The sequence below is a fragment of the Lithobates pipiens genome, unplaced genomic scaffold (genome assembly GCF_037356315.1).
Source record: "Lithobates pipiens isolate NorthernLeopardFrog02 unplaced genomic scaffold, aLitPip1_a1.2 Scaffold_8, whole genome shotgun sequence".
In the NCBI taxonomy this organism is placed as follows: domain Eukaryota; kingdom Metazoa; phylum Chordata; class Amphibia; order Anura; family Ranidae; genus Lithobates; species Lithobates pipiens.
In genome coordinates, this window is record NW_027507903.1 from 45,254,568 (window position 1) to 45,542,925 (window position 288,358).

The 288,358-nt window shown below is 43.7% G+C and overlaps 2 protein-coding genes across 2 annotated transcripts; one reads left to right on the forward strand and one right to left on the reverse strand.

The window, feature by feature from the left end:
* Window positions 1–31,880: 31,880 nt before the first annotated feature.
* LOC143964141 (aminopeptidase N-like) lies at window positions 31,881–165,472 on the forward strand. The gene is made up of 21 exons (XM_077473836.1): window positions 31,881–32,140; window positions 68,427–69,253; window positions 72,400–72,542; window positions 77,057–77,181; window positions 80,354–80,483; window positions 86,939–87,093; window positions 89,043–89,156; window positions 91,739–91,882; window positions 94,703–94,768; window positions 97,316–97,381; window positions 100,411–100,586; window positions 104,850–104,926; window positions 105,831–105,964; window positions 109,983–110,038; window positions 115,244–115,391; window positions 118,114–118,205; window positions 128,224–128,331; window positions 132,070–132,237; window positions 147,854–147,994; window positions 157,638–157,719; window positions 160,349–165,472. The coding sequence occupies exons 2-21, from the start codon at window positions 68,652–68,654 to the stop codon at window positions 160,505–160,507; spliced, it is 2,886 nt and encodes a 961-aa protein (XP_077329962.1). The 5' UTR covers window positions 31,881–32,140; window positions 68,427–68,651; the 3' UTR covers window positions 160,508–165,472.
* A 9,044-nt stretch (window positions 165,473–174,516) lies between these two features.
* Window positions 174,517–205,749, reverse strand: CFAP161 (cilia and flagella associated protein 161). Its single transcript, XM_077473150.1, has 7 exons — window positions 205,586–205,749; window positions 199,281–199,370; window positions 197,887–198,125; window positions 191,188–191,269; window positions 187,328–187,486; window positions 185,568–185,641; window positions 174,517–175,497 (listed from the first exon to the last, which is right to left on the reverse strand). Exons 1-7 carry the CDS (start codon window positions 205,652–205,654, stop codon window positions 175,317–175,319), a joined length of 894 nt encoding a protein of 297 aa, XP_077329276.1. The 5' UTR covers window positions 205,655–205,749; the 3' UTR covers window positions 174,517–175,316.
* Window positions 205,750–288,358: the final 82,609 nt, after the last annotated feature.

The following is a 288,358-nucleotide window of genomic DNA, read 5'->3' on the forward strand; positions in this document are numbered from 1 at the left end:
CCATTTTTCTCAATGATTTTCATCCATATTGCCGAAACCAGACATTACATTGAAACCGCAAGCAGTTTTAAATGACTTTTTCTCTGTTAAATGTCATTTTGTGCAGGGACTGTTCTAAACATGGGAAACACATGCCATCTCACAGGCATACTATAGACACCCCCCAGGCACGATATTTAAAGGAATATTTCACTTTTTTTTCACTTTAATCGTCATTAAAATCAGTGCTCCCGAAAAAAACACAGTGACATTACTGGTGCATGCGCTCTAAAGGAACAACCACCGGTGCCATTCCTTCTGAACCCTGTGCTGTGCACTGCGGCTCCCATGCGCATGCGTGGGAGAGATGTCATCACGGCTCCGGCCTGTCACAGAGCCGAAGCTGGGGAACCTGGAAGCAAGACAGGTAAAAAAGGAAGCGGTTGAAGTGCTGACATCGTGGCGCTGGAACAGCTGCATTTCAAGGTAAGTTTCACATAATGTGCTAGTTTACGATACTAGCACATCATGACTTTACCTTGCAGGAAGAAAAAAAATGTCCAGCGGTATACAATCGCTTTAAGGCCTGGCTAGTAGCTCAGTACTTGAAATTTTGAGCCATGGTATATGTTATATTATTTTTTCTGCATTCTCTACTTTTTTTCCCCACAAAAGTGGAGTTCCCTTTAAAGCTGATCTCCAGGCACACAAAAAAAGGTATTGAAATATATTTCTTAATAGCCACAACAGATATAAATCTACTTTGTGTGCATCACATGCCTTTTCAGATATTACCTTGTGAAAGCAGCAATTGACATTATTACTGAGCTGTGGGAGCAGGCCTGTACTGGCCATCGGGACTACCGGGAGTTTCCCGGTGGGCCGATTGGCTCAGTGGGCCGGTTGTCAGTGTGTCACTGACTCACTAAACTTCTCTCTCCGTGTCTGCATTGTGTTATAATAACTCTGGCTGGCTCCGCTCCTGCACCCGGCGGCGGCGGCACACAGACACCATCATCGTGATGCTGCCACTCAATTGTAACTCCCCCTAACATTACGGCCTCCTTGTCCTGGCGCCGTGACGTCACTCACGGCCGGGGAGGGGGAGGCTGGCCGGAGATACAGGAGGAGCGTAGCGAGCGGCTGCCCAAGCTCAGCTGCCTGCAAGACTGCAACCAAGGAGCCAGCGCCGCTGAGGAGGAGGAACCTGATAATTCCTTGCAGTGCAGCAAGTCCAGACAGCATCAGATGCTATACGGGATGCAGGCTGCATGATAAGCTGAGTCTATTACTGTCATTATCTGATTTCTGTAATATGCAGCATGGGGGGGGGGGGGGGGGGTTAGGGGTAAATGTACTGCCACTGGTCATGGTAACTGATGAATAATTTAATGCCACTGGTCATGGTAACTGATTATTAAGCAGTTACTGTGACCAGTGGTATTAAATTATTCATCAGTTACCATGACCAGTGGCATTAAATTAATAATTGACCAGCGGCATTCAATTATTAATCAGTTAGCGTAACCAGTGGCATTAATATAAATTTAATGCCACTGGTCACGGTAACTGATGAATGATTTAATGCCACTGGCCATGGTAACTGATGAATAATTGAATGCCACTGGTCATGGTAACTGATGAATAATTGAATGCCACTGGCCACGGTAACTGATGAATAATTGAATGCCACTGGTCATGGTAACTGATGAATAATTGAATGCCACTGCCCACGGTAACTGATTAATAATTGAATGCCACTGGCCACGGTAACTGATTAATAATTTAATGCCACTGGCCACGGTAACTGGTGAATAATTGAATGCCACTGGTCACGGTAACTGATGAATAATTGAATGCCACTGGTCACGGTAACTGATGAATAATTAAATGCCTCTGGCCACGGTAACTGATGAATGATTTAATGCCACTGGCCACAGTAACTGATGAATAATTGAATGCCACTGGCCAAGGTAACTGATGAATGATTTAATGCCACTGGCCATGGTAACTGGTGAATAATTGAATGCCACTGGTCACGGTAACTGATGAATGATTTAATGCCACTGGCCACGGTAACTGTTGAATGATTTAATGCCACTGGCCACGGTAACTTATGAATGATTTAATGCCACTGGTCACGGTAATTGATGAATAATTTAATGCCACTGGCCACGGTAACTGATTAATAATTTAATGCCACTGGCCACCATAACTGATTAATAATTTAATGCCACTGGTCACGGAAACTGATCAATAATTTAATGCCACTGGTCACAGTCACTGATATATGAATTTGCTAGTGCCACTGTTGGTCATGGTCACTGATGAATGAATTTATGGCCACTGGTCATGGTCACTGATGAATAAATGTACTGCCACTGGTAGCCATGGTCACTGATGAATTAATGTACTGTCTCTGCTGGTCATGATCACTGATGATGAATGAATGTACTGCCACTGGTCACTGATGCATTAATGACCACTGGTATAACTGTTTTCCTTATTTATGACACCTGCCATTGAACGGAGTGTAACTTACACATTTAATGCTAAAGGCGTCTGTTATGTTGGAATGCATATTTTTCTCTAAATAATAAAAAAAAAAGCTGTTTATACTTACAGTGAAATAATTTAACTTTTTTTTTTTTTTTTCACCATTGCGTATAGTTTATATACTGTTTTTGCGTGTGTTTGCAAAATGTGGGCCGGTCTGGATGAAGTCCAGGGCCAAATTTTTGTCCCAGTCCAGCCCTGTGTGGGAGGGACCCAGAAGGTCCACCTACTACAGGTTGCCTGCAGAAAACTACTGGAGAGGCGGAGACAAGACCCAGTCACCCTGCACAAGTAGAGAAAACAACAGTGACCTGTCTCACACTGGATTACTGCACAGATCTGGAAGAAATACACAAAACACACCACAAATCCTATAAGAATATACATGAATTTAGTTTTTAGACAATATTTGCTCATCCAGGAGTTTGGAATTAAAAACATTGCAAAACTGCATAGGAACTTACTAAGCAAGTGTGGTTTGGTAAATGATAAGTACTATATATAGCCTTTACCCACAATAACAACTTGTCATCTATAATAGGTTGCTAACTAGTGCCACCAAAAAACCAAAACAATGACAGTGATATTATTCTTGGGGGGAGGGGGTGGAGGACACAGACAGCTATAACAACCTAACAGAGGTTCTTCCAGCAAATGGGTTAGAGTTTAACTAAAGGCAACACCTTTACATCAGATTTGAATAGAGTGGCGAGGGGTTAGAATCATGTCAGTTTTTTTGTTGTTGTTTGTGTCCCAATATGGAGATTTATTTTCCCTAGTTGTCCTTATCAACAAGGTCACAGAAATAAAGTTAGGAAAAAATCCAAAATTTATACCCCATACACACTTTGATTATTAGATTTTCTGCAGATTTTTATCTTCAGTTTTACAAAAAACATATAATACGATGTCAAACCTTAATGCCATGTACAGACGATCGGACATTCCGACAACAAAACCGTGGATTTTCTTCGCTCAAACTTGTCTTGCATACACACGGTCACACAAATTTTGTCGGAAACTCTGAACGTCAAGAACGCGGGGATGTACAACACATACGACGAGCCCAGAACAGGAATAGAGGAAAAATCTACCAATGGAGACACTTTATCCAATGACAACTGTTCAAGAGAGGATTTTCCTTACTTTAAAAGGATGTCCTCTCATTTCCTGTTGAGCCTACAAAAGAGGAAGGGAAATGAAATCTTTCTAATGCCGTGTACACACGAACGGACTATCCGGCGGACTTGGTCCGGCGGACCAGAGCCCGCCGGACAATCCGCCCGTGTGTGGGCTCCAGTAGACTTTTTTTTCCCACGGACTTAGAAAGAAGTTTTGACTCAAAATTGTCCACCGGACTCGGCAGTCCAGCGGAAAATCCGGCCGTCTGTGTGCTAGTCCGCCAGACGTTTGAAATGAACGGACTTGCTCACATGGATAAAAGTCCGTTCATTTTGAACGTGGCTCCAGGTAGACGGAACTAGCGAAGGGCGTCAATGTTGCCGCCTCCATCTGCGAGTTTGACACCTCGCTGTCTCTGTCACCTGGTATGGACTTAAAGGTGAAGCCCTACGCCGAAAAAAACGGCATGGGGGTCCCTCCCAGGGTCCATATCAGACCCTTATCTGAGCACGCAGCCCGGCCGGTCAGGAAAGGGGGTGGGAGCGAGTGAGCGCCCCCCCTCCTGAGCCATACCAGGCTGCATGCCCTCAACATGGGGGGTGCTTTGGGAAAGGGGGGCTCTGCGCCCCCCACCCCAAAGCTCCTTGACAACGTTTGTTGTTGGGGTCTGAAGGTGGGGGGCTTATCGGAATCTGGGAGAACCCTTTAATAAGGGGGCCCCCAGATACTGGCCCCCCACCCTATGTGAATGAGTATTGGGGTATCATGTACCCCTACTCATTCACCTGGTGAAACAAAGCGTAAAGAAAAAACAACACGTTTTTAAAATAATTTATTGCACAGCTCCAGTGGTCTTCCGTCTTGGGGGGTCTTCTCGCCGGACTCCTCCGCTATCTTCTGCTAGCTCTTTTACTAGCAGAGGAGCCCGGCTTTCTTCTTCGTTGTCATCTGGGGGTCTTCTTCTGACTTCGGGGGTCTTGTCCCCCTCTTCGGTTCTTCTTGCCGGGCCTCCGCTTTCTTCTTCCAGCTATTTTACTAGCGGTAGCCCGGTCTTCTGTCACCGCTGCCTCTTCTTCCGACTTCAGGGATCTTGTCCCTCTCTTCGGTTCTTCTTGCCAGGCCTCTGCTATCTTCCTATAGCTCTTTTACTAGCGGTGGCCCGGTCTTCTCTCGCCATCGCCGTCGCCTTCTCTTCTTCTCTTCTTCTTCTTCCTTGAGATGTTGACTCATCGCTCTCTCCGGCCGCAATGACAGGGACGCGTTGTGCAGCGACTTATATAGGGACAAGGGCCGGGGTCACCGGGTGATGTCCCCGCCCCTTATGATGTCACAGTCCCGGAGGATGCTGGGACTGTGACATCATAAGGGGCGGGGACATCACCTGGTGACATAACCCTTCGCTAGTTCCGTCTACCTGGAGCCACGTTCAAAATTAACAGACTTTTCTCCGCGTGTGGGCAAGTCCGTTCATTTCAAAAAATCTGGTCGTGTGTGGGCAGGTCCACCGTTCAGAAAGTCCAGCGGACCTCAGCTGCAAAGTCCAGCAGGTGTTCCGCCGAACTACGTCCACCGTACTAAGTCCGCCGGACTTAGTCTGATCGTGTGTACGCGGCATAATAAGGCACAGATAAAAAAATAAATTGCAGTCGTTTTATTCATCCCTACCCTGTCCTAAAGGAAAAAAAATAGCGTTTTTCCTTTAAATATACTTTACGTTCTGCTTTAATACCTAGAGAGACTAAAATGCAAGCCAAAGTTCCTCATATGTCCCTTTAGATTAGTGCTGAGTTTCCATTTAATTAATGATTTCTCTAAATGAAATAATAATTTTTGTTCCTCTTACAAGAAAGGATTCAAAATAAGAACGTGACAAGAACAACTCCTAGAACATCTGGTTCAGCCTGACGTGCCAGATGTCAGGTTAAATGAGGTTATATAATTTGTCTAGCTTGTTTGAACATAATGACGATACACTAAGAAATACCTAATCTTTTATTTATATAAACCTAGAACTAGTTGCGGTAGTAGTAAGGTGACCAAAGAATGTGGGTCAAAATACCCAAGGACTGCCACAGCTGCAACTAACTTTGCCTGTACAGTCTAGCTATTTTCCCATGTGAGCAAACACATGCAATTTTGTTTTTCCTCTTTACGACGCCTTCGCCACCTCCTTATGCCACATAGAAATAACGCATAGTTTTGGTCTCAGAATATTTAATTTCGTAAGACATCCATAGCACATTGGAGTCTAAGGAATGTTTAATGTCAGCCATACACAGGCGAATTAATAAAGGGTATTGTAGACATCCTGTAGAATTCCACCAGGGTGCAACACAGAGTGGCAATGCCTGTGCCCGATTCATGTACCTGTCGGTGCCCACGCTGAGGTCACCATACAGGGCACTCTTTCTTCAGTGCACTCCCTCCCTCTCAGCCAATGTGCCGTCAAAGCCAAGAAGTTTTGTACAAAGAGTAGGCAAAGCCAAAGGGGGAACTAAGAGACTAGTTCCCCCGTCATGTCCACCTGGTTGTTGTCAGGGCCGTCTTTAAGGCAGGGCAAAAGGGGCAGCTGCCCTGGGCCCTGTCGTTGTTGTGGGGCCCAAAGCAGCTGCCTCATACTTGCCAACTATCCCAGTTTAAATTTCCTTGTCCCTTGAAGTTTTAGCCCTGTTGTTGTGTACAGATGACTCACCTGCAGACCCTGTGTTTACATGTAAATAACTGGCATTCATATGTAAATAGCAGTGGCATTACTAAGCAAAGAGCTGTGGCCATCTGCATTGATATGTAAATAAAGGTGACATTCATATGTATATCATGCTTCCCTGCAGTGAGAAGATGATGTGCTGTAACCTCTAGCAATCAGTGAGCAGTATTACTGTACAGTAATCTCTAGCAAATAATTAACAAGCAGAAATCATTTGCTGTAACCTCTAGCAACTAATCAGTGAGCCGTAATGTGTGCTGTAACTTCTAGCAACCAGTCAGTAAGCTGTAATGATATGCTGTAACCACTGGCAACCAATCACAATTGCTGCCTGATCTGATACAGTAAACTGATTTTAAGTCCAGGTTCTATTTATTGTATGTCTCAGAGCAGGTGGAGAGTGAAACTGCATGGGAGGGGGCCCCCAAAAATTTTTTTGCCCGGGGTCCAATCAATATTAAAGACAGTCCTGGTTGTTGTCTGATGGCTCAATTTATTCCAATAGCAGCTTTCAAAGCATCAATGCTGCAGTAAGTTATAGGGCTTGTGTCCTTCTCTGTCTCAGGGTGTTGACACACCTTTGACTTTGGCTGCAGCAGATGGCAGACTTTGATACTTTAATGTTGTTTCGTAGCTATGGAGTGGGAGCTCTGGATATTTAAACTTGGCACCATTTTCCCCTGGCCTTTTGCCACAAGACCACTGCCTTTTTTGCTGCATACCCTTTTTTCTACCTGCATAGTGCTAGTTTTGCTGCCCTCATGTCTGATTTTATGGCAAGGATCTCTATCCTTTTAAAGGCCATAGATCACAAGGGTTAAAAAATGAATCCCCCTCAATCTCTGACTTTGCTCTTGTCATTGACACAATGCTTGAGGAGAAAGACCAACATTAGATGCATCAACATTAGACATCAACATTAGATGCCTCAGCTGTGATTTGATCCAAACTTAAGGATAAAGTTGCTACCCTTATTGATTTGGTATGCTCCGGTTTAGAGCTAATGCAGCCTGAATCTGTGTACCCTATATTCTCCAACATGGGTTCGCTAAATTTAGCCAGCCTGCCGAGACCTTCTCAGTCCATTAGCTATTGAAGCCTGTCTTTTATGGTTATTATCTCCCCCTTGTGAAGCTCTTTGCTCCTCTGAAACATTTCACTCAACAATGTCCTATTGGAGAGGTTTTCGTGCAGAAATGGACAGTGCCTGTGGTGTATCTAGCTATTTTTCTTCTTCGTAAGACACTAATGGTCCCTGTGAAGGATAATCCTGTGTTCAAGGATCTAGTGGACAAATAGTTCACTTTGAGGCCCTTTTTTGCTTGGTGGGCCCTAGCTTCATCTTAAAGCGGACTTTCAGTCATTTTTTAAGCTTTCCATCAATTAAATCTTGGAAGTTAAAAGTAGTCTCCTCCCCCCCAAAAAAGTAGGCTAATGCTCATGCAGGTAGACCTACTCCTGAGACCAAGAAAAGTTCCTCTCATCTCCACCTCCAAGTCTACATCTGATAGACACTTTTCTTGAAAGACATATACCTCTAAGCCACTTAACTCTGGCTCAAAGCCCACTTCTCATTTATGAGGTGACCCCACTAGTCAAAGTGGGAAACATCTGTCAGCCTTTTCAGCCTTCCAATCCAAGAAATATCTGATGTTTGGGCCCAGAGTGTCCCAGAAATTAAAATTGGAGTTTTGGACTTTGCTTCCTCCCTCCTTCGTGTGCTCAAATTTGCCTCCAGTACTGAATGAAGAAGACTCAAACCTGTTCACAGTTCCCAGGAAAATGGCGGTGTTGTGCCCATTCTGGATCTGAAAACTGTTCCTGCAGGTTCAAATTTTTTACAAGGAATAGGCCAGGTTGGTCTTTGTCTACCTCCTTTGGGGGGATTTTCTGGCTTCTGTGGACATTCAAGATACTAACTTGCACAATCCTATTCATCCTCCTCACCAGTACTATTTGCATTTTGAGCACTCAGCGTTACCAATTTGTCACCTTTCACTTTGGCCTGTCCACAGCCCTCTGGGATTTCACCAAGGTGCTTGACCCAGTCCTAGCTCTGTTTCAGGGGATACATGTTGCAGAATACCTGAACAATTCACTTCTAAAGGGCCAGACCTCTCTAATCCTGTCAGCCAACATCTAGAAGACAGTACAGACTTTTCAAAGAATCACTTGGATCCTTAAGCTTTGGAAATCATTGCTAGAACCGATTCACCAATTAGAGTACTTGGGCCTGAAATTGCAAAAGGGTGCTGTCTGGGATCTCCCTGCCCAGGAAAAACTTCTGTCCCATGACTTACTGACCTAAGGGCCTACAAGCCCAGAGTTGGGTCTTAATCCGTGTCTGAATAAGAATCCTGGGCTTGATGGTAGACTTCCTTTGTCATTTGTCAACTCCTGCATTTGGGGAAATGGGTTCTTTGCCCATAGGTGTTCTAAGCACTTTGCTGCAGGTGGGGGATACTGAATTTCACTAACAAACTGTAAAGATTTGTTGTCAGGTCCAGGAAACCTTGTACCTTCACAGTGGGTGCCCTGGTGTCACTGTGGGTTCTGTACTACATGATCTACACCTTTTCTCTGCTCCGACTTCTCCCTCATCTGCGCTGCAGAATTAAGATGGGAGCATTTTATTGATTCTCACTGCACTGAATTTGCCCGGGAGGATGTAGAACTCTGACATTCTCAGGTTTCTGACACAGCGGGCCCTTCTAGGTCATCCAGACCTTCTGTCCCAAGAGCACAACATTGTATAATGTATGTAGCCTCAGCTACATACAGTTAACACAGTGCACCTATCAGTGCAGTATATACAGTAGTTCATTTTGGACCAGTTGGGCTCATATGAACTATATAAAGTGATAATAAATGTGGAGTTAGGCTTTAAATGGAGAAAAGCAGTTACTCTGTTTTTTTGTATCATCGTGTACACCATACAAAATTTAGACCACATGGATCATGGAGTTCTGGAGTGTAACATACTGCCGTGCTTATTTAAAGCCAAAAACAATGCTAAAGTTAAATGGGAAAACACTCACAGTCTCTGTGCCATTATGTTTTGAGGAACTGCAGTTTTTAAAAGTAGATGTCTGTCTTGACCTTTCGGTCCCTGGACCTGGTTATTTTGTATGGAAGAGCCCTGGGGCCATCAAAAAAAAATAAAAAATTCAGAATTCTGAGTTTGAAAGTCAGAATTCTGACTTTGAATCTCAGAATTCTGACTTTAAAACTCAGAATTCTGAGTTTGAAAGTCAGAATTCTGAGATTCAAAGTCAGAATTCTGAGTTTGAAAGTCAGAATTCTGAGATTAAAAGTCAGAATTCTGAGATTCAAAGTCAGAATTCTGAGTTTGAAAGTCAGAATTCTGAGTTTCAAAGTCAGAATTCTGAGATTAAAAGTCAGAATTCTGAGATTAAAAGTCAGAATTCTGAGTTTGAAAGTCAGAATTCTGAGTTTCAAAGTCAGAATTATGACTTTGAATCTCAGAATTCTGAGATTCAAAGTCAGAATTCTGAGTTTCAAAGTCAGAATTCTGAGATTCAAAGTCAGAATTCTGAGTTTATAAATATAGTAGTCTCTATTAAGAAGATTTTAGGACCAATGAGCAATAATGTAGTAACACCCACAGACCATCATTCTGCAGACATACATGTCTGCTCTGTACATGGATATATAAACCTATCTTAGGTTATAGCACACAGTATAGGGAAGCAGTGCTGGGTTCTCTGGTTCTTCTACTGTATAAATAGTTTGCTGTCTTATCATTCCTCTCTTCTCCAACAAGAAGAGCCATGCTGAAAACGTGTGTATTGTGTGTGGGGGACACAGCTTCTATACATAACAGAAAACAATGGCCAGCACAGCTCTGCACCCCAACTTGTAGGAAACATTGCACTATTGTCCCTAAATTGAGGCAATTGTGAATGGCTAGAAGGCAGCATGACAATGTGTTTTATGGCCCTAACGGATTGATCATGGTAATTACTTATCTGAACTAACAGTTGTTTCACAAACAATTAACCTCATATTAAACAAAAATGACAACAAATGTAAGTAATGAGAGTTAGTATAGTGGTTAGAGTAGCAAGCTTTTGTAGGTGAGGTCAAGGGTTCTAATCCAGATGACAATATATTTTTTATATATATATTTTTTTTAAATATGAGATAGTGAGGGTTTAAATTGTATTTTATCAATATATCCAAATTGATTTCAAGGTATATTAACAAAGACACACTGATATATTGAGCACACAAAGTTGTAGTATATGCTGGCTACTATAAATTAGAGAGTAGAGATTTAGAAGAAAAAAATGTATATATATTAGGGTGATCAGATGGGAGCATTAAGGTGTCATCTTCAGTTTCCTTGGGGGCGGTTCACAATTTCAGGAGACTGGTCATAACAGATCGATCATATCAATTACTTGTCTGGACTAGTACAATGGTTTCACTGAGAATTAATCTCATATTAAACTTAAAAATCACTCATTAAAAGTTTTTAAGTGATAGCATAATGGTTAGAGCAACAGGCTTATATTGTTGAAGTTGTTGGTTCTAGTCCAGGTCAGAATTAGTTATATATATATATGTATATATATATTGATTTTATATTAAACTTATTTTAAAGTATGAGTTAGTGAGGGCTTAAATTGTATTTTATTGATATATCTAAATTGATTTCAAGGTATATTAACAAAGACATATTGATAAAATTGTTCTATATGCTGACTACTATAAGACCCCTTTCACACTGGGGCGCTTTGCAGGCGCTAAGGCGCTAAAAATAGTGCCTGCAAAGCGCCCTGAAAGAGCCGCTGCTGTGTCTCCAATGTGAAAGCCCCGAGGGCTTTCACACTGGAGTGGTGCGCTGACAGGCCACTACAAAAAGTCCTGCTTTGGAACGGTGAAGGAGCGGTGAAGCTTTGTGGTGGTTTTAACCCTTTCTCAGCCTCTAGTGGGGGCAAAAGCTCCACGCTAATGACCGAATAGCGCCACAAAATTGGCAGTAAAGCACCGCTAAAAATAGCGGTGTTTTACCGCCAACACACCCACCGCGCCAGTGTGAAAGGGGCTTAAATTAGAGTAGGGATTTTTTTTACAAATCTGTGTATATATTAGGATGATTTTGGTAACATGGGGCCAGTTCTCAATTTCAGAAGACTGTCCCTGGAAGCTTCATGATAACCACCATGTCTCACGACTCAGCCCTGGGCTCTGTACTATAAGGTAATCTGTGCGTGTGTACTACAATGCACATGCACACGCCGATATCTCCCCTTCACTGATTGGCTGTAGTTTATCCCCACTGACACTGAGGCAGCGCCATTTTCCTCTTAGCTACAATGTTGACACAGGGAAATTTTTTTACAGCTAATGACACCACCGATGCAGGGTCATTTTTTCCATCCAGTGGCACCACCGATGCAGGTTCTTTTTTTCCATCCAGTGACACCACCAATGCAGGGTTATTTTTCTTCTTTACTACTGTTAGCCCCTTATGTGTGCGCCAGTTTTAAACTCTTACATATTGCAAATATACTGTATATGCATATACAGGTACAGTATTTTGCTCTGTATGCCACTATTTTCTCAAAATCCCTACCTGAGGGGGGGGGGGGGGGAGCAGGCACAGTTGGGTACTGGATGACCTTGTCCTATCTCAGCTGGGGAGACTGAGGTGACAGTAGGCTATAGTCATCCTCACGGATACATTTTTGGGACTCAGTGCCATTACAATGATCACTGCTAGAGTCACTGAGAACTATAGTCATTGCTAGAGACAGAGCTGTCTTTCAAAATCATAGGGTCCTAACAACCCCCCTTCCCTGCTCAGTGTTATTGTTGGTGCTAATGTGTGTGCTAAGCAGCCATGATATGTAGTCTCCATGCAGAATAGTATGCAGAGATTGTGCAACTGGGGAGGCAATTAGTGACATGCAGTAAGTTTTAGTAGTAAAGATGTACAGGGCCATGCACAGTAACTAGTGTATGTAGTGGCCAGGGCCGTCTTTAGTGCAGGGCAAACAGGGCAGCTGCCCTGGGCCCATTTGCTGCAGGGGGGCCCAAAGTAGCTGCACTGAAACCCACGCTCCTGCCCGCTAGGTCTTTTTTTAAGCCAGAGTTCCACAACCTGCGCTGGTCATTTGCTGTCTGCTCTGCTTTGTTAGCGGCCGTTCAGAATCCTCTCTGCTCTCTACATCTCTACATGAGAGCAGACGAGGGAGAGGGGCAAAGAATCTACACGATCCTCGTGAAGCCAGCAACCTGCATGGACGTTCTGTGTAAGTTATGCTTTTTGTCACAACAGAATCGTGTGACTTCCTTTCCAGTCAGATCCTGCTGCTTTCCGCGACTGCATGTGGGTGGGATCGGCATGGGGGGGGGGCAATGATGCCATTCTAACTGCACCTGCAAGTGCCCGGGAGAAAAGAAATTCCACATGCTGCTTAAGTACTGTGTGTAAATATGGATGGGGGAGTGATTGTGCACACTGTGACAGCCTGATCTGGGTAGGGGGGTTAGATTGTATTTATGCACACTGTGATCGTCCAGTATGTCCTATAATATAACCCCCCCAAGTCAGTCTGTCCTCTAGTACAGTCCTCCCATTTCCCAGGTCAATCTGTCCCCCAGTGTAATCCCCCCACGTCGGTATATACCCCAGTATGATGGATGGGAGAGGAGAGAGCTGATATGCTCCTTTCCCTCTTGCCCCGCTCCACCTTTGTGCACCGTGGGAATTGTGAAGCCCAGCAGCTGAATTTGATCATTCCCACTTCCCAGGGTGCACACAGAGGGAGAGGGGCAGATCCGCTTAGTTCTCTCCAATCCGTGCAAGTAAGGAGGCAGGGGGAACTGTCATTGCAGGCTCTGGGCTCTATGAGAGAGATGCTCTCAGCTCAGAGTTGGCACTGATAGGTGGCATCCATGAGCACTGATAGGCAGCATTGAGAAGCACCGATAGGTGGCACTGATAGATGGTATTGATGAGCACTGAAAGGCGGCACAGGTGGGCACTTATAGGCAGAATTGATAAGCACTGATAGGCTGCACTGGGCATTGATAAGCCCTGACAGGTGGCACTGATAGGAGGCATTGAGGAACACTGATAGGTGGCATTGATGAGCACTGATAAGTGTCACTGATGAGCACTGATAAGGGGCGTTGATGAGCACTGATAGGTAGAATTGATGAGTACCGATAGGTGGCACTGATAGGCGGCATTGAGGAGCACTGATAGGTGGCATTGATGAGCAGTGAAAGGTGGCACTGATAGGCTGCACTGATGGACACTCACGTGCGGCATTGATGGGAACTGATAGGCAGCATTGATGGGCACTGATAGGCGGAATTGAGGAGCACTGATAGGCAGCACTGATGGGCACTAATGGTGATGCACTGATAATCAGGGCATTGATGATCAGTGCCCTGATTTTTTGTGTAAATAAGGTACTGACATTCTTGCCACTTAACGGCTCTCCTTTCCTCACACAGACACAGCATGGAAGGAAAGTACTGCCGATAACCAGCAAGTCTGTTTATATGTGATCAGCTGATCACCTGGTAAAGGGCCGCTGTGATTGGCCCATTACCGTGATCTGTGATCAGCTGTGTCTGAAGGACACAGCAGCTACAGAGTGTGCTGGTTGTGTGCCCCAGGGGGCACACAGGGGGCAGGGCTCTGGGAGTTTGTCCATGAATGCCCTCCCAGAACTGGAAGCCCCTTGGCTTTGGTGCAAAGGGGGGGTCAGGGGGGCCCTTCATGGTTTCTTTCTCCAGGGCCCTAATGTTTCTAGTTACGCCTCTGCCCTCAATCCTGCACTCTGCCCATAGCTGCCCTTCAACCCTGCACATAGAGAACCCCTCAACCCTGCACTCTTCACATAGCGCACCCCTTAAACCTGTACTCTGTACTAAAGGAATCCTCAACCCTGCACTTTGCATATAGTGCACCCCTCAACTATGCATATAGTGCACTCCTCAACTCTGCACTCTGTACGTAGCGCACTCCTCAACCCTGCACTCTGTATATAGTGCACTCCTAAAATCTTGGTATGTAACAATGCCTCACTGTTTAGTGCAGTTTAACCACACCCACAAGTTGATGCAGAGATAATGATGTGCAGTAACCTCTAGCAACCAATCAGTGAACAGCCATATGACAAGTGTACCCAACGCCTGAAGTCTTAGGAAGGCAGTCGGATCCTCCGTCGGCTATAGTAGCAGTGAGCGGTAGGAGACGTTGTATCTATCTGGTTCTTCTGACATATTGTGAACAACGTTATGACATTATCCTTTGTTTGTGAGTGTACACTGTGAAGTTATATAAATAGCATTAAAGATGTTTTAAATTAGATTACGCTATGTCCGCTGTTCTTCTCTTTCACTGAATTTTGAGGGGGATGAGCGCAGAGGTGGATAAGAAAACGAAGATTGCTGCCACTTTTTGATTGTATATGTATACGCCAGATTGAACCTTTTTTCTGGTAAGGGTTGTATCAAGGGGGGTCTCTTCCACACGCCCCCTGTTTCAACCTGTGCACGTGTGAAGGTGGTGTTTGTCGGTGTCAGCATTCTGCATTCATTCCGCTTTATGAATCTGCAATAGAATTTTTTATACAGCGTCTGATAGTGATTTCCATGATCTGATATATGGACTATATGTTTAGCTACACAGAGCATGGATTACAAAAAAAGGACTGATGTTAAAATAATTGCTTTATTGTGGCAGTTATTTGTAATTAGCGCTGCTTGAATCAGTTTTTTTATAGATTTGTGTTAATTTAGTAATGAACTGCTGTAATCTCTAGCAACCCATCAGTGAGCAATAATGATGTGCAGTAACCTCTAGCAACCAATCAGTGAGTGTTAAGGATGTGCAGTAACCTCTAGCAACCACTCAGCAAGCAGAAATGATGTGCAGTAACCTCTAGCAACCATTTAATCAATTGCAATGATGTGCTGCAACCTCTGGTAACCAATCACAATCGCTACCTGATCTGCTGCAGTAAACTGATTCTTGAGTCTAGCTGCTATCTGTTGTATTTCTTAGGTGGGGAGGAGGGGGCCCAAGAAAATGTTTGCCTAGAGTCCAATGAATAGTAGAGACAGCCCTGGTAGTGGCAGTGCAGAGCAGGCCATGAGCTGTATGTACTGGCAGTGTCAGGGCAGTCATTAAACACAATGTAGTGACAGGGTAGTGAGCAGTGTGTAATAGCATTTCTGTTCAATCAGCATTATATGGCAATGCAGACATCCCAAGTCTCCCGCATTTGACGACGGGCTGACAGACACCCATGATCTCCAGACTGTCAACCGCAGCGGCCCGAGCCACCCCCTCCTCCAGGCCAGGGGTGCCAGCGGCATTGCGATGGGGATTGATTGTACGAAAGCAGGTGCAGCACGGTGATTTCCCATGTGTCCCAGACTGTTACTCTGCCCTCCTCTCGTAACCCCCCCCAGCTCCCTCAATCACGAAGTGCCCACCCTCTGCCAGTCCAGCTCAGAGAAAGTTAGGAAGCCAGGGCAGCCAATGGAAGGTGAGCAGCAGCTGTCTGAAAATAACCCTGCATCGGTGGTGTCACTGGATAGAAAAAATAACCCTGCAACGTTGGTGTCACTGGATGGAAAAAATGACCCTGCATCAGTGGTGTCATTGTATGGAAAACAATTACCCTGCATCAGTGGTATCATTGGATGGAAAAAAATTACCCTGCATCAGTGGTATCATTGGATGGAAAAAAAATTACCCTGCATCGGTGGTGTCACTGGATGGAAAAAATTACCCTGTATTGGTGATGTCATTAGCTGGGAAAAAAATTCCCCGTGTCAACGGTGTAGCTAAGAGGAAAATGGCGCTGCCTCAGTGGGGATAAACTACAGCCAATCAGTGAAGGGGAGATATCGGCGGGTGCATGTAGATTGTAGTACACACACACAGATTACCTTATAGTACAGAGCCCAGGGCTGAGTCGTGAGACATGGTGGTTATCATGAAGCTTCCAGGGACAGTCTTCTGAAATTGAGAACTGGCCCCATGTTACCAAAATCATCCTAATATATACACAGATTTGTAAAAAAAATCCCTACTCTAATTTAAGCCCCTTTCACACTGGCGCGGTGGGTGTGTTGGCGGTAAAACACCGCTATTTTTAGCGGTGCTTTACTGCCAATTTTGTGGCGCTATTCGGTCATTAGCGTGGAGCTTTTGCCCCCACTAGAGGCTGAGAAAGGGTTAAAACCACCACAAAGCTTCACCGCTCCTTCACCGTTCCAAAGATGCTGCTAGCAGGACTTTTTGTAGTGGCCTGTCAGCGCACCACTCCAGTGTGAAAGCCCTCGGGGCTTTCACATTGGAGACACAGCAGCGGCTCTTTCAGGCCGCTTTGCAGGCACTATTTTTAGCGCTGTAGCGCCTGCAAAGCGCCCCAGTGTGAAAGGGGTCTTATAGTAGTCAGCATATAGAACAATTTTATCAATATGTCTTTGTTAATATACCTTGAAATCAATTTAGATATATCAATAAAATACAATTTAAGCCCTCACTAACTCATACTTTAAAATAAGTTTAATATAAAATCAATATATATATATATATATAACAAGTTCTGACCTGGACTAGAACCAACAACTTCAACAATATAAGCCTGTCGCTCTAACCATTATGCTATCACTCAAAGACTTTTAATGAGTGATTTTTAAGTTTAATATGAGATTAATTCTCAATGAAACCACTGTACTAGTCCAGACAAGTAATTGATATGATCGATCTGTTATGACCAGTCTCCTGAAATTGTGAACCGCCCCCAAGGAAACTGAAGATGACACCTTAATGCTCCCATCTGATCACCCTAATATATATACATTTTTTTCTTCTAAATCTCTACTCTCTAATTTATAGTAGCCAGCATATACTACAACTTTGTGTGCTCAATATATCAGCGTGTCTTTGTTAATATACCTTGAAATCAATTTGGATATATTGATAAAATACAATTTAAGCCCTCACTATCTCATATTTAAAAAACAAATATATATAAAAAAAACACATTGTCACCTGGATTAGAACCCTTGCCCTCACCTACTTAAAGGGGTTGTAAAGGTAATTTTTTTATTTTCTACATAGGTTCCTTTGAGCTAGTGCATTGTTGGTTCACTTACCTTTTCCTTTGATTTCCCTTCTAAATGTTTTTTTGCTTTGTCTGAATATCTCACTTCCTGTTTCTCCTCAGTAAACTTCTCACCATCATCCGAGCTGGTGGTTAGTCAGCCAGAACAGCTTACTGAACAGCTTACTGAGGAGGAACAGGAAGTGAGAAATTCAGACAAAGAAAACAAAGAAAAAAAAACATTTAGAAGGGAAATCGAAGGAAAAGATAAGTGAACCAACAATGCACTAGCTTAAAGGAAGCTATGTAGAAAATAAAAAATTTACCTTTACAACCCCTTTAAGCCTGCTGCTCTAACCACTATACTAACTCTCATTACATACTTTTCTTGTCTTTTTTGTTTAATATGAGGTCAATTGTTTGTGAAACAACTGTTAGTTCAGATAAGTAATTGCCATGATCAATCCGTTAGGGCCATAAAACACATTGTCATGCTGCCTTCTAGCCATTCACAATTGCCTCAATTTAGGGACAATAGTGCAATGTTTCCTACAAGTTGGGGTGCTGAGCTGTGCTGGCCATTGTTTTCTGTTATGTATGGAAGCTGTGTCCCCCCCCCCACACACACACACAATACACACGTTTTCAGCATGGCTCTTCTTGTTGGAGCAGATGACAGAGAGGAATGATAAGACAGCAAACCGAGGAACTATTTATACAGTAGAGGAACCAGAGAACCCAGCACTGCCTGATTCCCTATACTGTGTGCTATAACTAAGATAGGTTTACATATCCATGTACAGAGCAGACATGTATGTCTGCAGAATGATGGTCTGTGGGTGTTACTACATTATTGCTCATTGGTCCTAAAATCTTCTTAATAGAGACTACTATATTTATAAACTCAGAATTCTGACTTTGAATCTCAGAATTCTGACTTTGAAACTCAGAATTCTGACTTTGAAACTCAGAATTCTGAGATTAAAACTCAGAATTCTGACATTGAATCTCAGAATTCTGAGATTGAAAGTCAGAATTCTGAGATTAAAACTCAGAATTCTGACTTTGAATCTCAGAATTCTGAGATTGAAAGTCAGAATTCTGAGATTAAAACTCAGAATTCTGAGTTTGAAAGTCAGAATTCTGACTTTTAATCTCAGAATTCTGACTTTCAATCTCAGAATTCTGACTTTCAATCTCAGAATTCTGACTTTTAATCTCAGAATTCTGACTTTTAATCTCAGAATTCTGACTTTCAAACTCAGAATTCTGTAAAAAAAATGTAAACATTTAAATTTACAATTCTGACTTTGAAAGTCAGAATTCTGAGATTAAAAGTCAGAATTCTGAGTTTGAAAGTCAGAATTCTGAGATTCAAAGTCAGAATTCTGAGTTTTAAAGTCAGAATTCTGAGATTCAAAGTCAGAATTCTGACTTTCAAACTCAGAATTCTGAAAAAAAAAATTTTTTGATGGCCCCAGGGCTCTTCCATAATTTTGGAATTGTGGGTCAGATTGAAATAGTCTCTTGTGGACTTCTACAACATTTTGATGCTTTTTTTTACTGGAAAAAAATAAACATTTAAATATAAAACTTAAAAAAGGCACAAGAAGCTGTTAGATTTCTAAAATGCTTTTTTTACGTGAATAATATATTTCTAGTTGTAGATTCTTATAGAAATGGTCTATATAGTTTCATTTTATGTATATATTTCTATATCCTTTCCTCTTTAGCTATAATGTTTGCACAGTTTTGCAAATATATAGTTGGTGGCATAGAGATATAAAGCTCCATAATATATAGAAATATTAATCTAGTTATTTATATAAAAGTTTAATGTGGAAGGGTTTTCTTAACTATGCCTAAACCTCCTCCCACCCTCATTCTAACTCCTATTGTAACTAACCTGTGAAAAGAAGATGTGTATACTTACCTATTCTGAAGGAGCTCTGGTCTGGTCACGTGATTGGCTCCCAATGGCAGATTCAGGGTAGAGGAGGAACAACAGATGTCACATAGCAAGCCTATGGGTGATGTCACTGCCCATCACGTGACCGAGCCAGAGCCCCCTCAGAATAGCTAAGTATACACAGCTTCCTTTCACAAGGAAGTTAGAATAAGAGTTTGAATGGGGGTGGGAGCAGATTTATACATATTTAGGAAAAGTCCGGACCTCCATTTGCATTTCCATTGCATTTCCATTGTGCAACATATTAATTTTCATTCGTTTATATTCATTTTCACATTGAATTTTAACAATTTCCAGCCTACTCCTATTGATTTGAACAATCTAGACGTTTGAAAACATAATTTTTGAAGAATCTCAAACAATTACTTCCCCCTATGCCCATAAATATGCACTGCTTCCGTCATACATTTCACAGAGCCTGTCTTCTGAACTACAGACCAAACCAATCTTAGACCGCGTACACACGGGCGGACTGTCTGGCCAACTAAGTCCGTCAGACAATCCGACAGACAGTCCGTCCTACTTTTGAATGAACGGACTTGACCACACACGATGAACAGACAGTCCGCTGAAAGCGTGCGCGATGACGTGTACAGCACGTACGACGGGACTAGAAATACGACGTCCAATACACTGCAATGCAACCTTCGGCCGTGTAAATCCTTTCTGAGCATGCGCCATACTTAGTCCGTCCAACTTGCCTACTCACGAGCGGACTGTCCGCTGAAACCAAAGTTGGGCGGACAATATTACGGAAATTCCGAAAGACTTAGTCCGCCAGACTATCCGCTGAAAAAGTCAGCTGAAGCCCACACACGAGCGGACTGTCCGCTGAAACACGTTTCAGCGGACCAAGTCCGTCAGACAGTCCGCCCGTGTGTACGCGGCCTTAGGCAGAGGAGAGATCTGGGATCTCCATTAAGAGTACCTGTCACTGAGCTACAGTTGCCCACAAAAGTGAGTACACCCCTCACATTTTTGTAAATATTTTATTATATATTTTCATGTGACAACACTGAGGAAATTACACTTTGCTACAATGTAAAGTAGTGAGTGTACAGCTTGTATAACAGTGTAAATTTTCTGTTCCCTCAAAATAACTCAACACACAGCCATTAATGTCTAAACCTCTGGCAACAAAAGTGAGTACACCCCTAAGTGAAAATGTCCAAATTGGGCCCAATTAGCCATTTTTCCTCCCTGGTGTCATGTGACTCGTTACAAAGTCTCAGGTGTGAATGGGGAGCAGGTGTGTTAAATTTGGTGTTATCACTCTCACTCTCTCATACTGGTCACTGAAAGTTCAACATGACACCTTATGGCAAAGAATTGTTGCTCTACATAAAGATGGCCTAGGCCAGGGGTTCCCAACCTTTTGAAGGGCAAGGGCCACTTAAGCGACTTGGTAACCGGTCACGGGCCACAATGAGCAGAGCAGGCGGATGACAGGTCCGTGCAGAGCGGACACAGCCCACTCTACTCTATGGGTCCTCCGATCCACCCTGACGGAAGGGGATTGATCCCCTTTTGCTTTGTTTTGTTTTTTTAGCGAATCAGATTGCAGGTAGGTGGGTATGAAAAGGACACAAATCCGTTTACATCTGCCGTTTCATAGAGGTGAATGGAGGGTTTTATTGAGTTGTACTGATTGTGTGAAAGGGGCCTTTCACACTAATGCAGTGCAGTGCACCTGTGTCTGTCCTGTGGGTTAGCTACACTTTGCCATAGACTGCTGTTATAGCCTGCAGGTGTGGTGCACTTTCTGAAAGCTCACCAAACCCACAGGTAATAACAGAAGTCTATGCCTCAGTGCAGGTAACCTGAAGGTGCACTGCACCTGCGGATACGTTCGAAAGCAGCCCAGTAACCACTGCGCAGATATGCCCATACATACACTGCAATTTTAGTAATAAACTCCTGCTGTTGCTGTCCCCGGCAGAGTGCATTTGGTATCACTCTGCCTGTGGCAAGAGATGGCGCTATACAGAAAGCATCAGCTTATTCAGCTCTGCTGAACAGCTCTTTGCTTTACCGGCTTCATTAACCAGTTGCCGACCGCCGCACGCCGATGTACGTCGGTACAATGGCACGGGCAGGCATAAGGACATACATGTACGTCCCTTGCCTCCCGCGGGTCGGGGGCCCGATCGGGCCCCCGCCCGGTGCCTGCGGCGGTCGGTATTCGTTCGGGAGCGATCCCGGATGAGGGGACGGCCATTCATTCATGGCCACCCCCTCGCGATCGCTCCCGACGAATAGAAATCCCCGGTGACATCACTTCCTCTCCTGTAATGTAAACACAGGAGAGGAAGTGATGTATTCTCTCCTCCGTGTCGGTATTTTTCGTTCCGACACGGAGGAGAGCGGATCAGTAAGTTGCACCAACACTCACACACACAGTAGAACATGCCAGGCACACTCACACCCCCCCTTTACCCCCCGATCACCCCCCCAATTACCCCTGCCCCCCAGTCACAGTGACACCAATGTCATTTTTTTTTTTTTTTTTTTTTGCATTGGTGTCATTTGTGACTGTAATAACTGTTAGGGCAGTTAGAGTTAGCCCCCTTTAGTTCTAATGTACCCCCCTAACCCCCCCAATAAAGGTTTAACCCCGTGATCACCCCCCGTCGCCAGTGTCACTAAGGCTGGGTTCACATTGCAGCGGTTTATGAGAACGAATGTGATTCGCACCGCACTGCAGTGCAAATCACATCCGATCTCTGTGCGATTCGAGTTCTGCCATTCGCCGCACCCGCCACACCCGCCGCACCCGCCGCAAATTCGCACGGGACCCTTTTTTTGGCCCGCAGCAGAATCGGATCGCATGGGTGTTCACACCATGCGATCCGAGTTTGCAGATCGCACTGCGATATGCGAACTGATCTGGGGGTGTCAGTAACATTTCACTGACACTCCCAGCAGTTCGCATAGGGCAGTGTGAACTGCCGCCGGGAGGCATGCGATGCGGGAACCCGCCGCGGATTCGCGGCGTTTCCGCATCGCTCCAGTGTGAACCCAGCCTAATAAGCGATCATTTTTCTGATCGCCGTATTAGTGTCACAGGTGACGCTAGTTAGGCAGGTAGGTATTTAGGTTCGCCGCAGCTTTTTATAGCGCCAGGGACCCCCATATACTACCGCATAAAGCCCCCTGATTGCCCCCTAGTTAACCCTTTCACCAGTGATCACCATATAACTGTTACAGGTGACGCTGGTTGGTTAGTTATTTTTTTATAGTTTCAGGGCACCCGCCATTTATTACCTAATAAAGGTTTAACCCCCTGATCACCCGGCGGGTGTCATTTGTGACTAATAACTGTTAGGGCAGTTAGGGTTAGCCCCCTTTAGTTCTAAGGTACCCCCCTAACCCCCCCAATAAAGGTTTAACCCCGTGATCACCCCCCGTCGCCAGTGTCACTAAGGCTGGGTTCACATTGCAGCGGTTTATGAGAACGGATGTGATTCGCACCGCACTGCAGTGCAAATCACATCCGATCTCTGTGCGATTCGAGTTCAGCCATTCGCCGCACCCGCCGCACCCGCCGCAAATTCGCACGGGACCCTTTTTTTGGCCCGCAGCAGAATCGGATCGCATGGGTGTTCACACCATGCGATCCGAGTTTGCAGATCGCACTGCGATTTGCGAACTGATCTGGGGGTGTCAGTAACATTTCACTGACACTCCCAGCAGTTCGCATAGGGCAGTGTGAACTGCCGCCGGGAGGCATGCGATGCGGGAACCCGCCGCGCATTCGTGGCGTTCCCGCATCGCTCCAGTGTGAACCCAGCCTAATAAGCGATCGTTTTTCTGATCGCTGTATTAGTGTCACAGGTGACGCTAGTTAGGCAGGTAGGTATTTAGGTTCGCTGCAGCTTTTTATAGCGCCAGGGACCCCCATATACTACCGCATAAAGCCCCCTAATTGCCCCCTAGTTAACCCTTTCACCAGTGATCACCATATAACTGTTACAGGTGACGCTGGTTGGTTAGTTATTTTTTTATAGTTTCAGGGCACCCGCCATTTATTACCTAGTCTCACTAGTGTACCCCTAAATTTAGGGGTGTCTACTTTCCAAAATGGGGTCATTTGGGGGGGGTTTGTGCCATCTTGGCATTTTATGGCCTTCAAAACTGTAACGCCCTTAGAAAGCCTGAAGGCGGTGCTTGGTTTTCGGGGCCCCGTACGCGGCTAGGCTCCCAAAAAGTCCCACATATGTGGTATCCCCATACTCAGGAGAAGCAGCAGAATTTATTTTGGGGTGTCATTTCACATATGCCCATGGCATGCGTGAGCAATATATCATTTAGTGACAACTTTGTGAAAAAAAAAAAAAAAAAAAAAAAGTTTGTAATTTTCCCGCAACTTGTGGCAAAATATAAAATATTCCATGGACTCAACATGCCTCTCAGCAAATAGCTTGGGGTGTCTACTTTCTAAAATGGGGTCATTTGTGGGGGTTTTGTGCCATCTTGGCATTTTATGGCCTTCAAAACTGTAATAGGTAGTGAGGAGTGAAATCAAAAAATTACGCCCTTAGAAAGCCTGAAGGCGGTGCTTGGTTTTCGGGGCCCCGTACGCGGCTAGGCTCCCAAAAAGTCCCACATATGTGGTATCCCCGTACTCAGGAGAAGCAGCAGAATTTATTTTGGGGTGTCATTTCACATATGCCCATGGCATGCATGAGCAATATATCATTTAGTGACAACTTTGTTAAAAAAAAAATAAAAAAAAAAAAGTTTGTAATTTTCCCGCAACTTGTGGCAAAATATAAAATATTCCATGAACTCAACATGCCTCTCAGCAAATAGCTTGGGGTGTCTACTTTCTAAAATGGGGTCATTTGTGGGGGTTTTGTGCCATCTTGGCATTTTATGGCCTTCAAAACTGTAATAGGTAGTGAGAAGTGAACTCAAAAATTTACGCCCTTAGAAAGCCTGAAGGCGGTGCTTGGTTTTCGGGGCCCCGTACGCGGCTAGGCTCCCAAAAAGTCCCACATATGTGGTATCCCCATACTCAGGAGAAGCAGCAGAATTTATTTTGGGGTGTCATTTCACATACGCCCATAGCATGTGTGAGCAATATATCATTTAGTGACAACTTTGTGTAAAAAAAAAAAAAAATTTTTTTTTTTGTCATTATTCAATCGCTTGAGGCAAAAAAATAAAATATTCAATGGGCTCAACATGCCTCTTATCAATTTCCTTAGGGGGTCTACTTTCCAAAATGGGGTCATTTGGGGGGGTTTTGTACTGCCCTGCCATTTTAGCACCTCAAGAAATGAGATAGGCAGTCGTAAACTAAAAGCTGCGTAAATTCCAGAAAACGTACCTTAGTTTGTAGATGTGACAACTTTTGCGCAAACCAATAAATATACAATTATTGACTTTTTTTTTACCAAAGACATGTGGCTGAATACATTTTGGCCTAAATGTATGACTAAAATTGAGTTTATTGGATTTTTCTAATAACAAAAAGTAGAAAATATCATTTTTTTTCAAAATTTGCGGTCTTTTTACGTTTATATCGCAAAAAATAAAAATCGCAGAGGCAATCAAATACCATCAAAAGAAAGCTCTATTTGTGGGAAGAAAAGGACGCAAATTTTGTTTGGGTACAACATTGCATGACCGCGCAATTACCAGTTAAAGCAGCGCAGTGCCAAAGTGTAAAAAGACCTCTGGTCATTTACCAGCAAAATGGTCCGGTCTGAAAGTGGTTAACAACACAGATGCTCTGTGATGGCGGGTCTGCAACCCATGATCTGGGCTTGCCAATCTGCTATCCCACAGAAGGAGGTCACTGGCCACATCAGAGGGCTCCGTGGGACACATGTGGCCCCCGGGCCACTGGTTGGGCACCCCTGGCCTAGGCTATAAGAAGATTGCCAATACCCCGAAACTGAGCTGCAGCACAATGGCCAAGACCATACAGCAGTTTAACAGGACAGGTTCCACTCAGAACAGGCTTCGCCATGGTCGACCAAAGAAGTTGAGTCTTTGGGAAATAGACCTATGAGTGCTGCTAGCATTGCTGTAGAAGTTGAAGAGGGTGGATGGTCAGCCTGTCAGTGTTCAGACCATACGCTGCACACTGCATCAAATTGGTTTGCATGGCTGTCATCCCAGAAGGAAGCCTCTTCTAAAGATGATGCATGCGAAAGCCCACAAACAGTTTGCTAAAAGGCTGAGAGAAGAAGCGAGAAAAATATTAAATAAATAAATACGCAATTTGCATTAAGTCAAGGAATGAGCTTGTCATTTAATGCATTTCACTCACTATTCCTTCACAGTTTGTGAAGGAATGTAATGTACATACTGATAATCAGAAAATGTCTATTTGCTTAAGTGTATACATGTTTCTATGCAACTCCTTACTTGTTATGTAGTATACAGATTGGCTCTCTGTTTGGACCTAGAGATGGCGTCTGAACCCTACATTCCACGCCTTAGAAGAATGCATATGAGATAACAGAACCAGCTTCAACCAAACTTCAAGCATCAAGTTTCTCCATTTCTCTTGTATTTCAACCAATGAAATGTACCAATTAGATTGACATAGCAATGACGTATCTTTCTGTATAAAATATTGACACCGCCCAGAAATAAATTAGAAGTTAGAAGTAACTGAGCTGAACGTATCTCAGAGAGTGTTTACTTCTAATGTGCATGCACATTTATACTTTTTAATTAGAAACAGCAGCAGATAACCTTGAACTAGATTGTAGTTCTTATCTATTTCAAGTTTACCTTGCATTTGCTTTTTTTTTTTTTTTAAAGTGGTTGTAAACCTCAGATATGAAATACAAACAAAGCATAGCCCTCTATACTGTGTACTTGTCTCAATTGAAAGCACTAAGTGTTGTTTCTTTCTGTTGCTTCGTTCATCTTCTATCAGCACGAATCACTTTTGACAAGTTTTCCTGACACCAATAGAAAAAGGGTGGCAGCCTCAGGGAAGAGAGCTCCAGTGGTTTGATAGCCACAGCTCCGTTCCTGTGTGCTGTGTGAAGGAGGTTGTGCCCCTTCCCTCCAATCAGCTCTCAGAGTTCTCCTCACTCAGCTCTGCCTAGTGTAATTTCAGCTCTCTGTCCCCTTTTTCCTGAACTCTCAGACAAGCTTATAAATTGTGGACTTTGAATGTAGATGTAGAGAAGAGAAGGCTGCAGATAAACCAATACAACTTATGTAGGAGGCTTTGTTTTATCTCTGTTTTTTGGTGGGGGGGGGGGGGGTAGTGTAGTGTTGGCTAATAGGGCCTTTCTATTTTTTCCTCTATTGTGAATTGACAGTTTTAGGCCACTCTAGTTAATGGGTACGTATGGGGGTGCTGGGAATGACATAGCTGCCGCACACATACAAATTGGAGTAACAGTAGACGGAAAATTATGTTTTCTAATGAGGGGTCTTACTGATTTTTCTATTTTGCCACATTGGCCAATCTTCTTTTGAATGAAACTGTAATTGGATACTACTATTTAGGTAAGAAAGCAGTGAAACTGAATCTTGTAGAAGTAGAAAGCAGCAGAACCAACAATAGCTTACGAGCAGCAATAAAATAGACTAAAAAAATTCAAATATAGAAATTGTCACATTTCCCAATTGCCGAAGGTTTGCACTGCAACTGGCACTTTATCAGAGGCCAAATACTTCCCAAGATGTCAGATTTTTGTTCTAATTAAAGCAAAACAACCCCTCTATTTTAATAATGGACATAATAAGCTTTGCTAATGTCTTCTAATTTAACTTTCCATTGTACCTCATTACTGCATCCCTTATTATCATGTATCTGGACATGGAGCCATATTGCTTGCCATCAATGGTTTAATAATTGATTGTATATTGTGTAATTATATACTTTTTATGTCAATTGCTGTAACTCAAATTTCTTGAATAAAAAAATTACTGGAAGTAAAATATAGAAATTAGACCTATATACACATATTTCATTTTAGGCCATGTTCATTTGTAGCCACAGTACATTGTGCTTTTCAAGAGGAAGTAAACCCTGATGGGTTTACTTCCTCTTCCATTCCCTGCAAAGGTAAAGCATAATGGACTACTATGCATCGCATAGTAGTCCATTATGTGTCACTTACCTGACACAGGAGCCAGCGAAGTCATTGCTGTCCCCTGTAGTCCGGCGCATCCATCTTCTTGGTGGGTCTCGCAGCTCCGCCGCTGCCATTCGGCGAAGCCGCGATGACGTCACGGGAGCTGACACGCACGGCAGCTCCGTCGTTGAGAATGGCGTGCTCAGTGCGCCTGCGCGCCAATGTCTACGGCTCATGCGCCGTAGACAGCGGTGCCTGTCTTCGGGCAAATATCTCCTAAACCGTGTAGGTTTAGGAGATATTTCTTGGACCTACAGGTAAGCCTTAACCTAGGCTTACCTGTAGGTCAAAGTGTGTTGTAAGGGTTTACCTGGAAAGGACAATGGAGGATGGGCAGGAGCACACTTATTCATTCACTTAATGGAATATTTGAATCATTAGTCCAGTATAGCTATCCATTCCAAATAGGCATCAGTTGTGTTCTCAGGGAGCACATAACAGTTTAGATAAGCCCTTTCCATTTCATCCCACGTTTATCTAGAACAGGGGTCTCCAAACTTTCTAAACAAAGGGCCAGTTTAGTGTCCTTCAGACTTTAGAGGGGGCCACGTCAGAAAAAAATATCGCTCATCATACCCTACAGCAGGGTTTATCAACCAATGTTGCTCCAGATGTTGCTAGGGGTTCCTTGAGCAATGAGCAATTTCTGTCTCTCAGATAAGTTCCCACTGTCACCATTTATCTTTTTCGCTATCTGTAAGGGGGTGATTCTTCCCAGTGACCACAAGTGTAAGTAGCATTCTTCCCACTGACCATCACAATAATATATCATGAGTTGTAGATATAGTGATTTTTAGCAGGGGTTCCTTTAAACCGGAAAGTTATTTCAAGCGTTCCACTGTGTTGAAAAGGTTGAGAAAGGCTGCCCTACAGTGTTGGTGCTGTTGGAGGGACAGAGAGGGTTTTCTTTGTGGCTGGAGGTATCAGACATCAGGTCATGGAATTCTTCAGTGAGTTTTGTGATGTGCTTGGTTTCATAACCTTACAAAATAGCTTCCTATTCAAGATTCTTAAAACATTCTGCTTCATAACCAAAGGTCCAAGTGTAACTCTCCAATAAATTGTTTATTGCTGAAAATGTGCCTGTCGCTATAAAGACATCCAAGCATGTTTCCTATATATCCTTTCCTATCTGACAAGGTGCCTAGTCACGCCATTTTCACTGACCAATTGTTAGTGAAGAGAAGAAAATCAAACAACATGCCATAGCAACAACTCAACAGCAGTGTGCCCCCTCCCCTCATGGTACATTGTGTCAGGTACATCATGGTGGCCCATCAGTTCACAGATGTTGTAAGTAAGCATGGTCTGCACTTGGCAGTCTTGCTTTTAGGGATGGGAGATGGACCAGAAGGAAAAACGTACGCTGACCTAAGTTCAATTTGTCCACTTTTGGTGGTATTTCCTCTGCAGTTTCAGTACTTGGTCTCCAAGGAACTTGCCTGTTTTCTGAAAAGTTTATAACTTTATGGTTTTTAAAACATCTGGGTCTTGTCATTTTTGGAGAGCAATCACTGCATGGTTATCACTCATGTGAATCTAGTGTAGCAGCGGATGGGACTGCATCCTGGTTGGATGCCAGTGCAGGCAAGCAAATGGACCACATAGGGTTTAGGGAGTTGAGGTGGGACCCACAAAAAGAGCAGGGTTGTGTGACCAGAGTTGTGGGAGGATGTGAGGCTGCCTGGAGCCCAGAAACCAATTGGTTCAGAGGCCACCTTTGAGAGCCAGGACTGTAAGCTTGCAGAGAAAGAATGTTGTGTGCAGGGAGAGGGAACCCTGCTGACAGTTTGTCCAGAGCCTGTGTGCAAGGGCTTTAGCACACATGGCGCTGATGTCTGGACTGTGCTGTTTTCTGCTGGGGGGAGGCTTTTGTGCAGTAGCTACTGCTATCTGTTTGACTGAGTGTGCTAGAGAAGCCCAAGGGCACATGGCAGTAAGACTACATTATCTACAGAGCAGAGCGGAGCTGAGCTGGGACCCTGCTGCCAGAGCGCTGTGATACCACACATACTGCTGCCAGGGACTCTCAGAATTTTTTATTGACATGACATGGAAAATTTACTGAGCACATTTTTTTCTGATAACCTGAAAATTACATTAAAAACAAAGATAATAAATATTTAAAAAGTATGAACACAATATGGAAACCCTGTCAATACCCGTAACAAGTAATTTAACTAGTTTACACGTACAAAAGTCAACACAGCATGACAAATTATTAGCCCCTGATATTTACAAAGTTGTAAAAAATCACAGATTTTTACAAACTGTCTGTAAATTTGCTGATGGTTGGCAACCTTGGACTCTCTGCTGGGAGAGGGCACGTGGTGCATGTGCCACACTGTTGTTCTAGAAAGTTCCTGCTTTTCTCCATCCAGTGTTGCATCCATCACTGCCTGTTACCAATGCAGAGATCTGTTTAGAGAGGGACCACTTGGGACAAGAACAGGAACCATTAGTGGTGAAAGGCCTCTGGCTACCATCTTGTTCACCTTATTGAGTGCTCAAACACAAATAACCCATCACCAGCTGGACTGATCTAGTATTTCATTGGTTAGAAAGGGCCTGTGCATAGTAGTTAGGTTGTTGGTATGTATGATAGACTCACCTGGGACAGAGGCATTTGCAGGGGACTGCATGCTAGCCTCTTGATAACTGACTATGGGCCCTGGCCTTTAAGGGAACACTACTCTTTGTGAGGTATATGCTGGGGGAACCTTGGAGTAATGTTGCTTTGGATTCAAGTCCATGTCTCCCCAAGACACACAGACGCAGGGACTCTAGATCCAGGGACCCTGTATAGGGCCTAGCTGCCTCACTACCAATAGTGACTGCTTCACACTGTGAGACTCAAAGCAGATGGTGATGTCATCAACTCAAGCCACCTGTCTGGGGTCACCTGCTATAATGTGTTTATTGTAAGTAGGTCTAGTGTGCCTCCTAAGGGTCTTTCACCCATTGTTAATTGTGCTAATTATCACACCTGTCATCTGCTAGCGAACTACTGTTGGGATGTGTTTATACTTTTAATAATGTGTATTGTATTATGTGAGCTCGATGCTGGCAAGTTTGACCTGGAATGAGATCTCTGAGTGTCAAGGTGGCTAGTTTAATCAACTTAATGTTTATAGTGTTAATTATATTTCTGTACAGGCATACCCCACTTTTAAGTACACAATGGGGTTTATTTACTAAAGCTGGAAAGTGCAAAATCAGGCTCACTTCTGCATAGAAACCAATGAGCTTCTTACCCCAGCTTATGCAATTAAGCTTTGGTAATAAAACCTGGAAGCTCATTGGTTTCTATGCAGAAGTGAGCCTTATTTTGCACTTTCCAGCTTTAGTAAATAAACCCCATTGTGTACTTAAAAGTGGGGTATGCCTGTATATAGTTATGTTTGCATATGATAATGTGTAGTGTATAAAAAGCCTGTATTCTTGCGTAATAAAGGGTTCCAGGTTTGCAGCTAACTAGTCCTGCCTAGTTCTTGGTTGCAACTATAATATCTGATATCTATGTTCAGACTGGAGGAAGCAGTATACTGACGTAAGAACGCAAGCAGAATGTGGGGCGGTTCTGTCACAGTATTGCTTTGGCTTGTCCCTTACATTACCTCTGTTAGTATTGTGAGACCCAATACATCCAGCAGCCCCTTGGAGAGAGAGTGCTACACTTAAAAAAAAACAATATAACTGAAACGCTGATTCGTAGACTTCTAGCCAAGGAATTAGTAGAAGTGAGAAATTGGTTGGAAGCTACTGTATGGGCTTCAATGAATTCCAATAATCTTCACTGCTGGTGTACTAGAATGGACATGATCATAAAATACTGAAGCATCATAGCTAATATAAAATGGCTGAGTTGTCTAAATTAGATTTATATTATACATACCACCTAGATGTAGAAGGTGGGAGTATATGAATCACCTTTTTTCTTTTTTTTTTTCAGTGAAATTGTCTATTATTAACAACAAATTGCTGCAGGGAAGAAGTATGAAAAGACTGGATGACAGTATAAATACTTCCAGCACACTTAATGTAATCCTAAAATAAATTACAAAATGACATTCACTATATGAATATATGCCTAGGTATCAGTAACTGAAAGACAAGACAAAAAAGTTATGTTTTTTTAGGTGCTATATATAGGTACCTTTGTAAAATATGACACGGTTTACACCAGATTCTAAGATTAGCCATTGGACAAAACCAACACATATCGCACACAAGAGGTTAACTCTGGATATGTGCTGTTCAGACAGTAGGTCAGGTTACTAGCATTTATGTTGAGAGAAATTCTGCCTACCCTGTTTCTAATTTTGAGAGAGAGAGAGAGCGAGCAAGAGGAAGAAGTTGAACTTATGCTGTGTGTTACTACTTGAGTGTGTATCTCCAGCTGTGTGGGTGAAAAGGCTGACTTGCAGAAGTCAGGAGGATCATTGGATGCAATCACTTTTCTTTCTGATTCTATAAGCTAAACTTCTATAAAGAACAGACTAACTTTATCCTGAGCACCACAATCGCTGATGGGACACAGCAAGAACCCTCTATGCGGGTCATTTTATGGAATGAATAGACAAAGGTAAGCCAAACCTCTTGATGGTATATGTTTCACATTCTGCTCAGAACAATCCAGGATTCTCTTTGGCGCACATATATCAATGGGACATCTGAATTCTATCTCTTCATTCCCACAGTTTATGAATACTTAAAAAGTTGCATGTTAATGATACCTATACTTTATACACACACCAATCAATACATAAACCGTAGGATTACCCATGTTTTAAGATTGAACTTTTCAATATGTTTGAGTCATTATAAAACCACTTGTTGAGAGCCAATATCTTTAGCACAGAGAAAAAAAGAATAATTTCAAATAACATAAAAAGTGAAAACCACATAGTACAGGCATACCCCACTTTTAAGTACACAATGGGGTTTATTTACTAAAGCCGGAAAGTGCAAAATTAAGCTCACTTCTGCATAGAAACCAATGAGCTTCCAGGTTTATTACCAAAGCTTAATTGAACAAGCTGGGGTTAGAAGCTCATTGGTTTCTATGCAGAAGTGAGCCTGATTTTGCACTTTCCGGCTTTAGTAAATAAACCCCATTGTGTACTTAAAAGTGGGGTATGCCTGTATATTGATGTTAAATGATTAATGGATTGCTTTTAGAAACACAGACTATTTATCTGTCAATGACCAATAATGAGACCAATTTTTGGCATAAGTTATGTTATCTAGTACACAATAAAATACAGAAGGCTTTATGTATATTTTAGTACTTTTCTTTACATGAAGTGTTCACAAAAATGAACTAGGATTAATAAATCGGAATTTTGATTGACTTTCTAAGTAAACTTAGTGATGAGCATACAACACAGAGGGGGTTATTTACGAAAGGCAAATCCACTTTGCACTGCAAGTGCACTTGGAAGTGCAGTCACTCTAAATCTAAGGGATAGATCTGAAATGAGGGGAAGCTCTGCTGATTTTATCATCCAATCATGTGCAAGCTAAAATGCTGTTTTCTATTTTCCTTGCATGCCCCCCTCGGATCTACAGCGACTTTACTTCCAAGTGGACTTGCAGTGCAAAGTGGATTTTCCTTTAGTAAATAACCCCCAGTGTCCTATATCTATGTTTTTCCCCAATGCATATAAAACGTGTTACATTTATTAAAAGGTATCTATTTTTTTTTTTTGTGTTTGAACTGGATGGACTTGTGTATTTTTTTCAACCTGACTAACTATGTAACTATGAGGGTTATTTACTAAAAGGAAAATCCACTTTACACTGCAAGTGCACTTGGAAGTGCAGTCGCTGTAGATCTGAGGGGGACATGCAAGGAAAATAAAAAACAGAATGTTAGCTTGCACGTGATTGGATGATAAAATCAGCAGAGCTTCCACTAATTTCAGCTATACTCCTTAGATTTAGAGTGACTGCACTTCCAAGTGCACTTTCAATGTACTTTCAAGTGCACTTGCAGTGCAAAGTGGATTTTCCTTTCGTAAATAACCCCCAATGTAACTATGTATCCAATATACTATGATAATTTTTCGCAACTAAATTATATTAAATAGGATATTTTCAATGCAGTGTAGCTAAAGACTATATAAGCCATAATGCTACTAAAACGTCCTTGTAGATATAAAATTAAATAATAATAAAATAATTAATAAAAAATATGTTTCAGAATATCCAATATATTCTGATAATAATATTAGTTTACCAATCTATAAAATACGTTTTACAAGCATTTATTTATTCCAAAAATCAGAAGTTGATGCCTTCAGGTCTATGGTAGCTGCAGCTTTGGCATGCTTCAATGAAATCAGGAAAGTGGAACAGCTCATTAAATATTAACAAAACATATTGTTTATCGTCATTATGTTTGAGCGTGGATTCTATTGAATCTCCTCTGGTATATTCAGGTATGCAGCCCTCCAAGTCATATGCACAATAAGCTGTACCTGCATAAGAAAGGCCGTACTCTCAAGCGAAACCTCCCAAGAGATCACATCACCTTGCAATTAATCTTCTCAGCTTGTCTTATATCCTGTACACACAATCCGAAAATCGGACAACAGAGCGTCCCTTTTTTTTTTTTTTTTTTGCATGTTAGTCCCATATCGGAAATGGAGAGGTTACTAAAGTGACAAAAATTCTCATACGACAGAATAAAAAATCGGAAGTGATATGTTGTAGTGTATTTCTATTGTGTTTTCGGATGGCAACTGTACTGATTACCGTAAATGAAAATCGATCTGGTATCACACGAGAAAAACTTTTGCATTTGTCCAATGGGATAATATCGGATGAACTGTCGGGATCGGACTTGAAAGCTCTGTACTAACAATCCAGTTATCGTACGAATGATTCGAAAGCAGTATTTTTCAAATGATATTCGGATCGTGTGTACGGACCATTCATTTTTGGCAATCTGTAGTTTCTGTATTTATTACTATCCACAAAACAGCTTTATTATGGGATGTCCTGTTTTTCTTATGGGACTTAAAACTGAGCTTATGCTATTACTTGTTGATTTTATAGAGTTGTAAAAAGTACTAAGCTTAAAGAATGTTGCCCAAACATTTTATATTCCTTATATGTCTCTGTTGTACCATGTACCACATGCCTGTTCTCTTTTTATTGCTTCCTTTGTGTGAAATACATGGTGTTCCTGGCAGTCCCTCTGCTTTCCTAGTTCAAATTGCCCATGCTAGGCATAGAAACACATCTTTCACAACATGGTCAGTCTTCTGGCTGTGCTGGGAGAACAGCCTGTCTGTCCTCCAATGGTCAGGACTTGTGCTGACACCCCCCTTCCCCCAGCACAGCAAGTCACTGGGAAAACCAATGTGCTGCTGTTTCTCCACCCCTATGTCATTAAGCCCCTTTTACACCCCTGTCTAGGGGGTTTAAAAAAATTTGGGGGTAGTGTTTTTTTGTATGGATGTTTAAAAATATCCGATCAATAAAAATAAATAATTTTGAAAATTTTTAACCACAATGATGTGAAAACAAGAAGAGACCAAAAATTTGAACTGGGAAAGTTGAAATAAGTCTTTCAGAATATTTTGCTGAGGTGAAAAAAAAAAGCCTCTTTTACAATTTACTTAAGGTCTTAGTTTGCTAAAATAGGGTAATGCGAAAGTTGTGACTTTTAGTTCTGTTGGAAGTATAATTTTCTTTTGGTTGTCTGAGTGCCTTTATTGTTAGAAAGAAAGGAAGGAAGAAAATAATTGTATTCATTTTGACATGGATACTTCTGCTACTTCTTTGCATAGTTTTGACAGAGGAGGCATCAGCTGACTTTCCCACTTCTCTAGTGAGCCAGTAGGAATATATAGGAGAAATGACTGTATGTCCTATGATCGTGAGTATGTGCAGGTCATTAGTCAGCACAACAGACATTAAAGCGAAGTTCTGCCCCCACACCAAAAAAATTAAAAGGCAGCAGCTACACATATTGTAGCTACTGAATTTTAATAATAGGACACTTACCTGTCCTGGAATCCAGCGTTGGCGGCACCCCAGCCGATTTTCTCTTCGGCTCTCGGGTGCTGTTGCCGCCATCTGTATTAAGTGAACCCGGCAGTAAAGCCTTGCAGCTTCGCAGCCGGTCCCCTACTACGCATGCTCAAAGCACACTGTGCTCTCTTACTGGCCTGGCAGCGGGGAAAGGAGGAGGGGGGCCAGACTTCAGACGTACCTCACTGAGGCGCGTTCCGACGGAAGTGGGGACAGGTACCCGTTATCAAAAACAGGTACCCGCTCCCCCAAAAGGTGCCAAATGTGGCATGGGATGGGGGGGGGACAGATAAGTGGAGCTTCCACATTTGGGTGGAGCTCCACTTTAATAGATTGTTCAAAAAGGGCTTGATTTATGGTCGTAAGTGTTGTGCTCTAGGACTCAATTCAATTTAACTTGTTTATTACCGATATAGTGGTTAGAATGAATAATTCAATCTCAACAGTATTTAGTTACTTTACAAGAGGACCTAGTTAAAGGGGTCGTAAACCCTCATTTTTTTTCACCTTAATGAATCCTATGCATTAAGGTGAAAAAACAACTGCCAGTCATGCATTTGAAAGGGTATTTACTCCAGAGATAACACTATAATTCTACCACTTTTCAAGACTTTGGTGTAAGCACATCTTGAGTGTGCCATCCAGTTTTGGTTGCCAATCCTCAGTAAGGACGTGTTGGGAGCTCATAAGAGGACTGGATGGCCTCTGTTATAAGGAACAACTACAAACATTTAACGTATTCCACCTGAAGAAGTGGCAATTAAAAGGGGATATTATTGCAATATGCAAATTATTGAATAGTGGCTTTAGTATTTGAAGGAAACTATTTAACCCAAGGTCTCTAAAGAAGATGCATTGTCCCACAGTAAAGTTATATTTCAATAACTTTAAACTGTGTAAGGGGTTCTTGACTAGGGGATTTGCTTACACCGTGAGGCTCTTTTAAGGACCACCTATACCCTCTATGACTTATCTAAGAATTGACCAGACGACACATTCTTTTTGGAGTCGAATTGCCATAGCAGCCCTTTTTTATTACAAAACATATGAAATACAAAAAATACTCTGAAACATAACTTAATGCATATAAATACATTTTAAAACAAACATTATAAACCAAATATATGCATCAGCATTAACACTTTCCTGATCTAGAGGTCTTTGAATATAAATTAGAATTTTCAACCAACCAGTTGTATCGGTAAACCATAAAAGGCCCCCCGCCGTGTATTACGCAAGCTCAGGGACAAACCAGCAACTTCCTTCCAGATACAACCTTCTCCATTCCGTTGTTAACATTTTAAGGGAAAGGACACCCATACCTCCATATGTGCCCAACCCCCTTAAACCTCCATTATTTCTCAGCACCACCTCCAAAGACCCCATAGACCTAACGCTGCTACGACAACAACATTTTTAACCTTCCCTGAGTACCCAAAGAATGATCAAAGAACCACCCAGAAAAAGAAAACCACCCCGATTGCCACCTCACTTTGACAAAATAAAGCTTCAATTAGGGAGGGAGGGTGGGAAAAACTCTCCTTTTGCCTTACGCTCACGACGCGAACTGAGCCTCTGCGCGATGACTCCGCCCCCTTCCGCATCACTATTGCCACCTATCGGCCCGCCTCCTCGCCAACGCCAGCGATGCTCAGACCAAGCCTCACTGCCCCCCACCCTGTCATGCCGGCCCTCCTCCTAGTGCATGGATATGAACCGTTTCTTTACTGTTAGAATGATAAGGATGTGGAACTAACTTCCACAGTTGGTGGTGTCATCAGGGAGTTTGGATCAATTCAAAAATCTTTTAGATGTGTTTTCTAGTGAACACGATGTACAGGGATAGCTGGAAGCTGGTAGTCATATAAACACAGATGGACTAGATGGACTGGTCTCTTTATTCAACCTTACCAACTATGTAACTATGGGGATGATTTACCAAAGAGTACAAACTCTGCTGCAGCTGTGCATAGAAACCAATCAGCTTCCGGGATTTTTGTAAAAACGCATATTTGAGCAAACTGAAGTAAGAAGCTGCTTGGCTGATATGTGTTATACGACATGATCGTCAAAGTATGGATAGGGGATTTATACTCTCCCCATTGGTTTTGTTATCTCTACCTGTTTTCTTGATATGACTGCCAAGTAATGTTCTTACAGTATGTGTATTGCATTCATCTGCTTTTTGAAAACATAATAAAAAATTATTGAAAGAGAAGCTGTTGGCTACCATGAACAGCTGTACCAGAGTTGACACTCTCCAGTTTTAGTAAATCACCCCCTATGCATGTTTAACCACTTAAGGACCGCCTCACGCCGATATATGTCGGCAGAATGGCATGGCTGGGCACCATCACGTAGCGGTATGTGATTCTTTAAGTGCCCAGCTGCGGGTCAGGAGCACGCCCCGACCTGGTCCTGTGCTCTGTGACCGTGGCCGCGGGACCAGCGGACCCGATCGCCGCCGGTGTCCCGCCATCGTATCACAGAGCTGAAGAACGAGGAGAGGTCTGTGTAAACAAACCTCTCCCCGTGCTTCACTGTGTGGCTGTCACCGATCGTCTCTTCCCTTTCATATGGAATGACGATCAGTGACGTCACATGCCAGGCCACTCCCCCTACAATAAAAAAACCACATAACGTCATACATAACACGACACTGCCCCCTAGTGGTTAACTCCTTCACTGCCAGTGTCATTTACACAGGAATCAATGCATTTAAATAGCATTGATTGCTGTATAAATGACAATGGTCCCAAAAATGTGTCAAAAATGTCCGATGTGTCCGCCATAATGTCGCAGTCACAATAAAAATCGCTGATCACCACCTTTACTAGTAAAAAATATATATTAATAAGAATGCTATAAAACTATCCCCTATTTTGTAAACGCTATAACTTTTGCGCAAACCAATCAATAATCGCTAATTGCAATTTTTATTAGCAAAAATATGTAGAAGAATACGTATCGGCCTAAACTGAGGAATGTATAAGGGCCGTTGCCTTCTGGATAAACAATGGCTTTGGCCAGGAAAGTTTTGGTAAAGTTAGGCAGGCAATAGACGGTGTGAATTTCTTTCCTGCAACCACAAGTTGCAGAAAAGAAACTTGCACAAATCCCCCACCAACACAGACAGTGCTGACAGGGGAATCTTTCCTGCTGAGATACTGTATTCTCCCAGATGGAGGGGGGGCGGGGGAGCAGTTTCTGCCAGGAGAAGACAGTGATTATTGCTCGTGCCTATAGCAGCTGTTATATACTAATCATAAGTAAACCCTGGTTGTTCTCAAGTTGATCGATTGATCAACTTGGTACATTTAGCCTGCCCAGGCACGGTTTGGATTGCGGACAGTTCCTGCCATCTATGGCCAGCTGGCCAGTAGACATGTGCGATTATTTTCGTACAAATCGAAAACTTGTATGAATTTCCGGAAATTCGTACATTCGTACGAATCCAAAATACGGATTTTTATGCATACGAATTCTGTATGAAATACGAAATTTCATTTACGAATTTCGGATCCAAATTTATAACCAAAAATTCGTAATTGTTAAGAAAAGTTTACGAACCTAAAAGTTAAAATCCCAGGAAGTCAGCACAGCACAGGGATGGTGGGAACCCCTCATAATGATAAATTCATCATAACGAACATTCGTTATTTTTACGAAAAGTTAAGGAAACTAAAGGTTAAAAACCCAGGAAATCAGCACAGCACAGGGATGGTGGGAGCCCCTCATAATTAAAAAAATTCATCATAACCAACCTTTTTTTTTAACAAATAGTTTACGAATCTCTGAAAATTTGTATTTTTTCGTCTGAATCCAAATTGAATTTCGGACATGAATTACAATTTTTTAAAAATACGAAACGGAACGGAACGAGGCGAAACAAATTTTTTGACGGCGCCAATGTCTACTGGCCAGCCTTAGTTGATAGATGTGTTATTTTTAAACAATGTATCTTGGAAACCTGTCTATGTAACCACTTCCAAAAGAATGGAGAAAAATTTCTAAACTCCAGCCCACATTCCCCATAATCAAATTATTGTATAGAACGGTTCCTACACTGTACCCACCTCAACACTTCTCAGATCAATATTGTTTGCATAGTTTATATTATTACTCGTAATATTGTATAGCACTACAATGTTTGATAGCAGTGACAATGGAGAGTTTATATGTCTAAGTAAAGAACAAAGGTAATCTGGGAATGTCTTCACAGACTGTTTAGTGGTTGCGTTTATTTTCAGTACATTTAATGTGAATGAACAACCCATGAACTAAGAAAAGATTGAAAACAATACATGCTGCATAAAAACATTTCAATCTGTCATATGGTTACAGTTAAAATGAAAAGTACACATCTGTGTGGAAATCCAACACTAGCAGGAGCGGCGATCTCTTACCCCCATGTAATCCCAGGTGCTGGGGAACTGTACGGATTTCCATTTCTACCATGGAAATTAGAACTGGAAATGATATGTGAGCACAGAAGGACAACAAAGCTAATAAAGGGTCTGGAGGATATTAGTTATGAGGAAAGGTTGCGAGCACTGAACTTATTCTCTCTGGAGAAGAGACGCTTGAGAGGGGATATGATTTCAATATACAAATATCACACTGATGACCCCACAATAGGGATAAAACGTTTTCTCGGAAGGGAGTTTAGCAAGACTCGTGGCCACTCATTAAAATTAGAAGAAAAGAGGTTTAACCTTAAACTACGTAGAGGGTTCTTTACTGTAAGAGTGGCAAGGATGTGGAATTCCCTTCCACAGGCGGTGGTCTCAGTGGGGGGGGGGCATCAATAGTTTAGAAAAGCACTTGAACGACAGCAACATACAGGGATATACAATGTAATACTGACATATAGTCACACACATAGGTTGGACTTGATGGACTTGTGTCTTTTTTCGACCTCATCTACTATGTAACTATGTAACAGAAACATATCTTAGATTGTAAATATTGTTTACAATATTGTTATATTTCATGTTTTAAGTTATAAATGTATGAGTCCATATTAACTAAATAGAACCAAGAAAGAGGGTGATAACTTTGGGGAGCAATAGTATCTATTAATCTAAGATCTTTTTACTGAGACTAAATTTTATACGCCTGGAGTTTGATCTTCTCCCCGTATTTGTGTGGGTTTCCTTTGGCAGCTCACATTTCTTCCCACAAGCCAATTGCCTCTATTTTGTATGGGTGTACAGGCATACCCCACTTTTAAGTACATGTAGCACTACCCCCGAAGGAGCTGCTGATTAGATTTTGGGCTTATCGTTACCTTCTGTTCTCCTGGTTTCAGGTCTAGGGGTGTCCCGTGGTAGATGGCCCAGTAACTCGAGAGACTGACAACAGATCCACTTAAATGAATTTTATTTGCAAAACGTAGACAATGAACAGTCTCTTAAATTGGGGTCAGAGGGTTGGGAAGGAAGTTCAGGTACTCTTAGTGTCAAAGTCAAAATGTTGAAGAACTTGCTTACTTTGACTGCATCCAGAGAATAGCCATTCACAATGGGATGTTCACTCAAGTTGGACAGTCCCTCTCTCACAAGGCCTAGCAGCCAACAAGGTGCTTACTCAGGAACAAGTCTCTGCCACAGACGTTGTTGTCAGTGGCAGCTGGTGAAGTTTTAGGATGGGGGGTGCAAGACCCCACCCCTCCATGGTTGGCACCTCCCACTTCTCACAAGCCACACCCCTTATATAATCCACATCATATACCAGGCTGCACATTATACACAGGTCTCTGCACATCATATACCAGGCTGCACATTATACACAAGGCTCTGCACATCATATACCAGGCTGCACATTTTACACAGGGCTCTGCACATCATATACCAGGCTGCATATTATACACAGCGCTCTGCACATCATATATCAGGCTGCACATTATACACAAGGCTCTGCGCATCATATACCAGGCTGCACATTATACACAGGGCTCTGCACATCATATACCAGGCTGCACATTATACACAGCGCTCTGCATATCATATATCAGGCTGCACATTATACACAAGGCTCTGCGCATCATATATCAGGCTGCACATTATACACAGCCCTCTGCACATCATATATCAGGCTGCACATTATACACAGGGCTCTGCACATCATATACCAGGCTGGATTGTTCTCCCTCTTTACAAACGAGTACCTCCGCAGCAGTACTCACAGCTGGGGTCGTGTGCACGACCTCCGGGTTAGTCTCCTGAACTTCGGAGGAGGCAACATCCCTTCTTGCAGTGCAGGCTCCAATGGATGATGCTGGGGCATAAACAATCGACTCCTCGGTTGCTATGCCTGTGACCCAGTTCATGTGGTAGGCCCGAGGCAATTCGGTGGGCTGCTCCACTTTAAAGGCGTACTCTCCACACCTTCTGCATCTTGCAAATGGCCAAGGGTTGGCAATCAGGTCATCACACTTCCCGCATATCATGCCAAGGCCCTCAATATCTCCCGTGGTGTACAACACAAACCGTCCCTTCTGCAGCAGGCGAATGCCCGTGTCTGTCTGCATGGTACCGGGCAACTGCATGCCTGTGGGACCCTTTTCAGTAGGCATCTTGGGTATAGCATAGCGCATGCTCTTCAGGAGCCGTCACTACATACACAATGGGGTTTATTTACTAAAGCTGGAAAGTGCAAAATCAAAATTTCCCATCATACTTTATATGGAACTATTCATGTTAGGCTCACCCTAAACAATCCTAGCTATATACAGGCATACCCAACTTTTAAGTACACAATGGGGTTTATTTACTAAAGCTGGAAAATGCTAAATCAGGCTCACTTCTGCATAGAAACTAATGAGATTCTAACCCCAGCTTGTTCAATTAAGCTTTGGTAATAATACCTGGAAACTCATTGGTTTCTATACTGAAGTGAGCCTGATTGTGTACTTAAAAGTGGGGTATGCCTGTACAGGGTCTTTTTTCTTAGAGAATAGGTACAGGTACTCCCCCCTTCCAAGTTACCCCTTGTCTCCACCCCCTTCCCAACTCTGTCCCTTTGTTCTACCCCCTACTCACCTCTCAATACCACCCTTTTTAGAGAATACAACATCAAGTATTATTTTAACTTGTAATTTGTAGGAATGTGTTAATGATAACAAGAAAAGCAGTGCAATAGAACTCCTGAAACCAGCAATAATAGACCCCCTAACAACAGAAGATCCCCCACCAGCAACAACAGGCCCCTCCAGCAACAATAGATGCCCCAGCAACACTAGAGCCCTGGCAACAATATACCCCCAAAGCAAGAATAGATCTCCCAGCAGCCTGCATCAGTAGACTCCTCCCTCAACAGTAGATCCCTCCCAGCAACCACTGACCCCCCCCCCCAAAACATAAGACCTCCCGGAAACAATAGAATCCCCACCAGCAATAATAGAACCCCTGCAACAATAGATCCCCCGCCAGCAATAATAGATCCACTGCAATACTAAATCCCCCACTAACAACAATAGAACCCCCTCCCCCACAACATTAGAGCCTCCCACCCAGCAACAATATAGCCCCCAGCAGTCAGCATCAATAGACCCTTCAGCACACCTCAGCACCCATTGTCATCACATACATTTAGTGCTGGAGGTGCCAGAACTGCGTTCCCCCACGTTCCCACTGAAAAAAAGCCCTGACAGTATATCAGCAACTGTATTTAGTTTTTTTGTTTTTTAGATCCTTATTCCTGCAGCACTGTAATGTAGTCACATGATCTTTCCCTGTTCTTTGGCATCTGCAGGGAAAGATCCTTGGGATGGGCTTCTATTACTCACTCTCTCTACTATGTAAGTGTCTGGCGAGCTCTGACTGGTGCTGTGCCAGCCACATGACTAAAAAAAAAACAGTATCAGAAGACCAATTCAAATTAAATTATAAATATCAAAAAACTGTTTTTTAGCTCCCTATATACCTTTATTGAACATCAGATGTGCATTCTTTGTGCACTAACATGGTGTAGGTGGAGTCAAAGATGACTGACACTAGATTTCATTTTGTTCAGAAGGCATCTACATCCAAGGCTCTTTTTTACTTTACAGGTATCAGCAATCACATTAGATATATTTATTACTGATTTATAATAAAACTAAGTCGCTTATGCTGCGTACACATGATCGAAATTTCGGCCACCAAAAGACCGATGAGAGCTTTTCATCAGAAAATGCGACCTTGTGTAGGTTCCATCGGAATTTAGCTGGCCGAATTCCCACCAGCAAAAATGTGATAGCATGTTCTCAATTTTCCCGATGGAAAAACTTTCTATCGGCAATTCCGATCGTTTGTATGCAATTCTGACATGCAAAAACTCACGCATGCTCAGATTCAACTACGAGATGGAAGCTATTGGCTACTGGGTATTAAACTTCCTTTTTCTAGTCCCGTCATACGTTGTACGTCACCGTTAACCCAATCTTGACGGTCGGAATTTGGTGTGACCATGTGTATGCAAGACAGCTTGAGCATAATTCCATCGTAAAACCATCAGAGCTTTTTTCCGTCGAGAATTCCGATCGTGTGTACGTGGCATTAGTGAATGAAATAAATCAGCATACGAATTCCCACCGCCATGGTGTTTAGCAATAGGAGGGGGGAGGGAGGGGAGTGTCATTTACCACTCTGTATACACCCACATATATAACTTTATAGTAATGTTGGCTGCACAGATAAGAAAAAGGAGGGAATTAAGAGCTTAAAGAGGAGCTGCACCTAAAAAAAAAATATTAAAAGCCAGCAGCTACTAATATTGCAGCTGCTGACTTTTAATAATATCACACTTACCTGTCCCAGGTTCCAGCGATGTCGGCGGCAGATAACGAGCGATCGCTCGTCTCGCTGCAGCCACCGCCGCCATCCTCTGTCAGGGAATCGGGAAGTGAAGCATGAGGGCTTCACTGCCCGGTTCCCTACTGCGAATGCGCGAGTTGCGCTGCGCTTCTCTTATGGTCCCCCGCTGTGTCTCTGGGAACTGTGTGTTTCCCAGAACACAACGGGGGGCGGAGCCATGCGGGGGTGGGCAGAGCCATGTGGCGGTCTGGCCGGAAGTGGGTGCAGATACCTGGATTATCCAGGTAACTGCACCCCCCTCCCCCCGAAAGGTGCCGATTGTGGCACCGGAGGGGGGAGGGATAATACTAGCGGAACTTCCCCTTTAGGGTGAAGAACCGCTTTAAGGCTGGGTTCACACCTATGCAAATTGATTGTGGGTTTCCAATTCGCATAGCAGGAGAATGTGAGTGGTTCTATATTGAGCGCATTTACATATTTCCGTAGAAGGTCCGGTGCATTTTGCAAGAAAAACTTGTGCATTTTTTGTTCCATTTCTGCTCCGAATTCAGTCAATGCAGAAACTACAGGCATACCCTACTTTTCAGTACACAATGGGGTTTATTTACTAAAGCTGGAAAGTGCAAAATCAGGCTCCCTTCTGCATAGAATCCAATGAGCTTCAAGGTTTTATTACCAAAGCTTAATTGCATAAGCTGGGGTTAGAAGCTCTTTGGTTTCTATGCAGAAGTGAGAAGTTTCCAACTTTAGTAAATAAACCCCATTGTGTACTTAAAAGTGGGGTATGCCTGTATACAATTGAGATCAATACACTATGGGGTTGATTTACTAAAGGCAAATAGGCTGTGCACTTTGCAAAGTGCCGTTACACTCTACAAGTGCAGTTGCTCCAGCGCTTTTTAAATGAGACATAACTTCCCTTTGCAAAGAATACCAGAATACCCAATCACATGCAAGAGAACTTGAAAAAATACACGATTGGATGATGGAAGTCAGCAGAGCGTCTGTTCATTGACTAAGCTCTGGTGCAACTGCACTTGCAAAGTGTAACTGTACTTTGCAAAGTGCACAGTCTATTTGCCTTTAGTAAATCAACCCCATTGGGCTTGCAAAATCTGTGCACCTCTGCATAGAAACCAATCAGCTTCCAGCTTCTTGTTTTTTTTAATAAGCTGAAGTTATGAACTGATTGGCTACCATGCACACCTGCAACAGTTTGCACTCTCCAAACTTTAGTAAATCAACCCCATTGTGTAATTTTAGGATAGTGCTATACATTGAAAACTGTCCCAAGCTAAGGACTTTAGTACCATGTACAGCCTCAGTCTGGATGTGATTCATACTAAATAATTCTCTTCAAGCCAAAGGAAATAAAAATGGTCCCAGTGGCTGGGAAATGGTGTGGTGTATTGCTCTGTAACTATAACTATTACTTGCGACAAATATATTTTGGATACAAAAACATAGTCAAAGCACAATTAAACAGGAAGTAAACCCTGATGGGTTTACTTCCTCTTTGTTTCCCTGCAAAGGTAAAGCATAATGGACTACTATGAATCACATAATAGCCCATTATGTGTCACTTACCTGACACAGGAGCCTAGCGATGTCACCGCTGTCCCCTTTTCCAGCATCCATCTTCTTTCTGGGTATCGTGGCTCTGGTGCTGTGATTGGCCGGAGCCGCGATGACGTTATTCCCATGCCACCACTAATGGCATATCACCTTTAGCAACGGCATGTTCAGTGTGCCTGCGCGCCGCTGTCTACGGCGCATGCGCCGTACACAGCAGTGCCTGTCTTTTTGTCTTTTTTTCCTTGGACCTACAGGTAAGCCTTAATCTAAGCTTACCTGTAGGTCAAAGTGGCCTATAAGGGTTTACAACCACTTTAATGCCAGCCTAAAATAAAGAAGGAGCTTGGAAAATTGTTGAGTAAATGAAAGTGTTGCTAATTGTGCTGTAACAGTGCTCACATGTCGGACAGCTGCTTTCACACGGAAGATGCAATACCTCAGTGCAACCTATATTACTGATTTGCGGCCAATGCTGAGATACACCACAGTATTGCATGCAATGATATATGACAATTGAAGCCTGCAGAGCAATGTTACACACTTCTGCCCCATTTTTGGGTTGGCTTCAATTGGGTTTTAAAGGCTCTCTTGAGTGTATGTCCTGTTTCCGAGAATTTGTAAGAATGCGAGCAGCTGACATGCTTTCACAATCTTTTTTTCTTTTACCAGTGTGTTTAGTTCTGTGTAGGCTGTAATTATTTATTATTTATGTAATTATACAGTATATACAGCTCACTGATAAGCCTGATTTTGCACTTTTCAGCTTTAGTAAATAAACCCCATTGTGTACTTAAAAGTGGGATATGCCTATATGAAGCGGCCACTTTAAATTAAACTAAATGTGAAAAGGCATTTACCATATAACAAATACAAGTAAATAGTAGCACTTGATGACTAAAATAATAATATAACACCCAGTGACAAGTGTTAATAACTGGTAAACTGATGATACAAAAAATTAATATATATCAATATGATCATAATCCGTGATTAAATAGTCCATATGTAAGACATCAAGGGGGTTATTTACGAAAGGCAAATCCACTTTGCAATGCAAGTGCAATTGGAAGTGCAGTCGCTCTGCCTCCCGATCGGATGGGGGTTTAATGTTCCCTGATCTGGTTAAGTACCACCAAGCGGCCCAACTCCGTGCGGCCGCTTCCTGGTATACCCAAAGACCTCACAACCACTGGTCAGAAATCGAAAAACTATGGTTGGCCCCGACACACCCTAACAGCATTCTCTGGAGTGCGGCGACACTGGTCCCCCAGTCCCGACTGCTGGGATCCATGTCCCATCTGCAACACCTCTGGCGTAAGCTCTCTAAAGAGTTTGACTTGGCCTCGGATAAATCGCTCCTGACCTCCTTTATATGCAACCCCCAAGTGCCAGATAGCTTATCCCACCATATGTCACACCCCTGGTCTTCCCGGAACCTCTTCCATCTGGGGGCCCTCGTGGACCCCAGATCGCAAAGACTTCTGCCCTATGTTGACCTCCAAGCCAAATACGACCTCCCCCGTCAGGGATTCTATAGCTATTTGCAAATCCGTCACTTTGCCCAGACCATTTCCTCCAACCTCCGCTTCTCTCCACCTACCTCATTTGAAAACGTTATTCTAGCAGGCACGGCCCAGAGAGGGGTGATCTCAGATGTTTACAAAATACTTAATGTATTTCCTATGAGCTCTAAAGGCAAACATGCATACATGCTTAAATGGGAGGAGGCACTAGGTGAGGTGCTCACGGAGGAGCAATGGCGGATAATATGGTCACAGGCATCCAAAAGCTCCATGTGCACACTTTATCGGGAAAACGCATACAAAATGTTATTCTTCTGGTATATGACCCCTGACGTTCTTCATGCCATCTACCCTTCTGCAACGGACAGGTGCTGGCGCTGCCGGGAGCACAAGGGCACCCTCCTACACATTTATTGGCAGTGCCGCCGTATAGTCCCTTTTTGGACGGAGGTCCAACGTCTCTTGACCAGTATTCTGGACCGTCAGCTGGACTTGACTCCCAAAACTTTTTTGCTTGGTGTCCCCTTCCCCAAACTGTCAAAATCCCTGCAAAACCTATCTCGACACTTCCTGACAGCAGCGCGGTGTCTTGTGGTCCTGCACTGGAAAAAGACACAACCCCCTACCCCAGGTGCACTACACGCCAGAATCAGGGACGTGGAACTAATGGAAAAGATGACCGCCAGGATACAGGACCGGTTGGAGGCGCATGACGTGGTTTGGAGTCCCTGGAACCTCAGGGACAGCCGGCCCTGACAGACATGCAGAATATTTATGGTGACTACCTACCCCTATTTCTCCCTTTCCCCTCTTCTCTTCTCTTTAACACCCTTTCAGTATTCCCCTCTTTTCCCAACTTCTTGCTCTTCTCTCACTTCTCTCTTTCCTTCCAAACTCTCCCAGGAGCATATGTTTGATAATGTTATGTACAAGTATATAGCACTTTAAGTCGATACCTGCTGTCTCCGCAAGTAACTCCTCACTAGAAACAGAGCTTTGAGGATCAGTTTACTGTTGGTTGATCTTTACTTTTTATTCACTATTGAGGATGATCCTAATGCCTGTGGATAGCACTACCTGGCCTGGTTTGTACCTGCTCCAAGTGGCTATACTCCATAGGCCGGTATGCACTTATTGTTTGTTAACTTTTTGTTTTTGGTTCCACCAATGTTGCGTTGAAGTGCATGACCTGTAATGCTTGATACTACACAAATAAAATGTTATTTGAAAGGAAGTGCAGTCTCTCTAAATCTAAGGGGTAGATCTGAAATGAGGGGAAGCTCTGCTGATTTTATCATCCAATCATGTGCAAGCTAAAATGCAGTTTTTTTTATTTTCCTTGCATGTCCCCCTCAGATCTACAGCCACTTTACTTCCAAATGCACTTTCAGTGAAAAGTGTATTTTCCTTTAGTAAATAACCCCCCCATGTCTCAAGCGATATACGTTCTTGTATTCTTCCACCATGCCATGTGCACTGGGTGATTCCACTCCCCTCTGAATATGCACTAGGGTTGCCACCTGTCCAGGATTCACTGGGACAGTTTGGGTTTTGAATCATGTGTCTGTGTTTCAGTCCATCTGAAACCCGGACACATTAGTCAGACCAGGCTGTGGCTCCCCAAGTAACCGAGATAAACATACACAAAAACTACAATTTTAATGAGATGGGGCTTCACACTCAGGCCTTGGATCCCTCAGATTTTTTGCCTGTGTTACCTGGCTGTTTATGAAGGTAGTCACAAGTAGCTCTATTCTGTACTGTTTTACTGAAGTAGTGATTCTCAGCTTGACTCTGTTGCTATATAGACATATAAACACTATGGGATTCATTTATTAAAACTGGAGAGTGCAAAAAACCCGGCGCAGCTGTGCATGGTAGCCAATCAGCTTCTAACTTCAGTTTGTTTGTTTGTTTGTAAGTGTAGAACCCTCTTGCTGTGTGCTAGTGCAGTCGTTACAGTAGGTAAACTGGCCTGGCTGAGAGTCAGGACTGGGTTGAATCTGGGTCAGGGCTGAGTGACTCAGGGAGGCTGGATGACTCATCAAGCAGCACCTCCGGTAACTCCCCCTGCTCTCTGGAACCTTGGATAAGCTTCCAGAAGTAGAGGATGGCATCTGGGTGGAGCTGCTTGGAGTGTTGATGATGGTCCCAGCTAATCCTCAGCAAAGTGGGCTGGCAGGGGGCGGGCATACACTTGAGTAATGCCAGTAGGGGCAGTTGGGTGAAAGATGGAAAAGGAGTGCTGAGGAGGCTGTCAGTGGTCCTTGAGGGTGCCCCCTAGTCTGGTGGGGAGGGGACATCGAGCCTAGGGCTTGGGTGCTGGAGTGACCTTCTACAACACATGGAGGAAATCCTTCCTGGAGACACAGGAGCAAGCATCGGCAGCAGGTCAGCATGAGTTCTCCAAGGAGAAGTCAGCCAGGTGGGCTGGTGAGTGTGCAGTCTGGGAGGACTGTGGGAAAAGAGTGTCAGTCTGAGAGGACTGTGTAAAAGTAGCTGGGAGAGTGAAAGGGGCAGCTGCAGCCAGGCGGGCTGGCAGTGCCTGAAGAGTTGATGCTGGGTGATCAGTAGCCACAGGGATGTGAGCTGGACACTGAACTTTTACCGCCCCCGTGCGCGTCTGATGGGGAAACCGATCTCGGCAAAACAGCGGCCCGCCCACTCTCTCACCCGCCCGTTCTCTCACCAGCATCTAATTTCTGGGAGGGGGCAATTGCCATGTTACCCCCCCCCCACTGGTTCCGCCCCTTATCCCTTCTCTACTATACTAAAACAGCGTTTTCATGTATTTCTGTTTTGCTGTTGGAGAGTTCCTTCCTTGACAGCAGGACAGGAAGCCATGAAAAATCTCTCTTACCTTATTGATGCTCATACTTACAAGTAAATTAAAGATCTTTAATAGACAAGCGGTATCTCAGCAAACATCTTTTGAAGAAAAGGCTTAAAAAGAAAACCAACAAATCAAATGAAAAACTCAACACTTCTTCGGAGAAAGGCATTTATATTAATGATTAGTACTTGAAAACGTTAAAATGTTGTCAGGGAATGATGTTTCACTACAAGTAGGCCTGTCATTAAATATGTCATAAAACCCTGGGATATTTACCAAAATAATAGCTGTTTGGCAGCTTTGCTTGGACAACAAGACCATGATATAGTTACCTACTAAGACTACTTTTTGAAACAGAATTCATCCTTTTGAAAGCTGACTTAAAGCTTCTGGCCTCCATAAACATCTTATGCCGCGTACACACAACTGGACTTTCCATCAGAATAAACTCAGACAGTCTTCCCAACGGAGTTCCGACAGAATGGACTTGCCCACACACAATCGGACCAAAGTTTCGAATGTGATGACGTATGACGGGACTAGAAAAAGAAGTTCAATAGCCAATAGCCAATAGCTGACCTTGTGTCATATTTGGTCCGTTGGACCAGCATACCGACAAACGGTTTTCCCGGTAGAAATTTATTCCGTCTGCAAGATTTAAAGCATGTTCTATTTCTAGGTCCGTCTGAATTTTTTAAAGAAAAACGATCGGATTATCCCACGCACAATTGGAATATCCGACGGAAAGATTCCGTCTGACCTTTTCTGCTGGAAAGTCTGGTTGTGTGTACGTGTCATAACACAACACTGTTTTCTTTAGATTGGCAGAAATCAAGTCCAAAACTGGCAGCACAAATAAAGTTCCCGGGTCTGATTTTCAGCTCTAATAATCTCCATCTGAATTTTCTCCAGAAGTATGTTTTTTCAGTTAATTTTTTTTTTTAAGTCTACTATACATTACTAACAGAAGCACAGGACTCGTGGCAGCTGCAGTGGAAGCAACACAATGGTCTCAGTTCCACGTAAGAGTACTCCAATAGGGAGTCCTAATGACTTGGTCCAGGAACTTTAGTACATTGAATGATTACAGTATTTTTACTGTCTCCAGAAATACCAGACTATGATTTGGGGATGGTTAGGCTGGCCATACATTATACAATTTCCCTGTACAATTTTCCTTTAGATTTACCAAAACCATATAATATGAGGTCAAACCTAAACACTTTAAATTTGTATGCAATCAGGTAAGCCCTAAAGGTAGGAAGGGGTGCTTATTAAAAAAAAGTTCAAAACTCAGAAAATATGTCTCCAGAGGTGTGCAAATTATTGTCCTATTTGACAGCTAAATAGCCATCAAGAATTTTGTCCTTAATAGCATTTGGTGAGTGGAAAAAGTTGACCTATATACCTGGACAATTCGACTGCATTCGAATTTATAAAGAGCAAAGGAGCGCCGGATCTCTCCACCCATTTAACAAGTGCCAGGATTGGATGACATGAAACTAATGCCGCGTACACACGATCAAACTATCCGGTGGCCTTGGTCCGGCGGACAATCCGCCTGTGTGTGGGCTCCGGCGGACCTTTTTTCCCCAAAAGTCCGGCGGACTTAGAAAGTAGTTTTGACTAAAACATCCGGCCGTGTGTGTGCTAGTCCGCTGGACTTTTGCGGAGGAGTCCAGCGAGAAGACCCTAGGACAGAAGAAGACCCCCGGAGCTGTGCAATAAATTATTTTTAACCCTTGTGTGTTGTGTTTTATTTACATTTTTTTCACAGGTGAATGGGTAGGGGTACATTGTACATAGGGTGGGGGGCCGGTATCTGGGGGCCCCCTTATTAAAGGGGGCTCCAGGATTCCGATAAGCCCCCCACCCGCAGACCTCGACAACCAACGGCCAGGGTTATCGGGAAGAGGCCCTTGTCCTCATCAACATGGGGACAAGGTGCTTTGGGGTGGGGGGGCCGCGCGACCCCCCCACCCCAAAGCACCCCCCCATGTTGAGGGCACGTGGCCTGGTACGGCTCAGGAGGGGGGGCGCTCGTTCGTCCCCACCCCCTTTCCTGACCGGCTGGCCTGGGATAAGGGTCTTCTATGGACCTTCGGGCGGACTCCCACACCGTTTTTTCGGCGTAGGGCTTCCCCTTTAAGTCCATACCAGGTGATGGGGCCAAAAGTGCCTAGCCTCACAAATGTGCTTCTGAAAGAATGGTCAAACATTCCCATAGACACACTCCTAAACCTTGTAAACAGCCTTTCCAGAAGAGTTGAAGACGTTATAACTGCAAAGGATGGGCCAACTCAATATTGAACCCTACGGACTAAGACTGGGATGCCATTAAAGTTCATGTGCGTGTAAAGGCAGGTATCCCAATACTTTAGGCAATATAGTGTATTTTTAGGTTGTAGCCACAAAGGGGGCAATGTGGACCGACCAGGCCTCCAGATGCAATTTATATAAAAAGGTTCTAGTTCTAGCATGCACAAGGAATGGTGGCAGACAATCCTAGCACCTCTACATCACCAACCCCAAGTAGTATACCTATAAAGTAAATAATGTTCTTTTCTGTTCAGTTTGTATCACAAATCACAAAATGTGCTAGGACCATCAGCCTTGTTATGTGCATCATATTATCACACATATATGTATACCGATCAGCCATAACTTTTTGACCATCCACCAAATATTGAGCAGTTCCCACTTTTGCCACCAACACAGCTCTGACCAGGGGAGGACTAACAACTCATGGGGCCCCCGGGCAATAGGAGATTATGGGGCCCCCAGGCAATCAGACATTATGGGGCCACACAGTATACACAAACACACACACACACATTATACAATCACACAGTATACACAGACATGTTTCTATTGGATGAGAAGGTACTGGAGAGGTGGGGCAGCTATAATCTCTGGATTTTTAGACCAAAAGGATGTCGATCTCTTCCATGGGAAAGGGTGCACACTGCACATGATGTAAAAGAAAACATGATTCATCAAACCAAGCCACCTTCTGCCATTGCTCCGTGGTCCAGTTCTGATACTTACGTGCCAATTGAAAGTACTTTTGGCTGTGGACACAGGTTGCATGGGCACTCTGACTGGTCTGTAGGTAAGTAGTCTCATACACAACAAACTGCAATGCCATTATTTTCTGCCTGTGAATCGTTAACCCCGAAAGAATTAACTGTAATTAACAGTTTTTTTTCTCAAAACAGTGCAGAGACCAATCATAGCAGGCAGCAGTCAATCAGTCCACCAATCACTCTGGCCCATTAAGCAGTCTGGGGGATGTCTTTTTTTAGATTTATTGCTTGTAAAACTTTAATAGGAAATGTAGAATGGGATTTGGGATCAGTGCTAATTTTTAATCATAGTTTTAATCAGCTGTGTGTTTTCAGTGACGAATACTAAACAAAAATAAAAGTCAATTGATGAAAACTATGGAAAAAAAATCAAATCAAATTTTCAACAAAGGAAATTCTGATCGCGTGTATTCAGACACGCCAAAAATCACCCATGCTCAGATTCAACTATGAGACGGAAGCTATTGGCTACTGGCCTTTTTCTAGTCCCGTCGTGTGTGTTGTACGTCACCGCATTCTAAACAATCGGAATTTGGTGTGACCGTGTGTAGGCAAGACAGCTTGAGCGAAATTCCATCGGAATTCCGCCGGGAAAACCATCAGAGCTTTTTCCGACGAGAATTACGATTGTGTGTACACGACATAAAACTAAAATGGCATTTTAGTCAAAAGACTAATACAAATTAGACATTTTAAATCAAAATTAACATTTTGTGGGATACTCCAAAACATCAAAGCGCAATGATCCAAGTACACTCTTCTCAGAAAGGTAACACAGTCTGTCTGTCACAGTTGGGGACCTTGAGGTAGTTTGCAGCATAGATAAAGGCTCTGAAGCAGGAAACATCCATAGGTTAAGCCCCTTGGAGAATAATCCAGCATCCAGTTCAAATGGTGTGTCAGGTGCAAACAGTCCCCTGAAGTTCGATGATCGATTCCTGGTGAGAAAAAGATTGCACAGGCTCCAGCCTATTTACCCCCTCCATGACCACCTTCTGGGCACGCCGACCCATGAATAGGCCATGGTACAGTAAATATTCAGGCTGGACATTTGAATTTTATTGCCTTAACCACTTCAGCCCTGGAAGAATTTACCCACTTCCTGACCAGAGCACTTTGTGCGATTCGGCACTGCGTCGCTTTAACTGACATGCGATGTAGCTCCCAAACAAAATTGATGTCCTTTTTTTTCCCACAAATAGAGCTTTCCTTTGGTGGTATTTGATCACCCCTGCGGTTTTTATTTTTTTGCACTATAAACAAAAAAAGAGCGCCAATTTTTTAAATTTTTAAAAAAACGCAATCTTTTTTACATTTTGCTATAATAAATATCACCCAAAAATATATAAAAAACATATTTTTTCCTCAGTTTAGGCCGATACGTATTCTTCTACATATTTTTGGTAAAAACAAAAATCGCAAAAAGCGTTTATTAATTGGTTTGTTGGTTTTATTGATTGGTAAAGTTATAGCGTTTACAAAATAGGGGATAGTTTTATGGTATTTTTATTCATGTTATTAATTCATTTTTTTTTACTAGTAATGGTGGCGATCAGCGATTTTTATCCTGACTGTGACATTATGGCGGACACATCGGACATTTTAGACACATTTTTTTGGGACCATTGTCATTTATACAGCAATCAGTGCTATACAAATGCGCTGATTCATGTGTAAATGACACTGGCAGTGAAGGGGTTAACCACTAGGGGGCAGTGTATGGGTTAAGTGTGCCCTGGGGAGTGTTTCTAACTGTGGGGGGCATGGCTGTGTATAACACGTCACTGATCTCTGCTCCGATCACACAGAGCAGAGATCAGTGACACTGTCACTAGCCAGAATGGGGAGATGCTTGTTTACATTAGCATCTCCCCGTTCGATTGCAGGTATCCCCGTGGCGATCTAGTCCACGGAACCCACGACCCGACTCATGGAGCTTGCCGCGGGTGTGCCTCTTAAAGGGCCATGTACAGGTACGTTAGTTTGCCTGTACGAGCCCTTCTGCCGACGTATATCGGCATGAGGCGGTCGGCAAGCGGTTAAGCGCTGTAAGATTCTTGCATAGGCAGGGGGAAACAATCAACGTCTCAGGCTGTAAAACCATGAGCATACCCTGGGAATCAATTACTGCTTCTCTGATTACAGAGAAAGCCAAAATACATTTGCCTACCATCCTAAACTATGAGGGTGCTACACATTAACTTCAGGCATAACATATTTACATGTTGCCTAATATATCCTATTAACTTTCAGATGCCATGTAACAAGTGTTATTCACTTAAAGCGGAGCTCCACCCTAAAGTGGAGCTTCCGCTCATTGGAACCCTCCCCCCCTCCGGCGCCACAATTGGCACCTTTCAGGGGGGAGGGGGATGCAGATACCTGTACAGTAGAGGTATCTGCACCCACTTCCGGGATAGCTCTCTGCGGAAAGGGGCGTAGATTACGCCCCTTTCCGAAAGTCCCCCGCTGCCTGCTGGGAAACACACAGCTCCCAGAGGCAGCGGGTCCATTCTTATTGCGCAGCGCAACTCGCGCATGCGCAGTAGGGAACCGGGAAATGAAGCCGAAAGGCTCCACTTCCTGATTCCCATACCCAAGATGGCGGCGGCAGCACCCGAGAGACGATCGAGAGATCGGCTTCGGGTGCCGACATCGCGGGCGCGCTGGACAGGTAAGTGTAACTATTTTAAGAGTCAGCAGCTGCAGTATTTGTAGCTGCTGGCTTTTAAAAAAAAAACGCGGACTCCCGGCGGACTCCCGCTTTAAAGGGGTTGTAAAGGTTTGTTTTTTATTTGCATTGTTTGTTCACTTACCCTTTCCTTCAATTTCCCTTCTAAATGTTTTTTTTCTTTGTTTTCTTTGTCTGAATTTCTCACTTCATTTTCCTCCTCAGTAAGCTGTTCTGGCTGACTAAACACCGATCGGATGATGGTGTGAAGTTTACTGAGGAGAAACAGGAAGTGAGAAATTCAGACAAAGAAAAAAAACATTTAGAAGGGAAATTGAAGGAAAAGGTAAGTGAACCAACAATGCACTAGCTTAAAGGAACCTATTTTGAAAATAAAAAACGAAGCTTTACAACCCCTTTAACCTGTCAGTGGTCAAAGGTTATGATTGATCTGTTTACAGTATACAGTGCAGTGCAAAAGTTTTACGAACTTGTGAAAATTAGGGTACTTTCAAAAAAATGTAATAAATACTTATTATTTACCAATGAACAACCCACAAAGTTCATAAACAGAACAAAACCTCAACTCAGATCAATGTTAGATGTGTCCACTCTTTGATTTTAGCCAGTTTCCCTCTAGAGCAACTTTTTGTTTTTGTGCGCATACGTTAAAATCTGCATTTTTGCCCATATGGGCTGCGGGTATTTTTGGTTATTGATCCCACTTTTCTCCCCTCGGAATCGACGACCCACACATGGTGTGGAAAGCGAAGTAAGGCCGCGTACACACGAGAGGATTGTCCGTCCAACTTAGGCCGCGTACACACGCGGGGACTGTTCGCTCAACTTTGTCCGTCAAACAGTTTCAGCAAACAGTCCGCTCAAAATTAGCATGGACGGACTTGCCCACACACGACGAACGAACAGTTTGCTGAAACCGTGCGCGATGACGTGAACGGCACGTACGACGGGACGCAAAATACGACGTCCTATACATTGCATTACAACTTTCGGCGTGTAAATTCTTTCTGAGTATGCGCGGAACTTAGTTTGACGAACAAGCCTACACACGAGGGGACTGTTCGCTGAAACCAAGTTTCAGCGGACAGTTTTTCGGAAATTCCGAAAAACCTTGTTCAGCAAACTGTTCGCTGAAACTGTCCGCTGAAAGCCCACACACGGGCGGACTGTCCGCCGAAACACTGTTCAGCGGACAAAGTTGGGCGAACAGTCCCCGCGTGTGTACGCGGCCTTAGTCCGCTGAAACGTGTTTCAGCGGAAAGTCCGCTCGTGTGTGGGCTTCAGCGGACTTTTTCAGCGGACAGTCTGGCGGACTAAGTCTTTCGGAATTTCCGTAATATTGTCTGTCCAACTTTGGTTTCAGCGGACAGTCCGTGAGTAGGCTAGTTGGACGGACTAAGTATGGCGCATGCTCAGAAAGGATTTACACGGCCGAAGGTTGCATTGCAGTGTATTGGACGTCGTATTTCTAGTCCCGTCGTACGTGCTGTACACGTCATTGCGCAAGCTTTCAGCGGACTGTCTGTTCATCGTGTGTGGTCAAGTCCGTTCATTCAAAAGTAGGACGGACTGTCTGTCGGATTGTCTGACGGACTTAGTTGGCCAGACAATCCTCTCGTGTGTACGCGGCCTTAGCCTTCTGAGGAGTGAAATGCCCCTTGTCAGGCCTACCAGATAGTTATACCCTGAACTGTTTTGATGACAAACTGTAGTTTTATTACAAGATGACAATGGCAACTGTCACGGTGCTTTGCGTGAGTATAAAAACTGTATTTAGACCATTGGACTGGGGTGGATAAAAGTTGATTGGCATGTTTGTCTTCTGTTTGTTTGTATACCCTGCAATTCATAAATAAAAAATAAATAAAAAAAATCAGCATTTTTGGCTATAAACTATTTACTGAAAGCAGAAGCTTTGTAGAATAAAAAGATGGCGCAATTTTCTATGTTTGCACAATTATTGTGCAACTGTTTATTATTATTATCATTAGAAAAAAAAAAACACTAAAATAAATTTTAGTGCAAACAAACACAATATAATACCCAGCGTTTTGGTAAAATATAGAAGAATAGATACCAGGTATGTCAAGTCTTAAATATACTTGTGCCTGTGATATCACAACAAACTATGTTTGTTTGCCTTTACAGCTCATCAGTTTAGGATTAATCATGAATTATGGCCCTTGAATTATGGCTCTGACGTTTGTAGTAATACTTCATGTGTGGTGCAATTCCTGTCTACCTACCCATGCACATCCTGTGTGCATGTTTGCATTTTCAGGTGTTTGCAGGGTAATGGGGTTACCTTTCTTTTTTGGTATTGCAGTCATGAGCTCGCCTTAAACCCTTTTTACTCTGGATGCACGCAGAAGGCAAAGTAGATTAAGCAGCATCAATTCACCTAGGTACACTTGCACACAGTTTTATTTTAGAAACTTGGCAAGTATGTTTGCTTCAACACCTAGGAGAACTAACCACTGTGGATTTAGCCTGTCTTAAGCCAGTCATACACGGTTCAAATCTCGACTAGTTCAGCAGGAACTGACCCATTTCGAACCTGTATCAAGCTAATCGATTGATCAATCAACTTGTGATTATCACTAGCGGCTGCTATAGCTGCTAGCAATAATCAATGTCTTTTCTCGGTGAGGACACCTTCTTCACACCAGGAGAAGGCAATTACTGATTCCCCTGTCAACAATTTGGGGGTTATTCATGAAAGGCAAATCCACTTTGCACTGCAAGTGCACTTGGAAGTGCAGTGGCTCTAAATCTAAGGGGTAGATCTGAAATGAGTGGAAGCTCTGCTGATTTTATCATCCAATCATGTACAAGCTAAAATGCTGTTTTTTATTTTCCTTGCATGTCCCCCTCGAATCTATAGCGTCTTTACTTACAAGTGCACTTTCAGTGCAATTTCAAGTGCACTTGCAGTGCAAAGTGGACTTTCCTTTAGTAAATAACTCCCTTTGTGTCTTCATGGGGGAACATTTTCACTGTGTATGGCCTGCTTTGGTTGCTTTTATCTCTTCATGTAATCCCAGACAGACTCAGTGTTGAGAACAGAGCTCTATGGAGATCATACCATCTCTCCCAGGATTCCTTGTTCCTTTTCAGATGCTTCCATGATGGTATGACATGATAGGAATGTAAGCGCATAGAGGTTAGCGTGGCCCCGGTTGGAAAGGGTATGGTTAATTATGTTCCTGGATTTTTCGTCTGGTGTGCTTTGCTGGGTCCAGCCCACTGGTTATGTGTTTTAAAAGGGTCCACACCCAGAGAGCCCCAAGGGGCCTAGGATTTTAAGCCACGTAGATCTAATTCTTGTTGCCATCGCCCGAACCTGGATCAACAGCACCATGTCAGGATTGAAATTCCTGCTGTTAAGGGAGACTTCTACGATTTGCAGTGCTCCTGGAAGACACCTATTGTGCATGGACTTTCCTCCTGTGCAGTTATGCTGTGGGACCCACACGCCTGAAGTTAAGGACTAGGGATGTAGTAAAAGACTCACTTTATATTGAACTGTTATCTTGTGATTCTCTCCCTCCCATCGGAGGCTGAACTGAGCTCTTTTCCATTTTATGACAAGGAGAAGCAGACAAAATTTCTTCCATAGGCCATAATCAGTGGGTAGAAGGCTATCCCCTAGTCCCCACCCAAAAGCCCCTGTCCCCGTTGGGTCTATCACACTCCCCATTCCCTATATTTCACATCAGCATGCATCTCTATGTAGCGCTGTCTCCTGAAGAGCACACACTATATGTTTTGCAATTTAATTTTACCCTCAAAACCGCAGTTTGGTTTGGGTCTAATTGTTCTAAATTTTTGACCTTAGCATCAGTCTGACTGGACTGCAGGGTGTTCTACCTGGCCATGGGGGGGCGCTGTTACTTTTGGCAGGCATGAAACACAGTCTAGTTGGGTGCATTAAGTTTACTCTCTTTCAGAACAAGCCCAGTGGGAGTGTCGCTCTTGCTGTGCTTTCTGGGAGAGGGTACTTAAGGTGTTTCGGGGTTCCGGTCCAGAATTATGTTCTGACTGCATGATTCTGTCTTCCTGACCAGCCCCCAGGCCATGGATGTGCGGATCCACCCAACTTTAAGTCTTGGGGCTGGCTAGCCTGAGGCGAGGAAACTGAAAGGAGGATTCAGAGGGGGTCCGGTGCCATCTCGGTTAGTGGAGAGGCCCAGCAACTGTGAAGTTATCTAGGGGAGGACTCTTCGGGAGAAGGTCATGCAAGGGTTGGCTTCTCAACAAGAGCCTGGACAAGCTGAAGGACCTAAATGAATCCAATCTTGTGCGGTATCGCCGGACTGGCTGCAAGTCACTGGTACCACATGAGTGTTCTACAAGCTTTCAAGTTTCCCTCATGTGTTCTATAGCAAAGTCTGTGCCAGAGACTTATTCCTGACTCAAGCACCCTGTTGGCTGCTAGGCCTGGTGAGAGAAGGACTATCCAATTAGGGTGAGGATCCAGTTGTCAATGGCTATTCTCTGGATTTATTCAAACTGTTTCATATTGAATTTAACAATAAGAGTACCTGGACTTTTCACCTAAACTCTCCGATCCTATGTTGAGAGACTGTGTTGTTAACTACTTTTCGCAAATAAAAATCCCTTTAAGTGGATCTGTCATCAGTCTCTGCAGTTTTTGGGCCATCTACCTTGGGAAACCCCTAGACGCATACGAGGTGAAGAAGGTAACGGTAAGTCCAATAAAATCAGCCGCTTCTTCGGGAGTCAGTGCTACATCTACATGCTGAAATTAAATCAACTCATCCTTTTTTTACAACATAAAATTTTTTTCTTTTTTTTTGCTTTTCTTACCTTTTTTGTCCTACTTCCTCCTTATCAACTTCAGTGGTGGCATTGTCAGAGATAACTCACTACTGAAGGTCACCCCCTGGGAAGGCAACATCACCACCACCTTCAGGAAAATCATTTATTACATCATGCACTTTGTCTTGTGCATTTTAAAAATGACGCAGGAACTCTGACCCAGACAGCACAAAGGCAGGACAAAACCCAGGTAAGTATGAAGAAAAAGTCACAAGGAATGATTATTTATTCAACTTCTAGTCAGGTTTAAATGTGTTGTATAGAGTGTGTGTGTGTTGGGAGGGGGGAGGGGGTTCTTTAAGAAAACTGTACACAGCAAGGCATAATTCTAATCATATTGCAAAATAGATTTGGAGTTTACATATACGTGAGGCTAAAATGTTATGTTCATTATATATGGGCACTCTCTACTCTCTGATACAGGGATGGAGATGCATGCTATCATGTGTCTCATTTAAAGTCCCAAACCCACCTTCTTTACATTAGAAATGGACACTCTCCGTACACATTTGAGGCATGTAATCAGATCTCAGTTATCCAATATGTCCAAAAAAAGGTGCTGAAAATAGCACTCCCCTGAACAGGATGTCACATATCATGAAGGTATAGTGCAGATAGGCCTGGAAGGCAAAGCTTGGGGCCATTAAGGCAACTGGTAACATCTGGAGAGATATTAGAAACAGGTGCTTCAAATGGTCACAGAGCTCTCCAATATACAGATCGAGGCTATAAATCTATGGTAATTTAAAGTCTTAGCTTTCAACTCTATTGCATTTGGGACCGTTTAGAATCTGATCACTTCATGCTGCTCAAGAGGGACAAAATACAAGAGTGAGTCAATAATTGTCCACACTCTATTTCTAGAATTTATTAGAACAACAGTAGAGAATGTTCAGTTACATCATTTTACAATAAAGTCCCCTTGCTTTTCCATTCACTTGTCCCAGTGTTCCACAAGCTTGTATAAAAACCATAAAAAATGTTTTTGATTAGTCCCTCAGCAATACTTCTTGCACATGTTTGTCTGTCGCAAATCCGCAACCTCTAAAGCATCTTTAAAGGGAACCAACCAGATGATAATCAGAGGAAGTGAGATCTGGACAACAAGCAGGATGTTCCAATAACTTGAAACTTTTTCTGTTTCTGAAGTGTTTAAACAGTGTGGATGGCAGAATGTGGACACGAATCGGCATGCAAGAACCTTTTAACATTAGACCAGAGTAAAACACTGTCCTCATATTGTGATGACAACCTTTAATGGCTTTCAGCAGTCCTTTTACACCCATCAGACCACAAAAAAACAGATCACTGTCTGCTATTCTTTTTTGGTGCAAACGAAGAATGGTGCAGCCATGTTTGCTGTGTAACAACGGCAAAGGAAACTAAATGATGAAGGTCACAGCTTCAATAAAGTGACCACAAAGGCAAAGGCACAAGCTCTCAGAGTGTATGTGCAGCAGGGTCAGGACAAGGAGCCACTGCCCTGGGCCCAATGCTTTACTGTAAGGATGGGGACACCTTCCTTCTGTTACAAGGCTGAAGGGAGTAGTGACAGGCAGAGGTGGACTGACAACTCATGGGGCCCCCGGGCAATAGGAGATTATGGGGCCCCCCAGGCAATAGGAGAAGATTATGGGGCCCTCGGGCATTAGGAGATTATGGGGCCACACAGTATACACACACATACAGTATACACACGCAGACACACAATATATACACACACAGTATACACACACAGAATACACATACACACACTGAAAAGATACCGGAGAGGCAGGGCAGCTATAATCTTGGGATTTTTTTTAAAAAACACAGATTTTTACATACTGTCCCTGGTTTTATTGAGGCTGGTAACCCTGATGAGGCCCCTTAGTGGTATGGGGCCCTCGAGGCAGTGCCCGAGTGCCCGAATGGTCAGTCCGCCCCTGGTGACAGTGGCAGTGATTTTGACAAGCAAGTGACAACTGGGTGTATAGGAGGGGGTGCAGTTTGCCATCTTTGCCCTGGGTGCTGGATGACCTTCTCCCGGTACTGATGCGAAGAAATCAGTACAGCCAACTTAAGGATTATTATAGCAAATGTGTGGATAATGAATTACTTCCCCTCTTACTTATAGTGTATCTAATCACAGGTCAAGTAAACATAGACACAAGAGCTGCCACTGCTCGTTAGTGTTTAAAAGTGTAGGATCTAAATCCATTGTCTTAATCTTGTTTTCAATAGTTGATCTATTCACTAGCCTGGATCTAAAGTTACTTAACTACAAAAGTACATAACAGGCCACATTGCAGGGGCATACGTACAAGGGGTCCCAATTGTGGCCTGGTCCCCTGTACACCTGGATAAGATGGGTGGCGGGGTTGCATATAGAGGAACCGATCCCCTCCATTTTCCTCCTGCAGCCTTTCAGCAGCTACAGAAGTAAAATGGAGGGGATAGGTCTACATTTTGCCCTCCTATCCACCTATTGTTGTGATCAGGTCCAGGTACCATACTTCGGGGATCATTCTAGAAGAATCACAATTGATCAGATCATGAGATTGCATGGTGAAAACATACACTACTGTGCAAACGTTTTAGGCAGGTGTGAAAAAATGCTCTAAATGAAGAATGCTATCAGAATCACACGTTTTAATCATTTATTTTTATTAATTAACAAAATTAAGTAAATTAATAGAAGAGAAATCCAAAGCAAATCAAAATTTGATGTGATCACCCTTTTTCCTTCAAGACTGCATAAATTCTTAGAGGTACACTTGCACACACAGTTTTTGCAGGAACTTAGCAGGTAGGCTGTTCCAAACATCTTAGCCCTTGTGCACACGGTCGGACATTCCGACACCAAAATCCGTCGGATTTTGTCCGACGGATTTTGTCCGAAACTGGTGTTGCATACACACAGTTGGACAAAGTTGTTGGAAAATCCGATCGTTCAGAACGTGATGACGTTATGACAGGACTACGTTCAGGCTAGTAGCCAATAACTTTGGTCTAGGAATTTGATCTGAGCATGCGTGGCACTTTGTCCGATCGGAATTCTCTACAAACGATTGGACACAGTCCGATCGGATCATGTTGTCGGGAAAATTTTTTATATCCAGCTCTCAAACTTTGTTGGTCAGATATTCCGACGGAAAAAGTCAGATGAAGCCCACACACGGTCGGATTATGCGACAACGCGGTCCGATCGGATATTTTCCATCGGAATGTCCGACCGTGTGTACAAGGGCTAAGAGAACTAACCGCATATCTTCTGTGGATGTGGGCTGCCTCATATGCTTCTATGGCTCTATGGGGGCCAAACCATCACTTTCAGAGCTCCTTATTCTTCTTTACAGTAAAGATAGTTCTTAATTACATTCGGGGCCAATCAAATGCCTCCCTGGTGTTATGGCATGATGGATAAGCATCTGCCTGTATTTCTCAGCATTGAGAACACCATTGATCCTGACCAAATATCTAACTTAATTTACAGAATTGTAGCCCCAAACTTGCAAGCAACCTCCACCGTGCTTCACTGTTGCCTGCAGACATTCATTATTGTACCGCTCTCCAGTCCTTCAGCAAACAAACTGTCTGCTGCTACAGACAAATATTTAAAATCTTGACTCATAAGTCCAGAGCATCTGCTGCCATTTTTCTGCCCTCCAGTTCCTATGTTTTTGTGCATAGTTGAGTCACTTAGCCTTGTTTCCATGTCGGAGGTATGGCTTTTTGGCCACAGTTCTTCCATGAAGACCACTTCTGGCCAGATTTGCCCAGACAGTAGATGGGTGTATCTGAGTTCCACTGGTTTCCACCAGTTCTTTGGGGATGGCACTGCTGGACATCTTCGGATGTCTAATTGAAGTAAACATGATGTGTCTTTCATTTACTACACTAAGTTTCCTTGTCCGACTACAGCGTCTACAGTTCTCAACATTGCCAATTTTATTTGTGCTTCTTCAAAAGCACTTGAACAGCACATCTTGAAACAACAGTCTGTTTTGACATCTTTGCCTGGGAGAGACCTTGTTGATGTAGGTGCCAGTCCAGGCGTCTGGGTGGATCCCAACTGCTGAGCACCAAGTACGCATACCAATTAGCGTGCATACTTGGTGCCCAGTGGCCTATTTAAACTGGTCTGTCAAATTTAACAGTTGTTGAATGGTCATCAGCTTGTATCTGTATTCCTGAGATCTGATCCATTGAACCTGCTTACCTGTGTATGACTCAGCCTGTACTTCGCCTTTGCTCCTGCCTTAACCTTGTGTAACTAAATGTCCCACACTCCACTTCAGTGCTTTCATCATATACTGCTTCCTCCCAATCTAAATATAAATATCAGATATTCCAAACGGCTCACAAGAACAAGACAATACGTGTTTGGTTGCTGAACATGGACTGTTTTATTTGAGATGACACACAAATATATACAACAGGCTGACAATACAATCTGTAGCCAGAAACCTAATTAACATGAGCTAGTTTACTAATCATTTACTCACAGTTGGTGACTCGGTGATATGATCTTTCAGGGTAGACTTGCCATCTTCTAGCTCACTGACTATACAATACACATTATCATAAATATCAACACAGAACTCCTTCACACAATATCAGGGTTAATTAGAACAAACAACAATGGGTGAAAGACTCTTAGGCCGCGTACACACGGGCGGATTGTCTGTCCAACTTAGTCCGATGAACCGTGTTTCAGCGGACAATCCGCTCGTGTGTGGGCTTCAGTGGACTTTTTCAGCGGACTGTCTGACGAACAAAGTCTTACGGAATTTCCGAAATTTTGTCCGTTCAAACTTGGTTTTGTCCGTCCAAACTTGGTTTCAGCGGACAGTCCGCTCGTGTGTAGGCAAGTTGGACGAACTAAGTATGGCGCATGCTCAGAAAGGATTTACACGGCCGAAGGTTGCATTGCAGTGTATAGGACGTCGTTTTTCTAGTCCCGTCGTACGTGCTGTATACGTCATCGCGCACGCTTTCAGCGGACTGTCTGCTCATCGTGTGTGGTCAAGTCCGTTCATGCAAATTTTGAACGGACTGTCTGTCGGATAGTCTGACGAACTTAGTTGGGCAGACAATCCGCCCGTGTGTACGCGGCCTTAGAAGCCATACTAGAATTATTTACATTATAGCAGACAACAGACAGACAGGTGGCTTTAGTAAATAAAGCCTATTGACATCAGCATCTTCTAACAATATGTGTCCCAACAGTATGAATCAGTCACTATTTCTTATATGGCATATACAGGGTTCCCAGAGTCTGTGTGTCTTGGGGGGACATGGACCTGAATTCAAAGTAACACCACCTCAAGGGTCCCAGGCTTATGGCTCACAAAAAGCACCGTTCCCCCAAAATCCAGGATCCATAATCAGTAAGCACAAGGCCAGCATTCAGTCTGCTCCAAAAGCCTCTGTCCCGCGTGAGTCCATAACACATTGTTCATCTGATCACGCTGACCTCACCCTGTTTACTGGGCTTGTTTTTTTTTTCATCGTGATCCATGGTGCTCAGGTAAGTATTAGGTGTCTTCTCTGGGAACTCCCTCCTCATTGGCTGAGACAGCAATGGGAGCCATTGGCTCCTGCTGCTGTCAATAACAACCAGTGAGACAATAAGGAGATAAAGGGGGTGGGGCCGAGCTGTGGCTCTGTGTGTGAATAGACACGCAGAGCAGTGGCTTGGGAGTGAGCCTGCTTGGGTGCCCCCATAGTAAGCTGCTTGCTCTGGGGGCAATAGGCAATGGGGAGAGGCCAGGAGCATAGGTGGGGGACCGAAGAAGACGAGGATCGGGACTGCTCTGTGCAAAACCATTAAGTATACCAGGCAAGTATAAAAAAAATGTTGTTTGTTTTTTTATAAATTGTCTTTAATATCACTTTAAGTCGACAAAAGAAAATTACAGTGTTGGACCGCCTCACGCCGATATACGTTGGCAGAATGGCATGGCTGGGCACAATCATGTACCTGTACGTTGCCTTTAAGTGCCCAGCCATGGGTGGCGCCCGTGCAGCCGGCAGCGCACTCGCGACATGGTCCTGAGCTCCGTGACCACAGACCCGATCGCCGCCAGTGTCCCGCAATTGGGTCACAGAGCTGAAGAACAAGGAGAGGTAAGTGTAAAAAAACCTCTCCTCATGCTTCCTACTGAGGCTTCCACTGATCGTCTGTTCCCTGTTATAGGGAAAGACGATCAGTGACATCAGACGCCAAGCCACGCCCCCATACAGTTTAAAAAACACACACACTTAACCCCTACACTGCCTCCTAGTGGTTAACCCCTTCACTGCCAGTGACATTTTTACAGTAATCGGTACATTTTTAATCGCACTGATTGCTATATTAATGCCAATGGTCCCAAAAATGTGTAAAAATTATAAGACGTGTCCGCCATAATGTCGCAGTCACAATAAAAATCGCTGATCGCCGCCATTACTAGTAAAAAAAAAATTATTAATAAAAATGCCATACAACTAACCCCTATTTTGAAGACACTATAACTTTTGAGCAAACCAATCAATAAACGCCTATTGCATTTTTTTTTTTAACAAAAATATGTAGAAGAATACGTATCGGCCTAAACTGAGGAAAATTTTTTTCGTTTTTTTATATAATTTTTGGAGGATATTTATTATAGCAAAAAGTAAAAAATATTGAATTTTTTTCAAAATTGTCGCTCTATTTATGTTTATAGTGCAAAAAATAAAAACTGCAGAGGTGATCAAATACCACCAAAAGAAAGCTCTATTTGTGGAAAAAAAGGACGCCAATTTTGTTTGGGAGCCACGTCACACGACCGCACAATTGTCAGTTAAAGCGACGCAGTGCCGAATCGCATAAAGGGGCCTGGTCCTTTAGCTGGAAAATGGTCCGGGGCTTAAGTGGTTAAGAAACAATGACCTTGATCAATAAGGTAAAAAAAAAAGGGTAAAAAAAAGAGGAAAAGGAAAAGAAACACAGTCCACTGTACGATAGCTGAATCAAAATGTATTATATTAAAAACACATATATGGAATAGCCAATAGAATAAAACTAAGTCATTCAAAACGTGTCAGTCATTCTATTAAAAAAACTTACCATTCATGCCCCCATCCAGTGACAGTAAATTGCTGAAGCAAAGGGGTATGAATACATAATAAAACACTCAATCCTAAGCAGCGACAATGTAATAAGAAATGAAATTTGCAAGCATGTAGATTGGAAATAATGCTAGGTTGGCTCCCAGCATGAAATACTGGGATGGTCAGGCCTAAATCTTGGTAAGGAGGCACACTGCAAACTGCGATGTATATTGGTTCCATGGTGTATCCAACAAATGGGAGATGCAGAGGTAGTAAGCGAGCATAATGGGTCAACAGTGGTCCAGAGGAGGCATACAAAGCAAGAAAGTACATTCACAATGTGTGTATGGCACGGACCGCCATGTGGTAATGAAGGTTGACGTAAAACCAATATGTAACCTTGCCTTATTTCTTTTTTAGGTGTACTTTTCACATCAGCATTAGAGGGTGGTCTATCAATTTGTAGAGAACAAAGCTGAACATTTGGAAAAACAATAATGATAACCCACTTGCAACCTTTGCTCCAACAAGTTAACGTTTCACCAATTAACTGTACCACAGAACAAACTCTTGGATCTGCCTTGTGAGAGCATATAAAGGGATACCTCTCCAAGCCCAGATCTTGTGTCATCTCCTCCCAACACCATGGGAAAAGGCTTCTATGTCAGCAAGCTTGTTGCCTTTGTTGCCATCTTTTTCGCTATAGCTGCTGTGGCTACAATCATTGCACTATCTGTAGCTTATGCTAAAGAAAAAGCCATCAATAATAAACTAGAAAATGGGGGATCAACAACTGAAACCTTCCCCAGTGCTTCCTCCAGTACATTGAAACCTACCACTCCTGTATCAACAGAACCTTGGGACAGCTACCGGCTTCCAAAGACTCTATTACCTTACCATTATGACGTTGATCTCAGACCAGTCTTGGAGAAGGACAATCAGGGACTCTATGTCTTTCATGGAAAAAGTGTTGTACATTTCAAATGTGAGAATTCCACCAATCTTGTTATTATCCACAGCAAAAAACTTAATTATACCAAAAATGTTGTGCTCCAAGATGATACAGGTAGAGACATCACCATAAATCGAGAACAGCTGGTAGAGAAGACCGCTTACCTGGTGTTGCATCTTGCTGAGAGTCTGCAAAGTGGTAAAACATATCGGCTTTACACAGAATTTATTGGGGAACTGGCAGATGATCTGGCAGGATTCTACCGCAGTGAATATGTGGAAGATGGTGTAACCAAGTAAGTAGTTAAATAAACTGTAATTTCAAAAAAATAAGGAAAAGTGTTAACAATTTCTATAAAACAATATCAAGAGCATAAAGCATAACTACAGGCACACCTCACTTTTAAGTACACAATGGGGTTTTATTTACTAAAGCTGAAAAGTGCAAAATCAGGCTCACTTCTGCATAGAAACCAATCAGCTTCAAGGTTTTATTACCAAAGCTTAATTGAACAAGCTGGGGTTAAAAGCTCTTTGGGTTTTATGCAGAAGTGAGCCTGATTTTGCACTTTCCAGCTTTAGTAAATAAACCCCATTGTGTACTTAAAAGTGGGGTATGCCTGTATAACAATGAGTAGGAATATACATGTGTTATCATTTTTGATGTTGTATATTTGATGTTTAGGGCTTGATTTACTAAAGGCAAATACTGCAGACTGTTTACTTTGCAAAGGAAGTTGCACTTTGCAAGGGAGTTATCCCCAGAGCTTAGTGAATGAGGTTAAGCTCTGTTGACTTCCATCATCCATTATTTTGCTTACACATGAGTAGGTGTTATTCGTAAGGTAAAGTTTCACTACATTAACTAATCTCTGGGAAAGATCCCTTTGCAAAGTGAAGCTCCATTTGCAAAGTGAACAGCCTATTTGCAAACCGGTATATTAAATTAATCCCTTTAGGCAGGCCATAAATTATGCGGGAAAGAAATTAGGCAGAAAAGAAAAAGAAAATAGCTTGATTCCTTCATCAACACAGTCAGTGTTTATGGGGGAATCCCTAACCCAGAGCTATTGTGTTCTCCCGTGGGTGGGGGGGAAGCAGTCTCTGCCAGGAGAGCACAATCTCATGCTGAATATTCCACATGCTGGTTGTACCCAAGTCGATGGGATACAATCAGTCTGCTTATACATGGATCAGATCTTGGCCAGTCCCTGCTGAACCAGCTCAGGTTCAATCCATCTATGGCCAGCTATAGTGTTCATCCTACTGCCTCTCCATATCACTATCACTTTATTGACTTATGTCTGCTAACTGACCATTTTTGGACTGAACATGCATTTAGACATATGTTGCAGAGATATTCAGATTATGAGTTGCGCAGTATGTACAGTATGTCTGAACTGAAAACACGGCCCCTCTAAGATCATAGCACACACTATATTTTCCTACTGGGGGATTTTTTCAGTCAATCTGGTCTGGTCCCAGAGGCCAAAAATTTTATTAAACCCAGAAACAAGATTGTAATATAGAGCAGCTTTCCAGTACTTGTGGCTGCATTCATTCTTTTTTTTGTCTGTTATTTTTCAACTTCCTTTAACAGACCAAGCTGTCCAACAAAAGTGATAGTTAGTGAGCTGAGATAAACCATTTACCACTGACAGGGTGTTTAAAATGGTCAGCTTTTATTAACCACTTCAGCCCCGGAAGATTTGGCTGCTCAATGATCAGAGCATTTTTTGCGATACAGCACCGCGCCGATTTAACTGACAATTATGCGGCCCTGTGACGCTGTACCCAAACAAAATTGACGTTCTTTTTTTCCCATAAAGAGAGCTTTCTTTTGGTGGTATTTGATCATCTCTGCGATATTTTTTATGCTATAAACCAAAAAAAAAAAGGAAAATTTTGAAAAAAACACAATATTTTGTACTTTTTGCTATAATAAATATCCCTAATTTTTTTTTTTAAAAAGCTATTTTTTTTCTCAGTTTAGGCCAATGTGTATTCTTCTACATATTTTTGGTAATAAAAATCACAATAAGCATATATTGATTGGTTTGCACAAAAATTATAGTGCCTACAAAATAGGGGATATATGTATGGCATTTTTATTATTATTTTTTTTTTTTTACTAGTAATGGTGGCGATCTGCGATTTTTATCGGGACTGCAACATTATAGTGGACACATCGGACACTTTTGACACATTTTTGAGATGACTGACAATTATACAGCGATCAGTGCTAATGCACTGATTAATGTATCAATGTCACTGGCAGGGAAGGGGTTAACACTAGGGGGCGATCAAGGGGTTAACTGTGTCCCCTGACTGTGTGTTCTAACTGTAGCGGGAGAGGACTGACAGATCATGGTTTCTAGCTATTAGGAACTCAGGATCTGTCTCTCCTCACAGAACAGAACAGGGATTTGTGAGTTTACACACACACACATCCCTGTTCTGCCTTTCATACCTGCGATCGCTCGTGGCCAGCAGTCATTGTGACCGTTGACCACGAGCAACGGCACCCACGCAGTGCAGCGGCGCACACCTGCTATCCTGCTTAAGGAGCTGACATATAGCTAGGACGGCTCGCGGGAACGTGCCGACCTGCCGCTGTAAAATGAGGGTGGCTGGTCGGCAAACGGTTAATTTATGTAAAACTTTCCAAAATTAAAAAAAATATATTGTTGTAGCTGCTTAAAAAGCGTTAGCTGGAGCAGGAGGGAACATTTTTCCGTGAATGTGGTTTTCATTCCAGAAAGTCCATTTATTCCAAATGTTAAAAGCAAATACAATTTTGAAATGCTTTGTAATGTCATTAAAAAGATTCTAAAGGAATTTAAATAAACATGTTACACTTACCTGCTCTGTGTGATGGTTTTGCACAGAGCAACCCAGATCCTTCTTTTCTGGGGTCCCCTGCCTGCTCTTCTGGCTCCTCCCCCTGCCGAGTTCCCCAGATCAAGGTGCTTGCTATGGAGGCACTCGTCTGGGCAATGGACATACAGAGCAGGGCTCGGCCCCGCCCCAGCTCTCTGATCACTGGCTGTGATTGACAGTAGCAGGAGCCAATGCCTCCCACTGCTGCCTCCATGGCCAGAGAGGAGAGAGAGCAGAGAGAGCCTCTGCTCTTGGGAACAACATTAGATCAAGTTTAGGCTTCGTTAAGAATAAGGGGGGTGGGGAGCTGCACACAGAAGGTTTTTACCTTAATGCAGAGAAAGTCATCAAATCTATTGAGAAATATTGTACGAAAGTTTGTTTGAAAATCTACCAGTGTATGGACGGTGTAACAGATACTTATGTTTCCAGCACAAACACAGAAAAAGCGTTGCTAATCCGGATGATTCTGTATGACTGTAAACATACAACTGAATCAGAGAACTAGCAGTAAAGCCGATTATTTTCATTGTAGATGGTTTCCGTCTTTTTTTGTTATCAGATTTATCGCCACCACCCAAATGCAGGCAGCTGACGCAAGGAAGGCATTCCCATGCTTTGATGAGCCAGCAATGAAAGCAACTTTCAGCATCACCCTCAGATACAAACCCAGCTATGTGGCACTCTCCAATATGAATTCTTCCAGTAAGTCACAGTATTCCACTGTTTTCTGCACTAGTATACAGATACTGTATAAATTAGACACTAACACGGACCCAGAATCAGATATATCTTTTAATGCTAATCAGTTGCATGCTAAGTAATGTGTGAGTGTAGAGCCTCATACACACAATGAGATTATCAGACGAATAATCAACCGTTTTTGTTGCATGCTGGCCTCATACACACACACACACACACACACACACACACACACACACACACCCTAGCAGAGATCCTCTCATCCAAATTAACCCTCCTAGCACAAACTCTCCCACCAGCCCCCCACTGACAGGAATAGACATACTGCTCTCCCTACTCCTTCCAGCTTGCAGCCGCAGAAACTCAGGCAGGTAGTGCACCCTTTAATCACCTGTGATTAAACTGTCAATAGACAGTGCAGATCGCAGGCAAAATGCACAGAGCCAGTTAGAATGGCTCTGTGCCTTGTGGCCACTGAGACCACGAATCCCATTTACATTTGAGAGTTCCACATCCTCTTATAATGGAGGAAGGAGAATTGCAGCGTGATCAAAGGATGAAAGGAAGGAAAGAAGGAGAAAGACAGCAGCACAGAAAGGCATGTGATTCAAGATAGAGGGCTTTTAGTTGACAATGACCACCAATAAGAGTGGGCTTGATTTTTTTTAAATGGATGGAGGTTAAACGCTACTGACCACCAATGATGGGAGTTGGGGCTAGCAGCTTTTAAAATGCCACCAACCACTAATGATAGGAGGGAGGGGGGAATCCTATTGCTACTACATGGCTTCAGTGAGCAACATGCGCAGCTCTGGAACAGTGCCAGTGGGGCGGGTGAATGACTTCTGCGCATGCAAAGGACTGATGTCTTCCCTCCCTGGAATAGAGGTAGGTGTTGGCAAGGAACCATGCAGTCATCAGACAGCTAGAAAAGAGGTACATTTTTGATTTTAGTCCCGCTGGATCCAGACTTCCATTGTCCATTGATGACGCGGTGCCTGGACCCACTTTCTGTGATGCCGGCAGAGAGTGGACTTCAGCCCACTCTCTGCTGAAAATGGGTCACAGGAGTGCAAAACAAATTGCACTCCTGTGATCCATAGGAGAAATACAGCCAAACAAGCTTTGGCTATACTTCTCCTTTAATAAAAAATGTTGTATTTGCTTAGTGTATTTAAAGTATTATTTCACCTTTTAAGGAAAAATGATGTAGCACACCCCCTAAAGAGCCGCAAGTAGAAAGGGATTCCCCACCCTGCACAGCCAGGCTCACTGTATTTTCACAGCACACGTGAGGCAAAGAACAGTCCAGTGCTTTGTTTTGTATTTTTATTAGGGGGTTTAACTTGGATAGGGAGGAGGGTATAATGAGATGCCCACTTGACTTTAGAAGAACTTTCAGGAACAATTTTCCACTCCTTGGCTTCCTCCAAAACAACACTTGCTTGAAGCACTATAACTCCCAGGACCAGCTGGCACTGTTCAATAGGTAGAAAATGCCCTTTACAGGCAGGGACTGCTGGCCCCTTGTTTGTGTCACAAAGTCCTAGTTCCTTGCTGTCCCTCTGCGGCTATTGATCCCAGTACCACCTCTTCATACACTGCCAGCCCACCTGGCTGCAGCTGCACCTTTCACCAGCCCCAGTGGCGGCTGGTGAAGTTTTTGGATGGGGGGGCGCCAGACCCCGCCCATCATGACCCCGCCCATCATGTTGGCCCATCCCACTTCTCATAAAACACGCCCCTTATGTAATCTGAAAAAAAATTTGGTGTGGGTTCCCCCCTCCGAGGGCATACCAGGCCCTTAGGTCTGGTATGGATTCCAAGGGGAACCCCCTACGTCCAAAAAACGGCGTGGGGGTCCCCCCAGATCCACACCAGACCCTTATCCGAGCACGCTACCCGGCCGGCCAGGAAAGGGGGTGGGGACGAGCGGGCTCCTCGCATGGCGACTGTGACATCAACCCATGTGACCAACCCATGTGACATCAACCCATGTGACACCGCCCTATTGTCCCTATATAAGTGGCAGCGCAGCGCGTCCCTGGCATTCCGGCCAGGGAGATCGTCGAGGCAACATCTCCTGGAGAAGAAGGAGAAGAAGAAGAAGAAGAAAGGGCGGCGGTGGCGGCGGTGGCGGCGGCGGCGACAGAAGACCGGGCCACCGCCTGTAAAAGAGCTAAAAGAAGGCGCGGTGGCCCGGCAGAAGAACCAAAGAGGGGGACAAGACCCCCGAAGTCGGAAGAAGAGGCCGGCGGCGAGAAAGAGCTACAAGAAGATAGCGGAGGAGTCCGGCGAGAAGACCCCCGAAGACGGAAGACCCCCGGAGCTGTGCAATAAAATATTTTAACCCTGTGTTGTGTTTTTTTTGTACTTTTTTTCACAGGTGAATGGGTAGGGGTACATTGTACCCCATACTCATTCACATAGGGTGGGGGGGCCGGTATCCATGGCCCCCTTATTAAAGGGGGCTCCCGGATTCCGATAAGCCCCCCGCCCGCAGACCCCGACAACCAACGGCCAGGGTTGTCGGGAAGAGGCCCTTGTCCTCATCAACATGGGGACAAGGTGCTTTGGGGTGGGGGGGCCGAACGCCCCCCCTCCCCCAAGGCACCCCCCCATGTTGAGGGCACGCGGCCTGGTACGGCTCAGGAGGGGGGGGGGCGCCCGCTCGTCCCCACCCCCTTTCCTGGCCGGCCGGGTAGCGTGCTCGGATAAGGGTCTGGTGTGGATCTGGGGGGAACCCCCACGCCGTTTTTTCGGCGTAGGGGGTTCCCCTTGGAATCCATACCAGACCTAAGGGCCTGGTATGCTCTCGGAGGGGGAACCCACGTCAAATTTTTTTTCAGAAATTTGGCGTGGAGTTCCCCCTTCAGAGCTCATTCTCTGACTGGCCACGGCAAAAGTCGCCTGGCCTGGGGAAACCTTTCTGGCTGTGAAAGCTTTTTGCATTCATTCAGCTAAATGCATGAACATTCTCAACAAAGTAGAAACTAGAAAGCCTTTATGCGGTGACTCACCTGTCTCACTGTCTGGCAGCTCCGCTCGGGCTAAGGAACGGAGCTGCCGACGTCACTTCCGGGTTTTGTGAAGCAGCCGAAAGCCGGAAGTGACTGCCTGTCTAAGAATGACAGTGCTCCCGCCCGTAGAATCACAGTGATTTTACGGGCGGAAGCTAGTCGGCGTTCTGCAGTGCGCCGCAAGGCGGGTTTTTAACCCGCAAATGAAGCGCCATGGATGCAATCTTGTGATTGCATCGACGTGGCGCTTCTCATAGTGCACTGTGACCGGCGCCACAGTACACTATGTCAAATTGTTAAATTACATTTTTTTTTTTTTAAATGTCTTAAAGGGCCCGTTTTTTTTTTTACTTTTTTTTTAACTTTTATTTATTTATTTTTTTACTTTTTTTTTTTTTTACACCTAGGGAGAGGGGGGGCGGCGCCCGGGCGCCCCCTATGGGCGGGCCGCCACTGACCAGCCCTCTTGGCTAAACTTTCACAGTCCTTCCAGACTGACCATCCATCTCAGAAGGCTCTCACCCAGTCCCCTCAGGCATGCCTCTCAGTCCTCCTCGACTATAACACACACCGGCCCTCTTGGCTGTCTTCCTCCCTGGAGATTTGCCTGGCAGTGTTCTCCTCCTTCTGTCCTTCTCCTGTTCCCGTGCCTCCAGTCATAAAACCCCTGTGTGCCGTGAAGAGGGTCTCTTCCACACCCGAGCTCCCAGATCCAAGCTTGCCACATCCCCCCCCCCCAGACTAGTGGGTTACCCTTAAGAGTCTCCAACAGCCTCCTAACGCTCCATCTCCAGCTTCCACCCGAACTCCACTAGCCCAGCTGGGCTGGCCCTGAGTATGTAAGGGGACCTGTCCCCTGCCAACCCATCTGTTGGAGATTGGTCAGGACCCTCATGAATACTCCAGGAAGCTCCTCCTCACCTCCACTCCCACTCTTCTAGAATCTTTTTAAAGTTTCTAGAAGTAGGGGGGGATGTCAGAGATGTTGCCTGTGGGTCATCCAGCCCTCTATGAGTCACTCCCCTGGCCCAGATAAAACACAAGCTTGACTGCCAGCCAAGCCTAAACATTTTGCCTCCTCTAACAAAAATCTATTCTAGCACACTAGATGGTGCTATAATAAACCGGATCTAACAACGTACACCCTCCTCAATAATCTGACCCCCAAAGTACTTTCCTTCGTTAGTGTGGGGCTGTCAGTGCCAATGCAACCAGTGCAGCAGTCTGGGGATTTGATAACTGATCTCAACTTTGGGCTTTTCAACGCTTTGATTATTGCCTTCGTGGGGTATAGAGGAGCTTGTGAAAGTTCAAAGGACTAGCAGATTTCATATGTACCCATGAGATTTGCCCTGAGAGAACTGCTTTAACCTATGACAATAATGGTGATTGTGATTTATTTCCTTTGTTCAGTAGACTGACACTTCTAACTACAAAATTATTTTTCCAATTTAACATTACCAATGCCTGTTTTTTGGTCAAATTATTGGCTTCTAGGTGTTACTCAAGAAACCTGGGAAGGACAGAAATGGCAGGTCACAGTATTCAATAAAACTCCAAAAATGTCCACCTACCTGGTGGCCTTCATAGTCTCAGAGTTCAAATCGGTTGGTGATGAGAAGGTTAGTGCCCTTAGCATTTAAAACCTACGAGCAAGAGGGTTCAGATCAGATATGTACATTTCTAAACTATTGATTGTTTTTTGATGGCTTCAGCACTTTTTGGGACACTGACCCAGAACAAGTTCACAGTACAAGAAATTTATAGTGAAGTAAGAACTCCTGATCTACACACTTATTCTGCATCAGTGGCTCAGAAAATAATGAAACCTTTGATTCAGCAGAACAGACAGACAACAGTTGCAGAACAAGAGGTCAGCTAAGGTAACCTTTATATTTGCTTAAAGCATGTATCCTTTAAAGAAAAACTATAATGGTTTTGGTCAATCTATTTCATTGTTAATGCGTATACCAAATAACTACAAACAGTATTTTGTACAATTTCTCATTATTTGCAAAATAAAATTGTTTTTCAAATAAAGAGAGTGTAGAGGAATATATTCAATCATTCAGCTGTGTGCATTGTGAATAAAGATAAAAAGAAGGAGCGCAAATTACAGGCTATTCACAGCATAGTTATAAAATGACCCAGCACTATGTTTGGAAGTAGTAAATATGAAATGGTCTTATGCCTCGTAAACACGGTCAGACTTTCCGACGGGAAATGTTGGATGTCAGGCTGTTGGCGGACAATCTAACCATTTGTACGTTCCATCAGACAACAAATGTTGGATTGCAGGTTTTCAAATTTTCCGCCAACAAATGTATGTTGTCGGATTTTCCGATCGTGTGTACACAAATCCTTCGGACAAAAGTCCAAAGTACAAAACACGCATGCTCGGAAGTGGCAGAAGCGGTCGGTCTTGAAAACTAATGTTTGTAATGAAGAATTAACATTCGTGATGTGGCAAATTGTGAAATCTCGAAATGCAGCGCACAATTCTCTTCTTCTTTAATGGGATTATAATGAAGCTGCTTTGCAGGTGATACTGATGGAGTTATTGCAAACTAATTTTCAAAGGCTTTTTTTTTCTAGTGATATCAAGAATAATATTATTATGTGTTTTTGTTTTTTATTTGGGCAAGTTACCACAACACCATTATCCCGTAGTTTATAAGATCAAAGATATAACTATGTTGGTTTCTCTTGTCAATTTTAAAATGTAACTGCCTACTCCCAAACTGTCATTTGAAGTAAAACACATAGCCAATATTATTCTGCACAATTTTTATTGTGCATTTAAAAAAAAAATTGACATGCTATCTGCCAATAGAACTTAACCAAAAAGTGCATCCAAAAATATAGAAAATTTACCAAATCAAATCATTATTCAACCAAAAAAATAATGTCAAAGCAATAACTCCAAGGCCAATAATGAATAACGCATTATCTCCTCCGATTCTGCAACATGTCTAGTTGACGAACGGCTGTTCGGAAACTAACTGAAAAGCACAAAATGAAAAGCGCAAATCAATACTCACCAAACTTCTACTACCATGAAATTAGCAGAAGGGGCCCAAGGGTGGCACTAAAGAGCTGAAAAAACACGTAGTACGTCTAGTACGTCACTATGTTCATAATTTTTGGCCAACATTTGTGTGTCCGTGTGTGTGCAAGACTAGTTTGAACACCCTTTGGCGGTTTTGTTGGTTGAAAGTCCGATCATGTGTACGAGGCATTAGGGTTCTTGCACATTGTTGATGAAAGAGTACAGACAAATACCGCTCCAGGTGAGATCAACTCCTACATCCCCTATTCCGAGGAGAAGGGAGCCGGTCCAGTCCAGTGAAACTGATAGATCCAAATGCATTTAAAGAAAGGGTTGACTGCACTCCAGTCCTCAGATAAATACAAGCTTTATTGAGTAAAACCCATATAAAGTGTGCAGCACAAACCTTGGGCTCATCTGGATTTTGCTCAATAAAGTTTGTATTTATCTTAGGACTGGACTGGAGTGCGGTTAACCCCTTCTTTAAATACATCCTTGCACACGGCACTGAAGTATGAACATCAGATATTCCTGGCCATAAGTTTCTGCATAAAAACACCAGGATCTTCTGTATACTACATGCATATATGCACAGAAATGCAGGTACATGTACACACGTGTAAGAATTCTTCTAGCATTTTTTTTTCAAGGGGTTTGGGGAATACACGTGTATTTGTGCATATAAGCGTATAAATGCATAATATAATCACCAGCAATGCAGATTTTTTTTATTTTTTTTTTAACTGATCTATACGTAGTGTTAGTTTACGCACCTATGTGTAGGGGCCTACTAAAATCAATGGGCTGCATTTCACATATGGAGATAGCTTGTTTGGATAGATGATCGTTTTGTTGGCCCAGGTGTGGTTAAGGATACCTTTTAGCCAAACACAAGAGTGGGAGGCAACATATGCTGGTGAGTGCGTTTTATATAGGGAAAGGTGTCACAAGCACGTCGGTGTGGTGGAAGATTTAAGGATTTGAGAAGATTGAATCTTTTTTGTTTCATTCAACATTTGTTTATGGACTTTTAATTTATATATTTTGTGTCACTACGTCAATGGGTGATATAATCACAGTACAACATTATTGATTTACAGTCATTGTTATTTCATTGTACTAGCACCACTAAATTATCACCTGTTTTTGTTCGTGTATGGTTATAGGTATCATTTTTTGTTAATTTACATTATTTCACCTAAGTGGCAGCTCATTTGCATTTTTATTTATTTGTTCATTGGCACAGTGGTGGCACAGGTTATTAGGGGCGGTTTATATCCAGTACCAGCAGATCAGAGCCCTTAGATCAGTTAAAAAAAAAACTCCACAAGGCCTACAAAAACTGGTATGTTAGGCGAAAGGAGTTATGCATCCTTTTCTTAGCACTTGACTAATAGGAAGTAAATATTATTTACATTTTTTAGTTCTGGCCATAATAAAAAAAATAAAGAAAACATAAAAGACCTTTCACCCAAGATGTACGCACTTTTATAACTGAATTTTATGTGAAATCTGTGAATCTTGCATGAAATTTGACATAATAGACCTCCCTAACTTCTCGCCCCAGCAGAAGAATCTGTCATATTTTATATGTACAATTTGGAATAATGTACTTGACATCTGACAACTTCCATATTACACTTGTGATTTTGCGCTCACTATAATTGTGGAAGAATAATGATATAAGGAACAATATGTATGTTCAGTGGTTTGACATCATAGTTACATTTAGTACTCTTTTATAGGTCAAAATTTGGGGGCGTAAAAAAGCCGTTGAAGATCAAAGGCAAGCAGAATATGCGCTGAATGTTTCAAAGCCAATTCTGGAATTTTTTGAGAAATATTATAGGGTTTCTTACCCTCTGCCAAAATCAGGTGTGTGGATAATCACCTACTTCGTTCTCTTTGTACATTGTTCTGTTTAAGACTGTTACAAATCATCTATCTTTCTATTTATCTTACACAATCAATGTAAGACACAATGGGCGAGATTTACTAAAACTAGAGCACTTAGAATCTGGTGTGGCTGTTCATGGTAGCCAATCAGCTTCTAGTTTGAGCTTGTTCAATTGGGCTGTGGTAATAATACCTGGAACCTGGTTTCTATGCAGAGCTGCACCATATTTTGCACGCCCCAATTTTAGTAAATCTCCCCTAATATAACACACAATCATCTCATGCACTATATACAGTATTTGATCATTTTTTTAAAGGTACAACGGCAAAAAATATATACATTGCCCAAATATGTAAGGATTGAGAATGTCCCCAAAAAAGTCGGACTTTGTGGGCATATCATGAGACAAAATAATTAAAAAAGGTTCTTTTGTTAACAAATCAATTGAAATGACATAAAACACTTAAACTACACCTTATTGTTAGGCAAGGTCAACAGACACCCAATACAAAAATTGTGAAGGTTTGGCTCCAAGGTTAATAGAATATTCAGTATATACAGTATATGATTCTGTGTAATCAATTATGATCCAATCACTCCTCCACACTTGCTTGTCAATGCGTTTCGCCAATTTTGTAGCTTCCTCAATACATACTGGGTAGGTGCTGATAAACCTTGAATCAAATTATGGGGGGCACCACACATCACAGACTACGACTCACAACATATGTCGGGAGACCAGCTTCAAATATCACGATCAATATATGTGTATAAACGGATAAAGGAGGCAACATGTAAAGCCTCCACTGAAGACAGTGATCACTGATAATTTCCAGTGCGAGTAAATTGTATCAAACAATAACAGCACTCAAAGAGGGAAAGAAAAACGAGGGGAGCACCCGAATTCAGCCGCCAGAGTCAAGTGTAGATATCAAAAATATATAGTATATCTCTCTCACTGATAGTGCTCCTATACTGTATTCACCAGTTGGATGTTGAGCCTCATCTATATGTAAGGATACCTTGCAACAGATTATATAGTCTTCCTCATTTTCGGGTTTGCTAATGAAGCCAGACCCATTTACCCAATATAGGCAGGCACCTATCCTCACCAAGCTGTATAATGATAATGTCCCCTGAAGCTTGCCCAAATATACAATTCTATCTATTTCCTTGTTATATTAGAGGACAACAAAACTAGTCTTGTGCAAATACTTTTCCTGAGGCCCCATTCAAACTTGGCCATTTGGAATTGCTGGCAGAATCGTGACAATCGGTGCAAAGCACACAATGGCAGGTTTTGGTGCCATTCATTCTAAATGCCACCCAAAATACGGTGACTTGTAAAATCACGTGAAGCTGGTCACCTAAAAAAGAGCAAGAACATAGGGCAGCTCATTGAAGTGATCGGGCTGCCATATGCGTGACATGCAGAATCGTGTGAAAATTGGATGGAATGAAGAGAGGAGTAGATTTTGGCGCTATACCTAAGTGTCACAAATAATTGTGGTGAAACACCAGAAATATCCCAATAGAGGTGAATCCCTTTTACGTGTGCAACACTATACGGAGGGGGTACCCTCCGTATAGTGTTTTTTTTTTTTTTTTAGGCAACTAATTGATACATGCCACATTAAGAATTATTCATCACGTTTTCTCACTTTTTTGATAAGTCGCCTAATCACTATTAAATTGGTAAATTGGTACTTGGCACCTTAATATAATATTACACCAACTTCAACACTAATTTACACCAACTTCAACGCTATCACGTTTAGAGTATCCTATCCCCTCCGTATAGTGTTGCACACGTAAAAGGGATTCACCTCTATTGGGATATTTCTGGTGTTTCACCACAATTATTTGTGACACTTAGGTATAGCGCCAAAATCTACTCCTCTCTTCATTCCATCCATGTTACCCTCCCCCCAATTTGGGAGGAGGTATTAAGTAGAGGCAGCTCATACATATTTCCCTTTTTCCTGGTTTAGTCCATAGCGCAATCTCACCTTTTTTTCTTTGTGTGAAAATTGCCCACACAAAAGCGAATGTTCCCGCTACGCAAAGTGTGAATGGGGCCTAATAGAACAAGGAAATGAGTTTATAACCTGATTTGTGTATAGCCTTCATTCACTCACGGGCGTACATAAGCATACACCAAAGGTTGTGTTTTGGCACCACGGGATACACAGGTGCTCCAAGCAGCTGCATGCAGGCAGTCCCCTTCATGTCTATTAGGACGCGGCTGCTGCACAGACACAGCTGCTGCTCCCAATTTGACATCCTCGAGGGCAGGGCCAGGACAAGGGGTGGGCAGGAGGAGCATCTGCCCTGGGAGCAATGTTTTACTGTAGGCAAGGGGGTGCCATCAGTCTGTTACAAGGCTGGGCAGGTTGGCATCTTTGCCCTGGGCACTGGATGATCATGTCCCAGCACTGTTTGGGGGTGAATGCAGACAGTGTGGGTTTGGGAACACGCACCGGCACCCACACAGATGTCAAATTGTGAACAGCGGCAGCCAATTGACATGAATAGAACTGCCTGCACGAGGATGCACGGAACACCTGTGCATCCAGTGCAGGAAAACCAATGCCCTCAAACGGGTGGGGGTTGATCCATATTTTTAACACACTCACACCCTGAACTACTCACTGGCAAGGTAACATTGCAGACAGACATCTCTGTATACAGTATACTGCCACAACTGGGGCAAGGCAAATTTTATATAGCAAGCGGTAGTGCCACCAAATGACCCCTGATTAAAATTAATGGGACTACACCACAACAATGCGCTTGTATGCATCAGGACTTCCCCCGACTTCCCCCGAACAAGCAGGCATACAGGAGGAAGTACTATGGCGTCCAAGCTACCTGTAAATGTGGGTCTGAAAAAAGATCTAATGGGTGGGAAAACACAGGCACCCATGTGTACAAGGCCTTAAAAATGACATTACAGTGTGTAAAAAAAAGAAAAGTCTAAAAAAAAAAAAAAAAATTGCAAAAACATTTTTTCCAGTTTTTTGCCCATTTTTCAGCCCATACTAAATTTGAGCAGGATATTTAAAAAAAAAAATACCACCAGATACAGGGTTTTATGTACCTAGAAAAGAATGTAAAATAACTTATGCCGCTTACACACAGTCGGAATTTCGGCCAGCAAAAGACCGATGAGAGCTTTTCATTGGAAAATCCGACCATGTGTACGCTCCAACGGAATTTTTGCTGGTCGAATTTTCGCCAACAAAAGATTGAGAGCAGGTTCTCAATTTTTCAGACGGAAAAAGTTTGTATGCAATTCCGATAAACAAAAACTCACGCATGCTCAGATCCAACTACGAGACGGAAGCTATTGGCTACTGGCTATTGGACTTCCTTTTTATAGTCCCGTCGTGCGTGTTGTACATCACCGCGTTCTTGGCGGAATTTGGTGTGACCGTGTGTATGCAAGACAGCTTGAGCGAAATCCCGTCGGAGTTCCGTCGGGAAAACCATCAGAGCTTTTGCCGACCTAAATTCCGATCGTGTGTACGGGGAATTAGGTGGGAAAATTGCTGCTAAATTTGGCATTCGTGATGTTCACTGAAAGTTTAAACTTCAGTTATTTTTTCATCTTTCCATCTATTAAATCGTCTGCCCTTGTTGTTTAACTTTAGATACTAAAACATTTTTTTTCTGCAAGTAAATACCTTATACAGCCCCCTTCCTATTTTTTATCTGGTAAAAAGCCTAGGCTTATGACATCATGCACAGCTCTGTCTCACTCTCGTTTGCCAGGAGGGGGGGGTGATTCATAAGAGGGCCAATGAGAGCTGCAGAGCTGGAGGTGTGCCTCTGTGTGTCTGTGTAAATCCAGGAAGTGAACAGGCAGCAGCTTCAGCTGCCCGCAGTTAAAATGGATGCAGCCAGACTCAGTGGAGGGAGATTTCTGCAGCATATTTGGCAAGTACAGAATCACAGTAGATATAAAATAATATGCAAAGTGGTTGGAGGGAAGCTTCAGAATGCCAAAGGTGTTTTTATTACAAATTATGTAAGCAGACTGCAGTTCCTCTTTAATAAAAGCTTTCAAAGGAATAAGAACATGTATACTGTTATAGTTTAAGTTGGTTTAATTTGCCTGGTGTTTTAAAAGTGAACATAATCTTTGATTATGCATAAAAAATGGAAACCACAAGGGTAACTCCACTTTCATGGGAAAAAAACTAGCGAATATAAAAAAAAAAACAATATAGTATATACAATTGAGACTCAAGTCACATTGTAATTGAATGTTCTTAAAAATGATCTTTCCTTTTCAATCTGCAGCGCTGTTATTTTCTGTAAAATGCAATTCAATATGGCTACCTGGAGGTGTTCTGTACATAGAATGTGTACAGGACGCCCCCCAGAAACATCATTTCCTGCTTGTGTGATTGACTCACTGATTTTCCCAGGAGTCTGCATTAAGGCTCGGTTCACACTGCTGCGATGCAAGTATCCGCGCGAAACCAGCATGGGTTCCTGCACCGCACCCGACTCGCAGGCAGTTCACACTGCCCTATGTGAACCGCTGGGAGTATCAATATAAAGTTAGTGTCACCCCCAGATCGGTTCGCATATCGCAGTGCAAACTGTCAATTCGTACATGCTATCCGATTCTGGTGCGGACCAAAAAAAGGGTCCTGCACGACTTTGGTCCGAATGCAATGCAAATTCAGCCATACAATCTGTATCTCTGAATTTGCATCACACGGACATGGCATGTGATTTGCACTGCAGTACGGTGCGAATCACATGCGATGACGCACAGCAGATTAATATGAACTCAACCTAAGAATCAAGTCAGATTTTTGGCATCCCCTGCAACAAAAATGTAATTTAGTGAGATACTCCCAATAGGAAATCACGTCTAAAGGAATTCCGACCCTGTAATTTTCTTCATTAGAGCCCTAAAGCTGCAGCAGCTGGTTGATAATTATGAAACCACTCCCAATAGACTCCCTCGGCACAGGGGCACAGAGGAACAAAGTCATTTCTTCAGAATAACAAAAGGTTATCTGCAACAAAGTTTGTTAGAATCCCTGCAATGTACATAAATCACCCAGAGGGACATGTTTTTTTCTCAACCAAAGTGGAGTTACTCTTTAAAGCAAAACTTAACTGTGTCTGAGCACCGAAAAGTAAAAATGCTGTTTAATTAATTTGTAATATTCAGTGCAAACCCACTCATGCATCCATGTCTCCACATTTTGTTAAGAAATCACTTTGAAACCCCCCCCCCCCCCAACATTTCTAGTCAAGGCCAACTTGAGTAAGGGTAGATGATTCATGTAGAATTGACTTCCTTGAATCCACCTACCCTTAGCTCAGGCATGCAGGTAGAAGGGTGTGCTTGGATGAGAAAGCACCTCCTCCCCTTCTCCAGATGAAAGAAAACAAAATGCTCATGAAGACTCCTGGGAATTATGACATAATTTTGGCCTAGCCCAGAAACCACAGGGAAAAAAGTCAATATATTAAGCCTTCCTATCTATTTACTAAAGCTGGCAGCATAAGGATTATCCACTTGAGGACCAGCCATCGCGGTTATACTGTGGCAGGTTGGCTCCCCTGGGTGAGCTGTCATAACTATGTTGTGCTGTTCCTACTGCTTAGGAACAATGATCGGTCTCCTCCCCCAGGCAGTCCCATTCCCCCACAGTTAGAAACACTCCCTAGGACACACACATAACCCCTTGATCGCCCCCTAGTGTTAACCCCTTCCCTGCCACTGACATTTATACAGTAATCAATGGCTATTTTTAGCACTGATCACTGTATAAATGTCAATGGTAAGAAAAAAGTGTCAAAAGTGTCAAAAGTGTCCTATCTGTCCGCCGAAATGTTTCAGTCCCACTGAAAATTGCTGATTACCACCATTACTAGTAAAAAAAAAAATAATAATAATAAAAATGGCATAAATCTATCCCCTATTTTGTAGACTTTTGCGCAAACCAATCAATATACACTTATTGCGATTTTTTTACCAAAAATATGTAGAAGAATACATATTGGCCTACACCGATTAATACATTTGTTTTTTTCTTTTGTTTTTTGGGGATAATTATTATAGGAAAAAGTAAAAAATAAATAAAAAATTTCAAAATTGATGCATTTTTTTGTTTATAGCACAAAAAATAAAGACCGCAGAGGTGATCAAATACCACCAAAAGAAAGCTCTATTTTTGGGGGAAAAGGGGCGTCGATGTTGTTTGAGTAGAGGGTCACATGACCGCACAATTGTCAGTTAAAAGCGATGCAGTGCAATATCACAAAAAATGGCCTGGTCATTAAGGGGGCAAATCTTCCAGGGCTTAAGTGGTTAAAAATAGTTATTTGTTGCTTGATAGAGTTTGGTTAGTTGTTGCTTGATAGAGTTTCACTTTCATTCACAAGCTGATCTTCTATCCTGCAGACCAGGTCGCTTTGCCTGACTTCAGTGCTGGAGCCATGGAGAACTGGGGGCTGGTGACATACAGAGAAACTGCTCTTCTCTGGGATCAAAGAGAATCTTCCATTGGTAACAAGGAAAGAGTGGTCACAGTCATAGCTCATGAACTTGCTCATCAGGTGCTTTCCCTATTTATTCCTAAAAAAAAAAATATATAGCAACTATTTGATCATTTGATATAGAGAAGTAGCTAAGTGCTATGAAATTGATGCTATGCATCACGATGCACTATGCGATACATTCTAGCATAGTATGCCAATGTCTTGCAGGTTTTTTGTTTTGTTTTGTTTTTTTCCAGTGGTTTACTACCGCTTTAAATATAAAACATCTGAAGAGCGTAGAGATATTTTAAACATCTGTATTCTATACCTCCATTCCTGAAGGTGGAATGGCTACTAACATGCAAATGAGCTAGGAGCTCCAGGCTCCTTCAGAACAAAATAAAAGTCAGCAGCTACAGATACTGTAGCTGCTGCCTTTTAATATTAGGGCACCTACCTGTCCTGGAATCCAGCGATGTCCTCACGCAAGCCGATTATTTAATTGGCTATCGGGTGCTGATGCCTTGCGGCTTCAAAGCCAGTTTCATTACTGTCAAAATCAGGTACCCGCACCCTTCCAAAAGGTGCCAAATGTGGCAAACATTTTCTTGCCCCTCCCCATGCAATTTCACTCTCCCCCTGCTCTGAGACATACAATAAATAGTGGCTAGACTTAAAATCAGTTTACTGCATCAGATCAGTCAGCAATTGCGATTGGTTGCGAGCAGTTACAGCATATCCTTACTGCTTACTGAGTGGTTGCTAGAGGTTACAGCACACATTGCGGATCACTGATTAGTTGCTAGAGGTTACAGCACATCATCTCCTCACTGCAGGGGAACATGATATACATATGAATGCCGCTTTTATTTACATATCAATGCCACCGGCCGCAGCTAATTAACTTAACAATGCTCTAGCTATTTACATATGAATGCCAGTTATTTACATGTAAACACAGGGTCTGCAGGTGAGTCATCTGTACACAATAGGACAGAGCTGGGCAGCATTAGTAACAGCACTACACACTGATATATCGGCACACAGTACAAGACTGAAACTTCAAGGGACAAGGGAATTTAAACTGGGATTGTTGGCAAGTATGAGGGAACTGCTTTGGGCCCCAGAACAATGACAGGGCCCTGGGCAGCTGCCCCTTTTGCCCTGCCTTAAAGACGGCCCTGGCTGCAATTGTGATAATTTATGACACCAGCCATTTGATAGCTTGGTTGACAGCACAACCAATGACAGTTATATTCTCAGTGCGTCCCGGGAATGTAACTTTTTTGAAACTGTTAATTTAGTGGGTTTAGTTCCACTTTAACTGGACAATTGCTGTGGTTGTGCCCACCCCACCAGTAACTTCTTGAGTGTTTTAAATTCTTGAGCATTTGTATGAATGTTAGAGGTAGGGAAATACAAAAAAACATTATTTGTGTTTGTTTGGGATTATTGCTCCTTTCTGAAGCCATAGAACGTTTTTGATTTTTGGTCAATTAATATGTACACAATACTTAACTCTACCTTTAGGCTCGGTTCACACAGGGGCGACTTGTCCAGGCGACTTCGCCGCCTGACAAGTCGCTCCCCGTTCTGTACTACGGAACCGTTCTAATAGGAGCGACTCAAGTCGCTCCGACTTAGAAAAAAGGTTCCTGTACTACTTTTGCGGCGACTTCGGGCGACTTGCATTGACTTCTATACAGAAGTCGTTTTGCAAGTCGCCGCTGAGGTCGTGGCAGGTCGCGGCGCTGCAAGTCGTGCCGCGTACTGTGTGAACCGAACCTTAGGCCGCTTCACAGGTACCTGATCTAAAGTATTAACACTTTACAAGATGGTCTTGGCTACAAGACCATCAGCAAGAAGCTTGGTGAAAAGCTTCTATTACTAAGACTAGCAGAATAAGGATTAAAAATAGTTAATGTTGATTGAGAGAGTTTAGTACTGCTTTAAGTTGATTTTTGTAATGGCATGATGAATACACTGCATTTTCCATTGCTAATGATGGTAATCTGCTTTTGTTTTAGTGGTTTGGAAACCTTGTAACAATACGATGGTGGAATGATCTTTGGCTGAATGAAGGTTTTGCCTCTTATGTAGAATATCTTGGTGCTGATTTTGCAGAACCCACCTGGAACATAGTATGTGAGACATTCTGGCCTATTTTGACACTGAATACATAAAGAAATTCCTTTTACTCAAAAAGAGCGTATATCCTGCTTTAAATGCTTTTAAAAAATATATTTTATTTGTTTATTTTCATCAATTTACAAAATTCAAAGTGAGTCAACAGAAGAAAAATCTAAATCAAATCAGTATTTAGTGTGACTATCCTTTGGCTTCAAATAAGCATCAATTCTTACACTTGGATACCAAGTGTAAGGTGCGCCCCTCTAGTTCTGCTCGACCTGGACTCTAGTGGTCATTGGAAAAAACTCCCTGACCGGTCGGGTAGTCAAGACACCATACACAGTGTGTGGATGATCAAGAATACAAAAGTTTATTCCAGCTTCACAGAATAATATGCAATAAACAAAAAAGGGGTCATATAGGGGGAAGGCCCCATGAACTACCAATCACATTCAAGCATTATGTTAATACAATATACAATTAATATTAACCTAAAAGATATTCATAGTAATTCTGCCTAGAGACAGACTCAATGTCACAATGTTTGACCTTATCACCTTGGCTTGAGGCCAATGTTCTCAACACACAATATATGTTCTTAATGTCCAGCAACTAACCGCAGATGCATCCTGCTTCACACTTCGCCTTAGCACGTCTGGTAATTTTAGCACAAGCTTAGCATGAGATAAAACATTTTCTAAAACATTATCTTCTAAAACAGACCTAAGGAGTAACTCTACTTTCCCTTACAATATCTAAAGAGTAACTCTACAATCCCTTACACCAAGCAGGTGCTAATGATGTTCAATTTCATATGTAAGTTGAAACACAGGTGAAACAGAAACAACTGTGTGGGAGGCTTAAAGCTGAGGAGGTACAGGTGAGGAACAGCCAAACTCTGCTACTAAGATGAGGTTGTGGAAGAAATTGCCATGGCTTAATCTCCTAAACGTACTTCCTAAAGGTATGTATAGGAAGCATTCTAGATGGTTGGTGCCGACCAATCAGAACCTGCCTAGCCCGTCCAGTCAGCGGAGGAGAAGAAGAGAGAAAACCACAGGGATTTCAAATCCCCGGACCGGTAAAGCCGTGACCTGTTGTCTTCCAGCAGGTGATTGCCTGCCTCAGGTACAGCGGGCCGGGGGGATGAGGAGGGGGTCCCGTGTAAATTTATGTTACACTTTAAGCACTATCTTCAGCGTAAAGAAGAACAATGAGTACTGGAAGTAATGATTTGGACCCCACAGAGCCCTGATCTCAACATCATGGAGGCTGCGGGATTAGATGAACAGACAGAGGGATTTGAGGCGGCCTACATCCAAAGGAGATCTGTGCTTAGTTCTCCAAGATGTTTGGAACAACCTACATGCCAAGTTCCTTCACAAACTGTGTGCAAGTCTACCTAGAAGAATTGATGTTGGTTTGATTGATTTGACAGCATTTTTCACACCTGCCCAGTAGTTTTGCATGGTAGTGTATGTTATGTTAATTTGGAAAAAAAAGATGTTATATGATATATTACAGTATAATATTTGGAAAAGATAAAGTTGGATCCAATTTAGTCAATTAATTCCATAGTAACAAACATTCTAAAACATGACTGACCTCTTATGTTCATTACTTTGTATGCTGCCCTCCAAACATTTCAAACAGTATATATATATATATATATAAAATCAAGATATAAAAATATTCTGGTAACTTCTTCAATACATGCATACTTACTTATCCCAACAAATACCTGCTGTTCTGTTGGAAATCCAGTTCCTAACTTCCCGTAGTAAGCTTACAACACAGTACCTCTGCTGTTGTGAAATCCCAGTGAGAAAATCTAAAAATTTGAATTTTGCATTTCATTCATTATCTGGTTTTGCCTAAGCGGGAGTCCACCGGGACTCCGCGTTTTTTTTTTATTTTTAAAGCCAGCAGCTACAAATACTGCAGCTGCTGACTTTTAAAATAGTGACACTTACCTGTCCAGCGCGCCCGCGATGTCGGCACCCGAAGCCGATCTCTAGGTCGCCTGTTGGGTCCTGCCGCCGCCATCTTGGGTATGGGAATCAGGAAATGGAGCCTTTCGGCTTCATTTCCCGGTTCCCTACTGCGCATGCGCGAATCGCGCTGCGCAATAAGGACGCTCCCCGCTGCCTCTGGGATCTGTGTGTTTCCCAGCAGGCAGCGGGGCACTTGCGGGAAGGGGCGGGCACTTGCGGAAAGGGGCGTAAGTTACGCCCCTTTCCGCAGAGAGCTATCCCGGAAGTGGGTGCAGTTACCTGGATTATCCAGGTAACTGCACCCCCTTCCCCCCCTGAAAGGTGCCGATTGTGGAACCGGAGGGGGGGAGGGTTCCGATGAGCGGAAGGTCTACTTTAGGGTGGACCTCCGCTTTAAATATCTGATCACATGCAGATAAAACAAACATCTTCTGCACCAAGAGTAAAAATTACCCTGTAAATCTTTTTATCCAATCATAGTGGATGCTATAAAATAAAATGTATAGTCTTGTCAATACCTTTCCATTGAAGAACCTGTTAAATGATGCATCAACTGAGATAGAGTTTGACTAATACACATGTACATCTCACGCTTACAGAAAGACCTGATGGTACTCTATGAAGTTCACAGCGTGATGGCAGTTGATGCCTTGGCCTCTTCCCATCCTCTTACATCCAAGGAAGAAGAAGTGAACACCCCGCCAGAAATAAGTGAAGTTTTTGATTCCATTGCATATAGTAAGGTGAGTGTTGTAGCTTCTACCTGCCAATGCCCAGTGCTGTACAAAAGGTAGCAAAAGTAATGGTAATAAGCATTAGCAAACCATGTGTGGTCACAGTACACCACTACGTCTTTCTCAACTTTCTTACCTAAAAAGAACCCTTTACCTGCTTGCCGACCAGCCACCATCATTATACTGCGGCAGGTTGGCATGGCTGCGTGAATCGCCGTGGGTGTATGTCAGCTGCTTTAGGAGCTCTAGGGGGCTCCTGGCGTGCGATCACTCCTCAGAGAGGCAGAGTGGGGATCTGTCAATGTGAACAGACAGATCCCCATTCTGACAGGGGAGTAGAGAGAGATCTGCTGTCCCTAGTGATCAGGAACAGCGATCTCTCTCCGCCACCAGCCACTACACTCCCCCCACAGTTAGAAACACCTCCCAGGGAACACTTAACCCCTTGATCTCCCCTAGTTTTAAGTTTTAACCCCTTCCCTGCAGAGACATTTATACAATAATCAGTGTCTATTTTTAGCTGTGATCGCTGTAAAAAAAGTCAATGGTCCCAAAAAGGTGTCAAAAGTGTCCGATCTGTCCGTCGCAATGTCACAGTACTGCTAAAAATCGCTGATCAACGCCATTACTAGTAATAAAAAAATGAATAACAAAAATGCCATAAATCTATCCCCTATTATGTAGACGGTATAACTTTTTCGCAAACCAATCAATATACGCTTATCCCAATTTTTTTAACCAAAAATATGTAGAAGAATACATATTAGCCTAATAGGGAAACGGACCGCCACTGTCTGTATTCTCAGGTCAACAGCCCACCTCCAGGAAAACTCTTCTGTGCTCTTATGTTAACATAACAAGAACAGTAACCATATATTGGATTTTGCAATAGACATATTAAATAAAATAAAAGTGCAGAAATATGAATGAAATATACGTAAGATATACATAGGTCAACAGCCCACCTATATCGTAACAGGAAGTTATTACAATACATTCCTACCATAAATACAATTTACATGACTTATGAAACAGGAGAACATACTGACCGAAACAGACCAATCTAGAACTTAGCCAATAATAACAACATTGCACTCACATAATGCAGACTTTTCAGATTTTCTGACGGAAAATGTTCAATGGGTGCTTTTTGTCGGAAATTCTGACCATGTGTAGGCTCCATCGGACATTTTCCATCAGAATTTCCAACACACAAAATTTGAGATCTGGATCTCAAATTTTCCGACAACAAAATCCATTGTCAGAAATTCCGATCGTGTGTACACAATTCCGACACACAAGTTCTACGCATGCTCGAAATCAAGCAGAAGAGCCGCACTGGCTATTGAACTTCAATTTTCTCGGCTCGTCGTACGTCACCGCATTCTTGACATTCGGAATTTCCCACAACATTGTGTGACCGTGTGTATGCAAGACAAGTTTGAGTCAACACCTGTCGGAAAAAATTCCATGGATTTTGTTGTCGGAATGTCCGATCTTGTGTACACGGCATAATTCATATACAGCAGAGTCTTCAGCTCAGCTTGTCTTCATTATAACGTTCACTCACATGCAGTTTAAGCTCTAAAACTACTATACAGGCGTAAAGCCACTACATTACAAGTTATAGAACCTACAGTACTATAACAAAACAACCTTAGAACATAAAACTGAAGTTTGTAAAGGGGGGGGGGGGGGGGTTGTAATGAACTCCTACATCTGGATAAACTCTTCTTGCACTCAGTGGACTAAACCGATTTATAGCACAGAGGTAGGTGAGTAAAATACATTATAACTTTACAGTTTAGCAAACCGTTCCTTGGTTTTGTTATAAGATATTAACAAAAATAATTATAATTAATTCATTATTTGGAGTATGCAAAGTCATATATTTTGAAGATATTCATGAAAATCAATTAGTATTAATTTTGTACAGTATACCCAACTTTCTCAACCCTTTTAACATGGAGGAACCTTTGAAATAACTTTCTGTTCTCAGTGAACCCCTATGAATAATTATAATATAATAATAATTATATTAAAATATAATATAAAATAATTATAATATAATAATTATTATAATAAAATATAATATAAAATAATTATAATATAATAATAATTATAATAAAATATAATATAAAAATAATAATCTACAGCTCAAGGTACATTAGTGTGATAGTTATTGTGGTCTTTAGGAAGAATCTTCTCTTACAGATAGCTAAAAAGGCCATTTCAGTCACTGGTTACTTATCTAAGACTGCAGAAATTGCTCATTGCTTAAGGACCCCCTAGCAACCTCTGGAGGAACCCTGGATGAGAAAGGCTGATGTATCTCACCATCCTAGCCCCCCAGTAGAAGAAGCTGGCAGGTGATTGCACTAACTAGTTGTACTGGGTAGCACTCTCACCTAGCAGTAAAAAGGGTCGCTGGTTCGAATCCCAACCACGACACTACCTGCCTGGAGTTTACATGTTCTCCCTGTGTCTGTGTGGGTTTCCTCCGGGTACTCTGGTTTCCTCCCACACTCCAAAGACATGCTGGTAGGTTAATTGGCTTCTATCTAAATTGGCCCCAGTATATGAATGTGAGTTAGGGACCTTAGATTGTAAGCTCCTGGAGGGTAGGGACCGATGTGAATGTATAATGTATATGTAAAGCGCTGCGTAAATTAACAACGCTATATAAGTACCTTAAATAATAATAATAGTGTCCACTTATAAGAGACATATTCATTTTAGATGGGGTTGGGCTTTAATGTTATAACCATGATAATAGCAACAGTAATAATAATAATAAAAATAATAATACCAGATTTTTGTTTTGTGCAGGGTGCGTCAGTTATTAGAATGTTGTCCTCGTTTCTCACTGAAGAGCTTTTTGTAGAAGGACTGGCTGTAAGTATCTCCTTACTTTAATCAATGGTTTATGACATTTAAAATCTTTGTTTTTCTAAGGTAAAAGGTGAGAAAAGATCACTAGCTTAGTTGTCCGAGATTGAACACCTAACAAATCTGCATTTACTCATAGCCTTAATTGCAACTTTTCTTATACAGCCATAGGAAAACATAGACAGGCAAAAATCGAGGAAACAATGGGCAGGCGGGTGTCTACCACTCATTGAACATATTGATTGAGAATTAGGCTCCACCATGATTCTGACAATGGCACATACTCAGTTTCTTGATTCTTTCTATGCATTGGGGGCAATTTATACATTTTTCACACACATGTTAAAATCCGCATTTTTGCTAGAAAATTACTTTGAACCCCCAAACATTATATATTGTATATTCTGAATGCAGAGGCCCTGTAGAATAAAATGGAGGCTGTTGCAATTTTGTTATGTTACACCATATTTGTGAGTTTGTTTATCAAACAAAAATTTCAGGAAAAATACACACAAAACACAATACAATACCCAACTGTTTTGGTAAAAAATGAAAGACGTGAGCCTGTGATATGGAGACAAACTACCTAAATTTGTTTATAGGTGAGGCTTTAAAAGCCTTTACAGGTTGTTAATTGTTGTTAATTGTGAATGATGGCACTAGAATTATTGCCCATTTGCAATAATAGCTTATGTGTGTGGTGCAATTACTGTTTACATACATGTTTGGGACCTACACATGCATTTGTATTTGTGTGAATGCACAGGGGGTGTGGGGGTGATTACATTTTTTTTTATTACTTTTATTTTAAAAAATGTACACTTTTTTTCTTTAAATTTAACTTTACTGCTATCACAAGGCGGCTACCAAGACCCCTTTTTGATAGCTTTGGGCTGGTGAAGGTATTTTTTATGGAGACCACAGGGGTCTAATTAGGGTTGCCACCTGTTCGGGATTCACCCGGACAGTTCAGGTTTGGAATCATGCATCCGGGTTTCAGACTGTCTGAGACCCAGACACATTATTCAGACCAGACCAAGTCTCCCCCTCCCCCCTCTCTCCTGCCTCTAAGTTAGTACACTAAGGTAAATCAGGGTTCTCAGAGCACTCATTTCATCAGAGCTCCCCTTTACATCAGTGTCCTCTTCGTACACCAGAGCATCCCTTATGTTAGAGTCCCCAGAGGTCTCCCTTACATCAGAGCCTGCAGAGTCCCCCCTTACAGTGAAAAGGAACTCTGCAAGTTCAGATGTAAAAGGGGAGCTCTGCAGATTCAGATGTAAAAGGGGGGCTCTTGTGATTAACTTCTTATGATTAGAAATGTTATTTAATAGCAAAATCTACGCATTGTTTATCTATGCATACTATGAAAAAATAATTGCTCTGCGACGCCGAAGTGTTCCGGTTTGACTTGAAGAAAAGGAGGCAACCCTAGGTCTAATATCTATTTTGTCCTCCAATGCAGCTAACCATACACAGATCTTGCTTGATTAGCTGCTTTCCTGGCTGTAGGAGACTTGTGAATAGATGTTATGTCCCAGGCAGGGGCGAACTGACCATTCAGCCACTCGGGTACTACCCGAGGGCCCCGGGCCACTAGGAGGCCCCATCAGGGTCGCCAACCTCAGTAAAACCAGGGACAGTATGTAAAAATCTGTGTTTTTTTTACATCTGTCTCTGAAATATCCCTTACCGACATCCTTTTGGTCTAAAAATCCTGAGATTATAGCTGCCCCACCTCTCCAGTACCTTCTCAGCCAATAGAAACATGTCTGTGTATACTGTGTGTACATGTATGTGTACACTGTGTGATTGTATACTGTGTGTGTGTATACTGTGTGGCCCCATAATCTCTGATTGCCTGGGGGCCCCATAATCTCCTATTTCCCGGGGGCCCCATGAGTTGTCAGTCCGCCCCTGGTCCCAGGTACATATTGCGTAGGGGCAAAGCTTAAGTAATGTCATCACGTACGGATGCTCAGTGTGTGGATTATGAGCGGCATTTTTCTACCATTAGGGAGGTGGTGTGTAGCGATTTTTTCCCCCCAATATTTCTTGGTGCCTTTCTAACCTCATATAATTTGGAGGTCAACTCCAAGGTGAACAGAATCACAAATCCCTAGTGTAGTGGTGTTGGAGAAGGTGCTCACTGGTTCACAAATAGAAGACTTCATATAAAAGGCACAAGTTACATAAGAGGAATGAACTTTTTTTCACTTTGTATATTGTTTGTCAAATATGGTTGCACTTTATTTGATGCATATTTGGAAGAGACATGATGGATTTTATAAGTTAAATGTAATGATTGAGGATATGGATACGGACATTTTTTTCAGTAGCGTTGTACATTATTTTTATTTGTGATACGCAGAAGATTGCTTCCCTACCCTATTATAAATGTTAAAAAAAGTGACTATAGATATAATTTAATAGAATGTACAACATGTAGGTGTGGATAAAATGCATTCTAACATGATAGTTGCTTTAACAGTCTGTTCATGTAATTTACCTCTACAAATAAAAATACTGAAACTGTTGTATTTTGTTTTCTAGAGCTATTTGGAAGCTTTCAAATATGCCAATACAATATATACTGACCTATGGGATCACCTGCAGATGGTAATTGAATTAAGTTGCATACTTAAGAACCTAAGAATGAATTGTGTATTTTGTCTATATTTTATACATAACACTTAATACCTGTAGAAGGTTTTATAGGCTATGCATATTAGTGTAGCGCTGCCCCTAGAGGGCTGCTGGATTTTGGGTCCCCCTACTCGTGCACAGCCAAGCAACACGCATTTTCCACTTGCATCCGGCACAGAGACCAGTCATTGACTTGTTGTTTTATTAGGGGAGTAACAACTTAGATAGGGATGAGGGGTTATAGGATGCCCCAAAACTGAATTTAATAGATGAGAGGACAAACTTCTCTATATACTTCTTGCAGGAAACAAAAATGGATCCTAGACTGTACTCCCTCCAGAATACAGTAGCTTCAGTCTTTACTGAATCAGTAGCAGCTATCCAAACTGCTGGCAGGAGCTTTATGTCTCCTTGATGAAACTTAGCCAAGTGCCAATTTGATAGCAGGAGCTCATGTCCCCTTGTAGAAAATGCCAGCCCACCTGTCCCAGAGCAAATGATTTAGGTTAGCAATAACACCGTCCCATGAAAACTTGCTAAATATTGCATCTGGCAGACTTCTCCCTTGTTGGCCCTGGGAGTGAAAGGTAGAGGTATTTATGCTATCCCTTGAATCCTGCTGCTTGCATAGACTGCTGTTCAGGCTACCTGGGGGACAGATCTTTGCTTGCTGGGCAGGATCTCCTGGATGAGACAGGAGGTTAATGGAGTTCCCTCTGCAACTTCTTTTCCTCTTTTCTCCGCTCCAGCTTGGAGGCAGAGCCCCCCAACCCTGGGGTCCCCTCACAGGCCTCACAACTCCAGCCTCAACACTCCATCTTCTATTCGACCCCCCAATAACCAGTAGCCAATAGCTGCCCTTGTGTCGTATTTGGCCCGTCGGACTAGCACACAGACGAATGGTTTTCCCAATTTTTAGTCCGTCGGATAGATTTGAAACATGTTTTATTTCTAATTTCTAGGTCCGCTGGACTTTTGGGAAAAAAAAGTCCGCTGGAGCCCACACATGATCGAATTGTCCGGTGGATTCCGGTCTGCCGGACCAAGTCTGCCGGAAAGTCCGATCGTGTGTACATGGCATAAGCTACATTTTCCTACAAACTTTGTACACTAAATTGCTAAATTTGTTTCAGAAGGTACCCTAATAGCAAGCACGTTATTTTGTGAATCATAAATCGGGGGAGCTTAAATATATTTTCTTGCCAAATTTACTGAACGGCCATGAGATTCAGTATTACAGCTCATATTACTACCATTTATACCATTATAGTGCATACCAACAGTGACGTCACAAGGTTTGATGTCTCCTGGAGTGGTAAAACATGGTGTCACCCCCCTCCCCCTCCTGTCTACGCTGCCAGCAACCAGCAGGCATTGCACAGTCCGGTCATGGGGCGTACCCCAAGCCGGCCCCTGTAAATGATAGTATAGGGTGGTATAGTGGCAAGTTGGGTAGTATAGGGTGGTATAGTGGCAGGTTGTGGTGGTACAGGGCACGTTAGGGTGGCATAGGGCAGATTGGGGTGGTGTAGGGCAAGTTAGGATGGCACGGGGCAGGTTGAGGTGGTATAGGGCAATTTAGTGTGGCATAGGGCAGGTTGGAGTGGCACAGGGCAGGCTGGGGTGGTATAGGGCAAGTTACTGTAGCACAGGGCAGGTTGGAGGTGGTATTGGGCAGGTTAGGGTGGCATAGGGCAGGTTGGGGTGGTGTAGAGCAAGTTAGGGTGGCACGGGGCAGGTTTGGGTGGTATAGGGCAAGTTAGTGTGGCATAGGGCAGGTTGGAGGGGCACAGGGCAGGCTGGGGTGGTATAGGGCAAGTTAAGGTGGCATAGGGCAGGTTTTGGTGGTATTGGGCAGGTTAGGGTAGCATAGGGCAGGTTGGGGTGGTGTAGAGCAAGTTAGGGTGGCACAGGGTAGATTGGGGTGGTATAGGGCAAGTTAGTGTGCCATAGGGCAGGTTGGAGCGGCACAGGGCAGGCTGGGTGGTATAGGGCAAGTTAGTGTGGCTGGGGTGGCACAGGGCAGGTTGGGGTGGTATAGGGCAAGTTAGGGTGGCACAGGGCAGATTGGGGTGGTATAGGGCAAGTTAGTGTGGCATAGGGCAGGTTGGGGTGGCACAGGGCAGGTTGGGGTGGTATAGGCCTGGTTGGGGTGGTATAGGGAAAGTTAGTGTGGCACAGGGCAGGTTGGGGTGATATCGGGCAAGTTAGTGTGGCATAGGGCAGGCTGGTGTGGCACAGGGCAGGTTGGGGTGGCATAGGGCAAGTTAGGACTCTTATGTAGTGACACTGTGCACTGCAGTAACTTACAGCATGCTTCATGCCTGCAGGTGAAAACCCGGGTGGGTGGGCAGGGCTGCTGTGTCTGCGCCTCTATCTCTATCTCCTGAAGTGCCCTGCTCGCTCCGCTGCAGGCAAAAAAGTACAGTGTTTAGCGACGGCCCCAGTGTCACCCCTCTGGCAGGTGTCACCCAGTGCAGGCCGCACCCCCATAGCAACGCCACTGCATATCAATCACATATCACTGCAAGGCCATCCATACAAATTGCTTTGATGATAATTCTCTAGATTACATGGGCATATGACAGAACAAAACATACACTTGGCATAGCTGAGTACTGTTAGGCTCCAAGACATATACCCAGAATATGATGTGTCATGGGAGACCATATAATAGGAGACCATGTGACAGACTCACCCATTCGTCTTTTGGAGAAGGGATGGATAATCATTTCCCTTTGGGATTAATAAAGTATTCTGAATTCTAAATGAATCCAAAACTTGCATACTACAGCTGTGTGTAAATAGAAAATTTATGTTAAGATTGGTTAGCAAGCATTATGAGATTTTCATATTCCCTCCAGTAGTTATAATTTCCTAAGCTGACAAGTGTCCACTCACTTCTCTATTGTCTTTCTTATTTTCAGTGTTTTTTGTGATGCAACGCCATCTTACTATATTGTACAGTATTAATAACAGAGGCTTATTTTATTCATTTTTAGGCTGTAGATAAACAAAACAACATAACACTTCCTGATTCTGTTAGAAACATCATGGACACCTGGGTGTTGCAGATGGGTTTCCCGGTGGTAACAGTAGACACAGCGTCAGGTTCTTTAGACCAGAAGCATTTCCTTCTAGATCCAGAATCACTCGTCACTCGTCAATCACCATTTAAGTAAGCTGATGTGTTAATATCATAATAGATGAATGCATGAGTCTATTTTAAACTAGTGAATTAAAGAAATTTTAAGAGGAAGAAAACCCAAAGAATTTGAAGAATGCTAAAAGAAAATCTGTCACACGGGGCTAAATATAGGTGTTGTAGAGTAGAATGAGACACAACAGGAAACACATATACCATAAAATATATGCTGTCATTACCAAGTAATCACCAATGGCAGATATGTAAGCGTGGTGCCCCTTTGTTTAACCTTTTCCCAGCCAGTAACATTAGTTTACCATTGGAATTCCACTGCCACCTACACACTGGAGTTATTGAATTACAGGGCTTGCTTTGTTATTTTAGGAACTGTAAGTTTGCAATGGAAATATCCCCCAAGCCACCCTCCGAAAGTGTTACACTATATTACCAAAAGTATTTGGTCACCTGCCTTTACACGCACATAAACTTTAATGGCATCCCAGTCTTAGTCTGTGGGGTTTAATATTTGAGTTAGCCCACCCTTTGCAGCTATAACAGCTTCAACTCTTCTGGGAAGGCTGTCTACAAGGTTTAGGAACTAAGGAGCCAAGCCCAACCCCTGAAAAACAACTCCCTTCATAATCCCCCCTCCACCAAATGATTTGGACCAGTGCAAGCATGGTCAAACATTCCCATAGACACACTCCTAAACTTTGTGGACAACCTTCCCAGAAGAGTAGAAGATGTAGCTGCAAAGGGTGGGTCAAGTCAATATTGAACCATATGGACTAAGACTGGGATGCCATTAAAGTTTATATGCATATAAAGGCAGGTGTCCCAATGCTTTTGGTAATATAGAGTATGATTATATCCAAAAAGTTCCAGAAGTTGAACTTATCCTGTGGAGAACACTGGTACACAATACTGAGCACTTCCAGGCTTACTATCAGTGGCCTGGTTATGGGTCGAGATTTGACAAAGACATAGATCACTATATGCCAAGCACAGCAAAGACATCAGAAATACCCTATTTAACAGTTCTGTGATAACTGCTGTGCTAAGCACATATGGCAGCAATTTGTAGGGTATTAGTATTTCTCAACTCCAGTCCTCCAGTCAACTCCAGTCCTTAAGTACTAAGAAAAGTTCAAGTTTTGTCTCTTGAATGTAACAGCTATGACAATTCTTAAGACAGGAACTTGGATGAAATCATATGTGGCAGATAACTTGAAAACATGCTGGGGATACTTGAGCAATGGAGTTCAGAAACACTGATATGGGTCTCTTCCAGCCTCAAAACTGAATAAATTACTTCAATGGGCCAGTCAGGGAGCAATACCTTTACCATGTGGGAACCATATAAACTGCTGCTACTGTAATTAATACAAAATTGTTTAAAATAGTAGTAGAAAATTTGTTTAAAATGTAAAAAGTTAACAATTAGATATATGAACATTACATATGCGTAAGCAGGTACACATATACAGTATCATACAGTTACACACTTAGGACACATAGGTGAAACTCTAATTAGTGGCAGATTATTTTTATTACAATGGTGGTTTGGGCAGCCACATATGCCAAAGCAACCAAGAGACAGATGTTAATCCACACATAGATTTCCAGTTCACTTCACTGTATGGCGGTTAATCGTGATCAATAGCATAGTCACAGAATAATGTAGCAAAATTGGTAGAGAGGAAAGCCTCTCCCCATGCTTATAGCACCTACTCTTTAAAGAATGGTCCCAGTGCACCCAGCCTACAACAGGGATTACAATTTTTTCCTACTTTCCTTCATAGTGTATAACTATTCTGTGATTGGAGAAGATGTTCCTCCAATGATGGAAAAAGACACTGGTTAGCCAAATGAGAGAGTAACCCTCCTTGAGGGAACATGGGATTGGTTGAGCAAATGGTTGAGAAAATGTTCCTCTAATGAAAGAAAAAGACACTGGCTGACCAACGAAAAGAGTCCCCCTCCTTGAGAGAACATGAGATTGGTTGAGCAAATGGTTGAGAAAATGTTCTTTCAATGAAGGAAAAAAACCCTGGTTGACCAATGGCGAGAGTTACCCTCCTTGGGGGAAACATGGGATTGGTTGAGCAAAATAAAAAGTGAGGTAATTGTTGCAGAGAATTAACCACATCACAATGCATACATCATCAAGTGACTCACAATGACCCATACGGGGACGTTCCTGAAACTTTGTCTAATAATGGTAACTATGCCCGATCTTTTGCTCAAGATGTCACCTTCTTACAAGCTACAGGCAAAAGCAGTGGGGTGCTCTTGATTTCCAGTGGTACTATTGAAAGACTTGGACCATAATGCGAAGTGAGTACAGGTGGGGGATTTAAAGCTGAACCAAAAGGGCATAGAAACGTAGAGAGCAATGTGAGGAGATAGAGAGGTGAAGAGGGGTGAAGGAAAGGGCTCAGAAAAGTGGTTGCAGAGAGATGGAGAAGGGTTGCATTGGTAGAGACTAGACTGACCGGCAATAGTTTATTCTGATTTCAGGTATATAAAGTAGCACTGAACAATCTTGAACAGTCTGGAAAAATTGTTGCATGAACATATACAGTTACATTGGCCAAACAAGCATGTTCGTGCACTCTGCGGACTGTCTGGACACTCTCAAAAGGGAAAATAGTGAGAAAATCTGTCCCCCAAAAATCTATATTTCTCCACTTTTATTTGGCCCACGGGTGTGATCTAACAGTAATCAAAGATATCAAGTGAGAATCTTTTCTTCTCTGATTAGTAATTAGTCTTAATTTCTGCTATGAAGGTCAGATTGATTGTAACATGGCACCTGGTAGCAGGATAGAAGTATCGATCTAATGATAAATCCTAACTTTATTGCTGCAGTAAAAGGGCTTTGCCTGTGCCTTGGATATGTTTTATAGCAATAAGTAAAAAACTTTCATTTTTTTTTTTCAAAATTTTCAGTCTTTTTTCGTTTGTGTAAAATTTTTTTTTTTAAACCCAGTGGTTGAAAAAATACCACCAAGAAAGAGCTCTATTTGTGTGAAACAAATTATACCAATTTTGTTTGGGTACAGCATTGCATTACTGCACAATTACCGGTTAAAGTAGCGCAGTCCTAAATAGCTAAAAATTACCTGGTCATGAAGGGGGTAAAACCTTTCAAGGCTCAAGTGGTTAAATAATGAAGCAGGAGAACCATTGTCAAACAAATGGAGAGTGGACCTGGTAGGGAATTGTTCTTCAAAGTTTTCTCACAACCGAAAATCAAGCATCAAAATGGTAGGTCAAACCAAGGGTGAGTTAACCTGGTGTAGAACTATTGTTCCAATATCACCTATCAGGTGCTGCCACAAACCATACATACCACTTATTACTGAAGGGGAAGGGTTTTGATGTAGAGCTCCTTTTTTGACATGGACCATTATGTATTGGAGTATCTAGTAGAGGATACTTGGGGGTTGACTACTAAAACTTGAGAGGGCAAAATCTGGTGTAGCTCTGCAAGAAACCAATTAGCTTCCAGTTTTTTTGCCAAAGCTTAATTCAACAAGCTGAAGTTAGAAGCTGATTGGCTACCAAGCACAGCTGCACCGGATTTCGCACTCTCTGGTTTTAGTAAATCAACCTTTTGGTTTCAATAGGAACATAGGACCAGCTAAAAATCTGACTCTTAGCCCTTGTACGCACGGTCGGAGATTCCGACAACCAAATCCGTCGGATTTTGTCCGAAACTGTTGCATACACGCGGTCGGACAAAGTTGTCGGAAAATCCGACGTGATGGCGTTATTTCATTATGACAGGACTACGTTCACGCTAGTAGCCAATAGCTTTGGTGTAGGAATTTGATCTGAGCATGCGTGGCACTTTGTCCGATCGGAATTCTCTACACATGATCGGAGTATGTCCGATCTGAGCATTTTGTCGGAAAATGTTACCAACAAGTTGGAAATCTTGGTCCGTCGGATACTCCGACGGAAACAGTCCGATGTAGACCACACACAGTCGGAATATCCGACAAATCAGTCCGATCGGACACATTCTGTCGGAATCTCCGACCATGTGTACAAGGGCTTAGTCTGTCATGGCCATAAAAACGATGGTGGCTATTCCCCCCAAGATCCCAGATACAGGGAAAACCCAGTAGATAGTTAAATCTTATATTCACCCACCTAAAACTGAGTAATCATTTTTGGTTGATGTAGACAGGAAGTCACTAATCTGATGGGTAAGAATTTGAACCTATCCATATAAAACTAGTTGTAGTTTACTAAGCATTTAACTGGGTTGATGTTTCTTATTTTCAGCTATACCTGGAAGGTACCTATTTCATATCTTAAAAGTGGTGGACAAAGAGGAAATTTGTGGCTTCAACAGCGTTTAGGTATGTAGTATAGTTTATTTCCGAATTTATGTGGCAAGTATTAATACAGCTGTGGCAAAATGCAGGTCAACATATAGTGGCAAAAACTGAGGTCTCCCCAGATCTCCCCAAAAGGGAGGTATGGGAAGGAAGTGTATTTTAGCGTGCAAAAAAGAAATAAGAAAAAATGTATAAATCTATATTTTTTTATAATCCATCATTAAAATAGAGGTATTAATGTCTAAAATTTGTAGTGAACGCCATCGGGCCTATTGTACAGCCAGCATAACACTTGAGAGTAAACATAAGATGGTGGGATCGATGTGTTTCGCCCAAGATGGGTGTCTTCAGCATCCACTTTGTGTTTACAGCTTTAGCTTTTTGATATAAAGAAGATTACCAATAGATGGAAAAATACAGCAGTGAATGATCCTTATGGTGATGATATTTCTTGAAACAGATGTTAGTCCCAATTAGACCAGGTAGTTGAAATGCATAGAGGGGAAGGGGAATATCAGCCATCGGGCAAAGGGCCCCAAAAAAAAAATCCTCACACACAAGTTTACTATCTGGATATGCAGACAAAAGGGATGGCCCATATATCAAATCAGATAGGAAAGGCCCTCAATGTACTGGCGCTCTGGTTAGGTGTGTGAAGGTTGCGGTGGTGGCGGCAGGTCAACATACCACAATTGCATGATGTACCTCAATGCAACACATTGGTGTCACTGGGCTCCATTAAAAACAATAGTTTTTCTTTATGCTTATGAATTTTGCCGATAATGGGAAATACATTAATATGTATGACATTGCATCTGGCATGAATTAGCCTTTAAGCCAGTCTCAGAATTTGTATATCAGTGCTGTCATAATGCTGATTTACTTTACATGACAAACTTTAATTTGCATTTGTTCTGCATTCCAGACAGAAATGATGTATTAAGGGTATCTGGAAATGACTGGATTCTGCTTAACCTTGATGTCACCGGATACTACAGGGTTAACTATGATGACAGAAATTGGGACAGACTACTCCATCAGCTGAACAACGATATATCAGTAAGTAGATGGTGTGATGTGTTACACTCTCAGCCTAATCCTGCACAGAGATTTTCCAGCTCACAGGACAACAATCTTAGCACCAGCAGATTGAGAGTGGTTATCATTGGGGCTCGTAACTCTTTACACAAACAAATGGTAGCCATCACCACATGTTTTATCGCACCACTCGCAGCGTCCGCTGTTGCAATTCTGGCCTTTTAAGAAGTGTCACCTTTTAAAATGTGGTAGCCCTCACAAAGTCAAAGATTTATTCATTTCTGATTACAGCATTCAGAGATTCAACTTAACATTTCTAAAATATAGTTTTTATGAAAGAGAGAAAAGGAAAATGAGGCAAGAAAATATTTATAAAAAAGATATTACTAAACAAACATTAACCACTTGCCAACCGGCTCACGTGATGTAGGTTAGCAAAGTGGCACGGGTGCGCAAAATCACGTACCCGTATGTCGCTGAGTCATCAGCCACTAGCGGGCACGTGTGCGCCGCTAGAGCATGCCCGCAGACTTGATGTCCGCCGGTGACCTGCGATCGTGACACGGAGAGGCCGAACGGGGAGATGCCTATGTAAACAAGGCATTACCCTGTTCTGCTTAGCAACATGACAGGGAACTACTGCTTCCAGTGAGCGGTGTCATGTTCTAGTGAGCCCATTCCCCCTATAGTTAGAGCACACCCAGGGAACACACGTAACCTCTTGATTGCCCCCTGGTGTTTAACTCTTTCCCTGCCAGTGACATTTACACAGTAATCAGTGCATTTTTATAGCACCAATCGCTGTATAAATGCCAATGGTCCCAAAATAGTGTCAAAAGTGTCCAATCTGTCTGCTGCAATGTCGCAATCATAATAAAAATCACAGATCGCCACCATTACTAATAAAAAAATTAATAATAAAAATGCCATTGATCTATACCTTATTTTGTAGACGTGATAACCTTTGCGCAAACCAATCAATAAACGCTTATTGCGATTTTTTTTACCAAAAATACAGAAGAATACATATCGGCCTAAACTGAGGAAGAATTTAGTTTTTTATATATTTTTTGGGGATATTTATTATAGCAAAAAGTAAAAAATATTCAAAATGTTCGCTCTTTTTTTGTTTATAGCACAAAAAAAATGCAGAGGTGATCAAATATTAGGGTACAACGACGCACGACCGCATTTAAAAAAACGTAGTCAGGAAGGGGGTAAATCCTTCCGGGGCTGAAGTGGTTAAGCAGCAGTAAAATAAACCGTATTAAAAGTGAAAGGCAAAGTTTGAGTGGTCTATGAGTCCGTGGAGTATAATCTGATCTGATATCAATTCAGAATCGCTGACTTTCATAAATGACTCTTAGAATGTCTTTATAGTTTCAGTGGTAAGGGAGAGCTGCTGCACTGTAAATGCAGTCATCTTTTTTGTTTCTCTTTAGGCTAGGTTCACACTTGTGCGGCTCTGTGTCCCACGTTTTGCATGGGCACAGCAGCACATTAATTTGAATGGTCTGCTGTGCCCCCTGAAAATGCAGGGGAAAGATCCCTCCCCTTTTCTAAACATGCACCCTGCACAGAAACCGCAAGTGCTGTGCGGTTCCCAAGGCAGTGAGAGCATGCTGCAGTCTCCAGTGTGTGGGGGGGTCATTAGGATTAATGGTACCCCCATGCATCTCCTAAACTGCAATGCATTTTTGCCTGTGAGAGTTGTGGGTGCCGGCACAGATGTGATCCCCCAGTGGCAACCACCCGCACAAGTGTGAACATAGCCGATAAGAGGACCTTTACTAAAATAACAGAACCAAAGGGACTGTAGGGTATGCTGATGGTAATTATTTTAACTACATTTATATATCCAAATTACAAGGATTCACAATCTGTCAACCAGTATTTAATGACACAGAATGAAATTACAATTTGATAGACACCAAATATGATATGGCTCTTATGCACATTTTACTTAAGAGGCCTAATGTATACCATCGGCCTGTTGGGCATTGTAGCATAGGATTGTTTGGTGTATAATTGATTGGGATATTCTCATAATTTATTGTATTCACTTTTTGGAAAATATTCCCCCAATGGAATATGAACCAGAGTTGGGCTTTGTTTAATAAAAAAAAATCAGATCAGGGTGTGTACACTGCTCTGCTAGACTATTTGCAACATGGCATTGGTCATTTTATGACAGGGACTAATTAGAAATAATTAGAGGAGTCGGCTAAAAATGTAATGAACTGACAGAATTCCATCTAAATAATCTGCTTTGTGTCAATGTGAAAACTGGACTGTTTTCCTTTCCTAGTGTGTACCTTTCTGGCTGCCTAGATCAGACATTAAATTTAATTCTAACCGTTCTGTTACCAACTTGCAAATTTTGGGTGGTAGAACTGTGTGCAGGATGATTTCCCCATTCTTTCTGCACCATTTGGGGTTGTTAGAATTTAATATTGTCACAGATGGTAGCCCCATTGTGGTAGCCACAATCAGGGCTGCTGTCAGAAATCACAGGGGCCCTGTACAGCCTACCTGACAGGGCCCCCCTCCTTTTTTATCTTTTAACAGCCTTGATGGGCTGGCCTTTGGTGACATATAAGGGGTCTAAACAGACCCCTGATGTCTCACATTTGAGACAGAGAAAGGGACCGAGGACAGAGATTCCCCAGTTTCTTTCTCTGTAGCTTTAGGAGAAGCCAGAAGAACTGCAGGGGGAGCCACAAGAGTTGGCAATAAGGCAGTACTGCCATTGCTCCTGCTCGGGCCCCCTTTTTGAACTGATGGGGCCTAGGCCCTGTACAGGAAGGCTGGCTGTACTGCCTTATCAGCGGCCCTGGCCACAGTTCATTGTTCAATAGGATTTATGTACTAATACAATAGAGACCCCAGAGCAGCTTTAAATGGAGGTAACATTGGTAGTATCCATATTTCCGGTAACAGAAATGAACACATATTATAGGGCTTATTTTTATTATTATTAATCTTACTATTACTACTATTATTTCTATGATATTTTTGGGGCTTTGCTATCTCCATGTAGTAAGTCAGTATTGCCATCGCAGAGTTAGTATCTTCTGAGCATTGCTATGTATTTGAAAACAGATATTTTCAAAAGCTTGTGAATGTCTTTAAATAAAGTAGATTACATTGCACTATTCCACTGCATTAAAAGGTACCATATCAAATTTGTTATTGTAGTTATACAAAGTTATACAAAGTTATTGTATGTTCCATTTGCACCATTAGGCTCGATCTATGCATGTTGCTTTTGAGCGTTTCTGCAGTGTTTTTTGCGGTGCTTGCTGCGTTTTACCGCGTTTTTGCCACGTTTTGCGGTTTTTATTTTTTACATCTTTTTTTACAGTGCGGTTGCTTAGCAACCAGCTATATACAGTGTAAAAATGTAAAAAAAAAAAAGAAAAAAAAACGCAAATCGTGGCAAAATCACCGTAAAAAAGCAGTACTTGCATTTTGGATACGGGTTCATTGACTTCTATTACATGCAAAACGCTGCATTTTGCATGAAAAAAGTTTCCAACCCTTTCCAAAAATGCAGAGGCACAAAAATGCATTGATGTGAACATGTTCCATAGGAACCCATGTTAAAAAATTTCCCTGCATTTCTGCAAAATGCAAAATACATAAAAAAACACATTAGTGTGAATCAAGCCTTAGAGGTTTCCTTCTTCAACTGACATATTTATCCACAGAACAAACTCCATGTGCAGCTCTGGTTTATGGTGTATGATGTCGGTGCTAGTCAAACGAAATGTCCAAAAAATGTCCAACTCCTATTATATATCAATATCTCTGCAGGTGGTACAGATCTTTTGTGATTGCTGTCCTCCATACATGGATGGGTACATAAATAAACTGTGCAGATCATGTGACAGTTTGACTCCAAGTATTGCAATTTGGCACCATTACTAGTGAAATTACAGCTGTCTCTATGCAGAGAAAATAAATATGCATGTGTACATTTTCTGAGCATGTATAGTACAATGAAGGAGAAGTATTTTATCCAATTTTTGCTTTGCAGGCAATACCTCTCATCAACCGTGCTCAGATCATCAATGATGCCTTTAATTTAGCCAGGTCAGTTATTAAGTTTTAATATTTGCATTGAATGTTCTGTGCCTAAGGTTGTCATCCACCCTGGCATTTCGATTGGCATGTTTGCGAAGGAGACAGCAATCCCCTTTTTCCATTCCATTGGCCGGCCTTGTTTTAGTAGTTGCAGATGCTACTGTGAGTAATGGGGTGACATTACCCAATAGTGTAGACCCTACTCAGTTTTGATCTCTATTATATGAATGAAATCAGTAGAGAGAAAGATACACTGGGGGCATTTATCAATGTTGTCCCATGGCGAGGCAATGTTAAACACGAGCAATGAGACACATTTACTACAAGGTCACTAATTTTAGTGGCACTGTGACAGAATGAAACCTGACCATGGCCATTTCCTAACTGTGCATCTGATTAATTAAAATCTGCCCCATCTACAGTGATAAATCTGTCCCTGACCTTGCAACTTTGTCACAGTTGGCTGCCAGGGATTACAGGTGCAAAGGTCGCAAATACACAAAAATACTTTCATAAAGACTTTGCTAAAAGAAAAGAATAACTTTGTTACTAATTTACTTTATAAATATCCCACAGTCAGCGCATAATTGTGTCATTATAGTCAGGGCCCCTGTAACGACATGCTCGGCGACCCATCGCAGTTTGCTACGGAAGTGACGTTCCGTCGCTGCCATCTTGCTACACCCCACACTGGTCCACAGTAACAATACACTAAGAAGGGGGAAAGCAGACATGTTGTTACACCCACCGGAGTTTTGCATTTTACACATATTTATAACAGTAAAGTCAGTTTATATAGTGAAATACAGGACTTACAACTCCGTCTGACTACTTAGATCTTGAATTTTAAATGCTGTGAACTTCTGTCAGATTAGCAAACCTGTGCCGCTGCTTTTAAAATTCAAGATCTAAGTAGTCAGACGGAGTTGTAAGTCCTGTATTTCACTATATAAACTGACTTTACTGTTATAAATGCGTGTAAAATGCAAAACTCCGGTGGGTGTAACAACATGTCTGCTTTCCCCCTTCTTAGTGTATCCTTACTGCAGATGAGTGTGGGGTGTAGCAAGATGGCGGCGAAGGAACGTCACTTCCGTAGAAAACTGCGATGGGTCGCCGAATATGTCGTTACACCATTGCACATGGGCATTCCGATCAGAGCCACCTGTTTTTTTTTGGGCGGATCTGAACAGAAGCATGTTAGTCTATGGGCAGGCAGACATGCAACTGTTTACATTCAATTACCTCTGAGTCTCTCTAGGTCCAAAAACATCTGCGTCCTTTTCCATTTATTTTAATTTTTTTACGTAAATGTGATGTATTAGTAAAGCCCCATACACTCTATGAGAAAATTGGGCAAATGATCATCTGGTTTTCCTTGATGTTTCACAGCAATTCGGAACCAAGGGTGGAAATAACGTACAAAAATTCTCGTACGACAAAGGTTTTTTATCTGTTAGTTGTTGTTTCTGATAATGCGCAGCCTTTCGTATGGACTATTTATCGCACGAAAATCATACAAAAATGGTACACATTAAATTAAAATTGTTCGTTCTGTTCCCATATGAGAAAAATTTTGGCGTTTGTCCCTTTGGAAATTTTCCTTCGGAATCAGCTGTCGGAAGTTGTGTACACACTATAAGAAAATTGTACGATCGTTCCTTGGACAAAAATGTTCACCCGATTTTCATAATGTGTATGGGCTATAAGAGGTTGTAAATGAATGCATTACTATTTATATCTGCCTGTCTATAGACTGAACATGGCTCAGCTATGGCAGGAAAAAAAAAACAATGGATCATTTAGCTCTAATTCAGCAGGGGATCTGTCCTTTCAGGCCCTATACAAGTGGGTAGGTGCCGTGTGGTGGAGCGGGCAGAAAACACCAGGTGCAAAGAAACAGAAAACAGGAATATATTGTAACTAAAGTTTGGCAATATACAACAAGTCTGGCAGGAAGACAACCCACTCAGGAACACTCACAAGATGTAAGAGTGATGTATCAGGGGTGTTGACAGTGTCTATCCCAAGGAGCAAAATGCGGCCTGGCCGGTCTGTACCCAAATGGGAAGGCTTCCAGCAATGATGGCGTGTCCCTGCACTTTCCCTACTCCTCCAGAACCTCTCCCTAATGCTAGGCACTGTCCTTGACAGACAGGTGACTTGTTTTCATACTGAAAGATGAAGTTCCCCTTCATGTTCAGCTTTCTAGTAGAAGCCTGAAAGTTTTGTGCCAATATTGACTGGTATTTGGAACTGTTCATAATTCCCTTTACCTTGACTAAAGCCCCTGTTCCAGCTGAAGAAAAACAGCCCCAAAGCATGATGCTGCCACCACCATGCTTCACAGAGGGTATGGTGTTCTTTTGGTGATGTGCAGTGTTGCTTTTGCACCAAACATATCCTTTGGAATTATGGTCAAAAAGTTCAACCTTCAGACCATAACACATTTTCCCACATGCTTTTGGAAGACTTCAGATGTGTTTCTGCAAAATTTAGCCGGGCTTGGATGTTTTTCTTCGTAATCAAAGACTTCCATCTTGCCACTCTACCCCATAGTCCAGACATATGAAGAATACGGGAGATTATTGTCACATGTACCACACACCCAGTAATTGGCAGATATTTATGCAGCTCCTTTAATGTTGCTGTAGGCCTCTTGGCAGCCTCCCTGACCAGTTTTCTTCTCGTCTTTTCATCAGTTCTTCAGTTCTTGAATGTCACTGTTGTGCCATATTTTCTCCACTTGATGATGACTGTCTACACTGTGTTCCATGGTATATCTAATGCCTTGGAAATTATTTTGTGTCCTTTTCCTGACTGATACCTTTCAACAATGAGATCCCTCTGATGCTTTGGAAGCTCTCTGCGGACCATAGCTTTTGCTGTAGGATGCGACTAAGAAAATGTCAGGAAAGACCTTCCAGAACAGCTGAACTTTATTTGGGGTTAATCAGAGGCACTTTAAATGATGGCAGGTGTGTACTGACTCCTATTTAACATGAGTTTGAATGTGAATAAGTCTGAACACAGCTACATCCCCAGTTATAAGAGGGCATGCACACTTATGCAACCACATAATTTTATTTTTTTATTTTTACTTCCCTCCTTCTAAAAGATTTCAGTTTTTTTTTTTCAGTTATAATTTTATTATATCTTTTAATGTGGCAACACTGAAGAAATGACACTTTGCTACAATGTAAGGTAGTGAGTGTACAGCTTGTATAACAGTGTCAATTTGCTGTCCCCTTGAAATAACTCAACACACAGCCATTAATGTCTAAACTGCTGGCAACAAAAGTGAGTACACCCCTAAGTGAAAATGTCCAAATTGGGCCCAATTAGTCATTTTTCCTCTGCAGCGTCATATGATTTGTTAGTGTTACAAGGTCTCAGGTGTGAATGGGGACTTGGGGAGCAACTGTGTTAAATTTGGTGCTATTGCACTCACTCTCTCATACTGGTCACTGGAAGTTCAACATGGCACCTCATGGCAAAGAACTCTCTGAGGATCTGAAAAAAAGAATTGTTGCTCTACATAAAGATGGCCTAGGCTATAAGATGATTGCTGACACCCTGAAACTGAGCTGCAGCACGATGGCCAAGACCATACAGCAGTTTAACAGCACAGGTTCCACCCAGAACAGGCCTCGCCATGGTCGACCAAAGACGTTGAGTGCACATGCTCATATCCAGAGGTTGCCTTTGGGAAATAGATGTATGAGTCCTGCCAGCATTGCTGCAGAGGTTGAAGGGATGGGAGGTCAGACTATCAGTGCTCAGACCATACGCCGCACACTGCATCAAATTGGTCTGCGTGGCTGTCATCCCAGAAGGAAGCCTCTTCTAAAGATGATGCACAAAAAAGCCCAAAAACAGTTTGCTGAAGACAAGCAGACTAAGGACATGGATTACTGGAACCATGTTCTGTGGTCTGATGAGACCAAGATAAACGTATTTTGTTCAGATGGTGTCAGGCATGTGTGGCGGCAACCAGGTGAGGAGTATAAAGACAAGTGTCTCTTGCCTACAGTCAAGCATGGTGGTGGGATTGTCACAGTCTGGGGCTAAATGAGTGCTGCCGGCACTGGGGAGTTACAGTTCATTGAAGGAACCATGAATGCCAACATGTACTGTGACATACTGAAGCAGATTATGATTCCCCTCCCTTTGAAGACTGGGAGGCAGGGCAGTATTCCAGCATGATAACGACCCCAATCACACCTCCAAAATGACCACTGCCTTGCTAAAGAAGCTGAGGGTAAAGGTGATGGACTGGTCAAGCATGTCTCCAGACCTTAACCCTATTGCGCATCTGTGGAGCATCCTCAAACGGAAATTGGGGGAGCGCAAGGGCTCTAAAATCCACAAGCTCTGTGGTGTCATCATGGAGGAGTGGAAGAGGACTCCAGTGACAACCTGTGAAGCTCTGGTGAACTCCATGCCCAAAAGGGTTAAGGCAGTGCTGGAAAATAATGGTAGGCACACAAAATTTTGACACTTTTGGCCCTTTCACTTAGGGGTGTACTCACTTTTGTTGCCAGCGGTTTAGACATTAATGGCTGTGTGTTGAGTTATTTTGAGGGGACAGCAAATTTACACTGTTATACAAGCTGTACACTCACTACTTTACATTGTAGCAAAGTGCCATTTCTTCAGTTTTGTCATATGAAAAGATATAGTAAAATATTTACAAAAATGTGACAGTTTTTTTAAGTCATCACTACAGGCATACCCCACTTTTAAGTACACAATGGGGTTTATTTACTAAAGCTGAAAAGTGCAAAATCAGGCTCACTTCTGCACAGAAACCAATGAGCTTCCAGGCTTTATTACAAACGCTTAATTGAATAAGCTGGGGTTAGAAGCTCTTTGGTTTCTTTGCAGAAGTGAGCCTGATTTTGTACTTTTCAGCTTTAGTAAATAAACCCCATTGTGTACTTAAAAGTGGGGTATGCCTGTATTTACCAAGCTCAAAAATATTTAGCTCACATCAAACACTGCCTGTTTAACCAGGCCCATTTCCAATAGACTACATCCACTTACCACACAATAATCTACTATCTGACTGTGGAAGTGGCCTTGCTATTGTCTGGTGGTCTCCTATGACCCCCATCTGATAGTACTGTATTTATATAATTGTCATATTTAGATATTTTAGAGATTGTAATGTATTTTTCATATGTTTTTTAAATATTTTTTTTTATATTTTAGAGCTAAACATGTAAGCACAACAAGGGCACTTGACACCACCAAATTCCTATCCAAAGAGGTTGAGTACATGCCTTGGCAGGCAGCCCTGGGAAGTCTCAGCTACTTTGTACAGATGTTTGATCGTACCGAGGTGTACGGACCAATGAAGGTAACCAGCCAGCAGGGATTGTGTCACTAATCATTGCCTTATCACAGCTTACCAATTTAGGTTCCTCTTCAAAAGGGCCAAAAGAGTGCAGACATCATAAATGATGAGCCACTGGTGCAAAAGATCTCAGTTCCAGAGCGTCAATCCTCGTGCCATATTCACATAGAAGGAAAAAATTTTTTTGTTTGGGGAAAATTTTAGCTTTCAAAGCAAATTTATGTTTAGGGGTAAGCATGCAATTTTTTTCCAATACCTACAATTGATGCATGCATACCAGTCACAGTTCCGAGCCCTGACAATTGAGGCCCAGCCTTGGAAAAGTCATGACAGGATGATTCTTTAACTAAAACAGTGTCAATAACCTATAAAGAGTTAACTCCTGATAGGATGCTCCGATGTAGGGAAAAATGGCAGCTGGAGGTACCAAACATAGGAAGACTGGGATGACATTTGGGACCGCCCATTTAAATACCTAGTTTCAGCTAGAGATAGACTGATACATTTCAAATTTCTATACCAAATTTACTATACCCCAGCCCAACTGGTGGGGATTTACCCATCTTGCACAGTGGTATGTTGGAGATGCACATACTTCCCTGCCAATTTTGAACATATCTTTTGGCATTGCTAAGCCATTAGTGCTTTCTGGAAGGGGGTCCTGAAATGCATAACTGATATCCTTACCATCCCGATTCCGCAGTCCATCTCTGTTTGTCTTCTAGGTTTAGTGGATCCTGTGGTCCCGGCTAATGCACACAGAACCCTTCATAATGTTTTATTATTTTAGGCTATTCTGCTGCATTAGAAAAAGCCGACTCCTCCAACTGTGTTCTTCTGGGAGGGATTGATTAATTAAATGATCCCCATCTATAAAGCCACCTATATCCAGGGATCAAGTCCTGGGGAAAAAAGTGTGGGAACTCCCACCCAAGATCCACTCCCCACCAAAAAAAAAAAAAAGATACGCTCATATGCACGAACACTTCAAAAAGTGGTATTTTTCATCCAATTTTCGTATAGTGTGTTTTTGAAGATTAACTGTTATCTGATTGTGCTTCCATGCAAATGGGAACATCATGTTCTGATCTTTATTGGGGAATTTTATTTTGTATATAGAGTGTTTATGTGGTGAGTTATCTGGACAGAATGCTTGGGGAGATAGTGATGTGTTCCTGCTTAGGAGATGTATGTTAGCTTGGGGGGCTGCAAACTCTGCAGGGCTCTAACACACACTCGCTGCTATTCCAACCCCTCACATATTTCCACATTAACTTCCCTCCTGGCATTAAACTTTGCCAGGTATTGTGCTCAGCTTACCACCCCAAACTGATGTTCCTCCCTCATCTCACCTCTCTCCCTGCTTGTCCTGTGAGCAGAATAGCTGATCTACCTCTCAGCTAGACCTAGACCTGATCTACCCGTCAGCTAGCTGTGATTGACAGGTAGATCGAAGCGGAAGCTGTCATGGGGCCCCCTACTGGCAATGCCTGAATGGTCAGGTGTACGGTACTTAATATTGTGGGCAGCTGCTGGTGTAGCACCTGTCACACAGCTCGCATACTTCAAAGTCTTGCAGGACATGGCTGCTAATGGAACTGAGTTCCTGTTGTGGAAAAAGTACAGGAACTCCGTTCCCATGCGTTCCTGCAGGACTTGAGCCCTGCCTATATCTCCAGGGGTTGTGAAATTTATGAAGGTTTGGCAGGCATGGCTGGACTCCTCCTCTACTGTAGGGTGATTGTAGGATAAGGAATGCAAAAAATAGTAGATTTACTCTTGTGTGGCAGGCTGGACAGGGGCTAATATAAGAAAGATTGATAGATAGTTTAACATTAAGGTCCTCTACTTCGATAATATCAGAGATAACTTTCACAATTATTGGCTCAGGTGTATGTGACATATATAGACCTGGTGATCTGTGGGCATCCAGCTACTACACACTTGATATGAGAACTGAATTAAAGGCATACCCCACTTTTAAGTACACAATGGGGTTTATTTACTAAAGCTGGAAAGTGCAAAATCAGGCTCACTTCTGCATAGAAACCAATGAGTTTCTAACCCCATCTTGTTCAATTAAGCTTTGGTAATAATACCTGGAAGCTCATTGGTTTCTATACAGAAGTGAGCCTGATTTTGCACTTTCCAGCTTTAGTAAATAAACCCCATTGTGTACTTAAAAGTGGGGTATGCCTGTATCTAGCTTTAACGCTCCAGTCCAATGGGGCTTCAGGATTGGATGGGAGACCGATTTGGGTTTGATTGGGTGGGGGTGGAGGGGAGTTTCATTAGATAGTTAGGAGTATTTGTGTTTTGTTGCACGGCCCTGCATGGCCAATTTACAGCGAATTCTACTGTAGTCGCCAAATGTTGTTTTGTTTAAAGCTGTAAAACTCAATAAAAATTATTTAAAAAAAAAGGGGGTAAGCATGCGGATTAGTGCTTAATTTTTTTTTTTTTGGGGAGGATTTTTGTTGACACGCAATGCTTATACATCTCTTGGAGGGGAGGCGCCATTTAATATCTTTGCCTGGGAGCTGGATGGCCTTGTCCCGTCATTAGCCATACCTCTCCTTTAAAGTTGAACACTTGGTCAGAAACTTCTCAGCACGCAACCACTGCCACAGACAAGTAAACCTTCCTCTCCAACACCTAAAAATCAATTGTTCATATCACATAATATATGGCCAGCATAAACTAAACCTGTAATGTTTCTCTACAGGCCTACATGAGACAGCAAGTTGCACCATTGTTTTTCTATTTTAAGAACAAGACGAATAACTTTACTGAAAGAATGACAACTTTAACAGAGCAGTAAGTACTATAGGATGTGCATCTTCTTAGGTGCTGAGTTTTTAAAAATTCAGTGATAGTTGTAGTTTTTGTTTGTGCAGTGCAGCCTGCTTTAAAGAGACCCTGTTACCAACCTAAACCATTGCAGGCAAAAGCACAAAAATGAAGTATTTTAAATATTTACTTTAATATTTTAATATTTTAAATCTTTACTTGCACTGTTTTTCCTTTTCATATTTTTTTAACTTTCACTTTTCATGTGCTTTTGTTAGGGGGAGTTTTTTCCCTATCACAGCCTACCGCCCCCTTACACGCCATAACCCTTTCCTCCTCTGGGAGTATCAATTCTCTGTGTTGGCCCAGCTCCTCCGTCTCTCCCCTCACCTCCCTACATAAAATTGTATGCGCCTGCCAGGACAAATAAATAAATATACAGTGCAGCGCTAAATCACTCTTAACAAAATGAGTGCATAAATTAATAAATAAAATGAATATTCCATAATAAAAATAAAAACAAACATACAACTCAAAACTTTAACCAATATACGCAGTGCAATAATTCATAATGTCCTTAATAAATATAATTTAAAAAAGGTCCCATTTCATAGCAGAAGAATTCCCAGAATGAACAGTCAATAGTGCATTATTGTACATAGTGCGTAATAGTGCAATTCTGTGCTTACATAGGTAAAATAGCCTCCTACCAAATAATATGAACCATATATATATAAAAAATAACGGTCAACAACGCTTGTTAAGTAAATTCAGCATGTAAAGGTGTCTCCACAATCCAGTGCACATCACCAACCTGTTAACACTTCATACCAAGTGAAATAATCAACTTCTTACCCCACAATATTAAATGGTCATAAGCTTTTTAAATGCAATGGGATCGCCCCACGCCACAGTTCCTCCGACCATTCATGGCAGCAGTTAACAGCACCAAATGGAAAAGCAATAAACAAATATCATAGCATAGTATGTTCCAAAGTTAGCTTCTGTATTCCAGCATATACATATACAGTTACAAAAGTTCCACTGCTGCTACACAACATCAGTGTTGTATAAGTATATAGGGGAATAATGTAGAGCTTCACTTGAATGACAGCTCTGAATTTTCTGGGGCTGGTGACATCATATCCAAGATTGGGGAAACCAGCGGCAGTCTTGGGGCTTCTGGATGTCTACACAAGGGAAGCTTTTACAGATCAATAAAATACAATAAATACATTAAATGCACATATAATCTTATGCTAAAATTAATGGTGTGATGACAGGGTCTCTTTAACCACTTCAGCTCTGGAAGGTTTACCCCCATAATGACCAGGCCATTTTTTGCGATACGGCACTGCATTACTTTAACTGGCAGTTGCGTGATCATGCGACGCTGTACCCAAATAACATTTATTTAATTTTTTCCTACAAATAGAGCTTTCTTTTGGTGGTATTTGATCACCTCTGTGGTTTTTATTTTTTGCGATATATAAAAAAAAGTCAATTTTGATAAATATATATTTTTTACATTCTGCTACATAACACTCTGTAACATATTTTTGGTAAAAAAAAATCCCGATACATGTATATTGATTGGTTTTCACAAAAGTTATTGCATCTAGAAAATATTGTTTATTTTTTATTTTTTTACTAGTAATGGCAGTATTGCGGTGGACAAACCGGACACCTAACTGACACTTTTTGGGGACCAGTGACACGAATACAGTGATCAGTGCTAATAAAATATTCACTGTCACTGTACCAATGACACTGGCGGGGAAGGGGTTAACATCAGGGGCAATCAAAGTGTTAAACGCGTTCCCTGGGAGTGCTTGCTGACTGTGGGGCATGTGCTTTGACTGGGGGAAGGTAAATCAGTACATTCCCCTCTCACAGAACGGCGTTCTGCTTTCCTCCTGAACGATCAGCAATTGGAGATTGCATCAGCTGGACCTGCTGATTGGCTCCCTCTGTGTCCAATCACAGTATATCTGCGTGGGGCAGTCGCTAAGAGGTTAAGCACAGTGCAACTTAATATACATACTAGGATACATTTTTATTTAGTGGACTATATATTTATTTAGCCATACAATATTAGCAGTGAGTATTTGATTGCCTGTGATGGTTTAAAAGGATTTTTTTTACTTGTTACAACAAAGTTCACTATGCTTAATGAAGGTTTTTTCTTTTTCCTGATCAACTCCTTGTTTAGCCATTTTTACCATGCTAATTTTCTTGTGTCTTTGACTGTATGGTCTTGTATATGGTTCATGTTCAAAATGAAATGGGCTTATTCAGGGCTTTTTTTCTCAGAGAATAGGTGAGGGAACTCCTCCCTTCTGTGTCACCCGTTGACTCCGCTCCCGACCCACCTCCGAGCACCGTTCCTTGGTTCCACACGTTAGCCACCTCCCAGTACCACCCCTTTTAGGCCCCTTTCACACTGGGGCGGTATTCAGGCGTTACAGCGCTAAAAATAGCGCCTGTGTAGAGCCTGAAAAAAACCGGCCCCTTTCACTCCAGTGTGAAAGCCGGAGGGCTTTCACACTGGGGCGGTGCGCTGGCGGGGCGGTGCGCTGGCAGGACAGTGGAAAAAGTCCTGCTAGCCGCATCTTTGGAGCGGTGAAGGAGCGGTGTATTCACCGCTCCTAAACCGCTCCTACCCATTGAAATCAATGGGACAGCGCGGCAATACCGCCGGCAAAGCACCGCTGCAGCGGCGCTTTGCGGGCGGGTTTAACCCTTTTTCGGCCGCTAGCGGGGGTTAAAACCACCCCGCTAGCGCCCGCAGACCGCCGCTAAAACGACAGTAAAGCGCCGCTAAAAATAGCGGCGCTTTACCGCCGACGCCCGCACCGCCCCAGTGTGAAAGCAGCCTTAATGATAACAAGAAAGGCAGTGAAATAGATCTAGCAACAACGGACACCACAGCAACAATGGAGTCCCAACAGTCAGCATCAATAAACCTTCCAGCAACATTAGACTCATCCCCCAACAGTAGATCCATCCCAGCAACGACTGATCCCCCTGCAACATAAGGCCCACCCCCTAGCAACAATAGATCTCCCATCAGCAACAATAGGCCTCCCAGCAACAATAAACCCCCTGCAAAAATAGATCTCCTCCAGCAACAATAGTTTCCCCAGTAGCCAGCATCAATAGACCCTCCAGCAGCCAGCAACAAAGACCCCTCCCTCAACAATAGATCCCTCCCAGCCACATAAGACCCACTGTAGCAACAATAAATCCCCCCTGAGCAACAGAAGACCCCCCCCCAGCAACAATGGACCCCCTTCCTCTGCAAAAATCAATTCCCTCCAGCAACAATAGATTCCCCAGCAGCCAGCATCAATAGATCCTCCAGCACACCTCAGCACCTCTTGCCTTTACATACATTCAGTTCTGGAGGTGCCAGAACTGCATTCCCACGTGTTCCCGCTGAAAAAAGGCCCTAGGTTTATTTATGTTGGAGGAAAAACACAGGCGCTTTAATCAGACCATTTACCTAGATTGAACGCTGACTGGATGGTATTTTGTTTTGATGTGGCGTAGTGGTTAGCCTTTATGCATTCCAGCCATGGGGTCCTTGGTTTGAACCTCAACCAGAACACTACATGGAGTTTGTGTGTAGATCCTGTCCTTGTGTGGGTTTTCTCTCAAACTCCATAGACATGCTGGCTGGTTAATTAGATCTTGTCTACATTTCCACTGGTGCCCTAGTGTTGGAGAAAGCCAGAGTACCCATAGGAAACCCACACAAGCACAGGAAGAACATGTATACTTCATACAGGAATTGTCGTGGTTGGGATGTAACCTGACTTAGCGATGCAAGGCAGGATTGCTAACCATTAGGCCGCTGTATTGAAATACAGTTCCTGTTTTTAATATGGCAGCTTGGGGCTCACCCAGGCTAACTGTGGCAAACCTTTAGGTTTACCTTAGAGCCAACAATTATTTTACAATGTCCAGCCTAAAGGCTTGAGAAATCACCAACCAGGGCAAATTCGCAGTGGGGGTACTTAAGGTACTCACAGCTGTTGCCTTGAAATTTATTCATGCCAGCTGCTGCACATCACATTGCAGCAACATGAGCGGCAATGCACCATTTTGTGGCTGTGCACAATGCACGTTATAATCAGCAATATACAGGCATACCTCACGTTTAAAGCGGAGGTCCACCCTAAAGTGGACCTCCGCTCATCGGAACCCTCCCCCCCTCCGGCGCCACAATTGGCACCTTTCAGGGGGGAGGGGGGTGCAGATACCTGTACAGTACAGGTATTCTGCACCCACTTCCAGGATAGCTCTCTGCGGAAAGGGGCGTAGATTACGCCCCTTTCCGCAAGTGCCCGCCCCTTTCCGCAACTGCCCCGCTGTCTGCTGGGAAACACACAGATCCCAGAGGCAGCGGGGACCATCCTTATTGCGCAGCGCGATTCGCGCATGCGCAGTAGGGAACCGGGAAATGAAGCCGAAAGGCTCCATTTCCTGATTTCCATACCCAAGATGGCGGCGGCAGCACCCGACAAGACGATCTAGAGACCGGCTTCGGGTGCCGACATCGCAGGCGCGCTGGACAGGTAAGTGTCACTATTTTAAAAGTCAGCAGCTGCAGTATTTGTAGCTGCTGGCTTTTAAAAAAAAAAAAAAACGCGGAGTCCCGGCGGACTCCCGCTTTAAGTACACAATGGAGTTTGTTTACTAAAGTTGGAAAGTGCAAAATCAGGCTCACTTCTGCATACAAACCAATGAGCTTACAGGTTTTATTACCAAAGCTTAATTAAACAAGCTGGGGTTAGAAGCTCATTTGTTTCTATGCAGAAGGGAGCCTGATTTTGCACTTTCCCACTTTAGTAAATAAACCCCGATGTGTACTTAAAACTGGGGTATGCCTGTACATAGATGTACCATTCAAATGAATGACACCGTGGGGGTTATTTACTAAAGGCAAAGCCACTTTGCACTGCAAGTGCATTTGAAAGTGCATTGAAAGTGCACTTGGAAGTAAAGTCGCTGTAGATCCGAGGGGGTCATGCAAGGAAAATAAAAAACATAATTTTAGCTTGCACATGATTGGATGATAAAATCAGCAGAGCTTCCCCTCATTTCAAATCTACCCCTTAGATTTAGAGCGACTGCACTTCCAAGTGCACTTGCAGTACAAAGTGAATTTACCTTTCGTAAATAACCTCCCATATCACATCAATGCATGTGAAGTGCATACCTCCCAACTTTTTGAGATGTGAATGAAGGACACCTATCAGCAAAAGTATGCAGGTATTGGACACACCCCTTGCCATGCCCCCTTAAAGGAGAATTGAACAAAAAAACAAGATTGGTTAAAACCACAAGTGCGAAAACCACGACTACTCCTTTATATTGGCTTTTGGAATTTACAAATGCAGCAATTTGTAAATCAGATGAAAGGTTTAGCGCTGGAAAGCCCTTTTTGATAGATAAAAAGTGCATTTTATATACATCTATGTAGCACTAACCCCTGAAGGAGCTGCTGAATTTTTCTGGGCTTACCGATTACCTCCTCCAGCTCATACTCGTTGTCCTTGTCTAGGGGTTCCCAGGGTTGATAACCCAGTAATTGTAGAGACCACACTTGAATTCCTTGTTAGGATTTTTATTTTGCATAAAACAGTTGAACAAACTCAGTCTCTAAGTTGGGAATAGAGGGTATCAGGATAAAGTTTAGCTCAGGTGCTCAGAACTGCTGACTTCAATAAAAGTCTCTCTCTCTGTACACAGTCCAGTGAACAGCCGCTCGCAACTGGATTCTTTAACTGTTGGATAAATCCTTAAGTTTGTGTTTAGCAGCCAACAGGTAATTCTAGCTTTTCAAAGTCTCTCATACAGACTTGGTTGGAAACCAGGGCTGGACTGGGACAAAAATTTGGCCCTGGACTTCATCCTGACTGGCCCACTTTAATTTTGCAAACACGCACAAAAACAAGTGAACAAGTGAAGTGGGAGGGCTAACATCATATAGGAATATTGCTACATCCTCATTGGCTGGAATTTTAGAAACCGGTTTTGCTGCACAACCATTGGCTGCCTTTCAGCAATGCAGCAGTGCTGAGGCTGAGCCAGGTTGCGCACTATGAAGTGAGGCGATGGGCATTGCAGATGACGGGTCTCTCTCATGTCGGCCAGACATGGCCAACCCTGATAGCCACCCAAGCCTCCCCTCCCCCTTCACTGTCCATTAGCCGTTCTACTTTATTTCTATTATAGGCTGTACACAGTGGTGACTCTAGGAACAATATATATGGGCACATAAGATACCACAGTCAAAACTAGGGGGGGCAATGATAATTTTTCATGGTATAACTACTTGAAATCCAGTGACATACTGGAAAATGTAGTGTATATAGTGCAGGAATGTGGAAAAGAAAAAACTTGGATAAAAATGTGGCCATACACAAGGGCAAAATGGGGCTAAACTAACTATAGCAAGCCGTTCTAGATCTAAGCTAAATGAATAAGGCCTTCACCCTTCACCATTACAAATTGGCAGCATTGTCAAACTGCACTCCCTATAATGCGTGGACCTCATTGAGCTGCTATAAATCTCAATGCCTATACCTAAAATAATGATATATTAAATATCACGAATAGAAGTCTCCCTGAAAAGCTCCACAGAAATATCCTTCTGCATCCACAAAAAAAGAGTTTAGCAGCAATCCATCAATATAATGTACATATCAGCCAACACTGGGCATATACAGAGGGGATCTCATGCAGTGTACATGGTCTGAGGAAAAGAAAATGAGTGCATCCTAATACTGCTCTTATTAGACCTGTCAGTAGAAAGCAGATACTTTATTCCTTATATCAATTTACCGCAACCCATGAGAGCATGGAGCAAGGGCCAGATCACACTGCTGCGATGTCAGAGATCGGATGTGATTCACACCGCACTGCAGTGAAAATCACATGCGATATCTGTGCGATGCGATTTCAGCCAAAAAGATTGTATGGCTGAATTTGCATCGAATTTGCACAGAACCATTTTTTGTCCGCAGCAGAATTGGATCGCATGGGTGTTCACACCCATGTGATCCGATTCCTGTCCGAGTTTGAGGATTGTACTGCGATTTGTGAACTGATTTGGGGGTGTCAATAACTATAATTGACACTCCCGGCAGTTGGCATAGGGCAGTGTGAACTGCTGCCTGGAAACATGCGATGCAGGAACCTGCAGTGGATTCGCAAGGTTCCCACATCGCAGCAGTGTGAACTGAGCCCTAATAGATCATTGGAGAAATAAATGGTTTAAACGTATAGCACATCCATAGAGACCCAGCCAATGCTGCTTGTGACTTGACTAGAGTCCCGATGTGTTTCTTATCAATAGCATAAGATACTGGGCTCTACTATATGATAAAATAATGTTATCTCTCCACATTTCAAACACATCCTGATTACCCTCAGGTAATGATTCCGGACACTCAGATCAGCCACACCAGAGCCCCAAATTGAAGGGCAATACAGCAAAACTTGCAAACCAAGATAAGGGGAGAGAGAAGCTGCCAGACTAGAAACGAACCCCTTCAGTCACTATGGAGGGTGACTGCACTGTTACAAAGTTAACCCCTATGGCTTCCCAGCTTTCATTCAAAACTAGTTTTGTTTAATGTTACAGAGATTACCACTAAAACTGATCCTCACACATTTTTCTGATCCATTACCTTGTACATTGATCTGGTGTTGCTGATGTCCCCTCAGGCTCACTTGTCATATTTCCTCCTGCTTTTTGCTTGTTTCCCCCATTGGTCAAAACTGTGCTGTAGTTCGGGAGCTAGAATGGGTATGCCTGATGTCACCTGACATAGTGGCAGCTGCCTGCAGATCCCGAACAGCAACAGATAGCAGGGAAACGAGCAGTGGGGACACAGGCATAGGAAGGTCTGCTCTCCCTCTGGGGTCCCTCAGAAAACACTCAGGCAGTGCAGAAAAGTCGGGCACAGGCAGCAGAAGAACAGGATCTCACATACAGCACTTCCTCTCTAAGAGCATGACCCCGGAGCAGAGGAGGAGGTGGGTGGAGCTAAGCACTCGGCGCGGAGGAGGAGAAACTTAAACCCTGCTCCGCTGTGAATGCTGGGGCCGTCTCAGCCTCCTTCTGTGTCTGACGTCACTGGTTGCTACACGCTAGGCGGCAGGTGGCTAGCAACCAGTTTGGAAATCTCAATTGAGAGACAAAATTTGTGCCTGTGTCAGCTATGTGGCGGCCAGAGGAAGATGCGGGGCGCAGGTACCCACTACAAAAAACAAGAAGAAGGCATTTCTGTCACTGAAACAGGCCCACTGAGCCATCGGCCCACCGGGAAACTCCCGGTAGTCCCGATGGCCAGTACATGCCTGTTGGAAACTTAGTTATAACTGGAAGGATAGAGGTAGGAACTTTTCTTACTGTACCAGAATCTTTCAGCCAGTCCGGCGATACTGTAAGAATTGTGCATTCCGTCAATGTCCATAGCAGCTCAGCTTCCAGGCTCTTACCGAGCAGCCAGCCTTGTGCGTGGCTCTCTTACTGAAGAGTCCTGCCCTGGTCACATGTAGAGTTGCTGGGCCTCTCCAAACCCGAGACGGCACCGGAACACCTTAGAATCCTCCTTCCAGTTACTGTGCCTCGAACTAGCCAGTTCTGAGGCTTGGAAACAGATGGATCCGCACCCCAGGCCATGAGGGGGCCCTGGGGGCTGGTCAGGACCAGGACCACGGAGTCGGCAACAACTCCTGGACCGGAACCCAGAACCACGTGACTTCGCCACCTTAAGTACCCTCTCCCAGATTACACAGTGAGACAAACGCACCCACTGATTGGCTCCGATATGAAGATTGGTACCCAATGCGTCAAACCAGACTGCGTTCTAAAGCCTCCCACAGGTGTGCAACCCCACCTATGACCAGGCAGAACGTCTATACAGCCCAGGCAAACTGCGGCCAAAGTACAATTTAGCACAATTAACCCCAAAACGTATTATAGTTTTGAGCAAAAACTAAATTTAAATACATAGCGCGTACTCGTTAGGAGTACCGGCGCTACATCTATATAGATCAGCCCAAAATGAGGGACACATGAGGAGGAATGAGGGACAGAAGGACATTGCTCCAAATCAGGGACAGTCTCTCAAAATCAGAGACAGTTGGGAGCTATAGAAGTGTATTGCCTCAGGTTTTACAGTAAAGCAAGCATTACCTCAGCTCTATAGTGTGAATAGGCCCTCAGATGTTCCCGTCCATGGACATGCTAGGATAGCCTGCAGATGGATGCATTCTCTTCCAGTCCCAGGACACAGAGCACAGAAACTTTCTAAAATCACTAGGCAGACCTTGCTCTCTGTTTTGGGCCCTTACACCTGCCTCAAGTGGCATTCATATAGGGTAGTAGTAGGCCTTCTCGCTGCACTTCTTCAGAGCCTGCCACAGTGGAATGTGGTGAGCCTTTAACATTAATGAAATGTCAGAAATATGCTTTCATTTTTAAGGCCTCGATCACACAGGATATACTACGGTGTACACTTGTGTGAGGGTTGTGTTTATCTGCATGGGGATACACAGGCGTCCTGTGCATTGCCATTCAGGCAGTCCCAGTCATGTCAGTTGGGACACAGCAGCTGCATGGACACAGAGGCTGCTCCCAATTTGACATTTGTGCAGATGAGTGTCCCTGAACAACAACCGCACCCAGGCAGATGTCAATTTGGGAGGAGAGGTTGTGTCTGTGCAGCTGCTGCGTCCCAAATGACATGAATAGGACTGTCTGCATAGCAATGAATGGAACACCCACGCATCCGCTTGTGAGTAAACACGGACTTCGCACTGGTGGAAACCCCATGTGAACAAGACCTAAATGTGGAGGTGTTATCTGATTACTGTGGAAAAGCATATTTTCCTTTCAACAATTTAACATATTGCTGCCACTGTTATCAATTACTGTATGTTTTTGGGTTTTCACATAATCATTCTAAGTATTTAAAATCATTTTCCTGAATATCTTGTTAGTTGTTTTTTATCATTTTCTCTACAGATACGCTGAAATAATTGCAGTCAGCACAGCCTGCGCCTATGGCATCACAGAATGTAGAGAACTAGCAACTCAGCAATTCAGGGATTGGATGGAAACAAATGTGAATAAGTATGTATTTACAAAACCAACAAATGGCTTCTATCTACAGTTAGACTCCTTTCACACTGAAGGCAGTTTTCAAGCATTTTAGCGATAGAAATAACACCTGAAAGTGCCTAAAAAACTGCATCTCATGCCTCCCCAGTGTGAAAGCCTGAGTGCTTTCACACTGGGGTAGTACGCTTGTGGGACGCTACAAAATGTCCTGCAAGCAGCATCATTGGGGATATACATTGCTCTTACACCACCCCTTCCTAGTGGAATGCATGGGTAGCACTTCCGGAGCACCTGAAAATCGATTCAGAAGCGCCACAACACAGGCGCTTTTAACCCCTTCTTCGGCCGCTAGTGGGGGTTAAAAGCTTCTCTACTAGTGGCCGAAAAGTGCCACTAAAATGACATTTGTGGCCGCGGTGTGAAAGTAGCCTAAGGCTTAAAATACACCACTTTTACAGGCTTCTGCAATTTTTTTTTTATGCCCCTCTATGTTAGCCTGTGTGTCCATGCACACATACACTATATTACCAAAAGTATTGGAACACCGGCCTTTACACGCACATGAACTTTAATGGCATCCCAATCTTAGTCCATAGGGTTCAATATTGAGTTGGCCCACCCTTTGCAGCTATAACAGCTTCAACTCTTCTGCAAAGCCTGTCCACAAGGTTTAGGAGTGTGTCAGTGGGAATGTTTGACCATTCTTCCAGAAGCATATTTGTCAGGCACTGATGGTGGATGAGAAGACCTGGCTCTCAGTCTCAGTTCTAATTTATCCCAAAGGTGTTCTATCGGGTTGAGGTGCAGGCCAGTCAAGTACCTCCACACCAAACTTGCTCATCCATGTCTTTATGGACTTTGCTTTGTGGACTGACACAGTTATATGTAAATGCAGGAGCTGAACTCCATCTTCACAGTCATCCTTTTCAGTACTCACCACCTGTCTGGAGGAGATAAAGGTATGGATGGAGCAACATTTTTTGCAATTAAACAATTCAAAAACTGAAGTTACCATGATTGGCACTTCTCATCAGATTAAATCATCATCCATAACCAGTATTACTTTTTCTGGTTTTAAAATCCCTCTTTCATCAACAGTTACAAATCTTGGTGTAAAAATTGACTCTCAACTCAGTTTTGAAGCACATGTAAATCACCTATGTAAGACCTCTTTTTATCATCTTCGTAATATTTCTAAATGTTGCCCTATTCTTTCCCTTTCAGATGCTGAAAGGTTGGTTCATGCTTTTGTGTCCTCCAGACTGGATTACTGTAGCGCCCTTCTCATTGGGATTCCAAGAAAGAGTCTACAGAGGCTTCAATACATCCAAAACTCTGCAGCTAGGATCCTGATGAGAGTGCAGAAACATGAGCATATTACCCCCATTCTTCAATCACTTCATAGTCTCTGCTAGGATTGAGTATAAGGTTTCTCTCCTTACACACCAATGCATACATGGACATACAAAATATATCTCGTTCCCTCCGCTCAACTCATCTAAATCTTCTTCAAATTCCAAGAACTAGATTGAAGACAATGGGAGATAGGGCTTTTTGTGCTGCTGCCCCACGTTTGTGGAATGCCCTACCTGACAGTCTGAGGGCCCCTCAATCTACTGATTGTTTTAAAAAAGGACTTAAGACTTTTCTTTTTAGCAGTTTTTTGTTCAAGTTAGATGTTTTCTTTTGTTGTATTGTTTTTGTAACCTGTAGCACTTTGAGATCTTTTGATGAAAAGGGCGTTATAAATAACATTTATTATTATTATTATTACTGGTCCAAATCATTTGGTGGAGGGGGGATTATGGTGTGGGGGGAGGGGGGATTATGGTGTGGGGTTGCTTTTCAGGTGTTGGGCTTGGCCTTTTAGTTCCAGTGAAGGGAACTCTTAAGGCATCAGCATACCAAGACATTTTGGACAATTTGATGCTGCCAACTTTGTGGGAACAGTTTGGGGATGGCCCGTTCCTCTTCCAACATAACTGCACACCAGTGCACAAAGCAAGGTCCATAAAGACATGTGTAGCACTCTGGTGTTTAGGCAGGGTTGCTAAGTAAATTTTGTTTCCCAGGCAGTAGATGTAGTTGTTCTGGACTTGCTGCTTCTCTCTTCTGTCGCTAGGTGGCGTTATGCTGATGAGATTAGATGGACAAGGGCTTAATAAAGTCAGGTTATGAATGGAAGGGATGTCTCAGCCAATGGGCACGGGTTTCTTTAAGCACCTTGGCTTGCTGGGAGAGCCTATTTATTTGTGTGGAGTCAGGTGATCGGGGTTCTGTGCCACCTGGTTGGCTGTCTGGGTGAACGTGTGTTATGCTTCCCGGGGCTACTAGGCTGGAATCCTGAGGCCTATCCTGGAGACATCTGGCTGCTAGGCTGTCTGGGGGCCCATCCAGAAGCAAGAGAAGTAGCTCAGTATTGGGACAGCAGGATTGGAGTCTATCCATAATGGTTTAGCTGGACGTGGAACCAGCTGTGGTCGGAGGGGAAGTTATCGCTACTAAGGGACCATCTACCTTGTTACCGGAGACCACGTAAATGAGCTGGAGCCAGTGCCAAAGCAGTCTTCTCACAAACCGGAGACAGTGAAGAAGTGGGAAAACTTCAACAAGTGCCAAGCCAGCGACCCAGCGGGACAGCAGAGGTAACGCTTGAGGAGCATCAGTGAGTGCCAAGCCAGGGACCTAGCAGGTCAGCAGGGGTGACGTTTTATAAAGTATCTGTAAGTGCCAAGCCAAGGACCCAGCAGGGGGTTACGCTTGAGGAGGATACAGAGTTATGGAAGTGGAAGAGCTCAGGGGATCCAGTGGCAATTGGGTATGAGAGTCTAGTCAGAGACTGGGAGCTCAGTGAGTGAAGATCTACAGTGAGAGACTGTAAAGTGTGAGGAGAACTATTCTGTGTTACCAATTGCCAAGTACAACTACCGTTAGTGAGTGTTACAAGATTGTTGCCATAGGAGACAGCGGTCCTACTTTTACAGAATTGGTGTCCGGCTGGAGGCCTTCCACTGTATAGCTGTCTACCTATAGAATTCTCAGAGTTTGGCTTTTATCATTGCATCTACTTAAGGGTGTCCTGGCCCTAACCCTCTCTCCCACAGTTCTGTTAAGAGACAATAAATCTCTCTTGCATTTGAAAAGTGTCTGGCGCCCATCACTCCATCCTTCATTACACCCACCATGCCTTGTAACCCACTCTACAAAGACAGATGTCAGTCTATGCCTGACTATGGAGGTCACCATTAAGCTTTTGGAGGTCTGAGACCTTGCTACACATGGATGATCGAGTTCTGACCGCAACCTGATAGAACACCTTTGGGATGAATTTGAGCGGAGACTGCGAGCCAGGCCTTCTTGTCCAACATCAGTGGCTGATCTCACAAATGCTCTTCTGGAAGAATAGTCAAATAATCCCATAGACACACACCTAAACTTTGTGGACAGCCTTCCCTGAAGAGTTGAAGCTGTTATAGCTGCAAAGAGTGGGCCTCAGTATTGAACCCTGTGTGTGTGAAGATAGGCGTACCATTACTTTTGACAATATAGTGTATGTATTAACACAAGATCTTTTCCCAACTAACAGAATTCCGTTTATGCTGTAGTCGTTTAATTTCACAGCTTTCATTGTTAAAATAACATGCATAATCCCTAATCTGACATTGTTATACAGCAGAATGAACACATTTGAATATAACTCTGGTACTGATATACAAATTATACCTCAATATCATTTGTATGTATCCACAGAATTCATCCAAACCTGCGATACACTATTTACTGCAATGCAATGGCAAGAGGGGGAGAAGAAGAGTGGAACTTTGCATGGCAAGAATTTAAAAAGACAGAAAATGCACAAGAAGCAGATAAACTGAGAACAAGTCTGGCCTGTAGCAAGGAACCCTGGATCCTTAACAGGTAAGAATTCCTTTAGGATATGCTGAACAGTTTAAGCCCTTGTACACACGGTCGGAGAATCCGTTGGAATGTGTCCTATCGGAGCGTGTTGTCGGATAATCCGACTGTGTGTGGTATGCATCGGACTGATTCCGTCGGAATATCCGTCGGACCCAATTTTCCAACTTGTTGGAAATATTTTCCGACAAACTGGTCCGATCAGACCTACTCTGATCATGTGTAGAGAATTCCGATCGGACAAAGTGCCACGCATGCTCAGATCAAATTCCTACACCAAAGCTATTGGCTACTAGCCTGAACGTAGTCCCGTCGTAACAAAATAACGCCATCACGTTCTGAACGATCGGATTTTCCGACAACTTGGTCTGACCGTGTGTATGCAACAGTTTTGGACACAATCCGTCGGACAAAATTCAACGAATTTGGTTGGCAGAATGTCCGACCGTGTGTACAGGGGCTTAGACAATATTTACTGAGCTGGAATGGATAGTTATAGCTAATGCTCTTCGGCTGCCTTTTCATAAATTTCCACCATGGCTGTGATCAGGGCCGGGAAAAGGGGTGGGCAAGAGGGTCAACTGCCCTGGGTGCAATTAATTGTTTATTACAGGGATGGGGCGCCCTGACCCCACCCTAAGGTAAGGGGGGGGCGCAGTTTGGCATCTTTGCCCTGGGCGCTGGATGACCTTGTCCTGGCAGTGGCTGGGATCATAAATATACCTGAGCACCTTGTTGCATGCATCAACCCCTGGGAACCTTTGCTATTCCTCTAACTCTCTCTTTTTTATTTTCCCCTTTACCTTCTCCTAAATCTCTTCTCAGTGGCTTTACTGGATTATGCAAAGGTTGTCTTTCCATGGCGCAGAAAACAGAGCTTTTTTCAGTGGGAACGTGGGGGAACTCCGTTCCGGCACCTCCAGCAGGGGCTTGGGGTGTGCTGGAGGGTCTATTGATGCTGACTGCTGGGGATCTATTGTAGCTGGGAGTTGTAGTATTGCTGGGGGATGCATCTATTTTTGCTCAAGGGGGATCTCTTGCTTTGGGGGGTTTTATGTTGTTGGGGGCAATCCACTGTTGAGGGGGGAAGGCCTATTGATGCTGGCTGATGAGGGACCTATTGTTCCCAGCAGGGGTCTTTTGTTGCTGGGGCAGATCTATTGTTGCTTGTGAATATCTATTGTAGATGGTGGGTGTATTATGTTCCTGGGGGAGGGTCTATTGTTGCTTGGGTTGTATTTTGTTGCTGGGGGGTGGGTCTATTGTTGCTGGGAGGTCTATTGTTGCTATGAAAGATCTATTGTTGTTGGGGCATTTTTTGTTGCTGGGTGGGGTCTAATATTCTTACAATTTACAAACAAATTACTTTACTTTGTAAACACCCCAAACTGAGCTGTACAAGAAGGTGAACAGGGGGGGAGGTGCTCAGTGGTAGGTCAGGGTGGAGATAGTATCTGCACCTATTCTTTGAGAAAAAAAAACTATGAGTAAGCACTACGTTTAGTGTGAAACGCGTCAGTTGTTTTTGGTTCTGTATTACTATGCTGTGACCTTGCTTTTTGGCACTCCCTTAGCGGTTTTCTCTTGCTCTTGAGCTATGACTTCCAGTCCTTGAATCATCGGCACCTAGGACTAATTCTGAAAAAATCTAGAACTGTATAACCTTCTGTCCCTGAAGAAGACTTTCACTACTCTTGTTGAAACGCGTTGGATTTTCTTCTGCCCTACATCCATAGGCAGTTGATCAATAGGTCATCTCTGGGTTTGTTACAATGCTGTCATGTGCTATGTGTTTGTCTTTTATTGATCCATTTTATCAAATTTTTCAGAAATAAACGTTGTATATTTTTTATATATACCATTTACTGTTTCTGGTCCGTTAAAATGCCAACTATTGCAGAAACCTTTTTTTGTGCAATGGTAAAAAAATGCACTGTCACTGTATAAATGACACTGGTAGGGACGAGGTTAAAAAGAGATTCCACTGGAAACAAAAATATTAAAAGCCAGCAGCTATAAATACTACAGCTGCTGACTTTTAATAAATGGACACACACCTGTCCCAGGGTCCAGCAATGTCGGCAGCCGAGACCGATCAATTGCTTGGCTCTCGGCTGCTGCCACCATTCTCGGTGAGGGAATCAGGAAGTGAAGCGTTGCGGCTTCACTTCCGGGTTCCCTACTGTGCATGCGTGAGTCATGCAGTGCAATGGGAATGGTCCACGCTGTCTCTGGGACCCGTGTGTGTCCCACCAGACAACACGCCGGGACAGGAAGAGGCATAGACTCCCGTGGGAGTCTATGCCCGGAAGTGGGTGCAAATACCTGTCTTACCTGTGCCAACCTGTCATACCTGTGCCAACTGTGACACTGGAGGGGGGGAAGGTTCAGATGAGCGGAAGTTCCACTTTAGGGTGGAACCCCGCTTTAACATCAGGGGCAATCAAATGGTTACGTATGCTCCCTGGGACTGATTTTTTTAACTGTGTGGGGGATGGTTTAACTAAAGAAAGACAGAGATCTATGTTCTCACTTAGCAGAAATACAAGATCCCTGTCTTTGTTAATAGCAGAACGGCGGTCTGCCTTGTTTACAAAAATCTGGACAAACAGATCTATGAAAGATTTATATACGTCCACTCACACAACACACTCAAAAGTTGGGAACCAATGTGTGAGCTCAGGTCATTGATAGAACAGCAACATCGGGTGATCTCTGACCTCCTGCACAATGATAAGGTCTCTTGCACAAGACCGTAAAGTACAAAATATGGACGTACAGTGCAAACTACATCTGTTGTTGTGGCCCAGGAGCCACAGCTGCAGCGTATTTTTGCTCATAAGAAAAGCATGCAGGTCATGACCAGGGTAGTCTAAGGGCCCCCACTATTACCTGTTGCCCATATACTCCAACCTCCACCCCCCATGTTATTCCATAAGTAAGAGACCACACCTTGCTTTGGAGTAAAATGGCCACAACAGCCTTTATTACAAACCTCAAAAATACTCCAACCAAAATATATATAAATATATATAAATATATATCTCCATAAATATATATATATATAACCAAGAAAATGTGCAATATAAAATATACTTGTAAACATAAACATATAACCAATAACACACAAACATGCCCGGTCTGGTGATCTCTGACGGTGACCCATAACTTTACCAACCAACAAGTCACTGCGGTACCCATTTCCCACTTCTCCAGGCCTCGAGCTGTGACCGCTCGGAGACAACCTCCGCAGTGACAACCATACCGGTATTCCCTCCAACGTTCAGGAATACACCGGAGGGACCCATCTTAGCAATGGGCCCCCCACCCCATATCAGATGACTTCTGATTTTTACCGCCAACCGTCAAAGACCACCAGACACACACCGCCAGCATCCAATTCCGACTCCACAGCTGTCATGACATGCGATCCACGGCACCTGCAAGACAAAAAACAAACACAACAACCAAAAACCCATCTGAAAAAGTAGGGAGGGAGGGTGGGACAACTGCCTCCTCTCTGGTTCCCCTCCGACGAACTGGCTCAAAGCTCCGCCCCCTCCACCTTTTAAGCCGCTCCGCCCCCCTACAGCAACGGACACTCCCAGCTCCTCCTCCCAGCTTCTGCCTACAAATTAACCCCCTGCTGCCCTATCCATCCCTGTCATGCCCGGTCCTCCGTTATCTTCCTTGCAGTCATTGCACTCCGGGCCTCACTTGACCAGGGTAGTCTAAGGGCCCCCACTATTACCTGTTGCCCATATACTCCAACCTCCACCCCCCATGTTATTCCATAAGTAAGAGACCACACCTTGCTTTGGAGTAAAATGGCCACAACAGCCTTTATTACAAACCTCAAAAATACTCCAACCAAAATATATATAAATATATATAAATATATATCTCCATAAATATATATATATAACCAAGAAAATGTGCAATATAAAATATACTTGTAAACATAAACATATAACCAATAACACACAAACATGCCCGGTCTGGTGATCTCTGACGGTGACCCATAACTTTACCAACCAACAAGTCACTGCGGTACCCATTTCCCACTTCTCCAGGCCTCGAGCTGTGACCGCTCGGAGACAACCTCCGCAGTGACAACCATACCGGTATTCCCTCCAACGTTCAGGAATACACCGGAGGGACCCATCTTAGCAATGGGCCCCCCACCCCATATCAGATGACTTCTGATTTTTACCGCCAACCGTCAAAGACCACCAGACACACACCGCCACAGCCCACAAGGGTGACTACCTTACCCTTGCGGGCCACCCCACACCTGCAACGCCCTTCGGATGCCCTCCTGCAGACCCAAGGACCACAAATCAATCCCTACATCAGACAGATGCACCCCATCCCGCCTAAGGTACATGCCCACATTGCACTCCAATTCCCGGTGGCGAACCACAATCCCGCCTTGCCTGGCCACAAAACGCCCAATAACCTTATTGACCCGAATGCGGGTCTTCTGGATGCTCGACACCGAACGAGCCCACCGCCACGCCGTCCGCGCCACGATGTCCGACCACACCAGTACCGTACCCGGAAAGCGGGAACGCAGCCGCAGAAAATCAGACTTGATCTCCGCCAGCAAGTCCCGGATCTTCACGATCCCCAGGTCATTCCCCCCCGCGTGAATCACCAACACCGCCGGGGGACCCCCCCCGAGACACATGTCTCTCAATCTCCGACACCAAGCTACCCCAGCGCAGCCCAGGGACGCCCAACCACCGCAAACACGCCTCCCCCCTGGAAATCCCCAGCTGCCTGCCCTCCGGACGCTGATCTCCTCTCCTGGCCCCCCAACACACGTAGGAGTGGCCCACGATCCAGACGAGGCGAGCCGTACCTCCATCTGAAAGAAAAAACAACAACGTAAAAGCACCCCAACCCCCAGCAAACAAACCCACCAGCAAAAACCCCCAGAGAAAGGAACAAAACAGCGAGCTTAACACAAAGTCACACACAGTAACATACCCACATGAAAAGAGAACCGTACCCGCAACCCCAGCACAGGCAGTGCAGTAAACCCACCAAACTAAATCCCGTGCCCGTCCTATGCCGGAGTTCAAACCCCTGTTAGTTTATTTTTTATTTATTTTTTATTTTTTTTTGAAAGAGCACAAACTACAATTAAAGTAAAACCAAGTGCGGCCTGACGTAAGAACGAAAACGCCGCGACTCCCATCTCCCAATCCTGCGAACCGCAGCCTCATCCAAACCGCACCGGGCCGCCTCCGTGGCCGCCCCGATCCGGAACGAATGGGATGCAAACTCCTTCCCAACCAGGCCTACCGCCTGTAAACACTTACGAAAAACCGACACAAACTGGTATCTCGACAAGAAGGACCCTTCAGCGTGACACAGGAATGGTCCCTCCCCCCCAACACGGATTTCGCGAAAATCCCGCACCGCCGCCACCGGGCACACCCCCGATCCTGGTAGAGCAAACAGCGACACCAGCACCCCTCTGCCCAGCTGATCCGTCTTGGACCTGCGCAGCCAGAGGCCAACCCTGTCCGCCCCCAAGCGCACCTCCCCGTCAAACAACCCCCCGGCCACGTGCTTGGACGGGCTAACCAACTCCCCAACGCGAAAAGCCCCATAAAACGCTAAAGAAAAAGCAGCCCGAAACAATCGCACCTCATACTCCGAAGAACACACCACCCCCAACTGAGCACAGATCGCCTGCAAAATAGCAAACGTCACTGGCCTCCTCGTATCCTGAACCCTGCAGCGCCTGCGATAACCCTTCAACGCCTGACGCACCCAAAAATCCTTCGTCCAGTCCTCAACCCGCAACAGCTTAAACAAAAAGGCCAAACCCGCCAACTTCCGACCGATCGCAGAGACCGACGCCCCACCCTCCATATTCCGAGCCAGAAAGTAGATTACTAACAACCGCCAATCAATGCCCTGATCGACCACCCCCGCCTCCCGAACCAGACCATACCATTCCGACCAAACCTTTGAATAGGCCAACCAGGTGGGCCCACTCACTGACCGCCGAATCCATCCGGCCGCGACTCCAATGGCAGCTTCCAGATCCACTCCGGGCACGGCGCCCCGTCCGCCTCCGCGCCCGGCGCCAGCTCCCGGAACCGGTCCCACTGAAAACGAGACAGGGAGTCAGCCAACTCGTTTTCAACGCCCGGGATATGCACAGCGTAAACGAAGACATTAAGCTGCAAACAACGCAGGACCAACTGTCGCATCAAACGAATAACAGGAGGGGAAGAAGCCGACACCCGGTTCACCACCTGCACCACCCCCATGTTGTCGCAATTAATGCGCAACTTCAAATTCCGACACTCCTCCCCCCACAGCTCCAAAGCCAACACAATCGGAAAAAGTTCCAACAGGACCAGGTTGCCCAAGAACCCCGCCCTCCGGCCAAGGCTCCGCACTCCACCGTCCCCGGAAAAACGCCCCGTAACCCGAGGAACCCGCCGCGTCCGTAACCAAGTCCAAATCAAAGTTACTGACCGGGCCCGCCATCCACATGGCCCGGCCATTGTAAGAAGCCAAAAATTCATGCCAGACCCGCAGATCCTCACGATGCTCCCCCCCCAGCCGTATAAAGTGAGTAGGGACGCTGACCCCCGCCGTCGCCGCCGACAGCCGCCGGCAAAATATCCGCCCCATAGGAATAATTCTGCAGGCGAAATTCAGTTTACCCAAAAGCGACTGCAAGGTCCGCAACTGGACCTTACGCCGACCCTGAATCTCCCGAATCTCCCGCTGCAAATCCAACAGCTTGGCCTCTGGCAGCCGACACTCCATCGCCTGTGAATCAATCACGATCCCCAGGAAACTCAGTTCAGACGTCGGACCCTCCGTCTTATCAGCCGCCAGGGGAACCCCAAACCTGCCCGCGATGTGCTGCAACGTGGACAACAAGATCGCACACACAGCGGAGGCAGGGGGGCCCACGCAGAGAAAATCATCCAAATAATGAATGACCGACTCCAGACCCGCCGCATCCCGCACCACCCATTCCAAAAAGGAGCTAAACGTTTCAAAGTACGCACAGGAGATCGAACACCCCATCGGCAGGCACATGTCGACAAAATACTCGTCGCGCCAGCAGCATCCCAACAGCCGAAAGCTATCAGGATGAACCGGAAGCAGCCGAAAAGCCGACTCCACGTCGGCTTTGGCCATCAGTGCCCCACGCCCATACCGCCGCACCCACCGGACCGCGGCGTCAAAGGACGTGTAAGAAACAGTGCACACCTCAGGGTCGATGAAATCATTCACCGAGCCCCCCTTCGGAAAGGACAGGTGATGAATGAGCCGAAACTTCCCTGGCTCCTTCTTGGGGACCACCCCCAAAGGGGAAACCACCAAGTCGGGCCAAGGTTTTTCCGCAAGCGGCCCCCACATGCGCCCCAACGCCACCTCCTTCCGCAGCTTCTCGTCCACCACCCCTTGACGTTCCAACGCCGACTTCAAATTCCTGGCAACCCGCGGTACCCCCGGCAACGAGCACGGAATCGGAAAGCCATCCCGAAACCCCGCCTCCAACAACCGAGCCGCCGCCCTATCCGGATACCTACTTAGAAAAGGGAGCATCCTTGCCAGCATCACTGGCGTCCTCCCTCTTCTGAGCGGCATCCCCGGCCCGCTTCCCTTTTCGGAAACAACGGGACAACGCGTGGGCCCCACCGCAACCGGAACACTCGTGCTTGAACTTGCACGTGCCCCCGAACTTGCAGGCACCCTCGTTATATTGCCAGCAAACCCCCCACTTTTTTCCGGCCGACAGTCCCGAGGTAGGCGCACTCCCGGCCCCCCCCTGAAAAAACTGCGGCGCAGCCCTCGCCGAAGACATCAGCCTCATCCACAGGCTGATGTCCTTATGGTCCCAACGCAGTTCCGGCCGCACCGCCTTGCGCTGCCGAAACTGCTCGTCGTACCGGAGCCACGCCACCCCCCCATACGCCCGATGGGCTTCACCGATCGCATCCATGTAACAGAAAAGCGCCGAACAATGCTCTGGGCTTTTCTCACCGATGACACTCGCCAATATGGAAAACGCCTGAAGCCAGTTGGAGAACGTGCGCGGAATCAGCCGATACCGCCGCTTCTCTTCGTCCTCCTTCTTGGAATCGTCGGGCTTGACCCTATCCAAGTTGAACTTCTCCAACGGGAGAAGCGAGAAAATCTCCACAAACTCCCCCTTCCAAATTTTTTCCCGGACGTCCTGTTTCAAATGAGCCCCCAGCGGGCCCTCAAAACACACGTAAACCTCGCACCGCGCCGCGTCAGCCAACCGCACAATGTCCTCACGCACAACCGCCTCCTTCTTCCCTCCGTCCGCCGCCGCCACTGGCGCCGACGCGGGCGCCTCAGGGGCCACCGCGGGAGCTGCCACGGCGGCCCCCAGGGCCGTCTCCGGCACCTCCGCCGGGGGAACCCCCCACGGGGCAACAGGCGGTGGGGCCTGTCCCCGGTCAAAGCGCCCAACCAACGCCCGCAGCCCATCCATCAGATCCCGCAAAGCCCCGGCAGGGTCCCCCCCACCCGGCACCCCCCCACCCGAGGCGCCCGCCCCCCCCAGCTCCCCCCCCACTGGCGGCACCGGCCACCCCGCGCCCGCATGCACTCCCCCCAACAGGCCCTGCAATGCATGCGACAGTGCCAACGCATCAGGGGACTCACCTGGCGGCCCCGGGGCGTTCCTCACCGCCGGACCGGCGACAGCACCGCTAGGATCCGGAATTGCGTCCTCGTCCGAGACCTCCCCTTCTGAGCGATCCTCCGGTCCCCACGTAGGCGGGGGTGTAAGCCCCCCGGGGGAAGAGACCCCGGAGGCCGACGTTGTAGCCCGCAGGGGAGCAGCCACACGCACAGCCGATCCATCCGCAGCAGCCTGGCGATGTGGACCAGCCCTGCCAGCCCCACGTGCAGCAGACCCCCGGGCGCTCCCTGATCCACGCCGGGTAGAACAGCCCGCAGGCGATCCTCGCACCTGCCCGGGCCCTGTGACATCTTCCCTGTCCCAAGCAGCCGCAGCCGAAGTGGAGCCACCCCGAGCCTCCCTCCCCCCATCAGCAGAGCGTTCAGCAGCAACCCGAAGTCCACCCCCCCCCCCCCCCCGCAGGCATGATGGTTGCCCTCCCCCCCTCCGCAGAGCGTCCAGCAGAAACCAGCAGTCCACCCCCCCCGCAGGCAGGATGGCCGCCCTCCCCCCCTCAGCAGAGCGTCCAGCAGTGAGCACGGCATCTCCCCCCCCCGCAGGCAAGATGGCCGCCCGCCGTCCACGAGGCCCGCCCGCCCCTCCCCCCCCCCCCGGGTACGCGGCGGGAAGGCCGCTCAGCACCCCCTGAAGTCCCCTGGGATCTCTTCGCCGGCGGGAGGGAACGATCCTCCCCGGGGCTGCGAACCAAACGAGGCGGCCGAGGGACAGGCCCGGGAGAAAAACGCGCCGGAGGCCTAGACCTCCGCGCGCGCGGCAGCATCTCACCACTCCGATCGTCCGATCCGTCCGTTCCGACCGCTCCCGCCAGTCCACCGATCCGCGCCCGCAGCCAGTCCGGTCCACGCTCCTCCGCCTGACGCCGCAGTTCCGCGAGTAGCCGGTCCACCTCAGACATCTTCAGAGGAGCAGCGAGACAACTGCCTCCTCTCTGGTTCCCCTCCGACGAACTGGCTCAAAGCTCCGCCCCCTCCACCTTTTAAGCCGCTCCGCCCCCCTACAGCAACGGACACTCCCAGCTCCTCCTCCCAGCTTCTGCCTACAAATTAACCCCCTGCTGCCCTATCCATCCCTGTCATGCCCGGTCCTCCGTTATCTTCCTTGCAGTCATTGCACTCCGGGCCTCACTAACTGCTGGCACCAGCGTGTACTCATGCATGCATATGGGCATATTTTTCAAAATGTTAAATGTCAATGTCAAATGTGTTTATCTTTTGAAAAAAACATTCATATGCATGCGTAACTACACGCTTGTGCCAGTGGTTACGAGCTCACGGCATTTTCTGTAATACAAAAATACACTGCAGCTGTCTTTCGGGCACCACAAAAAACAGACGTGTCTTACAATGTACACACATACACTGAACTGCAAGAGACCTAATAGTTTAAAAATAGGTATTCAGAGTCTTATATAAGTCCTTTTGTTGTCCAGTGTCTTCCATTTTTATCACACATGTGTCAAAATGCACATTATTTGATTTAACCACTTAAGGACTTGTGTTGTTTACAAGTTAAAAACATTTTTTTTCACTAGAAAATTACTTAGAACCCCCAAACATTATACATTTTTTTCTAATACCCTAGAGAATAAAATGGCGGGCGTTGCAATACTTTCCGTCAAACCGTATTGCGCAGCGGTCTTACAAGCGCTCTTTTTTTGGAAAAAATACAGTTTTTTTAATTAACAGTACAACAGTAAAGTTAGCCCAATTTTTTTTATACCATGAAAGATAATTTTACGCAGAGTAAATTGATACCCAACATGTCAAGCTTGTGGAATGGTGACAAACTTTTACCCTTAAAAATCTCCATAGGCGACGTTTAAAAAATTCTACAGGTTGCATGTTTTAGTTACAGAGGAGGTCTACAGCTAAAGTTATTGCTCTCCCTCTACTGATCATGGTGAAACCTCACATGTGTGGTTTGACCATTGCTTTCATATGCAGGTGCTACTCATGTATGCATTCGCTTCTGCACGTGAGCTCATCTGGACGGGGCACGGCTAAAAAAAAAAATTCTTATTTATTTTACCTTTTATTTTTTATTTGTACGCTGTTCTTTTTAAAAAAAAAAAATGTGTCACTTTTATTCCTATTACAAGGAATGTAAACATCCCTTGTAATAGAAAAAAAAAAAGCATGACAGGTCAAAAACCTCAGATCTCATACATTCTTACACTAAAATGAAATTAAAAAAAATGGAGACGGGTGGGGGCCATCTTCCCCTCACTCGTCTCCATACCCAGGAAGGAGAAGGATCCGGTCGCCTCCGCCACTACCAATAGCTCCGGTAAGCGGCAGAGGGCACCGGAGAGCGGCAGGGAGGGGAGGGGGGCCTCTCCTGCTGCTGATAAAAGTGTTCCTGTGGCAAATCTGCCACAGAGACCACTATTATCGAAAACCGGACCGCCCACTGAAGAAGAGGATATCGGGGTTATGGCAGCTAGCTGCTGCCATAACAAAGATATCCCTCTTCAAAGAGAGGACGTATATTGGCGTATGACGGTCTAGAAGTGGTTAACATGTAAAAAAAAAAGACACCAAAAATTTTATATTTTTTGAAAGTAGAGGACTATGGGTACTTGTTTTGATGCAGTTCAGTCAATATTAATAGAAAAGGCATCAGGCAAACCAACTAAGGTGTGAATTAGTATTGCCACCTGTTTGGGATTCACCCAGACAGTTTGGGTTTTGAATCCCATGTCCGGGTTTCAGGCAGACTGAAACCCAGACACATTATTCAGACTGGATCTTGGCTCCCCAAGTAACCAAAATAGTCACAATGTGGGCGGCTGTCTTTGGGCAGGTTCAGCATCACTGGGGGGCAGGGCGATGATGTCAGCAAGAGCATTTTGGCCACACCCACTGTTTGCTACGGCACACTATGCACACCGCGTTATTACTCTACTTGGGGCACCCAAAGGACTCCAACCTTATTACTACATGTCTCACTAACCATCTGTCACAGGAACCGGAAGAGAGGGAGAACACACAGAAAAAACGGCAAATTGTATAAAATATTTACCATAATTTTCCTTTCCTGGTGCCAATCCATGTGGTAGTATGCATGTATACATGTGGTAGTATGCTGACATGTTGGCACCAGGAAAACTGAAAATTGTTTAAAATACTTACTGTCATTTTTCTTTTCTGCCTCCAATACACGGCAGCATACTACCACATGTATGTGGCATGTTGGCACCAGGATTATATCTTGTCCCTGTTAGGGCTGGTGTAGATAGGCAAGTGCAGTCTGCTTTCAGCTGAATTTAACCTGTTTGAGATCAGATGGGTTTCTTTTTACTGCCGATTGATGCAACATGATCAATATTTTTTCTCCCTGGTCAATTGTCTCAGATCAATTCAGATTGAAATGAATTCTGAATCGATTGGAAGGGAAGTCTATGACTATTTGCTTGTTTGCTGTTTTCATAGTTTTGATCAAATCACATGTAGCTTAAGGCCCCGTGTCTAAAAAATTTTGTTCATGTCAAAATGGCTTCTCTTCCCATACAAATCAGTGGGAATACAAAAGTGGCTTGAAGCAGGTTGATGCAGCTTATGCCTTGTACACATGGTCGGACATTCCGACCACTAAATCGTCTGAATTTTTCCGATGGATTTTGTCTGACTGGTGTTGCATACACACGGCCGAACAAAGTTGTCGGAAAATCCGATCGTTCGGAACGTGGTGACGTTCTTTCGTTACGACGGGACTACGTTCAGGCTAGTAGCCAATAGCTTTGGTCTCGTAATTTGATCTGAGCATGCGTGGCACATTGTCCAATCAGAATTCTCTACAAACGATCGGAAAAAGTCAGATCGGATTTTTTTTGTCAGAAAATTTGAGATCCTGCTCTCAAATTTTTTCAGTCGGAAAAGTCCGATAGAGCCCAAACATGATCGGATTTTCCGACAATATAATCCGATCGGACCTTTTCCATCTGAATTTCCAGCCGTGTGTACATGGCATTAGAAGGAGGTAAAATATATCTGTCAATGAACTTACAAATGTCTGAAACTGATCTCACATGTAAGTGGACTGTACCTGAAAGAAACCTGCATTTTCCAATAGACACAACCCCAAAGCCTGATGACACAGGCTCTAACCTTTGCATTACAATATTCAACCACATTTCTTAAAGTGCATAAAAATGTATGGAATCACCACTCTTGGAAAATGTTCATTCAGTTGTTTAAACGCTTCCCGTCCGCCTCACGCAGATATACTGTGGCAGAAGGGCATGTATAGGCAGATTAACGTACCTGTACGTTGCCCCTTAAGAGGTGGCTTGCGGACGCCGGGAGCTCCATGACCGTGATCGCGGGTCCCACGGACTCGATATCCGTGGCGATACCTGCGATCGTCTCACGTTGAGGAAGAACAGGGAGATGCTAATGTAAACAAGCATCTCCCCGTTTTACCTAATGACACCATCACTGATCACAGCTCACTGTAATTGGGAGCTGTGATCAGTGACGTGTCACACACAGCCCCTCCCTGTATGTGGTCTCAACATGTCCAAGCTCACCATCAGCTGTCATCAGGGGCGGACTGACCATTCGGGCACTCGGGCACTGCCGAGGACCCCATGCCACTAAGGGGCCCCATCAGGGTTGACAGCCTCAATAAAGCCAGGGATAGTATGTAAAAATCTGTGATTTTTAAAAAATCCCAAGATTATAGCTGCCCTGCCTCTCCAGTACCTTTTCAGTGTGTGTATGTGTATTCTGTGTGTGTATATTGTGTGTCTGTGTGTGTATACTGTATGTGTGTGTGTGTGTATACTGTGTGGCCCCCAAATCTCCTATTGCCTGGGGGTCCCTTAATTTCCTATTGCCCGGGGTCCCCATAATCTTCTCCTATTGCCCGTGGGCCCCATAATCTCTTATTGCCCGGGGGCCCCATGAGATGTCAGTCCGCCCCTGGCTGTCATGTATATAAAGGACCTAGAAGTGTTCTTTTATAATACAAAGGAGTTTTTTATTAGTATTAAAATGAGCATATACAACAACAGACTTATGGTGAACATTAAGAAATCAAATATTTTTGAATGGCATAGGCGGTTAAAGGAGGGGAAGGAAGATGTCCATGGTGAGGCAAGAAGTAGGCAGTGAAAAACAAAATGGACAGATGCAAATGTGGACAGAGTGTGAACCCTCGTATGCTCATGCTTGTGTGTTTTTTGATCACAAGGGACTAGTTCACTACAAGTTCTTAGAACATGGTACAACAGTCAACCAACATTGTTACTTGGAAATTCTGAAAAGGTTACGGAAATCTGTTTGGAGTAAAAGCCTGGAACGCTTGATTCTCCACCATGACAATGCTCCTGCACAAACATTTTTTTTTTTACAATCCATTCTGGCAATTAACCACGTCACGTAAATCGCTGTACCCGTACGTCAGTATTTTGACGCTTAATACGGGGGTTATGGCAGCAGCGAGCTGCCATAACCCCAGTATTTTCGTAAGCGGCGAGCGTTTCTCTTAAAGATAAAAGTGGTCTCCATGGCGATTCCGCCGTGCTACAGTCATCTCCGTCGCTTACCAGACCCACCAGTAGCGGTGGAGACGATTGTTTCCTCTCCCGTGGATGCCTGGCTGACGACTTTTTTTCAAGTGACATTTATTTTTTATATTTTTATTGCATTTTAGTGTCGTTTTTGGCCCCAGATCTCATATTTAAGAGGTCCTGTAATGCTTTTTTTCTATTACAAGGGATGTTTACATTCCTTTTAATAGAAATAAAAGTGACCCAACATTTGACAGTGTCAAAAATTAAAAGTAAAATAAATAAGATTTTTATTTTTATTTTAAAGTGACCCGTCCCGTTGAGCTCGCATGCATAAGCGAACAGATACGTGAGTAGCACCCGCATATGAAAACGGTGTTCAAACCATACATGTGAGGTATCACCATGATGGTTAGAGCGAGAGAAATAATTATAGCCCTAGACCTCCTCTGTAACTCAAAACTGATAAAATTGGACTAACTTTACTGTTGTCTTATTTTTTTAATTAAAAAAGTGTATTTTTTTCCCAAAAAAAAGTGTGCTTGTAACACCACTGTGCAAATATGGTGTGACAGAAAGTATTGCAACAATTATTATTCTCTAGGGTTTTAGAAAAAAATCTATATATATTTACGTTGGGGGTTCTAAGTAATTTTATAGCAAAAAAAATTATTTTAACTTGTAAACAACAAGTGTAAAAAAGAAGCTCGATCCTTAAGTGGTTAAATTGGCACACCTCATATAGATAAGACAAGATCTCTGCAATATAGATTAAAGTGATTGTAAAGTCTTGTTTTTTTTGTTTTTTGTTTTTAAATAACAAACATGTTATACTTACCTGCTCTGTGCAGTTGGTTTTACACAGAGCAGCCCGAATCCTCCTCTTCTCGGCTCCCTCTTCTGTGCTCCATGCCCCTCCCACCTGTTAAGTGCTCCCACAGCAAGCTGAGTCACAGCTCCCTGTGTCCATTCAGACACAGAGCCACAACCCGGCCCCGTCCCCTCTCTCTCTCCAGATTGGCTGATTGACCTGGATTGACATCAATGGGAGCCAATCGTGTTATGCTGCTGTCTTAACCAATGAGGACAATGAGGAGGGGAGTCCTGGGCAGCTGAGACACTTCTGCAACATTGCTGGATAAAGATGCGCTCAGGTAAGTATTAGGGGAGCTGAAGGAGGCTGCTGCACACAGAAATGCATTAAGATAAAAAAAAACCTTCTGCCTTCACAAGCACTTTAAATAGAAGGAATGTGTTGCAGACAATTGCAAAGTTATAAAAGTGCTAAAGACAAATTAAACGAGAGACCCAATCAAAAGAAATAATTTTTTACATTTGTTTTATTTTAGAACTGAACTGAAGATTCATTGTAATTGTTCTTTTTTTAGACTCTTAGAGTATGCAACGGATACCACAAAAATTCGTAGACAAGACTCTATTTCCACAATTCTATATGTTGCCGGGAATTCGGTTGGCCAGAGTCTTGCCTGGGACTTTATCAGAAGCCATTGGAAGACATTCCGTGAAAAGTAAGTGCTCAGTCACTGCTGTAAAGAAGGAAGGTACTTTGACGCTATTGAATTTCTCAAAAAATGATAGTAAATAATGTCATAGGATTTCTAAGCTCTTGTACACATGGTCGGACATTCTGACGGAAAATCTCCGATCAGACCGTGTTGTCGGATAATCCGACCGTGTGTGTGCTCCATCGGAATATCCGACCGACAAAGTTTTAGAGCTGGGCTATAAAATTTTCCAATAACATGACATTCCGATAAGGGCGGCACAGTGGTGTAGTGCGTAGTACTCTCACCTAGCAGTAAAAAGGGTTTCTGGTTCAAATCCCAACAACAACACTACCTGCCTGGAGTTTGCATGTTCTCCCTGTGCCTGCGTGGGTTTCCTCTGGGTACTCCGGCTTCCTCCCACACTCCAAGGACATGCAGGTAGGTCAATTGGCTTCTGTCCAAAATTGGCCCTAGTATATGACTGGGGACATTGGATTGTGGGCTCCTTGAGGGTAGGGACCAATGTGAGTGTGCTATGTACAGGGATAGGGGTAGACACTCACTCCGGTTGAACTGGATGGACTAGTGTCTTTATTCAACCTTACTAACTATGAAACTATGATCCGATCAGACTTTGTCCGATCATTTGTAGAGAATTCCGATTGGACAAAGTGCCTTGCATGCTCAGATCAAATTCCTAGACCAAAGCTATGGGCTACTAGCCTGAACGTAGTCCCAACGAAATAACATCATCATGTTCTGAACGATCAGCTTTGTCCAACTGTGTGTATGCAACACCAGTTTCGGACAAAATCTGACGGCTTTGGTTGTCGGAATGTCCGACCGTGTGTACAAGGGCTAAGAATTGTATAATCACAGCAGCAGGCTGAGGGAAGTAGGACCTTAGTGAGGGTCTTCAGTCCCTGCTGGAAGAGAGTCTCTCTGCTGTGATCAGGGGAAGCATAAAAGAATACTACATGTCCTCAACAATACAAGTTTACTATATTTAAGTTTAAAGCGCTTTAAGAAATGGGGTAAGAAATATTATTGCTCTGATTCGAATAGTAAAGAAGTACGTATAGCCTAACTCTTGGCAAATAAAAAATTATCCCTTTAATGCAGGGTTTCTCAACCAGGTTTCCATGGAACCATTGGGTTCCTCCAGTGGTTGCTAGGGGTTCCTTGAGCCAAAAGTGATTTCTGCCTCTTAAATAAGTAACCACTGACACCAATGATATGTTTATTTATGTGTAAGGGGGGGGGGGGGTTCTTCCCAATAACCACAAATGTACAGTAAGGAGCATTCCTCCCACTGGCTATCACACTAATGTACTAGGAAATGTAAATATATGGAAATGGAAATATAAAAATGTAAATATAATTATTATTAGCAGGTGTTCATGGAAGCCAAAAAGTTTTAAGGGTCTCCATGTTAAAAAGGTTGGGAAAGGCTGCTTTAATGTATTACATACAGTATGTATTACATACAGAGAGCTAAGAACATACGCTGAGAGCTGCTTTACCTATTATCAGTCCAGGTTCCATTACAGGACAAAGTGTGGCAAATGTCCTGTTGGGCCCTTTACCAATAGTCAGGAAATGAAATATATGTGTAGCACTTACCACCAAAGGAGCGGCTGATAATTGATTGGGCCTGTACTCTGCTCTTCTCACCCCAATGATTTGGCTCAACCCGCTTGACACAGCTGTGTAACAGTGTTGGTGTGTAACCCAATAATAAAAGGACAATTGAATAATCACAGATCACATGCACTTTACCTGTGTTGTCCCCTGGGTATACACGGTTACACCTGTCTGAAGAATGAAAAAGACTCACAACAGATTGTATTAAACCAGAATATAAGTTTACTAGAACAGGTTCAAACATTAACACAAGAACCGTAATGGCATACAGTACTGAAGCAAATACTGAGGCAAGTAGTTGTGAATGGCTATCACCCAAAGGTTACCTGAGCGACCACTACAGGCATGTCTCCAAGTGGGACTAATGCTCAAGCGGTAAGATGTCATCACTGGGCACCTTCCCACTTCCGGTAAACTGTGCAGACGCTATAAGCTCTGTAATATCCTAGCAATAAAATAAATAAGATTGCGCTATGGACAACTTCTACCTATTCACTACACGGGTCAAGAAAAAAAACTATAAAATCAAGTGAAATCAAGTGAATGAAACTAATAATGGTGAGATGAACTCCAGAGGTTGAAGCTGCCTGTGCTTGAAACCTGCCCCTAAATATAGGAGTAGGCCAGAAATCTGAAGTGTAAATTAAGCTATGGCGCTAAAACCTTTTTTAACGTGCACTGTGGGTGCCAAAATTATGTATATGTGTGTGGTGATCTATTATCTCTGCTGATGATCTAAACAATTGATGTGAACTAATATGGAAATCTCCTAAAATCCACTATATACGTGATATCTACCAAAATACGTGTTGGTATATCTAAGTAGATATTAAAATAAAATTGAGAAAGGAAAAAAAGGGAAAATTAAAGAAAAAATGTGTGTCTGTTGACTTGCAACTCAGAAATGCACATGTGTTGCAAGAAAATAGTGAATAAATCGCATGAAAATAAATAATTAAAAATAATACATATGTGCTTGGTAAAGAAATCATATGCAAACCATAAACCAATATCTATAAATTATGCTCTATGTTCAGAATCCTCAAAAGTGACAGTCCAAAGGGTTTGTATTGCACTATGGTTGTACTTCTGTTTCCTCCTATGTGTATTTGCTAAACGGACTATTTGTGGAAGGAAAAGTGCAAAGCATTCCCCCAGCATAGCAGAAGCAGAGCCCAAGGAAAGCTGCACAGTGGCTCATACTGTGACTGCTCGGTTAACCCATTGAGGGTTTTTGGTCTGGTGAGCGCACATATATATCTTTTTCCTAACACAGAGTGGCGCACCGGAGAGGAATGACTTTAACCCTTCTGCACTAGTCACCTTGCTCTATCCCCCTCACTTGACAAAAATTCCATGCGTTTTTCAGCAACTGAATGATGCGACTTTGAAAAAATTTCCGTTGGACATTGAAAGATTTTTTTTGTTATTTTTTCTTGGTACTTTTACAAACGCTTTGGACTGTCACTTTTGAGGATTCTGAACATAGAGCATAATTTATAGATATTGGTTTATGGTTTGCATATGATTTCTTTACCAAGCACATATGTATTATTTTTAATTATTTATTTTCATGCGATTTATTCACTATTTTCTTGCAACACATGTGCATTTCTGAGTTGCAAGTCAACAGACACACATTTTTTCTTTAATTTTCCCTTTTTTTCCTTTCTCAATTTTATTTTAATATCTACTTAGATATACCAACACGTATTTTGGTAGATATCACGTATATAGTGGATTTTAGGAGATTTCCACATTAGTTCACATCAATTGTTTAGATCATCAGCAGAGATAATAGATCACCACACACATATACATAATTTTGGCACCCACAGTGCACGTTAAAAAAGGTTTTAGCGCCATAGCTTAACCACTTCCCGACCGCCGCACGACGATGTACGTCGACAGCATGGCACGGGCAGGCATATGGGCGTACCTGTACGTCCCTGCCTTCCCGCGGGTCGGGGGCCCGATCGGGCCCCCGCCCGGTGCCTGCGGCGGTCGGTATTCGTGCGGGAGCGATCCCGGACGAGGGGGCGGCCATTCGTTCATGGCCACCCCCTCGCGATCGCTCCCGACGAATAGGAATCGTTCGTGACATCACTTCCTCTCCTGTAATGTAAACACAGGAGAGGAAGTGATGTATTCTCTCCTCCGTGTCGGTATTTTTCGTTCCGACACCGAGGAGAGAGGATCGGTGAGTTGCACCAACACGTCACTACACAGTAGAACATGCCAGGCACACTCACACCCCCCCGATCACCCCCCCAATTACCCCTGCCCCCCAGTCACAGTGACACCAATGTCATTTTTTTTTTTTTGCATTGGTGTCATTTGTGACTGTAAGGCCGCGTACACACGCGGGGACTGTTCGCTCAACTTTGTCCGTCAAACAGTTTCAGCGAACAGTCTGCTCAAAATTAGCATGGACAGACTTGCCCACACACGACGAACGAACAGTTTGCTGAAACCGTGCGCGATGACGTGAACGGCACGTACGACGGGACGGAAAATACGACGTCCTATACACTGCATTACAACTTTCGGCGTGTAAATCCTTTCTGAGCATGCGCAGAACTTAGTTTGACGAACAAGCCTACACACGAGGGGACTGTTCGCTGAAACCAAGTTTCAGCGGACAGTTTTTCGGAATTTCCGAAAAACTTTGTTCAGCAGACTGTTCGCTGAAACTGTCCGCTGAAAGCCCACACACGGGCGGACTGTCCGCTGAAACACTGTTCAGCGGACAAAGTTGGGCGAACAGTCCCCGCGTGTGTACGCGGCCTAATAACTGTTAGGGCAGTTAGGGTTAGCCCCCTTTAGTTCTAATGTACCCCCTTAACCCCCCCAATAAAGGTTTAACCCCGTGATCACCCCCCGTCGCCAGTGTCACTAAGGCTGGGTTCACATTGCAGCGGTTTATGAGAACGAATGTGATTCGCACCGCACTGCAGTGCAAATCACATCCGATCTCTGTGCGATTCGAGTTCAGCCATTCGCCGCACCCGCCGCAAATTCGCACGGGACCCTTTTTTTGGCCCGCAGCAGAATCGGATCGCATGGGTGTTCACACCATGCGATCCGAGTTTGCAGATCGCACTGCGATATGCGAACTGATCTGGGGGTGTCATTAACATTTCACTGACACTCCCAGCAGTTCGCATAGGGCAGTGTGAACTGCCGCCGGGAGGCATGCGATGCGGGAACCCGCCGCGGATTCGTGGCGTTCTCACATCGCTCCAGTGTGAACCCAGCCTAATAAGCGATCATTTTTCTGATCGGCGTATTAGTGTCACAGGTGACGCTAGTTAGGCAGGTAGGTATTTAGGTTTGCCGCAGCTTTTTATAGCGCCAGGGACCCCCATATACTACCGCATAAAGCCCCCTGATTGCCCCCTAGTTAACCCTTTCACCAGTGATCACCATATAACTGTTACAGGTGACGCTGGTTGGTTAGTTATTTTTTTATAGTTTCAGGGCACCCGCCATTTATTACCTAATAAAGGTTTAACCCCCTGATCACCCGGCGGGTGTCATTTGTGACTGTAATAACTGTTAGGGCAGTTAGGATTAGCCCCCTTTAGTTCTAAGGTACCCCCCTAACCCCCCCAATAAAGGTTTAACCCCGTGATCACCCCCCGTCGCCAGTGTCACTAAGGCTGGGTTCACAGTGCAGCGGTTTATGAGAACGAATGTGATTCGCACCGCACTGCAGTGCAAATCACATCCGATCTCTGTGCGATTCGAGTTCAGCCATTCGCCGCACCCGCCGCACCCGCCGCAAATTTGCACGGGACCCTTTTTTTGGCCCGCAGCAGAATCGGATCGCATGGGTGTTCACACCATGCGATCCGAGTTTGCAGATCGCACTGCGATATGCGAACTGATCTGGGGGTGTCATTAACATTTCACTGACACTCCCAGCAGTTCGCATAGGGCAGTGTGAACTGCCGCCGGGAGGCATGCGATGCGGGAACCTGCCGCGGATTCGTGGCGTTCCCGCATCGCTCCAGTGTGAACCCAGCTTAATAAGCGATCATTTTTCTGATCGCCGTATTAGTGTCACAGGTGACGCTAGTTAGGCAGGTAGGTATTTAGGTTCGCCGCAGCTTTTTATAGCGCCAGGGACCCCCATATACTACCGCATAAAGCCCCCTGATTGCCCCCTAGTTAACCCTTTCACCAGTGATCACCATATAACTGTTACAGGTGACGCTGGTTGGTTAGTTATTTTTTTATAGTTTCAGGGCACCCGCCATTTATTACCTAATAAAGGTTTAACCCCCTGATCACCCGGCGGGTGTCATTTGTGACTGTAATAACTGTTAGGGCAGTTAGGGTTAGCCCCCTTTAGTTCTAAGGTACCCCCCTAACCCCCCCAATAAAGGTTTAACCCCGTGATCACCCCCCGTCGCCAGTGTCACTAAGGCTGGGTTCACATTACAGCGGTTTATGAGAACGAATGTGATTCGCACCGCACTGCAGTGCAAATCACATCCGATCTCTGTGCGATTCGAGTTCAGCTATACAGATAGTATGGCTGAATTCGTGTCGCACCCGCCGCACCCGCCGCAAACTCGCACGGGACCCTTTTTTTGGTCCGCAGCAGAATCGGATCGCATGGGTGTTCACACCATGCGATCCAAGTTTGCAGATCGCACTGCGATATGCGAACTGATCTGGGGGTGTCATTAACATTTCACTGACACTCCCAGCAGTTCGCATAGGGCAGTGTGAACTGCCGCCGGGAGGCATGCGATGCGGGAACCCGCCGCGGATTCGTGGCGTTCCCGCATCGCTCCAGTGTGAACCCAGCCTAAAAAGCGATCGTTTTTCTGATCGCTGTATTAGTGTCACAGGTGACGCTAGTTAGGCAGGTAGGTATTTAGGTTCGCCGCAGCTTTTTATAGCGCCAGGGACCCCCATATACTACCGCATAAAGCCCCCTGATTGCCCCCTAGTTAACCCTTTCACCAGTGATCACCATATAACGGTTACAGGTGACGCTGGTTGGTTAGTTATTTTTTTATAGTTTCAGGGCACCCGCCATTTATTACCTAGTCTCACTAGTGTACCCCTAAATTTAGGGGTGTCTACTTTCCAAAATGGGGTCATTTGGGGGGGTTTGTGCCATCTTGGCATTTTATGGCCTTCAAAACTGTAACGCCCTTAGAAAGCCTGAAGGCGGTGCTTGGTTTTCGGGGCCCCGTACGCGGCTAGGCTCCCAAAAAGTCCCACATATGTGGTATCCCCGTACTCAGGAGAAGCAGCAGAATTTATTTTGGGGTGTCATTTCACATATGCCCATGGCATGCGTGAGCAATATATCATTTAGTGACAACTTTGTGAAAAAAAAAAAAAAAAAAGTTTGTAATATTCCCGCAACTTGTGGCAAAATATAAAATATTCCATGGACTCAACATGCCTCTCAGCAAATAGCTTGGGGTGTCTACTTTCTAAAATGGGGTCATTTGTGGGGGTTTTGTGCCATCTTGGCATTTTATGGCCTTCAAAACTGTAATAGGTAGTGAGAAGTGAACTCAAAAATTTACGCCCTTAGAAAGCCTGAAGGCGGTGCTTGGTTTTCGGGGCCCCGTACGCGGCTAGGCTCCCAAAAAGTCCCACATATGTGGTATCCCCGTACTCAGGAGAAGCAGCAGAATTTATTTTGGGGTGTCATTTCACATATGCCCATGGCATGCATGAGCAATATATCATTTAGTGACAACTTTGTGAAAAAAAAAAAAAAAAAAAGTTTGTAATTTTCCCGCAACTTGTGGCAAAATATAAAATATTCCATGAACTCAACATGCCTCTCAGCAAATAGCTTGGGGTGTCTACTTTCTAAAATGGGGTCATTTGTGGGGGTTTTGTGCCATCTTGGCATTTTATGGCCTTCAAAACTGTAATAGGTAGTGAGAAGTGAACTCAAAAATTTACGCCCTTAGAAAGCCTGAAGGCGGTGCTTGGATTTCGGGGCCCCGTACGCGGCTAGGCTCCCAAAAAGTCCCACATATGTGGTATCCCCGTACTCAGGAGAAGCAGCAGAATTTATTTTGAGGTGTCATTTCACATATGCCCATAGCATGTGTGAGCAATATATCATTTAGTGACAACTTTGTGTAAAAAAAAAAATATATATTTTTTTTTGTCATTATTCAATCGCTTGAGGCAAAAAAATAAAATATTCAATGGGCTCAACATGCCTCTTATCAATTTCCTTAGGGGGTCTACTTTCCAAAATGGGGTCATTTGGGGGGGTTTTGTACTGCCCTGCCATTTTAGCACCTCAAGAAATGAGATAGGCAGTCGTAAACTAAAAGCTGCGTAAATTCCAGAAAACGTACCTTAGTTTGTAGATGTGACAACTTTTGCGCAAACCAATAAATATACAATTATTGACTTTTTTTTTACCAAAGACATGTGGCTGAATACATTTTGGCCTAAATGTATGACTAAAATTGAGTTTATTGGATTTTTCTAATAACAAAAAGTAGAAAATATCATTTTTTTTCAAAATTTGCGGTCTTTTTACGTTTATATCGCAAAAAATAAAAATCGCAGAGGCAATCAAATACCATCAAAAGAAAGCTCTATTTGTGGGAAGAAAAGGACGCAAATTTTGTTTGGGTACAACATTGCATGACCGCGCAATTACCAGTTAAAGCAGCGCAGTGCCAAAGTGTAAAAAGACCTCTGGTCATTTACCAGCAAAATGGTCCGGTCTGAAAGTGGTTAATTTACACTTCTGTAATATCCTACACAGTATTTGACAAGATGATATAATGCAGTATAATTACTCAAAACTCCCCCTGCAGTTTTTAGTATGTAGTAGCAACACTGCAAGGCCTTACAGTAAGGATATAGTCTCTTGTCTTCTTTTCTTCAGCTAGCCATTATACTGCAATATTTGTATTCCACAGGATTTTCAAGCAGTAATGTAGCGTAGAGTAGGATAAAACGGTAACTTTGATCGTGCAATATATTTGTGAACTCCTTTCCTGGAAATGTACTCTCAGCATTAGTCACTTGTTACTGGAATTTAGGCTTGAGGCCTATGTGAGTGTGAAAAGAACTGTTCTGTGGGACTACCCAGTAATGCCATAAGATCAGTCTAAAGCACATACACACGATAGGACTTTGTACAAATTTTCCCTTGGATTTTTGTACAAAGGGCGTCGGCCCTGAACTTGTATTGCATACACACAGCAGGACTTTTTCAGCCAACTTTCACCAAATCATGGGGTTTTTCTGCTCTTTACCGCCACCTTTGGTCAACTTCTGTATTGTTGTCTGATCTTTTGCATTAGTTCTGAGTATGCCTGTTTGTACTTTGTACAAAAGTCCTATGGTTTTGCCAGAAAGTTTGTCCGTTCGCACAGCCAATAAAAGTCAGATGAAAACCAAAAAAGTTTGTCCGATGGAGCGTACACACGGTCGGATGTTGCTCCAAAACAGCTAATTTGCATGTTTGTTGTCAAAAAGTCTGATCGTGTGTATGGGCCTTAAGTGTGTGAAGTACGGTACAAACTTCTGGGCAACAGCCCTCTCACAACACCATGTCTGGACAGATGGATGCCTTCGCTCCTTTGTTTCTCAATCCTGCTGCCGGCCACACCGTCACTGTGCCGCTCCACAAGATGACCAGGAAACCCTCAATGGCTCTGGTGTCTCTGGATCCTTCCTGATCCGACCACGCCGCTACTCCAGCATGCTGTGGTGTAAACTGTCTCCAGTGGTTTCAACTGTGTTCCGCATCGAGCAGGCCGCTGCTCTTTGGACACACACCCACAGATCCCTGTAGGCAACCAGCATGCAGTTCAGCCACTCAGTGTTCATGGGTAAATAAGTGGGCATTGTGGGTAGGTGAGTCCTTTCTCAAAGTAAACAATTAAGTCACTTGCTGCTTAGCTGTTATGAGAAAGTTAAAACAAGTCGTTTTCAGTGTACGCCAAGTCTATATCTTTACCTGCCAAAGCAAAAAGAATATTAATATTTTTTTACCTTTCTTCTCTAGGTTTGGAAGCTCTTCATTCTCTTTTGGTTACCTTATTTCAGGAATTTCCAGAAGATTTTCTACTGATTTTGACCTGCAGCAGGTAGGTGTTACAGTTAGTATTAGTGTTGTGGATTGATTAAAGCTTCTCCTATCAGCAAATAATTCCATGCGCTAATAAGCACAATTCATAACTCTAGTATAATGCCGGGAAAGTGTACTTGTTTATCTCCAAGTAAAACAGACAGACACTGGTATCACGTTGAGCTTAACAGAATCCTGCCATAGAAAGCCCTACTGCTTTTATTTATACTGTAAACATGAATAACAAAGGAAGGTGGTGGCTTCAGAATCAGCCAATTAGACACTTGTATTCTTTCAAAAGAACCAATCACACACATGTATATATTCAAATAGAATTCCAGTAGTGACGTGTGCAGAGCCATGTGGCAAGCGTCTTGTGAGGCACAAAGTGTCTCACAATTTGAACACTACTTACATGAACATGATCGTGTGCACATTTCCACTGCTACCAACGATGCGAGCCGTACTCCATCATGGCTCAATGAGCCATGATTTTTGTATTGTTATGCTATGGTTCCCATGTATGCAGATTTGCTTGCTTGGAGCATTAATACAGTCGCCATGAGGTGGTCTCCTGATGAGGCATAAATGAACATCCCTAAAAGAGCAAACAGATCTGCCATGTCAACGGGAAGGTTTCCGCAACCAATGGACTTCCACCAATGTCTGTATGTGCGAATGCGCTCGCGTGAGCGTATTACAGCAAAACTGACACTGGGGGACATCTGACAACATGCATTAATACATTTTTTTACAACACTAGGTAATCAGAAGAATGCGTAGAGGCTTTTAAAAACATGAATTTACAAGGAGCAAAGTAGAGTCATGTTTTCCCAGGGCTTATTCTTAAAAACTGAGAAAAGAAAACACAGAGGCATGTTGTACACGGAGCAAATATCTTTCCTGCAAGCACGGGCAAGGGTAGGGGAAACCATCCCTGTCGGGAGAAGACAGTGATTATTGCTAGCAGCTATATAGTGATAATCGAAAATAATATTGAAAAATAATAATGTTAATGAAAAATCCAGCAGATTGGTTGTACCCAATTGATCTATCAACTTGGTACATTCACCCTGCCCATACATGGTTTGTAGCTCAATCGGTTCCTGCTGAACTGGCCAATATTTAAACCGCCTATGGCTGGCATTTTGCCCCTTGCACTCAGACGTCATAATTTACTGATGTTTCTCAGGAACTTGTTGACAGAAAGTCCCTAAGTAAAAAACTGCATGTAAAGACCTAAGTAATGCATACTGTATATAGATGAGTACAATTCTTCTTCATTTCCAGTATTATAATATACTGCATTCACTCCTCCACCGGACAGTCCCCCTGCACTCACCTCTTCACTGCACAGTCCCCCCGCACTCACCCCTTTACTTCACGGTCCCCCCACACTCACCCCTCCACTGCACAGTCCCCCCGCACTCACCCCTTCACTGCATGGTCCCCCCGCACTCACCCCTTTACTGCACGGTCCCCCCAACTCACCCCTCCACTGAACAGCCCCCCCCCCCCCACTCAGCCCTTCACTGCACGGTCCCCCCACACTCACCCCTCCACTGCATTTTCCTCCCGCACTCACCCCTCCACTGCATGGCCCCACCGCACTCACCCCTCCACTGCACGGTCCCCCCGCATTCACTCCTCCACTGGACAGTCCCCCTGCACTCACCTCTTCACTGCACAGTCCCCCCGCACTCACCTCTTTACTTCACGGTCCCCCCACACTCACCCCTCCACTGCACAGTCCCCCCCGCACTCACCCCTTCAGTGAATGGTCCCCCCGCACTCACCCCTTCACTGCACAGTCCCCCCGCACTCACCCCTTTACTTCACGGTCCCCCCACACTCACCCCTCCACTGCACAGTCCCCCCCGCACTCACCCCTTCACTGAATGGTCCCCCCGCACTCAGCCCTTCACTGCACGGTCCCCCCCGCACTCAACCCTTCACTGAATGGTCCCCCCGCACTCAGCCCTTCACTGCACGGTCCCCCCACACTCACCCCTCCACTGCATTTTCCCTCCGCAATCTAGGCTTACCTGTAGGTCAAAGTGGTTTGTAAGGGTTTACAACCAGTTTAAAGCCCATCTCCAGGCCAAAAAAAAAATTATTCCATGCAGCGGGGCAGTGCACAGGTTAAGAGCTTGTTGTTGTCTAGGGGAGAGGAGAAGCAAGATATACTTACCTAAACCTCCGATCCTCCCAGCACAAGACAAGTCCAGCCCCCCGACGCTCCATCGGCCTTTAGTTATGGAGTGTTCCTGATGTCATCACTTCCAGAGCAGGCTCCATATACCGCACCTCTGGAGCCTGGGGAAGATTCATTTTCTGATGGAACGAAGGAACGGATGAGTATAACTTTCTCCTCACCCCTAGACAAAAGGAGCAGTTGATCTGTGCAGTGCAGGCACAGCTCAACTGCATGGGAAAACTTTTTTTTGCCCGGAGTTGATCTTTAAGTTGATTTTGGCTAACATTTTGGATATGCTCAACTTATATTGGGAAACCACTGTTGTTTGTAGAAAAGGGAAACTTTGATAAAATGAAATACTATGTACAGTAATCATATACAGATGTACAGGAATCCATTTGGAAACTTTTAATTTCCTCTTAAAAATGACAATTATTCTCTTTCTCACCAGCTTGAACAATTTAAAAGGGATAATGAAGCAGTAGGTTTTGGCTCAGGTACACGAGCTCTGGAGCAATCAATAGAGAAGACCAAAGCAAACATCAAATGGGTAAATGAAAACAAAAAGCTTGTTAAGGATTGGTTTGAAGGCACGGTAGTAAAGTCATAGAAGACAAGCATACATCAAGTCTACCAGCCACACGTGCCTCTTCCAAGGACTACTTGCCACTCTTCACAGATTATGAAGCTGCAATGGCTTTGTGGTTAGCACTTCTGCCTTGCAGCACTGGGGTCCCTGTTTCTTAACCCCAATCAAGACACTATCTGCATGGAGTTTGCATGTTCACCCTGTGCTTGTGTGGGCTTCCTCTGGGTTCTCTGGTTTCGTCCCACACTCTGAAGACATGTTGGTAGGCTAGTTTGCCTTAGTATGTGGGGTAGGGCACCTGTAAGCTCCTTGAGGGCAGGGACTCATGTGAATGTACAATGTAAAGTGTTGCAACAGCTGATAAAAGAACTATATAAATACCTGTAATTAAAGGGGTTGTAAAGGTTCGTGATTTTTCACCTTAATGCATCCTATGCGATAAGGTGAAAAAACACCTATCAGTGACCGGCCCCCCAGCCCCTCCCCATTTTACTTACCTGAACCCTCAAACTTGTCCCACAGGGACGCGCTGTCTCTCTGCTAGGGAGTTCTCGGCTGTTGATTGGATAGATTGATAGCAGCGCAGCCATTGGCTCCCGTTGCTGTCAATCAAATCCAATGACGCAAGCGGCGGGGGCCGGGACTGAGTCCTGCAGTCAGTCCCTATGGACACGGAATGCTGGACTCGGGAGCGCGTCCGCAACGTAACCCCCCAGGAGAGAGCGTCTATCAGGGGGTTATCTGATGTGGGGAGGAGCCGAGAGAGCTGCTGAGGGACCCCAGAAGAGGATGTTCAGGGCCACTCTATGCAAAACGAGCTGCACAGTGGAGGTAAGTATGATATGTTTGTTATTTTTATTTTTTTTAAAACATGAACCTTTAGGCCCCTTTCACACTGTTGGACCGTTCAGGTCCGCCTGTCAGTTTTGACGTTGGACCTGAATGGGCACTCCATGCTGGTCTATGGAGCAACGGATGTCAGTGGTGACATGTCCGCTGACATCCGACCCGGTCCGATCCGCCAAAAGCAGATGGATGGCCATACGTCCGGGATCAGTTGCTGGTGGATCGGATCGGGTGAGATCAGATGAAAACGGACATGCTGTCCGTTTTCATCCGGTCTCTCCATAGAAACCAGCGGCGCTCGACAAGCCCCTCCCCACTCAGTGAGCAGAGAGGGACCTGTCATCCGCCGGCTCAGCGGAGATCAACGGAGAGATCTCCCGCGGAGCCGGCGGACAGAGGCTGGTGGGAATGAGGCTTAAGTGTCACTTTAAGTAAGAAAGTGGTTGTACGAGGACAAATACAAGATCCAGTCTTATGCTAGCTTACTTTTCTATCCTTGGTTTCTAAGGTGATTGAGAAACATTGATTGCAAACTTTCTACATAAATATGGCGAGGAATTTTTTTTATCGCTCAGGGTTTAAACAGTATGCTTATTTCATATGGAAAAATATCCTGCTTGCACTGACATTAATCTATATCATAAGCAAATCAGGGGGTCTAATTCACATGAAAGATACAGTAATCATGATGCAAGAGGGAATGACTACAGCAACAAATTACCAAACGCATCCCTTCTCATTAGCTGCCCCCCTGCCTGCTGGGAATGTTAAGTTTCAGGTCGCTAATTCTGTCATTTACATAAACCTCAAAGTAGGTGCAAACACAATTCCTAAAATCTCAGACTTGCTTTAATGTGCTTGTGGGGTTTTATAAATCATTTTCAATATTTTGCAGCTTTTAATTAAAGAGTATAAAAAAAATAACAAAAAAAATGTATGTACTGTAAACCATTGCTACACAAGTCATATTGTAACTGAATGTTCTTAAAAATGACCTTTCACTTTCAATCTGCAGCTCTGTCATTTTCTATAAAATACAATGCAACATGGCAACCTGGAGGCGTTCTGTACACAGATGCTGTACAGAACACCCCAGATATGTCATGTCCTGCTTGTGTGATTGGCTCACTGATTTTCCCAGAAGTCTGCTCCAAGATACAAGTTAGATTTTGGGCATCCTCTGCAACAAAAATGTTATATTTGGTGAGATACTCCCAAAAGAAAATCATGTCTAAAGGGATGTAGACACTGTCACTTTCCTCAGAGGCCTGCAGGTGCGGCAGCAGATTAATAATTATAAACCACTCCCATACAGATTCACTCAGTACACAGACAAACAAACAGCTATTTCTTCAGAGTAAATAAAGGTAGGAATCTGCTACAAAGTTTGTTAAAATCCTTGCAATTTACATTAATCACCCAGAGGGAAATGCTTTTTCTCAACAAAAGTGGAGTTACTCTATAAAGCAGTAGCAAACTCAGACAACCTTACTCCAAATCTGTAATATGCAACTCCATATTGCTCTTTATAATCATTGCACCATATACAGTATGCAAATAAAACATTTTTACTTCCTCTAATAAACTTTTTCTGAACACTCGAGCTTGTATGCAGCCGCCGCCATTATAAGTCCTGTCTTCTGCGTGCCAACAGTAATGTATTTGCACCCTCACTCTTTCTTCGTGTCCATAATCCCGTGCATGCACATTATTCCCCAAAGCCAAGCCTCGTTTTTGTTTCCGGTTACTATGGAAACCGTGTCCAGCTAAAAGGAGACGATCCTGCTGTTGCCCAGCTTCTCAATGGGGAAGGAGTTTCGCGGGATCTTGGGGCTGACACCGACATTAGGAAATGATGCAGCCCCGGCATATACACAGCAATTTTTTCTGGCAGCATAAGCTAACAGCATATGCCCTGGTGACGTCATTAAAAAGAAACACAAGGATTACACCAAAAGCAAGCAGGTAATAAGCGATAAAGACAGAGCACACAGGACTATAGGCTGCACTAATTAATTTTAACTACCTAAAGAGATATAAGGCAGCAGGTCGGCTCTATTGTACAAAACTACGTACCTGTATGTAATTTCATGCAATAGACAGCAGGGGGCGCGTGCGTGCTGATTAGCCAGAGGGGGAACCAATCAGCGGGTCCGGTGTACGCGATTTCCGCCGTGACACACCGATCGTTTCCCAGAGAGGCAGAATGGCGATCTGCCTATGTAAACAAGGCAGATCATCGTTCTGGCAGGGGAGAACACAGAAATCCTGTGTTCCTGCTAAGCAGGAACATGGATCACTGTGTTCCCCCAGTCAGTCCATCCCCCACACAGTTAACAAGCACCAAACTAGGCCCACATTTAACCCTTTGATCGCCCCTGGTGTTAACTCCTGCCCTCCCAGCATCAGTACAGCGACAGTGTATATTTTTCGCACTGATCATTGTAATAATGTCACTGGTTCCAAAAAAGTGTCAGTTTGATGTCCAATTTGTCCACCACAATGTTGAAGTCCCGCTAAAAAACACTGATTGCCCCTATTACTAGTAAAAAAAAAATCCCATAAAAATATCCCATAGTTTGTAGACGTGATAACTTTTGCGCAAACCAATCAATATACACTTATTGGGATTTTTTATCCAAAAATATGTTGCAGAATACCTGTCGGCCTAAATTTATGAAGAAATTAGATTTTTTTTTTTTTTATTATTTATTGAATATGTTTTATAGCAGAAAGTAAAAAAAATTTTTTTTCCAAAATTGCCCCTCTTTTTTTGTTTTTAGCGCTAAAAATAAACCGCAGAGGTGATCAAATACCACCAAAAGAAAGCTCTATTTGTGGGAAAAAAAGAACATCAATTTTGTTCGGGTACAGCATCACACAAACGTGCAATTGTCAGTTAAAGTAATGCAGTGCTGTATCGCAAAAAATGGCCTGGTCATTAAGGGGGTAAAACCTTCCGGGGGGATGAAACTGGTTTGAATGAGTTTACAGCTGCTTTAAATAATATCCTTTGTGCAAAGACCACCATCACTATCAGGAAATCTGTCCTGAAAAATGCCATATAACCATTACTTGAGTGCATAAATTAAGCCAATATGGGTTGCAAAGGACAACAGCTTGGCTGATACATAAAGATATGAAAACAGAATTTATTAACAAAATAATAAAAATGGCAATTCTTTATGTAAATTAGACATCATTGCATTAGGGATTATTTAGACTTGCAGTTGGGTGGGTGTTAAAAATGCACAGTTTTTAGTGCCCCCTTAACCTGCAAAGGCAGTGGACGGGGTTGTTCAAAAACTATCATTCCTTACCCATTCAGCAGGCAGTGAGCCCACCAAATGTGTCCCATTCAAGCAAATTGGAAAACACCGCAAATCCCCTGCTGTTGCAGTGCATTGGTGCAGCAATTATGGGATTAAAACAGGTGATGAAGAGCAGTGGCTTTTTGTGCTCAAAATTTTTGGGGGGCACAAACAAACTGAAAAACACTGAAAAAAAAACCATCAATTGCAGCCTCACTGCCATCACTGGCAGCCACTGTGCCCATCATATGCAGCCATTGTGCCCACCATATGCAGCCACTGTGCCCACCATATGCAGCCACTGTGCCCATCATATGCAGCCATTGTGCCCATCATATGCAACCTCTGTGCCCATTATATGCAGCCTGAGACATGACATCACCTCCTCACCACCTGTCAAATGCCTCTGAAAAGGGATACAAATGCAGATTGCTTTTTCAGAGAATTGGCGGTTTAACATATAAGTCACCTTTGTCTATTAAACACTCCATGTTGAGGTTCCCTCAAATAATGAATAAAGAAATATACAGTACAAGCATTTTGAACTGGGATCAGACCTGTAATTCCCAGGGCCAAGTAGTGGCTGGTGCCTCCATTTCAGTCCTACTTTTGCTGCACTGACTATACTTTGGACCAATTCATGTTCCATCTTGCTTCAAAGACCTCATTAAGTATATTAAGGTTATATACATTGGATCCTAAAAAAAAATGATTTTAAAATCTCTATGTAAAATAATATAATATAGACTTTTCAAAAAGACACACTGAGAAAATGGTTATTTTGTTATATAGTCTTGACTGTAAAAATAAAAATTTAATAGGAAACCTTTATTTTGTCATTTGTTTTTCTAATGGGTTTGTGATGTTATAGCAATAAATGACACGTACATTTTAACCTCCCTGGCGGTATGATTCGTTCTGGTTTTAGGTGCTGAAAGCAGTATAATTATTTTGCATGGAAATTTGGCGTTTTATATTGTAGTCCTGTAATTCTTAGGAATAACTCTCTTAAATCTGTTCAAACCAGAGTCTAGCAGACATCCCGGGTATGACGAAGTTTATAATATAATAAATAATAATAAAAATTATTCAATAATGTAATCAAATCCTAAAACACCGAAAAGGGGACACTTTCTGGTTGCGATGGACAATCTCCAAATTCCAGCCATAAAAAAACAGTATTTATAATATAAAAGTGCATGCAGGGCACTGCACAGACCACTAGGGACAAAGGGGGTGTGTATTTTTTTATACAGTACTGTAATCTGTAAGATTACAGTACTGTGTGTGTTTTGTGTACTTTTACTTTTTTGAATTTGGCACCGATCTCCGCTCCCGTGCACCGTAACGTCGCAGGGAACGGAGCTCGGCCGCATTCGGCACTGTGAATCGAGCGGAGGACGGCTCGATCACACAGCGTGGAGGACATCGCTGGATCCAGGGGACAAGGTAAGTAACTTCTCCATGTCCTCCCTGTATCCAGCGATGCAATCCCGAGTCTGGCTCGGGGGTTACTGCTTGTGGAACTAAAATCCCAACCCGAGCCAGACACAGGATCACCGCTAGGGAGGTTAATGAAAAAAATAAATGGAACAGAAGCAAAAAGCCCATGATTACTTTATTGTGGTGTTTTAGCAGTCATTGTGCACTAAGGCCGGTTCTCACCAGAGCACAATGCAGAAAAGGTGCATCACATATTAACCCCCTTTGCCCCGGCCCTTTAAAGTGGAAGTAAACCCATGGATTTAAACAGTTAAAAAAAAAAAGGCATGCCGGGAATGCTAACTGCACATTGGCTATGCTCTCAGCCAAACTATCAAACCATCCAATGGCTGGTGTCATAACGAATCACATGTGCAGCACCATAGCAGTTGAAGATTAAACAGAGGCAAAGATGGCAGCTTCCTTGGCAGAAAACGATAGGGGAGTTTACTTCCACTTTAAGAAGTTTTAGATGCAGGGAGGCAGGGCGGGGTTTATGATATAGGTGACCGCCGTGATTGGCTGTTACAGCGATCACATGATTGGAAAGCTCCTGATTGCATGGTACGCACTCTGGGTCGACTAATTGGTAGACAAATATGCGGCCACTCGGTGCCAAGGCGCACCCGCCAAGAGGCCACATATTTGTGTACTGTCAGTGCCTAGAGGTTAACCCCTTTCCGACCAGCTTAGATCCCTTTAACAGGGTTTTTTAATGCCTGGGGGGTGAGTAGGACTGTCCAATCATGTGAATCATTACTAGAGATTGGGAGCTGTCTTTGATAGCTCAGTCGCTATGCTGGGAGCGTGCAGTGAGTTTATTCTCAGCACAGAAACCTTGGCACGTATATATATATATATATATATATATAGTGTGCGGGCATTAAAGTCTGCACCCATATGTGTTACATGGGTGGCAGGAGTTTAAAAGAACCTTGTACTGAAAGAAAAACAAGGGGCTACCATTGCTGACCTCCTTCTAAGAATATCATATGACTCTGATTTTAAGGCCTCCTTCACACATTAGGGGTATGTGACATGAATCAGCAGATTCTTGCGGCTGGGATCACAAGTGCATGCAAACAGCTTCAGCCGCTCAGCCTGTACAAAGCAATGACAGGCTGAGAGGAGCTGTCGCTGTTTGCATGTATCTGCACATCCAGAAGTTACCTGTGGCTGGGAACAGATGAGCGACTCTAGACATAGACATATGTGTCCAGGGCCAGACATATATACTTAACTATTATGCAAAAAAAGCCGCGCTTATGGAATAGGCTGCAATCGAACAGTGATATATATAAATGTTTATGTACCCCCAGATTCTTTTTCTCTTAACAGTTAATTTCGCAAAAAATTGTAATTTGTTTTTATGAGGTTGCTGCCTCCCTGAAAACCAAAGGCTGCATTCAACAACCTGGGTTTGGAAATTGAATAATTGTTGTGGGCTGTTGGCGCTACCTCAGGCTGGTGTTCAATCCGAACCTGCCTTAACCGTTTATTATCCCTAAAGGCTATGTGTATATATATATCCTTAATCCAACCAAATGTGACTATACACCACTTCTATTAATTACCACATATAAATTCACTGGTTTCAAAAGAGCTGAAAAACAAAAGCCATACCCAAACCACAGAAAATCAAATACTAAATAATATTCACACTATTCTGTGATGGTGAAAAAAATCCCTATATATATGGGAAGTATAACATCTATACTTCCACTGTACGTGTACAATCCTTGTGCTAATTGTTAAATTATTATACTATAAAGGCCCCCAAGCCTTAATAGCTAAATTTATGTGTACCACCAAAACCTAAAAAATGCAACCTTATTCAAAACCAAAAAAATCCTTATAAACAAAAAAAAACAAAAAACAAAAAACAGAAAATGTGAAAAAATAAATGTGAACATATACAAAATCATATATATAGTCCAAAGATAGTCTTTCTTCAAGTATTCCCAGAAGTACAATTATTCTGCTTCAAGTGACAGAAAGGTGACTTTTGTGATTATGCCTGTTTACTGGTGACTTCCGTGCTTTTCCCCCTCAAGGGTCCCCACTCACCGAATCCACGCACCCCCTAGGGGGTTACACGCCTGTAATCTGTGTTCCACTTTATTGAGGATCCCACTGCTTGGCTCTGTCTTCAACAGGTCCTCTCCAGGGTTTTTTTAAAAGAGATGGGAGAAAAAACTCCTTTGTCCGCCAGTAGTTCCTCAAAATGAAAAAAATCCACTCATGGTGTAGTATTTTGGTTTACTAAATACTTAAGTTGGGGGGAAGGGGAGCAGGCTACAAAAAAATTTTTTTTTTTACTTAAAAAAAGGGGAATTTTTCTTTATAAGTATGTATATATGGTGGGAGACTGGTAACCACTTAAAACATGCTTTATTGCAGGAAAAATATTACAAAAAATATATAATTAAAAAGCTTTTCCATATGCCACAGAGATTTCTGCACAACACTTTGTACAAAAAAGTCTTTTTAGAATTTCCACAACATTGCAATCTATAACAGTTGCACTGCAAAAAAATTCTTTATCCTTATATATGTATAGCAGTCATACACTTCAGAAGATATAAAAAATCAAAAAATTCAAAAAGACTGGCAATAATAAAAATAGAAATAAAAATAAAAAATAAAAATATAAAAAATATATATAAAAAATTTTTTGTATAAGAAAGCAACAATACAGTCCTACTTTATATACTTATGTATAGCAGCGCTGTACTCCGTCATATGAGGCCTATACCCCTAAGTATACACCCTCCTTCTATGGTTGGGGAGCTCTGATCTCTCTTTAGGGGGTACCGTTTTCCAGGCTCTATAAGGCTACTCATATGCTGAGATTAGTATTGTTTAGCTTTTAGATGTTGGGCATCTTTGCACAAATATAAGCAGAAAAAATGCAAAGGCCACGATGCAAAAACAGCACTCCGGTTTGCGAAAATCCCTCTGAGCGAGCGGCGTGCGTTCCAGCTGCGCTCCAACGGGTCAGGCGCACCGGAAGTGACGTGGTGTGCGTAATGACGCTGTACGCGTTTCGTCATAGACGTCCTCAGCAGCGGACGTCTATGACGAAACGCGTACAGCGTCATTACGCACACCACGTCACTTCCGGTGCGCCTGACCCGTTGGAGCGCAGCTGGAACGCACGCCGCTCGCTCAGAGGGATTTTCGCAAACCGGAGTGCTGTTTTTGCATCGTGGCCTTTGCATTTTTTCTGCTTATATTTGTGCAAAGATGCCCAACATCTAAAAGCTAAACAATACTAATCTCAGCATATGAGTAGCCTTATAGAGCCTGGAAAACGGTACCCCCTAAAGAGAGATCAGAGCTCCCCAACCATAGAAGGAGGGTGTATACTTAGGGGTATAGGCCTCATATGACGGAGTACAGCGCTGCTATACATAAGTATATAAAGTAGGACTGTATTGTTGCTTTCTTATACAAAAAATTTTTTATATATATTTTTTATATTTTTATTTTTTATTTTTATTTCTATTTTTATTATTGCCAGTCTTTTTGAATTTTTTGATTTTTTATATCTTCTGAAGTGTATGACTGCTATACATATATAAGGATAAAGAATTTTTTTGCAGTGCAACTGTTATAGATTGCAATGTTGTGGAAATTCTAAAAAGACTTTTTTGTACAAAGTGTTGTGCAGAAATCTCTGTGGCATATGGAAAAGCTTTTTAATTATATATTTTTTGTAATATTTTTCCTGCAATAAAGCATGTTTTAAGTGGTTACCAGTCTCCCACCATATATACATACTTATAAAGAAAAATTCCCCTTTTTTTAAGTAAAAAAAAAAATTTTTTTGTAGCCTGCTCCCCTTCCCCCCAACTTAAGTATTTAGTAAACCAAAATACTACACCATGAGTGGATTTTTTTCATTTTGAGGAACTACTGGCGGACAAAGGAGTTTTTTCTCCCATCTCTTTTAAAAAAACCCTGGAGAGGACCTGTTGAAGACAGAGCCAAGCAGTGGGATCCTCAATAAAGTGGAACACAGATTACAGGCGTGTAACCCCCTAGGGGGTGCGTGGATTCGGTGAGTGGGGACCCTTGAGGGGGAAAAGCACGGAAGTCACCAGTAAACAGGCATAATCACAAAAGTCACCTTTCTGTCACTTGAAGCAGAATAATTGTACTTCTGGGAATACTTGAAGAAAGACTATCTTTGGACTATATATATGATTTTGTATATGTTCACATTTATTTTTTCACATTTTCTGTTTTTTGTTTTTTGTTTTTTTTGTTTATAAGGATTTTTTTGGTTTTGAATAAGGTTGCATTTTTTAGGTTTTGGTGGTACACATAAATTTAGCTATTAAGGCTTGGGGGCCTTTATAGTATAATAATTTAACAATTAGCACAAGGATTGTACACGTACAGTGGAAGTATAGATGTTATACTTCCCATATATATAGGGATTTTTTTCACCATCACAGAATAGTGTGAATATTATTTAGTATTTGATTTTCTGTGGTTTGGGTATGGCTTTTGTTTTTCAGCTCTTTTGAAACCAGTGAATTTATATGTGGTAATTAATAGAAGTGGTGTATAGTCACATTTGGTTGGATTAAGGATATATATATACACATAGCCTTTAGGGATAATAAACGGTTAAGGCAGGTTCGGATTGAACACCAGCCTGAGGTAGCGCCAACAGCCCACAACAATTATTCAATATATACTTAACTGCAGGTAGCTGCCAGATGTGTAGATACATGCCAATAACAATGCTCTTCTCAGCCTGTAATTGCTTTGTACAGGCTAAGTGGGCGCAGCTGTTCACATACACCTGTGACCCTAGCCGCAAGAACCTACTGATTCCTGCTGTTGGAATCTACTGTATGCTCCTGATTGCCCTTGTGAAGGAAGCCTAATGCTCCATACACACAGTCAGACATTTCGACCACAAAATCCGTTGGATTTTTTCCAACAGATTTTAGCCGAAAATTGTCTTGCATACACACGGTCACACAAAGTTGTCAGAAAATCCAATCTTTCGGAACGAGGTGACTTAAAAAAAGTATGATGGGACTACGTAGAGGCCAGTAACCAATAGCTTTCGTCTCCAAAAAGTTCTGAGCATGCGTGGCACTTTGGGCGTCGGAATTTTCTACACACGATTGGAAAAAGTCAGATTTTTTGTCGGAAAATTTTAGATCCAGCTCTCAAACTTTTTCAGTTGGAAATTCCAACAGAAAAAGTCTGATAGAGCCCACACACGATTGGATTTTCCGACATAATCCATTCTGACTTTTTCTGTCGGAATTTCCGACCGCGTGTATGGGGCATAATACTTTCTCAGTCACTGCCTCAGAACAAGCTTACAGGTTAGAAAGTCAAAGTGATGTCAGAATTTGTGAGCTGCATGCTTCTGCTATTGAAGAATTGGAGCCCAAGTTCAACAAGACAACCAGGAGGTAAGTATTTTAAGGAGTGATTAGCAATTATCGCCTCTATATTTCCCCCTCGGCTTATACTCGAGTCATCGCTGTCTGCCCGCTCGATCAGCGTGTCGAGCAGACAGACAGCGGCCATTCTATAATTCAAAAGCCGCGCCTCCGGCTCCGCCTTCGCCTGTGATAGGCGGAACACTGAATTTCCCAGCAGCCTGTGTTCCGCCTATCACGGACATCGTATCATCCTCGTACTACGGACGAGGATGATACGATGTCCGTGATAGGCGGAACACAGGCTGCTGGGAAATTCAGTGTTCCGCCTATCACAGGCGAAGGCGGAGGCGCGGCTTTTGAATTTTACAATGGCCGCCGAGGCGCCGACGAAGAGGGCACGGGACGGAGGCAAGGCAAGGCACGGCACGGGACGGGACGGGACGGAGGCAAGGCAAGGCAAGGCACGACACGGGACGGAGGCAAGGCACGGCACGGGACGGAGGCAAGGAGGCAAGGCACGGGACGGAGGCTCGGGACAAAGGCTCGGGACACAGGTAGGCTGGACACACACACACACACACACACACACACACACACACACACACACGGATGGAGACACACACACACACAGGGATGGATGGATACACACACACACAGGGATGGATGGATGGATGGAGACACACACACACACAGGGATGGATGGATGGATGGAGACACACACACACAGGGATGGATGGATGGATGGAGACACACACACACAGGGATGGATGGATGGATGGACACACACACACACAGGGATGGATGGACGGACACACAGGGATGGACGGACACACAGGGATGGACGGACACACAGGGACGGACACACACACAGGGATGGACAGGCATGTCTCACCCTCGGCTTATACACGAGTCAATAAGTTTGCCAGTTTTTTTGGGGGTAAATTGGGGGCCTCGGCTTATATTCGGGTCGGCCTATACTCGAGTATATACGGTAACCCAGTGTATGTACTGAAGGGACTTTTATGGTAGCCATAGTTTAAAGTCCCTTACACACTATCAGATTTTCTGCTGATTTTTGTCTTCAGATTTACTAAAACCATGTAATGCAAGGGCCAGCCTGATTGCATACAAATTGAAACTCCTAAGATTTGACCTCATATTATATGGTTTTGGTAAATCTGAAGACAAAAATCAGCAGAAAATCTAATAGTGTGTATGGGGCTTAACACTTGGCCCTGGCAAACCGGGTAGGATCAGACAACAATTTTGATCTCTATGGCCGGCCATAGATGGAGCAAATTTCTTTCCTGCAACCACAGCTCGATTACCCCAACAGACAGTGTTGACAGGAGAACCCCTCCCAATGAGCCATTGTGTTCTCCCGGTGGGGGGGCATCACATGTAAAATCCAGCAGGCTGCTCGTACCCAAGTTGATCTTTCAGCCTTCCCATACATTGTTTGTATCTCGGCTGGTTCCTGCTGAACCAGCTGAGATTCACACCATCTATGGTCAGCTTTAAGGATACCTGCTGTTGTCAGCAGTCATATCCTAATCATATCGAAAGGGAAAAGTTTATTGTTGAAGGTTGATCATTCCTACTAACAATAGCTGTTGTCTTGAGAAAAGGCAGGTTGTTAAACAAACCTGCATCTTCATTTGTGTGATGAGAGTTTGTATGCCTAGGCAGATAGTTAATTGAATGCTGGCTAATGTGTAGATTTGACTTTAAGCTGCTGATTAGACCTTATCTCTTTAATGCATTATCAGCTAAATAGTCTTCAAGCTTTCAAAACAAAGGCCCAGTTGACTCTCTTAGGACTTTGGGGTAAAGGACTGTGGCCAGTGGGAGTAAAATTATTTAATAAGTGGTCAGTGAAAGTAAACAATGCCCCAGGCTTAAGCCAGGTACACACTACAGTTTTTTTTCATGCAAGCCAGCGGGTTGCACGAAAAAACTGACAGCTCCGGTCAGAGCCATGTGAGGTCAGTTCAGCGATCTCCCCCCGGTGATCTGTTGTGTTTTGACGGGGAGACGGACCCCCGCCAGAACATGCCGATCGGGGCTCTCTGCTATTAGCGCTGATCAGGAGTGGGTCTGCTGCTGGTTTTCCAGCATGCATGTCTGACAGAAGAAATACACATGAGGCAAATGTTGGCCATTTTCTTTTTGAATCTGCTGCTGTCTCCCGACATTCGCCCATGTGTTTAGGGGCAGTGACAAAAAATTAACAAGCAACTGATGTCAATGGGAGGATTAGTACCCTATCATTGGTGTCAGTTGGGAGGAATAGTGCCCCATCATTGGTGTCAGTGGGTGAAACAGTGCCCCATAAGACATGGAAACAAGGCTAAGCGACTGAACTATGCATGAAAATATAGGAACTGGGGTGCAGAAAAATGGCAGCAGATGCTCTGGACCGAAAATTTGAAATATTTGGCTGTAGCAGGAGGCAGTTTGTTTGCCAAATGGCTGGAGAGCAGTACAATAATGAGTGACTGCAGGCAACAGTGAAGCATGGTGGAGGTCTTGCAAGTTTGAGGCTGCTTTTCTGCAAATGAAATTGGAGAATTGGTCAGGATCAATGGTGTCCCCAATGCTAAGAAATACAGGCAGATACTTGACCATCATGCCATACAATCTGGGAAGAGTGTGAAAGGCCACACTTTTTTCCTGCAGCAAGACAACGACCCCCAATATGCAGCCAATGTCATTAAAAACTATCTTCAGTGTAAAGAAGAACAAGGAGTCCTGGATATGATGGATTGGCTCCCACAGAGCCCCGATCTCAAAACATCATGGATTCTGTCTGGGATTACATAAAGAGACAGAAGGATTTGAGGCAGCCTACATACACAGAAGATCTGTGGTTAGTTCTCCAAGATGTTTAAAACAACCTACCTGCCGAGTTCCTTCAAAAACTGTGTGCAAGTGGACCTAGAAAAATGTATGCTGCTTTGAAGGCAAAGAGTGGTCACACCATATATTTATTTTATTTGGATTTCTCTTCTGTTCATTTACTTTCCATGTTGTTTATTGATAAAAATAAACTTTGCACACTTTTGTTTCTGAAAGCAATCTTAATTTACATCATTTTTCACACCTGCCTAAAACGTTTGCAAGGTACTGTTAAACCATTGTTGTTGTAGGGATTTCTATAAACATCATATACTATAGTTATATTTGTTATACTGGGTGCCTGAGCCAGTACATGTCAAGCAGAATTTGGAAGCATATGATGTCAACGTGACCAGCTAATATAACATTTTTAAAAAAAATGTATTTCTTGGAGCTTATTATGCCAGGTAAGTGTACAATTTCTGCAAGGATTTAAAGTGGTTGTTTAGCCAATATAATAAAAACCTCCCATCCCCTCTGTAACATAATGATATGTGCCCCTCTGTGTTTTATAAAAAAGCTGCCAATCTGTACCTATTTTAGAGCATCTCCCGGCGCTCACGTGACTCCCTGGCTCTCTCCTCTGCCCAGCTGACAGCTCCAGCGGGCGGGGCCGAGCACTCCCTCTGATGTCAGCTGGGGAGGAGGAGAGGAGAGAGGAGAGAGAGCCAAGGAGTCACATGAGTGCCAGGAGACGCTCTGATATAGGTACAGAACGGGAGCTTTTTTATATAACACAGGCACAGGGACACATATTGTTATGTTATAGAGGGGATGGGAGGTTTTTATGGTTGTTATGATACAGAGGGCCAAATGACACAGCACAGGGAACAGGACCTTTTTTTTTTTTTTTTTTTTTTTAGAGTAACAAACACTTTAATGAACACATTTGTTTTCATTCATTTCTTCACTGGGTGGCTTAGGTCTGTCAAACATGGTATTTATGTCATCGCTTGGGTTCCCCGTAACAATCATCCAATGATTTTCATTTTCTTCAACCTTGTGGCCATTCAAATATGTATGGGCAGTGACTTCACATTCCTTGCCAAACAAAGTCCTGAAACATTGAGAAGAGACAATTGTAAATAAAGAATTACCCCAACTCATTTTCTAACTGTGGCGATTGCATGTTGCCTTGACCATTCAAAAGCATTGCAAGGACCATGTATTTAAATATACAGTATCTCAGATTGCTGACACCTTCATAAAGTATATGCCCCATGTTAATCTTACGGGCTGAGATCTGGCAGACTGGGCTAATTTGTGACAAAAATATATATATTTAGACGGGGACCGGCGCCACTGTTAATTGGCTGCAATGGGGTGTGTACAGAAAATAAGTACACATACACCACTGGCCACCAAGAAAACACAGTGGTTACCAGGATAGGTAGCAGACCTATCCAAAAGTAAAGTACAAGGGAGGAAAGAGGAGTAGGCAGATCTAAAACCTTGTAGTAACCTCTACTGGTATATACTACTAAGGTACCAATACCAATAATGATGCACGCCAGTACCTATAGTGTGCTAAGGGGGTTCCACAAATTATATAGATAACTCACCAAAAAGGTGTATATATGGACCACTCATTAACACTTGTATACAGCAACACCATATGTACATAAAAATATATATATAAAAAAGTATATAAAACAAGGGGGATTAGGATATATAGCTGTAAACCTGCCGGGTTATGATAATTGTGTGTCCATACGTGTGTACACATACATAAACACTAACCCAAAAAAGACCTCAGGAGGTGCTAATAAAGTGCATATGATACAAAATTGTACACAAAGTGCAAAAGTGATGTACAAAATATACACATTAACGCTAAGGTGATTAGTGTAATGTAAAGTGATCACAATATAATTAATTACAACTAAAGATAACAATAAAAAACAGTGCACTGAGCCCTCAAGATAAGCTAATTATTAAATAATAATAATAATTAGTAAAAAATGTGACAAAAAAAAATTCAGTGATGAACAATTCATAAAAACCCCGAAAATAGTTCATATGCAGCCAAAATGGCAATCTCCTTAAGAAGTGCAATCCAAAAAAGGAAAAACTAAATGAATGTCCACAAAATCTTCAAATAGGTGCAGTAGATAAAAGTGACTGGTGCTCAAGTACATGAAATTCAGGTGACTTCCGTGCTCACCCCCTCAGCTCCCCACTCACCGGAACTATAAACCCACGAAGGGCAGTCAGGCCTGTAGATATCACACAGCAAGAATCGGGCACAGAAGAAGGGTTTGTAGAAGGTTGTATTCCACTCTCTTCTCGATGTATAAGGAAAACTGGTGCTGATGAATCAAGGTTTCTTCAGGGAGAAAAGGGCTAATGGGCTAATTTGTGGCCAGCAAACTGCTTGTAATATCTGAGCTGTTTGACCCAATACATCATTTATATGTGGGCTGTATATAAGCCCTTCAGCATCAAGTGTTTGCTTCAAGAGGCTCCCTGCTCCCCATTCATCCCCCACGAAAAAAGTTTAGTCACTAGACAGGAATTTCTTTTGAACCACTGCTACACCAAAAGTAAATTGGGAAGTAGGCTACCTACCCATTGGGGGCACTTTAGTTGTTGAAAACAAGGCAATTGTTTTGAGATTTTATATGAGGTAAAGACCATAAAGGTCATATATCTCCATCACTATCTGATGGAAGTAACTGGAAGGGGGAAGACAGTGGGGACAAGTGGGACTTTGTATGAAGCATGCATTCTCAGGGACAGCCAACTATCAATAGTATAATTGCTATATAAATACAGTAAGACCATAATCAGTAAGATAAAATTGATGAATGGGAGTGGCAATGTAACCCCTGGATAGGATCTCAGATACATCTAGGCATGTATAAAGTACACATTTCAGGGACAACCAACTATCAATAATATAAATATAGATGCTTATTAAGACGCAATAGGGCCATGATTAATAATATAACAAAGTCACACTTTAGTTGTTACCCTGCCCAAGGTGAACAGGGTCCTTTGTGCAAGCACATGCTTTTAAAGAGAACATGTCATAAAAGACATATGGTGGACTCTTTTGCTATTGCCCTAAATCAATGAACTAAAGCAAATACGCAGATATGAAAAGTCCGAAAAAAGGCATCAGTATTTATCTGCACACTTGTAAGCCAACAAATTCAAGCTTCAATGCAAAATGATAAACTAGCGTTCACATAATTGGAGTTCAGAAATGGTAGCCTCTATTTCTCTCTGTAACAGGTTTCCTTTATCCTACTTAACCCCACCCCCACTCACCACTTCATTTAAAAAGGTTTATAACTTATTCTGAAAGAGTTTTTGTCATGCTACACCAGGTTCTGTCTTCTTTAAAAAGACACTTCTAATGTTCAGATATGGGAAATAAAACTCACCACATCTTTAATCTGGAGCTTCCAGAACTAAAATGACTGAATCTCAATAACCTCACACTAGTAGTCTTAAGGCCTGCCAATAGGATCTGGGCTTGTCTTGAAGGCATCAGTCTGAGATGCTTCTGAGATCATTCAGAATTCATTGACGTGCATTTGACCTGCAGCTGACCTCCTACTTACAGTGAGGGAAAAAGGTGTTTGACCCCCCTGCTGATTTTGTACATCTGCCCACTGACAAAAAAATGATCAGTCTATAATTTTAATGGTAGGTTTATTTTAACAGTGAGAGACAGAACAACAAAAATATTCAGAAAAAACGAATTAAAAATAAATAAATCAATTTGCATTTTAATGAGTGAAATAAGTATTTGAGCCCTTTGCACATTTCTTGTAGTTGGCCACCAGGTTTGCACACATCTCAGGAGGGATTTTTCCCCCTCCTCTTTGCAGATCCTCTCCAAGTCATTAAAGTTTCGAGGCTGATGTTTGGTAACTCGAACCTTCAGCTCCCTCTACATATTTTCTATGGGATTAAGGTCTGGAGACTGGCTAGACCACTCCAGGACCTTAATATGCTTCTTCTTGAGCCACTCCTTTGTTGTCTTGGCCATGTATTTTTGGTCATTGTCATGCTGGAATACCCATCCACTGCCCATTTTCAATGCCCTGACTGAGGAGGGGAGGTTCTTACACAAAATGTAATGGTACATGGCCCTGTCCGTTGTCCCTTTGATGCAGTGAAGTTGTCCTGTCCCCTTAGCAGAAAAACACACCAAAGGCATTTCCACCTCCATATTTGACGGTGGGGGTGGTGTTCTTGGGGTCATAGGCAGCATTCCCCCTCCAAACACGGCGAGTTGAGGTTGATACCAAAGAGCTTGATTTTGGTCTCATCTGACCACAAAACTTTCACCCAGTTCTCCTCTGAATCATTCAGATGTACATTAGCAAACTTCAGATGGGCCCTGTACATGTGCTTTTTTTAGCAGGGGGGACTTGCAGGTGCGTCACCAATTGCTTTCTTGGTGATTTAAGTCCCAGCTACCTTGAGATCATTGATCAGATTCTCACGTGTAGTTCGTTCTGGGCTGATTTCTCACCGTTCCCATGATCAATAAAACTCCACAAGGTGAGATGACAGTTACTTTGTGTTTTTTCCATTTTTGAATAATCGCACCAATTGTTGTCACCCTCTCACCAAGCTGCTTGGCGATGGTCTTGTAGCCCATCCCAGCCTTGTGTAGGTCTACAATCTTGTCCCCGACATCCTTGGACAGCTCTTTGGTCTTGGCCATGGTGGAGATATTGGAGTCTGATTGATTGATTGCTTCTGTGGACAGCTGTCTTTTATACAGGTAACAAGCTGAGATTAGAAGCACTCCCTTTAAGAGAGTGCTCCTAATCTCAGCTTGTTACCTTTATAGAAGACACCTGGGTGCCAGAAATCTTGCTGGCACCCAGCTCATTAAAATGCAAATCGATTTATAACTTTTTTGAAATGCGTTTTTCTGGATTGTTTTATTTTTAGTCTGTCTCTCACTGTTAAAATAAACCTACCATTAAAATTGATAATTTCTTTGTCGGTGTGCGTACAAATGTACAAAATCAGCAGCAGATAAAATACTTTTTCCCACTCACTGTACCTACTTCGACCTGGTTCAAGTGGTCCTGCATTCCTAAAGACTTGTATGGAAATGCAAAACCCTTTAACTCCAAGCCATTGACAAAGGCCCTAAATTACCAAATGAACTCACAACATGGAAAGTGAGGCGAAAGAATGTCCAAAATCTTATACTTCGCTTACATTAATGGCTCTTCATGAGATTCACTCAGATTGCAACTGGAAGCCATTAATTACTACAAAATAAGATGAACCAGTCCAAGGACCCATGTTGACAGGCTGTGGGCTTTTGTCAATGTCATCAGTCTTACATCAGTTTAAAGTTGAATTAAACTTAAACTTAAACATTTAAAAACAGATGATAGGCAGGGTTTTTATGACAGCAAAGACCTTATTGATTTATTCAGTCATAACTGCTTTTCCTTGCCTGACAGCCTTTGTGTACACTGAGCTGCACATGCACAGCTCAGCGTACATTTACAGCATAGCTCTGTGCCAAGATGAAGTGACATCATACCTAGCCAATCAAGTGGCCACTAAGTTTGAACCAAAAAGAAAGACCGGGAGCAGATAGAAGCTCCTGTGATCATCAAGAGCACTGACACAGCAGCACTGGAGGAGATCCCTTCCAAGGTAAGTCTGTCATAATGTGCTAATATGCTATGCATACTAGCACATTATGGCTAAAAGCTCCAGGGCGCCCATTTTTTATTTATTTATTTTTCCAGAGGTTTTATTCCACTTAAGACGCTTCTGAGATCTTTCAGAATGTAATGACTTTTGACCTGCATTTTACCTTCTTCTGTGCTGCATTTGACCTGCATCAAGCTGGTTTTGCATTCCTATAGACTTGTATAGATTGTATAGACTTGAGTGCAAAACCCATTTGAAGTGAACAAAAGCAATCGGCACAGGCCCTAAAAAGATTTTTTCACAAAAGCATTCAGTATTAATGGACAATCTGATAGAACAAGACATAGGGGGATATTTACAAACGGCAAATCCACTTTGCACTACAAGTGCACCCACTGTATATCTGAGAGGGACATGCAAGGAAAATAAACAACAGCATTTTAGCTTGCACATGATTGGATGGCAAAATCAGCAGAGCTTCCCCTCATTTCAGATCTACCCCTCAGATCTACAGCGACTGCACTTTCAAGTGCACCACTTCCAAGTGCACTTTCAGTGCACTTGTAGTGCAGAGTGGATTTGCCTTTGGTAAATCAACCCCATCAAAGTTAAGAAGAATAAAGTTGATGATAAGAATAGATCATTAAAGTGTTACTAAACCCAGGACCCTGCATTCACTATATCTGGTCTCCCACAGTACATGGAAACACAATTATTTTAGTAAATATAAACTGCTAAATACCTTTTCTCATCAGCATTCTATAGCAGTCTTCAATCTCAGGTTGACCTCTGGTTAAAGCTTGTAGGAGTAGTTTTCATTCTCCTCTGACTGTCCTATGAGGCTGCAGGACCCCTGACTTTCTGGCTGGACAGTGCTCATTGTCCCTGACCTGATCACATGCACCCTCCCAAAAAAAAATACCTCTAGCAATACACACCAAACAGAGCACTAAGCAGATGGATTGGGGACAGTGGAAGAAGGGCAGGATCAGAGAAGACAGGATCAAACAGCCTTTTTAAACAATGCAGAGGATTAACTGCCTAGGTTCACAACACGCATGCTTTACTGCATATACAGACTGATTTTACCATTGCGGGTTTAGTAACAATTTAACAGAAGTAGATGAACTCAAAGTTTGTATTTAACTGCTTGCGGACCAGCCGCTACAGTTTTACTGCAGCAGGTTGGCTCCACTGTGCGAAATCACATTATTGTACGTGATCTCCCAAGGCTTGGCATCGAACACGGGTCCCGCTGACGCGATGTCCGCGGGGATACCCGCGATCGTCTCACAGAGAGGAAGAATGGGGAGAAGCTAATGTAAACAAGCATTTCCCGTTCTGCCTAGTGACACTGCCACTGATCTCTGCTCCCTGTAATCGGGAGCAGTGATCTGTCACACACAGCCCCTCTCCCCCCACAGTTAGAATCACTCCCTGGGACAGACTTCACCCCGGAAGTGCTCCCTCCTGGTTAACCCCTTCACTGCCAGTCACATTTACACTATTAGTAATCAATGCATTTGTAATCGCACTGATTGCAGTATAAATGTGAATGGTCCCAAAATAGCGCCAAAAGTGTCCGATGTGTCCGCCATGTCACAGGCACGATAAAAATTGCTGATCGCCGCTATTACTAGTAAAAAAACAAATATTAATAAAAATGCCATAAAACTATCCCCTATTTTGTGGACGCTATAACTTTTGCGCAAACTAATCAATAAACATTTATTGTGATTTTTTTTTTACCAAAAATATGTAGAAGAATACATATCCGCCTAAACTGAGGGAAAAAAAATTTTTAGATATTTTTTGGGGATATTTATTATAGCAAAAAGTAAAAAATAATGCATTTTTTTCAAAATTGTCGCTCTTTTTTTGTTTATAGCGCAAAAAAAACGCATCAAATACTACCAAAAGAAAGCTTTATCTGTGGGGAAAAAAAGAACGTCAATGTTGTTTGGGTGCAACATCGCACAACCGTGCAATTTTCAGTTAAAAGCAACGCAGTGGCAAATCGCAAAAAGTGCTCTGGTCGGGAAGGAGGTAAAATCTTCCGGGGCTGAAGCAGTTAAAGTAGCGCATTGCTGATTGGCAGAAAATGCTCTGGTCACAAAGGGAGTAAAACCTTTCGGAAGTCGGGTGGATAAAGGGTAGTATCATTACCAAGCTCTATTTGTGGGGAAAAAAAGGACTTCAATTTTGTTTGTTTGCTGAATCGGTATCAAAGTTATTAGGCAAAATGCTAGCCAGTAATTAGTTATAATAGTCCAGATTGAAAATGACTAGTGCCTGAATTACTATTTTAGGAGCATCACTAGCAAGGTAAGGATGGATGTAGGAGGTGTTTATTTCCTTATATAAAAATAAAAAAACATTGAAAAATATTGGATGTTGAGGGAAAGAGCAGTCCATATAGATGCAGAGTATGGTTTTGAGGCAATGATGACAATATTATTATCTGAAAAAAAAAATGTATATACTGCTGTTCACAGTCTAATGTTCTATGTGTATGGGACAAAATCAAATGTTCTAGGGTTATTCGCTCTACAGGTTGAATGCTTCTCATTCATGTAAAAATCGTTTTTCTGGAAACTACTACATTTTATCTACTAGATGGTGTAGAAGATCATAGGAAATAAAGGTTTATTTCCTATGGTCATCGGTGCCATTTATTGTCCGTGATGTGGTATGTCCATGTGGTATGTGCCATTCATTTCTCATGAATGAGAAACATTCAACCTGTGGAGAAAATAGCATGAAAACACCTATTATTCCCCATTCTCACAGAAGACTTTACATGCCGGTTTTATTAGACAAATAGCCATGCACATTTTTTTTTATAAATAGACCCCTTAGTGAATGGATAAGTTACTAATACTTCTGGTTTTAAATAAAATGTTTAAGAGTAACAAGGCTTCTCCAATGAAAAAAGTAATAACCATTTTATATCATTATAGCTTAGCCTTAAGCTGGCTATAAATGGATTGAAATTTGGCTGATTCAGCAGAAACCCTCCGAAATTCAATCTATATGTAGCCCGTTTGACAGAAGTTGATTGTTAGAACAGGAATGTTAAAAAAAGTTTGTCGATCGGCAGCTGCAGCCAATGATCAGTGTATTCTGGCAATGAAGAATCAACGCAATGGGGTATATTTACTAAAGCTGGAGAGTGCAAAATCAAGCTCACTTCTGCATTGAAACAAACCAACCAGCTTCCAGGTTTTATTGCCAAACTTAATTGAACAAGCTGAAATTGGAAGCTGCCTGGCTACTATGCACAGCTGCACCAGAATCTAATGCCGGCCATACACGGTTCGAATTTCGAAAGAATTTTCTTTTGAAAATCGTATCTAAGAATTTTCGTATGAATTTCGCACCATTAGTGGGCTGCAGCAACAGAAGATTTTGGTGCGGAAATAAAATTTCAGGAATCGGACATGTTGGAAATTTTTAGAAAAACTAACGATTTTCTAATCAATGATGGGAGAATCGTGCGAGAAACGTAATAAGAAAAGAAAATGTACGGAGATAAAAGAAAATTTACGGAGAGAAAAGAAGATTCCCAGCCAAGAAAATTCTTTTCTGTAGCAACATGAGGTGAAATTGAAGGCTTGGTCGGCCGAATTTCGAAAATCAATGGTGGCATCATCGGATCACAAAAAAAACGAATTTTCTTATTTTGAAAAGAAAATTCGTTCGAAATTCGACCTGCATTAGTGCACCAGTTTTAGTAAATCTCCCCCAATGTCTTGACAGGGGGAGATCCACCCTCTACCTCATTAGAAGGGGGTATCTGTTCAATAACCAACTTTAATTATTTTATGATTGAACTGTATATAAATAATACATTACAATTATTTTATATGTTCATATGATTGACAACTAATTTTATGATTAAACTGTATATAATTAAAGTGGACGTAAACCCGAAAAAAAACAAAAAACATTTTGATGTCATAATATAGAGTATAATATTTCCTATCATTTGAGCCCAGTCTTGCCACAAAGAGTTAATCCAGCTCTGAGCAATCCTCTTTTATTGTTCAGTGAGATAAATCTTGACAAAAAGAGAAAAACTTTGTAAAATCTACCCCCTTGCTGTGAGTGACAGGTGATTCTCACGTATCTCGTGCACTAGCCTAAGACATGCATTATTTTTTAATTCCCTCCCCCTCCTTTCTTCAGCAGCTCTGCAAGGATTGGCTGTTCCACACCTTAGCATGATTTGGCATGCTGAAGTCATGTGGGGACTTTTCTGGGTTTTGACTGGATGTTAGTGATCATAGAAGAAGTTCAGTGTAAGAAATACACAGGAGAAAATGCATGTTGATAAGGGGAGTGTAGAGGTGGGTGGGGAGTCTACTGACATCCCGACTCCACCCACTGAGCCCTGGAAATTAAAAAAGAATGCATGTCTTAGGCTAGTGCACGAGATACGTGAGAATCACCTGTCAGGTGATTCTCACGTATCTCGTGCACTAGCCTAAGACATGCATTCTTTTTTAATTCCCTCCCCCACTCCTTTCTTCAGCAGCTCTGCAAGGATTGGCTGTTCCACACCTTAGCATGATTTGGCATGCTGAAGTCATGTGGGGACTTTTCTGGGTTTTGACTGGATGTTAGTGATCATAGAAGAAGTTCAGTGTAAGAAATACACAGGAGAAAATGCATGTTGATAAGGGGAGTGTAGAGGTGGGTGGGGAGTCTACTGACATCCCGACTCCACCCACTGAGCCCTGGAAATTAAAAAAGAATGCATGTCTTAGGCTAGTGCACGAGATACGTGAGAATCACCTGTCAGGTGATTCTCACGTATCTCGTGCACTAGCCTAAGACATGCATTCTTTTTTAATTCCCTCCCCCACTCCTTTCTTCAGCAGCTCTGCAAGGATTGGCTGTTCCACACCTTAGCATGATTTGGCATGCTGAAGTCATGTGGGGACTTTTCTGGGTTTTGACTGGATGTTAGTGATCATAGAAGAAGTTCAGTGTAAGAAATACACAGGAGAAAATGCATGTTGATAAGGGGAGTGTAGAGGTGGGACGGGGAGTCTACTGACATCACAACTCCACCCACTGAGCCCTGAAAAACAGACCCACCCACACAATCTTCAGTTTTTCGGGTCTCATAGCAGACAGAGGGGAGACATTTGTCAGATAAGTATACATGCAGGAGGCATCTATATCCTTCTAGATAACCAATATTGCAGTCGTTTAGAAAGGATGAGCGTGGGTTTACATCCACTTTATTACATTACAATTTTTTTATATGTTCATATGATTGACAGCTATCTATATAGGAGGCCAAATAAATAAAAAGTATTTTGTTTCCTCTTGCAATTCAAAACCAGAAAGCGAATTGTATGCGTTAAAAGGGATTGCATGCATTACAGAAATAAGTTAGCATTAGTAATCAGATTTATAGTTTATCACTGGGCATATATCTGAGATATCAGGACATAAAAAAATGATTGTACTTACCATAGGATGTATTTCCTAAGAACAGCGAGACATCTATTTGTTTTGCTGTGAACGATGAGGAGTTTTGTATTTGCCTGTATATACAAGTTGGCTTTAGTTTTTTTATTGGTATTGAAATTAAAATCAATAAAACAGAAATAATGTAAGTATAAGGTTTATCTATCATGTTTACAAACTACAGAATTAGGCTGATGATACACATGGGTGATTTTCTCGTAGCAATTGCCCGATTACCCTAGATCAGGCTTTCTCAACCTTTTAACCATAGAGGAACCCCAAAAATAATTTTTATGTCTCGAGGAACCCTTCCTAAAACCAAATCATCAGGGTTCAATAGGTCAATAGGAAGAATATCCCCCCTAAAGTGGTATTCCGAATGCCACCCTTAAAGACAGCTAAAAAGATATTTGGTGTCATGCTGCTGGCTTTGCTAAGTGGTGCTGAACCTCGAACTCTGTAGACATCATCAAATAGGTGGTTCATCAGCCACAGCTCAAAGAACCCCCTAACAACCTCTGGAGGAACCCTGGTTGCCCTAGATATAGATGTTCACTGAGAATACAGCAGGTCAGGAACCAGCTCAGAGTAAAGAAATTGACACCTGACATTAAGGAAGGAAATTAAAAGTTTTTAATAAACTTTTAATGACTTTTATCTATAATTTGTGTTTAGTGGTTTCTTTATTGTGTTTTCTTGCACAGTCATTATTTAATAAAAATATATTTTCATATGGTTTATACTAAAATAATAAAGTAAACTGTACCATTCTCCAAACATGTTGGCACATTGGCACCTTCCTCTTCTGCTCCATTAACTGTCCTAAATGCCTTTCTTCAATTCAACATCTAAAACCGGCCATAGAAGGATTGGATCTTGGCAGGTTCAGCAGGGACCAGACAATATTTAATCCATCTATGGGCAGACTGGTTGTATTGAAGTCAATCCATCAATCAACATTGATACAACCAGCCTGTCAGATTTTTTGCATGTGATCACTGCTGTTCTGCCAGCAAGGAAGGCTCCCCGCTGGCAGAACACAATAGCGATACAGGAGGGAGCAATATTCTTTCCTTCCACCCATAGTGGCAGGAAAGAAAATTGTGTAAGCTTTGGCTTACTTAAGTTCTTATCGCTATTTCTAACCACTTCCCCTGACCACTGATGTATGCACAGGGCAGTGACACATATTTGTTGCAGAAAAACCAGAGGTGACTTTGACATGCAGTCTATGACTGACACATGGCTTTGCATTCTCTAAGCTTTGGAAGAAAAAAGATGGAGGAACCCAACAATGGAACAACAAGGTCTTCTTGAAGCACAGACAGGACTAGAATTTTTCTTCCACTGATGTACAATGTTTAAAACCTGAATTGTTTATATATGGTGCCAGTTGCTGTAAACATTGGCAAAGGAAAAAATTAGGACTGCCATAGACAGCTTGGATTTTGGACAAATCCTACTGAATTGGCTGAACTGGGGTTGCTCCATCACCACCTCCTACCTACTGTAAGTTATGTCCTTTGTAATTGATTCATCCTTTATTTTTTGGCTGTACTTTGACTTTAACACATGTATAATGCCATTCTTGAGCAAGATATGTTCCCTTTGCAGCACTAAAACCATATTAATATCTATTATATATTATAATATACAATATATTATATTGCCCTGTGTAATCTGAATTACCAAATAAAATATTCTCATAAAAGCTTTTAACGCCTTGGAGAATAACAACACTGTACTAACAACAATATACATACTGGAACAGGGAATCCTTCATATTCCATTCTCATTTGTGGATCCAAATAAACGAACTGCCAGCAGGTTTCATATGATGACTGATCTGTTAAACTAACTTCTTGCAAATGAGATTTCTTACTGCTTTTTAGAAACGTTTTTTGGTCACTCGTCAGATATAACTGGAAAAAATATAGACAGATAAAACAATAAATCATTTCAGTTTTGTTATGTGTATAATGACATTTAAATGGATGCATTTTTCCTGTGAGGTACAATTTGTTGGTCATAAGGTGCAGTGATGAGAAACAAATGTAATGATACTGTGTTGTCATCTAAAATATACATCTAAAGAAAAAAATACAACTATAAAAATGCTATCAGTTAATTGGTATTATGGGTAGCAGTAAGTATAGTAAGTAGTAATCAATTATTAATAAACAAATAAAGCATTGGATAATCGTGTGCAATTAAATCTCTACTACATGGTACTTGTGCAGCCTACATGGTAATGAGCTAATTGTTCCACAGCTAAGCTACAACAATTATGTTCATTCCAATTGAATTAGGCAATAGATGGATAAAATCTTGGCTGATTCAGAAGGGACTGGCTGAGATTCATCCATGGGCAGGCTGGTTGTACTGAAGTCGAAACATCGATCAACTTGGGTAAAACCAGTGTGTCAGTTTTTTAACCTGCGGTTACAGACAGCGGTTATAAACGCTAGCAGTGATCATTGTATTCTGCCGGTGGGGAAGGCCAGTAGTGCATTTAGGTTTTGTGCTGCCCAAGGCCTGACTAAACTCGTGTGCCCCCTAATTTAAATATGACCCACCCCTTCCTGCCAAAACCACACCCCTTGCTGTTTAAGGGCGGGGGGGCAATGGATTCCCTTCATTTGCATAGAATTCCTCTCACTTCCTGTTTGGCTATGGGGCAGAAAGTGAAGGGAAATCTCTGCAATGGGACAGGGATGGTAAAAAACAAACTGACAGGGGCTATAACCATCCCTTACTCTATCCAAAATTTAAAAAAAAAGTGTTGCCCATAGTTCTACTTTAAGCACAAATTTCTGATAATTTTATGGAGAGGACTAAGAAGATATAATCATGCCAATGGTGCAGCAGAATACATATAGCACAGTGGGGAAGGTTTGTGGTCCAGTATAATAGGACGGTCAAAATTAGAAGCGGCGTCCCCACCTCCCTCTTTATTTGCCGCTCAGACCAGTCCGCCCCATAAGACTGGAGCTACACTAACAGCGCAAGTCGACGGGGACTCTTTCCGTGCTGCCCCCATGCAAAGTGCTGCCCTTGGCCTGGGCCCTGTCGCCCTAAGCCAGGATACAGCATTGGGGAAGGCTATGTGTTCTGCCAGCATGTGTTCTGCTGGAGGGATTCCCCCATCAACATCTTTGGTGGAAGGAAAGAAAATCGCATAATCTATGGGCTGCTTTACTGTGTGCTGTTTCCGTTGCTGTTTAATACATTCTGAAATTATTTAAAAATGTCAAGGAGTGAAAAATCAATTGTTGTGAGTATGTTATAAGAATAAAAGGCAAAAAATCATTCCGAAGATAACATTTTCCAGGAACACTAAAGCGAGCCATAGATGGATCGAATCTCAGCTGGTTCAGCAGGGACCAGCTGAGATTCAATCCACTTATGGGCTGACTGACTGTACTGAAGTCGAACCATCAATTGACTTTACTATAACCAGCCTGGTCAGATTTTTTTAATGCTATTACTTCCAGTGGCTATAGCTCCTAGCAGTAATCTGTGATGACTCCCCACCGGCATAACACAATAGTCCCTCAGGAGGGACTCTGCCCTCAATGCTGACTGTGTTGATGGAGAATCAAGCGATTTTCTTTCAACCACGGGTTGCAGGAAAGACAACTGTATTATCTATGGCTTGCCTAAGGCATAGCTTCCAACTGTCCCTGATTTGGAGGGACTGTCCCTAATTTGGAGCAATGTCCCTCTGTCCCTCATTCCTCCTCATCTGTCCCTCATTTTGGTCTGATCAATATAGTTGAATATAAAAATGCACTTTTTACCTATCAAAAAGTGTTTTCCAGCCCTAAACCTTTCATCTGATTTCTAGATTGCTGCATTTGTAAATTCCAAAAGCCAATATAAAGGAATAGTAGTGGTATAAAAAGCACTTGTGGGTTTAACTAATCTTGTTTTTTTGTACAATTCTCCTTTAAGGGGGCGTGGCAAGGGGTGAGTCCTATGCCTGCATAATTTTGCTGATAGGTGTCCCTCATTCCCATCTCAAAAAGTTGGGAGGTATGGGGTGGGAAGTTGGGTGAAATACCATTTACTACATATTTAAAGACATTTTATTTGTACAGCTTTAACCAGAATTACTCCATATACAGTACACTTTATTTGTAAAGTCTTGTCTCAACATTGTTTTCAAATAAAGTATTCTTATGCTTGTGGTGTAGATCTTCCGAGAAGATATTTAAAACATTACAGATGTCTGAATCAGGTAACATCTATGTGAGATGGATGGCCCACATAGACGTGGACGGATTTTAGAAATTTTTAATGTTTTAAACAAACTAAGTATGTCCTTCAAATGTTCCCATTCAAATCAGTTGTGACTTAACTAGAGCTCCACCAAAAAAGGGAAGCTTCGCTTGTCTGACTCCTCTATCTGCCTTTTATTCATTTGTACGAATACTTAGTATTTGTCTGTATATACCTAATTTGTTTAGAATGATTCATGCATTTGGCCATGCGCCTTCCTTTTTCTTTACATGCGCAGTAGGAAATCAGGTGCGAAGGCTTCAGTGCCGGTTTCCCTTAGTCAAGATGGCAGCGCCAGCACTAGATAGCCAATTTAATAATTGGCTTGGGTGAGGACACCACTGTATGCCTGGACAGGCAAGTACCCTAATATTAAAAGTCAGCAGCTACAGCATTTGGAGCTCCTCTTCAAACTGCCCTGGGGTTACTACTGCTTAAAGAGCATGCAGAATCTGATGCTTCCCAGAGTGTCAACCCCTATATCACTACAGGATACAGCAGTGACATGGAGGCTGACGGATCAAACCAGTACAGCAGGGACCAAGAATCTAACTTTACCAGAATTGATGGATTCAGAAGAATCTTCAGATATCATTATCCATACCTGCCAACTTTTTGAGATGGGAACGAGGGATACCGATCAGCAAAAGTATGGAGGCATAGGACACGCCCCCTATATTATTATATATATGTAATACACACACACACACACACACACACACACACACACATATATATATATATATATATATATATATATATATATATATATATGTGTGTGTGTGTGTGTGTGTGTGTGTATTACATATATACTTATACATATATATATATATATATATATATATATATATATAAATAATGTTTGGGGGTTCTAAGCAATTTTCTAGAAAAAAAAACAGTTTTTAACTTGTAAACACCAAATCTCAGAAAGAGGCTCAGTCCTTAAGTGGTTAAATACCACCAAAAGAAAGCACTATTTGTGAGAAAAAAAAAGAAAAAAAAATCATATGGGTACAGTGTTGCATGACTGAGTAATTGTCATTCAAAATGTGAGAGTGCTGAAAGCTGAAAATTGGTCTAGTTAGGAAAGGGGTTAATATGCCCAGTGGGCAAGTGGTTAACATTACAAATTGCTCTGCACTTTCGATGTAATTTTCTCCTAAAACAATTCTTTATGCATTGGTGACATAATCCTCTGAAAAAAAAAACTGATGAATAATCTAATGCAAAAGAGTTATGTGGTGTATTGTGAAAATGGGATTTATTTAAGAAGCATCACTATTAGAAAAGCGAGGTGTGTTTTATGGTCTCAGTGTATGAAATATGTTCTGACTTCACTTACGTGTCCCATAAAACCATCTGTTGTCCTTAACGCAAAGTTCTGTCCGTAATGGAGAGGTTCCCCATGTTCACTGCCATCCACACTGCTCCCCAATAACATGGAAAAACATTAAATACAGTTCATTTAGAATAGTCAGAGTTTAAGAGCTTATAGAGTAAATCTGAAGGCTTCTGTGTGGCAGTCTAAACAGGTTATAAAGTGGTTGTAAACCTTAGATATGAAATATGAACAAAGCATATCCCTCTATAGTGTGTGTGTGTCTCAATTTAAGCGTCATTTCTGTCTGCTGCTTTGTTCCTTTCCTATCAGCAGAAATCACTTCTGACAAGTTTTCCTGACACCAAAAGAAAAAAAGGTGACAGGGGAGGGAAAGCAGATCAACAGCCTCAGCTCTGTTCCTGTGTGCTGTGTGAAGGGGGGTCCCTTCCCTCCAATCAGCTATCAGACCTCTCCTCACTGAGCTCTGCAAAGTGTAACTTCAGCTCTCAGCCCACTTTTTTTCTGAACTCTCAGACAAGCTTTAAAACTCAGCTTTGATTTGTTTCCTTTCTGTGTATCGCCTGAAGACAGTCACTTCACTGGATAGATGTAAGACTTTACATCCACTTTAAAGTATATGTGAATCCTCACCTTGTAAAAAAACAAAAAACTATTCAGTTTAAAACAGAAATGAAAGGCAAAACATTTGTGTGTGTGTGTGTGTGTGTGTGTATACACACACACACACATTTTATTTCCTTAAAGCGGAGTTGCTCACACTTTTAGAACTCATCATCAAAATCATTCTTGCAGCATATACTGTAGATTGTGCAATGGAAAGTTTTTTTTTTTTCTGACAACTTACCTGGATAGCACTGTTTTCAATTGAGTTTCCTGTCTCTACCTCTCTGTATGCATTGTATTGTATGTTAAGATCCTAAGTTTGGTTTTAAAAAATAAATAATTAAATGTGTCAGTGGAACTCCGCTTTAATAATAAATGATCACATAATCTTTCTTCTCAGGCTGCATAAGGGGCTTAGAGAGGTGGGGGTGGAGATGAAAGGGGGCTTGCCAGCAGGAGGCAGAGAAAAAGCAGAACACCGATCTTCCCAGTGATCAGCTGTACAGGGGGCATGTCACCATAAGTCTGACCATTGGATTACAGGAAGGCTGTTCTCCCAGAACATCAAGAAAACTGACCACACTGGGATGGATGAGGTTCTATGCCTAACGTAGTCAGTTTGAAATAGGACAGCAGGTGGACTGGCAGGATCACCAGGTATTTCACATAAAAGGAAGAATTATAAGAGAACAGGATGCTTTTTAACATAAGTCCATGGTACAACAGACACATATCAGGAATATGAAATGTTGGGGTAACAAACACTTTAAATCCATGACTTTGTCATACGAGAGCATCATGAATTAAAAGAACAAACTTCCTTTATATCCCCTGAGTAATGTTCCTTCCTTTGTGTCTCACACATCCCCCCTATCAGATACTGCAGCTCAAAGTGGGAGAATTTCAGCAACAGTCAGTGCTGCCAACCCAGAATGAAGGTGTGGCCAGGTGCTGATTGACAAGCTACAGGCTTGTGAATCAGTAGTGACAATCCTGTCTGCCACACCCCTGTAACATCTCACTCCTCCCACTGTCATGCATGCAGGTGACACAGCCTACATGAAGGACAACGCTGCTTTATATTCAGTAGCAATGCAACCTAAGTACTGCAGCACATACATATTTTTTTATGGGGGGGCTATAGTTCCACTTTGAAGCTGAATTGCAGGTAAAGTTGGTATTGCAGAATTACATGGGTCCAGCTTATTATTGCTTATTTCACACCTGAGGGATTGTTGTTGAAGAGGAGAATCACTATAATAGTCATTACTGCTACAGTGATCAGCACGGTCTTCAGGGGTGGCTGCTCTGCTGCACTGTAACCACATGGGGAAACTGTGGTTCCATCGCCCCGTCTCTCTCCACCTTGTTCAATCAGAGAACACTTTGCATTCATTGAGAAAATACACTGAGTTCTCTGAATGGAGGCCATACTGAGCAAGAGACTCCCTATGGTTACTATGCAGCAGGGCAGCCTCTCGGCAAAAAATCTGAGAGACAAAGGCTATCACTGTAGTAGCATCAACTACTACAGTGATTCTCTGCTACCACAGGGATTCCACAGTTTGAAATATGCATACCCATGCTGGACCCCTCTAACTAAGTAATCCGACCCACACCTGAAATTCAGCTTTAATATAATAGTCTATTTCAAGAGGAAGTAATCCCTGATGGGTTTTACTTCCGCTTTGTTTCCCTGCAAATGTAAAGCATAATCGGCTACTACCCTGTTTCCCCAAAAATAAGACCTAGCTTGATTGTCGGTGATGGCTGCAATATAAGCCCTACCCCCCAAATAAGCCCTACCCTGTTTCCCCAAAAATAAGCCCTGCCCTGAAAATAAGACCTACAAGGACTTTAACTAGGGCTTATTTGAGGGGGTAGGGCTTATATTGCAGCCATCACCGACAATCACACTAGGTCTTATTTTCTAGGTCTTATTTTCTTTCCGGGTATTGGCCAGAGCCGTGATGATGTCTCTTCCGCACATGCATGCAGGAGCCACCACTAACAGCATGATCGCCGTTAGAAAGGGCACACTCAGTCCGCCTGCGCAGCGTTGTCTATGGCGCATGCACCTTAGATATCGGTGCCTGTCTATTGCACACATCTCCTAAACCATGTAGGTTTAGGAGATATTTCTTGCACCTACAGGTAAGCCTCACCTGCTGTCCCAGGGTGGGTCTATGGAGGGAAAGAGGGAAACGTACTGGATCATGTTATATGTAGATGCAGCACATTGTTCTTAACTTTTCATACACTACCCACCACCCCAATAATGAGTACCTGTCTTAGAGGAACTGGTAGTTCCAGGTATAGCGCTGGCTCCTGAAGAGCACGCGCTATATGTTTTGAAATTTAAGTTACACCTAAACTGCAGTTTGGTTTGGATAAAATTGTTCCAAATTTTGACCTCAGCATCAGTCTGACTGGACTATAGGGTGTTCAGCCTGGCCATAGGGGGCACTATCTCTTATGGCAGGTATGGAACCACAAACTGGTTGGGTGCTTTAAGGTTACTTTCTCTCGGAGCCAGCCCAGTGGGAGTGTCACTCTTGCTGTGTTTTCTGGAAGAGGGTACTTAAGATGCGGATGATACATGGTTCGGGCTTCCGGTCCAGAAGTATCTTCTGACTCCATGGTCCTGGTCCTCCTGACCAGCCCCCAGAAAGGCTATGGCCTGGGGTACGGATCCACCCCACTTTGTGTCTCAGGGCTGGCTAGCCCTAGGCAAGGAAACTAAAGAAAGGATTCTGAGGTGGTCCGGTGCCGTCTCCGGTTGTGGAGAGGCCCACCAACTTCTTAGCTATCCAGGGGAGGACTCTTCAGAAGAAGCCACGTACGGGTTGGCTTCTTAACAAGAGCCTGGTGAGGCTGAGGAACCTAAGTGAATCCAATCTCGTGGGTATCGCCGAACCGGCTGAAAGATACTGGTACCACACAAATGTTCTACAACAACATGTTCTACAATAGCATCTGTGGCAGAGACTTGTTCCTGAGTTAAGCACCTTGTTGGCTGCTAGGCCTTGTGAGAGAGAGACTATCCAACTTGAGTGAACATCCAGTTGTGAATGGCTATTCTCTGGATTTAGGCAAAGTAAGCAAGTCTTTTATTATTGACTTTGACACTAAGAGTACCTGAACTTTCCTCCTAACCCTCTGATCCTATTTTAAGAGACTGTTGATTAACTATGTTTTTGCAAATAAAAATCCCTTTATGCGGATCTGTCGTCAGTCTCTAAAGTTCCTGGGCCATCTACCACGGGAACCCCTAGACGCAAATCGAAGGTAACGGTAAGCCCAATCAAACCAGCAGCTCCTTCGGGGGTCAGTGCTACACAGGTCTGGTGAAATACTGTACGTTATACTCCACCTGGCTCTACACAATGCATTGCTGGATGGCTGAGAGCCAATTACCAGGCTGGAGCATGGTCACATGGGCACCACAGAAACATGCATAGTCCTGTGTAAGATCTGACATGCTTAGAAGGTTTAAAACTTATATAGGACCTGACAACATGAAGCAACAGGAAGTTATTTTTTATGCTTACAGCCCCTCCTGCAAAACAAATTGGCTTCCAGTATAGGCAAAGTGCATAATAAGTTCTTTATTGGAGATCTATAGGATTTATTTTAAAGCAACTCTGTGATTTAAAAAAAAATCAGATCATGGGGGTTGATTTTTCCAAAGGTAAATAGGCTGTTTACTTTGCAAGGGTATTTTACTTTAGCTTAGAGGTGATGCTCTACAGACTACCATCATCCTTCCATAAACTCATTCCCAACAGTTATAACCTTCTGTACCACCTGCCCCACCCTTTTAGATTGTAAGCTCTTTTGAGCAGGGTACTCTTAATCCTTTTGTATTTAATTGTATTGTAACTGTATTGTCTCCCTTTTATATTGTAAAGCGCTGCGTAAATAGCTGGCGCTATATAAATCCTGAATAATAATAATAATAATAATAATCATCCAATCATGTGCAAGCAAAAATGCTGATTTTTTCCTTGCATGTGATTGGCTATTCTTTTGCAAATAGAATATTTACCACATTCACTAAGCTAAGAGAAATTCCCCCTGCAAGGTAGAAATTCTCTTGTAAAGTGAACAAGTTATTCTCATTTACTCCATTGAATTCTAACCTCTGCCACTGACTGCACCAAAGGCCACTGCAGTAAGAAAATAAACCACAGGCTAAGCAGAGTGGAGAGTGCAGAGCTCCAGTAGTGTCAGTAGAGGTTAGCATTCAATCTTAAGTTTGCAGGGAACCAGATATTGACTGGATTTAATTTAGTGACAGAGCCACTTTTAAGTCTGAACAATTTCTGCTCAAGTTGTGAACATAACACAAGGCAGGTGGAACAACAAATTGCTCACACACTATGGTCCTGTTCATGTACGGTATAGTGGGCTTTTCTGCACGTCATCACATTATTGCAGTTACACTACAGCAGACATCCCAACCTGCAGAAACTCATTTGAGGGAGGTGGTGCTTCGCACCCGCAAACGCCCACCTCACCCACCATGGCAAAATATTATTTAAATCACTTTTTCAATATTTTTTCACAGTGCTTCTAGGGAAGGGGTGGGGTGTGGGTGGTATGTCGATGGTGTCAGTTTTTGTTTTTACTTTTAATAATTGGTTTTTGTTTTACAATTTAATTTGGTTTTAATTTTTTTTTCACAATGCTTTTTGTGGGGAGGGGGTTGGAACAGTGGACATTGTTGGTAGTGCAGGGGAGAGTGGTGTCAGTAGTTTTTTTTTTTTAGTTTTTTTTACACTTTTTTCATTTTTTTTTCATTTTTTTTGATTTTTTTAAAATATTTTTTGGGGGGGGGGGGGGGGGGTTTGGTGAGATTTCAGGGTTTTAAACAGACGCCTGACACTCCCCTTTGATACAGACAAAGGGACTGAGGACACACATTCCCCAGTCCCTTTCTCAGCGCTAAAGATGAATGAACAGGAGACAGTTTACTCTGCTCATTTATCACAGGAGCGATCTTGCTCGCTGTGTCCATTAACTAGTTCCCCCGCAGCCGGCAGGAGAGGAGGGGAGCCGGATGAGGGGGACGATGGAGGCCGGAGGAAAATGGGGGGTGGAGAAGCACATGGAGGGGGCCAGAGGAGAACGGGGGTGGAAAAAGAACATGGAGGGGGCCGGAGGATAACAGGGGTGGAGAAGGACATGGAGGGGGCCGGAGGAGTACAGGGGCGGAGAAGGACATGGAGGGGGCCGGAGGAGAACGGGGGCGGAGAAGGACATGGAGGGGGCTGGAGGAGAACGGGGGCGGAGAAGGACAAGGAGGGGGCTGGAGGAGAATGGGGGCGGAGAAGGACATGGAGGGGGCCGGAGTAGTACAGGGGCAGAGAAGGATATGGAGGGTGCCGGAGAACAGGGGTTGAGGAGGACATGGAGGGGGCCGGAGGAGAACGGGGGTGGAGAAGGACATGGAGGGGGCTGGAGGAGAACGGGGGTGGAGAAGGACATGGAGGGGGCTGGAGGAGAACGGGGGTGGAGAAGGACATTAAGGGGGGCCGGAGGATAACGGGGGCGAAGAAGGACATGGAGGTGGACTGGGAGGAGCACACAGAGCAGCTGGGGATGATCGGTGTGGCTGGAGGGACAGCTGCGATCACCGATCTCCCTGTATAGTTTTTTAGCTGACAGCCGCAGGAGGGAGAGAAGGAGAAGTGGCTGTTAGCTAAAAATTGATACAAAGGATATCGGTGATCACAGCTGTTCCCCGCTGCACCGATCATTCCAGAGAGATCGAGAGGCACTTGCAGGTGTGCGGGAGCCTCTGCAGAAATGTGGGAGACTCCCACACCTCGCGGGAAACTTGAGATGTCTGGTACAGTGCAAATTTGGCACACTGTACCAAAGTGTTATGGGTACCATGTAATTCAATTAAACACTGTGTTTTTGACCAATGCATGTTACATATATGCACTGTAGTGTACTGTATGTGCATCTTGAGTTACATGTTTAGGACCTGCCTGCAATATGAAGGAAAACTAAAAATTATGAATACGTTTCCATCTTTTTTTTTTATTAGAGTTTATGTTAGAAATGTGATGAAAACATATACTGTACCTTGTTATAATGAAAGCATTCCTGGCACAAGGCTTGACATTGCTGCTGCCACTGACTCCACACTGTGCTGTTAGGTGGCTCTTTAAATGTAAAGCACTTTCATCTGGGTTAGCCGAGAGAGTGTAGTTCCCATTTACCGGGGATGGATTACTTAACGATTGCTGGCTGTTCTCTGGATTCAGCAGCATGACTACATCACCAATGTGGAGGAATCCATCCTTGGAGATAGAAAGCTCTGCCTAATACAAAGAAAGGAAAATTATTAAAAAGTCCAGTATACCTCATTCAAGTTATAATAATGTTTCTAGACCATGTTTGTTACAGATGATGATGGTAATGATACTACTCTTTATCCACTTGACTTCCAGAAGGTTTTACTCCCTTTATGACCACAGCATTTTCTGCCAATCAGCAATGCACTACTTTAACTGCTTCAGCCCCGGAAGATTTTACCCCCTTCCGGACCAGAGCACTTTTTGCAATTTGGCACTGTGTCACTTTAACTGAGAATTGCGCGGTCATGCGACGTAGCACCCAAACAAAATTCACGTCCTTTTTTTCACACAAATAGAGCTTTCTCTTGGTGGTATTTGATCACCTCTGCGTTTTTTATTTTTTGTGCTAAAAACAAAAAAAGCGCGCCAATTTTGAAAAAAATGCATTATTTTTTACTTTTTGCTATAATAAATATCCCCCAAAATATAAAAAAAACAAATTTTTTTCCTCAGTTTACGCTGATACGTATTCTTCTAGATATTTTTGGTAAAAAAAAATTACAATAAGAGTATATTGATTGCTTTGCACAAAAGTTATAGCATCTACAAAATAGGGGATAGATTTATAGTATTTTTATTATGAGTGTGTCGGAGGAAGGCCAACCATTCAGAGTGAGTACTTTATCATGCTTTACAGAGGAGAAGTGACTGTAGGGTGGATTGGTCTCCTAAGCAAACGCAGTGCAGATAGGAGTTGTGCAAAACAGCCATGTGCGTGCAATACTACTACAAGTTTGCCCAGTACAGTCAGGAGTTGTACAAGACAGCCAAGAGAGTGCAGTGCGGCCAGAGGTTGTACAATATAGCCTGCATTTACAGAGCAGCCAGAGGCCAGGCAGTCCTTAAGTTGTACAGTTTGTAATTTGGGGGTATTCCATGCTCCCAACCCTATCCGAGTTACTGTTCCAATAAAAACAGAAAAGAGAAAACCCTAGACTGGTCTTTGAGCCAAAGGAGGAATTCTGAAAATGGCGTGTGCCTGGCTGTGTATGCTGTGGGTGGGAGAAATAGGCCAAATTTTCCAGCTGATCTTTAGGGGGGCTCACTACAAGTGTAACTGCTCCTGGTGGTCCGGTGAATGTATGGGTGGAAATTGGTTCTATACACATTACCACTTACCTTTTGCAAAATATTTTTCTTGAAATTACTTGACTTTTGCAAAAGCAGTTCTCCCTTTTCTCGTTTTTCCAAAAAGTCTTTCAAGAGATCCTATAATGTATAGAAAACACAAAATATAAACCAAGAGGAAAGATACAGTGAAATAAAGAGGGGAAATGTAAGAACACATTTGTGACTGTTTAGACTTTAGAGGATGACAGAATGACATTTGCGGTGCCCCAGTCTCTGCTACGAATTACGTCTTTTTATTTGTTGCAAACATTTGAGACAGAATTACAAATGGAGAACAAAAACATATTAAAGTAATTCTTCAGCATCTTTTAAAAAAAATTTAAGTCAGCAGCTACAAATACTGGGATCCAGCAGTGTGCTCACCCCAACCACTTCTTCACCGGTCTTCCGGCTCCCTGGCGCTGGCATGCTTACTCTGGGCAGCCAGTTGTGGCTCCTTGCGGCTTCACGGTTAGTTGTCCACTGCGCATGCGTGAGCCACGCTATGCTTACTGAATGCTCCAGCTCCCTCTGGAAGAAGAACAAGAACAGGTAGCCACCCCCCCCCCCCCCCCCAGAAAAAAAGGTGGCAAAAATAGAAGAGTAAGGGGGAGGAGGGTATAAATCGTAACTTCCCCTTTAAGGTAAAGTTCCAGCTGCAGATCTCCCCTGTGAGAATAAAATCACAGTGTTGCTTTGAGCTAACACAGCTTAACCACTTAATTACTGCAGTATGATCAGCTGCCCGATCTGCCCAGTGATCAATATGTTCCAAGCTGTCATTAGGCAGCTCGGTACACAGTGAACACTCTACCCACCTGATACGAGGGCCTGAGTACCATGTGATCGCTGTGATTGGTCATCATGGCAATCACATCAAATTGTTTGTAAGGGGAAGGGATCAGCACTGTAAACAATACCATGTGATCGATGTGATGACCAATCACAGGGATCACATGGTATTTACAGTGCTGATCCCTTCCCTTCTGCTTACAACAAGGGAAGGAGATTGCAGTACTTATGAATAGGGCAAGAATGAATGGATCAACATCTGCACATCCAATCATTCTGTTTCAGTGACACAGGATCTTTTCATTAACCCTTTCATGCCCCCCTCTCCAACACATACTACCTCTATGCTGTCTCCATGTGATCTCTATATTAACCCTTTCATCTCCCTTATTCTGCACATACAGTGCCTTGAAAGTGTATTCATACCCCTTGAAATTTTCCACATTTTGTCATGTTACAACCAAAAACATAAATGTATTTTATTGGGATTTTATGCGATAGACCAACATAAAGTGGCACATAATTGTGAAGTGGGAAGAAAATGATAAATGGTTTTCAACATTTTTTACAAATAAATATGTGAAAAGTGTGGGGTACATTTGTATTCAGCCCCCCCTGAGTCAATACTTTGTATAACCCTCTTTTGCTACAATTACAGCTACAAGTCTTTTTGGGGATGTCTCTACCAGTTTTGCACATCTAGAGAGTGATATTGTTGCCCATTCTTCTTTGCAAAATAGCTCAAGATCTGTTAGATTGGATGGAGAGTGTCAGCGAACAGCAATTTTCAAGTCTCAAGTCTCATCTGACCAGAGCACCTTCTTCCACATGTTTGCTGTGTCTCCCACATGGCTTCTCGCAAACTGCAAATGGGACTTCTTATGGCTTTCTTTCAACAATGTCTTTATTTTTGCCATTCATCCATAAAGACCAGATTCGTGGAGTGCACGACTAATAGTTGTCCTGTGGACAGATTCTCCCACCTGAGATAATGTGGAAAATTTCAAGGGGTGTCAATACTTTTTCAAGGCACTGTATGAATAATAACCTCCATCCCTTCACCTCCATCCTACCACTGTATGTGACCAGTACAGTAACCCCGTCACTTCCTCTTTCCTCTATGTATAGCCTGGACATTTAATGTATCTGGTGCACCATTCAACAAGCTCCATGTTTAACCCCCTCAGTACCTGAGCAAGTTTCCTCATTTCCAAAAATTTATGGCAAAAAATTTGATCACCTTGGTGTCATTTCGGGGGGAGGGTTTCATACAATTCTGGCATTTTTAGTTTAACAGAAAGTAAGTTAAACAGTTTTTTCAAACTTTTTGTCCTTTTTCCTTTTTATAGTAGAACAAAGTGGTGGTTATTGGCTGGGTTTATGGCTAGGTGGCAGATGCATTGGCACATTCTTTAGTGCTTGCCAATGCAAGGAACTGTAAAAAAATAAGGTATGTGAAGGATATGATTGGCTCCCACTGCTGCCAATCACAGCCAGTGAAAGGGGAGTGGGGGTGGAGCCAAGCCACACTCTCCCTGTCCTATGGACACACAGAGCTCACTAGGGAGTGAGCCCGTGTGAGTGCCCCCATAGCAGGTGGATTGCTATGGGGGCACTCAGTAAAAGGGAGGAGCCAGGAGCACCAGTGGGGGACCAGAGAAAAAGAGCCAAACCATTACACAGAGAAGGTAAGTATAACATGTTTTCTGCTTTAAAGGAAAACTAAACCCATCAACTTTTTTCCAAAACAGTCATATTCACAGCATGCGGTAAATGATAACTATTACAGTTGCTTGTGCTCTTGATTGAACTGTCATGCCATCAAATGGCTGGTGTTATAGGTGATCACACGTGCAGCACCATAGCAATGGCAGATCAAATGTTTCTTGCCTGTAAAGAATAGGAGGGTTTAGTTCTGCTTTAAAGAGATATGAAACCCAAAAACAAAAATCTATTATTTTGCAGCCTTCCAATTCTTAGATGTGGTGGCCGCATTATAGTTACACAGTAGGCGAGGCTGAAAAAAGACACAAGTCCATCAAGTCCAACCTATGTGTGTGATTATATGTCAGTATTACATTGTATATCCCTGTATGTTGTGGTTGTTCAGGTGCTTATCCAATAGTTTCTTGAAACTATTAATGCCCCTCGCTGAGACCACCGCCTGTGGAAGGGAATTCCACATCCTTGCTGCTCTTACAGTAAAGAACCCTCTACGTAGTTTAAGGTTAAACTTGCTTTTCTTCTAATTTTAATGAGTGGCCACGAGTCTTATTAAACTCCCTTCCGCAAAAAAAGTTTTATCCCTATTGTGGGGTCACCAGTCACAGTATTTGTATATTGAAATCATATCCCCTCTCAAGCGTCTCTTCTCCAGCAAGAGAATAAGTTCAGAGCTCGCAACCTTTCCTCATAACTAATATCCTCCAGACCATTTATTAGCTTTGTTGCCCTTCTTTGTACTCGCTCCATTTCCAGTACATCCTTCCTGTGGATCGGTGTCCAGAACTGGACAGCATATTCTAGGTGCGGCCGGACCAGAGTCTTGTAGAGCGGGAGTATTATCGTTTTATCTCTGGAGTTGATCCCCTTTTTTAATGCAGCCAATATTCTGTTTGCTTTGTTAGCAGCAGCTTGGCATTGCATGCCATTGCTGAGCCAATCATCTACTAGGACCCCCAGGTCCTAATAGGCATTTGTTTCTTTTTGTCTTTTTTCCTTTATTTTCACCTGGTGGTCCTCCCAGTAAGTCTGTTATCTTTCAACAGAACAAGCTGACCACACCATTTATCAATGACAAGTGTGCTTACAATAATCAGCTTGTATTTATGTAAAATCTTTATCCCAAAACAAAATAAAACAGTTGATGTAACTGCTCAAAAAAGTGTTTGCAGGAGTTCAGCTTTAATTTGTTAGTCACCTATGTAAAGTTCATCTGCTAGTTTATCTAACACTACCTTCTCAGCAGACTGGCAATGCTGCTGTCCAAAGGTGTCTCCATTGCACCTCCATCCAGAGTGGAGACACCTTAAAACTTCATTTAGATGTGCAGTTGGGGGCCGGTACAAATACATGGTTGAGCTGTGTTTTTACTGCCCCAGTCCCCCACCTAAAGTTGCAATAGGCAGTGAATGGGGGTGTTTATATGCCAAGGTCAAGAAGTTTTTCTTTGAGGCAGCGACAAAAAGTACCCGGCACGCATCAACTGACAGGCAGCTAGCCCACCAAACAAGCCACATTCAGGCGAATGAGACAGTGCCACAAACACCCCACATTCACTTACAATGTATGCGGTTGTGGCATGTTTGTTGTCAAAAATGGGGTTAAAACCAGCCAGTCAAACGCTTCTGAAAAGCGATTTAAACATGGCTCACAATTCAGAAGAGAGGTAGATTTAGATGTATCCGTTCCAGCAATTTTAAATCATGACATTTTTGGTTTCAATTTACTCGGTATAACATCATCTTTTATACTTTGTTAACCTCTCAGCCTCTCGACCCTTTAAAAGGTTTAAAAGATTTATATTGCCGAGAAGCTTAAAGGGGTGTTCCGGCCGTGATTTCTTTTTTTTTAAAAGTCAGCAGCTACAAACACTGTAGCTGCTGACTTTTAATAAGGACACTTACCTGACCAGCGAGCCTGCGATGTCGGCCGCCCGAAGCTGATCCATCCATCGGATCGGCTGCCGGCGCCTCCATATTAACAAAGGGATACAGGCAGTGGAGCCTTGCGGCTTCACTGCCCGTTTCCCACTGCGCATGCGTGAGTCGCGCGGCACTTTGTGAATGGCCCCGTTGTTTTCTGGGACACACACATGTCCCAGAAGGCAATGGGGCTGATCACCAAAGAGGAGGAAGCGCAGCGGAATAGGAAGAGGCAGATTAGGAAGACAGCCTAGCAACAGCGGTTTCAGGTAAGTTAAAAATTGTATTTTATTTTTTTACATTTTTTTTTTACATTTTTTTAAAGAATATTAATGCAATTTTTTTATTTTACGGTGGCCCTCCACTTTAAGATCACATGATTGTTGTGATTGGTTTTCACATCGGTCATGTGATCTGCAAACTCCCAATCAGCTGTCGGTTAGGTGCCGGTAACCGTGCTGGGAGCACGCAGTGCATGTGCTTTTGCACAGCTGTATTGACAGCAATTTATGCAAATATACGGCACTCTGCATGAAAATTCATTCAAATAAAAATGTTACAAACATTGCGTGACATAAAAAATCTACAACAGTCACCATTTTATTCTCCAGGGCCTCGGCTTCCAAAAATATATGTAAGTTGTTTGGGGGTTCCAAGTAGATTTCTAGCAAAAAAATGGATGCCTTTTACATGTAGGAAAGGAAGGGACGTGGGTAAGGCCTCATTCACATGAGTCATACGTAAGAGTAAAGCTGCATGAGGTTACGTTCACATTAGGGCTGCACGATTAATAGTCAAGAATCGCTATCGCAATTTTTTTCCCTGTTGCGATTTTAAAACATTCTATCAGTGAATAGAATAAACATAGAACAGTGAAAGTATAAACATTGTATCAATTTGTCTTTTACATCAAAGGAATAGACTTCTGTATGTAAATTAGGAACATTTTAACCACTTAAACCTCTTTCTGATAGTTGTTTTCAAGTTAAAATCTTTTTTTTGCTAGAAATTGCTAGACATTAATTAGAACCTCCAAACATTATATATATATATATATATATATATATATATATATATATATATATATATATATATTTTAGTAGAGACCCTAGAGAATAAAATGGTGGTTGTTGCAATATTTTATGTCCCACTGTATTTGTGCAGCGGCCTTTCAAATACAATTTTTTGGGGAAAAAAACCCTAACCAGTAAAGTTAGCCCAAATTTTTTTTTTGTATAATGTGAAAGATTTTACGCCATGAGAATTGTGAAAGAATCGTGATCTTTTTATTCTAAGCAACAAAAAAAAACATAATTTTCATTTTGGCCAGAATTGTGCAGCTCTAATTCACGTTCTGTGAAATTTGAGAACGCAAGCAAAACTGTGCGCTTTCCAGACACGCAACAGAAACAGGCTACACTTTAGCGAATGGCATGGCATCGCCATTGGTTCCTAATGGTGCCCCTCCACGCAACTTTGTGCTGCAATTTAGCAAAGAGCGTCAGGGACTCATTCTGCATCTTTTCCTCGCATAGGTCAGCCAATTGAAATTAATGGATTGTCCTACATGCAATGCATAGAAAAAAAGGTCCTTGGCTTTTTGAAAAATTGCGCCGTGCCAAAACACATGGTACTGGGGCATCATGCAGTTTGGCATGCCCAAAAACACACATGTAAGCAGATGCGTGCGGGTGAGAATGAATAAATATTAATGGCACCACTGTGCATCTGCTAAAGGGCGGTGCTTTTTTTCGTGTTGGGAAAGTGTGCGATTTTTGCACGCAGAAGAGTGAACGCAGCATTAGTAAGGAGTCATATCCTGAGTAATGTCCGCAATTCATTTCCTGGTAACAAATTGTAATGATGAGTTTTGCTCACCTCATCCAGGGAAACATCTTCATTCCAGTTCCCAACCCGGACCGATGGGCTGAAGGTTCGGACACTCATCCTGGCTCTGATATTCCACTCGCTCTCCAGGCTTCAGCTCTCAGAGCATTCCTGTTGTTATGGGATTTGTTTACATGTGATGTTACTATAGATACAGAACACATTACAAGACTACAGACAGCCGTGTGACGATGCTGACATCTAGTGGACAAAATAAATATTGCAATGCACTGTAGGTTTCCATAACACTTGTTCAGTTCCACACACTAGTCGTGTGACAATGCGGACATCTAGAGGACAAAATACATATTGCAAGCACCTTAGACTTAATAACGTCAAAACGATCCCATCCTCTGGAACTCCCTTCCCCGGTATATCCGATCAGCCCCTAACCTGTCCACCTTTAGGAGATCCGTGAAAACTCATTGATTCAAAAAGCCTATCCCACACCCACATAACAACTGTCCCAGAGCCACCCCTCATCAAATCATTCTCTACCTTTTGTACCAACACCCCCTCCCTTTATAATGTAAGCTCTACGAGCAGGGCCCTCCTGTCCCCTCTGTACTGAACTGTACTGTAATTGTGCTGTGCCCCCTCTACATTGTAAAGCGCTGCTTAAACTGTTGGTGCTATATAAATCGTGTATAATAATAATCATAATAATAACGATAATTCTCCCGCTCTACAAGACTCTGGTCCGGCCTCACCTGGAGTATGCTGTCCAGTTTTGGGCACCAGTCCTCAGGAAGGATGTACTGGAAATGAAGCGAGTACAAAGAAGGGCAATAAAGCTAACAAAGGGTCTGGAGGATATTAGTTATGAGGAAAGGTTGCGATCACTGAACTTATTCTCTCTGGAGAAGAGACGCTTCAGAGGAGATATGATTTAAATTTATAAATACCGTACTGGTGACCCCACAATAGGGAGAAAACTTTATAAAGGAGTTTAACAAGACTCGTGGTCACTCATTAAAATTAGAAGAAAAGAGGATTAACCTTAAAACTACTTGAAGGATTCTTTACTGTAAGAGCTGCAAGGATGTGTAATTTCCTGCAACAGGCGGTGGTCTCACCGGGGGGCATCGATAGTTTAAAAAAATGATTAGATAAGCACCAGAACAACTGCAACATACAGGAATATACAATATAATACTGACATATAATCACACACATAGGTTGGACTTGATGGACTTGTGTCCTTTTTCAACCTCACCTACTATGCAACGCTTGTTTAGTGCCACATGCTATAGATATTCGTGTGACAATGCTGACATCTAGTGAACAAAATAATATTGCAGATACCTGAGTGCTTGTTCAGTTCCTCATTCACACAAGCCTCCTGCCATTGTATTATTTAACCCTTTCGCCGGCAGGGTAATTTTTTGCATTCTCTGCAGACATATTTAAAATAAATCATTTTAGGCTTGAAGATTACCCACCCCAAAAACATATTTTCTGAAAAAAATAAAATAATGGTAGTTCCAATTTTTTTTTTGGTCACACAATATTAGCAATATACTTGCTCAATATACTAAAGTCCTATTTACTGAAGGTGTTCTAGCCTAGGGGAAACAAATTCAAAGTCAGCAGCTACAAATACTGTAGCTGCTGACTTTTATTATAAGGACAGATATCTGTCCAGGGAGCCCGTGGTGTTGGCACCCCAAGCCGATCCATCCATCGGCTTTGTGTGCAGGCACCGGTGTTGCAAGTAAGGAAAACTGGCAGGGGAGCCTTCAGTTTCACAGCCGGTTTCCTACTGCGCATACACGAGTCACGCGGCTCTTTCTGATTGGTCCCATTGCCTTCCGGCCCCCGAAGGGCAGCAGGGGGAAGGAGGAGGGCCGGGTAAAACCATGGAAGTGGGGTACCCCACTGCAGCGACATAGGACGGAAGTTCCCGAATAAAACATGTAAAAAAAAAATTAAAAAAGGCATTTCCCCACTGTAACTGATCTCTGCTGCCTGTAATCGGGAGCAGTGATCAGTGATTTGTCACATACAGCCCCTCCCCCCACAGTTAGAATCACTCACTAGGACACACTTACCCTGCAGCGCCCCCTCCTGGTTAACTCCTTCACTGCCAGTCACATTTACACAGTAATCAATTAATTTTTAATCGCACCGATCGCTGTATAAATGTGAATGGTTCCAAAATATCGCCAGTGTCTGATGTGTCCGCCATAATGTCGCAGTCACGATAAAAATCACTGATGGCCACCATTACTAGTAAAAAAAAAATTATTGATAAAAAATGCCATAAAACTATCCCCTGTTTTGTAGACGCTATAACTTTTGCACAAACCAATCAATAAACGCTTATTGTGATTTTTTTTACCAAAAATATGTAGAAAAATACATATCGGCCTAAACTGAGGAAAAAATATGTTTTTTATATTTCTTTGGGGATATTTATTATTTTCAAAATTGTCGCTCTGTTTTTGTTTATAGCACAAAAAATAAAAATCGCAGAGGTGATCAAATACCACCAAAAGAAAGCTCTATTTGTGGGGAAAAAAGGACGTCAATTTTGCTTGGGAGCCACATCGCACGACCGATCAATTGTCAATTAAAGCAACTCAGTGCCGAATCGTAAAAAGTGCTCTGGTCTTTGGCCAGCCAAATGCTCCGGGGGGCTGAAGTGGTTAAAGGCCCCCTACAGGTCATCAGTTTAGAGGTAACTATAACTAACCTAGAATTGTTGCTGTCACTCAAACATGCACAGCAGTATGTAATGTGTGTAACACACGTTTTCCTGTGTTGTTACCTACAACACATGCATTTATAATTGTAGATGCGTGTAGGTGGGGGTGGGAGGGTTCAAAAATAGGGGTGGGGAGGGGCAGACTTAGGTGCTTGGGTGTAACTCTTAATTGTTTACACTTTTTATTTCTTTTAACTAAACTTTTTTTTATCATATGGGGGGGAAAAGTTCCTTATGTGATGAATGTTTTTGGTGACAGGTTCTCTTAAATGAGACGTCAGGTGTCTAAACCCCACCTGCCTCATCTGTCCTCCAATGGAGGGAATGGAGCGCAGATCGGACTCCATTCATTTATTTCCCCAGCCATAATGGGGACACCAGGACCAGAAAGGGGCTTTTTACATGTTGCTACTGGGTCATGTACAGGAAGGTCCTCCCTTCTACCTGGTGGCTACAGCAATGCTGGTCTGGCATCTGCCGCAACATCGCAGGATTCTGCAAAGGGGGCAAATGACATATACAGGGGTGTGTGGAAGCATTCCACTTTAACCCTTTTACTGCTACCATTGTATGTAGTTTGGCGGGGGCAGTGGGGGGCAGTGGGGGGTGGTTTACACACACACATTCCCAGTGGCTGCAGACACCAGATTGTTCCCATCTGACAGCTGAAAATTGACTTTCCAGATTTGCTGCACCTGCTGGGGCTGTTTGTAAGATCTTCCCGCTGCCACTGCTGAACTACGTATGACGTTGGCAGTAATGGGATTAAAGTTGAACTTTAGTATAGTATTTATTTTAAAAATCAGCACCAGGGATGGTACTCACATGAATGACAAGTATTTGCTGTACTGGTGGCTGCTCGGTTCTCCCCCAGATACTCTTCCAGCTGCAATCCTCCAGTGCTGCGGGGGTTAATATGAGCAGCTGGAAATATCAGACAACCATCAAAAATGTCAACTATGCCCCGCCCTTCCTGCCCTCTCCTCCATTCATAGAAGCTGTACAATCACTTCCCTAAATGAAAAGTGCTATGAATGGAGGAAAAGTCTACCTTCACCATTCCTAGAGTGCTTTTTAGCCCCTGTACACACGGTCGGACATTCTGCCAACCAAATCCTTCGGATTTTGTCCGTCGGATTTTGTCCGTCGGATCTTGTCCGAAACTGTTGCATACACACGGTCGGACTAAGTTGTTGAAAAATCCGATCATTCAGAACGCGGTGACGTAATTTCCTTACGATGGGACTACGTTCAGGCTAGTAGCCAATAGCTTTGATGTAGGAATTTGATCTGAGCATGCGTGGCACTTGGTCCGATCAAAATTCTCTACACATGATCGGAGTATGTCCGATCGAACCAGTTGGTTGGAAAATATTTCCAACAAGTTGGAAAATTGGGTCCGACGGATATTCCGACGGAATCAGTCCGATGCATACCACACACAGTCGGATTATCCGACAACACGGTCAGATAGAACACATTCCAATGGATTCTCCGACCGTGTGTACAAGGGCTAAGACACGTGCACTGCTGAAAAATGTGTTTGTTTTAGTTTCATTTGTTTTGTTTTTGTTGTTTTTTCAGGTCATTCTTTATGATTGAAATTCTATTTTCGAATAAATTTGTAAATTTCGGAAAAGTTCATTTTATTCCAAATTCTGAAATTTTAAGATTCGGAAATTCGAAAATTCAGAAATTCAAAAATACAAAAATACAAAATAATAACTAACTAATAATAACTGACTATTAAATTATAGGTATTGGAACTTCCTTTCAAATTTGTCCGTTTATGAAAGTAACGAATACGAATTTATCCGAACTTAAGAATTCATACAAAATGATGAATGCCGCATCTAAATGAATTGAATGTAACAAATTAATAATAATAAATAATAATAATAAAAAAGGTTTTATTATTATTATTTATTTATTTTAATTTGTTACATTCCATTAGTTTAGATGCAACATTCATTAGTTCAGATGATTCGTAACTTTGGATAAGTTTGTATTCCTTAAGTTTACTAACAGCCAAATTTGACAGGAAATTCCAATACCTATAATTGAATAGTTATTATTATTATTTAGCTAGTTAGTTATTTCAGATTTTCGAATTTTCAGGGAGTTTATTAACTGCTTGCTGCCCGCCCGCCGTCAAATGATAGGCTACACTGTTGTTTCCTCTACATGTTTCACCAACGGCTTCTTCTGGAGGAGTGTTGCCCAATTCTTTTTATATATAAGCTATATACAAACATATATGCATAAGAAAACATCATACAATAACATATACAATATTATATACAATTCCCGCAGTGTCTCCTCTGTGGAGACAGAAGATGGAAGGATGGACTGCGCTGGATCAGATTAGCCATCGCTGGACCGCGGAGAGATGATCATCCGTCGCTGGATAGCAAGAGTGGATTGCCACCGCTGGAATCTTTTTTTTATTTTTAATAAAGGAATTTTTCAAAAGTGTGTTTGTCTTATTTAACTATTTTAAACACTTTCTTTGTGAAATGGTAGGGGTACTTTTGTACCCCCTTACCATTTCAAACAGGGGGGGTGCGGGATCTGGGGGTTCCCTTGTTAAATGGGGCTTCCAGATTCTGATAAGCCCCCCGCCCGCAGACCCCCACAACCACCGGCCAGGGTTGTGGGGATGAGGCCCTTGTCCCCATCAACATGGGGACATGGTGCTTTGAGGGGTCACAGACCCCCAAAGCATCCTCCCAATGTTGAGGGCATGTGGCCTGGTACGGTTCAGGAGGGGAGGGCTGCCAGGTTGCTTGCCTCGGATAAAGGGTCTGGTATGGATATTTAGGGGGAACCCCATGTCAATTATTTTTAATTTGACGCGGGGTTCCCCTTAATATCCATACCAGACCTGAAGGGCCTGGTAATTGAATTTGGGGGAACCCCACTCTTTTTTTTTTTATCAATGACTTTCAATGAGCGTTCTCTGTATTACGGAGCCGACAATTCATTATAGCCACGAGTGATTTTAAAGGACTTTTTTTTTCTGCAGAAATGACACTTTGTGCAGGGACAGTTCGAAGCACAGGAAACATGCGCCCCTTCACAGGCATACTATACACACCCCCCAGGTACGAAATTTTAAGGAATATTACACTTTTATTGTTTCACTTTAATCATTATTAAAATCACTGCTCCCAAAAAAACGTCTGTTTTTAAAACTTTTTTTTGCATTGATAAATGTCCCCTGGGGCAGGACCCGGGTCCCCAAACACTTTTTAGGACAATAACTTGCATATTAGCCTTTAAAATTAGCACTTTAGATTTTGAACGTTCGAGTCCCATAGACTTTAATAGGGTTCTAAAGTTCACACGAAGTTTAGGTCTGTTCGCAGGTTCTGGTGCGAACCGAACAGGGGGGTGTTCGGCTCATCCTTAGTGAGGAGGATAAAAGGATTGGGTATGTATGGCCTTTCTGTGCCCCCCTGGACAAAACGAGCAGTTAACCCATGCAGTGCGGGCACAGCCCCACTGCATGGGAGAAAAAAAAATTCATAGCGTTATACTTTAAATAATATCCTTGCTATAGGTGAAGGCCATTTAGGTACCTCCCTTAAACCTGGCTAAAAAACTCCCAGAGATGCCACCTCTTCTGCCTTGCTGCGAGGACATTGCTAAGACATTCCCAGCCATTACTGCTTAACCCCACCATCAAAGGAGAGAGCCCTTTCTTCAATTCAAACCCCCTCGCATGCTCTGTCTCCCCGCCCCAGTGGCTCTGAGCTCAGTGATACTGCAACAGAAAAGATAGTGGACCACCCATGATTGGGGGTTTGAGAGCTCAACTCTGTGATGGTGGGGGAAGTAGTAACAGCTGGGAGGGCCTTATCGATGTCATAGCAATAAGGCAGGACAGGGAGACGCCATTAATGGGAGTTATTTGGTCAGGCTTCAGGAGGTGTTTAACCACTTCAATAGCAGGCACTTATACACCTTCCTGCCCAAGCTGCGCGGTCATGCTGCACTGTACCCAAACATTTTTTTTTACCTCTACCTCTACAATTTTTATTTTTTGTGCATCAATTTTGAAAAAAAAAAAAAATTTTTTTCTTTGTTTCTGTTAAATTTTTTTGTAAATAAGTACGTTTTCTTGTTCAATGACAGGCACTGATATGGCTGCACTGATGGGCACCGATGAGGTGGCACTGATGGGCACTGATGATGAGCACTCATAGGTGGCACTGATGGGCACTCATAGGCGGCACTGATGGGTACTTATGGGTGGCATGGATGGGCACTGATAGGTGGGCACTGATGGGCACAGATGGGCACTGATGACAGACAAATAAAAAGAATCTGATTTTAAAAAAAACATGGTTTCCTATGGAACACGTTGACATCAATGCATTTTGCAGCTGGTGCATTTTTAGACAGGGTCAGGGACTTTATTTCCCACATTTTACGCATAATAGACTTCAATGGAATTGCACCAGAAACTGTTGTATTTGTGATGCGATTTTTGATGTGTTTTGCAATTTTTATTTCTCAGTTTAAACACTGTATATAGCTAGTTGCCAAGGAGTGGGAAAAAAAATTGTGAAAAAACAGCGTGGGGTCCACCCAGGTCAGTATCAGGCCCTTTGGGTCTACTATGGATTCGGATGGGACCATCCTCCCCAAAATTCATACCAGACTCTTATCCTCAGCAGATCAGGAAAGGGAGGGGACGAGCGAGCGCTCCCCCTCCCTCCTGAACCATACCAGGCCACATGTCCTCAACATGAGGGGATGGGTGCTTTGGAGCCCCCGCCCCAAAGCCCCTTGCCCCTATGTTGATGGTGGACAAGTGCCTCTTCCCCATAACCCTGGCCAGTTATTGTGGGGATCTGTAGGCAGGGGGCCTATCGAAATCTGGAAGGCCCCTTTAATAAAGGGGCCCCCCCGGATCCCGGCCCTGCCCCACATGAATGAGTAAGGGGTACATTGTACCCCTACCCAATCACCCCGAAAAGCAGTGAAGTGTTAAAAAAAACAAGAGATGTTTTTTGACAAGTCCTTTATTAAAAATGGAAAATGTCCCTGTCATAGTTCCAACGTGTCTTCTTTCTCCAGTAATTTCTTTTCGCTCCTGTGCTGTCTTCTCCTTGAGCTATCTTCTTCCTCTACACCCACAAATTGAAATTCGCCCGAATTTTGCATCTTACTGACATTCAGATGTGTCCGAACGTCTGAAGAAAAAAAATAACGAAATGCATTGCGCATGTCTACCTTGTACTACATACTGTACTTGTTGGTGGGAGATTGTACAATCGGATTGTAATGTGTGTGGTGAGCTTTAGGGAAGTTATTGAGGCACTTCCTTGAGTAGAGAGATGGGATATCCAGGAAATCTTGTACACAGAGTACTGTTAGCCACAGGAAGCAAATGCTGCATTCCAAAATAGATATAGAGATTAGTGCTGGGTGCTTGTAGTAATGTGAACATCACATAAAAGCTTATGTATGAGATCAGGACAGTGTGTCAGTGCTGGAACTCCGCCACCTGCTTCTAATTTTAGAACAAACTCGGCAGATTACTTCCTGCGAGATTCTAACCGTAGCCTGTAATTCTGACATGACATTCGAAGCTGGAAGCAGGTCTGTTTCATTTGTATTGTAGAGCCTGGAATAAAATCCATACCCCACACATTTTATTATGGGAACACGTCAAATTAATAATACATATACATAACAGACCCTGAAATTGAAAAAGTTCATGTAAGAGAGGTCCAGAATCCTTAGCTTCCAACTGACAGTTCTTTAGGGTTTTATATATATATATATATATATATATATATATATATATATATATATATATATATATATATATATATATACGGTAATGGATATAAAAAGTATACACACCCCTAAAATGTCAGGTTTCTGTGATGTAAAATAACAAGACAAAGAAATAAGAACTTTTCCACCTTTAATGTGAACTAAAAACAGTACAACTCAGTTAAACAAACTGAAATCTTTTAGGTGGAGAGAAGTAAAAATAAAATAATATGGTTGCATAAGTGTGCACACCCTTAAACTAATACTTTGTTGAAGCATCTTTCGATTGTATTACAGTCTTTTTGGGTCTGAGTCTATCAGCATGGCACATCTTGACTTGGCAATATTTGCCCACTCTTCTTTGCAAAATCACTGTCAGAATGCAAGGGCATCTCCTGTGCACAGCCCTCTTCAGATCACCCCACAGATTTTCAATGGGATTCAGGTCTGGGCTGTGACTGGACCTCTCCAAAACTTAAATCTCCTTCTGGTGAAGCCATTCCTTTGTTGATTTGGATGTATGCTTTGGGTTGTTGTCATGCTGAAAGATGAAGTTCCCCTTCATGTTGTCCCTGCTGTCTTCACTGCGTTTCATGGTATATCTAATGCCTTGGAAATTCTTTTGTACCCTTCTACTGACTGATACCTTTTAACAATGAGATCCCTCTGATGCCTTGGAAACTCTCTACGGACCATGGCTTTTGCTGTAGGATGCAACTAAGGAAATGTCAGGAAAGACCTACTAGAACAGGTGAACTTTATTTGGGGTTAATCGGAGGCATTTTAAAGTATGGCAGGGGTGTATTGGCTTCTATTTGACATGAGTTTGAATGTTAATGCTTAATTCTGAACACAGCCAGGGGTCAAATCCTGGGGAAAAAGTGTGGGAACTCCCACCTAAGATCCACTCCCCACCAAAAAAAATAAAAAATGATACACTCATATGCACGAACACTTCAAAAGTGGCATTTTTCATCCAATTTTCGTATTGTGTGTATGAAGCTTAACTGTTAGTACATAAAAAAAAACAATCCTCAATAAACAAATACAGTAATTCTGTCAATAATCAGCATTCATTCAATTGTGCTTCCATGCAAATGTGAACATCGTGTTCTGATCTTTATTGGGGAATGTTATTTTGTATATAGAGTGTTTATGTGGTGAGTTTACACTTTTCATTGAACAGAGTTTGGATAACACAGGGTTAAACGGAAAGGTCATAAATTAACTGCACATTATCTGGACAGAATGCTTGGGGAGATAGTGATGTGTTCCTGCTTAGGAGATGTATGTTAGCTTGGGGGGCTGCAAACTCTGCAGGGGCTCCAACACACACTCGCTGCTATTCCAACCCTTCATATATTTCCACATAAACTTCCCTCCTGGCATTAAACTTTGCCGGGTATTGTGCTCAGCTTACCACCCCAAACTGATGTTCCTCCCTCAGCTCACCTCTCTCCCTGCATGTCCTGTGAGCAGAATAGCTGTGCTCCTCCTCTGGGTTCTCTCATCACATGGCACTGAAGATAGAGGAGGGGGGGATTCAGCAGGACACACAGAGCAAGTATGCAGAAGACAGAAAATCAGGAGGGGCCGGTGGGGAGGAGCGCATCACGAGAGGTCTGACTAAATACAATCTCTTACCAGCAGGGACCTGATCTACCCATCAGCTAGCTGTGATTGACAGGTAGATCGAGGAGGAAGCTGTCATGGGGCCCCCTACTGGCAATGCCTGAATGGTCAGTCCACCCCTGGTGTGCGGCACTTACTATTGTGAGCTGTGTTGGCGGCTGCTGGTGTAGCCCCTGCCACACAGCTCGCAAACTTCAAAGTCTTGCAGGACACGGCTGCTAACGGGAACTGAGTTCCTGTTGTGGAAAAAGTACAGGAACTCTGTTCCCATGCGTTCCCGCAGGACTTTAGCCCTGAACACAGCTACATCCCCAGTTATAAGAGGGTGCGTACTTATGCAACCACATTATTATTTTTTTTGGTTTATAGGTTTATAGGTCACATTAAAGGTCACATTAAAGGTGGAAAAAGTTCTGAAATAATTTATCTGCAGAAAACTGACAATTATCTGCAGAAACCTGACATTTTAACAGGTGTATGTAGACATTTTATATCCAGTTTATATTATATATACAGTATCTCACAAAAGTTAGTACACCCCTCACATTTTTGTAAATATTTTATTATATCTTTCATGTGACAACACTGAAGAAATGGCACTTTGCTACAATGTAAAGTAGTGAGTGTACAGCTTGTATAACAGTGTAAATGTACTAGAAAAAGTTTGGTCCAATACCCCAGTGACACCCTAGCAGCATAGGTACCTCATCCCCCAATAATTATATATGTAAAGAGATAAAGAGTAAAGCAGGGGGGATTTTTAAACGGTACACAGTATAACAATATGATACGTACAGTAACTTAAAAATTCATAATAATTTATTAATATACATTAAAAAAAATATTAAAGTACTACACAAAAAAATCATACAAACAGTTGTATGCATGTAATTAATTGACTGGAGGAATCCCAATGGTGGATGTTGATAGAGTGATTGCACTTGTACCCAACATGTTTCGCACTGAGCTTCTTCAGGGGAAACGTGCAACTAACAACAGATTACATATTGGAAAAGAAAAAAAGAAATATTTAGACTAAACAAGTGAAAATGCCTATGTACAATTCCAATGGATGGAAAAAAAATATATATATATATGTATATGTATATCGATTACATAAATATGTAGATCAATTAAATGTGACGCTTACCCACAGCCACCCAAGAACAAAAGTACTCGGGATCCACCAGCTGATGGAACAAACTGCACTATACAAGCCAGACACAAGGCCCCCTCGGCCTCTCGGAGGACACAGATGGGGGTAAGTCAGCACTAAAAATGGATAAACGAAATACGCTATGAGTGATTAAAAAATGAATTTACTAGCATATAACCCTTAGGCAATTAAGACAATGACCTCATTTATATGGGAAAAGGGGGGACAGGCGCCTCAAACTATTAGTTTAATATAAGATAAAACAATAATATTAAACAGAAAGCTTTATATATGAATTTAATAAGAATATAAGGTATGAATGAAGATTTGACATAAATCTATGATGTACTAAAGAACAAAAAGGTATATATAGTTTAATACACAATAATTGCCTTGTACCTTTAACGGTGAATGTACGGAGAAATGTTATGCCGGTTCTCCCTATCAAACCAGCTAGGCGAGTTATAAGAGCAAGTTATGGCCAGAGACACACACAGCCTGATACGGCTGAAGAAAACAGGGCTACACTGCCCCAGAGTGATTTCTCTTCCTAAGGACAAACATAAGATTAAAATAAGATCAAAAGGGATTGAAGAATGGATCAAATATAAATGTAAATGCAATGATACAATGTGTCAGTTACCTAAGAGCTGGAGAGAGAAAAAAGCTCCGTCATGCCGCCGATGGTATGATTACGCATACTAACGAGGGAAGGTATTGCGCTGCTTATATGCCCCCCATCCATCGAGCCGGCGTCTGACGTCACCGGCTCGATGCGGACACTATGGGACCAGCACCGCGCATGCGCCGAGCTCACCGCGCCGAGCCTCTGACTACAATACCCAAAATGCCGCTGGGCTGAACGGAGATAATAGACCGCCCAGGCTAAGCTGACGTCAGCTGACAGCGGCTGGGTAGTCGTGTCGGGTCTCCGCAATAACGGAGAGCCGAGACGAATGTAGAGGGGCCGGAATGGCAGGTGAACAAGTCCCAAAGTGGGATTGCATGCGAAGCCCAGACCATGAAGGGCACCCCCGAAATATGAATATCGAGAGCACCCTGGGTGTCCGTATGCCCTCCAAACAGATATGGCCAGGGGATCAAGGTCAAGCCCGAGCAGTACTAGTGCAGTATAATTGAGAATGAATTCCCAAAAGGCTATGAAGGCAAGCTTATGGGGCGCCGCATTATAAACTTGAGATCACGGGCATCTGCAGGGATCCCAAGACAGGAAAGCCCGCGATCTGAGAGTATTGACCTTACATATTAGGATCGATATATACACATTGTAATAAAGTATAATCAGTATAAACAGGTATAATGTATAAAGATGTATTTCAATTCAACCTATATAAACATAACATTGGATTTGAAAATAAATAAAATGTTGACATAAAAAAAAAAAAAAAAAAAAAATAATATGAATGAATGAATATGAAAGATGGGAAGTACCCCCCCCCCCCCTCCCACACATCATCCCAGACAACCACCAACGGAGAAAGCAATGGGAATTATAGAAGTTATTAGGTCAGAAGAATAAATGCCCTGATATAATTATAAGAATGATCTGTAGCTGATATTTTCATTGAATCCAGGGTGCTGAGTCGCCTTCAGGGTGAAAATCCACTTGGCTTCAGTCTGCAGAAGAAATTTGTCTACAGAGCCACCCCGTGAATTCAAAGGTATATAAGCCAAAGCAGAGAAACGGATCCAATTTGGATCAAAAGAGTGATGGATTCCAATATGTTTACTAATGGCCGAAACTATTTTTTTTATTTAAAATGGGTTTAATGTGATCTTTAATACGTATTGAGAACATTCGTTTAGTCTTGCCAATATAGAAGCCTCCACAGCGGCATTGCGCTAAGTATACAATGCCTGGGGTGGAACATGTAGCATAAAATTTAGGAAAGAACCAGCTGCCATTCGGCAGTTTGACTTTTCCTGAATTATTGATATATGGGCACATGTCACAGTTGCCACATGAATATGTGCCTAGTTGTGTTGGTCTAGAAGTTGATGAAGCGTCAATAAAATGGCTTCTAACTAGGCGATCCTTGAGAGATCGAGATCTCTTGAAAGTAATTGCTGGAGAGTCATTTATATATCGCTGTATAGTGGGATCAGCCTGTAATAGAGGCCAAAATTTTTTGACAATGGCCCGAAAGTTTTTATGTTGATTTGAGTATTGAGTGACGATACAAACTGTGTCTACAGTATTTGACGTTTTGTTTGAAAAGAGAAGAGCAGTTCTATCTTTTTCTTTTACTTTATTGTAAGATCTCTTTAAGGATGCATGACTATATCCACGCATTCGGAGTCATTTATATAAATCTTTTGCTGCGATTTGGAAATCATGATTGTTACTGCTATTGCGTTTAATTCTCAGATATTGACTGTAGGGAATACTCTTTATTAGAGATTCCGGGTGGGAGCTAGTAGCATGTAAAATAGTGTTTCCAGCAGTGGGTTTTCTATATAAGGCAGAATGAAGATCACCTAGAGCGTCAATTTTAATAGTCAAATCCAAAAATTCAATGGATTCTTGACTATATTTGAGTGTGAATTTTAGATTGAAAGAATTTAACGAAAGTAAATCAAAAAATTGAACCAGCTCAGATTCAGATCCGGACCAAAAGAATAGGACATCGTCGATGTACCTGTACCATGATATGACACTGTCCAAAAAAGGAGCAAGATCGTCACGCGAAAAAATGTCTTTTTCCCACCCCCCCAGGTACAGGTTGGCATACGATGGGGCACACTTAGTCCCCATCGCAACCCCCTGCACCTGGAGGTAGTGGGAATTACTAAATTGAAAAACGTTATGTCTCAGGATGAAATCTAGTAGTTCAATAACAAATTCGTTATAAGCGAAAAAGCTTGAACCTCTCTCTTCCAAGTATGTTCTTATAATTTGTATGCCTCCAAGATGTGGGATAGCATTATATAAGCACTCCACATCTATGGAGACTAGCCAAGATTTGGGAGGTAAGGAAATACCCTCAAGGGTTTTTAGGAGATCAATTGTGTCCTTAACATAGGAGGAAAGTGAGGTGACATGAGGAGCAAGGTAATTGTCAACAAGATGACTGGCATTTTCAGTTAAGCTTTCACAACTGGAAACGATAGGACGTCCAGGGGGATCAACTAAAAATTTATGCACCTTGGGAAGGGCATAAAAAGTTGGAATTTTAGGGTCCTCGATGTTAAGGAAGTCCCAAGTGTTTTTATCGATAATGCCAGATTGATACGCTCTGAGAATGATGTTTATATAGGTTGAATTGAAATACATCTTTATACATTATACCTGTTTATACTGATTATACTTTATTACAATGTGTATATATCGATCCTAATATGTAAGGTCAATACTCTCAGATCGCGGGCTTTCCTGTCTTGGGATCCCTGCAGATGCCCGTGATCTCAAGTTTATAATGCGGCGCCCCATAAGCTTGCCTTCATAGCCTTTTGGGAATTCATTCTCAATTATACTGCACTAGTACTGCTCGGGCTTGACCTTGATCCCCTGGCCATATCTGTTTGGAGGGCAAACGGACACCCAGGGTGCTCTCGATATTCATATTTCGGGGGTGCCCTTCATGGTCTGGGCTTCGCATTCAATCCCACTTTGGGACTTGTTCACCTGCCATTCCGGCCCCTCTACATTCGTCTCGGCTCTCCGTTATTGCGGAGACCCGACACGACTACCCAGCCGCTGTCAGCTGACGTCAGCTTAGCCTGGGCGGTCTATTATCTCCGTTCAGCCCAGCGGCATTTTGGGTATTGTAGTCAGAGGCTCGGCGCGGTGAGCTCGGCACATGCGCGGTGCTGGTCCCATAGTGTCCGCATCGAGCCGGTGACGTCAGACGCCGGCTCGATGGATGGGGGACATATAAGCAGCGCAATACCTTCCCTCGTTAGTATGCGTAATCATACCATCGGCGGCATGACGGAGCTTTTTTCTCTCTCCAGCTCTTAGGTAACTGACACATTGTATCATTGCATTTACATTTATATTTGATCCATTCTTCAATCCCTTTTGATCTTATTTTAATCTTATGTTTGTCCTTAGGAAGAGAAATCACTCTGGGGCAGTGTAGCCCTGTTTTCTTCAGCCGTATCAGGCTGTGTGTGTCTCTGGCCATAACTTGCTCTTATAACTCGCCTAGCTGGTTTGATAGGGAGAACCGGCATAACATTTCTCCGTACATTCACCGTTAAAGGTACAAGGCAATTATTGTGTATTAAACTATATATACCTTTTTTTTCTTTAGTACATCATAGATTTATGTCAAATCTTCATTCATACCTTATATTCTTATTAAATTCATATATAAAGCTTTCTGTTTAATATTATTGTTTTATCTTACATTAAACTAATAGTTTGAGGCGCCTGTCCCCCTTTTTCCCATATAAATTAGGTCATTGTCTTAATTGCCTAAGGGTTATATGCTAGTAAATTCATTTTTTAATCACTCATAGTGTATTTCGTTTATCCATTTTTAGCGCTGACTTACCCCCATCTGTGTCCTCCGAGAGGCCGAGGGGGCCTTGTGTCTGGCTTGTATAGTGCAGTTTGTTCCATCAGCTGGTGGATCCCGAGTACTTTTGTTCTTGGGTGGCTGTGGGTAAGCGTCGCATTTAATTGATCTACATATTTATGTAATCGATATACATATACATATATATATATATATATATATATATATATATATTTTTTTTTTTTTTCCATCCATTGGAATTGTACATAGGCATTTTCACTTGTTTAGTCTAAATATTTCTTTTTTTCTTTTCCAATATGTAATCTGTTGTTAGTTGCACGTTTCTCCTGAAGAAGCTCAGTGCGAAACATGTTGGGTACAAGTGCAATCACTCTATCAACATCCACCATTGGGATTCCTCCAGTCAATTAATTACGTGCATACAACTGTTTGTATGATTTTTTTGTGTAGTACTTTAATATTTTTTTAATGTATATTAATAAATTATTATGAATTTTTAAGTTACTGTACGTATCATATTGTTATACTGTGTACCGTTTAAAAATCCCCCCTGCTTTACTCTTTATCTCTTTACAGTGTAAATGTGCTGTTCCCTCAAATTAACTCAACACACAGCAATTAATGTCTAAAATGCTGGAAACAAAAGTGAGTACACACCCCTAAGTGAAAATGTCCAAATTGGGTCCAAAATGTCAATATTTTGTGTGGTCACCATTTTTTTCCAGCACTGTCTTAACCCTCTTGGGCATCGAGTTCACCAGCGCTTCACAGGTTACCACTGGAGTCCTCTTCCACACCTCCATGACGACATCACGGAGCTGGTGGATGTTAGAGACCTTGTGCTCCTCCACCTTCCATTTGAGGATGCTCCACAGATGCTCAATAGGGTTTAGGTCTGGAGATATGTTTGGCCAGTCCATCACCTTTACCCTCAGCTTCTTTAGCAAGGCAGTGGTCATCTTGGAGGTGTGTTTGGGGTTGTTACCATGTTGGAATACTGCCCTGCGGCCCAGTCTCCGAAAGGGAGGGGATCATGCTCTGCTTCAGTATGTCACAGTACATGTTGGCATTCATGGTTCCCTCAGTGAACTGTAGCTCCCCAGTGCCGGCAGCCCCAGACCATGACACTCCCACCAACATGCTTGACTTTAGGCAAGACATAATTGTCTTTGTACTCCTCACCTGGTTGCTGCCACACCATCTGAACCAAATAAGTTTTTCTTGGTCTCATCTGACCACAGGACATGGTTCCAGTAGTTCATGTCCGTAGTCTGCTTTTCATAAGCAAACTGTTTGCGGTCTTTCTTGTGCATCATTTTTAGAAGATGCTTCCTTCTGGGATGACAGCCATGCAGACCAATTTGATGCAGTGTGTGGCGTACGGTCTGAGCACTGACAGGCTGATCCCCCACCCCTTCAACCTCTGCAGCAATGCTAGCAGCACTCATATGTCTATTTCCCAAAGACAACCTCTGGATATGACGCTAAGCATGCGCACTCAACTTCTTTGGTCAACCATGGCAAGGCCTGTTCTGAGTGGAACCTGTCCTGTTAAACCACTGTATGGCCTTGGCCACCATGTGGCAGCTCAATTTCAGGGTCTTGGCAATCTTCTTATAGCCTAGGCCATCTTTATGTAGATATCAAAAAATGGTACCCAGCAAAAGACACAGAGAAAGGGTTACATATGAAAGCAGAAGTCTGATCATAGTAGAGTAAAAATCTTAAATTTTTATTTATATAGTATAAAAGAATTGGCACAAATTCAGGCCAAAATGTGAAAAAGTACAGTTTCACCAAGACTGGGCAATTGGTAGTAACCGTGGTGAAATAGTCACCACACAAACAACACACACAAACACAGGACAATGATAAAGACAATAAAAACAGAAGCATCCGTACGTCGTTTGACAACACGCAGACAAGCTATCAGATGAAAAAAAATCATCATTAATCAAATCCCTTTAAAGGGAAGGAAGACAATTTGGCTATATCAATACGTGACAGCCCAGCCACACATGACCCCAGGGAGGAAGAAATCGAGGAAAGGGGAACACCTAATGAATATGGAAATATTGTAGAAAAATAAAATCGAAAATTTAAAAAAAGGCCTAGACAGCTCAGTGGGTCATAGTAGTTTGCAATTGGTATCCTGAGTAGTCCATCAAAATAGTTCATAACCACCTTACAGTGAGCTAGAGAAGAGAGGAAATGGATTTTCCAAGGATGGAGTCTGTGCTCGTATATAAACAATAGCTCATACAAGTCCTGCTATCACTAGTAAACAGACCTTTGAATAGGCATAGATATCTACATTAGGTTTGTGATGTGAGGACTAGACATGTGCATTTAGTTTCGTTCCGCATCGAAATTCGGGCGAATTTTCATTATTCGGACATTCGGATGCATCCGAATTACCGAATTGCAATGCTAACGAATTCAAACGAAATTCGAATCAAATTAGAAAAATTACATTTTGCGACCCGACTTTGTGGCCATGTATCTCGGGGCCACTTATAGCTAGGAACCCCAAATTTGGTATGCAAACACAGTACTACCACATATCCAAATTTGGGGTTTCTAGCACCAAGTGACCCCGAGTTACGGGGCCCCAAAGTCGGGTCGCAAAATGTCACTCTGCTTCAGAAAAGTGCTTGCCATTTTGCGACCCGACTTTGGGGCCCCATAACTCAGGGTCACTTGGAGCTAGAAACCCCAAATTGTAGTGCTAGTTCTACTGTGTTTGCATACCAAATTTGGGGTTGCTAGCTATAAGTGGCCCCGAGATACGTGGCCCCACAGTCGGGCCAAAAAATGTCATTCTCTTCTGCAGAAAAATAATATAAATGAAATAAGATGTGTGTGTTTTTTTGCACTGGTACACTGCAAGTATGAGAAGTTGATGTGACAGATATCTATATAAGTAACTAACTATCTTCCAAAATTTCTAATTCAAATAGAAAAGATTAGAAAAAAAATTAATTTAATAGAATAAAATAGAAAGAATATACAACCATCTTCTGAAATTCAAATTTCAAATAGAATAAATTCGAATTTCGAATAGTATGAATTCAAAATTTTTAATTAATTAATTTTAAATTTGGATAGAAAAGATTATAATAAAATAGAAAATAGACTAGAAAAATTATAGAACAGAACAGAATAGAATATATTATATTTTATTCTGTTCTATTGTTTTTCTAGTCTATTCTTTTATATTCTATTAAAATCTTTTCTATTAAAATCAAAATCATTATATACTAAATTCGAATTTTCAAAAGATGGTGGTTTTATAATATATATATATTTATTTTCGACATTCGAATTTCATATAGAATGAATTCGAATTTGAATAGAAAAGATTAGAATGGAAATAGAGAATAGACTAGAAAAACAATAGAACAGAATAGAATATAGATACTATCTATTTCATTTTTAATTTCTTTTGCAGATTACTATTTGTTTCCATAAGATCTCCTGTAGACTATTAGCATCTACTTACATTTTTTGCAGATCTCCTGCAGACTATTAGTATCTATTTTGTTTTCTAACCAGATCTCCTGCAGACCATTAGCATCTATTTTTTTTAGCAGATCTCCTGTAGACTACTAACAACCATTTCACTTCTTTTTATTTTTGTAGATCTCCTGCAGACTGTTAGAATAAATTTCATTTTTTTTTGGAGATTACTATTTATTTCCATCAGATTTCCTGCAGTATAATAACATATATTTCATTGTTTGCAGATCTCCTGCAGACTATTAGCATCTATATCTAAAGGAAATGGCTGTTCTAATGCAAAAAAATAAAAATAAAAATGAAATAGATGCTAATAGTCTGCAGGAGATCTGAAAAAAATGAAATAGATGTTAATATACTGCAGGAGATCTGATGGAAATAAATAGTAATCTGCAAAAAAAAAAAAGAAAAATGAAAATTGATTCTAACAGTCTGCAGGAGATCTGCAAAAAAGAAGTGAAATGGCTGTTAATAGTCTACATGAGATCTGCTAAAAAATAGATGCTAATAGTCTACAGGAGATCTGCAAAAAAAAATGAAATAGATGCTAATAGTCTGCAGGAGATCTGGTGACAAAAACGAAATAGATATAATAGTCTGTAGGAGATCTGCAAAAAATGAAATAGATGCTAATAGTCTGCAGGAGATCTTATTAAAACAAATGGTAATCTGCAAAAAAAATTAAAATTAAATAGATAGTATCTACATTCTATTCTGTTCTATTGTTCTAGTCTATTCTCTATTTCTATTCTAATCTTTTCTATTCAAATTCAAATTCATTCTATACGAAATTCAAATGTCAGAAATATATATATATATATATATATATATATATATATATATATATATATATATATATATATATATATATATATATATATATATATATATATATAACCATCTTCTGAAATTCGAATTTAGTATATAATGATTTCGATTGTAATAGAAAAGATTTTAATAGAATATAAAACAATAGAACAGAACAGAATAAAATATAATATATTCTATTCTGTTCTGTTCTATCGTTTTTCTAGTCTATTTTCTATTTTATTATAATCTTTTCTATCCAAATTTTAAATTAATTTATTTAAAAATTTGAATTCATACTATTCAAAATTCAAATTTATTCTATTCAAATTTTAATTTCAGAAGATAGTTGTATATTCTTTCTATTTTATTCTATTAAATTATTTTTCTTCTATTCTGTTCTAATCTTTTCGATTTGAATTAGAAATTTTGGAAGATGGTTAGTTACTTATACATACTTATATATATCTGTCACATCAACTTTTCATACTTGCAGTGTACCAATGCAAAAAAAAAAACACACACATCTTATTTAATTTATATTTATGATATCAATGAAGTTGTCAGCATGCCCGATTTAAGAAGTCACAGATGTCGATCGCAAGGCAAGTGCATATGCTGTATGTCATTGTCCACTTGCCAAAAGTTGTGTATTGTATTTGTCCACTTGCCACGTCACCTGCCACAAGTTGTGTATTGTCCACTTGCCACGTCACCTGCCACAAGTGCCACGTGACCTGCCACGAGTGCCATGTAGCCTGACACGAGTGCCACGTGACCGGCCACGAGTGCCACGTGGCCTGACACGAGTGCCATGTGACCTGACACGAGTGCCACGTGATTTAACACGAGTGCCATGTGACCGGCCACGAGTGCCATGTGACCAAGTTGTGGATTGTCCACTTGCCACGTCACCTGCCACCAAGCAACCCCAGATATGGGCAATATGAAAGTACTTTTCTGCAGCAGAGAATGACATTTTGCGACCCGAATTTGGGCCACATATCTCGGGGTCACTTATAGCAAGAAACACCAAATTTGGTATGCAAGCACAATAGAACATATCCAAATATGGGGTTTCTAGTACCAAGTGACCCCGAGATACGTGGCCCCAAATTCGGGTCACAAAATGTCAAGCACTTTTGTGCAGCAGAGAATTACATTTTGCGACCCGAATTTGGGGCCACATATCTCAGAGTCACTTATAGCTATAAACACCAAATTTGGTATGCAAACACAATAGAACTAGCACTACAACATATCCAAATTTGGGGTTTCTAGCACCAAGTGACCCCAAGATACATGACCCTAAATTCGGGTCGCAAAATATTTTCGAATGCGGTTTTAATAATTTCGAATCATGTTGAAATCATTTTGAATTCGGTAGAAATATTTTCGAATTTGGTTGAAATATTTTCGAATGTGACCGATTTTTCAAATTTGGTAGAAAACTAAACGAAATACGAAAATTAATTTAAGGAATTTAACGAATATAACTAAACGAAATGAATTAATTAACGAATTAAAACGAAACGAAACTAATTTTTTCCTTTTGCACATGTCTAGTGAGGACCGGCACCAACTGGCTGTGAGGGAACATAATGAACCGTTAGTCTAGAGTCCACAAAACAAGATAACTTAGTAGGAAGGGGGACTTCTTTCATGCAATTGATTAAGCAAGCATAGCACATCATTTGGGCTCAGGGATGTCTGATCACTGGCCATGACTTTTGCTTTCATATGTAACCCTTTCTCTGTGTCTTTTGCCGGGTACCCTTTTGTGATATATGTTTTCTTTGGTTACGTCAGCAGCACCCCACATGGTGAACGATCTATAAGTGACCACTCTATATAAGCGGATAATTTTGTGCTAAGCCTGCATCTTGTTTTTTTTTTCCATCTTTATGTAGAGCAACAATTCTTTTTTTCAGATCCTCAGAGAGTTCTTTGCCATGAGGTGCCATGCTGAACTTCCAGAGACCAGTATGAGAGAGTGAGAGCGATAGCAACAAATTTAACACATCTGCTCCCCATTCACACCTGAGACATTGTAATTCTAACGAGTCACATGACACCAGCGAGGGAAAATGGCTAATTGGGCCCAATTTGGACATTTTCACTTAGGGGTGTACTCACTTTTGTTGCCAGCGGTTTAGACATTAATGGCTGTGTGTTGAGTTATTTTGAGGGGACAGCAAATTTACACTGTTATACAAGCTGTACACTCACTACTTTACATTGTAGCAAAGTGTCATTTCTTCAGTGTTGTCACATGAAAAGATAGAATAAAATATTTACAAAAAATGTGAGGAGTGTACTCACTTTTGTGAGATGCTGTATATATATATTATTTAATTAACGTGTGATTTGACTAGATTGATAGAATCTGAAAACAATCAAATGGCTGTAACTTGCCTTCGACTAGCCAGGGCAAAAAAAAATTCTCAATCCTTTTGCATTGATTGGCGGCACCAAGTTACTTTGTTCACAGTACGATCATATTTCTATCAAGCAGATTATGAGATTACATGGTGGAAACAAAGATATGATCGCTAGCTGGTGTTTATACGTTTATTTAATTCCGGTATTTATATAACACAATTGATACAGCGCTTTACATATATATTGTACATCCACATCAGTTCCTGCCCTCAAACAGTTTACAATGGTTGTCAACTTTCTTGATGGGGGGCCTCAAGTGCGGCCCCTGACATCACCAAAGGGCCAAACATACAATTCAGCAGACACACAACAGAATATAGTTAGGGACTATGGGCATGATGCAAGAGATGGTCAGTGACTGTTGATATAATACAGAAGGTCGAAGATTACAGACATGATACAAGAGATGGTCAGAGACTGTTGATGTACCACAAGAGATGGTCAGAGACTGCAGACAGGCTATGTAAGATGTTTAGAAACTGCAGACTTAGTACAATAGATGGTCAGAGACTGTTGATGTAATACAAGAGATGGACCCAAAAAATGAAAACAAAAATAGACACACCCTAAGGCCCCTTTCACACATGCGGACAGTATGTCTGTATTTCGTCCATCCGTTTGCAGATGAAATACGGACATACTTGCATCCCTATGGGATAGCGGGTGTCTGCGGATGAACATCCACAGACACCTGATATTGTCCGCCTCCGCAATTGTCCGATTCTGCAGATGGAGGAAAATCCTATTTTTCTATCCGTCTGCAGAGCGGATCGGATGAACACGGACAGACGGTCCGTGCTCATCCGATCCCCATAGAGGAGAGCAGGGAGCTGACAGGGCGGTCTCTGCACAGTGTGCCGAGACTGCCCTGTCCGCCGCCGGCTCAGCGGGGACAATGGAGCGATCCCCGCTGAGCAAGCGGATCATCACGGAGTAGATCATTACTGATCCGCCCCGTGTGAAAGGGGCCTAAAGAGTAAAACTACAATTTATTAGCTATGATAAAGCAGAATACAAATAGGCATCCTATTTGTCCCCAACCCCCTATAAATAGACCAAGAGGAAGTCCCGTCAAAACAGGGGCTGACTCCCAAAAAAGGTCTATCTCCTCCCCAGAGAAAAAAAAACACTAAAAGCAGATGTTTTGGGAGTGTTCTGTATTTAGGGAGGAAGGGATCCAGGGACTGTGTGTCTTTATCTCCATTGTGGACAGGGGGGTTTCTTTTTGATCATCTGCTTTTAATGTTTTTTTTTCTCTGGGGAGGAGATAGACCTTTTTTGGGAGTCAGCCCCTGTTTTGACGGGACTAACACTTGGTCTATTTATAGGGGGTTGTGGACATTTAGGATGCTCATTTGTTTTCTGCTTTATCATAGCTAATAAATTATGTAGTTTTACTCTTTAGGGCATGTCTATTATTATTTTTTTGTTTTCATTTTTTGGGTCTAACTGTTGAATAAACACCCCCTGAAATATATTCGGTGAGTGCTACTTATTAAATATAGGTGAGATTCCCATGTGCTCTTCATTTTTGTAATAGAAGAGATGGTCCAAGACTGGGGGCATGGTATAGAAGTTGTTGGAGACGGGGGGCATGGTATAGAAGTTGTTGGAGACGGGGGGGCATGGTATAGAAGTTGTTGGAGACTGGGGACATGGTATAGAAGTTGTTGGAGACTGGGGACATGGTATAGAAGTTGTTGGAAACTGGGGACATGCTATAGAAGTTGTGGGAGACTGGGGACATGGTATAGAAGTTGTTGGAGACTGGGGACATGGTATAGAAGTTGTTGGAAACTGGGGACATGCTATAGAAGTTGTTGGAGACTGGGGACATGGTATAGAAGTTGTTGGAAACTGGGGACATGCTATAGAAGTTGTTGGAGACTGGGGACATGGTATAGAAGTTGTTGGAAACTGGGGACATGCTATAGAAGTTGTTGGAGACGGGGGGCATGGTATAGAAGTTGTTGGAGACGGGGGGCATGGTATAGAAGTTGTTGGAATCTGGGGACATGGTATAGAAGTTGTTGGAATCTGGGGACAAGGTATAGAATTGTTGGAGAGTGGGGGCATGGTATAGAAGTTGTTGAAGACTGGGGACATGGTAAAGATGCTGTAGGAGACTGGGGGCATGGTATAGAAGTTGTTGGAGATGGGGGGCATGGTATAGAAGTTGTTGGAGACGAGGGCATGGTATAGAAGTTGTTGGAGACTGGGGACATGGTATAGAAGTTGTTGGAATCTGGGGACATGGTATAGAATTGTTGAAGAGTGGGGGCATGGTATAGAAGTTGTTGAAGACTGGGGACATGGTAGAGATGCTGTAGGAGACTGGGGGCATGGTATAGAAGTTGTTGGAGGTGGGGGGCATGGTATAGAAGTTGTTGGAGACCAGGGCATGTTATAGAAGTTGTTGGAGACTGGGGACATGATATAGGGGTAGTTGGAGACTGGGGACATAGTATAGGAGTGGTTGGAGACCGGGGACATGGTATAGGAGTTGTTGGAGACTAGGGACATGGTATAGGAGTTGTTGGAGACTGGGGATATGCTTCAGAAGACAGTGATAAACTGGAGACCAATTACATGAGACTGCTAGATATCACTGCTATAAAAGGACAATAGGGAAACACAGATTAGTGTCTGCAGGGGCTTTGGGGGCTGCACAAAAAGTTGCTGCAGGTTGGGCACCAGAATCGAAGGCCTCTTTTACATGGGTGCCTTCCATTTTGATCAGCAGGGGATCTGTCCGCTGATAATCTGCTTATCAAAGTAGAGCAGGCAGATAACAGGTCATAAACTGAGAGGACATGGACAGAACCTGCTTTGCTCTATGGGTGGCCAGGTGTAAACAAACAGTCTCCACTGTCCATATAAACCCAACTATCCTCCGATCTGAGCTGTCTACACGGAGAACGTATCCCCTTCTATTTGATCAGAGGTGGGAGGGGTAAATGGACACAAGGCTGATTATACCCGCCGGCCCAAAGGGGTGAAGTCCAATCAAGTGTGCCTGAAAAACTGACAGGCGGACCTGATGGGAACTATCATGTGAAAGGGGCCTATGGTCCCTATACCACACACATACATAAACATACTAGGGCCAATTTAGACAAGAGCTAATTAACCTACCAACATGTCTTTGCAGAGTGGGAGGCAACATGAGTACCCGGGGCAAACCCATCAAGCACAGGGAGAACATACCAACTCTGATGGTATCTTTACTATAGATTTAAATCCACTTCTCCATGTGTGGCATATCCTTCAATGGGTTGTTAACTATAATTTGATTATTTGATTATTCTTATCAGAAGAGACCAGAAAAGAAAACTGGTAATTTATTGAAGTGTGTATGGCCACCATTACGTAGACCAGAGAAAAAGAAAAAAAAAAAAACATGTGTGCATGTACGTGTGACAGTACACATACCTGGAGGGAGATGACTGTGGTCATGAAATCGGCAGGAAACATCTGCTTTGCACAGTCAGAGTTACAGGGTGAGCCCATTTTATGTGAGATTTCATGGTATAAAAATAAATACATTTCAACGCATGATACCAAGTATTGCCTGGATGCAGACTGACAGGCATTCATATGTGCTGCAGATGTGTACGTCCTTTATAAATTGTTAGTTATTTTATCTGTCTGATTACAGGATGCTGACCCAACTTTAGTTTCCTTTTATGTTCAGCAAGGAAGGGGCTCCACCTAAAATTACATTCATGTGTTGGTAAGCAGACCATGCAGCTGCGTCTGTGAACACTGAGCTGGATCCTCGCCAGCCCAACGTAGATATTTGAGGAGTTTGCCATTATTTAGGGAACAATAGAGGTAACTACACCCATCCTGAGTGGATGGTTGCAAGTATGACAAAACCACTAAACCGATGGGTTACATTATACTGTGCAATATCATTCCAGGGTCATCCAGGCCAATTATTTCAGAGTTATAAAAGTAAACAGATATACATAAAGGAGTAATAAAAGTTATCCATGTCATTCTATATCTATATAAAATATGAGTAGATTCCCCACTTCCCCACAAAATGAGTGTTTTTGGACATAATTCAAGGTCCCGATAAGGATTTAATTATAATTTCAATCCTGGTGGCCTTGGAAATAAAATTGAGTAGATGGTTGAAAAAAAAAATCCCCTTGGCTAATGGATGTACAGAAGCATTACATTATATTGGAGTTCTATCATCATATGTATTTGAAGCCTCAGTTGAGTAATTGAAAGTTCATTAACCACTTCAGCCCCGTAAAAAAATTTACCCCCTTCCCGATCGTGCCATTTTTGCGATACGGCGCTGCATCACTTTAACTGACAATTGCGCGGTCGTGAGACGTTACACCCAAACAAAATTTACATCCTTTTTCCCCACAAATTGAGCATTCTTTTGGTGGTATTTGATCACCTCTGCTGTTTTTATTTTTTGCCCTATAAACAAAAAAAAAAACAGACTTCTTTGAAAAAAAAAAGCAATATTTTTTTACTTTTTGCTATAATATCCCTCAAAAATATATATAAAAAAACAAATTTCTTCATCAGGCCGATATGTATTCTTCTACATGTTTTTGGTAAAAAAAAAAAAAAATCGCAATAAGAGTATATTGATTTATGGCATTTTTATTATTATTTTTTTTACTAGTAATGGCGTCGATCTGCAATTTTTATTGGGACTGCAACATTGCGGCAGATCGGACACTTTTCACACTATTTTGGGACCATTGATATTTATACAGCGATCAGAGGTATAAATAGCCACTGATTACAGTATAAATGTCACTGCCAGGGAAGGGGTTAACACTACGGGGTGATCAAGGGGTTAAATGTGTGTCCTAGGGAGTGATTCCAACTGTGTGGGGATGGGACTGCCTGGGGGAGGAGACCGATTGTTGTTCCTAAGCAATAGGAACAACAGATCGCTCTCCTCACCCCTGACATAACGGAGATCTGTCTGTTTACATTGACAGATCTCCGTTCTCTCCTTCTCAATCGTGGGTAGCCGCCGGCTATGCACACGGGCTCCTATGTCACGCGATGGGCGCTCTATACTCCTTAAAGCGCCTGCCATACAACTACAGTGGTTCGCGCAGGAGTGCCATCCCGCCACAGTCAATCAACAGTGGGTAGTCGGCAAGCAGTTAAGCATTGGTGTAAGTTCCTGCAGAATTATGAACTACTATAAAATTAGGGGTCTATATATTTTAAAAAAAAAAAAAAAAAAAAAACGCATAGCCATTTGTCCAGCACATTTACATGTACATTTCATATTTTCAAACTGGGCAAACACAAATGTTCTTTAGGATATTTTCTCTTCTGAACGAATGTTCTTTTATTATGGGCAGTAGTAAATATTGCATTATGGCCCCTAGAAGGTGGAGGAGCATAGGAAATACATTTCTACCTAGAGGTACAATGTAACCACTAAAAGTGATTGTAAAGTCTTGCTTTTTACAAAAATAAAATAACAAGTATGCATTAAGATAAAGAACCTTTTGCCTTTACAACTCCTTTAGGGCCGGTTCACACTGCGAGCCGCGGCGAGGCGTCTCCGACTTCCTCGCCGCGACTTGCAGGGGGGGTCAGCGGCGACTTGCAGAGGACTTCTGCATAGAAGTCAATGCAAGTCGCCCCCGAAGTCGCCCCGAAGTAGTACAGGAACCTTTTTTCTGAGTCGGAGCGACTCGAGTCGCTCCTCTCAGAACGGTTCCATTGTACTCAATGGGGACGACTTGCGGGAGCGAGGCGAGGCGAGCCGTGTCGCCTCGCCTCGCGCCGCAGTGTGAACCGGCCCTTAAGGACAATCCCTTTTCTGAAACTTTTTGTTTACAAATAAAAAGCAGTTGTTTTTTTTTGCTAGATAATTACTTAGAACCTCCAAACATTATATATATATATTTTTTTTAGTAGAGGCCCTAGAGAATAAAATGGCGGCCGCAAATTTTTATGGCACACGGTATTTGCGCAGAATTTTTTCAAATGCCTCTTATTATTATTATTTATTAAAAAAATTTTTATTTCTACACATTCCCTTTATTTATTTTTTTATCACTTTTATTCCTATCACATGACAGGCCCTTCTTATAGAGAGATCTGGGGTCAACATGGCCCCACATTTCTCCTGTAGAATGAAAAGCATCAGATCAGAAAAAAAAATTGATCCGATGCTTAAATAAAAAAAATAAAAACTTGTTTACATCGGCTATGAACCAGAAGTGATGTCGCTCCAGGCCTCCTAAACCAGTGGTCATCAACCCTGTCCTCATGGCCCACTAGCAGGCCAGGTTTGCAAGATAACTACATCACAGGTGATATCATTTGCTGCTCAGTGATTGCCAGCATGGGGATTTGTGTGTGTGTAAACGCACAAATCTCTGTAATGTCAGAGGAGAGGAGACATGTTGTTTGTTCCTAGTAAGTAGGAACAGCGAAATGTCTCCTCTCCTACTCAGTCCTATCCCCATACAGTTAGAACACACCGAGGGAACACACATTTAACCCCTTGATCACCCACTAGTGTTAACCCCTTCCCTGCCAGTGTCATTTACACAGTAATCAGTGCATTTTTATAGCACTGAACGCTGTATAAATGTCAGTGGTCCCAAAAATGTGTCAAAAGTGTCCGATCTGTATCAATACCGTTAAAAATCGCAGATCACCGCCATTACTAGGAAAAAAAATAGAAATGCCATAAAAAATCCATAAATCTTTCCCATAGTTTGTAGACATTAAAACTTTTGAGCAAACCAATATATGCTTATTGCGTTTTTTTTTCAAAAATATGTAGAATATATATATATATATATATATATATATATATATATATATATATATATAATATATAGGCCTAAACTGATGAAGAAATTTGGTTTTTAAAAACATTTTTGGGGATATTTATTATAGCAAAAAGTACAAAATATTGTTTTTTTTTTCAATTTCGTCACTTTTTTTTGTGTATAGCACAAAAAAGAAAAAAGAAAAAAAACACAAAGGTGATCAAATAGCACCAAAAGAAAGCTCTATTTGTGGGAAAAAAGGACGCAAATTTAGTTTGGGTACAACATTGCATGACCGCGCAGTTAAAGCGACGCAGTGCCAAATTGTAAAAAAGTGCTCTGGTCAGGAAGGGGGTAAAACCTTCCGGGGCTGAAATGGTTAAAATTTGGAACTGCTATGAACTGATAATATTTAAATCCACATTATGCACAATGGTAAACTAGTCATCAATTTATTAATGAACTGAATATCTGTAAATGCCTCACAAATGAGATGTTTTACTGCTCAATCGGAAACATTAGGGGGTTATTTACTAAAGGAAAATCCACTTTGCACTGCAAGTGCACTTGGAAGTAAAGTCGCTGTAGATCCGAGGGGGACATGCGAGGAAAATAAAAAACAGCATTTTAGCTTGCACATGATTGGATGATAAAATCAGCAGAGCTTCCCCTCATTTCAGATCTACCCCTTAGATTTGGAGCGACTGCACTTCCAAGCATGGGCGTCCGCAGCAGGGGGCAAGGGGGGTCAAGTGCCCCCCCTGGAATCCCCAAGGTGTTGCAGCCGCCGCCATGCTGCATTTTTTTTACTGAGTCTGCTGGCGGCTGCATCCTCCGCTCTCTCCTATGGATCACAGCGTTGGCTGGCTCTGTGTTCGCCGGCCACTCTGTAACACGGTCCTGCACCCCCCCCAGACCTGCTCGTGTGATAGTAAAGAGAATCAACTTTCTGCCTATCACATGAGCCGGTCTGAGGGGGCGGGGCCGTGTTACAGAGCTGCCGCCGTACACAGAGCCAGCCAGCGCTGTGATCCGCAGGAGATGCTGCAGGTACAGCCCGTCCTGTGTGCCACAGTGCCTGGGTAGGAGGATCGGCAGGGTGGGGGCTGCCGATTCTCCCATCCAACTTATTGTACTGTCCCCAGTTCACCTTGTGCTCCCTGCCCCCCCCCCCCCAGTGCTCTCCTCCACCACCACACTCTCCTGCCCCCCCAGTGCTCTCCTCCACCACCACACTCTCCTGCCCCCCCAGTGCTCTCCTCCACCACCACACTCTCCTGCCCCCCCAGTGCTCTCCTCCACCACCACACTCTCCTGCCCCCCCAGTGCTCTCCTCCACCACCACACTCTACTGCCCCCCCCAGTGCTCTCCTCCACCACCACACTCTACTGCCCCCCCCCCCAGTGCTCTCCTCCACCACCACACTCTCCTGCCCCCCCCCCAGTGCTCTCCTCCACCACCACACTCTGCTGCCCCCCCCAGTGTTCTCCTCCACCACCACCACACTCTCCTGCCCCCCCCAGTGCTCTCCTCCACCACCACACTCTCCTGCCCCCCCCCCCAGTGCTCTCCTCCACCACCACACTCTACTGCCCCCCCAGTGCTCTCCTCCACCACACTCTCCTGCCCCCCCCAGTGCTCTCCTCCACCACCACACTCTCCTGCCCCCCCAGTGCTCTCCTCCACCACCACACTCTACTGCCCCCCCCAGTGCTCTCCTCCTCCACCACACTCTCCTGCCCCCCCCCCCCAGTGCTCTCCTCCACCACCACACTCTCCTGCCCCCCCAGTGCTCTCCTCCACCACCACACTCTCCTGCCCCCCCCCCAGTGCTCTCCTCCACCACCACACTCTACTGCCCCCCCCCCCAGTGCTCTCCTCCACCACCACACTCTCCTGCCCCCCCCCCAGTGCTCTCCTCCACCACCACACTCTCTTGCCCCCCCAGTGCTCTCCTCCACCACTCTCCTGCCCCCCCAGTGCTCTCCTCCACCACCACACTCTCCTGCCCCCCCAGTGCTCTCCTCCACCACCACACTCTCCTGCCCCCCCAGTGCTCTCCTCCACCACCACACTCTCTTGCCCCCCCCAGTGCTCTCCTCCACCACACTCTCCTGCCCCCCCCAGTGCTCTCCTCCACCACCACTCTCCTGCCCCCCCCCAGTGCTCTCCTCCACCACCACACTCTACTGCCCCCCCCAGTGCTCTCCACCACCACACTCTCCTGCCACCCCCCCCAGTGCTCTTCTCCCCCACCACACTCTCCTGCCCCCCCCCCCAGTGCTCTCCACCACCACACTCTCTTGCCCCCCCAGTGCTCTCCTCCACCACACTCTCCTGCCCCCCCAGTCTGCCCCCCCAGTGCTCTCCTCCACCACACTCTCCTGCCCCCCCCCCAGTGCTCTCTTCCACCACCACATTCTCCTGCCTCCCCCCAGTGCTCTCCTCCACCACACTCTCCTGCCACCCCCCCCCCCCAGTGCTCTCCCCCACCACCACACTCTCCTGCCCCCCCCAGTGCTCTCCTCCCCCACCACACTCTCCTGCCCCCCCAGTGCTCTCCTCCACCACCACACTCTACTGCCCCCCCAGTGCTCTCCACCACCACACTCTCCTGCCACCCCTCTTCCCACTTTGGCTCAAGCCTGATGCTCCTGCCCTACCCCTACCACCCCTGCGGAAGGGCCTGCCTCTTCCTCTGCCTGTCATTTTTTAAATGACCCTGTGACAAAACTCTCAGTCCCTATACCGATGAAGGACTGCTGCAGTATAGGGCAGCGGTCAGCAGTAGTGCACCTCAACCCTATGTATTGTGGACCTATACCAGTCCTTATAGAATGGCAGACTATACCTCACTCAACCCTATGTACTGTAGTACCCTATACCTTACCAGTCCTTATAAGGACCTTTGTGGAACAAGTAGGTTGTGACTGATTAGCAGACTGTACGTCAGTCCCTATACCGATGAAGGACTGCTGCAGTATAGGGCAGCGGTCAGCAGTAGTGCACCTCAACCCTATGTATTGTGGACCTATACCAGTCCTTATAGAATAGACTGTACCTCACTCAACCCTATGTACTGTAGTACCCTATACCTTACCAGTCCTTATAAGGACCTTTGTGGAAAAAAGTAGGTTGTGACTGATTAGCAGACTGTACGTCAGTCCCTATACCGATGAAGGACTGCTGCAGTATAGGGCAGCGGTCAGCAGTAGTGCACCTCAACCCTATGTATTGTGGACCTATACCAGTCCTTATAGAATGGCAGACTGTACCTCACTCAACCCTATGTACTGTAGTACCCTATACCTTACCAGTCCTTATAAGGACCTTTGTGGAACAAGTAGGTTGTGACTGATTAGCAGACTGTACGTCAGTCCCTATACCGATGAAGGACTGCTGCAGTATAGGGCAGCGGTCAGCAGTAGTGCACCTCAACCCTATGTATTGTGGACCTATACCAGTCCTTATAGAATGGCAGACTGTACCTCACTCAACCCTATGTACTATAGCACCCTGAAATGGATAAGAACTACAAATTAGTTCTTGGTTATCTGCTGCTATTTCTAATTAAAAAGTATAAATGTGCATGCACATTAGAAGTAAACACTCTCTGAGATACGTTCAGCTCAGGCTACTTCTAACTTCTGATTTATTGGTGGGCGGTGTTAACATTTTATACAGAAAGATACGTCATTGCTATGTCAGTCCAACTGGCACATCTTATTGGTTACAATACAAGAGAAATGAAGAAACTTGATGCTTGAAGCTTGGTTGAAGCTGGTTCTGTTATCTCAAATGCATTCTTCTAACGCGGGGGATGTGGGGGGTACCCGCCATCTTTAAGCGTCAATCTGTATACTACATAATAAGTAAGGAGCATGGGAACATGTATACACATAAGCAAATAGACATTTTCTGATTATCATTATGTACATTAGATTCCTTAACAACCCTACCCCAGGTTATTACCAGTCCTTATAAAGGACCTTTGTGGAACAAGTAGGTTGTGAATGATTAGCAGACTGCAGCAGAAGGGCAGCAGTCAAGTATAATATTCTTTCTATATTTGGAAGAAAATTATATGTGTACAAGCCTATTACCATACCACTGATACCAGTCCTGAAAAGAACCTTTGTGGACCTAATATAGTAACAGCTACTGATTAAACTGACCCTCACTGCCTCACACACTGCTTCCTGCCTGTCCCTATATAAACTGACAAAACAGAGGCTACTGGAACAATAACTGGAATAGCACTTTTGTGGACCTGATAGTAACAGCTAATGACTAAACAGCAGCACACACCGTCCTGTCCCTTTCTCTAAACTGACAAAAGATGCTCAGGCTGCTGCAACAATCAGTAGCACAGCAAACCTATATACACCTAACACCTATACCAGTCCTGAAAAGAACTTTTGTGTACCAAATAGCTAGCGATTTGGGTCACTGCAATCTCTCCCTGCTCCACACAGCAACCTCTCCCTATAGTGACAGAAGAAAGAATGTAAAATGGCCGCCGGATCGGGTGTATTTATAAGTTAGGGGGAATGTCCAAGTGTCCATGCGCTGTAATGTCTCAATTGGTTGTCCTGTACTCCATGATGGATGTATCATCATAGGTCAAAGTTCTTTTACACAGTAAACCCGGAAGTCCGCTGGGCGAACGGCGTGCAATAGTCCGCCGATCGGGCGAATCGCGAACAGCCGAAATTCGTCGCGAAACGACCGCCAGGCGAACCGTTCGGCCATCACTAGTAAGCGGACCTTTGGTCCTCCAATTGCTTGGTTTACTTTCCCCCTGGTACTTTGCTATACCTCAGCCTGTGTTAGCCTGCTTTACAATAGTGTCATCTTACTATTGTTATCCAATGATGGAACTTGCAGTGAAAGTATCTAATTCAATCCTGGATTGTATACTTGTACCTCTGGGCTAGCCACAAACTATGGATCCTTTCCACCCCTTTACACTGGCAGCTTTACCTAGGTACAACTTCAATCAATACTGTTCCTGTGGGACTAGCAATTTCACTCAACTATTAATCCTCTAACCAAAGCTATCCCCCGAAGGAGATTTACCCAATTAAACTAACAGAATGGATTTTTTCTCCTATGGTGCATGTCATTGGGATTTCTAGTCTAGTCCAACAAATACTATTCACTTTAATTAACCACTGCTTGGGTTATAGGTAAGGATGAGCTCCGGCGTGTTCACACACTCCACGTGTAGAGCCCACCAGGAAGTCAGCACTGCGCTGCGCTAATCACAGGCAGTGAGACATTTCCCGATCTCTGCAGCCGCACATTGGGACAATGTCTCACTGCCTGTGATTAGTGCAGCGCAGTGCTGACTTCCTGGCGGGCTCTGCATGTGGGGTGTGCGAACACGCCGGAGATCATCCTTAGTTATAGGTGTGTGCATGCATAGTGAAAGCGTGATGCAGCTGCTCTTAAACAGACAACGTTGTCTAATTTTAACATGATCTTGGTGTTGGTGATGGGTACCTGGTCTTGCCATTTTTTTGTATTAAATACATTTTTGTAATAAATGTATTCCCTTATTAAGCAGCTTGGTCCGCCTGTATCTCTTCTCAGTGGGATCCTTTCCTCTGTAATCCCTCTTTTTATAGTTATTGTATTTAGGCACGGAGATCGCACCATATACTGCTGAGTTTGCAATTTTTAGGGACACCACACGGGCATCTTTGATCACTACCCAGTGTTGTGATAACAAATAGTGATTATTGATCTTCAAAAAAAAAAAAACCTTACTTTTATACTTTCACACTGGGGCATTGGGGGCCGTAAACCATCGTTTTAGCTGTGCTATTTGGCCACTAGCGGGCCGCTTTTAACCCCCGCTAGTGGCCAAAAAAAGGTACTGCCTGTTGATCCTCCTACAGCACTACAAAGATGCTGTTTGCAGGACTATTTTTACCGTTCTGCAAGCGCACCACTCCAGTGTGAAAGCACTCTGGCTTTCACACTGGAGTGAGAGGAGAGGCTCTTCACAGGCGCTATGCATTTGCTATTTTTAGCGCTATAGTGCTATAGTGCCTGTAAAGCGCCTCAGTGTGAAAGCAGCCTTAAGGGCATGTACAGTATGTCCATGGTCCACAACTGGTTAAAGGATTGTGTTTGGATAAGTAACTTATTTGCTATAGTTAATCTGGTCACAGGTTTTGTGTGTGTGTGTGTGTGTGTGTGTGTGTGTGTGTGTGTGTGTGTGTGTGTGTGTGTGTGTGTGTGTGTGTGTGTGTGTGTAATGCATTGGGGGTGTGGCTTGGCCGAGGCTGTCATTTAACACATTCACAGGGTCTTGCACTGATGTTAGGCGCACAGGACCTTTATTGTCCGTACCATCACAGAGATACATGGTGGTTGAAGGCAAGATGTGAGTATCATTGGAGTTTCAGCTGCTATCTCTCTGATAGAGATGGAAAAGTGCCAAGCAAGTGTAGCACTAACCCCTGAAGGAGCAGCTGATTTAATTGGGCTTACCGTTACCTTCTTGACCTTGTGTATGTCTAGGGGTTTCCCGAGCTAGATGGCACAAGAACTGCAGAGACTGACACCAGATCTGCTTAAGGGATTTTTATTTGCAAAGAACAGTAAACGAAACACAGTTTCTCACAGTAGGGTTAGAGGGTTTAGGTAGAAAAGTCCAGGTACTCTTGGAACTAAGGCAAGTAGAAAAGATTCTCCCACATTAGGAAAATCCAAAGAATAGCCATTCACAACTGGATCCTCACCCTTATCGGATAGTCCTTCTCTCACCATGCCTAGCAGCCGATAGAGTGCTCAAACAAAGCGAAGTCTCTGCCACAGACTTGCTATAGGACATTTGAATAAAGTCTCTGCCACAGACTTGTTGTAGAACACTTGAATAACTGAAAGATGTAGACAACTTAGAAAACCCTCGTACAGTACCAGTATCTTGCAGCCGGTCCGGCGATACCATACGAGATCAGATTCGCTTGAGGTCTTTCAACTAAGCCTCCAGGCCCTTTCTGAGAAGCCAACCTTTGCATGGCCTTCTCCCGAAGAGTCCTCCCCTGGATGCTTCTCCAGTTGCTGGGCCTCTCCACAAACCGAGACGGCACCGGACCACCTCTGAATCTTTCCTTCGGTTACTTTGCCTCGGGCCAGCCAGCCCCGAGACTTGGAGTTGGGTGGATCCGCACCCCAGGCCATGAGAGCCCTGGGGGCTGGTCAGGAGGACCAGGACCAAACAGACAGAAAGCTCTTCTGGACCGGAACCCCAAAGCACGTGATGTCAGTACCTTAAGCCCCACCTCCCAGAATGCACAGGAAGAGTGACACTCCCACTGGACTGGTTCCGAGAGAGAACTGGCACTCAATGCACCTAACTGGACTGCGTTCTAGCACCTGCCAGAGATGACAGCGCCACCTATGGTCAAGCAGAACACAATGCAATCCAGCTAGACTGGTACTGAGACCAAAATTTAGTGTAATTGAACCCAAAACCAAACTGCAGTTCCAGGAATATTAAATGACAAAACACATAGCGCGTGCTCTTCAGGAGCCGGCACTACACAAGATAGATTCGGATGGGTGTAGAGGTGTACTTGGTATGGAAGGTCATCACACTTGAGCTTGCTTTTAAAAAAGTTTATTGAAATTCACGGTTCACAAGTGATGACAGGAGCCAATGCGTTTCGGGGGAAATGCCTCCCCCTTCGTCTGGGCTATGATGGTTGGAATTGGTCTGGACTTGAAGGTCAACTACAGTTCTTCATTTTACAGCACATAAAAGGCTCCATTCTTATTTGACCCCTGGGTCCAAGGCCAATCTCGACCACATCAATTATCACAGCCCTAAAAAAGTGGGAGGTATTTCCTCCGAAACACATTGGCTCTACTCATCACTTGAACCATGAATTTCAATAAACATTTTTAAGAGTAACCCCAACTGTGATGAACTTCCATATCAAGTGCACCTGTACACCCATCCAAACCAGAGATCATCATCCGTACAGCACATTTCACCATGTTAAATCTTAAATACGGGTGTAACATGGCGAAAAAAGGTGACATTTAAAGCAATCAGTGCACTATGATGGCAATAATATGTACAAATTCTGCATCCACGGATCTTACCAGAGCTTGCTGTGCATTGGCAATCATTCAGTTCTGCCAGAAGTTGGTTGAAATCATCTTGATGGGCGATCCATTTATCCTGAAATAAAAAATCAACTTGTGTTGACCATAAGAAAACATTAACAGCGCATCTGCAAAGGGCCCCTACTGACCCACCTATAGTCCCCTTATCTGGACTCTTTTGCAGCTCCTACCTCCAATGCAGCCGGTGCTGAAATTAGCTGTCTTGGGGAACCAAGGGAGAGAAGATGTCACTCCCTTGGTCATGTAACAGTGCTGGACCCTATAAAGTGGTTACTAGGCCTGAGCACAGTCAGAAAAGAGGTGGTCACAGACTCCCCCATACCTAGTATCACCTGCTGTAAAGGAGGAAGGAGCGGTGAAAAAGTCAGGTGAGTAAAAGAGGTTGGAGGCCCTTTGAGACAGCACTTTGGACCCAGCAAAAAAAAACACAAACACAAAAAAAACACACACACTTATATTGAGTACCAGTTGAGTATCAGGGTGGCAAAACTGGTACTTAAAGAGGAAGTAAAGGCAATAAAATAAAAAACACACCCTGTAAGGCAAAGGCATAATGAGCTAGTATGCATAGCATATTAGCTCATTATGAATAACTTACCTGAGAACGAAGCCCCTGAAGTGGTCCTCAGTATTCCTCCTCACCGCTGCCATGGGCACGGGAGTCGAGACTCGCGGCATATCGCCACGATCTGCGGCTTGCCCAGTGCGCCTGTGCGCCGCTGTCTACGGTGCATGTGCCATAGACAGCGGTGGCTGTCTTCGGGTAAATATCTCCTAAACCATATAGGTTTAGGAGATATTTCTTGGACCTACAGGTAAGCCTTAATCTAGGCTTACCTGTAGGTCAAAGTGGTTTGTAAGGGTTTACAAGCACTTTAACCGCCTGGTTTTACCCCTCGCCCCTCTGGTAGTACTTGGGAATGAGCCCAAGAGGGCTCATTTACATCTGCAGTGTATTGGATTTTAAGCTCATCTTACACACATTTTAGAAGCATTAAACTCTATAGCCTGGTTCACACGGGGGCTTGAGTTTGTATAAGAGCAGCAAGCGTTGACAAATCATTTGCAGAGCTTTCAGCGAGCTTTGTTGAAACTTTTAAAGTGCCGTTCAGATCCAGTTTGTAAATGCTGAACACAGATCCTAATGGGAGTGCTGATTGCCATTTTAACCCCTTCACCCTCCCCTGCGTGGCTCTTACGTCCCACTGGGAGGCCCAATCGACCAGCTGGAACATCCTTCGGCTGGCCGGAGACCCGAACAAAGCCATAATCAGATCTAGTAACCTGGAAGTAATGTCATGACATCTCTGCCTGTTTACTGGAGCTTAAGGGCACCACAATTAAAAAAAAAAAAGAAAAAAATGACAGTATTCAAAACTGCCAAACTTGGCAGTTTTAAGTGCAAACTGCAAAGGAGGGATTTGGGGTCTTTTGACCCCCGATCCCTGCATAAAGAGTACCCGTCACTGCCTGTTACTGTCACAAAGGATGTTTACATTCCTTGTGACAGCAATAAAAGTGATCAGAAAAAAAAAACAAACAAAAAAAACCCCAGCATCTCATCCCTCCGCGCTCACGCGCAGAAGCGAATGCATACGTAAGTATCGCCCGCAAGTGTAAACGGTGTTCAAACCACATGTGAGGCATCGCAGTGATCGTTAGAGTAAGAGCAATAATTCTAGCACAAGACCTCCTCTGTAACTCTAAACAGGTAACCTGTAGAAATTTTTAAAGAGTCGCCTATGGATATTTCAAGTACAGTCATTTGTCACCATTTCACATGTGTGCACAATTTTAAAAGTGTAACATGTTAGGTATGTATTTATTCGGCGTAAAAATCATCTTTCATATTGTACAAAAAAAAAAAAGTGGGCTATCTTTACGTTTATTTTATTTTTTATTCATGAAAGTGTATTTTTTCCAAAAAAATTGCATTGGAAAGACTGTTGCGCAAATACAGTGGGGGTTATTTACGAAAGGCAAATCCACTTTGCACTGCAAGTGCACTTTCAAGTGCAGTCGCTCTAAATCTAAGGTGTAGATCTGAAATGAATGGAAGCTCTGCTGATTTTATCATCCAATCATGTGCAAGCTAAAATGCTGTTTTTTATTTTCCTTGCATTTCCCCCTCGGATCTACAGCGACTTTACTTCCAAGTGCACTTTCAAGTGCACTTGCAGCGCAAAGTGGATTTTCCTTTAGTAAATAACCCCCAGTGTGACATAAAATATTGCAACGATCGCCATTTTATTCTTTAGGGTCTCTGCAAAAAAATTTTTTTTTAAATAATATACACACACATAATGTCTGGGAGTTCCAAGTAATTTTCGAACAAAAAATACTGGTTTTAACTTGTAAGCAAGTGTCAGAAAAAGGCATAGGCATGAAGGGTTTAAGCAAGCTTCTGCAGGCTTCAGAACGTCTTGAAGCTTGCTGAAAGCCTGCTAGCAGCTTGCTTAGCTACTCCGCAAACCTACAGTGCACTTGTACAGTTCTGGGAGGGCGTCCATGGATGTCCTCCCAGAACCCCCTGGGGAGACGCATCTGGCACGCTCTGTGATCACAATAAAAGGGACAATCACAGCGGCCCTTCAGCATGTGATCAGCTGTGTCCAATCAAAGCTGATCACATGTAAACAAACTTACCGGTTGCGACCAGAAGTTTTAAACCTGGTGCCTGGGCTGCTCCCCACACCCTGCTCGCACCCCCTCTGCTGTGTATCCCGGGCTCCGCTTGCCCATCTGCAGGCCGGCGACTGGCATAGCGAGGGCCGGAAAGTAGAGAATCGGGGGAGGGAGGAGAGCAAACACACGCCCTTTCTCCTCCCCTTCTAATTGTTGTTCCCATTGGCAGTTTCGCTAGCCATCAAGGCTGTGAAAGAATGTAATGCAGTGCGATGTGTATTGCATTACACTTAGTGGAGCACAGGGTAGACATGCTGGGTCTTTAAGACCCTGATAGTCTCACTGAAGAGACCCTGTCACCAAAAAATTATCATCACATAGAGGACTTTTTCTCCCCTATGTGATGGAAAAACAAAATACAATTTTTAAATTGGAAAAAATTAAAGTTACACATAAAATCCACCACATATACACACAAAAAAACGTAAACGCATGTGGCTGGGTGCCTACGCCTAGAAAAGTCAATTGCGATACACATTACTGCACTTCGGAATGAGAGCAATAATTACAGCACCAGACCTCCTTCATAACACTAAACGATTACCTATTTTTTTAAATTTTTATTTAACCACTTGCCGACCGCCGCACGACGATGTACGTCGACAGAATGGCACGGGCAGGCATATGGGCGTACCTGTACGTCCCTGCCTTCCCGCGGGTGGGGGGCCCGATCGGGCCCCCCCCCGGTGCCTGCGGCGGTCGGTATTCGTTCGGGAGCGATCCGGGATGAGGGGGCGGCCATTCATTCATGGCCACCCCCTCGCGATCGCTCCCGACGAATGGAAATGCTCCGTGACATCACTTCCTCTCCTGTAATGTAAACACAGGAGAGGAAGTGATGTAATCTCTCCTCCGTGTCGGTATTTTTCGTTCCGACACCGAGGAGAGAGGATCGGTGAGTTGCACCAACACGACACTACACAGTAGAACATGCCAGGCACACTCACACCCCCCCGATCACCCCCCCAATTACCCCTGCCCCCCAGTCACAGTGACACCAATGTCATTTTTTTTTTTTTTTTGCATTGGTGTCATTTGTGACTGTAATAACTGTTAGGGCAGTTAGGGTTAGCCCCCTTTAGTTCTAATGTACCCCCCTAACCCCCCCAATAAAGGTTTAACCCCGTGATCACCCCCCGTCGCCAGTGTCACTAAGGCTGGGTTCACATTGCAGCGGTTTATGAGAACGAATGTGATTCGCACCGCACTGCAGTGCAAATCACATCCGATCTCTGTGCGATTCGAGTTCAGCCATACAGATAGTATGGCTGAATTCGCGCCGCACCCGCCGAAAATTCGCACAGGACCCTTTTTCTGGTCCGCAGCAGAATCGGATCGCATGGGTGTTCACACCATGCGATCCGAGTTTGCAGATCGCACTGCGATATGCGAACTGATCTGGGGGTGTCATTAACATTTCACTGACACTCCCAGCAGTTCGCATAGGGCAGTGTGAACTGCCGCCGGGAGGCATGCGATGCGGGAACCCGCCGCGGATTCGTGGCGTTCCCGCATCGCTCCAGTGTGAACCCAGCCTAATAAGCGATCGTTTTTCTGATCGCTGTATTAGTGTCACAGGTGACGCTAGTTAGGCAGGTAGGTATTTAGGTTCGCCGTAGCTTTTTATAGCGCCAGGGACCCCCATATACTACCGCATAAAGCCCCCTGATTGCCCCTTGTTAACCCTTTCACCAGTGATCACCATATAACTGTTACAGGTGACGCTGGTTGGTTAGTTATTTTTTTATAGTTTCAGGGCACCCGCCATTTATTACCTAGTCTCACTAGTGTACCCCTAAATTTAGGGGTGTCTACTTTCCAAAATGGGGTCATTTGGGGGGGGGGGGTTTGTGCCATCTTGGCATTTTATGGCCTTCAAAACTGTAACGCCCTTAGAAAGCCTGAAGGTGGTGCTTGGTTTTCGGGGCCCCGTACGCGGCTAGGCTCCCAAAAAGTCCCACATATGTGGTATCCCCGTACTCAGGAGAAGCAGCAGAATTTATTTTGGGGTGTCATTTCACATATGCCCATGGCATGCGTGAGCAATATATCATTTAGTGACAACTTTGTGAAAAAAAAAAAAAAAGTTTGTAATTTTCCCGCAACTTGTGGCAAAATATAAAATATTACATGGACTCAACATGCCTCTCAGCAAATAGCTTGGGGTGTCTACTTTCTAAAATGGGGTCATTTGTGGGGGTTTTGTGCCATCTTGCCATTTTATGGCCTTCAAAACTGTAATAGGTAGTGAGAAGTGAAATCAAAAATTTACGCCCTTAGAAAGCCTGAAGGCGGTGCTTGGTTTTCGGGGCCCCGTACGCGGCTAGGCTCCCAAAAAGTCCCACATATATGTGGTATCCCCGTACTCAGGAGAAGCAGCAGAATTTATTTTGGGGTGTCATTTCACATATGCCCATAGCATGTGTGAGCAATATATCATTTAGTGACAACTTTGTGTAAAAAAAATAAATAAATTTTTTTTTGTCATTATTCAATCGCTTGAGGCAAAAAAATAAAATATTCAATGGGCTCAACATGCCACTTATCAATTTCCTTAGGGGGTCTACTTTCCAAAATGGGGTCATTTGGGGGGGTTTTGTACTGCCCTGCCATTTTAGCACCTCAAGAAATGAGATAGGCAGTCGTAAACTAAAAGCTGCGTAAATTCCAGAAAACGTACCTTAGTTTGTAGATGTGACAACTTTTGCGCAAACCAATAAATATACAGTTATTGACTTTTTTTTTACCAAAGACACGTGGCTGAATACATTTTGGCCTAAATGTATGACTAAAATTGAGTTTATTGGATTTTTCTAACAACAAAAAGTAGAAAATATCATTTTTTTTCAAAATTTGCGGTCTTTTTACGTTTATATCGCAAAAAATAAAAATCGCAGAGGCAATCAAATACCATCAAAAGAAAGTGGGAAGAAAAGGACGCAAATTTTGTTTGGGTACAACATAGCATGACCCCGCAATTACCAGTTAAAGCAGCGCAGTGCCAAATTGTAAAAAGACCTCTGGTCATTGACCAGCAAAATGGTCCGGTCTGAAAGTGGTTAATCAAAGAGACAAGACCTACAAGGCCAATATAATGAAGATACAGACGCAAATTATAATCCATGAACGTATGTGGTGCTACACCTCATAACAGTTTGTAATATTACAGAAGAGGAGAGATTAATGACGGAGATTAAATTGATTTCCAGAGTTTATAGTACGATAGATAGTCTTGATATATAGTTCTACTAGGCATAGTATGCACTCCCTTACCCTATGGGAGCGTATTTGTATGCAGGCATGTACTGGCCATCGGGACTACAGGGAGTTTCCCGGTGGGCCGATGGCTTAGTGGGCCACTCTGATGTAAGGGGGCTGGTGATGGGACACTCTGATGTAAGGGGGATGCTGATGGGACACTCTGATGTAAGGGGGATGCTGATGGGACACTCTGATGTAAGGGGGATGCTGATGGGACACTCTGATGTAAGGGGGATGCTGATGGGACACTCTGATGTAAGGGGGATGCTGATGGGACACTCTGATGTAAGGGGGATGCTGATGGGACACTCTGATGTAAGGGGGGTGCTGATGGGACACTCTGATGTAAGGGGGTGCTGATGGGACACTCTGATGTAAGGGGGTGCTGATGGGACACTCTGATGTAAGGGGGTGCTGATGGGACACTCTGATGTAAGGGGGTGCTGATGGGACACTCTGATGTAAGGGGGTGCTGATGGGACACTCTGATGTAAGGGGGTGCTGATGGGACACTCTGATGTAAGGGGGGTGCTGATGGGACACTCTGATGTAAGGGGGTGCTGATGGGACACTCTGATGTAAGGGGGTGCTGATGGGACACTCTGATGTAAGGGGGTGCTGATGGGACACTCTGATGTAAGGGGGCCGGTCTGGATGAAGTCCAGGGCCAAATTTCTGTCCCAGTCCAGCCCTGTTTGTATGTGTGGTGAGAAAATACAGTGCTATTCCATGAGTCTCGCCTCTTACAGTTTTCCCTACATCTGAAGTAATAAGAGTAGAAAGAAATAGCTTTGGACAGTAGGTGGGGAGAAAAAGAAATCAGAAGTGGGGAGAAGATGGAAAAAAAGGGGGGGGGGTGGGCTTTTAAAGCGCCACCTATGGAACATACTAAAAAAAAAGTACTGACCTGACCCCCCGACATGTTGGGGGTATCCATTTACTCAGTGCAACCTCAGCTTTTATATTTTACCAAAGATGTATTGTATTTTGCGGCAATATTGTGTGACATAACAAAATTGGAACTACCACGATTTTATTCCCTAAGGTGTCTGCTTTCAAAAAAATATATCATGATTGGGAGTTTTACATAATCTTCAGGCCTAAAATTATTTTATTAAAGATGTGCAGAAAATGGCTCTGGTAATGAAAGGATTAAAGGATAAGTTCACCTTCAGGAACATGTTACATGTTCTACCCATGAGATTTATTAGACTGCCACTTAACTTTTTCAGCTGACTCCTAGATTCAAAGCAAATCTGTCAAGCCCTGATTTACACTGATAATTAGTGCTCTGATTATCAGTGCAGCCCCATCAAAGCCAATCAGCGCACACCAGCGCTGCCTCATAATGCCCATCACTGCAGCCTCATCTCATCAGTGCCCTTCAGTGCAGCCCCATCAGTGTTCATCACTGCTACCTCATCAGCTGCACGACAGGGCCGCCTCATCAGCTGCACACCAACGCAGCCCCATCAGCTGCACACCAACGCAGCCCCATCAGCTGCACACCAACGCAGCCCCATCAGCTGCACACCAACGCAGCCCCATCAGCTGCACACCAACGCAGCCCCATCAGCTGCACACCAACGCAGCCCCATCAGCTGCACACCAACGCAGCCCCATCAGCTGCACACCAACGCAGCCCCATCAGCTGCAAACCAACGCAGCCCCATCAGCTGCAAACCAACGCAGCCCCATCAGCTGCAAACCAACGCAGCCCCATCAGCTGCACACCAACGCAGCCCCATCAGCTGCACACCAACGCAGCCCCATCAGCTGCACACCAACGCAGCCTCATCAGCTGCACACCAACGCAGCCCCATCAGCTGCACACCAACGCAGCCTCATCAGCTGCACACCAACGCAGCCTCATCAGCTGCACACCAACGCAGCCTCATCAGCTGCACACCAGCGCCGCCTCATCAGAATAAAAATAATACTTATTTGACATTTTTTATAACAGACATTAATTACCACCAAAAGAAAGCTCTATCTGTCTCATGACAATTGTCGTTCAAAGGGTGACAGCTCTGAAAGTTAAAAAATTGGCCTGGGCACGAAAGGGGTGAAAGTGTCTGATATTAACCACTTGAGACCCGCGCTATAGCCGAATGACGGCTACAGCGCGGATCTCCTTTACCGGGACGACGTCTATTGACGTCGTCCCGTGCACGAGCGGCCTGCGTGCCCCCTGTGATCGGCGAGTCTGTGAGACTTGCCTGATCACCGATCCGAGCAAGGGGTCGATCCCGACCCCTTATCACGTGATCAGCTGTCAGCCAATGACAGTTGATCATGTGATATAACGGAGCCGGTAATCGGCTATTATTCCTCCTCGCGCTGACAGCGCGAGGAGAAAAAAAAAGAGCCGATCACCGGCGGCCGTGATCGGGACATCAGTCCCGATCATGGCCAGCGCTGCCAGTGCCCACCTGCCCCCTGCCAGTGCCCACCTCAATAAAATATAAGTGCCCCCCGTCAGTTCCACCCAGCAGTGCCCATAGTGCCACCCAGCAGTGCCCACAGTGCCACCCAGCAGTGCCCACAATCTGCCTCAACAAAGGTGGTGCACCCCAGTGCCACATATCCGTGCCCATCAGTGTCATCTACCAGTGCCCATCAGTGCCGCCCATCAGTGCCCAGCAGTGCCACCTATCAGAGCCACCTATCAGTGCCCATCAGTCCCATCTATCCGTGGTACCTATCAGTGCCCCTTAGTGCCACCCATCCGTGCCACCCATCTGTGCCCATCAGTGCCGCCTTATCTGTGCCTATTAGTGTCACCTTAACTATGCCTATCAGTGCCACCTTAACTATGCCTATCAGTGCCCACCAGTGCAGCCTATCAGTGCCCACCAGTGCAGCCTATCAGTGCAGCCTATCAGTGCCGCCTTATCAGCGCACTTCAATGAAGGAGAAAAATGACCTGTTTGCAAAATTTTATAACAAACTATTAAACATGATTTTTTTTATATTTTTTTGCATCTTTTTTTGTTTGTTTAGCAAAAAATAAAACTGCCAGCTGTGATTAAATACCACCAAAAAGAAAGCTCTATTTGTGGGGAAAAAAAAGATAAAAATTTCATTTGGGTACAGTGTTGTATGCCCGCGCAATTGTCATTCAAAATCAGCGCTGAAAGCTGAAAATTGGTCTGGGACTGAGGGGGGTTTAAGTGCCCAGTAAGCAAGTGGTTAAAGTGGGTAAAGTAACAATAAGCTCTCCCATTAGGATCCGTGTTCAACATTTACAAACTGGAGTTGAATGGTACTTTAGTTTGCTGAAAGCTCTGCAAATGTGTTGTAAAATCTTGCTGTGCACAGTGCTCTTATACAAGCTGAAGCCCATGTGAAAAAAGCCTAAATGACATGCCTTTTTATGTAAGTGTATGAAGGATGCAAGAAGCACCACACCTAAAACTGGACAGGTGTGAACGGGGCCTAAGGAATGAATAAGGGGGAGCAAATGAATGACAGGATCTCCACCGTCTTGCCACTATGCACTGTGCTTTGTGAATGAATAGTAGTACAAGGTCTTTGAATGGCAAATGGGGCAAGTGAATGGTGCAACTCTTCACTCAAGCAGTGCCTGTTGTAAAGCCATAGCAGCAGTGTGCAGGAAATTTGTTTTATTTTCATTACTCTCACAAGTGGGCTGACGATCCACTGTATGGAGTAACAGGTACTCTTTATAGAGGCATCGGGGTCTAGTATATTGCAATGTCGCCTCTGCTTCCTACAGCCAGTATATATAAAGGTACACATAGCACATGCTGCTGTGGTCATGATTTTACAACTTGGAACCCAGACATACCCTGAGGACTTCCAGGTTCATTCAGCCAAGCAACGTTCTGGATTCCCTGCAGCCAGGGCAGCCATCAGAAATTTTGGACCCCTTATACAACTTTAGGCCAGACATGTTGCTTTATCATTTTGTACTTCAAAGTGCGCCTGTTTGCATGTTCAGTTAATGACTTTTCCAGCGCACCAATTAAGACAAATTGGTTTGTTAAAAGAAGTTTAAACATATTTAAACAGATTTACTGGCTGGATCACCATATGAAAATAAAGGCAAAAAAGCCTAAATGAAGAAAATGAATGTAGCCACCAAATCTAGAAACAAACAACAACATGAAACAATAAATACTACAAGGACCACACTTTACTCTGACAGCTGACTCAATTTAACATGATGCAATTACAATAACATCACAAACGGCTCGTAGTGGAGGAAGGACACCACTAGTGGAATACTAGGAGCCCGTTTACACCCCACTATATGCTACTGACCCCAGGAGGGACTAAGCTTCCAGATGGAGATTAAATCGTCCATACCAGGCAGTGAAATACTTTAATACACACCTTTCACCCCTGCAGGTGTAAGGCATTCTGGTGAGTGCAAATATGAGAGGGGAGCATGGAAAAGTCACTTATATACCTCTGGCACTGGAATTCATGATAGACTGTCACCATTTTTTGAGTTTGCACCAGTCACTTTTGGAAGTTCATTTTTGATATATGGACACTAACTATTTTGTTATTTTTATTGTATAGTCTTTGGACTTTTTTACTCATCAACTAAAAAATTTCTTATGCAAAATCTTTTTATCCACTTACATACTTTTTACTACTATTATATATTTTTTACTGTTTTTTGCTTGATACGTTATAGCCTATTTATATAAGCCATTACACGGTATTTATCATACAGTGCACACAGTCTCAAACCTGTGTTTGGGAATTTGTTCCCCTGAACTACCTGGGATACTTCCACCACCGCCAATTTACATTTTATGATAGTTTGGCTTCATAGAAGAGCACCACTTTCCATTTCTTTGATTTTATATGTTGCTGAGAAGCACAGTACAAATCACACGAGGGATGCAAATAGTAGCCAGAGGTGACAGTAAAGAACTCGATGTCTGAGCTCAGTGACACGAGAACAGCAGAAGCTGTGAAATAGTTTCTGTAATTCAGAGCGTGGCTCCCCTTCACCCGCCCTGCCTTCTTCTGGCCTGGGCCGGTCCCTTACAGTTGTGACGGCTGTACCCCCCTGAGGGCTTCCCTGCATGCAGCCATGCTAGGCTCACAGAGGAGCCACTAGGGAGAAATGGGAGGGGGCTCTGCAGTGTTCTCCCTATAGGATCCTTGCTGGGTTACCATCAAAAGCATCTGATTAGAGTGTTGTGTAAAGGCCCCTAGGGACCTGGTGCTCATCCTCTGGCCCAGGTGCCTCTGCAGTCTCTTACCAACTCCTGTACCATGTCTGCAGTCCCTGATCATTTCCTGTATCATGTCTGCAGTCTCTGACCATCTCCCATATCATGTCTGCAGTCTCTGACCATCTCCCATATCATGTCTGCAGTCTCTGACCATCTCCCATATCATGTCTGCAGTCTCTGACCATCTCCCATATCATGTCTGCAGTCTCTGACCATCTCCCATATCATGTCTGCAGTCTCTGACCATCTCCCATATCATGTCTGCAGTCTCTGACCATCTCCCATATCATGTCTGCAGTCTCTGACCATCTCCCATATCATGTCTGCAGTCTCTGACCATCTCCCATATCATGTCTGCAGTCTCTGACCATCACCTTTATCATGTCTGTAGTCTCTGACCATCTCCTTTATTATGTCTGCATTCTCTGACCATCTCCCATATCATGTCTGCAGTCTCTGACCATCTCCCATATCATGTCTGCAGTCTCTGACCATCACCTTTATCATGTCTGTAGTCTCTGACCATCTCCTTTATCATGTCTGCAGTCTCTGACCATCTCCTTTATAATGTCTGCAGTCTCTGACCATCTCCTTTATAATGTCTGCAGTCTCTGACCATCTCCTTTATCACGTCTGCAGTCTCTGACCATCTCCTTTATCATGTCTGCAGTCTCTACCCATCTTCCGTATCATGTCTGCAGTCTCTCACCATCTCCCGTATCATGTCTGCAGTCCCTGACCATCTACTCCAATACATTTAAATTATCTGACCGTCTTCTTTTGCACAAAGAATGTTATGTGTAGCCCTTTGTCGCTATCAGGGGCCACAGATGAGAACCTTTATACCTACTATTAGTTGTTGTAGGACACCAATGCTCTTGTCTGGTACAGAATTTCTTCATTACCTCATAATTGTTGCAAGCTCCAAGGCCCAGAGTGTTGTTCTTCACTTGAACTTTGATGTGTTCTGTGGATCCTTGTTCCTGAGCTCCGAGACCCTTGAAAAAAACATCGGCATTAGTTAAACAGATCATCACTTGATAAGACGGCTGCACCCTAAAAGGAATCCTGTCATTGGAAACAGCCGGAGTGATACCAGCCGACTGTAAAATCATCCGTTCTAAACTATTCCTGAATAATACAGCCGGCCTGGCCAGAGATGTTACCACCTGTGTCTACAGTTCCCCTATGGGAATCACCCCTTCCTTCTCTTCGCAGAGGCAGAAGGGGACTGACAGACACCCATAAAACAGGAAGTGAGAAGAAATCTCCCACATGGGGGTCACCAACAGGAAGAAAACCCTTTGCTGCACTATGTAAAACAAATAGGATGGACTGGAGACAGATCTCAACTCTATAAAAGACATAATGGGGGGGGGGGGGGAAATGGGGGTGAAGTTGACGCTTGATATCTGGCCTCCTCTGACATATAACTCTCACCTTGCCCTTGGACCAACCCATCTTCTCCAGCATCTTCTGCCCGAACTTGGAGTCGTCATTGGTCCAGGTGCTGTTCCTGGGGTCCACCGACCACTTCTGCTTCCTGCGGGCTGGAGAGAGAACTAAGACTATCAGACACTATGTGTGTATGAGAATATATATAATTATAATTATATTATATTATATTATATTATATTATATTATATTATATTATATATATATATATATATATATATATTCTGATATATGTATATGTTTGTTTTGATTTTTATCTTTGGCACATTTTATTAATTGCATATGTCTATAACAGCTGCTGTTGTGCATTGAACTTATTTTGTCCATTAGAGCGCTTGGATCAGTGAAACTTGGTGCTGACACACACACACACACACACACACATATAAAACCTTGGTTTGAGAGTGTTTTGCAAGACAAGAATATTTTTTTAATACATTTTGACTTGATATACAAGTGATGTCTTGATACAGGTAGCGTCATGGCACAACTAAGGCCGCGTACACACGGGCGGACTGTTCGCCCAACTTTGTCCGCTGAACAGTGTTTGGGCGGACAGTCCGCTCGTGTGTGGGCTTTCAGCGGACAGTTTCAGCGGACAGTTGGACGGACAAGGTTTTTCGGAATTTCCGAAAAACTGTCCGCTGAAACCTTGTTTGAGCGAACAGTCCGCCCGTGTGTAGGCTTGTTCGTCAAACAAAGTTGCGCGCATGCTCAGAAAGGATTTTCACGCCGAAAGCTATAATGCAGTGTATAGGACGTCGTATTTTTCGTCCCGTCGTACGTGCCGTTCACGTCATCGCGCACGGTTTCAGCAAACTGTTCGTCCGTCGTGTGTGGCCATGTCCGTCCATGCTAAGTTTGAGCGGACTGTTTGCCGAAACTGTTGGACGGACAAAGTTGGGCGAACAGTCCGCGCGTGTGTACGCGGCCTGAGTATAAAACAAAACAGAGGCACCCCTAAGTGTAGCAATATGGTTACATTTAATGAAGGTACAACATTTAGCAACTCGCATGGTTGATGATTAAAACAGGCACATCTAAGTATGCAGGCATCCGGGGTAAAGCTGTTCACCATCAACGTTAACCCTTCCATCCTGTGCTCCACGAGCGCAGATTGCCCTATTGCAGGGTATTCTTCCCGGTCACGATTACAGACTGACAGCGGTGAGAGCCGGCGATGCGGAAAGCGTTTTATGTGGACAGCTTTACCTCGGATGCCTGCATACTTAGATGTGCCTCTTTTAATCATCAACCATGTGAGTTGCTAAATGTTGTTAATCTTCATTAAGTGTAACCATATTACTACACTTAGAGGCGCCTCGCTTCTCTTTTATACTCTGTAGCTCCTGCTAAATTTTACTTCTAATCCCCTTGTGGAGGCTTCCATTTTGTGGATGGACATTTTATGGTTACACAACCTATCACATTGCTATAATCTTTTTATATGGACTATAAACTGAAGGACTCATGAATAAATGGTCGTGGAATGAATTATCTGAGTTCCCATTATTTCTTATGGGGAAATTTGCTTTGATATACAAGTGCTGAAGATCACAAGCTGAATTATGATCTAGATATATATATATAGCTTAGCTGTAAAATAGATGAGCTGTAAATAATATTTTTCCTGGGTTTCTATGAGTGGTGTTAAGCATCTGTCCAAAAATTATGAGATAGGTGGAGTAATAGAATCTGTACTAGACACTATAGTGCGCCCAAGTGGATTTAAGGGATCTTTGTGTATTTTAGGTAATATGTATATAATAGGGGTCACGGGATGTTCAGGTATAAGATACTTTTTAGTGTCATGATCAATAATTTGTTTGTAAGTAAGACAGGGTTGTTATGTGATTGGACATAAGTTTTACTATCTGTCAACTGTCTCAATATTTCTCTCTCATACAGTTGTGCTCATAAGTTTACATACCCTGGCAGAATTTGTGATTTCTTGGCCATTTTTCAGAGAACATGAATGATAACACAAAAACTTTTCATTCACTCACGGTTAGTGTTTGGCTGAAGCCATTTTCTATCAATAAACTCTGTTTACTCTTTAAATCATAATGGCAACAGAAACTACCCAAATGACCCTGATCAAAACTTTACATATCCTAGTACTTAAAGTGGTTGTAAACCCTCAAGTTAAACTTTAGCTCATTGTAATCTTCATTGCTAATGCTACTGATCACTGCCTGTGAAAGTTGACTTACTTTTATAATCTTGTGATAATCCGCCCTGCAATCTTTTATGATGTCACAGGCGCATGCTCAGTTCAGCATTTGATTAACAGCGTGCTATGTGTGCCGTTTCTGTAACAGCATGCCAGGTCTGTAATTTCCCCTGAAAACGGCACAGCTAGGAGGGATCGCGATACTCTGCTTTCCTCAGCTTCCTGGTTCTCCCCCCTTGTGCCTGTGAGACGTCACACAGGGGGAGTGAACCAGTGTATCTCGTATCTCAGCTCATACAAGAAAGCATCTGCAGCTGTTATACTGAGAGGAAGGGCGGAAATGATATCCACAGCAGAGACAGGAATCCATACCTGGCGCAACCGATACTATATATAATTTATAAAACGTAAAAAAGGAAATTGCAAAGCAGCTTTTACTAAGATTACAATGTGAAAGGCATGTTAATACTTTGTTCTATGATAATAATCTAACAAAAATAAAAATAAAGCCAAGTTTACTTCCTCTTTAATACCATGTATTACCCCTCTTAATATCAATGACAGATTGAAGTCTTTTGTGGTCTTTGTGGATGAGGCTCTTTATTTTGTATGAACTGCACATTTGAGATCTCCCCAAAGTGGCTAAATGATATTGAGGTCAGGAGACTGAGATGACAACTCCAGAACCTTCACTTTATTCTGCTGTAGCCAATGACAGGTCAACTTGGCCTTGTGTTCTGGATCAATGTAATGTCATCAATGTCTAAATACGTCCCATGGCTGATGAATGCAAATGTGTCTCCAGTATTTTTTGACATATTGCATTCATCTTACCAACAATTTTTACTAAATTTCCTGTACCTTTGTAGTTCACACATCACCAAAACATCAGTGATCCACCTCCGTGTTTCACAGTAGGAATGGTGTACCTTTCATCATAGGCCTTTATGATTCCTCTCCAAATGAAGCGTTTATGGTTGTGGCCAAAAAGCTCAATTTTGGTCTCATCACTCGAAATGACTTTGTGCCAGAAGGTTTGAGGCTGGTCTCTGTGCAGTTTGGAGTATTGTAAGCGGGATACTTTGTGGCATTTATGTGGTGATGGCTTTCTTCTGGCAACTTGACCATGCAGCCCATATATCTTCAAGTGCCTTCTTATTGTGCATCTTGAAACAGCCACACCGCATGTTTTCAGAGAGTCCTGTATTTCACCTGAAGTTATTTGTGCGTTTTTCTTTGCATCCCAAACAATTTTGGAAGGGGCTCTGTAGTTTGGAAATCCTTCAGAGTCTTGGGTGGGACAGGATCTCCAACCCTGTGTCCGGGTCTTGTGGACAGCCAGCAGGGTGTGTGCCCAGGTGCACACAGCCCATATAACGAGGGGCTGGTGAGAGCAGAAGAAAGAGGAAGGTGGAGTTGGAGCAGTGGCTGCTAGTGATTGTTTCTGTGTAAGGATAGATGCTGTATGCATTAAGAAGCTCAAAGCTGTGTGCATTAAAGAGCTTCAAAGCTGTGTGCTTCCAAGGAACTCGAAGCTGTGTGCATTGAGGGGCTTGAAGCTGTAACCAGTTGCCGACCGCCTCATGCTGATATACTGTGGCAGAATGGCACTTACAGGCAAACTAACGTACCTGTACGTTGCCCTTTAAGAGGCGGCCTGTGGGCACGCGACCCCCGATTGCCTCACGGAGGGGAAGAAGGAGGAGATGCCAATGTAAACAAGCATCTCGTCATTCTGCCTAGTGACAGTGTCACTAATCTCTGCTCCCTGTGATCGGGAGCAGAGATCAGTGACATGTCACAAATAACCACGCCCCCCCCCCACAATTAGAATCACTCCCCAGGACACACTTGACCCCTTAACTGCCCCTAGTGGTTAACCCCTTTGCTGCAAGTGTCATTTACACAGGAATCAGTGCATTTGTATAGCACTGATCGCTTTATAAATGACAATGGTCCCAAAAATGTCCGATGTGTCCACCATTATGTCGCAGTCACGATAAAAATCGCTGATCGTCACCATTGCTAGTAAAAAAAAAAAAAAAAAAAAATAATAAAAATGCCATAAAACCATCCCCTATTTTGTAAACGCTATAACCAATCAATAAACACTTATTGTGATTTTTTTACCAAACATATGTAGAAGAATACATATCGGCCTAAACTGAGGAAAAAAAATGTTTTTTGGAGGGATATTTATTATAGTAAATGTAAAAAAATAATGCATTTTTTTCAAAATTGTCACTCTTTTTGTTTATAGCGCAAAAAATAAAAACCACAGGGGTGATCAAATAGCACCAAAAGAAACCTCTATTTGTGGGGAAAAAAAGGACGTTGATTTTGTTTGGGAGCCACGTCGCACAATTGTCAGTTAAAGCGACGCAGTGCCGAATCGCAAAAAGCGCTCTGGTCTTTGGCCAGCAAAATGGTCCAGGGCTTAAAGCGGGAGTCCGCGTTTTTTTTTTTTTTTTAAAAGCCAGCAGCTACAAATACTGCAGCTGCTGACTTTTAAAATGGCGACACTTTCCTGTCCAGCGCACCCGCGCTGTCGGCACCCGAAGCCGATCTCTTGATCGTCTCTCGGGTGCTGCCGCCGCCATCTTGGGTATGGGAATCAGGAAGTGGAGCCTTTCGGCTTCATTTCCCGGTTCCCTACTGCGCATGCGCGAGTCGCGCTGCGCAATAAGGATGGACCCGCTGCCTCTGGGAACTGTGTGTTTCCCAGCAGGCAGCGGGGGACTTTTGGAAAGGGGCATAATCTACTCCCCTTTCTGCAGAGAGCTATCCCGGAAGTGGGTGCAGATACCTGTACTGTACAGGTAACTGCACCCCCTGCCCCCTGAAAGGTGCCAATTGTGGCGCCGGAGGGGGGGAGGATTCCGATGAGCGGAAGGTCCACTTTAGGGTGGACCTCCGCTTTAAGTGAGTAAGGAGCCCAAAGTTTTGTGCACCCAAGCCGTGGGCCTGGAAGATCTGGTGGTTTGAGTTACCAGTACCTATAACAGCAATGTTGTTGAACAGTAGCCAGGTGGGCTTGCATTTTCAGTTTTGTTTGAATGACGTGAAATCCCTGTGTGGGATTCCTTAGTGGACTTATAGACTGTTTTTAGTTTTTTTGTTTATTTAATAAACGTGGGCTACCAGGCCCTTAACTATAAATGCCTGTCTGATGTGGACTCACTACAGAAAAATGCATCTATCACTGGGCAGAACAATCCCCAATGCCACAAGTGGTGCTCGAATGTGGGCATGTAGACGGTGGAATCCGGGTCCTTGCTCCATGGTGAGTTGCATCAGGAACTACCGCTAGCTGTGTGTGGCAGCCAGGCGAACAGCATTGCACAGAAGTTTATTTCATGGACTGTGTTGCATGCAGGTTGTGTACCTGTGAAAGGAGAATCGCATATTTTTTTCCTCTCTGCTGTGAAGTGTGTTGCAAGTTGCTGTGTGTAAGACTGCAAGGATGGGGCGGTCAAAACAGAAAAACAATCCTTGCTGAAGCAAGGAGAAGGGTTCTATTGCTAGAGGGTATTTCACCACATGCCCCAGCCATGCCAGAGAGTTCATCCAAGTGTGAAATCTCTGTGACCTGGGGTAAATTAATCATGTCATATGGTCGTCTGTGGAAGCAACATCCAGGTCAGCAGGGATGTCGGAGATCCAAGGAGTCTGTCTGCTGATGGTCATGACCAGTGGTATCCTGTGGCAACACAGAGCCAGTCATCAAGGGATTTCCAAGAAAGTAAAGTTCAGCGTCCAATATTGTGCTTGGAATGTGGTCAAGTGGGGCATGGAATTTTTACTTGCCCAAGCTTCTGGAACAATGCTGAAGAGTCTGGAAAGGCTTCAGTGTCGTCCTGTGGCAACACGGAGGAAGTAGCTGGTATGGATGCAGCTGAGAGACAGCGCACTCAAGTGAAGGGTATGATGCCAGCCACTGAAAATGGTGAGACTGTTTCAGTTTGTGTGACTGAACTTAGTGAAATGGGAGTGTGTCCAGCAGGGAGATCCTCAGTGCAAATGGACATAGACTTGCTGCAGTGTGCTACCCGGAGCAGTGGGGAGGCACATGGTGAAGTCTAGCTGACAGTAAGGTTAAAGACTCAAATGGACATGGAGACTATGCATGTGCCTTCTATAATCCAGCAGAGTGCTGGAGAAGTTAAACTAGGGGTGACAATCGCTGTTCTTGTGCCATGTTCCCTAGTGACAGGTGCTGCAGAGTTGCCCAGGGAAACTTCAGAGGAGGTTGCAGTGATGGAGCAGAGAGTTTCCCAGGTCAGCTATGGAGCTGCCCAAGGAGGAAAGAGTTCCCCTTTAACCACTTCAGCACTTCAGTATTCTGGCACTACTCTCCTACATGTAAAAATCATCAGTTTTTTTGCTAGAAAATTACTCAGAACCCGCAAACATTGTTTTTTTTTTAGCAGACACCCTAGGGAATTAAATGGCGATCATTGCAACTTTTTATCTTTCACGGTATTTGCACCATCGTTTTTCAAACAACTTTATTTTTGGGAAAAAAAAAACGGTTTCATGAATTGAAAAATAACAAAACAGTGAAGTTAGCCCAATTTTTTTGTATAATATGAAAGATGATGTTACGCTGAGTAAATAGATAAACGTATATATCAGCGTATAAAACACACTTTTTTCCCCTAAAAATCAGGGGGGAAACGTGGGTGCATGTTATACGCCGATCCCCCGCTGATTGTGAGTGGAGGAGCGAGCGCCACTGATATCTATACATAGCCGGGTGTACTCTGCTATCCTCGGCTAGTTCCACTCACAGTCACGTCCAGTCCCGCCCTATGATGGACATAACACAGGGACTGGGCGTGACTGTGAGCGGAGCTATCTAAGCCTAGCCGAGTACACTCGGCTATGTATGTATATGGGCGGCGCTTGGCTCCGCTCACAGTCACTCCCAGTACCACCATTGGACCAGTGTTATGTCCATCATAGGGCGGGACTAGGAGAGGAGCCGAGAAGAGCCAAGATACACAGGACCAGCTCTGTGTATCTCGGCGGCGCCATTTTCAAACTGCAGTGACACTGACATGTCACTGCAGTTTAACTGCAGCCTGGGCAAGGCTGCAGATGACACTGAGGAGGCTACAGATGGACACTTGCAAGGCTGCAAATGAAACTGACAAGGCTGCAAATGACACTGAGAAAGCTGCAGATGGATGCTGTGCAAGGCTGCAGATGGACACTGATAAGGCTGTATTGATGGGCATTTAAATGTAATTTTTTTTCCTTAAAAAGTTATTTCCTTAAAATTCCCTCCTAAACTTGGGGTGCGTGTAATACGTCGGCGCGTGTAATACGTCGATAGCACGGGAGAACCCGGAGAAGCACCGAGGGGGGGGTCCCCTCCCGTCGTCTATAAGAATGATCAAGCGGCGGAATATCTGTTATGATCATTTTTGTTGTGCACAGAATCGCCGGATGGAAAGAATGACATCGGAAAGATGCCTGTAGCTGCAGGCATCATTGAGATATCCCCACTCAATGTCAAGGACATCATATGACGTCCTTAGTATTGAAGTGGTTAAAGATAGAGGGTGCTGTGAGGAGAGGCTCACAGGCTTTGGTGGGTAATAGACAATCCACAAAAGTAGCAGTTATGTCTACACGTAATTAAAATTCTGATGGTTATGCTGATAAATGTGTTACTGTTGGCAAATATGATGGTATTGATGATAATGACAAAAAAATGTTTTCCCTTTAATGTCATGTCTGAAAATGTTGGAAATGTGTTCGCTACCAACGATGGGAGTAGGATATCTGTGACAACCAGAAGTGCAGGATTGTCCATGGAAGTCTCATGGGGACTCCATGTGTTGGAGCCAGAGGTTTTCCAGGATGGCTGTGGTGCTACTCTGGTGAAACAAAGGAAGACGGCGCCCCACAACCCTAAATGCAACCCAGATGTCAAGGGTAGAGGTCGACCGATATGGGTTTTTCTCTGGCCGATGCCGATGCCGATATTTAGAAATCATGGCGGCCGATAGCCGATATATGATGCTGATTTATTTGGGCCGATATGTTAGGCCGATTTTATTTTATTTATTTATTTTTTCCTTTTTTAATTATTATTTTTTTTTTAATCCCCCTTGATCTAACACACCTTTCCCACTGGGGCGTTTTTCAGGCGCTTTTGGGCTTAAAATAGCGCCTGTAAAGTGCCTGCAAAATGGCTCCCCTGCAGTCTGTGTGAAAGACAGAGTGCTTTCACACTGAGGCGATGCGCTGGAAGGATCTTAAAAAAAAAAAGAAGTCCTGCAAGCAGCACGTTTGGAGTGGTGTATACCGCTCCTCCACCACTCCTGCCCATTGATATGAATGGGCACCACTGCCGAAGCGCATGCAATGCGATTTGGCAGCAGTGCTTCATGGGCGCATTTAACCTCTTCCTTGGCCGCTAGCTGGGTTATATGTGCCCCACTAGCAGCCAAATAGCACCGCTAAAATGATGGTAAAGAGCCGCTAAAACTTGCGTTTTACCATCAACGCCTGTCCGCTCCAGTGTGAAAGCGGCCTTCATAAGTGATACAGAAAATTTCTTACATTTAAACATTTATTAAACAAAACAAACCTCCAATCAGTTTACTTGTATGTATGATTTAGATAAAAAAAAAAAAAACTATATATTAAATAAAAACAGGTAGGCAAAACTTTTGGACGAAAAAAAAAATGGGCTAACTTTACTGTTTTTATTTTATTTTTATTTTTTAAATAGTGTATTTTTTTTCCCCAAAAAATGCATTTGAAAGACCTCTGTGCAAATGCCGTGTGACATAAAATATTGCAACAACCGCTATTTTATTCCCTAGGATCTCTGCTAAAAAAATATATATAATTTTTGGGGGGTCTAAGTGATTTTCTGGCAGAAAATAAAGGATTTTTACTTGTAAGCAACAAGTGTCAGAAAAGATTTAGTCTTTAAATGGTTAAACTGAGAACTTCTACACACAGAGATGACTTCATTCATTGAAGTGTAAACATTGGATCTTTCTGTTCTTTTCTTGGCAGCCTGCCCAGAGAGGAGGAAAGACGTTTCTATGACGACTCAGGCAACTTACACTGACTTCTATTACAGAAGTCATTTCAAAGTCCCGCTGCAGTTCTAAATCGGCTTTTTATCAGCACAATCGGCCGATGCCGATTATTTAAAAAACGGCAAATATCGGCCGATATATCGGTCGACCTCTAGTCAAGGGGTTAATTGAGCCTGCAAAAGCTGAAAGTGCAGAGCTGTGTGTGTCAGTAGCGCCCCCAGAGTAGGTAGGGCAAAAGCATGTATTACAGCCTACCTTGTCAGATGATGTGTCACCCCAAGGGGATATGTATAGAAATGACAAAGGTGATGTTTTGGCTAGTGAATCCCAGGTTCCTGTGGGGCCTTCTAGAGTAGGTGATGGAACCACAATAGACTGGGATAATTGGTAGGAGAATGCAATCGCAATACTAAATATATACTAACACCTGCTAGGCCCAATGGAGGGAATCGCAGATCGGCTGGTGCTCAAGGACACATTTGTCCCTGCGAAGGTTAATGCCCTCCAGTCTGAAGGAACTGTTCAGGGTGCTGGCATAGTAGATGTGTTGTCCACAGCCCAACAGCTCAAGTGTCAAGGTGACAATGTGACTTGTAATGACCTGCAGCGGCTCACTGACACTGGTGTAGAAGGGATAAGTGTGAGACTATGTCTGACAGCACTCCAGGGGAGCAACAGGCTGAGGAGGGTTACCTCCAAGGATGAGGGGTACCTCCAAGGAGTTGGAGGTCTCTTCAAATGTCTCAACCTCACAGGCTGCAGTGGATGAGCCCCTCCAAGTCTTGGACAGGGGAAAAGACCCTATAAAGGTCTGCTATTTAGACATAGGATGTTTAGAGATGACAGAAACCTTACTTTAAATGCTGGAGTTGGTAAAAATGCACTCACTGTACACTTGGGTGTCTCCATCGCAGTCAGACCAGGTGGTGCTGCGTAGTACCAATGGGTGGATCCAGGTGGTACAGGCCATGCTGGGGAGCCTTGATCAAGAATGGTATCTGTGGGACCAATGCTTATTAACAGTGTGGCAGATAGTCTTGAGATCTCTGTGAGGGTGCTCCTAGTTAGTGAGTGGTATGGAAGGCACTCAGGAGAACTTGGAGATATCAAAGGTCTCTCCGGCTGGTGCAGTGACTAGAAACATCTCTGCTGGTGTGGTCCAAGGTGCGGCTGAGCAGTGGTCAGTAGAGGGCGTGGATACTTTCTCACCCGCTAAACCTCATGAGAAGGAAGGGCCCAAAATAGACACAGCACTAGCAGAGATGCTTTCTATCACTCGGAAAGAGGTACAACTTAAAGTACCTGGAGACACGGTAAAGGAAAGTGCTGCAACATTGTAATGTGCACATCAGAAAGAAGTAGTTTGTGCTTAGACTGTGTTTTGACCCTCCTCAGGTCTGGTTCTAACAAGTACTGAGATAGATGGCACTGATTGTGTTCGAAAGGGTGTCATTGAAAGATATGATCTGCTAATGTTTGGTACTGTTAAAAGGGATGTGGTTGCCGTGGGTAACCAGAGAGAGGTTTTTGAACCTGAAAGACCTGTGGTGAAAGATATAACTGACTTCCGTAAGCTGAAAGGTAGGATCAGGGAAGGCATAGTTTCCCCAAGAGTAGGGATGAGCTTCGTGTTCGAGTCGAACATACGTTCGACTCGAACATCGGCTGTTCGACCGTTCGGCGAATTCCGAACGTTATGGGTCGTTCGCGCCAAATTCGTGTGGCGCTCACGGCCCACAATGCACTGCGTCATCGCAGTGCATTGCTGGCTCATGATTGGCCAAGCATGCACTGTGACCCTGCATGCTTGGCCAATCACAGCGCCAGCAGCGAGGAGAGCCATGATTGGCCACAGGCAGGATGCCTGTGGCCAATCATAGCTCAGGCTGTGTAGTACACGCCCCACACTATATAAGGCCGCCAGCGCGGCGGCCTTGTGTAGTGTGTTGGCGTCTGAAGCAGTTAGTGGGTGTTCTGTGTACCTTCAACAAAGTATACACCGATCGTTATCGGCCGATTTTCGATCTTGCTCTTCTGTAGTGGTTGTTGTCTGCGTACCCTGACCGCAGTATACACCGCTATATTCACCTCACCTATATAGCTAGTGATCTATCTTTTATAATAGAGCTTGCAGGCAGTAGTGTTAGGAGCTTGTGCGTGCTGTCTGCGTGCTCTGTACCCAGTACACACCGCTATATCCACCTACATAGCTCTTCTCTATTTGAGCCCACTTGCCATCTGCAGGAGTTATTGGAAGTTGTGTGTGCCTCCAGCACAGCACAGTATACATCTGTTTATACCCCTTTATCTCTGGTGTTCTATAATAAAGGCATCTGCAGGAGTTAGTGGGTGTTGTGTGCCTGTATCTACCGTTTATTGCTGTTCTCTAATAGAGCCATCTGCAGGGCTTAGTGGGTGTTGTGTGACTCCATTACAGTATACCCCTTTATCTCTGGTGTTCTATAATAAAGGCATCTGCAGGAGTTAGTGGGTGTTGTGTGCCTGTATCTACCGTTTATTGCTGTTCTCTAATAGAGCCATCTGCAGGGCTTAGTGGGTGTTGTGTGACTCCATTACAGTATACCCCTTTATCTCTGGTGTTCTATAATAAAGGCATCTTCAGGAGTTAGTGGGTGTTGTGTGCCTCCAGCACAATATACACTAGCCAACTGCTGTTTTACCCAACTCCCTTCAGGCCATTACCATATCTGGAAGGCCAGCAAGGAGAGGCAGACAGGCGCGAGCCGATAAAAGAGGGCAAGCAGGCTCTGTGTCTAGAGACAACAATGCTGGTCGTGGACGCGGTGCATTGTCATCAGCACGTGGCCATGGGACACGCTTGTCCTTTTCGGCAGCTGGACATGTTGAACCGCAACATAACAACGACTTGGTAGAGTGGATGACCAAGCCCTCTTCATCCTCCTCATCCTCTCTCACCCAGTCTCAGGGTACTAGCAAAGCAGCTGCCAACGCATCGTCTTCCCTCCTCTCAATGTCATCATCAGTGACTCCTTCCCTAGACCCACCACGTCCTCCTGAGGAGTCTCCTGAACTCTTTGAGCACAGTGTTGGGTACATGCTCCAGGAGGATGCCCAGTGTTTTGTAGGCTCTGATGATGACACTCAGCTAGAGGAAGGCAGTAGCGTGAGCGCAGAGAGAGGGGATGCTCAAGAAGGACAGCAATCTGGCAGTCATGTTCCACAAGCTGCAGCATACTGCCAGGTTTGCTACAGCGATGAAGAGGGAGGGGATGATGAGGGCACTGACTCCACGTGGGTGCCTGGTAGGAGAGAGGAGGAGGAGGAGGAGGCACATGTCCAACAAGGCAGGATGCCCTCCGGGGGCCAGCTTAGGGGCAGCACACCGACTGAATCACACCGCAGAGCTCCGCCTGTGCAGGGCGCTGCCTCTGCGCGTTATTCTAAAAGTTCTTTGGTGTGGGCCTTTTTTGAGACGAGTGCATCAGATCGCACCGCTGCTATTTGCAACATATGTCTCAAGCGTATCTCACGTGGCCAAAACATCAGCCGCTTGGGCACCACATGCTTGACCAGACATATGTTGACCTGCCATGCAGCTCGTTGGCAAGCGTACCTCAAAGACCCACACCAAAGAACAAAGCGGACTTCTCCTTGCTCCTCATCAGCTGGCATCTAGAACCCCACTAGACCTTCAGTCCTCTCTGAAACCTGCTCTGAGAGGAATGAAGGTGTAGAATTAGGTGTGTCACAGCCAAGTGCTTCCGGGCACTCTGCTAGCAGTACACCCACGTCCGATTATAGCAGGCAAATGTCCCTGCCCCAGCTGCTGGACCGGCGAAAGAAGTTCACTCCCAGCCATCCACATGCCCAGCGGTTGAATGCTAGCTTGGCTAAATTGCTAGCACTTCAACTGCTGCCTTTTCAGTTGGTAGACTCGGCCCCCTTCCGTGAGTTTGTACAATGTGCGGTTCCTCAGTGGCAGGTCCCCAAACGCCACTTTCTCACGGAAGGCGATTCCGGCTCTCTACCGGCATGTGGAAGGCAATGTCCTTGCCTCGCTGGACAGGGCGGTCAGCGGTAAGGTGCATATTACCGCTGACTCATGGTCCAGCAGGCATGGACAGGGACGTTACCTGTCTTTCACGGCCCATTGGGTCACTCTTCTGGCAGCTGGGAAGGATGCAGGACAAGGTGCAGTAGTGTTGGAGGTTGTTCCGCCACCACGCCTCCAAAATGCTACTATTGGTTGTGACACACCTCTCTCCTCCACCCCCTCCTCTTCTTCTTCCTCCATGGCCTCTTCCAGTGCTCTGTCCTCAGAACCAGCGGTGCTCCGTAGGCGTTCCAGGGGCTACGCAAGTACGCAGGCAAAACGATGCCATGCCGTGCTTGCGCTGGTTTGTTTGGGGGACAGGAGCAAAACTGGGGCGGATGTTTTGTCAGCTCTGCAGGGGCAGGCCGAGAGGTGATTGATGCCACGCCAGCTTAAGCCAGGAATGGTGGTTTGTGACAATGGCACCAACCTCCTCTCCGCCCTCCGACAGGGACAACTGACCCATGTGCCCTGTGTAGCTCACATCCTTACCCTGGTGGTGCAGCGGTTCTTGGGCAGGTACCCCGGCTTACAGGATGTCCTGAAGCAGGCCAGGAAAGGCTGTGTGCATTTCCGCCGATCATTTAATGCCTGTGCTCGGCTGGCTGAGCTCCAAAAGGAGTTGAACCTGCCCAAGAACCGCCTTATATGTGACATGCCCACCCGGTGGAACTCAACGTTGGCCATGCTGCAGCGGCTGCACACGCAGCAGTGGGCCATCAATGAGTACCTGTGCGACTACGGCACCAGGACAGGGTCAGGGGAGCTCGGTTTTTTCTCACCACGCCAGTGGGGCATGATCAGGGATGCATGCACTGTCCTGTCACCGTTTGAGGAGGCCACAAGGATGGTGAGCAGTGACAGTGCATGCATCAGTGACACTGTACCTCTTGTCCACCTCTTGGAGCATACGCTGCGTGGAATAATGGACAGGGCACTTGAGGCAGAACAGAGGCAGGAAGAGGAGGACTTCCTTGCCTCTCAAGGCCCCCTTTATCCAGACAGTGTTCCTGCTGTGCCACCCATCACACAGGAAGAGGGTGAGGAGGAGGAAGAGGAGGAGGATGATGGTGTCAGCATGGAGGTGGAGGCTGGCACTCAGCATCAGCACTCTTGTAGGGATGATTTACAGTCCCAAGAAACACGTGGACTTGTACGTGGCTGGGAGGAGGTAGCTGCGGATCATGTTTCCCTTAGTGACCCAGAGGACTCCGGACCAAATGCCTCAGCTAACCTACGCTGCATGGCCTCCCTGATCCTGCGGAAGGATCCTCGTATTCTTCAGATCAAGGAGAGGGACCATTACTGGCTGGCCACTCTCCTTGATCCACGGTACAAGGGTAAGGTTGCCGACCTTATCTTGCCATCGCAGAGGGAGCAGAGGATGAGACATCTCCGGGAGGCCTTGCAGAAAGGTCTGTGCAACGCGTTCCCAGAGACTGGGAGGTTACAAACTCCTGGTCCTGGACAACGTGTCGCTGAAGCATTGGTCAGAAGGAGCGGTGGAGAAGGTGGCCGTCTGACTGATGCTTTCAGACAATTTTTTAGTCCGCAGCCCTAAGGTATGATCGGTTCCAGCAACCATCGCCAGCGTCTGATTTACATGGTGCAGGAATACCTAGGGGCAAGGTCAGACTTGGACACCTTTCCCACCGAAAATCCTCTGGCTTACTGGGTCTTGAGGATGGATCACTGGCCAGAGCTTGCACAGTATGCAATTGAGCTACTGGCCTGTCCTGCATCCAGCGTTCTTTCGGAACGCACCTTCAGTGCTGCTGGTGGCTTTGTTACCGATCACAGGGTGCGCCTGTCCACCGAATCAGTTGATCGACTGACCTTCATGAAGATGAATCAGTCTTGGATCACCCACAGCTACCAAGCACCTGAAGCTGATGTAACCGAATAATTTTTTTTGGAATATCACATCCCTTCAAGACTGCCTATGCTGATGCTGAGTGACTGTCCTGTTATGTTGATTGTCTATCCTCTTCCTCCTCCGCTGATATGTTGGAAGAACATTTCTGGTTCTGGGTGATGCCATCAGCCCAATTTTTCTGCCCCTGTTTAACAAGGGCGTTTAATTACAATTTTTGATGCAATGCTTTGCAGCAGGGCTAATTCCTGCAATAAAACTAGAGTATATGGGAGAGGTTGCAGTGTCGTGGCACCAGCACCAGTGCCTAAGGCCCAATTTTTCTGCCCCTGTTTAACAGGGACATGTAATTACAATTCTTGATATAATATTTCACAGGAGGGCCCGTTCCTGTGCCCACCCAGAGTAACTGTGAGGACTTATAGTGTTGTGGCACCAGCACCACAACCACCAAAGGCCAATTTTTCTACCACTGTTCAACAATGGCATGTAATTACAATTCTTGATATAATCGTTCACAGCAGGGCGCTCCAGCGCCCACCAAGAGTCACTTTCAGGGCTTACAATGTTGTGGCAAAACCAACACCTTGTTCCGCCAGTTCTGCAGAGCATATAGGGCAGGCCCCTACTTTCAAACATCCAACTTACAAACATCTTCTACTTGCAAACGGAAGGAGACAACAGCAAGTGAGATGAAAAAAGATGGACGACAAAACAAATTATACAGGGGTGATAACCCTTCCCTATGTTTTCCAAAAAGCTTAAAAATAGTTTTTTTGACTGGAGCTACACTTTAAAAATGTACCAGTTGAAAATTACAAACAGATTCAACTTAACACAACAAACCTACACAGTCCCTGTCTTGTTTGCACCGCCTGTATACTGCTGTTCTGAGTATATAGGGCCTGGGGGCCACACATATTTCCTTTTTTTAATATGGGTACTGGGTTCCCCTTAATATGCGTACAAGACCCAAAGGGGCTGGTAATGGGCAGGGAGGGCTACCCATGCCATTTTTCTCAATGATTTTCAACCATATTGCAGGAACCAGATATAACATTAAAACCGCAAGCAGTTTTCAATGATGTTATTTCCGTTTAATGTCATTTTGTGCAGGGACTGTTCTAAACACGGGAAACACGTGGCACTTCACAGGCATACTACAGACACCCCCCCCCCCCCCCCCCCGGCACAATATTTAAAAGGAATATTTCACTTTTTTTTCCACTTTAATCGTCATTAAAATCAGTGCTCCCGCCAAAACGGCCATTTTTAAAAACATTTTAGGCATTGACCCATGTCCCCTGGGGCAGGAGCCAGGTCCCCAAACCCTTTTTAGGACAGTATCTTGCATATTAGCCGTTAAAATTAGCACTTTTAATTTCGAACGTTCAAGTCCCATAGACTTCAATGGGGTTCTAACGTTCGTACGAATTTGGGGTACGTTCGAAAGTTCTGGTGCGAACCGAACCGGGGGGTGTTCGGCTCATCCCTACCCAAGAGAGTAGAGTGTGCTAAGGGACCCCAAGAGAAGAGAGGGAAGGCAGAGTATGCGGAATTATAGGACCCGTTAAGATCCAAGGTGGGACTTACCTGGAAGGTTGGGCCTACGTGGCTGATGGCCAGCACAGAGGTGTCCCAACTGCTATGGTGGGTGCAAATGTTTCTACCTCCGGATTGAAACAAGAGGGGGGGGTATGTGGCAGAGCGAGGCTCTGTCCCTATGAAAATGGGGTTAAAGTGGAAAGAGTCTGCATATCGGTAAATTGCAGAGCTACAGAGCGTAGATTTGGCAGTTTTATCTGGCTCTTGCTATTTCTGGAAGGGGCTCTGTAGTTTGGAGATCCTTCAGAGTCTTGGGTGGGACGGGATCTCCAACCGTGTGTCCGGGTCTTGTGGACAGCCAGCAGGGTGTGTGCCCAGGTGCACACAGCCCATATAACGAGGGACTGGTGAGAGCAGAAGAAAGAGGAAGGTGGAGTTGGAGCAGTGGCTGCTAGTGATTGTTTCTGTGTAAGGATAGCTGCTGTGTGCATTAAGAAGCGCAAAGCTGTGGGCGTTAAAGGGAACCAGAAGCTGTGTGTATTGAGGGGCTTGAAGCTTTAAAGAGCCCAAAGTTGTGTGCACCCAAGTCTGTGGGCCTGGAAAATCATGTGAAATCATCTGGGATAGACAAGAAGTGAGGAGGGGCCGCCTGATGTGCTATGTGCCCTGATGTGCCCCGATGTGCCCCATGCCCTTATGTGCCCCGTGCCCTGATGTGCTATGTGGCCCATAATGTGTCCTGTTGTGCCATAATGTGCCCCGTGCCCTGATGTGCCCCATAATGTGTCCCATGCCCTAATGTTCCCCATGGCCTGATGTGCTACGTGCCCCACAATGTGCACTGTGCCCCATAATGTGCCATAATGTGCCATGTGGCCTCATGTGCCCTGATGTTCCCCGTGCCCTGATGTGCCCCCTGCCCTGATGTGCCCCATTGTCCTATTTTTCTTTTCTGGTGGGGGAGTGGATCTTGGGTGGGAGTTCCCACACTTTTTCCCCCAGGACTTGACCCCTGAAGGCAGTGATCGTCTTGGAGGTGTGTTTGGGGTTGTTATGTTGGAATACTGCCCTGCGGCCCAGTCAGGGGATCATGCTCTGCTTCAGTATGTCACAGTACATGTTGGCATTCATGGTTCCCTCTATGAACTGTAGACCTCCACTGCTGGCAGCACTTATGCAGCCCCAGACCATGACACTCCCACCACCATGCTTGACTGTAGGCAAGACACACTTGTCTTTGTACTCCTCACCTGGTTGCCAGCACAGATGCTTGACACCATCTGAACCAAATAAGTTTATCTTGGTCTCATCAGACCACAGGACATGGTTCCAGTAATCCACACATTGTCTACAGCAAACTGTTTGCAGGCTTTCTTGTGCATCATCTTTAGAATAGGCTTCCTTCTAGGACAACAGCCATGCAGATCAATTTGATGCAGTGTGCGGCGTATGGTCTGAGCACTGACAGGCTAAACCCCCCACCCCTTCAACCTCTGCAGCAATGCTGGCAGCAATCATACATCTATTTCCCAAAGACAACCTCCGGATATGACGCTGAGCACATGCACGCAACTTCTTTGGTCGACCATGGCGAGGTCTGTTCTGAGTGGAACCTGTCCTGCTAAACCGCTGTATGGTCTTGGCTACCATGCTGCAGCTCAGTTTCAGGGTCTTGGCAATCTTCTCATAGCCTAGGCCAGTGATGGCGAACCTTGGCACCCCAGATGTTTTGGAACTACATTTCCCATGATGCTCATGCACTCTGCAGTGCAGTTGAGCATCGTGGGAAATGTAGTTCCAAAACATCTGGGGTGCCAAGGTTCGCCATCACTGGCCTATGCCATCTTTATGTAGAGCAACAATTCTTTTTTTCAGACCCTCAAAGAGTTCTTTGCCATGAGGTGCCATGTTGAACTTCCAGTGACCAGTATGAGAGAGTGAGAGCGATAACACCAAATTTAACACACCTGCTCCCCATTCACACCTGAGGCCTTGTAACACTAACGAGTCACATGACACCGGAGGGGGGGGGGCAGCTAATTGTGCCCAATTTAGACATTTTCTGTTAGGGGTGTACTCACTTTTGTTCCCAGTGGTTTAGACATTAACCACTTCAATACAGGGCACTTAAACACCTTCCTGCCCAGACCAATTTTGAGCTTTCAGCGCTGTCGCACTTTGAATGACAATTGCGCGGTCATGCTACACTGTACCCAAATTAAATTTTTATCATTTTTTTCCCACAAATAGAGCTTTCTTTTGGTGGTATTTGATCACCTCTACGGTTTTTATTTTTTGCGCTACAAATAAAAAAATACCCAAAATTTTGAAGAAAAAAATGTTTTTTTTTTGTTTCAGTTTCAAAACATTGTAAATAAGTAAGTTTTCTCCTTCACTGATGGGCACCAATGAAGTGGCACTGATGAGGTGGCATTGATGGGCGACACGGATGGACACTGATAGGTGGCACAGGTGTTATACTGTACTAATGGATGCCAATCAGTGATGCCCATTGTGGGCACTGATTGGCATCCATGGTGGTCTAGGGAGGATTACCTTTTCCCTGGTGGTCCAGTGTGGGCATCCTCGGGGGGGGCTGTGCTGATAATCGATCAGCACAGACCCCCCCCCCCCCCTGTCAGCGGAGCAGCCGATCGGCTCTCCTCTACTCGCGTCTGACAGACGCGAGTGAGGAAAAGCCGATCACTGGCTCTTCCCGAGAAAAAAAAAAGAGAAAAAAAAAGAGAAAAAAAAAAAAAGAGAAAAAAAAAAAAAAGAGAAAAAAAAGAGAAGTGGAGAGAGAGGGAGGGGGCAGGAGGAAGGAGAGGAGGGGGGGGAGAAAGAGGGGGGAGAGAGGGGGTAGGTGAGAGAGGGGGGTGAGGGAAAGGGGGTGAGAGATCTCTTGCCCCGTTCATGTCTGCAGCCCCTCCTGTGCCCCATGTCCCAGTCTGTGAGAGCACTAGGGGGGGGGGGCAAAGAGAAGGGAGAACCTGGAGTGTGCTGGGGGGCAGAGAGTGCTGAGAAAGGTGGAGAGCACAGGAATATGGAAAAATCAATTCGACTATGTTCAGTCTCCCCACCGCTCCTCCTATTCAGGCACACGGGGAGCCTGCACGGGCGCTCACCTTCTCTCCGGTCAGCCAGGCAGCATAAGAGCTCCTTCCTCTTCACACTCATGGGACAGCACAGCTGGATAGTTTCAGCGGCCCCGACTGCAGCTGAACCAAATAGGAAGCGGGTGCAGAGAGGTCGAGTGAACGGCGCAGGCTGAAGGAGTAGCTCAGCTGCGAGTCCCACATGGATATGCCTCCCGCATGCCTTGGAGCCGGGTGCTGTCATCCAACTGCTGCCGCCACCTAGAGGCCTCTACTGTCCCGCTCCCTGCATTTGCTACCACTGGACCGGGAAGCTCCATGATGAGACCTTGACATCAGTGTTTGATCAAAGGCAAATTAGGCTGCCGTGAGGCCCCTGTGAGTACGGGGCCTTAGGCGATCGCCTAATTTGCCTAATTAGAGAGCCGCCTCTGTGTTTGGGGACCTGGGTCCTGCCCCAGGGGACATGTATCAATGCAAAACAAAACGTTTTCAGGAGCAGTGATTTTAATAATGCTTAAAGTGAAACAATAAAATTGTAATATTCCTTTACACTTTGTACCTGGGGGGGAGTGTCTATAGTATGCCTGTAAAGGGGCGCATTTTTCCCCGTGTTTAGAACAGTCTGATGGCAAAATTACATTTCTAAAGGAAAAAAAAAAAGTAATTTAAAACTACTCGTGGCTACAATGAATTGTCGGTCCGCAATACACATAAAAGTTAATTGATAAAAACGGCATGGGGATTTCCCCACAGGGGAACCCCACGCTAAAATGAGAAAAAAAAAAAAAAAATGGCATGAGGGTCCCCCTCAAAATCTATACCAGACCCTTCAGATCTGGTATGGATTTTAAGGGGAAACCTGCACCAAAATGTAAAAAAAAAAAATAAAAAAAAAAAAAAAAAAATGGCGTGGGGTCCCCCCAAAAATCCATTCTAGACCCTTATCTGAGCAAGCAACCTGGCAGGCCACAGGAAAAGAGGGGGGACGAGAGAGCGCCCCCCCCCTTAACCGTACCAGGCCATATGCCCTCAACGGGTAGCCCCTCAAAGCACCTTGTCCCCATGTTGATGGGGAAAAGGGCCTCACAACCCTTGCCCAGTGGTTGTGGGGGGTCTGCGGGTGGGGGGGCTTATTGGAATCTGGAAGCCCCCTTTAACAAGGGAACCCCCAGATCCCAGCCCCCCCTGCGTGAATTGGTAATAGGGTACAAATAAATTTCACTTTAAGCATTATTAAAATCACTGCTCCCGAAAAACATTTTTTGCATTGATACCTGTCCCCTGGGGCAAGAAACCAGGTCCCCAAACACTTTTTATGACAATACCATGCATAGAAGCCTTTAAAATGAGCACTTTTGATTTCTCCCATAGACTTTTAAAGGATGTTCCGCGGCTTTCCAATTTGCCGCGAAGACCCAAAATGGTTTGCCGTTTGGCGAACAGCCAATCTTCGACTCGAACATGAGTTCAACTCCAACATAAAACTCATCCCTGCTCAGGACACCAGGGACCCCACACCTCCCAAAGAAGGGGAAATACCAACACCAGAAACAGAGGAGGAGGAGGAGGACGAAGGAGAGGTTGTTGAAATTGGCATCACAACAGGTGAGTGTCTGAGACCACAGCTTCAGGTAATAGATGGATGCCTGCATTTTTATAATACCTGATGTGTTTTTTGGTTTATTTTTAGGTGATGTGGATGTTGTGGAAGAACCACATTTTATCAGTGAATGTGCCCAGATCCTCATCGGGGAGATAATGGGATGCAATTGCGATTTAGATAATCTCAAGAAAAACATCAATGAGGTTCAACAAAAAATGAAGACCATCATTGATGTTTAGGGAGAATCTGAAACACACAAAACTAGCATAAATTTTATCTTTTAAAAAACAGTTTTATATTTTGACAAAAGCCAAATTTGGAAGCTGCACACAGTGCATCAACATGTGCTATCTCCCATCATGGTGTATCAATGTATGCGTTTTGTAGGTGCAACCCCTTCCTCGCTACTAAAGTGGCTGAGATGAAGGGGTTGCACCCCCAAAACACGTACATTGATCCCCCATGATGGGAGATCACACAATCCCAATTTCTGTGCATCTTCCAAATTTGGCTTTTACAGGGGTGACACCCCATCTGATGAAGGCAATATCAACACAGTTTGGACCTACTCAAGTCTGATAATTGTCTTCACGTTTCAAAGTTGAACTTTGTAAGTTCATGAGTTCTGTATGTTATGCTTTGAAACATGCCTGTTTTCTAAAAAATGAATAGTAATGTTAACAAAAATTATGTTATACACCAAATATGTTGGTTTGTTGTAAAACCCTTTATAAAAAACGCACATGTGAATGTGCTGCGAGTAAAAAAAAGTTTTTTTATTAACAATGTGTGGCTTCCTTTTTCAGTGTGCAAAAGCAGTTTTTGTAGTAAAGTAGTTTTCTGTGACAATGGGTGTTATTTACTAAAGGCCAATCCACTTTGCACTCCAAGTGCAGTTTAAAATGCACTTTTGCAGTGCACTTGTAGTGCATAGTGATTTGGCCTTTAGTAAATAACACCCACGGTGCTTTATAATTTGCCCCAATCACGCCATTTTTAGGACTCCACACATTTCTGTCCTGGTGATAAAAAAAAAAGGGGAATATTTTTGTCAGTAATGCACTACATAAGCTAACAACAAAAACAAGGTGTGTGTAGCAGACCCACAACATAATATTATCTGAAGAAGACTGTCACCTCATATTGCCCAGAAATTTGTTTTGCACTGTTGAAGAAAAAGGCCCAAAACAAATTTAAAAAAAATCTAGGAGACACCTAAAACAAACACAAGCAGTAAATGAAAACAAATATTATTGCAGTTTGAAAGATATATTTATAAAAAAAAATGCCTCTCAGACATTGTTTGGCATATCAATGGCCCCCTACCCGCAAAGTACTCCATGTATCTGACCTCGCGGGCACTTTGGGGGGGGCAAGCCAGGACGGTCTGCTTCAAGTGCCGTCAGGTTGGAAAGTTCAGGAAAGTCTGCCTCAGGCCCAAATGGGGCCGCATAGTTTGGTGAGCATTTTTAAATTGTGCAAAATGCAGCAGGAAAGCACTATATGGTTCAGTTTATATTCCGCCATGTGGATGGGTGTCAAAAATAGGCGGAACTGGCTAGCCATTATCCCGAAAGTGTTCACCACTCTTCTGGCTCTGGCCAGCCAGTAATTAAAAACCCTCTGGTCCAGCACAAACGCTTCATCCGCAAACAAAGATGAAGGGGAGTCCTTACATATTCTCCTCTGGAGGTGGAAAGCACTGGAGAACACATGCTCTCCAAAATGCTTTTGCAATTTTGGCGAGAAAGGTACCAATCTGGTAATCTTGGTGGGCATGTCTGATAGCTCAATGCTACTGGGGGGAAAATATTCCAAATGGCCTCCACCCTTCTTAAAGAACCTCTTGACCCAGAACATGCTCTGGCGTTATTGAATCTCCTACCCAAAGACTGCACTAGGGCACAGAAACATTTGCTCCTCCAACTCATGACTGTGGCAAACCAAACAATTGCCAAAGCTTGGAAGACACCCACATTAAATTTAGCCGAAGTGAAGAATAGAGTCACCCAAGCATTGATACATAGTAAAATTGAAGCCATCATCCTCAGCATCTGAAAATATGGCGGCCTTGGGTAGACCACCATCTACCACAAGATTTTGATAAACATTATCTGGAATTATAGTCCACCTTGTATCCATTAGAGATCTAAACAAAATGGTTCTGTTTATATTCCGCCATGTGGATGGGTGTCAAAAACAGGCGGAACCGGCTAGCCATTATCCCAAAAGCGTTCTTCACCACTCTTCTGGCTCTGGCCAGAATTAAGGTACAGTAGTGAACATTTACATTTTGAACATATGATGATCACAGTTGACAGTACTATACAACAAAGTTGCTCTTTGCAGTAACAAAGGAATATCCATCAAGAACTAAAGGCAGATGTGGATAAAGTGAACACCGTTTAGGGAGAAAGACATCTATGTTAGGTTATAGTTAACGGGCCCAGGCCCTTAACTTGTTTGGTATTCTATTAGGGTGGTACTCCGCGTAACAATACTGGCCTTCAGGGAAGCAAATATCTGGAAGGCTTTGACTGTTTTATTTGTGGAGTTAAGTCCCATGACGTTGAGTGTCAGTATGTTCAGGGGGGCCATGGGTGGGGAAGAGAAAAGAAGAAGAAGGAAGAGAGAAGAAGGAAGAGAGAAGAAGGAAGAGAGAAGAAGGAAGAGAGAAGAAGGAAGAGAGAAGAAGGAAGAGAGAAGAAGGAAGAGAGAAGAAGGAAGAGAGAAGAAGGAAGAGAGAAGAAGGAAGAGAGAAGAAGGAAGAGAGAAGAAGGAAGAGAGAAGAAGGAAGAGAGAAGAAGGAAGAGAGAAGAAGGAAGAGAGAAGAAGGAAGAGAGAAGAAGGAAGAGAGAAGAAGGAAGAGAGAAGAAGGAAGAGAGAAGAAGGAAGAGAGAAGAAGGAAGAGAGAAGAAGGAAGAGAGAAGAAGGAAGAGAGAAGAAGGAAGAGAGAAGAAGGAAGAGAGAAGAAGGAAGAGAGAAGAAGGAAGAGAGAAGAAGGAAGAGAGAAGAAGGAAGAGAGAAGAAGGAAGAGAGAAGAAGGAAGAGAGAAGAAGGAAGAGAGAAGAAGGAAGAGAGAAGAAGGAAGAGAGAAGAAGGAAGAGAGAAGAAGGAAGAGAGAAGAAGGAAGAGAGAAGAAGGAAGAGAGAAGAAGGAAGAGAGAAGAAGGAAGAGAGAAGAAGGAAGAGAGAAGAAGGAAGAGAGAAGAAGGAAGAGAGAAGAGGAAGAAGAAGGAGAAGGAGAAGGGCAAACCATTGAAGGCTGAAAGCCCACCAGGGCTATTCGTAAATGCCCGACTAGGTAGTGCACCAGATTCCCGATCATCAAGCTAGGCGAGAGGCGGGTGGACTGTAGAGTGGGGGAGCAGTGACAGCTCCACACTGCCGAGCAGGAGGATACAAGGAATCAACAACTCTAGATAGATCTTTCAATTCCTTTAAGGGCAATAAAAAAAATATATAGGATAGGATAACTAGCAAACATTTCAATCATCAACTTACAATGTCCAAATTTTCCAAATAGTTTAGAGGGGGATGATGGGTTAAAGGGTGGAGGGGAAAAAGGAAGAGGAGGAATAGGGGAGGGTATGGAAGAGGGAGGAGGGGGGGGGGGGGAAGGAAAAGGGGGGAAATTGGAGGTAGGAGATATTAACATAAAGGGAGGGAAAGGGGAAGGGGGGGGGGGGGGGGGGGGGAAAGAAAAAAGAGGGAAAGGGAGGGAAGAAGAAAACTTAGGGGGACAGGCAGGGCTCGAGTCCTGCGGGAACGCATCGGAACGGAGTTCCTGTACTTTTTCCACAACAGGAACTCAGTTCCCGTTAGCAGCCGTATCCTGCAAGACTTTGAAGTATGCGAGCTGTGTGGCAGGTGCTACACCAGCAGCTGCTGACAACAGCTCGCAATGGTAAGTGCCACACACCTGACCATTCAGGCATTGCCAGTAGGGGGCTTCCGCTTCGATCTACCTGTCAATCACGGCTAGCTGATGGGTAGATCAGGTCCCTTCTGCTAAGAGATTGTATTTAGTCAGACCTCTCGTGATGCGCTCCTCCCCGCCGGCCCCTCCTGATTTTCTGTCTACTCATCTCCCCCCCCCCCCCCCCCCCCCCAGTCTCCTGCATACATGCTCTGTGTGTCCCGCTGAATCCCCCCCCTCTATCTTCAGTGCTATATGATGAGAGAACCCAGAGGAGGAGCACAGCTATTCTGCTCACAGGACATGCAGGGAGAGAGGTGAGTTGAGGGAGGAACATCAGTTTGGGGTTGGTAAGCTGAGCACAATACCTGGCAAAGTTTAATGCCAGGAGGGAAGTTTATGTGGAAATATGTGAAGGGTTGGAATAGCAGCGAGTGTGTGTTGGAGCCCTGCAGAGTTTGCAGCCCCCCCCCCCCCCCCCCCCAAGCTAACATACATCTCCTAAGCAGGAACACATCCCTATCTCCAAGCATTTTTGTCCAGATAATGTGCAGTTCATTTATGACCTTTCCATTTAACCCTGTGTTATCCAAACTCTGTTCAATGAAAAGTGTAAACTCACCACATAAACACTCTATATACAAAATACAATTCACCAATAAAGATCAGAACGTGATGTTCACATTTGCATGGAAGCACAATTGAATGAATGTTGATAATTCAGAAAATTACCGTATTTATGTTTATTGAGGATTGTTTTTTTAATGTACTAATGATTAAGCTTCATACACACTATATGAAAATTGGATGAAAAATACCACTTTTGAAGCGTTCGTGCATATGAGCATATCATTTTTTTTTTTTTTTTGGTGGGGGGGGGGGGGTTAGGTGGAGCATGTTAACATGTTAAAGGCAGGTATACATCAGATTATATAGTTCAACCAAAACAATTTCAACCTTAGATGGGGTTCTAGGTTTGCAGGGATCAGGGTGGCAAGTACTGGGATGCAATAAACCAAGTCTCAGAGTGAGACAGAACTTAAAGCTGTAACCAATGTTCAAACAGCTTGTAATAGGTTGCGATCAGATTCCCATTGCAGGGACTGGAGATAACAAAAGGGGAGATATTAAGCTGTCAAAGTGGCGGACGAGATTTGTGGCTGGAGAAGGAGTCCTCAGAGATACACAATGGAGTTCCTTTGCGGACCGATGACCGGCAGTTTACGCTTGGCATATGGGCGCTTGGCAGACCAGGCGGGAGTACGTGGTATAGTGGTCTCAGATTGTTGTGTCAGGTGGAGAATCTCAAGATGTTGGAGGGATTCGGGGTGGTGCAAGAATGCTGCGATGATAGGCATTTTGATCTGCCCAAGCCACTTGGTCCCTGTGGGGGTACCTTCTGCTCGGCCTTGTAGGATCGTAGATTCAATTCGGCATCACCTACTTGCTGCTATTGGGTTAGAGGCTTAGTCCCCACATGGAACGTGACTGCGATCCACCTTACTAACATCTTTTTCCATTCCAGCATAATCGCTTCTTGGCCTTTTGGCAATGATCAAGTGTCATGTCAACTTTAGCCCTTAGGGGTGTCCCTGTTTCCCAGCTGGGACGTTGTTAGGCATTTTGATCTTCCCAAGCCACTTGGTCCCTGTGGGGTACCCTCTGCTCGGCCTTGTAGAATCGTCAATTCAATTCGGCTTCACCTACTTGCTGCTATTGGATTAGAGGCTTAGTCCCCACATGGAACGAGACTGCAATCCACCCTACTAACATCTTTTTACATTCCAGCATTAACGTTTCTCGGCCTTTTGGCCATGATCAAGTGTCACGTCGAATTTGGCCCTTAGGGGTGTCCGTTTCCCAGCTGGGATGTTGACAGGCATTTTGATCTGCCCAAGCAGTTTTGTCCCTGTGGGGTACCCTCTGCTTGGCCTTGTAGGATCGTCGCTTCAATTCGGCTTCACCTACTTGCTGCTCTTGGGTTAGAGGCTTAATCCCCTCATGGAACGAGACTGCGATCCAACCTACTAACATCTTTTTCCATTCCTGCATTATCGCTTCTCGCCCTTTTGGCCGTGATCAAGTGTCACGTCGATTTTAGCCCTTAGGGGTGTCCCTGATTCCCAGCTGGGGCCACGATAGGCATTTTGATCTGCCCAAGCCACTTGATCCCTGTGGGGTAATCTCTGCTCGGCCTTGTTGGATCGTCGATTAAATTCGGCTTCACCTACTTGCTGCTATTGGGTTAGAAGCTTCGTTCCCACACGGAACGAGACTGCAATCCACCCTAACATAGTTTTCCATTCCAGCATTATCGCTTCTCAGCCTTTTGGCCATGATCAAGTGTCACGTCGACTTTAGTACTTAGGGTTGTCCCTCTTTCTCAGCTGGGAGGGCCATGCGTTAGGCATGCGGTCAGCGAGAGGGCCGTGCGTTAGGCATGCGGTCAGCGAGAGGGCCGTGCGTTAGGCACTGTTGTGGAAAAGTTGAGATGTATTTATTATATGTATTGTCATAAGAGTCCTCCTGTGTTTATTCTCCCCCAGCCCGCTCTAAAAGAGTTGACGCTGGTTGAGATCCGTTAGGTAGTGGATAATATCTTGGGATTGGAAAAAGGTGTTTGCGGAGTGGGGGGTATGTCCGCCAGCAAAAGGGCCTCTGTACATTGTACAGACGATGATCTGGGGGCATATGCTTACTCTGCGGGGGATTGGTTGTGTGCGGATGTGTGCTCATTGTCTCTGCTGTGTCTGATCAGGAAATGGAGATAGGCAGTGTACATCTGTAGATAGCCTTCCATTCGCAAGAAGCTGTAGAATAATCCAACTATACATTGTTCCAGAGAACAATGTATATTAAGGATTTATATCAACAGAATTATAGTCATCGTTCATTGGTTTTGTATGGTTTCCATCATTGAAAGCATTTAGTCAGTTTGCGTCACTGACTATTTGAATGTATACATGTCTGTGATTGGTACCTTCTTCTGTATTGTATTGTCCTTATATGGGCATTCACATCCTGTTTTACTGCAGTGAGGTCACAACCTTTGGGGGAGGTGTTCAGCTGTTGGAGGCATACCCTCCAGGGCATGGCTTCCAGTGGGAAAGGTAAATAAAGCTTTGGTCAAGGAGAGTAGTGATGGACGAACTTCCGACGGGACATTTCGCGAACGTGGCCGATAGTTTGCGAACCGTAACGTTCGCGGCGGGCCCCATTGACTTCAATAGGAGGCGAACTTTGCAAACCTACAGGTCAAATTTTCAGCCACAAAATAATTACTAGCTGTGCAAACATAGTCCCACCACATGGCCAATGACATAACACATGTATGAGGTGAATCTGGGATCGACAACTACAAGCATTCTTTTTTTATATGTGAAATTGTTGTGACAATTCAGGACTGTGGAGTGCATGAAGGCAATGGAGGAGAGGGAAGGTCAGGGTAGGCAAAGAAGAGGGTGCAGGAGACGATCACCAGTAGGGATGATCTTCGTGTTCGAGTCAAACATACGTTCGACTCGAACATCGGCTGTTCGTCCGTTCGGTGAAGTCCGAACATTTTGGTCCGTTCGCGCCAAATTCGTGTGGCGCTCACGGCCCACAATGCACTGCGATGGCGCAGTGCATTGCTGGCTCATGATTGGCCAAGCATGCACTGTGACCCCGCATGCTTGGCCAATTGCAGTGCCAGCAGCGAGGAGAGCCATGATTGGCCACAGGCAGGATGCCTGTGGCCAATCATAGCTCAGGCTGTGTAGTGCACGCCCCACACTATATAAGGCCGCCAGCGCGGCGGCCTTGTGTAGTGTGTTGGCGTCTGAAGCAGTGGGTGTTCTGTGTACCTTCAACACAGTACACACCGATCGTTTTCAGCCGATTTTCGATCTTGCTGTTGTGTAGTGGTTGTTGTCTGTGTGCCCTGACCGCAGTATACACCGCTATATTCACCTCACCTATATAGCTAGTGATCTCTTTTATAATAGAGCTTGCAGTCAGTAGTGTTAGGAGCTAGTGCGTGCTGTCTGCGTGCTCTGTACCCAGTACATACCGCTATATCCACCTACATAGCTCTTCTCTATTTGAGCCCACTTGCCATCTGCAGGAGTTATTGGAAGTTGTGTGTACCTCCAGCACAGTATACATCTGTATATACCCCTTTATCTCTGGTGTTCTATAATAAAGGCATCTGCAGGAGTTAGTGGGTGTTGTGTGCCTCTAGCACAATATACACTACCCAACTGCTTTTTTACCCAACTCCCTTCAGGCCATTACCATGTCTGGAAGGCCAGCAAGGAGAGGCAGACAGGCGCGAGCCGATAAAAGAGGGCAAGCAGGCTCTGTGTCTAGAGATAACAATGCTGGTCGTGGACGCGGTGCATTGTCATCAGCACATGGCCATGGGACACGCTTGTCCTTTTCGGCAGCTGGACATGTTGAGCCGCAACATGCCAACGACTTGGTAGAGTGGATGACCAAGCCCTCTTCATCCTCCTCATCCTCTCTCACCCAGTCTCAGGGTACTAGCAGAGCAGCTGCCAACGCATCGTCTTCCCTCCTCTCAATGTCATCATCAGTGACTCCTTCCCTAGACCCACCACGTCCTCCTGAGGAGTCTCCTGAACTCTTTGAGCACAGTGTTGGGTACATGCTCCAGGAGGATGCCCAGTGTTTTGTGGGCTCTGATGACACTCAGCTAGAGGAAGGCAGTAGTGTGAGCGCAGAGAGAGGGGATGCTCAAGAAGGACAGCAATCTGGCAGTCATGTTCCACAAGCTGCAGCATACTGCCAGGTTTGCTACAGCGATAAAGAGGGAGGGGATGATGAGGGCACTGACTCCACGTGGGTGCCTGGGAGGAGGAGGAGGCACATGTCCAACGAGGCAGGATGCCTTCCGGGGGGGGCAGCACACCGACTGAATCACACCGCAGAGCTCCGCCTGTGCAGGGCGCTGCCTCTGCGCGTTACTCTAAAAGTTCTTTGGTGTGGGCCTTTGAGACGAGTGCATCAGATCGCACCTCTGCTATTTGCAACATATGTCTCAAGCGTATCTCGCGTGGCCAAAACATCAGCCGCTTGGGCACCACATGCTTGACCAGACATATGTTGACCTGCCATGCAGCTCGTTGGCAAGCGTACCTCAAAGACCCACACCAAAGAACAAAGCGGACCTCTCCTTGCTCCTCATCAGCTGGCATCTCCAACCCCACTAGACCTTCAGACCTCTCTGAAGCCTGCTCTGAGAGGAATGAAGGTGTAGAATTTGGTGTGTCACAGCCAAGTGCTTCCGGGAACTCTGCTAGCGGTACACCCACGTCCGATTATAGCAGGCAAATGTCCCTGCCCCAGCTTCTGGACCGGCGAAAGAAGTTCACTCCCAGCCATCCACATGCCCAGCGGTTGAATGCTAGCTTGGCTAAATTGCTAGCACTTCAACTGCTGCCTTTTCAGTTGGTAGACTCGGCCCCCTTCCGTGAGTTTGTACAATGTGCGGTTCCTCAGTGGCAGGTCCCCAAACGCCACTTTCTCACGGAAGGCGATTCCGGCTCTCTACCGGCATGTGGAAGGCAATGTCCTTGCCTCGCTGGACAGGGCGATCAGGTGCATATTACCGCTGACTCATGGTCCAGCAGGCATGGACAGGGACGTTACCTGTCTTTCACGCCCCATTGGGTCACTCTTCTGGCAGCTGGGAAGGATGCAGGACAAGGTGCAGTAGTGTTGGAGGTTGTTCCGCCACCACGCCTCCAAAATGCTACTATTGGTTGTGACACACCCCCTCCTCTTCCTCCATGGCCTCTTCCAGTGCTCTGTCCTCAGAACCAGCGGTGCTTCGTAGGCGTTCCAGGGGCTACACAAGTACGCAGGCAAAACGATGCCATGCCGTGCTTGCGCTGGTTTGTTTGGGGGACAGGAGCCACACTGGGGCAGATGTTTTGTCAGCTCTGCAGGGGCAGGCAGAGAGGTGGTTGACGCCACGCCAGCTTAAGCCAGGAATGGTGGTTTGTGACAATGGCACCAACCTCCTCTCCGCCCTCCGACAGGGACAACTGACCCATGTGCCCTGTGTAGCTCACGTCCTTAACCTGGTGGTGCAGCGGTTCTTGGGCAGGTACCCCGGCTTACAGGATGTCCTGAAACAGGCCAGGAGAGTGTGTGCATTTCCGCCGATCATTTAATGCCTGTGCTCGGCTGGCTGAGCTCCAAAAGGAGTTGAACCTGCCCAAAAACCGCCTTATATGTGACATGCCCACCAGATGGAACTCAACGTTAGCCATGCTGCAGCGCCTGCACACGCAGCAGAGGGCCATCAATGAGTACCTGTGCGACTACGGCACCAGGACAGGGTCATGGGAGCTCGGTTTTTTCTCACCACGCCAGTGGGGTATGATCAGGGATGCATGCACTGTCCTGTCACCGTTTGAGGAGGCCACAAGGATGGTGAGCAGTGACAGTGCATGCATCAGTGACACTGTACCTCTTGTCCCACGCAGCGTATGCTCCAAGGAGGTGAATAATGGACAGGGCACTTGAGGCAGAACAGAGGCAGGAAGAGGAGGACTTCTTTGCCTCTCAAGGCCCCCTTTATCCAGACAGTGTTCCTGCTGTGCCACCCATCACACAGGAAGAGGATGAGGAGGAGGAGGAGGAGGATGATGATTGTGTCAGCATGGAGGTGGAGGCTGGCACTCAGCATCAGCAGCAGTCTTGTAGGGATGATTTACAGTCCAAAGAAACACGTGGACTTGTACGTGGCTGGGAGGAGGTAGCTGCGGATCATGTTGTCCTTAGTGACCCAGAGGACTCCGGACTGAATGCCTCAGCTAACCTACGCTGCATGGCCTCCCTGATCCTGCAAAGCCTGCGGAAGGATCCTCGTATTCTTCGGATCAAAGACAGGGACCATTACTGGCTGGCCACTCTCCTTGATCCACGGTACAAGGGTAAGGTTGCCGACCTTATCTTGCCATCGCAGAGGGAGCAGAGGATGAGACATCTCCGGGAGGCCTTGCAGAAAGGTCTGTGCAACGCGTTCCCAGAGACTGGGAGGTTACAAACTCCTGGTCCTGGACAACGTGTTGCTGAGGCATCGGTCAGAAGGAGCGGTGGAGAAGGTGGCTGTCTGACTGATGCTTTCAGACAATTTTGTAGTCCGCAGCCCCAAGGTATGATCGGTTCCAGCACCCATCGCCAGCGTCTGATTTACATGGTGCAGGAATACCTAGGGGCAAGGTCAGAGTTGGACACCTTTCCCACCGAAAATCCTCTGGCTTACTGGGTCTTGAGGATGGATCACTGGCCAGAG

What these genes read in the sequence shown, in the direction of transcription:
- LOC143964141 (XM_077473836.1), top strand. Translation starts at nt 68,652, where the DNA reads ATGGGAAAAGGCTTCTATGTCAGCAAGCTTGTTGCCTTTGTTGCCATC. An exon ending in TTTTTGTAGAAGGACTGGCT is followed by an intron (nt 94,769 to 97,315) that starts GTAAGTATCTCC and finishes TTTGTTTTCTAG; the next exon opens with AGCTATTTGGAAGCTTTCAA. An exon ending in TATGGGATCACCTGCAGATG is followed by an intron (nt 97,382 to 100,410) that starts GTAATTGAATTA and finishes ATTCATTTTTAG; the next exon opens with GCTGTAGATAAACAAAACAA.
- CFAP161 (XM_077473150.1), bottom strand. Translation starts at nt 205,654, where the DNA reads ATGAGTGTCCGAACCTTCAGCCCATCGGTCCGGGTTGGGAACTGGAAT. An exon ending in AATGCTTTCATTATAACAAG is followed by an intron (nt 191,270 to 197,886) that starts GTACAGTATATG and finishes ATTGGGGAGCAG; the next exon opens with TGTGGATGGCAGTGAACATG. An exon ending in CAGATGGTTTTATGGGACAC is followed by an intron (nt 187,487 to 191,187) that starts GTAAGTGAAGTC and finishes TATTTTTTCCAG; the next exon opens with TTATATCTGACGAGTGACCA.